General features: G+C 41.6%; 20 protein-coding genes, 1 long non-coding RNA gene, 6 other non-coding genes and 1 pseudogene across 40 annotated transcripts; 17 read left to right on the forward strand and 11 right to left on the reverse strand.

The window, feature by feature from the left end:
• Positions 1 to 5,069: 5,069 nt before the first annotated feature.
• LOC109635894 (claudin-3-like) lies at positions 5,070 to 6,025 on the reverse strand. The gene has a single exon (XM_020097371.2). The coding sequence runs from the start codon at positions 5,863 to 5,865 to the stop codon at positions 5,215 to 5,217; it is 651 nt and encodes a 216-aa protein (XP_019952930.1). The 5' UTR covers positions 5,866 to 6,025; the 3' UTR covers positions 5,070 to 5,214.
• Positions 6,026 to 9,148: 3,123 nt separating this feature from the next.
• Positions 9,149 to 20,763, reverse strand: LOC109635661 (claudin-4-like; annotated as a pseudogene).
• Positions 15,312 to 18,324, forward strand: LOC109635642 (claudin-4-like). Of its 2 annotated transcripts, none has more exons than XM_069539474.1 (2): positions 15,312 to 15,952; positions 17,556 to 18,309. In XM_069539474.1, exons 1-2 carry the CDS (start codon positions 15,454 to 15,456, stop codon positions 18,176 to 18,178), a joined length of 1,122 nt encoding a protein of 373 aa, XP_069395575.1. In that variant the 5' UTR covers positions 15,312 to 15,453; the 3' UTR covers positions 18,179 to 18,309. The 2 variants fall into 2 exon arrangements, with proteins under 2 accessions (XP_069395575.1, XP_019952527.1); XM_020096968.2 differs by lacking the exon at positions 15,312 to 15,952 and adding an exon at positions 17,251 to 17,387 and having other exon boundaries at positions 17,500 to 18,324.
• A 1,503-nt stretch (positions 20,764 to 22,266) lies between the features above and the next one.
• Positions 22,267 to 25,057, forward strand: LOC109635654 (claudin-like protein ZF-A89). Its single transcript, XM_020096987.2, has 2 exons — positions 22,267 to 22,797; positions 24,363 to 25,057. Exons 1-2 carry the CDS (start codon positions 22,319 to 22,321, stop codon positions 24,940 to 24,942), a joined length of 1,059 nt encoding a protein of 352 aa, XP_019952546.2. The 5' UTR covers positions 22,267 to 22,318; the 3' UTR covers positions 24,943 to 25,057.
• A 1,935-nt stretch (positions 25,058 to 26,992) lies between these two features.
• LOC109635902 (uncharacterized) lies at positions 26,993 to 30,797 on the forward strand. Its single transcript, XM_020097386.2, has 2 exons — positions 26,993 to 27,602; positions 29,681 to 30,797. The coding sequence occupies exons 1-2, from the start codon at positions 27,108 to 27,110 to the stop codon at positions 30,659 to 30,661; spliced, it is 1,476 nt and encodes a 491-aa protein (XP_019952945.2). The 5' UTR covers positions 26,993 to 27,107; the 3' UTR covers positions 30,662 to 30,797.
• A 2,456-nt stretch (positions 30,798 to 33,253) lies between these two features.
• nf2b (NF2, moesin-ezrin-radixin like (MERLIN) tumor suppressor b) lies at positions 33,254 to 42,980 on the reverse strand. Of its 2 annotated transcripts, none has more exons than XM_020097216.2 (17): positions 42,731 to 42,980; positions 41,618 to 41,734; positions 39,995 to 40,120; positions 39,356 to 39,478; positions 39,124 to 39,207; positions 38,747 to 38,815; positions 38,535 to 38,617; positions 38,343 to 38,418; positions 38,120 to 38,257; positions 37,675 to 37,749; positions 37,471 to 37,584; positions 37,228 to 37,350; positions 36,814 to 37,031; positions 36,238 to 36,340; positions 35,788 to 35,918; positions 35,526 to 35,694; positions 33,254 to 35,407 (listed from the first exon to the last, which is right to left on the reverse strand). In XM_020097216.2, exons 2-17 carry the CDS (start codon positions 41,705 to 41,707, stop codon positions 35,360 to 35,362), a joined length of 1,770 nt encoding a protein of 589 aa, XP_019952775.1. In that variant the 5' UTR covers positions 41,708 to 41,734; positions 42,731 to 42,980; the 3' UTR covers positions 33,254 to 35,359. The 2 variants fall into 2 exon arrangements, with proteins under 2 accessions (XP_019952775.1, XP_019952774.1); XM_020097215.2 differs by lacking the exon at positions 42,731 to 42,980 and adding an exon at positions 41,986 to 42,326.
• Positions 35,817 to 39,241, forward strand: LOC109635818 (uncharacterized). Its single transcript, XR_002203161.2, has 4 exons — positions 35,817 to 35,955; positions 36,141 to 36,240; positions 38,137 to 38,236; positions 39,115 to 39,241. It is a non-coding gene; the product is annotated as an uncharacterized lncRNA (long non-coding RNA).
• mettl27 (methyltransferase like 27) lies at positions 42,348 to 45,791 on the forward strand. Its single transcript, XM_069539473.1, has 6 exons — positions 42,348 to 42,709; positions 43,218 to 43,346; positions 43,810 to 43,938; positions 44,083 to 44,218; positions 44,607 to 44,702; positions 44,804 to 45,791. Exons 2-6 carry the CDS (start codon positions 43,227 to 43,229, stop codon positions 45,004 to 45,006), a joined length of 684 nt encoding a protein of 227 aa, XP_069395574.1. The 5' UTR covers positions 42,348 to 42,709; positions 43,218 to 43,226; the 3' UTR covers positions 45,007 to 45,791.
• Positions 45,792 to 54,945: 9,154 nt separating this feature from the next.
• Positions 54,946 to 55,018, forward strand: trnak-cuu (transfer RNA lysine (anticodon CUU)). The gene has a single exon. It is a non-coding gene; the product is annotated as a tRNA-Lys (tRNA).
• A 15,147-nt stretch (positions 55,019 to 70,165) lies between these two features.
• On the forward strand, positions 70,166 to 94,878 carry caln2 (calneuron 2). Of its 4 annotated transcripts, none has more exons than XM_069510138.1 (6): positions 70,166 to 70,945; positions 76,599 to 76,719; positions 81,549 to 81,692; positions 84,086 to 84,198; positions 90,616 to 90,769; positions 93,141 to 94,878. In XM_069510138.1, the coding sequence occupies exons 2-6, from the start codon at positions 76,602 to 76,604 to the stop codon at positions 93,266 to 93,268; spliced, it is 657 nt and encodes a 218-aa protein (XP_069366239.1). In that variant the 5' UTR covers positions 70,166 to 70,945; positions 76,599 to 76,601; the 3' UTR covers positions 93,269 to 94,878. The 4 variants fall into 4 exon arrangements, with proteins under 4 accessions (XP_069366239.1, XP_069366238.1, XP_069366237.1 ...); XM_069510137.1 differs by having other exon boundaries at positions 70,167 to 70,945; positions 76,595 to 76,719; XM_069510136.1 differs by lacking the exon at positions 70,166 to 70,945 and adding an exon at positions 71,563 to 71,582 and having other exon boundaries at positions 76,595 to 76,719.
• A 3,432-nt stretch (positions 94,879 to 98,310) lies between these two features.
• On the reverse strand, positions 98,311 to 102,274 carry sdf2 (stromal cell-derived factor 2). The gene is made up of 3 exons (XM_020097162.2): positions 102,006 to 102,274; positions 100,677 to 100,873; positions 98,311 to 99,911 (listed from the first exon to the last, which is right to left on the reverse strand). Exons 1-3 carry the CDS (start codon positions 102,175 to 102,177, stop codon positions 99,612 to 99,614), a joined length of 669 nt encoding a protein of 222 aa, XP_019952721.2. The 5' UTR covers positions 102,178 to 102,274; the 3' UTR covers positions 98,311 to 99,611.
• A 418-nt stretch (positions 102,275 to 102,692) lies between these two features.
• supt6h (SPT6 homolog, histone chaperone and transcription elongation factor) lies at positions 102,693 to 117,446 on the forward strand. Of its 2 annotated transcripts, none has more exons than XM_020097161.2 (37): positions 102,693 to 103,004; positions 104,217 to 104,327; positions 104,416 to 104,592; positions 105,687 to 105,760; positions 105,884 to 106,058; positions 106,187 to 106,268; positions 106,471 to 106,726; positions 106,862 to 106,963; positions 107,066 to 107,179; positions 107,337 to 107,426; positions 107,593 to 107,735; positions 107,834 to 107,979; positions 108,076 to 108,183; positions 108,338 to 108,618; positions 108,754 to 108,908; positions 109,304 to 109,499; positions 109,630 to 109,769; positions 109,945 to 110,062; positions 110,181 to 110,257; positions 110,347 to 110,482; positions 110,563 to 110,700; positions 110,959 to 111,126; positions 111,210 to 111,337; positions 111,468 to 111,675; positions 111,825 to 111,972; positions 112,160 to 112,302; positions 112,386 to 112,526; positions 112,666 to 112,861; positions 112,967 to 113,112; positions 113,292 to 113,384; positions 113,521 to 113,634; positions 113,761 to 113,885; positions 114,002 to 114,114; positions 114,208 to 114,285; positions 114,405 to 114,583; positions 114,842 to 115,155; positions 115,470 to 117,446. In XM_020097161.2, the coding sequence occupies exons 2-37, from the start codon at positions 104,228 to 104,230 to the stop codon at positions 115,660 to 115,662; spliced, it is 5,295 nt and encodes a 1,764-aa protein (XP_019952720.2). In that variant the 5' UTR covers positions 102,693 to 103,004; positions 104,217 to 104,227; the 3' UTR covers positions 115,663 to 117,446. The 2 variants fall into 2 exon arrangements, with proteins under 2 accessions (XP_019952720.2, XP_069395783.1); XM_069539682.1 differs by lacking the exon at positions 102,693 to 103,004 and adding an exon at positions 103,073 to 103,353.
• A 777-nt stretch (positions 117,447 to 118,223) lies between these two features.
• LOC109635760 (ras-related protein Rab-34-like) lies at positions 118,224 to 123,905 on the reverse strand. Its single transcript, XM_020097126.2, has 11 exons — positions 123,807 to 123,905; positions 123,086 to 123,306; positions 122,564 to 122,655; positions 121,905 to 121,970; positions 121,218 to 121,319; positions 120,317 to 120,381; positions 120,165 to 120,216; positions 119,960 to 120,041; positions 119,714 to 119,804; positions 119,511 to 119,618; positions 118,224 to 118,429 (listed from the first exon to the last, which is right to left on the reverse strand). Exons 2-11 carry the CDS (start codon positions 123,248 to 123,250, stop codon positions 118,368 to 118,370), a joined length of 885 nt encoding a protein of 294 aa, XP_019952685.2. The 5' UTR covers positions 123,251 to 123,306; positions 123,807 to 123,905; the 3' UTR covers positions 118,224 to 118,367.
• A 1,530-nt stretch (positions 123,906 to 125,435) lies between these two features.
• Positions 125,436 to 125,507, forward strand: LOC138404919 (small nucleolar RNA SNORD49). The gene has a single exon (XR_011238661.1). It is a non-coding gene; the product is annotated as a small nucleolar RNA SNORD49 (small nucleolar RNA).
• A 306-nt stretch (positions 125,508 to 125,813) lies between these two features.
• LOC138404924 (small nucleolar RNA SNORD65) lies at positions 125,814 to 125,887 on the forward strand. Its single transcript, XR_011238666.1, has one exon. It is a non-coding gene; the product is annotated as a small nucleolar RNA SNORD65 (small nucleolar RNA).
• Positions 125,888 to 126,529: 642 nt separating this feature from the next.
• Positions 126,530 to 126,603, forward strand: LOC138404923 (small nucleolar RNA SNORD65). The gene has a single exon (XR_011238665.1). It is a non-coding gene; the product is annotated as a small nucleolar RNA SNORD65 (small nucleolar RNA).
• Positions 126,604 to 127,100: 497 nt separating this feature from the next.
• On the forward strand, positions 127,101 to 127,175 carry LOC138404928 (small nucleolar RNA SNORD49). The gene has a single exon (XR_011238670.1). It is a non-coding gene; the product is annotated as a small nucleolar RNA SNORD49 (small nucleolar RNA).
• A 168-nt stretch (positions 127,176 to 127,343) lies between these two features.
• On the forward strand, positions 127,344 to 127,417 carry LOC138404922 (small nucleolar RNA SNORD65). Its single transcript, XR_011238664.1, has one exon. It is a non-coding gene; the product is annotated as a small nucleolar RNA SNORD65 (small nucleolar RNA).
• Positions 127,418 to 130,686: 3,269 nt separating this feature from the next.
• LOC109635880 (calpain-1 catalytic subunit-like) lies at positions 130,687 to 136,343 on the forward strand. The gene is made up of 21 exons (XM_020097349.2): positions 130,687 to 130,992; positions 131,102 to 131,189; positions 131,278 to 131,393; positions 131,472 to 131,605; positions 131,728 to 131,917; positions 131,997 to 132,068; positions 132,194 to 132,279; positions 132,452 to 132,523; positions 132,900 to 133,057; positions 133,195 to 133,352; positions 133,515 to 133,526; positions 133,656 to 133,849; positions 133,931 to 133,991; positions 134,114 to 134,188; positions 134,320 to 134,377; positions 134,713 to 134,768; positions 134,933 to 135,001; positions 135,090 to 135,168; positions 135,252 to 135,365; positions 135,616 to 135,668; positions 135,804 to 136,343. Exons 1-21 carry the CDS (start codon positions 130,753 to 130,755, stop codon positions 135,828 to 135,830), a joined length of 2,112 nt encoding a protein of 703 aa, XP_019952908.2. The 5' UTR covers positions 130,687 to 130,752; the 3' UTR covers positions 135,831 to 136,343.
• Positions 136,344 to 136,900: 557 nt separating this feature from the next.
• Positions 136,901 to 140,234, reverse strand: nsrp1 (nuclear speckle splicing regulatory protein 1). 2 transcript variants are annotated; one of them, XM_020097351.2, is made up of 7 exons: positions 140,128 to 140,234; positions 139,060 to 139,150; positions 138,816 to 138,872; positions 138,563 to 138,691; positions 138,192 to 138,399; positions 137,886 to 137,988; positions 136,901 to 137,792 (listed from the first exon to the last, which is right to left on the reverse strand). In XM_020097351.2, exons 1-7 carry the CDS (start codon positions 140,145 to 140,147, stop codon positions 137,012 to 137,014), a joined length of 1,389 nt encoding a protein of 462 aa, XP_019952910.1. In that variant the 5' UTR covers positions 140,148 to 140,234; the 3' UTR covers positions 136,901 to 137,011. The 2 variants fall into 2 exon arrangements, with proteins under 2 accessions (XP_019952910.1, XP_069366067.1); XM_069509966.1 differs by lacking the exon at positions 140,128 to 140,234 and adding an exon at positions 139,604 to 139,698.
• Positions 140,235 to 141,454: 1,220 nt separating this feature from the next.
• On the forward strand, positions 141,455 to 161,524 carry ssh2b (slingshot protein phosphatase 2b). 4 transcript variants are annotated; one of them, XM_069539615.1, is made up of 16 exons: positions 141,455 to 142,989; positions 147,730 to 147,773; positions 153,737 to 153,849; positions 153,955 to 154,019; positions 154,100 to 154,221; positions 154,305 to 154,370; positions 154,467 to 154,532; positions 154,692 to 154,886; positions 155,128 to 155,221; positions 155,703 to 155,831; positions 156,084 to 156,130; positions 156,291 to 156,437; positions 156,604 to 156,804; positions 157,243 to 158,290; positions 158,660 to 159,958; positions 160,171 to 161,524. In XM_069539615.1, exons 1-16 carry the CDS (start codon positions 142,927 to 142,929, stop codon positions 160,189 to 160,191), a joined length of 3,720 nt encoding a protein of 1,239 aa, XP_069395716.1. In that variant the 5' UTR covers positions 141,455 to 142,926; the 3' UTR covers positions 160,192 to 161,524. The 4 variants fall into 4 exon arrangements, with proteins under 4 accessions (XP_069395716.1, XP_019952783.2, XP_019952782.2 ...); XM_020097224.2 differs by lacking the exon at positions 160,171 to 161,524 and having other exon boundaries at positions 158,660 to 160,124; XM_020097223.2 differs by lacking the exons at positions 141,455 to 142,989; positions 147,730 to 147,773 and adding an exon at positions 151,545 to 151,822.
• Positions 161,525 to 163,112: 1,588 nt separating this feature from the next.
• On the forward strand, positions 163,113 to 173,326 carry coro6 (coronin 6). 2 transcript variants are annotated; one of them, XM_020097280.2, is made up of 11 exons: positions 163,113 to 163,253; positions 166,074 to 166,273; positions 169,093 to 169,215; positions 170,402 to 170,531; positions 170,638 to 170,816; positions 171,013 to 171,132; positions 171,280 to 171,384; positions 171,536 to 171,681; positions 172,048 to 172,105; positions 172,505 to 172,732; positions 173,062 to 173,326. In XM_020097280.2, the coding sequence occupies exons 2-11, from the start codon at positions 166,076 to 166,078 to the stop codon at positions 173,182 to 173,184; spliced, it is 1,410 nt and encodes a 469-aa protein (XP_019952839.1). In that variant the 5' UTR covers positions 163,113 to 163,253; positions 166,074 to 166,075; the 3' UTR covers positions 173,185 to 173,326. The 2 variants fall into 2 exon arrangements, with proteins under 2 accessions (XP_019952839.1, XP_019952840.1); XM_020097281.2 differs by lacking the exon at positions 173,062 to 173,326 and adding an exon at positions 172,899 to 173,031.
• A 93-nt stretch (positions 173,327 to 173,419) lies between these two features.
• Positions 173,420 to 180,876, reverse strand: LOC109635846 (von Willebrand factor A domain-containing protein 7-like). Its single transcript, XM_069539616.1, has 16 exons — positions 180,738 to 180,876; positions 179,951 to 180,137; positions 179,570 to 179,842; positions 179,398 to 179,491; positions 179,173 to 179,307; positions 178,449 to 178,635; positions 178,181 to 178,356; positions 177,952 to 178,064; positions 177,749 to 177,865; positions 177,323 to 177,526; positions 177,105 to 177,237; positions 176,580 to 176,729; positions 176,076 to 176,168; positions 175,744 to 176,006; positions 175,360 to 175,656; positions 173,420 to 174,652 (listed from the first exon to the last, which is right to left on the reverse strand). Exons 2-16 carry the CDS (start codon positions 180,128 to 180,130, stop codon positions 174,251 to 174,253), a joined length of 2,817 nt encoding a protein of 938 aa, XP_069395717.1. The 5' UTR covers positions 180,131 to 180,137; positions 180,738 to 180,876; the 3' UTR covers positions 173,420 to 174,250.
• Positions 180,877 to 181,903: 1,027 nt separating this feature from the next.
• On the reverse strand, positions 181,904 to 189,363 carry LOC109635845 (von Willebrand factor A domain-containing protein 7-like). The gene is made up of 16 exons (XM_020097277.2): positions 189,239 to 189,363; positions 188,605 to 188,786; positions 188,231 to 188,503; positions 188,013 to 188,103; positions 187,738 to 187,869; positions 186,340 to 186,526; positions 186,080 to 186,249; positions 185,660 to 185,772; positions 185,436 to 185,552; positions 184,628 to 184,867; positions 184,412 to 184,544; positions 184,164 to 184,313; positions 183,652 to 183,744; positions 183,281 to 183,555; positions 182,900 to 183,193; positions 181,904 to 182,807 (listed from the first exon to the last, which is right to left on the reverse strand). Exons 2-16 carry the CDS (start codon positions 188,776 to 188,778, stop codon positions 182,376 to 182,378), a joined length of 2,874 nt encoding a protein of 957 aa, XP_019952836.2. The 5' UTR covers positions 188,779 to 188,786; positions 189,239 to 189,363; the 3' UTR covers positions 181,904 to 182,375.
• An 875-nt stretch (positions 189,364 to 190,238) lies between these two features.
• LOC109635718 (protein ABHD15) lies at positions 190,239 to 193,217 on the forward strand. Its single transcript, XM_020097072.2, has 3 exons — positions 190,239 to 191,044; positions 192,040 to 192,269; positions 192,349 to 193,217. Exons 1-3 carry the CDS (start codon positions 190,334 to 190,336, stop codon positions 193,079 to 193,081), a joined length of 1,674 nt encoding a protein of 557 aa, XP_019952631.2. The 5' UTR covers positions 190,239 to 190,333; the 3' UTR covers positions 193,082 to 193,217.
• A 571-nt stretch (positions 193,218 to 193,788) lies between these two features.
• taok1b (TAO kinase 1b) lies at positions 193,789 to 215,166 on the reverse strand. 3 transcript variants are annotated; one of them, XM_020097308.2, is made up of 21 exons: positions 214,530 to 215,166; positions 205,968 to 206,226; positions 205,642 to 205,713; positions 205,078 to 205,179; positions 204,925 to 204,970; positions 204,705 to 204,801; positions 204,491 to 204,604; positions 204,079 to 204,170; positions 203,682 to 203,775; positions 203,244 to 203,325; positions 202,072 to 202,239; positions 201,615 to 201,821; positions 201,044 to 201,178; positions 200,597 to 200,833; positions 200,337 to 200,465; positions 199,860 to 199,943; positions 199,490 to 199,609; positions 199,133 to 199,372; positions 198,832 to 199,044; positions 198,190 to 198,372; positions 193,789 to 197,920 (listed from the first exon to the last, which is right to left on the reverse strand). In XM_020097308.2, exons 2-21 carry the CDS (start codon positions 206,097 to 206,099, stop codon positions 197,420 to 197,422), a joined length of 3,048 nt encoding a protein of 1,015 aa, XP_019952867.1. In that variant the 5' UTR covers positions 206,100 to 206,226; positions 214,530 to 215,166; the 3' UTR covers positions 193,789 to 197,419. The 3 variants fall into 3 exon arrangements, with proteins under 3 accessions (XP_019952867.1, XP_069395844.1, XP_069395845.1); XM_069539743.1 differs by lacking the exon at positions 214,530 to 215,166 and adding an exon at positions 213,930 to 214,307; XM_069539744.1 differs by lacking the exon at positions 214,530 to 215,166 and adding an exon at positions 213,757 to 213,813.
• Positions 215,167 to 216,894: 1,728 nt separating this feature from the next.
• smg6 (SMG6 nonsense mediated mRNA decay factor) lies at positions 216,895 to 230,348 on the reverse strand. The gene is made up of 19 exons (XM_020097232.2): positions 230,190 to 230,348; positions 227,093 to 229,466; positions 226,777 to 226,969; positions 226,331 to 226,441; positions 225,988 to 226,094; positions 225,665 to 225,743; positions 225,330 to 225,440; positions 224,781 to 224,996; positions 222,596 to 222,657; positions 222,327 to 222,472; positions 221,985 to 222,098; positions 221,388 to 221,562; positions 220,932 to 221,151; positions 220,618 to 220,797; positions 220,259 to 220,426; positions 219,893 to 220,037; positions 219,529 to 219,791; positions 219,349 to 219,430; positions 216,895 to 219,237 (listed from the first exon to the last, which is right to left on the reverse strand). Exons 1-19 carry the CDS (start codon positions 230,278 to 230,280, stop codon positions 219,107 to 219,109), a joined length of 4,968 nt encoding a protein of 1,655 aa, XP_019952791.2. The 5' UTR covers positions 230,281 to 230,348; the 3' UTR covers positions 216,895 to 219,106.
• Positions 230,349 to 247,958: 17,610 nt separating this feature from the next.
• ovca2 (OVCA2 serine hydrolase domain containing) lies at positions 247,959 to 249,841 on the reverse strand. The gene is made up of 2 exons (XM_020097019.2): positions 249,434 to 249,841; positions 247,959 to 248,677 (listed from the first exon to the last, which is right to left on the reverse strand). Exons 1-2 carry the CDS (start codon positions 249,585 to 249,587, stop codon positions 248,160 to 248,162), a joined length of 672 nt encoding a protein of 223 aa, XP_019952578.2. The 5' UTR covers positions 249,588 to 249,841; the 3' UTR covers positions 247,959 to 248,159.
• Between the last annotated feature and the right edge of the window lie 20,738 nt (positions 249,842 to 270,579).

The raw sequence follows: 270,579 nt of genomic DNA on the forward strand, positions 1-270,579 counted from the left end.
AGATTTGATATCATGAGCCAGACATTATTTGTTGTTTATCCACACAGTGATACCAAAATATTTCCTGCTAATTAGTCTCAGATTTATCAGTATTTAGATATAAATGGTTTGATGACTCATTAAGTCTCAAAACTCGGCTCAGAGCTCCCTGATAAGCAGAATTATCAGAGTGCTGTTGGAGAGGAAAGACATTTTTTTTCATTTTTAAGGAAAATCGTGGTAAAAATCAGAACGAGAACCATCTCCTCCCTGGAATCTGTTCAAACTGCAGACATGCTACAGTCCTTGTTGTCGACATCTGTGGTCAAAGTGCTGACGTCTCAACTTTACTGAACACTCACTGGAGACCGCAGCAGAGGACGGTCCAGACTCTTAGACCTTATTTTACTTTGTTATCTGTGGGAGCTCGGGTCATGTTCGTGTTTTTGGCTCTAGTTTTCTGGTTTTGATTGAATATTCTGACTTTAAACTTGAACGTTTTTCATGGAATTTGTGGAGGTTTGACTCTGAGACACAACAGCCTGAGCTCCAAATCATCAGGGTGGCCTGAATCTGCAAGTTCAAATACTTCATTCATTATACAAACATGAAGACAAAATATTAAACAATGATAAACAATCTTGTTGGGTATTTGTAGGTTTGGGATTTAGATTTCTTTTTGCTTTCGGGAACAACCACATCCAGACGAGGAACAGACATCTTGAATCAGCAGGGGCGTCGCAACAGGATAGGTAGAACAGACATTTGCCAGGGGTCCCAAGCTGAGAGGGGCCCCCACGAGAGGCAAATTACGTTACTCCACAGCAATTAAAGTTTTGTGAGAACCCCCTTAAATTCTATGGTCGGTTTTGTACAAGAGACTCTAAGAACAACACAGTCTGAAACCATAGGACAAGGCCTCATGTTACGAAAGCATAATATTTGGTATTATAATCTTGTTCTTAATCGTGACAAAGTATTGTTAGCATTATTAATTGCTGCACGTATATGTCTGCATTATCAAAAGATGAGGGGTTTATTGGTCTGTGAGTTAATGTGAAATGTGAATGTGTTGAACATATTAACCTACACAGGTCTACTTAAGTGTTTGCAGAAGATACTTTATCAGCTTTACACAACTTTACAGCCAATCTATCGATGAGGTTAAAAAACCAGTGATAACATGGGATTATAGTTTCTAGTGCCTCTATCAGGGACCCGGCGGACTTTGCTGTTTGGTCATCATCCTGTTTGACAGAAATCTGCTACCTGTCAACTTCACGTGTTCTCGCAGGAAAAAGCTGCTACTTTTTCAAATGTGCTATCTGTGACATGTGTCAGTGGCCCTGATTCCCAGCTCTGACTTGTCACAACATTATTTTGACCTTTTCCTTTTATTTGCTTTCACGTTAATCGCCTAATCCCATCAACATCCGCTGCTGGACATTATTGAGAAACCCCGCAGTTAAGTTCTCTGTTAAGGCTACGTTGTTAATTTAAACTTATGATATATATATTTCACGAGGAAGGAAATATGAACCTGTTAAGATTAAGATTAAGATTAGACCCCAAGACACATCACATTATATTATACATTTTGGTAAAAAACTTTAGTTTTGTTCAAAGATAAACATCCACAGGGCTCCTTAAAGTAGTTGTAGTGGTCCCACACTTTTGAACTCTGACATGCTGCCATACAAACAGGACTGCAGCTATTGTGATTTTTTTATTATAGTTTGATATATGTGTTGTTTTGTTTAATCAATACATTTTATAATCATGCCTTCTATATTCTACCCAAATTTAGTGTACATTTTTAATGGATTTTCAGAGGATGGCAGAAGAGAAGACACTACTGTTGAACAATTATTATTATTCAGATTGTTCAATGAGTTAAAATGGCTGGTGGTGTGAACGCTCCATTAAGAAAAGAAACAAGATGAGTGGGGCCCATGATTGTTTGGGGTATTTTTAAGTTGTATCTTTTCCTTCTACTACAAGAAGCTGAAGAACAGTGTTGAGGAGGATTTGTTGTGAAAAAAATCACAATTCGCTGGAATGTGGCGTCTTTTTCTCTCGCATACAGAAAACAAGAAAAAGAGTCAATGCTCAGATTAAAACTTTGGTGTATTACTCCATAATAAAACTGCTGTTAGATGGTTTATTCACAACTGTGATTTCAAAAATATTATTGTTAGGCTTTTCTTATAACTTTCTTATATTTTGTCACACCATTGAATTGGTCAAATTCCACTCACACACCCACCTTGATCATGGTCCTCTGAGATTACAGGGTTATGTCGTGTGTGTGTGTGTGTGTGTGCGTGCGCGTGACTGATTGGTAAAACCTTGTGACAGTGAACTCGGGGCTGATAAAGTACCTTTGCTGCACTTTTCGACAGATAAGGCTGTAAATGTTGTGAATTAGTGCTTCATGTGTTCTGACATCTCACATTTCCTCCGCCTGCATTAATGTGGATAATATTGATTTTCTTAGCACATGTACTTAACCCAATAGAGACTTAACCCAAGAGTGCTTGCACTCGCGTGGACAAATTACCTGCGCTTCAGAAATCCGAGAGCAAATGGAAGCAGAGGAAGGAGAAGAGCTGAAGTGGAGAGCAGGAAAAATCTCCAAGCAACAAAATATCTGAGTTCAAGCGCAAATATAAACACAAGCAGGGACAAATTTTGGTGCGAGTGCTGGGTTTTGAGTGAAAGCATAAAAAAATCTGAACATGAAATCAATTAGTCCTGCTCTTAAAGTGAAAGACTAGGCTCTTTCACTTTGAGACAGGAAAAAAAAACTCATTGACATCTATAATATCTACATCTCGTTAAAAACCAGAAAGTCAAGCATTAAATATTAAATAGCTTGATGAATAAGGTTCCACCTCAGGTGTTATGATGACTTTAATTTACTCAAATGGTTTTAATTATTCTGAATTAATGACTGAACACAAAGTCTGTTTGTAAGTAATAGAGACAAAAACATTAAAGCATTGCATAAGATAGAAATGCAAATGTCCACACTGACCTTTATTTCCAGGCAAATAAAGGATGTTTACAACATTGTGAATATTTCTGATGAACTATGTTGTTCCTGTTTTGGGTGTCAACATCCTAGTTTAGTTATACACAAACGTGTTTGTGTGAATGTGACCATGTATGAAAAGGTTTAACTGAGTTCTGTTGCCACATGGCAAAAGGACAAAACAGGGCATTGAACAAAAAATAAGTAAATTTAAATGTATATTATGCAGCAAAATGGGTTTAAAGGTAATCTAAAACATAATTTGATCGAATCTAATCATCGCAGTATCGTGCAGTTAAAACACTTGAAACTAAAATAGCACTGGGTAGAGCTCACACCTCCACCAAGGACAAACAATCCTACATCTCTGTGTAAATAAAATAAAAACCAAGCAGTCTGATAATCTGCAACAAACCTGGATCTCACCATTAATAAGTCAGAGACTCACATCGAGATCCATACGTGGTTTCCTGAGAGACAAAAGGTCTGCTCAAGATTGGCTTTACTGCAGAACACATGCAGGGTATACAGTAGACTGCGTTTAAGGCCTTTATGAATTTAAAGTATGAGTGTCCTTTGACAGAGCGAGGGTCAATACACTCTTAATGTCCTGAAGGCTTCATCTGCTATGCTCTAGCTGTTTTATAAAATAAAGCATGAGTGGCTGCAGTAGATGGTGAGGCTCGTATTTAAAACATGTCTCTGTAAAGATAAGATGCCATCTGAACTTATTGCAGCCAATGTGGAGAAGAGAAACAGTTTCTTTTGTCTGTAATAAAAAAAGTTTTTTGTACAAAATAAGGTTTTTTAAGTATGCCTGAAAACTGAGCTGTGCCCCAATCCAGGAAACACATCCTTCAGAAGCTGCACACGATGGATTGAGAGATAGGCTGTCCCATTCCGAAGGTTCTTTCAAATGTGGTCGACAAATGCATCCTTCCATTCCAGAGCAACCAAAGATCTAACGGTTGGATGACTCGTCCTTTCCTTTATCCTTTCCTATAAAACCTATGGCACCTGTCACAATTATTAAGAATGACTGTGACTAAACTGATGAATTTAACTGTATCACTGCGGCTTAACAAAGAAACCTGACTCCTGAGTCTGATTTGGATAGTTTAAGTAGGGTGTTTGTTTTTTGTTTTTTTTTAACAATCAGTCCTGAGTAAAGACAAAAAAAACACATCTGTCTCAAGACAACATTTATTTTGGAATTCAAACACATCTATAAACAATTAATCACAATCATGGAACAGTGTTTGAGGAGGTTAAGGCACACAAAACACATCCTGCTGATCTGGAAACACATCCTCCAACAGCTCAACAGCTGCGGTCATGTTCCCTCAGGGTCTCTCTCTCTCTCTCACACACACACACACACACACACACAGACACACACACAGACATCCTTTGTCTTTGTTTTAGATACAGAGGGCTGTACAGGCCATTGCCTATAATCTAAAATATTATAAAAAGCTATAAAAGTTTGGAATTAAGACACATGGATGAAAAACACATTTGAAACACAAACACTCACTAGAATAATATGATGATAAAATACATTTGAAATACATTTTGTCACAGAAATGAAAAATACACACTCTCACACAAAAAATCATATGAAGTCAAAAGACTGCTGTCTGCCACCTGAAACACTTTGTGTGGAAGAGGATTAAGTTGTTACCTTGGGCTAAAACATGAACCCATCTTCAGTTTCAGTCTCGGCAGAAACTCTCCTAAGCAAATATTACATGCAAAACACACACACACACACACACGAGCTGTCTCATCATTGTCACACAGCATTTAAACTGGAAGTTTCAGTGAAACATGACACCAGCTGGCCAACGATCGAGCCACACACGCAGGTATTTTTCAAATTCACATAATGACACAGAAGGTCTAGTATAAATATTACATTGGCAAAGAGCAACACATTTTAAAAGAATAAAGTAAATAGGAAACCAGGCTCTCGTGTCCGCACGCTCAACATTAGAGCATCTCAAGCACGATACACCTTTAAACTAGTACATGTCAGCCAAAGCAAAGCAGAACGATCAATATGTGAACATACATCTTCATGTCGGAGTCTTTCTGTGGGATTCACCCTGTGGTCCCAGACCAGCAAACAAAAAACACTCATGTGCAACAAACATTTTTTTCTACTTTTGAAATCAATCTGTGAAACATTTCTGAGCAGTTCAAACATAGTCTTTCCTGTCGTACCCTCCACCTGCACTGGTGCTGCGTGGGGCAGTGTACGCCATCCGGGGTGGCTTGTACTTCTTCTCTTTTGGCGGGCAGCTTGTGCACAGCATGGCTCCGCCAATCAGGAGCAAGGCGGCGGCGCCCCAGCCGATGTAGAGAGATGCCCCCATTTCCCTCTTCTGTGAGCTGATCAGCAGGGGGTTGTAGAAATCCCTGACGATGACACTGGCTGTCCAGGAGACAGGAATGAGGACCAGAAGGCCAGCGAGGAGGAAGAAGATTCCAGAGATGATCATCACTTTGGCCTTGGACGCCTCGTCTTCGATGCAGTTAGTGCACTTTGCACCGACGATAGAGATCATGACCCCCAACACCCCGAGTATGATGGAGATGATGGTCATGGCTCTGGAAGCCTGCAGCTCTTGAGGTAAGGCCAGCAGCGAGTCATAGATCTTGCACTGCATCTGTCCGGTGCTCTGAACAACACAGTTCATCCACAGACCCTGCCAGGTGGTCTGAGCTGTGACGATGTTGGCTCCGATGAACGCTGTCACTTTCCACATCGGCAGGGCGCACGTCACTATGGCAATGATGAACCCAATGGCTCCAAGGGCGATGCCCACGATCTCCATGCCCATCGACATGATGGCTCTTCGTCTGAGGAGCGGTCTCCTGCTCTGTTGATCAGGTGTTAACACTACGAGCACCTGTGTGGGATGTAGAGATGCTGCCACGGAAACAAGAGATCCTTTATATTTCAGTGGAGCAAGGAGGAGTCCTATGGTGATGATGTCAGCAGGAGGCCGCCTTCATACACACACACACAAGAAAAAAACACCTGTGCATATACAGTGGAGGAGGGGAGCTGGAGACAGGTGAGGAGGGATGGTGGGAGGGAGAGTCCTTTTGTGTATGTCTGTGTGTGTGTGTGTGTGTGTGTGGTTAGTGGGGGTTGATAAGATAGCTGCCTCTTCCAAAAAAGTTCTTGATTTGTGTTTTGTGTGATGCAGGTAATATAACTGTGATGAGTAAAATCAAGGTGTGGTCTGAAGTAAACACAGTAAATAAGGTCTGACCTGAGGGAAGTAAACAAGTTAAACACAGCTGAGACCAGAGAGGAACACATTGCTCCAAACACACTCCAGCTCCCTGATACCACTCGTCTTTTGTTACTTCCTGGTTCCACTTGTCGGGATTTGGTGTGAGGAAAACGATCCCAGAGCTCTGCTGGAAACCGGAATAACTGCCCCCAGAGCAAATATGAGCAGAGAGAAAACATAATGGGTCGGTTTTCAGACACCTTGAGCATACAGACAACGTGATCGTCTCAGTATCGGTTAAAGTCAAACAGTTCCTGTCTGAGTGGAATATTCAAAGGAGGCTTTGCAGATAAATAAGGCAGTAAAATTTAAAATTTTGACTTTTACATTCAAAAAATTTGCAAAAAAATAGAACTGGTCTAAGAAGGTTAAAATAAAGACTCAGTTTTTTGAAAGACACAGTTATTGCAGTTTGATTTTTATTTGTATTCATTTATCCTTTATATAACCAGGAAGGTCCAATTGAGAAAAAATATCTGGTCCTGGTCAAAAGGGGCATCAAATTAAATTAAAAAAGTTTAATATATAAATACAAGTACAGACAGATACTAAAACACACTCTAAAGCACTGAGCAGAAACATACAGGTTTCAATGGCAAAAATGAATAATGGAAAACAAAAGCATATGTTAGAAGAGACAGTTCTGTCCATAATAAGTTTAAAACATTTTAAACATGCCATTTTCAGGACACTATCCGTAAGACCTCTATTTACTGACATAATTTACTATAAACTGGACAAATCATACAGACATTTGTCAAAAATTCTTTGCAACTTTATATTCAGGACCACAACTGTCTTATAACCAGGTCATTTCATGGAAAAAAATCTACATCTTCCTAAACTGTGAGTGAGATTTTCTTAAGAAAAAAGACAAATGTCTTCACATTACAGGTGTGAAGCACAACATAGTTTCTCACAAAGCTATAAACTCCCACGTAAATAAACCCTGGGGCCAAACAGCAGGGAGGCCCTGTTGTTGTTCTATCATCAGTATTTTCACTTCAGTGTGTTTATGTGACAACATCAGTTGATGCACTGAGATAAGAACTACAACCTGCTTCACTACACCTGCACTGACCAACTGGTTGTTTCACCAACAATAAGTTGAGGAGCTTTATCATATAAGGAAAAAAACATATAGACTATGATCATTATGATGGAGGCTAATATGTAACACACATGTATTAATCATTTGTTTAAATGATGAGGTCACCAGTGATGGAAAGTAACTTGGAATATTTAACCCAATTGCTGTACTTAATTTAAGGTATTTGTACTGCACTACATTTATTTGATATCGTGTGTTACCGGTACATTAAAAGAAATAATACAATTACAGTCTCAAATACAAATATATTATAATGTATTATTAAAAGTTAAGATAATAAATGACTTAATGGATCCTGGAGCGGGACAAGCTACCAAGCAGTACAACTACTAAGGTCTATCTTTAATAAAGTGATGCAAACTTGATACACCAATTATGAAAATGATTTTTTATTATTATGTATTTCACAGGGGCAGAAATAAGTCATATCTGGAATCAAATGTTTTACCTGAGCTCAGCTGTCATAACACACAGAGAGATTTGACTATTCAAAACAGGAAAAGGTTGGTACCAGTGTTTCAGATACTAAGATAGCAAACAGAAGGGACTTCCTGTTCGGAGCATAGCATCAGGTTTGTGCACACAGCACTGGCACAAGTGCCACTAGCTTAACAAGCATGTTCACCTCGACAGCAGTAACTCTGCGTCTGTCGATTTAAATTACCTTACAGTTTATGAACTAGAGAACTCAAGAGCAAATACATATTAAATTCAGTTTTTCTATGTGCTCTTGATGTCTTAAAGTTTATTTTCCATTACTATGACGTCCATGTTCATTTGAATTTCCTCTTCTTCATTCGGTTTATTGGCAGATGGCAACAAACGACGAGGTGCATTACCGCCAAAATGATTTATACAACTTACGGAGTCAAAACCTTATCACTATTCCTTATATGTGCCTTCGCTCTCATTAAATAATAATTTCAATCATACTATTTGAATTATTTAAATCATTTTAATAAATCCAGTAGATCTGAGACAAGAAACTCATTCATAAAGCCACATGCCTCAAACATTTTAATGAAAGTCTTTACAATGTTAACACAACAGGAGACATGCAACATAAAACTGTTGACATTTGTAGAAAATGTCTAAACACAGCAACATAAACCACTGTGACAATGTGACGGAGGGGAAACAAATACAATCACTAACGTGTCACTTGAATTTAACTTCCCTCATTCTTTTTACAGTTAACTCCCATTTTGACCTGGCATCGAACACGTCAACTCCATTTTGCTCAGCCGTCACATCTGTGACTAAGCCTCTGTTTGTATTTTGCAAGAAAATCAAAATATCTGTAAATGAATCTCATTACAGTTATAACATGTCCCTGTTTGCTTAACAGTAGTTGACAGAATGATACTTAATATGCACACAGATATCAGTACAATGGGAAATATCCATAATGGATCCAAATGTTTATGAGCACAAATAAATATATAAAACATCAGTTTTACTCTGGGATACAAAGTTGCTGAAATCTGACGAAAAACATGTTCTGAATTTGGTTTTTGCCTTTTCGAACGCTGACGATGATTTCCCTCTGCTTGCTTCAGTCAGATGACTCGTGTAAACAGCTTCAAACTACTGCAGAGGGCGTCCAAATACATTCAAAAATATATGCACACATTTATGATCCTCAATAAAAAAAAATTAAAAAAAACATCTGGTTAAGCTCTTCTCTGACGAACAGCTGGTTCCTGTCGATGTAATAATCAAGTAGCTACATTTTTATACACGTTTCATGAACAAATAAGCAGGATACATGTGAAAATAGAGTAATGATGATAATCCCTCATTGGTGTCTGCTCACACATAGTCCTTCCTGTTGTAGGAGCTCGGAGCTACTGACCGTGGTGCCGACGAATATGCTATACGACTCTGGGGGTGCGTGCTGTACCTTGTCGGTTTATTTTCCTGCGGGGGACAACTGCAGCAGAGAATGCACCCTCCAATCATTAGCAGGGCAGCAGAGGCCCAGCCCAGATACAGCGCTGCCCCGATCTCCATCTTCTGTCCAGAGAGGATGAGCGGACTGTAGAACTCGACCACGATAGTGTGTGCTGACCAGGAAACGGGCACTAGCAGGGCCAGAGCCGCTGCGATGAACGACCCCCCAGAGGCGGCCATCACCCTGGCTTTAGCGGCCTCGTCCTCGATGCAGTTGGTGCACTTTGCTCCAACTATGGAGATGAGGAGTGCCAACAAGCCCACGATGATGGAGACGACGGTGAGCGCCCTGGCCGCCTGCAGGTCCTGAGGTAGGGCCAGCATGGAGTCGTAAACCTTGCACTGCATCTGCCCCGTGCTCTGGAACACACAGCTCATCCACAGGCCCTCCCAGTACACCTGGGCTGTGACGATGTTGGCGCCAATGAAAGCGGACACCCTCCACATTGGCAGAGCGCAGCTGACCACACTCAGCGCCCAGCCGAGCACCGAGAGAGTGACGCCGACCACTTCAAGTCCAAAAGACACCATCATGCACCCAGACAAACGTCCCCTTGTGAATCAAAAGCTCCTTAATTTGTCCTTTCTCTCCTCTTCAGTTCCTCTGAATTAAAATGTCTCTTTCTCTCACTTTTCCTTGCTTCCTTTTCCCACTTTTATTTTTCGACAAACACTTGAAGGCCGTCTTGATTTTGCCCTTTGAGCTCCTCTTTGTCAACCCTTCTTTCCACTGTGTACACCTCCTCCTCAAGTTGTAGCTACTGCACCTACTCCTGAATCCAGTGAAGTGTTGATTTCTCACAGTCTGCTTTCTTCGACTCTCCCCTGTGTGTTCGTGTGCGCTCGGATCTTGTTTTCCTGTGTTCTTCAGCTTTTAAGGCGTCAGTGACCCTTTACATTTTATAGATTAACGGCCAGGCCCTCCTAAGAAATGACATCACTCACCAAACCAAACCAATCAGGTGCAACCTGGCCATTGACCTCATTTACCACCTGGGTGTGCAGCTGCTTGTTTGCGTGCGTTTTTTCAAATGAAGAGTATTTTTATGGTTTAACCTTTTGCCCATGGTAGCTCCAGGAGTGCCTGCTTTATTACTTACAGGAGGTAATGAGTGACCAGGGCAGAGCTTGTTATGTGGTTGATAGCAGAACGCAAACATATAGTCTAAAAGATGTGTGTGTGTGTGTGAATTGGATGCGTGAGAGAGAGTTTGACTGTTTGCATAGAGAGGGAGTGGATCTGGACACACAGGAAGAAAAAAATTCAGCACAAATAAAATTTTCAGAGGGATCTAGTATCCATTTTCTTTCTGCTTTGTTGTGATTTTTCAAGTTTTCATGGTCTATATATTATATATAATATTCTATATCCTCTTATCACCTCCACTCCGCCATGCAGGCAATGTGTTATCATCCTGTAAAATCTTAGTTAATGACAAACTGGAAATGTTGAGAATTTGTTTTTATAGATGTTTTGCCTCTTTGAACCAACTGTAGTTGTTTTAGCTGCGCACTGAAACTCCCTCTTTGTTTTTATGCTTGGATCAATTATGACATAAAGTCCAGGACATCTTCATACAACACTGTCTTTGATTAACCAGCTTCCACAGGCAGGGTAAATAGAAAACCTGAATACAACAACCAGCTAAAATGTGAGGAATGTCATGTTATCAGTGGAGCAGAGTGAACAGTGTTTTGCTCTGAGACACGGGCCTCACATTAACTTGTGGCTTCTCTTGAATTCTGATCATTGCTCCGACCTGCTCCCGTTATCACACACACACTTTTATCATTATTATATTCGTCCGTATTATTCAAACACATCTGCCAAAGAATGGCTAACCCTGAAACCACGATTAGATAAAAGTCCGTTCATTGAGATTATCTTGTGTTTGGGAAGGAAACAAACAATCTAACACTAAGTCAAATCTTATCTGACTAATGATGCTATCTAATTCTCTGTTTGCACCATTAAACAAGAAATATTTGATGTGCGTTCTCCAGCTAGGTGCATGCACTGACAACACATACATATTATCTTAAACACAGTGTGTACAGCCTCTCATTCTGCATCACATTCTGGCCACCTGTCAAATTAAAGTTTGATATTTGACTTTGAGCTATATTGGATTCCTCTGTTTCATCAGCTTAAGAAGCTACAAATAATATTTCATTACATCGGTAGGGTTGCAAAAGAGAGCCCACTTTCACCTAATGGCCAAACTAAAATGTACTGTATCACGACTGCGTAGAACAAGTTTCAAGAAATATGGTCACAATCTCTTCCTCGGAGTTGTCGCCTTTAATCCTGGCCAGAAAAGGGTTTTTCGCCACTGAAAACATTATTTTCAGAATCTGTCTCAAGTTGATGAATGAGTTTCAGTGCGATTATCCATTTACTTGTTGTTTACTCAAGTATGTTGGTGGATCTGTGAGCGTGTGATCTCTTCCTCCTGCCCACTTGCATAGAAACACTCCCTTCTCAAATCCAGCTGGATACTGTAAATCAGAGGGTATACGACTGGATGAATAACAGGTTTATCTATTTGGTCTTCTGCCAAGAGGAATTCTGATAACATACGTGAGTTTGCAACACGCTGCCAACACACTGATCACACTAACCTACATACAAACTGGAAAACACTTACGAAATATCTTTATTGGGAGGTGATATGCTGGTAATCAACAACAGACACAACAATATAAGAATGTGTTTGTATAATTTAGAATAATAAAATACAACTTTACAACTTCATCCAGAAAATTAAAATTCAATAATTAATGTCAGTCATCTTGTTCGCTGTCTTGTTCCACACATTTGTGGAATCAGTGGTGTACAGCAACTAAGTCAATTTACTTGACGTATTAGTGGTACTACCATTTACCTACTAACATTACTTTTCAGAGTAAGAATTTACAAAATATACAATTTGGTTTGAAAAAATGTCTTAGTATTTCAGGACAATGTGTCCAACAGTATATAAACTCACTCAAACTGGCTCCAACTTCACCATCTGATATGATCAAGAACATAATAACTAAACAATGACACACAAGAACATTTTGCTGTTAACACTTGTACTCAAGTATAATATTACTTAATAATAAATGATTGAAATGTTGTTCCAACCCTGGATGTAACCTACAAATTATTCCAAACAATACTTCACTCCAAATGAAATAATAATGAAACTAAGCAGTTAAATCCTTGGACATTGTACACAGTTGTATTTTTTATAATATATATATATATATATATATATATAAGTTTATTGTCTTTAATCACATATCTTAGAGCTCTGTGCAACAAAATCTGATATGGCACAGTGGAGCAGAGGTTACAGCACTGTGTTGCCTCACAGACAAAAGGTTATAGTTTGAATCCTGCCTTTTTTATATGAAGTTTGTATGTTCTATTCATGTCTATGGGCTTTTTTGTTCTTCTCTGTACCAGTCCAGAGTATTTTCACTCAATGTCAGCTGGGATTATCTTCAGCTAACCACCTGCAACCTTCAAAGTATGAGCGGTAGAGGAATGGATGGATGTAAAATAGGAGGAGGAGGAAGTCTGAACAATAAAAAATTAAATGATCCATAGAAACTGAAGCACCTCCTCGTGGATCATATTAAAGATACCAAGCTCTTAATATGTCAATCAAGATGAGTTAGTGGCACTATAATGTCACTCAGACAATAACAAGCATTGACCTGACATACGTGTGCGTGTAATGTTTTCTTCTGAAGTAGATCTCTTCAAGAATCACGGGGGTTTCCACTGGCAGGTTTAATTAGGTCAGTGGTGATATGGGCCGACTCTTAGTTACTAATTAGGTATCTTTCCTCTGAAATGGGTTGAAAGCCTTGGGTTTAAAAGCTGCTTTTTTTTGTGTGTCCTGGGTGATGCCACCCTTTCAAAATAGACATTCTTCTTTTCTGAGGAAGAAAAACAGATGGATTTCCATATCAGGGGCGTATAAATGAAACGTTCATAAACAGAAACCAAAAGATAACATTTAAAATTTCCTTCTGGTTTATCAGTCACTGTCCCTGCACCCTATGAGTCACACATGAACCCAGAAGTGACTCGTCCAGGAGAAACTCAGGACAGATTACAACACACAGAGAAGCAGCTGCTGCCTCCCTTTGGGCAGAGATGAGAACAGCAGAGAGGAGAACTCCAGAGATTTCATTTGATGAAGGGATTAAGTTACAAAATCCTGTCAAATCTGTCTTATTATCACATCTCTTGACCCTTACTTGTCACCCTTCCTCACACAACCACCAATATTCAGCACAAGCTGTTTTCCTGTGATCTCCTGTGAACAAAACACCAACTGTACGTTCACACAATCAGCCTTCAGTCCGCTTCACAGGACACACACAGAGGGAACATGAGAAAGCTCCTCTAAAGAAATCAGCCATCATTCCACATGGTCTCCTTATCTTTCACTTGATTATTTAGCTCTAAATACTGTTCATCTACTGCATATTCCTTTTCTTTTTTAAAAACATAATTCTGTTTCTTTATTATCAAATCAAACATTTCAAGGAATTGAACTTCAGTGTGATTTCTTGTTGACTGACCAGTGTTATATCAGAGTAGGGGTCACATGACTCGCACACTGTTTGTCTCCTTATTAAAACACTTTATTGCGAGAATGTGACTTACCGTGTCAGCGAGGTTTTTCACCCTCTGTGTACACATGAGTAGACTGAAGACTGTTGAGTGCCTTAGTTTTATATATGATGAATAAAGTTTTATATATATAATACCCTGAACCCATTTAACTGAGGGGACACAGTCTATAAAAAGTTAGATAAATTAACCAATCAGCTATATGAGGAGTTATTGGAGGTGAAGACAACTACCATTTTATTTCCTTTCAGCTGTATAATCAGAGAATATCCCTATCTATTCAACATAAACAGCCTGTCTGTAGTGAGTCACAAATTTAGACTTTACTAAAATTAGTCAAATTAAAAAAGACCCACCACACTGTGTGTGTAAATGAGATGTGATTTTTTAAGTAGTGATCTAATTAAAGTTCAATTGTCCAGCATTTGTAAGGTTGTTGAGTTGGGAACAAGCCCAAGTATTCCTGAAGCCATTTCTCCAGCACTTGGGTTTCCTCACTTTCTAGTGGATAAGTAAAGGAGACACATGGGCCGGTCAGCCTCTTTGGGGAAAGTTAAAAGTGACTTTAAGCACAATGTACGATGATTTTACTTAATTAACATTGAACTGAAGCATTAATCGTTCTCCGACTTTAACCAAACTGTTTTTGTTTCCTAAACATAACGACAAACAGGCCCATTGTTGTACAGAGGAACCCTGGGAGTCAGTCCTGTGTAAACCCTTCACCCAAGACATCAGTCATGCAGTAACACTGATAACAATGTCACACTTCTCTTAGGATGTGTTTGTCACAGAATATGAAGCTGCATTTCTTGGAAACTTGGATGAGTCAAGTTGGTTTTGATTACTATTTTGGTTCCAGCAGCATGTCAGTCATACCTTTGACGTTATGATTCGCTGACACCTCTGAGCACAACACCATATTTGGTCAGTGGGAAGTTTTCGTCACAGGTATCATTTCAAACCCAATCAGGGCTCCACCCTCCAACTGCTGAAGGTGAAACTACAGACGGGGGAGGGGAAATAAAGACGGAAGATGATAATAGAAAAGTTCTCATCAACTTCTCTTTGACTCGAGGCTTGTGTTGTGTTGGAATGATGTGTTTTTCTGTGTGTGTGGTGCTAAACACAAAGCAGTTTCACAAGAATTCTTTGATGCAGGGTGGGGTGGGGGTGGGGGGGTAAACAGGTTATGGGTTTGTTTTGGGCTGGACCTGAAGAACAGGGAGTGATGAAGTGAACTGTTTTCTTCCACAGCCCCTCCTCCTCCACAATATGTACCTGCTCTCCCTTGATTCCTCTCCCATTCAGCAAACCGTCCCTGACTAACCAGTGGCTCCATCGCAGAGAGAAAACAAACAACCCCACAGGCTTACGTCACTGCAAGAGAGGAACAAGCTCCAGTCGAAGGAACTCCAAGAACAAATCCACGATGGTGTCTGCCGGGTTTCAAATGCTGGGCTCGGTCCTGGGGATCCTGGGCTGGATCGGTGCCATTGTTGTGTGTGCCATCCCCATGTGGAAGGTCACTGCTTTCATTGGCAGCAACATTGTGACTTCGCAGACCTCCTGGGAAGGTATTTGGATGAGCTGTGTGCACCAGAGCACAGGTCAGATGCAGTGTAAGGTCTACGACTCCATGCTGGCCCTCAGCTCCGACCTACAGGCTGCCAGGGCCCTGACCATCATCGCCATCGTGGTGGGAATCTTGGCCATCCTGCTCTCTGTAGCTGGGGGGCAATGCACCAACTGTGTGGACGATCCGTCATCCAAGGCCAAGGTGGGCATTGCCGCCGGGGTTATGTTCATTGCAGCTGGGGTCCTCTGCCTCATCCCTGTGTGCTGGACAGCCCACACCATCATCCGGGACTTCTACAACCCGATGCTGGTCAGCGCCCAGAAGAGAGAGCTGGGTGCTGCGCTCTACATTGGCTGGGGCGCAGCCGCTTTGATGCTGATTGGAGGGGGGATGCTGTGCTGCAACTGCCCCAAAAAGGATGAAGGGTCCTACACTACAAAGTACAAAGCTGCCAGATCTGAAGCCTCAGCACCAGCATCAGGGAAAGACTATGTTTGAATCTCCTCTAGAAATGAGTGGCTTCCAAAAACCACTGTTTACAGGGACAAATACACTGGCGCTACTGGGCTGTGAGTGTCGATCATTCAGGATGTTTCTTGATCAAGAACTTACTCCCCATGAGCACATTTAAAGGAAAATAAAAGCAAGAGAGGAACCACACTCAAAGAGGAAACTCAGTTTTATTTTAACACAGTTCATTGTATGTGTATGGCTGTAGAAACATTTTCTTGTTCGTATAAATATTTTATAACCTCTGTCTTATTAACCACTATCTTATAATTCTCACTTTTTTTGCCATGTTTATGTGGGTTTTTTTTTTTATGAAGTATTTGTATGAAAATCATGATGTGCTGGTTATACTGTAAATAAATATTCGTTTACGATTCTGAGATATCTCCCGCTTCATTCTTATTTTCACACAGCAGCTGTGTTCATCACAATTCATTCAATTCAATTCAATTTTTGATTCAGTGGTCTTAAAGTGGGGCAGATCAATATTTTACTGGAAGTCTAACATCAAATTTCTCTGTATTTATTGTTTTTTTTATATAACTTCTACTTTTTACACCTGCAGAGATGTGTGTTCACTACTATCCTCACCCTTGGGGCCTTTGAAAAGCATCTTTTGTCTGACTTTCTTGTTGATCAGGTTTAGGTGTGGCAGAAAAAGAGGCACGACGGCTGCTCTTTGTTCAAACTGTGAGCCTACAGGAAAAAGTATTTGCACCTTGCATGGACTCACAGGACAAATTTTTCATTTGCGAAGAGAAAATACTGAAATGCCAGTAAATAATCTTTGATTTGATTTCCCTTTAATAAAATCAGGAATTTGGAATGAGGTTTTTACTCATTGTCTCATAAATATCTTTTCTCCATTAGTTGTCTGAATGATAACGTTAGTGCACCTACAAACCATATTATATATTATGAGCTGAATGCGAAGACCCAAACCCAAAGTTTGTGTTTGCTCAAGGCTTGTGAAAGGGTCACTCTCTCTCTCTCTCTCTCTCTCTCTCTCTCTCTCTGAGTGTGTGTGTGTGAGAACAGGTGTGATCAGGAGTCATTGTTCCTGATCTTGAAGCCTTGCTTGAGGTAACAAAGCTTGTATGTGTGGGAACAATGAGCAGAGAAAAACAAGGGTTGTGGATATCAGGTATCAGGCTTCTCCTTTTGTCTGGGAGCCCTGAATCTCCACCCTTAAAGTTTGAACCGCAGCAGCTGCTACATATCTTCTCACAGTTGGACCTCAGTGCATCCGAGCACAGCAAACACTTCCTCAAGCAGCGGTGAGAGTGGGAGGCACAACCCCTAAAGCCTACGGAGATTTTACACCATCAGAATCTATTCATCTTTCAAGACGTGGACATTTTACTAACATCAACATCTTTTTTCTTCTAGTTTTCAAGCGTAGAAGTTGGGTTGTGGCTCTGTGGTCATAGCCATGACTTCTCAAGGCCTCCAGGTGATGGGTGTGCTTCTGGCCTTCATCGGCTGGCTGGGTACCATCATCACGTGCGCTCTGCCCATGTGGAGAGTCACTGCATTCGTTGGCGCCAACATCGTCACGGCTCAGGTGATCTGGGAAGGCTTGTGGATGAACTGCGTGGTGCAGAGCACGGGCCAGATGCAGTGTAAGGTGTACGACTCCATGCTGGCCCTGCCACGAGACCTGCAGGCTGCCAGGGCCATGGTGGTCATCTCTGTGATCGTTGGCGTTTTCGGCGTCCTCATGGCCGTGGCTGGAGGGAAGTGCACAAACTGCATGGAGGACGAGGTGGCCAAAGCCAAAGCCTGCATTCTGTCCGGTGTGGTCTTCATCATAGCCGCCTTCCTGATCATGATCCCGGTGTCGTGGTCAGCTCATGCAGTGATCAGGGACTTTTACAACCCCTTGGTGATCGCGGCTCAGAGGAGGGAGCTCGGAGCCGGCCTTTATATCGGCTGGGGCTCTGCTGGGCTGCTGCTGCTGGGTGGGGGGCTGCTGTGCAACAACTGCCCCCCAAAAGATGGGAGACCCTACATACCTGCCAAGTTCGCCCCCGCAAGAACCGTAGCTTCAAACGTGGACTATGTGTGAGTGTTTCTGCTGCAGCGGCTGCAGAAGGAGTCATACGTGTTTCTAACAAATGTGTATGTGCTGAAAATGGTGTGCTTATGGGAAGTGGGAAAAAGGAACAAAATTACATTTCACTGTGTTTAATCTGTTAATTAGTTAACATAACACAACACACTAAACTTCATGTATTGTCAAGAAAAAGCCTTAATGATTAAATGGCTGATTCCCAGGTTTCACAAGGAAGAATTTCTTCTGAAATATTCTTTTCCACTATCTTTGTTTTTGTTTTAATGACTGGAAACTTGTGACATTTCTCTGAGCCAATATTTTCAGTATGAATAAATTACAATACCTGCTTTTGGGAGCTGCAGCCTAAGACTGAGGATCTGATGCAATAGATGTGTAATGTATACAGTTCCTTCATCATCTTTTATATATACATGTTCTTTATCTAACAAATTCATATCAACTAACAACAATTTTTTTTACTTTAAAAAAAAGTTCATTTTGATATGAGACAATGTTCACTTGAAATACTTTATGTTCTTTGTTTCATGATATGAAGATGACTGCCTACCTTTTGAAATGTCAGAAATAAAGAGTCTTTGATTCACACCCTCCATGACGTCTTTCTCATGTTCACTCTGCACCTGCACTCCTCTCACTAACCACTGATGATAGGTCATTCAGGAATTCAGGGGAGCACAAGTGAAATGTATCTGAGTGAGATGTTTGCCGTGTTGTAATCAACTGCCTTTCTATTAGGACCGTTATTTACAGTTTCTGCCATGAGTCGAATGGACGTCACCGCCAGAGACAACATAGCTCTGCACATGCTCGGATTCATGTTGCTAAGGAACTGTCTTACATCTGCGGAGAATGGATATTTACACTTTGCCCAGAAAGAGAACATCTGCCAAGTCCTGTCAGGATGAAATATCCTAAACCTCGTTAAGGGGTTTCTTTTTGTCTGCAGACATTTTCAGTTGAAATCAGCCTGAAAAGAAAAAACAATACACCACTGTAATTTTTCCTCCATTGTGTCTACTTTACATTTTGGCCACTGATCTTTTACTTAGGTTCAAAGTAGGAATACTACAATGTAAAATAAAAATACAAATGTTTGTTTGTGGCTAAAAGAATTTGGATATTTCCAGAAAGTGAAAAGCATTTTTTGTTTAAAATGTATTATGATATTTGATTATTTGTTCTGATGCAAGCTGAAATTAACTATTTATAGTCAAGTCAATATTACTTATTGAGTTCAATAGCACAAATCACAGATTTACCTTGAGAGGCCTTATCTGTTGCCTTAAACCCTATAATGTAAGATACATCTAATCCTTTTATAAGCTGACCTCAACTTTTGAGTATCAAATCTTACATTTACTGCTAAGTATCTCTGTCAAATAAGAAAACATTATTCAGGGGATGTGTCTCAAATTTGCTTTAATTAACATAGTACTGAACTTAACCTTTACGCACTTTGTTGTATTCCATCAAAACAGGCATATTTAAAAAAACATTTCTCACAAAAAATGCTGTTTATTACATGAATGTAAAAAACAAGATTCAAAATACATTTTACATGGTGATTACATTAGTTTTTCCTGAAGTGCTTATGTTGCTACAAACATCAGCAGAGTCTGAATTAAAATTGAAATGATTACGCAAAAGAGTGACCGAGTGAAAATAAACAAATTTAACTCCAGTCCTAACTCAATGATGCATTTATCTAACATGGCACATACCTTTAAGTCTCTGGTATCTTTCAGAATCAAAAGGCCACAGTTTATTAGTTTTAAGAAGTTAATGACAATGCAAATCAAACTCTGTAACAGTGAGAGGTTTGTACTGTACGTGGAGTCAGGCACTTTTCGAACAAAGTCACCGGCTCAGACAAATTCCTTCCCGGGTGTTGTGGATTTAGGAGGTGAGTACTTTGCTCCACTGTAGCGGTCTCCACCCGACGGGCACTGACAGCAGAGAAGAGCGCCTCCGATCAGCAACAGGCCTGAAGCTCCCCAGCCCACGTACAAGCATGCACCAAGCTCTCTCCTCTGGGAATCAGGAACCAAGGGGTTGTAGAAGTCCTTAATGACAGTGTTAGCAGGCAGAGACACAGTCACCAGACACAGAGCCCCACTCAGGATGAAGAAAACTCCCGCGGCGATGGCCACTCTGGCTTTTGCTGCTTTGTCCCCGACGCAGGTGGTGCATTTCCCGCCAACCACCGAGAGCAGGATACCAAACAGCGAGAAGAGGATGGCGATGACCACCATGGCCCGGGCTGCCTGGAGGTCAGGGGGCAGAGCCAGCAGGGAGTCGTAGACCTTGCACTGCATCTGGCCCGTACTCTGCACCACGCAGGTCATCCACAGTCCTTCCCAAATGGTCTGAGCCACCACGATGTTGTTCCCGATGAAAGCAGACACCTTCCACAGGGGCAGCATACAGATCAGTATGTTTCCTATCCATCCGAGCACCGCCAACCCGACACCTAGAATCTGCAACCCTAAAGATGCCATTACTGTTCTGCTCGCGTTACTTTCTTAATTGCTGTCACAGTTCTTCTCCGGGCTGCCAACTAAAATCTCTCTGACTGTGGGGAAGTTTTATATGACCCACAGATGCCCCCTGAGAAGCCCCCTCCTCTGGGTGGGCTTTGGCTCCATTGCTCAGATACAGTGTAAACATCCATCATGCTGCCTTTGAGTTCAGAGGTGTTTCTGTGCAACAAAGAGGCACTCTGGTGCCTCAGCAGAGCCCAGAGAAAAAGAGAAGAAGCTTTCATACTGAGGTTCAGTCAAAAGGCAAAAGTTGAAAATCAAACATAATGGAAAAGGAAGATTTATTGTAAAACATTAACTTCAAAGTCCTTTGCAAACAAGGCAGGTCACACAATAATGAGCTAATAAAACCACATCAGACGGTAGAACAGGGATTTTCAGTTAGAGGCAGACTTTTGTAGTTGCCAGAGAATATGTGGAAAGATTGTGGAGCCCAGCAAATATAAAAAAGTAGAAAACTCAGGATGTAGAGCTAATCCTTACCATCACTATCAGAATAACTAGTAAACCTTACAGCTTCTCCCACTTTTAATGTTTAGCAGTTCAAAATAATGGATTCATTGTTAAAACAGCTGAAATAGATAAACTAAAAATAAATATCTGATTAGATATGGCTAGACAAGAAATGCATTGTCTGATGAAATAGCTTAGAGATATGGATAAAAGCTTCAATGAAAGATAATAACTTTTATACTTCTTTATGTTATATAAATTATTCATTTGAGGTTTAATGTGTAAATCCTTTTTTGTAAAATAAAATGTCCATCTGTACACTAAAGTGTTCCTCTACAGATTTGAACTTCTATTTTTATTTATCTACAGATATTCCATATAGAGACAGATATTCCATTGATATCCCTCATGCCTCTGTTTTGATTAATATTCACACAAACACACACACACACACACACACACACACACACACACAGCTGATCTCACTGACAGGTGGGGACACTCAGCTTGATTCCTGCTCTGGTGAAAGAACCTGAAATAAGGAGATCAGCAGCAGCAGCCATCAGAACAGGCTCCTTTAGAAACTTCAGTGTCTGTTGTTTAATGAATGTTATAAAACGTAGAATGCTTGAGTGAAAATAAACTTCATCCTTCCATTTTTCATCTTTTCACATAGTTCTGGTGGCAATACATAAGTTTCCATGTTTTAGATAAATTGATAAAGAATCAAGAATTGAAATACATGAATCAATAACTTTGAAAACATGTGGATTTACACTAATACACAACAGCAAATTCCTTGTATGCGTAAACCTGCTTGACAATAAAACTTGATTCTGATAAATAAACAGGAATGTGAATCGGTCATTTAGAGATGTATTCAAATTGATTCATTACTATTTGTACAATGAATCAATTTAGTTTAAAGCAGCAGCAAAACCCTCAAACTTCAGTTTAACTTTGACTTGTGTGTGGTTGATGATGTGGTCCACCCTTGACGACCACAGGTGTTTTCAGTTTGGATTATTTTGAACGGCCAATCAGGGAACGCCATGGATACCAGGTATAAAAGCTCCAGGTGGAAAGCCACCAGTTGTATTTCATTGCTGGTGCTGCTTCTGTACAACGTGAGACTAACATGGCGTCTGCAGGTCTTCAGATCCTTGGCATTTTCTTGGGGGCCATTGGGTTTTTGGGCGACATCATCATCTGTGCCCTGCCGATGTGGAAGGTGTCGGCGTTCATTGGGAACAACATTGTGACGGCACAGATCTTCTGGGAGGGCCTGTGGATGAACTGTGTGAAGCAGAGCACCGGACAGATGCAGTGCAAGGTCTACGACTCCATGCTGGCCCTGCCCCGAGACCTGCAGGCTGCCCGGGCCCTGATCATCATCTCCATTCTGATCTCCCTCATGGGAATCCTGCTCTCCATCGCAGGTGGTAAGTGCACCAACTGCATTGAAGAGGAGATGGCCAAGAGCAGGGTGGCCATCGCTGCGGGGGTGTTCTTCATCGTCGGTGGCATCCTGTGCTTGATCCCTGTGTCGTGGTCTGCTAACGAGGTCATCAGGAACTTCTACAACCCCATTATGAATGACGCACAGAGGAGGGAGCTGGGAGCGTCGCTGTTCATCGGCTGGGGATCTGCTGGACTCCTTCTCATCGGAGGTGCACTTCTGTGCTGTCAGTGTCAGCAGCGTAAGGACAGCAGGTACTCGGTGAAATACTCTGCCCCGCGCTCAGCAGCGAGCGGAGGAGCCTACGTTTGAAATGACTGCAAGTAATTCAACTCTGCACACGTTTCCACCTGGAGACTGGAATCTTCCATTTCATTTTTAGTGTCTACCTTTTATGTTTGTGTTTTACTGATTATTTTAATAAAACCTCTTATGACCTAAAGGTTTTCTTGTTTGTGTGGTTCATGACAAATGTTTTAACATGGTGGTTTGACATTAATTCTTCTTGGGGTGAATCAGCAGAGTCTGTATGGGCTCCTCACCCAGTTTAAGTTAATGTTTTCTGGATTTTAAGCAGCTTATTTGGAGTGTAAATGATTCAGCAACTTTTAATCCAAGATTTATGCAACTTCTTCTCAAAAGTTGTGCCATTGGCTGTAAAACTTTCTCTTTGCAATATTTACAAGCGACTAGTTTGCAATCTAGTGAAAAGTAAATTTATATATTTCTAACTTGCAGACTAAAAAGTCCAGTACTTTGAAACAATTTTATAGACATTGAGAGGAATTTGTTCCAACTAGTTTATTTCAGTGTTTAAATATGAACAAGTGCCACACACAGTATAAGCAGCAAAAGTTTGGACAAAATCTAATTATGATTCATAAAAGTTTGTTACTAAATGTTTGTTTTTACTAAACTACCTTACCTGGTTAACCGCATAGCACTGGTTAGCATGATGGCTAGGCTAACGTTAGCAATTAGGTCAACAGCTCCAGGTGTGTATCAGGGTGGGTCCTCTTCCTCCTGATAGAACAGTTTGAAGTCTGAGTTCACTTGGCTATGTGCTGATTAGCTCGAGTAAGCTTGAGGTTTGTCTCTGATGGGAAATGTATCTGTCTCTCACTTTGTGAAACTTCTCTGTTGAATATGTTCCTGCATGTGCTTGAATTACACAAAACATTTATCCAGCAACAACTTTTGTCTACAAGATTCTACAGCTACACAACTTGTACAAATATCTGTGTACACAAAACGCATACACAAAATATTTTTACACCTACATAACCTTTTTGCAAGAGCACACACCCTTCATTTGATCCCATAGTACTCTTCCCACTGATCAGTGTGTCTCTCAGTTTTTCTTAAGCTCTGTACAGTTAAGATGCTTTTTACAGAAACTAGATGTTGAAATGGTTAAAATGTTTTTCAGTCCATTTAAAGGCTTTGGATCACAGAGCAGTTTTTCTTACATGGTGGCTTTTGTTAGCAGCTTTTGTCTCCTGTTTATTCACAGTGAGCAGTAATCCAGACAAGCAGGAAACCTGATCTGCAAACTAGCGAGTCCCCTCCCTGTTTCTCTTCCTTCTCATACCTGCAGCGCAAAACAGCAAAACACAACCTGCTGTATTTACAACCAAAGGATTCTCTGCTCGACTAAACTGCTCAGCAGTGGATTTTGCTGGTGTCTTTGACATTGTGGTTCATTTTAAATTCATGCCTTGGATTTGTTTTTTGGCAACATGCGGACACAGCTTGTTGGTTTGTGTTTGGCAATCATCGGCTTCCTTGGCACCATCCTCATCTGCTGTCTGCCCATGTGGAAGGTGACAGCCTTTGTTGGGGCAAACATCATCACCTCTCAGGTCTTCTGGGAAGGTTTGTGGATGAACTGTGTGATCCAGAGCACAGGCCACTTACAGTGTAAAGCCTATGACTCCGTTCTGGCTCTACCACAGGAACTGCAGGCCTCCAGGGCTCTGATTTGTGTGTCCATCGCTGTCAGCGTGGTGGCCATTGGGCTCACCGTGGTCGGGGCCCGCTGCACCAACTTCTTTTCGGACGACTGGCTGACTAAAGCCAACATCGGCGTATCGGGGGCTGTGGTCTTCATAATAGCAGGGCTCCTGTGTATAATTCCTGTCAGCTGGTCAGCCCACAGCATCATCACAGGTTTCTACAACCCACTGGCCACCAGTGAAAGGAGGGGGGAGCTCGGGGCCTCCATATATGTGGGCTGGACGTCTGGAGCTCTGCTCGTCATTGGAGGAGGAATATTGTGCAGCATCTACAGGTGCAGAACATGAAGAACATGATGCCACCCATCAAATACACATTGAAAACAAACATGTACAGTTATGTGTTCACTGTGATGGACATCGTTTGATTTTTCCCAATTTTATTCAACCTTTAGTTGCACTATAGTGATATTTTTTCAACAAATCAGTTTTAAATTGGTGTACAATTTTAATGTGAATCAAAATTGTGTTGTGTATGTTGAATGAAAATGACTAGTTGAGCTCATAGTTGTATAATGTGACACTGCAGGAAATGATTTATGAGTTTATGTGACTTGTTTATGTTGCACAAATGAATGCTGCAAGAAAAATCACTTTTTACACACTCCCACACACAGGTTTATATCTTTGTATTACTTTGTATATTTGTATTTTTTAACAGAAGGAGAAATAGAATAAAATGAAAGTGAGAGAAAAATGTGTTGGTCATCTCAATTTGTATAAAAGCCTGACAAACCTGATATGGATCTGTCTCCGAGGTATTTGAATACTCACAAACCTCCTCTGTTCACGTTTGCATATTCCTGTTGATCTTTGTGTCGTCTGATGTCATAATGAAAAACAACTTTGAATTTAAGTCTCTGGTTAAACAGGACCTCTGCAAGAGAAATGCAATCACATATTTCTTTTCTCTAACAACAAGACTATCAAAAGTAATAATCCACTGTGGATATGTTATTTGTAGCTCTGCTGCTGTGTAAGTGTGTATTTTAAAATGGGAGGCAGAGCAGGCAGATCTCTAATAGTTCAATGTGATGGAGAATCATCTTTTGATGGTGGAAATAAAACAATGAATCAGAGACATAAAGAGAAACCTTTAAATGTTGTTCATCTTGAAATGAGCTTTAAATTAAGTTTTACTTTTATACTGCAAAGCTATATAAAGACTCAGATTGAATACCATGATTTTACCAAATAACATCAAAATGTTGGGGCACTTGAGAAAGTTTTCTAAAGCAGTTGCACATTCATAGTCACTGGGTGGTGCTATATGAAGTTCCAGTTTCAAGGTGATGGTTTCATTCTTTTTTTAGTAAGAATCTTATGGAACAACCACAAACATAAATAAAGGGAATGTATTTATATTTTCCAGGTTTAGTTCATGTTATATATGATTATATTGTTTTGGTAATTTGTATTAATTTGTGAATTCAATGTATTCACATTTAAAACTCGTCAATAAAGCTCCTGACAGATTTCTGAATCAGCAGATATCTGTAATATCTTATGTTTCCCGGCGTCTGCTGGGTGGAGCTCTCTGTGACGTCCTGAGCCTGGTTCGGTCCAGAGGAAACATCTCAATATACAAACTGTCTGGGCCTCCTCCCCTGTAGATCCCAACCTTCCTCCTGCACGACACAGCCACGGTCATGTTTGATATCATGAGATCAAACAACCCCAGGATGTTTGCTCGTGCATCGAGTGGGAGTGAGAGCTCGTAACTCAAGTGCATGACTATAACCCCCTGAACACAGCTCAGAGTGTGTGGGGTAAAGCTGTATGATCAGCCTCTGGGGACACAACCAGGATCTGAGCAGGGGACTTTAATCCGTCAAACAGATCAGGGACACCAGACGAGGGGATGGGCCAAATCTGGTGAGACACAACAACGCAAAGTGAATATTATGAAGATAATTTGTCACAACAGTGGATATAATGAGATTTATCGCAGGGTTAAATCAATCCATCAAATTGTATTTGTATAACCCATATTAACAAAGTGCAAGATCAAAATAACAATATTTTAAACATTCATGAGAAAAGAGAGCCTCTGTGGTAAATGGATCAATTTAAACATTGATGTTTGACCAGAGCTCTGCACTCATCACTTGGTAAATTCCAATTCATACAATAATTGTCACCCAAGCAAATACCAACAGTAATAAGACATGTGCCTTTTTTTCATTTTAAACTTCTTCAGTCATTTTGTCTTTGGGGGATTCTGTGTGCATCTGTGAAACTCTGCAATTCTGGTCTGGTGAGATGACATTTAAAACCAGTTTCAGCTCAGAGGCCGCACCACAAAACTCCTCCTCTGACTTGTCAAGAAAACCTGTAAGTGAGCTGCAGTCAGCTTCTCCAACAAATACCTGCTCCTTCGTGTCCCTCACTCGTAAATAAGCCCCGTCTCTCTGCAGCGCCTGCCGAGTTGAAGAGATCGACGGAGCCTCAGCATGGTGTCTGCTGGAAGACAGATTCTGGGTATGGCCTCCGCCTTTATCGGCTTCTTGGGGAGCATCATTATCTGCGCCCTCCCCACGTGGAAAGTAACAGCGTTCATCGGCGCCAACATCGTTACTTCCCAGGTGATCTGGGAAGGATTGTGGATGAACTGTGTGAAACAGAGCACAGGCCAGATGCAGTGCAAGGTCTACGACTCTCTCCTGGCCTTGCCCCGAGACCTGCAGGCTGCCAGAGCACTCGTCATCCTCGCCATCATCATCGGGGTCTTTGGGATCCTTCTGTCGGTGGTCGGGGGCAAGTGCACCAACTTTGTGTCGGAGGAAAGGCAAAAGTGCAAAGTGGCCATCGCTGCTGGGATCATCTTCATTGTTGCTGGGGTCATGGTGCTCATCCCCGCCAGCTGGACCGCGAACACCATCATTCGGGATTTCTACAACCCCATGCTCATCAACGCCCAGAAGAGGGAGCTGGGAGCCTCGCTCTACATCGGTTGGGCCTCTGCGGGGCTGCTGTTCCTGGGCGGGGGCCTCCTCTGCAGCTCCTGTCCCCCCAGAGATGAAAACGACTACGACGTGAAGTACGCCAAGGCTCGCTCTGTGGACAGCAGCAAGGCCTACGTTTAGATCGTCAGCAGGAGATAAGACAGAGAATCGATGGACGTTTCAGTTTGTCCCATAAGAAAGAGCCAAGTTCCACCATTTAGAATATAGCTTTGAGCTTTTGCAGTATGAAATTTAACAACTTTTAAAAATGTTCTTATTGTGCATATTGTAAAATGTGCATATGAGATTATTCACAGTTTTTGTATTTAACACTTTCTCTTGGACAGTTTTGTACAGATTTACTTATATTTTTGGTTTATGCTGTTGATCACATACTCACATTACATATTCTCTATGACATGTGAGGTTCAGAACACGTGTGTTAAAAACCGCATTATGTGTTTTTGTATGTGAAATCTTCCAGCGCTGTTGCTCCTCTTCCTCCATTAACCCAACTGAATATCGACGATGAAGAGACTGATTCACATTATTTTCTGGCTTTTTCTCCAGATTTGGTTTGTTGCTTCAGTTCTTTAAGACACATCTGAGATTATGTTTTCCATTTTTGAGTTTTTTTCAGAGGGAAGAACAGTTATAGTGACAAATGTCAAGAATAAGGTTTTTCAAGTGTAGAATCCTTACTGACAGGCTGTGTGATAATGATAAACAGTGTTTGTGTTTATGTTCTCTCTTATTTATCTCGACAAGAGCAAAATCACCTTTTCCAGACAGAAATGTAACACCTGACATGAAGTCACCACATGTTTGTGTTCATATCAAGTTTAATAAACATAATAAACTGACCAGAGTCTAAATCCATACACAATTACATCATAGTTGTGTCTCTGAATTCATGTGAAAATAATAAAATATACACATAATGTGGTTTTAGGTTGGCAATAATAATAATAATAACAATAACAATTCTTATATCCCACTATTAGGCCATTTGTTTTACGTAATGTGTAAAATAGAAAAGAATGACACAAAAACTATCCCCCGGAGCTACGAGGACAGATTAAAGATTATTTTGAGCCTGATTAAGGTTTGGTAGTTTGTGTACGTGTGTGTGTGTGTGTCTGTGTGTGTGTGTGTGTATGTGTGGGGTGAGGGTTGAAACAGGTTTTACTGCACTGTGGATGCTGCAAGAATGAAACTGGTTTATCGTGTTCCACATTTCTCTCCTTAATTTTGTTACAGAAACACATCCTCACACACACACACACACACACACACACACACACAGACACAGACACACACACACACACACACACACACACACACACACACACACACACACACACAGACACACACACACACACACTGAGCACTGACCTCACATGTATTTATTTTTGAAACATATTACTGTTCACTTTGAGCTCAGTTCAGTGTTTCTCCTGTGTGTGACAGGACTAAGACACGAGAGCGAAACATAAAAACATATAAAGCTCATTGTTATCGTTCCTCCGGCTTTGTCTGGTGCTTGTTGCTAACAAAATTATCTCTCGAAACAAAGGTAACAAGGGCGGGAAGAGATGATGTCACGGTTTCACAGCTCCTGCCCTCCCTCTTTTTTGTCTGACAACCTCCTCCCCTTCCTTTTCCCTGTAGTCTAGGTGGTGCATGTACACCTGCAGCCAGAAGCACACAGGCAGCCGCTCAGGTGACAGAAGAGACAGAGCACTCTCAGGTAGGAGAATACAAAGAGGAGGGGGAGAGGGGGGAGGACAGGACAGTAGTCAGGGATGTGAAGGGGGAGGGACAGTAGAGTGTAAACAAATGAACTGAGGACTGAGACACACCTGGAGTCTAGTTAACGCTGCTGGACTGAAAAGAGAAAGAGTCAAAGAGGTGTGGCGATGGGGGCAGATGAAAACATCACAGGTTGATAAAGAGAAACTCAGCGGAAGATACGAGAGAGAAGAGAAGTGAGCAGAGAGACCAGGAGTGGAAGTGAGAGTCATATACATCTGTGAGGATTATTTCTCGAGCATCTCCAGAGGTCTTCACGCCTCCACGACACCATGGCGTCCATGGGGATGCAGATGCTGTCCAGTGCCCTCTGCCTCCTGGGTTGGGCAGGGGTCATCATCAGCTGCCTAATGCCCATGTGGAGGGTCACCGCCTTCGTCGGCAGCACCATTGTCACCTCACAGACCATTTGGGAGGGCATCTGGATGACCTGTGTGGTCCAGAGCACGGGGCAGATCCAGTGTAAGCCGTACGAGTCCCTCCTCGCTCTCAGCGCTGACCTGCAGGCCGCCAGGGCCCTCACCGTCCTCGCCATCACCACAGGTGCCGTAGGCCTCATACTGGCCTTCATTGGAGGGAAGTGCACTCGCTTCTTGGATGAAGAAGGTGGTGGTGTTAAGGGCAAGGTGGCCTTGGCGGCAGGGGGAGTGTTGATCACCACAGGGCTTCTGTGTCTGATTCCCACGTCTTGGGCGGCTGGAGCCGTGGTGAGGAAGTTCTACAGCGCCTCCATAGATGCTCAGCGGCGGGAGATTGGAGCCTGTCTCTACATCGGCTGGGGGGCGTCCATCCTGCTCATTCTGGGAGGGGGTTTGTTCATAAGCTCAGCGTGCCCCCTCAAAGCCAGTGACACAGAGAAGAGCCCCTCAGTCCGCTACCTGGTGGTCCGCTCCTCCAACGGGTCCAACCCAGCGGGTTCTCGTCACAACAGGGTGCCGTCAGCGAAGGCCCAGCCCATCACAGCAGCGGTTCCCCGCTCCCAAAGCTACGAGGGGGCGTCCACCAAGTCTCAGCTGTACAAGAGGCCTCCCTGGGAAGACGGGCCTGGACATGGTTCCAGGCAGGAGTCAGAAAGATCCTGGGTGCCATCAACGAAATCTCAGATGAAGAGGCCGGAGTCAACAAAATCTGAAGAGAGCGAGGCGCTGTCGACGAAGTCTCAGCTGAAACGAGCTGAAATGGAAGAGACTTTATCGGCAAAGAGTGAAAATCCAGATGATTCCTCAAATCCAGCAAGAACATACCTATAATATGAACTGACCTATATTTACACACAATACAAATATGTTTACTTTTTCTGTACTAAGAGTGATTTAGAGGTAGATGTTCACTTGTTACACTGATGTTAAGTAGTTGATGAGGTAGAATCGTCTTTGTCCTTCATCATGTGGTTTTGATTGAAGTGAAAAAAGTCCTGGAGAACTTTCCCCATCATGCAGCTTGAACAGGTCTCGTGCACTAAACCTGAAGTAAAACTGGTGTGAGTGAAGTTACACTTGTCTTCTTGTTAGAAAACAAGCTTCCTGAATCTACATTTACCGACATTGATGTTGACGTGTGAAGTTATAAAAGTTAACATTCGTTTTTTTTTTATCTCACTTCTTAAATGCACTTGAAGAAGATGAATCTGTCTGTATAAATATTTTTACCTCAGATATTTAGCTTGTTTGTTTCTGTTTGACCTGATGCAACCTGAAACATTATTAATGAAGCAGCAACATATTAAGCTAACTTTGCATCATTGATTCTAATGAATGATTCGATGACAGAATCCACTTGTTGCACATAAAGTTACATTTTGAATCAGCTGTAAAATCATTCATGTCAGGTTTTTTTTTTTGTAAAGATTCAGATGTGAACCTTTTTGGTGTGAAATGTGATTGTATGTTTTATTTTGTACGTTTACTTTTTAAATAAACGACTTCAGCGTGATCAGTTTGAGTCATAGCCCTTTTTTCTTTTTAATGACATGTATATGCAAACATTTCAGATCCCCCCTCTGGACTCCCAGTCCACTTCCTGGCTTTTAAAATCCACAGGACAAACAGGTTTGACAGAGAGTGCGCTCACAGAGGAGGTGTTCAGTGTTGGAGGAGGGAGGGAACCATGTGTTTGGATAGAATTAACTTTAAGTTTCAGTGGAAGGATGTAGCAGCATCATCACTGAACTTAATATTAAAGATCCATTGTGAAGTAGATACATGACTTAAACCTGTATGAATGTTGTCTATACCTAATACTGTAAAATATAAAAACTGAAGGACAGATGTTACAGCTGTATGTGTTTCCTGTACTGTGTCCCTGTTGTTCTCTTGTCCCTCCTCTAGCTCCAGCCACCCCCACCCTCACCCCCACACAAGTGACAACCACTGAACATTTGCACATTGCTCATTTGCACAAAAATGTCTTTTTTTACCTGTACTTAAAATACTATTTTGCTGTTTACTGTTTTACCGTCTTAACCGTACTTACCTACCTCAATTGCTGCTAGTCCCAATTATGTTCTTTTTTTTCACACCCAACTCTTACTGTATATATCTTATTTATTCAATTATTCCACTTTACATATGCACAGACTCTGCACTTTTATTGCTATTTTGCACTCTGGTTAGATGCTAAACTGCATTTCGTTGTCTCAGTACCTGTACTCTGTACAATGACAATAAAGTTGAATCTAATCTAATCTAATCTAATTTTAACACTGTGTGTATTGTGTCGTTTGATGATAATAAATCCCATGGTTCTGCTGTTTTAAAGGCAAAAACTAAAACAATAGTAGATACTAAAAAAATACTATGCAATGAGTTAAATAATCCAATAAAAAATGTTTGATTATGACCGACACTGGGTTAACAACTCGACTGCACCAGCACGTTTTCTTCTCTGCTAGTTTTGAGAGACACTTCTATCTTGTGGTCAGAGATGGATCTGTCGGTTTTCAGGAGCTGCAGGTTTGTCTCTCTCTCCGTCATCCTTCTCCTGGAGCGAACCAGCAAAGTTAGAATGATCTCTCTATCATCTCATGTCTTCAGCTACTAGACACACAAACTGGGTATTTTGAAGTTGAAATGTTTTGGTTGTGTGTGTTTAGTGTGAAGCACAATCACACACACCGCACATCATGCAGCACTTTTCAGACATTTACAAAATATTTGTTAATTTAAAAATGCTCCTAATTTAGTTTGATTTTAATATAAATATTAAGCGTGGATCCATTTTGCTCTTAAAACAGTTGAGTAATGTTTGTGGCAGTTCACCTGTTTTTATTACTGCAGCATGATTGGTTGTTTTGGAGTTAACTTGTTGTGGTTTGGTTAGGGCGCCAACTGCTGGACAACAGGGAGGAGTGGCTCAGCCGGTGATCGGACAGCTGTGCAGGATCAGGTGATCAGGGAATCACTACGAGTCTGCTGGTGACCTGGTTCTGCTCTCTCTTGTAAGGCTGGCGTCCTGAGACCGGAGCAGCGAGCAGACGTGTGTGGATGTGTGTGTGTGTGTAGAGAGACCCGTGGATATATATATATATATATATGTATGTGTGTGTGTGTGGTTGCCAGGAGAGGTGACCAGAATAAAGACCTTGAAAACGCCATTCTCTCCTCCCGTACTTTCCCGGAGTGGGCCGAGTAATCTCACACTTGTCAAGAGGCTGACACAAGTTTTTTCCCCTTTTCTTCAAATGACCACACTTGCTGGACCAGATAAAAATGTAAGTCAATGTGTATTTTGATGCATATCCAGGAGCAGGTTTTGAGTTTCTAAGGAAGTTTTTCAGGTAAAATACTTGGAGGATGTGTTTTTTTTTGGTCTGTATTTGATAAAACTGCATTTTACGGACACAATAGGAAGCAAGAAGGATTTTATAATCATCAAACTGAAGATATCAACAAACACATCAGGACAACATCAGCGACACAGACAAACATGTACAATCACTGCTGTTATGAAATGACAAAATAACTTGAGGTTATAAATCATATGAACTTGCATAATTGTTTTTATCACTTCAAAATAAACCTAATCCCCCAACGCACAACATCTCTTCAGATGCAACTTGAATTCCATTATAGAAAAAGAAAACAAACATTATTTACAATGGAGTTCCCAACAATGATGAACCTCAAGAACACATGTGATGTTATTTAAGGATTTATAGCACAAATAAATATGTTTAAAGATGCAAACTGCAGCACATTGTGTTGAAAAAAGAAAAAAAAATCCGACACAAAACAGAAGTCGTACTCAATGGTAACCCCGTCATGAGGGCAACAATGAACCAATCAGTGATCAATGTTTAGTCCATAGCGACGTCAGTCTCGGCTCCCTTTTTAAGAATGTGATGAGTGAGTTTAGCAGAGTAAAGGTTTACTCACATGTTTATGAAACGAAACACACACTCTACTGGCAGAAATATTGAACATGCAAATCACTGATATCCAAGTTAAATCAAATAGCCTGTTAAAAAAAAAAAAAAGGTCAAACAATAATGGATACCATCCTGTTAATCTCAGGGGAAAACAATGAGATTCTATCTGCAGTGATTGTCTCCAACACAAGCCCTGAGAAAAAAAAAGAAGGCGGCCGTCAATCTGAAACTTATAGAAACCGTAATGCTGAGACACAAGAGCAAGTTATCAAATAAAACCTCAAATCACAACCGTAAAAAATAAAGTTCAAGGCACATCAACAGTCTAGAGTACAAAAAATAAAAACTTGAAATGGCAGAGCTCAAGCTTGTAATTGTACACAACACTTGTGTTAACTACCATGATGAAGCACTAGAAACTTTCAAAAGAAAAGGCACCTGTGTGCTGTTTTCAAGAAAGGCCGTTCATGACCTTTGTGACAGAAACAGCAAAAACTATTTAATTCAAAGATCAAAACACTGAATTTGACATTTTTATGGAGTCGTCACCTCTTGACACTGTTCCTGCAAACACACTCTGAACATATCTGGACAAGCTCACATAAAACAAATCACTAATTATGAGTTATCTATACATTCGCCAAGGAGTTTTATGTTTTCACTGCTGCCCACTTGTCTGTTGGTTGGATTGACAGCGAGTTTACGTAGAAACTACAGAACGCCTTTCCACAAAACTTGGTATAAGGATGTGAAATGGGTCAATAAAGTACCGTTTAAAGTTTGACGTAGATCAGGACAAAGGGGCACATCCAGGAATTTAATTTACACTTTTTTAAACATTTGTGAAATAAGGCGTTTTGATTTCAGAGGAAATGCTTCATGGGTCTTGATTTCGAGGACAGATACCTTGGCAGCCATTCTAATTAATGTGTATTTAGCTTTCAAAGATCACTTCAACAATGGCTTGTTATAGGTAGATAAAGAAAATTGGGTTTTAGAAACACTTTTCTGTTTTGAAAGAAAATGACCAAAATATAACGTATTCACAAAAGCCTCAGGATGCTTTTTTGAAATTGTCTCCACCCTGAAATGATCATTCACTTAATTACATCTGATGAAGGATGTAAAGCCAGTTTCTGAAAAGAACAAAAAACATAACATCATTTGAATCCGTCTCAGTGTTGTTAAGGCATTGATGTATGATGTGTCATTAAGGCGTGAGTCTATATCTGATTATCCCTTAAAACCACACAAAAAACATCAAATAAAAACCCACTCACACATCCATCCTCAGCACCAAATACTGAATCAGTGTGAGATACATGGCTCACATTGTTGTGTGTTTTACATATGAAAGAAATATTAAAGGTGCCGTAGTGTATCAGGTGGTAACAACCAAGCGTGGCAGCCTGTGCAGGCAGACAAACTGTTTGTTGTTGAGGATTTAGTCTTTCAGAAACACATAGTCAAGGTGTATGTATGTTTGTGTCTGTTAGTTTCAGCCAGGTAAAAAAATGACCTAAGAATATAGTGGATCACATCAGCTGGTGTCCTCGTCCGTCGTCATCTTGCAGGATTAGGATCAGACTTCTTCAAAGTAGGCCATCTGAGACATGTACGCAGAGTTTCTCTGTAAAACAACAAACAAATAAGTCTCAGAACGTGACGTCTGAATTCACCTTCAACTTTTTAAAGCTCTTCAACCTTTTACTATCCAAGTTATTTAAGTTTTCTGATCTTATACATACGTTGCTGTGAGGTATGTAGACAGGCTCCTGAACGTATCCCCTCGCCTCACTCTGGAGGCTGTAGAGTCCGGCCTGCTGCTGCTGCTCCTCCAGCTTCAGAGACTCAATCTCTGTCTTTAGCTCCTTCAGCTGATCCTGCAGGTGTTTACTCTTCTCCATATACTCCAGCCTGTATTAATGCCAGATATTTCAATGATAAGGAGGCGCAGCTAAAACTCTATTTCCAAAATTGTTGCTGCGGGGGATTTAAACTCCAGCTCACCTCTCTCTCTCAATCTCCATGGACAGACGTTTCATGTCAGAGTCCTTGAAGTCGAGACGTGTGGATGCTGACTCATAGGCAAAGTCGGCTGCTTCGGGAGGGGCAGGCGGAGCAGAGTACGCTGCTATGAGCTGGAGGAAAGTCAAGCATGTGCATCAAGTCATGAAGGTAAAGTTTAACACATTACTATCTGTTGACACACAAATATAACCTCATGCACAGTAACAGGTCATGTGTCTTAGTTATGTGTCTTCCTTTTGACAACTCTTAACTTCACTCTCAAACTCCATAAATCCCCAGTGACCTTTGTGAATCAAATAAACCATCTTTAATTGGCTGTATTTGCATTTCAGACATAAACGGTGATGTCTGAACAAGCTGCGTTATCCACAAAGAGAAATAACAAAAGGTCAACAAAGAGTCCACCAACTGTGTCCTCCATCACCGTACAGGGTAAGTTGTTTTGGTGATGTCCAACAGCTTCTGCTTGGCTCTCCGCTCAGCGTCCTTCGCCTCCGTCAGGTCCTGTTTCAGATGATCTGCCTCCTTCAACCTGGAAACAGAGGTTTAGTTAGTTCAAGGTTTTTGAAACACAGTAAGACTTGTATTAACCAACAGTAAATACTTTTGACTTTTAATTGGACAACTCGATTTTAAATTTACACTACACCTGCTGTAGGAACAATGTGACACAGGTGTCCTACTTGTATTTGCAGAGCTTTTAATCAGAGGAGGAAAATGCCACATACTCCAGTAATAATAATATTCAGAAAAAACAAGGTGACCTGGGTAATCTGGGAATGTGTTTACATGCACTGTGTGTACTTGCTCCAAGTCAGTCATTAGTTTTCTCCCCTGCCACTGACTGTAGTAAAGATGAAAGACTCTGTCGTGACGTCCTTACTTTCCCTCGTGTTTATATTGCCCCTATTTTTCGATAATACGCATTTAGGCAAAAACTATTTATCTTAAACAGCATTTCATGTATTCACAGCAAAGTGAAGTAATGATAAACTGATTCCACACCTCCTCTCGGACTGCTCCACCAGTTTGACAGCCAGCTGCTCTGCCTCCCTCATCTTCTGCTCCATCAGTCTCTTCTCCTCCTTGGTCTTCATAGCGGTGACCTCTAACCTCTGTCTCTCCTGCTCAGCCTCTGCAGCCTTGTGGGACAAGAGCTTCGCCTCCTCTTCAGCAATCTGGGCCTTCTCTGCCAACAGGTCTGCGGTCTCCTCAGATCGCAGCTGGAGAAAACGAATTGTAACATTTAAAAGGACAAATAGAAATCAGGACTCAGCATGATGGAGGAAATTTATCAACAAACTCGATGGCTATTTCTGCCAAACAATAAACAACAGAAAAGAAACTCTTGCAAAAGCAAATTCATACAAAAGTCTGAAATATTAGACTATTATTTCATGTCCAGAATATATCTCTCACCAGTGCCTCATTGGCAAGTCGGGCTTCGTCTTGTAGCTGGAAAAGTCTTCGTTCCATCTCCTCTTTTGCACGTTCTGCTTCCTCCCTCATCTGTTTTTCCCGTGCCAGGATCTGACGCTCCATCTAGAAACCAAATTAAAGCCAATTAACCATGATCAAATCATTATAGGTGAACTTTCCTGCAGTTTGTGTATGCAAAGCCTATCCCATTCATTAGTGCGGTGGAGTTGAGAGCGTGCTGACCTTCTTTCGGGCCTTCTCCTCTTTAGCTTGAGCCTTCATCTGCTGCACTTCAATAGAGTCCACCTTCCTTCTCCTCATGAATAGATCATGGTTACCGATGCACAGCTGTAGGATCTAAACACAAAGCAGCAATGTGGTACTTCATAAAACGTTAATATAACTCTGTTTCATAATTGTTATACATGAATAAACAAGTCATCTAACCAGCTTGTTCACACGTAGTTGAGATGAGTAGAACTTGAAAACATCTTTTTTTTTGTCCAGGGGTTTGATTGTGAACTGAAACATGGGAGAGTTAAACATTTCAGTTATTCTGCATCACTGGAACAATTTGTGAGCATTGATTTGAAAGATTTGAAGCCTTTACAACAGAATAGTTAACTGGCCAGAGTGAAAGGTTGAAGGTTTCACAAACATCTATATTTGTCTGCAATTTAGTGATGAGTGCAAGAAAATAAATAGCACCGTCCATCTATGATAAAAAAAAAAGATCTATTCCAACATATTTCCTTAAAATGACATTTCCAGCAGCTTAATCTGCTGAAAATGTTGCAGCATCAGGAAGTATCATTTTTCTACTTCTTCCACAGTGAGAGGCAGAAAAAAAATGCAATTCTGTAAAATGTCTGTTTGACTTGCTTGCATTTACCTCCTTTTCACTGTAAGAGATGTTGCGGATGTCGCTCCAAGGAAAGGACCTGTTAGGAGTGAGTTTGCTGTTGGGGCTGTAGATGTGAAGACCCTGAGCATCCACTCCAAGTAACAGGTCTGTGTCCCTTTTATTTTGCTGTCAATGTAACATGAAAGTCATTTTGAAGATTCTATTTTTCATAACACATAATTTACCTCAAGGTACAGTAATTCACACTCACAGTGATGGCAAAGTAGCTGACACCATACATCTCAAGGTCCTGAGCAATCTTTAGGTATTCCATCTCTGCCTCATCCCTGTTTAGACAATTTAAAATTAAATAAGAGAAAACACATCAAACAATAATACATTCATCACACACTGACTTCATCTTTTGTAAATGTGTTAATGTGCCTCCTGGGTCATTCCTTACCTGGCGATGCCTCTGTGCTCCGCGTACCAAGCTGTGATCTTCTCCTCCCACATGTCAGCTGTCATTTGATATTGCATCAGAACCTGAGATACACACACATAAGATCAGCATAAAAAAAATCTTTAGATAATATACACAAGCAGATTAACACTGACTGACGACCCATTATGTTTTGTGGATGGTCAAACGTGCACATAGTAACGTAAACTTACCATTTTTGGCAGAAGCTCATCATGTGCCAGGAAGCCTGGCTTGTGAAAGTTTGGGTCATAGTCACCGTACTGTGATTGAAAAAGAAATATGTTGCATATTTGCAATAATATAAGTATATACAAGTTAGAAATACTTTGGATAATTTAAGTACACAAGTCAGCGTAAAATACAACATCAGTCTGGTAAGTGTTTGAGATTTCAATGAAGAATTGTTACATAAATCAGTGCATCAGTGAAGATCTGTGACTTTCAGCTGGACTTATATTGACTAAATGTTTTGAGATGTGAGTAGAACAAGAATCTCTAAATGTGTAGCTAGAATTCAAATGACAATAATGAACCATTAACTTTCATTAACCTTGCACAGATCTATTACCTTGGCTTGGACAGCGTATGATGCCAGGAGTACCGATGCTTCAGGGGAACAGAATATCTCTTCATCTAGTATCTGTTTTTTCACCTAAAATATAATATGAACACACGTATGAATGTTGAACCAATTCAAATTATTTCATTTCATTTTCTAAAACATGAGCAAATACTAGCCCCATCTCAAGGAGAGTATGCACATATCATAAAGATTATTTTTAATTAAATGTTTAAATTACCTGTAAGAAGAAGAGGTGCTGAGTAATTTCCTGGACCAGTTCCTCTTCTACTTTTTCAGGGAAGAATTTGGCGAGGAAATTAAATGTTATGGGAGAGTCCTTGGGAACCTCCTGGTCCAAGACCTTGATGAACAAATAAACAAAATGGGAAAAAGTAGATCCAAAGTGCAGAAGAATATTTTTTATTAGGCTGAAGTCTCACAAAAACCAGAATTTCATGTCCTGATCAGTATCTGCAATTAAATATGAGCATCACGCAGAACAATTACTTGATTTACTGATAATTGATCCACAATTTTAAAAAATCTATTATACACTCAAGTCATTTATCCTGCAACATTAGCCCTCTGCAGCTGCTCAGCATTGTTAACCGATAAGCATTGAACATAACATTTAGAAGATGTCATCTTGTACTCTGGGAAAATGTTACAGGCATTTTATAGTCGAAAGGATTCATTATTGGATTAGAAATGAATCCATGGTTTTAACTGATTATGAAAAAAAACAGTTACAGTCCTAGAATCCCATTTTGGGTAACATACAAATAATCTGCATTCTGCTAAATATTTTCACCACGTGGGGTCTGAAATATCTTTCGTCATGACAGTTTGCCCTTCACGAGTTTGCTCGTCTACTCACCCGTTTGTCTGGTTTCAGCCAGGCGTATGTGTCCTTTACTGTGTACCTGAGACCAAAGAACCAGGTCTCCCTCAAACCAACAGTGCGACACACCAGGTCGAACAAGTCTTTACCTTTCCACTTCACCTGAAAAAAACAGAAAGCAGCAAAGAGACCAGTGAGTTGAAATGCTTACAGGAAACCTGTTGACCTACAAACTGTTCGGCGCCTGTATGATATATATGATATATATTAACGGCAGTTTTCTGCAACTAGAAATGTTGTGTCCACAAGACACAAAGCATCATTATCTGGGAAGCCTATGACGTCAACTGAACAATTTAATAGTGGAAAACCTGACAAATGCTTTACCAAGAAAGTTGCATAATGTGGTTCTGTTTATTTATTGGATTGCAGCATTCAATTATTATGTCTATGGGGAATCATGAACTCTTTTCTCCTTTTGTTAAGTGAGATCTATGCAAAACAGTTACAAAACAGATCCATAAGAAAGGCAAGTACCCACACCATGGCTTCCACACTCAATACCATCAGGGAGGTGTCTGATCTGATATAAACCCATTCTGCAGCAAGAAATAACAAACTGCCAGAATCAAAACAACTGTCTTCACAGAAAAGATGAGATGGAGTCCTGCAGCAGAAGTAGCGCCTGAATAGAGCCCTGAAGTCAACATCATCATGTCCCTCTGGAGCTTATTTCAGTTCACTGCACTTTCTATGAAGTTAAACAATAAATAAAAACTACACAAGAAACCTCACTCTAGTTTTAAAGCCTAAAACCTTTGCACTATGCTTTTTATATACTTTCATATGCAGGACATTCCAAACTTAATGTGGGTCAATAAATGGTTAATCTTAAAATACATGCATATGATATAGTTATACATTGATCTGGACATGGAAATGAGGCAGGCTGTCCACGAACCAGAGCGTGAGTGGTTCAAGCTGTGGCTCCACATGCTTAAGTGCCCTTGGGCAAGATACTGAACCCCAGCAGTGTGGGAATAATGTGTGATAACAAAAAAGTGCAGATTATAGTAGAGCTGTGTCAAAATGCACCTAAATATGCTTGTTTTTTTCCATCCAGATCCATAAATTATTCCTTGGGAAATGTGTCAAAAAAAACACATTTCTCAAATAGTTAAAAAATGTGATAAAAACTCCTGAATCTGCACCAAATTATTTCAGTTTCTTCCCACACTCATGCTGCATCTTTTCAACATGTTTGGTGACAAACCAACCAACCAACAAGCAGACAGATGGGTGAAAACTTCTTTGGCCGAGGTAAAACTATGAAAGCGCTCTCACTTCCGTTTTAGTAAAACCGTTGCACAGTGCTGTTTATATTATTGAATGTTTAGAACATTTCAGGACATTCAAACTCGCCTTTGTATCACATTGTTATGTCTGGTGCTTGTGATTTAGTTTTGTTTTGCCTCTATATTCATTTATTGCAGCTGTTTTTCTTCACTTTGTGAAAGGTGCTCCATTTACTCACTTACATACAAAAACAAGCCTTCAATATGTGGTTATTTATTGATCTGGACATGGAACTGATGAACCTCACTCTTCCACACACAGGCAGGTGATCATTTCAGGCCAAGGTGTGGAATAAATAAATACCTCACAGCTGAACTCCATCTCAGCGTCCATGGTGATAACTTTGACTTTGAAAGTCTTGGGCTGTTTCTTCTTTAAACCCAGGATGGACATTTTGAGGGTGCAGCTGTCAAAACAAACCTGTGGAGAAGTGACAACAAAATACTTTTCACAATGAAAACACAACATTCAACGAAAACGGAGGTGGAGGCTCCTGATGAATCACATGTTATTTACAGTTTTCAAACTTCAGGAGGCTCAAGCTCCTGTCCTGCAGTGAGATGTCAGTGGATGGTGGAGATCAGGCATCACGAATTCAAACAGATGTATACATTCTTTGTTTAACCCAACGTGTGTTTTAATTCAAATAAAAACCACATGAGGCCATTTACCAGGGAGTAAAGTGAGAAACTTCTGCCGCCCAACAAGGCTCAGATGAGGCTGGGCTTCTTTTTGTTGTCGGGGGGTAGAGCGATGCTAAGCTAACGGGTGTTAGCTTCGCGGCTATGCTACGAAAACGCACCAAAACAAGTTGTAGAAAGAGCGTAACTTCGGATTCTCCATGATGGAACCCACCGAGCGAACTGACTCCGTGCGTGTAAACTTTTCTTTACACACAGACGGAGATAACTTCACCAGCGCTATCAGCAGCTAAGTGTTTTAGCCTGTTAGCTCCGCAGGACTTTCCAGGAGACTTTTTTTTGTTGTGACTCTACAGGTGGGAACTGGAACTGCAGCCTGGGACGCGGCCGCTGCGCATGTGCGTGAATTGTGGACGCCAGGCTCAACTTCAAGAAATATTTGTCTTTAAAGAGTTTTAAACTAAAAAGAAAGTGTGATGGCCGCGAAAGCAGCTGCAGGAGTTCATATGTCCGACAGACGCGCAGTTTGTTACGAAAGAAAGAAGAAGAAGCGGATCAGGTGTCGTTTGCCTGAAAGTCCGTGACGAGGGAATAGTGCAGCTTGAACCCACGTAGTGCTGCTGCAGTTTCCTGGTTTCAGAGTCTGCAGGAATTTCTTTTTCGTGTTTTTTTCCCGATGCATAGAATTGTGCATCGACTTCGTGTCCTCTTGTGTTGACATCCCCAGAAGAAAGAAGCAGCTCGGCTCCTGAAGGTGACACACATCATTACTTACCTCACGCACCACACTTTCTGTCGTCTCATGTGCAGCTGCTTGTTGATTTCAAAACCATATATCAGCTCAGGCAAGGTCAGATCAAACCGCATGTGCTTTTCACAGGGTTTATGCTCTGATTGAATTCTGGAATAATTCAAATAAATCCATGGTTTTCAACTACATGTGTATCTTTTCCTCCTTTGTTCCCCTACCAATGTGTTAGTTGTGTGTTTGACTGCTAAGATAAGTTAAGGTAATCCTTAAATATTAAGTCACTTCCTACAGAGGCAAAGTTGTCCCTGGGCCTGTGACATGACATGACATCACAAAACAAATCACTGGTCGTTGTAAAAAAATATCTGTTTGTTAGAAGGAGACAAATGAAGCAAAGTGAGCCTTGAACCTTAAACTCTTTAATGAATATATCTGATTCTGATACCTGTTGTTAAACTGCTATGTAACTTGAATATTTTGACAATGGCTCTTTGTTTCAAACTTTAAACAGTTTCACACGATGTCGGTTGGCAGCAACACATTCGAAGATGTGAAAGCAGTGGTCTCATCAGCTCATAACAACACTACATATAGACAGATGGTCGACTTTTACAGCTCCTGGGCAGAGAACTATGATCAGGTGAGATAAGATAATATTTTATATGCACAAAAGTTTGTCAATGGTTGAAAACAAGGCTAAGAGAAAAAACTGCTGTCCAAAATATATCAAGGTTTCAAAGGTTTTATTGTCATCTGCACAACAGATACAGCGTACATGTTGGCAATGAAAATCTTAAATCCCAGGCACCTCAAGCAACTCAACATGCAAGTGTCATAAAATAAGATAAGAGTAACTAAAAATACAATAACATACACTAGTGCAAATGAAACAATAAGTACAAATGTCAGTACTAGTGCAAAAAAATTAAGTAAGCATTATAAGGTGCAAAAAAATAAAATAAAACATAATAAAATAATAAATATATGTACATCATTATGTGGCATTATGTATATCTGATAGTAGTAAATGATATCTGTGCATGTGTATTTTTCTCTTGTGCACTCAAAGCCTCTGTTCTTAATTCAAAGTTATTTTTTTATAGGATGTGGCTATTCTTGAATACCGTGCACCAACTCTCGCAGCAAACTGCATCTCCAACCATTTCAGCGGTGACCGGGAAAAAGCAGTCTTGTTGGATGTGGCTTGTGGGACAGGACTACTGGCCAAACAGGTAAACTCACAAGACTGAGAACAAACTAGTCTTGACACAGAAATACATTCTATGGTATTTGCCAAAGGACTTTTCCAAAGAACGTCTAGAAATTCAATACATTCAATTGACCTGTGTGACTAACAACCAGTCTCTGTTGTACAGATGAAGAGACATGGATTTGGACGATTTGTGGGTCTTGATGCATGCGAGCCGATGCTGGAGATTGCCAGAGAGACTGGGTTGTACCAGGAGCTGAAGCAGTCGATGCTGGGCGAGGAGCCCCTGCCTGACCAGTGGGGTAATTTAATGGTGCATTAATGGTTCATTGACCACTGTTTTATCCAGTATTTGTGGTGCTGCCGTTCATAGCACTTCTAAAACAATGTTACAAAGTGCTTGACAAATACACGCAAGTAAAAATACTGGAAAATTAACAAAAAGTCAGTTATAATGGAAAATAAACTCTAAATGTGTGACAGGAATTTAAGCATGGCCTCCCAATACAATAATAAAAACTATAATTAGGTAAAATAGGGGAAATGCACTACAAGTTGTGGTTGTTTTGTTGTTGTCTGATCGACTTCAGTTGTTTTTGGGGAAAAAAACAAGACTTTAGCATTATCAGTAGTTAAAGACATATTTATCTCATAATGAACTCTTCTTCTGCTTCCCTCCTTCTCGTCCAGCGGATTCATTTGATGTGGTTCTGATCTCTGGAGCGCTGTGTGGTGGTCACGCCCCAGTGGCTGTGGTCAGAGATCTCTGCAGAGTCACTAAACCAGGTGAGATTTTTGTTTTTGTTGTGTCGGTATCTCCTCACTGCTCAGCAGGTTGAGTTTTAATCCTTCAACAGCAACGCCACACTGTCGCCTGTATCCACTAGGTGGCTACGTTTGCATGACGACCAGGACTAACATTGGCAATCTGGAATACAAAGGCGCCCTGGACCATGAGCTGAAGCAGATGGAAGAAGAGGGACTGTGGATTTGTGTGGATGTGACTGAGGTGGAAGAATGGGAGAGAGCCGTGTCAGAGAAGGAGGATGGCTACATATCTGGTGTTGTTTACCTCTATAAGAAAATCTAAGACAGTGCCCAGGAAACATGGCTTCTTAACAGCCAAGGACAAAATAAAATTACTATTCAAATAAATTGATATGAATATCACATAAAAGTCTCGCGATATTTTTAATCTGAAAATGTGAAACTGCTTTCATGGATAATATACATTTAAGATGAATTCATGATTATTTAAATGACTTTTTTAACACATTTTTCATCAGGATTTTCCATAATGTAGCACATTGCTGCATCACCAGCACAGACTCTCCATGAGAGACGTGGACAGGACACTAAAGATCTTGTTGCTGTTCTGGTTCAGAATCTTACTGAGCCAGGTGATTCAGAAATGACCTCCCTATATCAGAAACGTTATTAAGATTGTCCATCTCGTGTAATATACCAGTGAGCTCTATTAACTAGCTCTTTAACTGAGGCACAGTATCTGACTTCAGCTTTAAAATGACTTCCTTTGTCTCATTACCATAGTAGTGCTTTGCACGTAGACACTGCTGGTTGGTAAGAAAGAGAACACCCAGATAATGTAATCTACAAACGTGCAGCCATACATCTCAGAGAACGAGCATGGTGCACCAGAAATGAGCCTCCTGCAGATTTGTTTCAGTTTCATGTTTAACAATATTCATGTTACCCGAATGAGCTTGTTGCAGTGAAAACTGGTGTGTGAAAAATGAGTTTGTTGTGCTGCTCGTGAGCCATTTCCACAAAGACAGTATCTTGTAGATATGCAGAGAAGTCATACTAATGGAAATAAATTGCTTGGACATCTGTAATAAATGAAAATGTAATTAATGTCGACCCTCTGTCTTTAATGTTGTAATATCTGCAGCGCATTAATCAAACAAACAGGTTGGTTAATGATTGTGAAATAGGAATCACGCAAAGAGATTCAAGAAAGCAAGTGTAACTGTAAAATCATTGTCAGCACATTTTTAGTGGCAGCCGCTTTTGTCATTTTCAGGTTTTTTTTGGTTTTAAGACATGATAAAATATTTTGATGTAAATTTGCAGCAGCTCATAAACAGAAAAAAGGTGAAATAAACATCCATAACCTTTATAAATAAAACTAAAATGGGACTCAATAGAGTGTATACCTTCGCCAAAGAAGGCCCAATAGTCCCCTTATGAAACCACATTTATACGAGATTCAGATGTTTAATTTTGATCAGCTGCAAATGACACTCATAAATATCAGTCTCTTAAATGAGTCTGATTTTCATCAAGACCCATGAATTATTCTCGGAGAAAACGACGAAAATGTTGAAAAAATGCCCAATCTTGCAATGTTGAATGAAAATTTAAAACATTCCTGCATTTGTTCCCTGATACACTAAAATTGAATGTCTTCTTCTTGGGGTCGTGTCGCACCTCTCCACACAAAATGTCACAGAACAAGGTTGACTAGTTTTTGCTTAATCCTGCTAACAAACAATCAAACAAACAAACACAGATGTAAACGTTACCGAGTCAAAGTTCCACCTTGTGTTGATTCCCATCAGGCCTCACGCTCTTTCTCACACCTCAAATCCCTCTGACTCCTCCATCTCCTGTTCTGACACCTTAAACTATCCAGATCTTTTATCATCGAGGAGTTTTGATGGGTCTTTGAAATGTTTTTGGGTGAACTTCACTTCCCTCAGACAACCATGGACGGTTTCCAGCTCTGAATGGAAGGGCCCTCTTTATCTTTATCTGCCCAGGCTTACCTCACATTTTGGGAGATCCTCGCTGTTTATACAGGGTTAGAAACCCAATTCTCTTTTTTTGGCGTTTAATATTTAATATTTAATATTGTTTTCTGTAAAAGCTAAATGAATCATAAGGTTTTAAGATGTTTTAATTACTCCTACAACCGAAATTTACTCTTTTCTTCTGCCCCTTTAGCCCAAGATTGCTTGTCTCAGATTTAGTTTTTTTCTTTCTTGATGTTTTAAAAAAGGTTAAACGAAACCATTTAGAGGAAATGGCTCATATTTCTTTAATGTCATATATATAATATTTCTCTGGGAGATAAAGAAATGCCAGTCGTGAGCAGCCACTGTTCTTCAGTTTCATCAGATACTCAGCTGACGTCTTCTCTATGCTTGTCAGTAAAACAGTAAAAGAAGTGGTTGTATCAGTTCACAGTGCGGCTACAGTTGGTGATAAAACGTCTTTCTGTGACACCTAGGCAGGGAATGATCATTCCGAGACTCCCCGATCGTATTGAAATAAAAATTCCTCCATGCATCTTGTGAAACATGACCAGATTTAATCATTTGCATCTCAGGTCAAGTCAGGAGACTGTTTTATGAACCACTGTGCTCTGTTACTCGTGCTCCCGATGTGGCTGCAATGTCAGGCAGCAAACAGCTACTCCTCACATTTCAGTGGTGTCGGTGAAGTAGCTGTGGTGCTGGATGTGGTTTGTGGTCCAGGGCTGGTGCCAAAGCAGGTAACATGACAGCTGGAGAGCAATTTGGTTGGTCATGTTGGTCATGCTCTATAAATTTCGTCATAATAAAATGACAAGAGGGCTTTCTATTCTATTCTGTCTATTCTGGACATAGTTGGATGGAGTGTACTGGTAGGTGTTAGATAACCAGTTTGACACAGTGTGTTTACTCAGCACAAGGGATAAAATATAGTAACATGTGCACAGCTGCACAGTGCAGGTGACAAGAGCTGCATTTCCACTGCAGGAACTGTCTCCAGGAACAAGGAACCTTTGCAGCAACGTTTCCACTGCAGGATTAAAATTAAGTTCTGAGGAAATCCTTTTACTCCTGCTCCGGGGGGTAGTACTTTGTTTTTATGATGTGCAGACGTGACCATAACAATCTGGAATAAAAAGCTGCCCCTGTGCATGAGCGTGAAGCAAATGGAGGACGAGGGGCTCTGGACTTGTGTGGGTGTCACTGAAGTGGAAAACTGGGCTATACTTTCCTTTTTGCTCACAGACTTTCAATTCCCTCCTTTCAGGTGTTCAACACACCCTTTTTGCTCTTTCAGTTTTGCATACTTTGTGATTCTGAGTAGGAACTCTTGAGGCTGTGCTTTGGCAGAAGAACTCTAATGACCCATCATCTGGGAAACGGGACAGTCTGTCCAATATTTCATGGCAACCCATCCAACAGCTGCTGTGATATTTCAGTTTGTGCCAAAGACTTTACTCTTGATGTGACGCTACTGATTTACAGTTTAAACTCCTCAATTATGTTGTTCATGTCATCAATTTAAATTTAACCACAGTGCAACATACATATTTGTTATCCCAGTGATAGCAGGTTGTCCATCTAGATCCATCTTATAAAAGGAAATTAAAGCGAAGACACGGTAATGATAATAAAAATTGAAAACACAATGGTTATGGTTTATAATTTCTGCGCTGTATTGCTACAAAATGAATTCGTTAACAAAATGATCTGAACTGAGATGTAACTAATTGCACTAACACCAGTGATAGAGTGTAATTAGGTATTTTTGCCCCCAAAGCTGAATAATTAAGTCACAGCTTTAATTCAGTCAACACAGAGGAGGTTCCCCGGCCACTGCTTCATCTTCACACAAGGCTGCTGTGCCCCACTGTCGGTAGTCCAACCCCAAAAAGCCCACGTATGGCTGCTGCAACATGGCACTCTCCACACCCTGAATAATTGATTCAGCCTCTGGTCAAAATGTAGTCTGCTATGGTCCCTCCGTCCAAGGGCAGTGGGCCTTTGTGAGGAGTAAAAGGCCTTTGTGCAGACACCACCCCAGGTAGAAGCACAGGAGGCATTTCAGTTTGGGAGCAGACTTAAGGTTCTGGGTGAACTTGACTCTCCACCTGCCCCTGTTCATACAGCTACCTGTAAAAAGTTTGGTCCTCAGAGCACGATCTCTGTACCCTTCTTAATGGTTTCCAGCCTGGATTAATGCCAGTTACAATGGACGAGACCATATTATTGATCTTGGTCAGTCATTGAGAAACTATTTATCTCTGCATTGCAACATTCTCTCTCTTAAACTGACACATAAAAACACATTTCATGCTTTTTTTTAGTTTAAAAATATCTGCTTATCTCAACTGTACAGCACCGTTCCAAGGGACTTTGGGGGCCTCAGGCACAAGGGGCCTGCAGGGGACACATCAAACCAAACTGAGTACACCAAGAGATCGACTTCTCTTTGATTTGTTGGAGCAGGATTGTTGAATCAGCTTTCCCACCACTCCTGGACTGTAGGGATGTATTTTACAGACATGATTTCATTCTGTTTGGGCCTCAGCCCTGAAGTTTATCACTGCTGATGGTTACTATATTCAACACTGTATCCTGGATGATGAGGTTGGTTGGTCTGTTCTTAGAGACACAATGAGCATTGGTTTCTATCTAATTACAAAGCCCTGAAAATTACCATCATACATCACATCTATGTTGCATTGGAACCCACGGTCCATTTTCAACTCGCTGCAGTGATTGGCTGATTAGTCTTCTAGAGCCTGGACTGTTTTTAATATGAATGCAGCAGGCTAATGGAAGCTCTAAACAGTAACACATTAGCAGAAACAAAGCCAAGACTAGCAATGGTGCGGTAAATATAAATAGAAAGAAATGCACAGGACAGAGGCAGAGGGAGCAGAATAACCTAATCCATTTACAGAATCACTTAAAGGGCCTTTCTCCCGCATAAACTGTCTTAGTGGCGAAGATTGAGCCGCTCAGCTGAGATTATTATTACTTTCTAAGAAGGAAAGAAGGGTGAGGGAGATAAGTAAAATGGGAGAGGGCTTCCCTTACGGGGACTCATCACAGCGTGATGTCCAGCAGCCACAGGAGTATCAGAATTAGGAGAGTATTATTCAGCAAATTCATTTTCGCCAGGAGATAAGTTTGCTACCTGTTTAAATCGGGAAACTGTGAGACGGTTACACCCATCTGTTTCCGCTGTGATCTGTCCCCATGGCATCTGGCACACAGATTAGTGTAATATAGACGGGGCAGGGGTACATTTAGAAATTGTGAATTGCATCCGAGCCCGCGCTGACTGGAGAAGGGGGGCCACAAAGACATGAAATCACCTCCTACACCCAGAGAAAGAGAGAATAGGCTTTTGAAAGGGGTTCTGCTGTGAATGCATTTAAATGACTGAAATAATTGGATGCTGAAGGCCTCATCTCAGCAAAAAGCAAGAATGCAAACTCAATTGTGTGCGAGGCCTGTGGAGGAGGTAAAGTGGGGTGTCAGGGGTTGTCATCCACTAAAATAAGGTGTTTCAATATCTTTGCATTTACACTACACCAGACCAGGGCTTTTTTTCCCTCCAGAATTGTGTCTTGGGAAGAAGCCAAGTATCAGGTACCAGGGGATCAACACAATGTATTGCTTCTTCAGAGATATTTATCCTTTCATGACGATTCTGCTCCACTGCAGATGAAAGCGAGCTGCTTCCCTGCTTGGTATCATACTGGTGAACTTGGAATGAATGAATGCCTGAGAGAGAAACTGAGGCAGAGCTGAATGTAATCCTGTGATCTACTCTTACAGCAATTGGGCGATGCTTTAAAGAACAATAGGACAGGGCCTTGGAAGACTTATCCTCATTCATGCTCAGCCAGTTAACGTTGTTTGACCAATATTTCTCCCAAATGTCTCATACGTAATCTCTGACTTATATTTTGTGTTTGCCTTGGGGTTATTTCTAGTTCAAATAATTCGAGACCCAAAATCCCCCAAAACTGTAAATGTATAACTTCACTTTATCTTGTTTATCTCCTAAATAAGGTGGAATAAAAAGATAATTTTACATCTTCTTCCACAATAATGATCACATTAGTGTTGACTTATGACTGGCTCATATTATATACATACTCACAAATCATGTTTAGCTCTGGGTAAATAGGTCAGTTTAATAGGGATCCCCACATTTTGAAAAAATACATTTTCAAGAGTCAAGTAGGCATAGAGACTTGGAATAGAGAGAATGTTTCCTCTTTCAGTCCCACTTCTCACCCTGACTGTCTGTTTTTGTTCTATGTAACTTCAGTACTTTCTGTCTCTAATATTCAGCAGGAAACTTTTAAGATATGAAGAATTCTAAACAGAGTTTGGTGGATTTGTTGCAGCTGCAGCTATTCTAGTTCAGGAAGCCGGGGCTCATGGGTAATATCCACGATCCATATTGTGTTGTGTTGTGTTTCGGTTCAGTGAGTGGGAATACACAATCAGAGCAAAATTCTTCACAAAATCACTGGGGCATGGAGCCCAACAAAATGAATCAGGCATATGTGGCTGCAGAGAGCGCTGTTGTTGTTACATATTGTTGCTCTAAGTAAGTTTGGAGCTAGAGCTGGTTAATGTCCCATTAACACATCAAAGGCTCACGGGCTTGTGCTATTTTACACATTTTGAATCCAAACACAAGCAGCAGTGCAATCGTCCTGGAACTGCAGTTTGTGCAATCGCTCAGCAAAGTATTGATTTCTGTACCTCACTGGGAAAACTCCAGGAAGTTTGCTGTTTTGTTTTGTTATTTTAGTTTGTGTTCAGGGAAAATTAAGACAAAACTGTAGGTTAGAGGGCAGTGAACCTTCCCTCCATTCTTTACTTGTAAGCAGCACTCCACACTTACTACATGAACTTCTCATCTATGTGTGGGACAGAAAGTCCATCCATCATCTATATACCGCTTATCATTTGAAGCATGCAGGGGGACTGCAGCCAATCCCAGCTGACATTTGGCGAGATGAGGAGTACAACCTGGTCAGGTCACCAGCTAATCTCAAGGCCAACAACAACAATCCAGATTCACATTCACACCAATTAACCTAAGATGTCTGCCTTTGGACTGTGGGAGAAAGCTGGAGTACCTGGAAAAAACATGAACACTCCACACAGAAAGACCCAGATTTGCAGGATTCACTGTACCACCGTGTCGCCCGGAATAATTGTATATTTTTTTAAATAGCTATTCCTTTATACCTCTTTACTTCTTCATAATGCATGATGTAACCTATACACCATCCAGAGAATGCACCACAAGTTCCTCATTACTGAAATTCTTTCTATCATTCTTGTTTTGCAGCATTCGAACTGACACATGCTGGAAGGCCAGTTCTCAGCAGGTGTAAACTGTAGGAGCAGCTGTTTCCGATGTGTTGGTGTTCTCAGAATGATCTGTCAGTTCACGATTAGCCTTTACATTCCTTTAAGTTATCAAACGCAGTTCAGAATTTCTAACTGCCAAACTACATCAAGAAGAACACTGCTCTCCTTGCTAAATGACATTTAATGTTTCATATTGAAGGTGATGGACCAAGTTTAAAATTCTCTCACATAATAGTTACCCTCAGACCAAACTATGTGTGCAGCCGTGCTCTCCTGCAGAACAACTTTGCTCAGTTTGATGGGATGATTTTGAGAATTGTTTTTTTCCTTTGTTGCTGACCCATCTGGGATTAGCTACAGCTCAGCTCCTTGACCTTCATAGGAAAAGCGATAATGGATGAACGGATGGATGTTGATTTGTCAGTCAATGCTCATCAGATCAATCAATGACTGATCAGCCACTGAGCCGAGGATGGTTGCCAATTGAGATGTGTATACCCATGCACTCCAAGCAGATTAATTTCACAATAGGGAATATACACACAAACCTGTATATATCTTTGATTTATATGTATATCCATTAGTCTACCTGCCAAGGTCAGGGCCTCTCTAATCTGTTAGCATCTGGCAACAGTTCTCTCCATGGAAGAACTGACAGATGCAGACTGACCTATTTTTATTTATTTTAAAAGTATGTGTGGCTGTGTGTTTGTGTTTTATCCATATCCGTCTGTCCTTGTCGAGAGAGATCTATTTATGGGTATTTCTTGTGTTGTAAACACAGTGCTGCCTCAGAAGGGACAAACCAGCCAGCAAAATGAAATGTTCATCTTTCATTGTTTATTCTTTTATTTGACTTGATGCAGTGAGAATAACCGGGAGAAGAGATTCTTTAATTTTTTAATCAAATGGGTCGTTACAGAAGCTTTTTGGTGCAACTCGCAAAGAAAGTGGATTCTGTTGCCCGAGTAACTTTGACAATGAGATGCAAATCCATGCAGCACTGGGGAGGGAAAAGGGCTGAGAGCAGGGCTACTACGCACACACACACACACACACACATAAGCCTGCATGCACAAATGCACACATTCACACATTAAAGCCCAACTTTCTGCTTCAAATGCTTTAAACGTGCCTATGCTCCGAGACAATGTGTTGTAAAAATGCCTTTCTTTGTGATCAGTCACCATCGGTGTCGGCTGCAGCTCTGGAGTCGTCTGGACAACCCCCTGCACAAATTGAATCAAGCCAATCAGCCTCTCAAAATCCAATCATTCAGCAATACAGGTATTCTGTGTGGGCTTTATTCGGTTACAGAAGATTTGTCTTCCAAAGACTTTTTTATCCATTTAAAGTCTTGAAATATATCACAACCAAAAGTTTTGTTTGACTCAGTGGAATTGAAGTAAATAGGATTTAGTTTGCAATTATTTTATTTTCACAATCAATTGTAAATATGGGGACAATTTCATGCTGATGAGGAGAATTCAAGTGACAGTCACAGCTGCTGTGGTGAGCTGTCCATTAATCTGTGATGTCAGTGAGTGTAGGAATGTTATGTCACTTTGGTACTGCTCCTTCTGATGTGTAAAACTGAGATCAGACGACACCAGTATTTTTTGAGATGGTCAGAAAAAAAAGATGAGACCATCAAAGAGATTGATCCGTCCCGTGAGTTGGCACCAGAGATGTTTTTACATTGTATGTGTGATAGATTCTTTGCTACAGGTTCACAAATATGGAATAGAATAGGATTTTGTTTGTAGTTGCGCCCTCAACAGTGCGCTGTGCGTCTACGGGTCAACATCATGGAGAAAAAGCTGCTGTAAAAGTTGTTCTCATGTGTTAGACTTTCATCCAATGGCGCCACACTGGTCGTCCTTGTCAGTGTGGCAGATTTATAACAGCAGTTTCTGAGAATGGTCAGAGGAAAAATGCAAATTAATGCAAGTTTCCACCCACTGCTACATACAATTATGCAAATGTTTGGAGTTGAGAGCATTGAGATAAGCAGCTGGTGGCACTGATTCTGTCGTAAAAACATTGCAGAGGACAAAGAGGATGCTACAATTAAATCTCAAATGATGGAAAACAATGGAAACACACACACACACACACACACACACACACACACACACACACTTATGAGCTATGTCTGATCCTTGCATTAGTTTCCTGTCTTTTTGTACAAACACTCTAAGGCATCATATTTTTAGTGACATTTTTGACAATTTTCCTACATAAGCTCGTGATCACAGTCACTGTCACCACTCAATGACTAGAGTGCGGAGGTTGCACTGTGTTTTGTTTTGCTCCGCAGATCTGGTGAAGGTGACGGCTATGTCAAACAAGATATTGATCCAACTTGTGTGTGTGAGTGTGTTTGTGTGTGTTTGTTAACTTATGTGTGGGCACTCTTGTTGTTACATTCACCCCCAACATCGATTTCTCAAACAGCTTTGTAGCATCTGTGAACTGCAGATGATTCTTTGATAGTAGGTTCCTCAGGGCATGTTCGGAATTAACCAACTTCACTTAACTTGGTAAATATTTGTTTTCTTCCTCTCTCTCTCTCTCTCTCTCTTCGGGTGTGATCTATTTAACAAATATCAGCAGATCGATTCTCATCTGTATGGACAGACCCTGAGTGTGAAGGTTGAGTCCTCCTGTCTTTTCTGTAATGCAGCATCAGCCTGAGGTGACAGTGTTGATTTGGCAATGGAGCAACAGGACAGGATACTGTCACACCAGATGGAGGAATCTCAACCTCAGTGCATCACATGTTTGCTGATACCATTTTATTGCCTCTTATGTTTTGAATATCATTTGCTGTTGATCAAAATATGAATATTTGTTATCGTGTGATTGTCCAATTGAAAGTGGCCTGGCTAGCTCAGTCGGTAGAGCATGAGACTCTTAATCTCAGGGTCGTGGGTTCGAGCCCCACGTTGGGCGCTCAATCTTTTAAGTGAAGCGATCTATCTTGATGACAAAGCAACATCAAGAGATACAAAATGCATCAGATTGGATTTCTTCCCAGATCAAGGTATGGATGTGCTTACTCACATGGAGCAAGTTTGTGCCTCTTGGATTTAGTCCACTCATTTGTCTTAATGTTGTCAAAACAGAGATAACAACAGTACTCTTCCTCTAAACCAGACATCTCCTGAGATATGAATTGTCTCTTCTCTCTTGCCTTTCAATATGGCAATATATATATATACTGATCTAAAAGATGATCTGCGTCACCTAATCAATGTATGGATATATGTCAAGGGAAGAAGGCCCACAATGAAATGTGCCATCACAACGGATATATGGACTAAGACTTATTACAAAACATAATTCATAAAAGACATAGAATCAATGGAACTCTAATCTGTGGGTGTGAATATATGGAATTAATGTTTTCCAGGTCATTGGTTCGGTTTAACAGCTCATATCTGTTGTGATTCACTACCACTGCTCTCATCAGCAGCTCTGGAAACTCACAGCAGACAAAGGCAGCCATTGGCAGGTGAAGAGAGAGCCATATAGCTTTACAAGACGATAAGCTATTGTTGAGTCCATGGCCAAAAACAGTTGTTATTCTTTAACCTGTTAAATGGTTTACAAATGATAATGTTCACAAACTTTGATCCAATTACATTCAAGAGCGACTCCATTAGCTCCACCTTTGCTACCAGGGAGTCAGAATTTCAGTTGTTTAGCCAGAAAACCTGATTTAGCAGAAGCAAAGCCAATTTGAAAGAGATGAGTCAGCAGAGGTAATAGCAGAGAGATATATGTTTGCACAGGGTGCAGATCTGTTCTCAGAGGCTGATGAGTTTGTTTGATCTTTCCACGGTTTTTGAAAATATCAAATGTTTGGTGTATTTTTGATGTTAAAGGATTCAATATAGACTTATTTTTATTTGTATAGAATGATAAAATTGTCCTTAAAGTTGTAGATTTTAATGGATGCAACTCTGTGTGTGTGTGTGTGTGTGTGTGAGTGTGAGTGTGTGTTTGTTTTGGCTCAACCTCCAAAATCCTCAGGCGGTTCATTTCATCATCTGAGATTTGGCAGTGTCTTCTTGTTTTTGTATGTATATTTAGATACTTGAATGCATGTGTGTGTGTGTGTCTTAAATGGGGTTTTAAGTCTAACTATGCTAATACGCCCCCCCCCCCCCCCCCCTCTCTCTATCTCTCTCTCTCACACACACACACACACACAAACTCCAGCAGTTTCCCTTGCTCCTCTGTTGTGGCCTACTTCCTTCCTGATCACATGACCAGCTGGCAGCAATGGTGATTAAGTGGAAGAACTGCAGGTCCAACCATGCTGGAGGGCACAACAGGTCCCAAGATGCCGAGGGGCATCTCTCTTTTTTCCTTATCCCCTTGAGAATCCTCCTGTCAGTAATTAGCAGACACCACCTCTGGCGAGTGTGTGTGTAAGGGTGAGTTTGTAAAGGTGTGTGTGTGTGTGTGTGTGTCTGTGCCTGTGTGAGCTTGTAGATTATTGTTTTGTGTCAAAGAGAGCATTCTGACAAGCTGTTCACTGGTTTCAGTCTAAACCTCCAGTTGTTGCTTATTTGTCTGTTAAATACTTTGAATCTGCAAACACGACGTCAACACACTGTCAAGTCAAATCCCTCATTAGAGACGTACCCCTGTTCTTTACTCACAGCATTCTGCAGATGCTCTTGCCCGATTTAAAAAAGAGTTTCGTGTCTTGCTAAAGGGCACTTTGACAGGACTCATGACTTCAGAGCAAGTTGGTTACTTGGTGCAGAGATTGAATTGGTGACATTTCAATTACACGATGATCTCTGCTGGTCCTTGGTCTCCTCACTGCAAATGCAACAATTTGACCAGACTCAACTGAGAAAGCAGCTGCGTGACCTTCCCAATATATTGTTGCGGCTGGAGAAATTGTTTACCTTACTTGTTATATGATGACCTCCACCACGGAGGTTAGATGTTCACCCTTTTCCATTAAATCTCAGCAAAACTTGGTGCAGGATTGGACATGGGCCAAGAAAGAAACCTTTACATTTAGGCCAGATCTGGTGCAGAATTTAAAGGGACTGTTGAGCCTTGGTGAAGGAACCCTAGTTAGTTAATGAACCACATTTAAATGCACTAGATTCAGTGCACACACTCATAAATATCAGTCCCCTAAAAATGTCTGATTTTTTCATCAAGATCTATGAAATCAACAAAAAGTTTTAAACAAGACCTGCAATGTTAAAGAAAGTGCATGAGAAAAATTTAACTTAAAAGTTTGTTTAAGTGGGTTCTTTCCTGATCCTTAAAGGGATAGCTCACCCAAATATGAAACTTCTCTCACTATCTTCTCATCACTATGCCGATGGAAGGGTGGGTGAAGTGTCTGAGTCCACACAACACTTACTGTTGTGGCAGGTATCCAGTCCTGAGCCTAATAACCCACCTCAGGCACATTCAACTCATTGAGCAGCTTGGACATATCGCGGTGAACAGTGGCACCACTGAGCCACTTATTATAACTTGTGCCACATACTTTAGAAACTCTGTTAAACTATTCTATCTCTATTCTCTGCACACTAACATATAACACGTACTATATAAAAGTTTAAATTTGAGGGAGTGAAATTGTCTGTAAGGAGAGTTAAACTCAGAGGTGCTCTTGTTACTCCGCAGTTTGCTCTCATGTTAATGGAGCGCACCTCTCCATATTAAGTACGCCCTTCATCCCTTCGTCCTTCTGCTGATGTGATCCTGAATCACATTACACACACACACACACTCAAACAAACATGCACGCTTGCACATGGCAAACATACAAATGTACAAACAACACATGCACAGAGAAAGGTTCACCCGGCCTTGTTTTATATTTTCCAAACTCCGCCCAAACTCAATCCACACACTTATCATTTCCCCCCTAATTCATATCCCATTATATCGCTAACTCACACTCTCCCTTTCATGATGAAGTTAATAAGCAGACAAAGACGGAGGAAATGAAAAAATGAGTTTACACAATCCTCATTATTTCCATTCACGGCACCAGTGACATTGTAATTGCAAAAAAGAAAACGTGCCACGTCTCCTCTTTCTCCCCTGCTCCATTTAAACCTCAAAAAATGCAAGTGATTGATGTCTCGCTCTCTCTCTCTCTCTCGCCCCTCATCATGTCATTCATCCAAGCCGTCTTTCATGTTCTTCCTACGTCGGCCCCACATGAAAAGAGCGAATGAATATTAAAGAAACGGAGGTAACGTTCAGCAAGAGGGTGAAGCTCCTTGTAGACCCACTGAGTGACACAAACTAGCCTTTAATTGCTCTCTAGAAATCTTTCTTCCCGTGTGTCTTTGATCGTCCTGTTGCAGAATCAATACTGTGCACACACACACAGGCACACACACACACACACAAACACACACACACACACAGGAACACACACACACACACACACACACACACACACGCACACACAAACGTTGATAGTTGCAGGAAATCGATCAGTACTCTCCGTCTTCTCATTTACCAGTGTTTCTATATGAGCTCCTCAGTGTTTTGTTGACTGACTAAAAGAAACAAAGGGACACCAGCTGAGGTGTGTGTCTTTGTGTTTGATGTGTCTGTATGTGTGAGTGTGATGTGACAAAGACGTGATTTCTCTTCTGCTGGTTTGTGTTTACCGTCATCTCTCCAGGATAGTTAGAGGTGTTATAGTGAAGCTGCTGCAACACACATCCTGGTGTCTGATTGGCTGTCCAACCTCAAGGTGAGCCTGTCCCTGACCACCTTCACCTCATCCTGTTGACGTGCTACAGTCTCCGTCACCATCTGCATTGAGCGCACGTATAGACAACATGAGCTCACTCCTCTTTCCGCTCCCATGTTCCGATGGGAAGGTTTGACATCTGGATTCCACATAGCGTTACATTTATGAGCTATTTAGCAAAACTAAAAAATCAAATAGTTTACTGACTTCCCAAATAATTAAAGTGCATTTTATCATCTTCACAATGACAGATGGACACAAATCCGAATTTCTATGTCACTTCATGTGTATCTGATCTCTTGTAAGAGGAGAATCAGAGAGTATGTGAGCATCTGTGCATGTTTACATACATGCAGAGGGGCTGGTACATGTGTGTTTGTCGCTTACAAGCTGCTGACAGATGGTGACATGTAGGAGGTGGCAAAGCTCAATGTCAACACATGCTTTTTATTTTATTTTACTTTTACTTGATTTCAATGTGAATGCGACAATATGAACAGATGTCGTGATCAGACTCTGTCGGACGTTAGTGTGGCTGAGATGAGACTCAGGCGAAAGAGGAGTGTGTAAATTGGTTGTGTGGAGAACAATAAAAGTGAGGTGGTGAGGGCATCGCTGACAAATAGACTGGCAGGTTTATTATGGGGCATTAAACAGATAGAGACCTTTGCCCATTGTTCCAGTTCAAACAAGTTTAGTTACTCTCTGAGTGTGTGTGTGTGTGTGTGTGTGTCTCTGTGTGTGTCTGGTTGTGTGTGTGTGTGTGTGTGTGTGTGTGTGTGTGTAAGCGTTTGATCTCACTCTTGATGCTGCCGTTCTATGCTTTACGCATTAGTATTAATGAATCACACACCACCTACATCTTGTTCATTATCTCTGTCTCCTTCAATTCAGTTCAAAGAGACACTGTTTGAGTAAACATCAAAAAAGGATATGAAACAAAGCACCAGGGAGGAAATATCCAAACACTTGTGACATGTGGTTTAATGACTTCAATAATGGACGCCAGCCTCTCAGAGTATAGGGAGGTTTAATTTATTGTTTTAATTTTTTAAAACTGTAGTATACTATACTTTATAGTGAATATAGGTCAAATTGTATATTTCTATTCAGCTTTGTGGAGCATTTTATCCTCTTTCAGCTCTTTGTTTTGAAGCGTGCTATTTAACTCACTGATTCACTCCCCCTCATCGTTCTTGTTTTCAATCTGCATCTGTTCTATGACAAAGTCACTGTACACCATAGTTCACCTTCCAGCATCAAACAACAAACGAGCAAAGGTTACAGCCGGTTGATGAACATCGTGGTGCAATTAGACACTAAAGAGTCAAATATCTCCCTCATGAGTCGGGACCATAACGGAAGTAAAAGAGTGTGAATATTTGATTGAAATCCATCAGATGGATAAAAACACCTTTTTTTAAATTCATCCTTTAATTAACCACGAGGTTCCCACTGGGATAGAGAGTCCTGCTCAACATCGGCAGGAAATTAAATGAAAGAGTTTCATGTATAAATATAAGCAGGGACATGATAACATAAAAACTGAAGCATAGAGCCGACACAGAAACAAACGAATAAATGAGGATGATAAATGTTTTCAGTGAGAAAAGTGAGGTTTCCACCTCTGACAGGCTTTCACTTCTGTGTTGTCTTTGAGTTCAGATCCGTCGTTTCTTACTTGGTCCTCTCTCACTGTGGCTGAAGTTAATCTCCTACACTGTACATTCTTTACTTCCCACCTGCTCTCTTTGGCTTCCATTGTATTCATCCCTCGCAGGTGATGTTGTCCTCTCTGGGCCAGCGGAAAACCCCCAAACCATCAATCCTGCATCCTGGCAGCCCCAACGCTGTGGCAATGAAATGTGAACCTATGTTGTGACAAAGCTGACCTCCTTTTCTGCATCTCTGGGGAGTTTGCCAGCAGGAGGAGAGAGAAGAGAGGATGAGGGAGGTATCGGGGAAGACACGGAAACGGGAAAGGCAACTGCCTATGATGGAGTGAGAAAATTGGGTTGACGGAGGGAGAGTTGAGGTAAAGGAATTAAATGAAATCCAAGGCACTGGAATGAGATGAGGAGCGTGAGGAGACTTGCAGAGGAGGTGTGCAGGTGGAAGAGGAAAAGCTGGGGGGGTAGGAAAGAGGTGGAATATGGGGTAAATTGAGGGGGTAGTGAGGTCGATGGGTGGCTGGAGGTAGAGGAGTCCCATCACGCTCTGGTTTCAGCCTCCTTGTGCCTCTAGCAGGGGTTGATTAACTGCCTGAGTCCAGATGAGGATCCCCTCCATGGTTATCTGCCTCTGTCTCCAGTTTAGTGCTCCTTCCCAGGGGTGATATTAATACCTGAGGAAACACCAGGTTTTTATTCATCTGCTGTAGCTGGGACTTTATAGGGCACTTCACAACCTGAGAGGTAGAGCATTACTCAGGAAAATCTTCAGGGCACCGTTGCAGTTGCAAAATATTCTCTGCTTTGCAACAGCGGTGTTGTTATGGCCCTTTGGCAAAAAGTTGATGAAACAACTTTCTGATGTCACTTCAAAAACCGGTCTGAATGCTGCATTCACTGCAGAACGCTTGGTTATGTTGTCATAGAAATTAGAGCTGGTTTCAGCCCCGACTTTGGTCCAATGGGCAAAATGACTCAGAGAGCTAATAGTATGTTGCCATGGTAATCCCCATGGAAGCTGAGTTGAATATTCCTGTCGCTTCAGTCTGATGAGCTGGCAGCACATGAAAGACATGAAAAAAACATGTTCCATTCAGATTTGTATTATTTTTATTTTACAATAGACGACGATATGTTGCACATGGTCAGACACACACACACACAAACACACACTCACACACACACACACACACACACACACACACACACACACACTCACACACACACACACACACTCACACACACTCACTCACTCACACACACACACACACTCTCACACACACACACACACACACACACACTCACGGGTCCTGGCCAGTTGGTGTTTGTTTACTTCAACTTGCTCCTCTCCTGTCTTCGCTCCCTTACTTTACCTCCCCCCTTGTCTCCCGTCTTTCTCTCCACAACCTTTCTTTCACCTTAGATCTGCAGAAACTTGCTGCATCTCTTTTTCCCACCGCTCTCTCTGCTCTTGTCCCCCCCACTATCCCTGCACAACCCTTCCGCGATGTTTCATTTACTTTAATCTAATTTGATGTTATTTAATTTAGAAAGCCGTGACTTGTGATGGCTCTGCAGGGATTCAGGGGTGTAGCTGCACTGTTGCGTGCGTGCATGTGTGCCTATGTGTATACAATAATGCGCATGTGTGTGCTTTTCCAGGTCTGCAGTGTGCACAATTTTGCCCTTCAGCAGAGCAGAATTGTTTGATTCTTTGCAGCCTGAGCTTGTCTCCGAGAAAACAAACTAACTTACATTCACGCCAAGATGGTCATCACTTATTCATATGATTGAGTAAGAGTTGGGAGACATTAGGAAGCACTGGAATGAAAGGGTGATGAGGGGTAATGTTCCATCAGACACGGTGGGAAAGAAATGTGGGGTGTCGGAGGAGAAATAGATGAGAAGATGAAGGCGAGGTAGAGTAGGAATGACCTTGAAGAGGCCAGATAAACAGAAGCATTGTGATTTATATGACTTCATGCATTATTGACAAGGGAATTATTAGCTGCAGGGAATGCTCACCACCTGCGATAGTCTCCAGACGCTCTGACGTGCTGCTATGAAGACAAAAATGTATTGCCCATTTATATTCCACCCAAAGGACCCACTCTGAGCCGCAGAGGACAGATCTGAATGTCTGAGATAAAGTAAAATCTTGTCCGGGCAGTATTTTCTGTGATACATATCAGCTGAAATAAAAGGCCTATGGCACAGAGCTGCTTTATAAATTTTGTTTAACCTGTAGATCCTGTCACATGAGGATATCCCTGCAATAAAAGTATATTGTCAGCATAAATATTTCAAATATCTACAGTTAGATATATATTATATTGATTTACTATATATTGTAGTTGAAAAGTAACTTTAAGACCTGAACTGTTTGTGACATGAAACCTTTATGGCCTTTCTATAACTTATTGACTGTGCTTTATCTTCAAAGGACATGTATACAACAGCCTTAGTTCTCCTATATAAGATGTTTGCATTTGACTGTTCTTCATCAGCACTCTGAGATCCCTGGGACTCTCTGTGTTAATCCTTTCTGCAGAAAGCCCCTAATAAATACACAAAGACAAATTTGGTAATCCACCCTCTTGTATTTTCAGATTTCCATCACAATATCCTACAATAGGCTATACAAAAAAATAATAGCGTGATAAAGGCCGCTGCAATTAGACAGCATTTGTTGACACTGTCTGTTCATAGGATACGATTAATCAGTTTTAGTACAAAGTGTTTTTGTGTAGAGATCCAGTTGATTTTCAGAATAACGATGAATAAATACACAAATATCTTCTGGTAAATAATATAAATACTGCAAATAATAGATCCCATTTTAGTGTAATTATTGAATGCCTCTGATTAGCCTGATGCTTTATTTTGTGCTGATAGGCAGAGGTTTGTTTGTGGCCTGCTCTAATAACACACCATTGTTTACTGTGAATTGTTTGTTTACTTTGTGAGTCATGAAGTTTGGAGCTGGGATGAACTTGTAATCCTGTTAATTTGATCCCTCAGACTTTCTCAGTGTTGCCAGCAGCATTTCCATATCATGAATTAAAACTAATTTAATCGTGTTTTAATTAAACCTCATTTGGGTCTGATACCAGCGTGTGGTGAGTGTGTGTGTGTGTGTGAATTTATATCTATGTGAGGACCATTTTCAGCACAGACCTTACAGATTGAGGACATTTTTGGAAAGTGAGGACATTATGGTCGGTCCTTACTTTGTTTCAAAGGGCTGCTTGAAGGTTAAGGCTGATTTTTAGTGGTAGGGATGAGAGTAAGAGTAAGTTTAGGCAGTTTCATGTGGTGGTTCATTTTGGGGTAAGGGGCTAGGGGATGCATTATGCCAATTAGAGTCCTCACTTATAAAAAAAGTGCAAGAATATGTGTGTGTGTGTGTGTGTGGTGTCCAGGTATCATTATGGGGACTTGTCTTTATTGTGGGGACAAAAAACAAGTCCCCATAACATCATCATTACATTTTTAGGTTAGGAGACAAGTTTTAAGATGCAGGTTTAGTTTAAGATTTAGGTTAGAGTTAGTTTGAGGTAATAGGTTCGTGTTAGGCTAAGACAAGTGTTTGAAGTCTGAAGAAAATAAATAACAGTCGATGTAATGACTTATAATTGTGTATTTGTTTGTGGTGAGGGGCTTTTTAAAGAACCCCATCTCGTGCGATTGCTGATAACACAGCTGCCCTCTCAACTTTAGCTCATCTCGCTGATCATTTTTCTTTTTCGCCGCTGTGATTTTGTATTCACCTTTTCCACGGCCTAAATTAAATCATGTTCGGATGTGTGCCTCCACTGTCACTTTTCATACAGTTGTACACAAAGATACACAGAGATTCAAAGACACTCGCACAGAATCTGTCGAGGGAAATGTTTTTATTAGTTTGTTGACTCTGTCCACGTACCGTGTGTGTGCCTGTGCCATAAATTCAGCCTGATTCGAACTCAAACCATTTGGAAACAGACAAGATAAGAGGAAAACTGCTGCTGCTGAATGGCGGTGTCTGGAGGGATGATGGACTGGCAGCTGCCTGGCTCAGAAGAGAAAGCAGTGTAGAGCAGCTTAAACCTACCAAGGTGTGAGATTTATTCATGCTGTCTGAGTGTGGGTGTATGTGTGTGTGTCTGCTGAGGTTCAGCTGATATGGGATATTTGAAATAAGGCTCCTATAGATGCTATCCTATGCATTACGTTTAAGAGATTTAAAAAATGTAGGTTTCTATCTATCACGCCAAGTCTTTTATATCTCGGTGGGAGGAGGATTGTGAAATCACATGTACACACCAAATATCGCACTCAGACTTTTCCCTGAAACTCAGTGAATATTAAATTCTTCCAGGGTTTAGCTTCTCCTGTTGAATGTTTGGAGACTTAAGCATAAGAGGAGCTTTAAATGTACCAGTCACTAGATAATTAAATTTGCAGTGGATATTAAGATGGGTCTGTGGATCTGTCATATCCATAATGACACTGACACTGACTGACAAGTATGATATATTGGAATACAGTGTTGATGTGCATGCATTCTATGTATGTGTGTGTGTGTGTGTGTGTGTGTGTGTGTGTGTGTGTTCTTGAGTGTATCCATCTATTTCGGGGAGATGATGAGTCACCAAGTAATCTCCAAATGGAAGTGAGTGCTGTTACACTTTGAGAAGACATCCATCATGTCTCCAGCAGGTACCTGCAGGTTGTCAGGGTAGTCGCGGTGCACAGCTAACTGGTTAACAGCTCTTCAGCTGTTGCTAATCCAGAGTTGCCAGTAATTCTAAATTGTATGTTCTGCAGAGAGCCGGGGCGACAGACTGTGCTGAAGTTAAAACAGCTTATGTCATTACAAGCTGTCAGACACATTTTACTACAGTGACTCAGCTGACGGCTTCCGAACACTGAGCAGGTGAAGCGTCACTGAGTTTCTCAAAGCCACTTCCTGTGTCCTCGCTGCAGCCTTCTCATCCAAACTGTTGATTTATGGTGCAGCACTATAGAGGAAAAATTATTAAATCAAATAGACTTAATGTGTAACTTCACCCCAAAGTTGTGGTGATGTGCCTCACCCTGAGAACACAGAGCTGGGAGACGGGACTGAGACTCGCTCACCAGTGGTTGCTGGTAGTGGGCGCCCACCTTTGACAAGAGGGTGTTAACTTTTTATATATATGTAGACATCATGATGTAGACAATTCCCAAATGACTGGCTATACATGAGCACTGGCCCTGAAAGATCCAAGACAGTTTGGTGGCGTTATGAGCCATAAATGTAGATTTCTATAAATAAGATAATAAGTTTAATGTATTTCATCAGAGAACAGTTATATAATTTAGTTTTCAGCTCAAGAAACCTGTTTAAGGTGAAACCAGGAAGTCTAACATCTCTCTGTTTTTTAAGTGTTGTGTTGATGGACAACTTCTACTGTCCACTGATGTAATCCTCTCCTTAATGTATAGTGTTCTGATTTAACTGCTTTTAAACAATCACATCTGTCTCGTGAAAACACAGATAACACGTCAAGTACTGAAACATCTGTTAAACATTTTAAACATTTAACAAGTGTTTATACAGCCTTTCACTGTCTTGCCCTTGCTTTGAATTTCAGCCCCATAAAAGCTCATGATTATTTAATTAACACATTTTATTTGTAGTAATTTAATTTTCAGCAAATTTTCCCCACAAATTACCTAATGATGGCCTCGTTTGTATTTTTTGTTGTTAATGACAATTTTTCATCATCTGATTCAATGTCACTTTGTCACCACATCTGCAAGCAGCTGACCAATTTATAACTCTCTCTCTCTCTCTCACACACACACACACACACACACACACACACTCCTTCCTCCAAAGGTCTGGGTGTTAAATCAGTGTTGCATTATTCATGAGGTGTTGCACATATAACCTTCCTGGGAGGAACTTTAAGTTTTCCCCCAGCTCTTCAAGGTACTGTATATTATCCAGGACACATATTCACTTTGTGTGTGTGTGTGTGTGTGTGTTTAAAATATTTGTTGCACATGTGCCAAGCTCATTGTTTGGCTGGATGACCTTTCGGCTGTGAAGTTGTGATTGAATTACAATGGGGTTGTAGAGTCAGGCCTCGCACTCTTGAACCGCTCAGTGTATGTTTATGTATTTTTTCACCTCCAGCATTCACCTGCTTTCCTCTGTTTTCCCTCAATCTGTTTCTCATTCACTTCGTCTCTGCCTTACTCGCTGACCACCAAAACATTATATATATATCACACACGTCTGCTGATAGTTTTACTGCCTCCTCCTGTTCACAGTCCCTGCCACGTAGCTGAATGTGAATTAACCTGCTCAGGTGTCTTTTATTTAATTTTCAGTGATTTTCACGATCCAGTTAGTTTGTCTCACACTGAAGGCCGTCGTTGCTGTAGGACTTGGAATCACTGCGGCTGAGATGTGGAGTGGAATTGATGATGACCATATTTAAATGCTAATGAAAATAAGGCAGGATTTGAGATGTTGAATGCATTATACAGCAGCATTGTGATCAGAGACCGTGATGTACTTCCACGTGTTCCCATGGCTGCTACGCTTCCACTTCATGAGGGAGCGGAAAACGTGATCGAGGCACCACCTCTCTTCCAGCTGTAACTTTACAAAGGACACAGAATTTTAAATAAATCCAATAAATCTAAAAATAGTGTCTTTGTCATATTTGCAGATACAGAATGCTACACTTCATTTCCTTGTATCTCCAATTTGAGATTTATCATCTTCACACAAACTTCAAGATGATCCTTTCATTTTGATAAATACACCACTCTGAAGGAGGCTATTAAAACAGCACATTTTCATCACCTTTCACGGAGGAAATAAATTGCCTTATCAGAACATGAACTTTGAAATGCTAATGTACCTGCTGCGCACTGTGACCTCATCAGAGACTTTTCAATCTATAAAATTCATTCTGCCTCATTCCACCTCCTAATATGCTACCACATAGTTTTCTATCTTTTTGACCGTGGATCATTTAATACTCTTATTCTATTTATCCCCCTGAATGAATTTGACTCTTTTGGTGTCCTGGTGTTCAAATTGGACTTTCTTTGTGTCATGCCCTTCACTTATATTTTGCGGTACACTTCTCTGTCAACAATCCAATTATAAAAATTATAGAGTATTAACTCTGTCACTCCAGGCTCATTGATTTAGTGATTAATGCTCAGGGGGCAGGATGAAAGCATATCTCTATTAGCGTCTGACAGAGCAAACGTTTCAGGGAGAACTGGAGTGGCTGTTTTTGATTGTCGACATGACTCCCTGCATTGATTTGTTTTGTGAGGTCAGAGTCCATGTTATCGTGTCCCTGTGGCTCTTTTTTATGGTTTACACTTCCTCCCACCTCTCCGCTCTTTGTATTTGAGAAGACGGAGGTTTTTACCAATTGTCAATTCTCTCAGGTCACTTAGCAGGTTCCAATTGTGAATGTACAATCCATGTAATACCCAGGGTGAGGTGTATTAGTCATTCAGCGAGGAACGGCGGCACACAGTGAATCAGGACACTGAAAGTGAGTTCAGTTCTTTGACTCAGTGGAGAGGTTGGTATTGAAGGAAACACAAAGAAAAGCTACTGATATTTCGTGATTATTATTATATCATCATCATTATTATTCTTATTCTTATATAACTGTGTTTTTCGAGTGAATGAACCAACTGCAAACGTTTGCAGCATGAGTATGACCAACACCCCCCCACAGCTACAAAAAGCAAGTTGTTAAATTACATTTCTCATCACCTGAGCTCAATTCACCGTGAGATTTAAGATGATTAAATCTCACCGCACAGCTGTGTCCGTCTTCACATTTAATTTCATTACATGTATTGAAGACCACTCGACAATTATCAAGCGCAAAGTATCACACCCCGACAGATGTGAAGTGTAAAGTGGCCCACTTGTAAAATAGCAAATGGGGAAAAAATATCCCAAGCAAATATGGACCTATTTTGGCAAATGCAGTCTTGCTCCAGCCGAGGCCCAAATAACACATAACATATTCTTGCCACATTTGGCATCTTTGGTTGACATGTGCTGTTGCTATGGTTCACTTGTGGCCCAGATCTGGCAAACAAGAGCACACCATCTGAGTGCCATTATTCCACACTGTATGTGGGCTGGATGACAGGATTTGGTGTGTGTCAAATCTGGGTCAAAACTATTTTGCCATTTGAGAAGCATGTATACAGGAAAACAGAAAATTGAAGGTATATATTTTATATAAAAGGTTATTTAATTAATAGCTGGTCAACAAATTGGTTGCAGGTTAATTCTCTTTTGACTGACACATCAATGAATCAATAGATCATAGTTGTGCTGACCTTCATTTGTCCTGCCTCTGCAGAAGAAAAGCCTTCAGCACCACGGACAGCGCCAGAAAACCAGCCCCAGAGACAAACACGTGGTCGGAGACGCTCTTCCTCTTTGATTTATAAGAAAATTCAATTGCATATTTAACAACCTTGTCTCTCAGATTGATCTAAATTTCTCATGGAGATTGAGAAAGTCTGTTCAAATCCTTGATATGTTTGATAATATACAATGCTGTTAGAGCGCCAGGGTGAAACGTTCAAGACCGTTATCTTTACTTTTCAGTGATGCCTCTGCAACTCCCAGTGGAAGCAGCCTGCATGGTAGCACACCACACTGTTACAGCTCCCAGGAGCACACACAGTGTATATTAACCCTTTGCAATCAGTAGTAGCAGATTAGACTGGGTGGTTATAGGCCCAAGTTGCTGCACAAGATTTAATTATAATGGCGCAGCAGGAACATCAAGGCGAATACTGCAATCGTGCTGCTGCGGTCCCACCGGTGGAGAACGGGTGCTTCACACATAGGCTGCAATTATAAGGGCAATGTAAATGAGATAGTGGTGGGGTAGTCTAATCAGAGAGGGAAACACACAGACAGCCTGGTCAGGAGATATAAGGAGGGTAGAGGAGGTCTGACAACAGTGGTGGAAAAAGAGGTTTGAGTTCCTTCGATCTTGAGGCTGCGTCCATGAAGATGCTGAAAAGAAATTAAGGATGGTGGAGGGGAGGGGAGAGAGGAGGGGGGGGGGGGGGACGCTCTGCATCATTTAAGTACTGCGGCTGATGTCATTTCCTGAGCACCATGATTGGTCATCAGTGATTCTGAAAACTGTAAGGAATGGGCTTTAATGACCCCCTCCACACACACACACATATACACACACACACACACACACACACACACACAAACACACGCCTTGGAGGCTTACAATAACCTTAACCGTATAGTTACTTCATGCCTAACCCTAACCTAAAGCTAACCTTAACTGAAATATAACCTTAACCTAAACTTATGGCTAACCCTAACCTAGACCTAAGACTAACTTTAACCTAAACCTAATATTACAACATGTCTACACCTAAAGATTGAACAGATTTAGGTCCCCACAACACGCACACGCACACGCACACACTCACACACACACACACACACACACACACACACACACACACACACACTCACACACACATGCACTCCCCAGGGGAGATGTTGTGGCTTCAGTGATCCGTTGAAACCTGGAGACCTTAATTACTCGGACCTCACATCCTCCCTCTCTCTCTCTCTCTCTCTCTCTCCTCTCTCTCTCTCACACACACACACTTGCAAGGAGGGCAGCTCTCGTTGAGCGTCGCATATTTCGCGCTCACCCACACAGTCGCACCTCCGCCGCTGTGCATGGTCCACGGTACATGGGTTCACTCTGCCACCGGCAGCAGCCGAAATTAAAGCAACGGAGGTGGGAGCACCAGGAGAGGAGACCCTTTCTTTCCCCAACCCTTCGCTGTGTGACCGCTCAAAGCTTCTCTGAATTTAAATCCTGATTTATCACTGTCATAAGAAGCGGGAGACAACAGCATCCTCTCCAGCAGCAGCAGCAGCAGTTCTGACAGACCCAGACCCGTGGGCGGCTGGGTGGCGTCTGGACGAGGATCTGGCTCCACACTGCTCCATCTCAACAACACCTCAAATCCTCAAGATAAGGCGATGAGAGGTGAGATGTAGCGGATGGGAGGCCATTCATGTGGATCTGGACTTCATCTGAAACGGATAAAATCTCTTCACCACCACCACCACCACCATCCTCCTCTTCCTCCTCCTCTTCCTCCTCCTCCTCATCGTCTAACCAGTTGATATTTTTGATGCAACTGTCTGAAAAGTGTGGAGCACATTGACGCACGGGGTGAAGTCCAGCACAGAGACTGAATGAGTCCATCTCTGGCGATCGGACGGACTCCTCGGGCGCACAGGACGGATGCAAACAGACTAAACACATCTTGGCAATTCGCAGCACCCTCAGCGTCTCCGCCAGATTCGGTGGTGTAACGGAGCGGGGGTGAATCTCACAGCGGGGGAGCGGTCAGTTTCACAGGCAGGTAATGGCTCGCACCCGTCGGTTGATGAGTGTGTCACCTCTGGACAGATGTGCAAAAGGTGGTAAAGGTGATTACCGCCCATGCGTCTGTCGCTGCCGCCGACGGCCGCAGCCCCGCGCAGGCGACTGCACCTGTTGTAATCTGTGTGAATGTGTGTGCGTGTGTGTGTTTGTGTGTGTGTGGATTTGCCGTGTTGTTGCAGTGGGTGACAACATGACAACATAATGATGCCCGTGTCTATCCACATTTAGTTTCCATCAACTGCTCCGGAAAATCTCCCTCCTGCTGCGCGTGTGCGTTACCGCGCGTCGGTGCGCGCCGTGTGGGTTTGATCGGTGTGATTAGGTGATTATAGGTCCATCACACGCGCTCCATGCGTGTAATTACAGGATAATTGTCTCAACACGCAGCGGGACGTAAAGCGCTCCACCATACATCAAGCTTTGTGGCTCTGTCCGCGGCTCGCCTGCGCACACACACTGGTTCTGATCATTGTGGACCGGCTGCAGTATAAAGCCCCATTGTTTTCACTCTGTTTCCCAGATTCTCCAAAACTCCACAGTGGTCAGATCTGCCCCCACTCTCACACACATTCACCATCTGATTCCCTGGAGGAGACCCGCCTGTGGATGGTGAGGTGGGTGTACGTGCGTGCATAATGGATGGTGTGTGTGTGTGTGTGTGTGTGTGTTTGTGTGTCTGTGTGTGTGTGAGCATTTTGGGGATGTGGGGGGTAACATACGCATGAGTTTTTTTTGTACTCTGACATCCTATTCTCGCTGCAACGTGGGTGACTTGAGTATGAGGCTGTCGTTTGGAGTATATGCGCTTGCGTCCAGCTGCAGATGCGCGCGGCGTGGCACAGGTTTCCAACTCTGCCCCCGTCGCCTCGGACTCTTAACATCCAACAAAAGCGTCGTTTGAGGCCAAGATCAAGGCCACACGCGTCCACCTCTCCTCTGCCTGAGTCATTCCACCGGCGCGGCTGGTGGTGGGGTCAGATATTCTGCTACAGAGCGCGTTGGATGACCCAGGTTGACCTCCAGCTGAGGCGGCTGTATAGGCGTCAAGAGGCGCTGCAGTCGGGATGTGCAGCGCCTCTGCTGAGGAAACAGAGACACAGCCTTGATGGGTGAGAGAGAGACAGCAGAGATCACAGCTGTGTGGAGCCTGCCTGTCTTTATCCAAGGTGACTTCAGGATAAGACACTGATAATGTGACACTGAGCAGAGACAGCAATGATTTAATCACTCTTTATCACTGGTTTAGACAAACATCTGATCAGAAGTCAGTTTATTGATGGCCGCCTGTTGAGGTAACTCTCATCTTTCTTTGAATCATTTTGACTGTTGTTTGTTTTGTGGATGATATGACAAATCAGAAATGTGCTGTTTCCCTGCAGAACTAATTCAAGTGATCAGATGTGATCTATCATTGTTTTTGGCAGGCAGCAGGGGCCTCGTATCCAGAACTGGAGAGGAGAGCTCTCTGACGTTTAGTGGCTTGAAGTAGAAAGGAGAATCACTTGATTAATCATGACGTCCGCCACCAAACGGATGTCGTGCATATCAGAGAATCCTGGGATGGAGCTGAATCGCACAGTTTTGCATGTTTTGATGGTGAATCGGTGGCAGAGACATGTAGTCAACAACCTGTTTTGTTTGATCTGGCAGAGAAGGCTTGATTGCGTTGTCTTGTCGTGCAGGGCTGCCTGCCTGCCTGTGTTGGCAGCTGTGCATGTGCATGTTGGGAAAATCGATGTTGTGACCCCTCAGCTCTTCCCTGTCATTCTACTAATGCATTTTCCTCCAGGGGGACAGAGGGAGGTGAGAGGAAAAACATGAAACTCCTCTCTGCCCCGTCGGCTGCTTTTGGCTCAGTACTGGTGGCTTCTCGCCCTTCATCTCAGCCTCGACTTTCCTTTCTGGGCTTGAACTGGCTCTGATCACCACCATGCAGACTTGAAACCGGACTCCCTGGGGCACAGGTGACCCCATAGTTCAAACACCATCAGTCAGCCCCCCTTCATTTGCTCTTTTCATCCCCTTTGTACCCCCCACCATCCCCACCCCACCCATCACTGTACCTGTCTGTCTGTCTGTCTGCTCTTCCTCCTCTCAGCCACTAAATGAGGCTCATCAGATGGAGATTTTTCCACCAAACCTTGAACTTGTCATCTCTCGTGTCTGTCTCTGCAACAACAGTCTGCATTTGCATGACTAGAAAAACCTCAATCCAAAAATATACGGCAGAAAAACACAGAGTGAGTGAGGGGGGGGGGGGGAGAATCAGTGTGTGACTGAGTTGGATGCATGTGTTTGCATGTGTGCTGGTTTTTACCATGAGTGAGTGGGTGTTTCTGTCAGTGGAACAAGTGTGAGAGCAGATGGACTGTTAAAATATACTCTCATGTTAATTTCATATCATATGTCTTATTAATTTGTCCACTGATTAAATAATTGCTGGATCTTGTTTCATTTGAAGAGTTTAAGTATTTGAGGGGGTCCAGTTAAATGTTCAACATTTTTCATTCTGAATCTTTCTTCTTGAAAATGTTTCCTCAATAATTTCTTCAGGTATCATCACAGTGATCACAGACAGACCTGTCGTACAAACCTGCATGCATTAATATACATCTAGGAATTTAAACATGCACATTGAATCACTGCCTTCAGTGTAAATACACCCAAATTAAATATTTTATGTGAATGCATGCGTGGACATACGCATACATAAATGGCGTGCATGCACAATTCTGTATGATACACGCCAAGACTTTATGGGTTGGATTGTGCAAGGAACTAGTTAGCATGACATGTTGTTCTAATCACATTGTGAATCTGAAGACTGTCTTTATTTTCACACTTGGTCAACATCAGTCCTCATGTGGAGTTGATTTAAAACATTTTATTATAGATATTCTTAGTTTCACAGTTTTGGCTGTTTGCATGAAACATGACAGACATAGTTGTGTCAAGAATGATAAATGGTGGCCTGTGCTTTGCTCGTCTTGATGACTACTCAAAGCACTAGACAGTACAGTTTTTTCCATTCACCCATTCACACACATTCACACACATTCACAAAGTGCATCTATGTGCAGCACTTTCTCGATGACACATCGGACACACGCTGCCGGCACAGCTGTCAGGGGCAATTTGGGGTTCAGTATCTTGCCCTAGGTCCCTTTAGTTTGCAGAATGAAGGAGACTCGGACCGAACCATCGACCTGGGAGATCTAAATGACCCGATCTAACCCGCAGCCACACCTCAGATGAAATAAAGAGAGCCAACCCCGGTCCCTTTTTAAAATTAAGCACAGCTGGCCGATCACGGTGTGAAGTGGGTGTGAAAAACAGTACGTCAATGTTGGATTGTTTGTTTTGGAAAGTTACGGAAATGGCCGAACACAGCTCGACTTACAACCTGACACCTGAGAGCTGTGGACGCAGGGGGTTTCCAAAGCTGTTCAACCATTCAACAAGCAGCTGTAATAAAAGTTATTGCTCATCTAAACAACCAATGAAACTACATACACCCAAAAGGTGTCCTTTTCCGTCAAATGATTTGCCCTTTTTTTCATCAGGAGCAGGTCTGACACAATTTAATTTTTGTGACTGTGAAAAACTGAAGAACAAGGACACTTGATGCCACACAAGGTTAAATGTAGTAGAGGGGCTGCCAGTCTTCTCAGTGACAGCCTAACTTATTAATTTAATTAAATCTTACATTAATTAAATCTCTAAATTAACGCAGCTGTATTTCTTTGATTTTCATATGCTCTCTGTGGCACCTTCAATGGGGACTGTGTCATTTCTGCAAAAGCAGCCAAAGTGACTTCAAATCATGATGATGGAAAACTGGTAAAACGTCATGTAACAGAAGCACAAGTAGAAAAGAGACATGATCAGTGGTCTGAGGGAATGTCAGATACACAGCAACAAACTTAAGTTGCTAATACTTGATAACAACAGAGACTGTCAGGGACCAAGCAGCCAGAGGACGAATGAGCACAGGATTCATTTTCAAAAAATGGGATTAGTTTCAGCCCAAAACATCAAAGCGAAAATTAAGTGTGACTGAAAATTACCACAAACAAAACCACTGACCTCACAAATGAGCTAAAGCGAGACATATACCCTGGCTGATTGGACTACTTGGAAACCATTGGTGGAAACAAAATAGACAACAACTAAAACTCCATACAAAGAAACCCCATTACCCCCATGCTGAGGCAGCACTTGGTCTTGTCCATGTTACTGGGCCTCTGTATTTAACTAGGCTCCGCCCTTGGCCACATCTTTTGGCCAAACCAGGAAGGAGGACTGATGCAGCAGGCACATGGTAACTAACTAACTAACTAACTAACTAACTAACTAACTAACTAACTAACAAATCAAAAACTGAGTTAAGGGTGTGTGGGGGTGTGTGGCTGTGTGTGGGTGTGGGTGGACTGAAATACATCTAACAGATTTTGTCATGGTGACCTGAGCACCTTAAATGTGCAGGTCAGACAAGAGTGGAACCAGGAACAGATGCTGCCCTTACACACTACTCTGCACACACACTGCTCGCTGTCTGTCTCTTGTCTCATGCACACAGACATTGTCAGACCCGGTGTCCTCTACAGATCACACAGAGCAGGCATGCACTTGTCCCACAGCTCTTAACCTCTCACAATGTCTTTGTCTCTACGCTCGGACTGTGTCCTCCTCCTGCCTCTCCTCCGATTCCAAGATCCAAAAAGGATTTAGGTCTTGAAGTGGAGAGGAGGGTTGTGTTTGTGCGTTTGACCATGTTTCCTCTGACAGAGACATCCCCACTTCTATCTCTCCCGCCTGCCAGCAGCCTGCTCACGAAGGGCTCTTGGGATCTCTATCTCTTTCTCCCATCTTATCTGTCTCTGTCTCCTTCACCTCAGTGCAGTTGAGTGCAGCATGTACTATTGGCAGGAATATTACATGATACATATTGCCAAAGTGTCAAAATATTATGCTGGGACAGCCCTCAGAGCGACAACTCTCCTGATTCAAAACAGTGAATCGCTCTGATCATGTGGCAGCAGGGGCCGTGGCTGATTGATGCCCTGTCGAGCCCTCAGGTCTCTAGGTGAGGTGCTGTGTGGCGGTGGGGATTGTCTGGTGCCACAGGAAGTCAACAGATCTGACGGGGCGGTGGGCTTAAGAAAAGATAGTGAGTGACAGGACTTTAGAGCTTTTCCTCTGCAGGGGGACTGAACAAAGAGCAAGCAGGAGAAAGACAGCAAGAGAATGATCGTTGGATAATAATGATGGTGTTTATCAGAACAATAACAGTGGAATATTTCTTTGGGACTCCATTGAATTATAATGTGATTACATAATTTGTCACTGTGATTCAGCCACAAGGAGACAGCGGTTTCTCCCAGAAATGAGCATCGGCAGAGTGGAAGAAACAATGGTCCCTCCACAGAAGCGTGTTTCTAAAAAGGGCTCATGTCTGCCAGTGTTTGAAAACACATGTACGAAGAGATGCACGCTTCTTACCTGTAGCTCTCTCACATACACAAACATGCAAAGGTTATTTTGACTGTGTGTTTCTCTCTCTCTCTCTCTCTCTCTCTCTGTGTCTGTGTGTGTGTGTGTGTGTGTGTGTGTGTGTGCTCCGCAGGGAGAAGATGCCATTCCACCATGTGCGGGCGGGCCTGCTCTATCCAGACAACTACCTGAGCAGCTCCCTGACAGAGGGCAGTGAAGCCTTCCAGCTCACCAGCATCTCCACGGAAGAGCTCGGAGGTGAGTACATTGACAGAGAGAGAGAGAGAGAGAGAAGGGTATGCAGTGGGGTTGCCTACATGCAATTCATGTTTCTCCACTGGAAAATGTAGATACAATGGTCCAGCTCTCCCGGGGTTACGTTTTTCCATTTAGCCATTACAGTTGTTAGGAAATGAAATCAGTCACAGGACCCAGGAGTCTGACCGAATTAAAATATGTTTGACCAAGCCGGAATTAGGACACCAATGTATTGATATAAGAATCCTAATTCTAGTGTTCAATCCATATTGCATGAACATTGACGTCAGTTGCACTGTGCTGAATATAGCTATTGATTCTTTTTTTTAACGTGTATTTATTTAAAAGGGACAACATTATGTCCAACATGTAAATGTGTCCGATTTAGTCACGCAGGCTGGTTTTCATCTGCAGGTTGATGGTTAAATAAATAAAAAATAAAATTCATTATATACAGATTTTTATTATCAGTTTCTTTTTAATTATTTTTCATCTTCAAATTTACAGGTTTCTAAAACATAATAGCTCTCCAATAACTCATTATGGCAAAACATAGGAAAGCTGCAGCTTATTATAGATTATATTTTATTGTCATACTACACTGTATTGGGTAATTCATGTGATCTCTAAAAATACTGTAGGTGCCAATGAGAAATGAGAATAAGTGGTCAAATGTGCATTTATGAAACAAACATTGCTATCTCATGTATTGCACTAGAGTTAGCATGATGCTATGACTCTCATAAACTATTTAGGCTTCAAAACAGCAGCTCACAAACCAATGGGTGACGTCACAGTGGGTTTTTACCACTTGATTACTCTTCATTTAATTGGCTCCTGGACGGGTTGTAAACATGTTCAGGGTATTTGGTTGCTCAGTCTGTTGTAAACATCCATCACAGTACACAGACACAGAAAATGTTCTGGTTCAACTGCAGTATTTGTTGCACTCGTTTGCACTCACAGCTTTCCCTTTATCATTTATTATTAGCATCATTACAAGTCACACTCACAGCTACAAATAATGTGTTAGCTAATCTGGAATTAGCTCATTTAATATAGGATAGGTATTTCATCATGACCAGGGCTACAAACATAAAACCAAGGTCAAAATAATTTAACTTTAAATTGTCTTCAAAGAAGTTTTGTTCTCATGCTCCGATTGTTTCCAGTGATTTGATTTCATGACACAACCTCATGTGCTATTTGATTGGCTGCACAACACACAAAAACACTTCCACATTGCAGTGGGTGACCATATTTTTTTTTTTACAGTGGTTGCTTCGGTAGGAAAGAAACATCTAATCCTGTCACCGAGTGTGAACACAGCACCAGTGTGTTTCTGACTGTTTGTGTTTATACATGTGGCCTATTGTAGTTTGCTCGAATGAGCTCTGCTATGAAGTACTTTGTAGCATAAATCTTTTAATCCAGCGTCCCTTGTGCACAACTCAACCCAGTTTGCTAAAACAGTTACTTATGGTGTCGTGAAAGCAGAGTTGCGACAGTGACTGAAACAGCTCATCATCTTTATTCCGGTTAGTTTCTGTTTCGTCAAGGGCAGCGAGAAGGGTAAAGCATTTTGAACCTATGTAGAGCTATTATATAAATTGCATTTGGACTCTGAGACAGTGGACATCATGATGAGTCATTATCCAGACGCTGTCAGCCACAAATCCAACTGATGGAATTGCTTGATGCGGACAAAATATCCATGGTGTTTGCTGTCAGCATTTGAAATTCCTAATCCCACTTCAGAGAGATGCCGAAGGTTCTTCCAGGATCATCTGTTAGTGCAGATAGACGGCCATTTAATCACCCCTGTGTTGGACCGCAGCTATCCTCGTCTCTGGTTTTGAGGCGTTTCATCAGTCACAGTGAGAACATGTACAATCCTAGGGGGCTGGCTTTGTAATACACAACTGCACACACACTCACACACAGGAATTGCACAGTAATACATCAGGGACCAGCTCATTCATACTCCACTGAAAATGTACTCTTTGCTGTTGAGCTGCATACAAATACATTTCACTTTGTTTATCGAGGCCACACTCTCACCCACATTCCCAATCCAATCGTCCCTGATTCTCACTTTATTTAGTGAGATAGAAAGTGAGACGACGGCACGGTGCTCGACTCCAGTTAGCAGCCGTGGGGGATATTTACAGGCTTAGATGTGGGCCGCGACTGAACTTCGGCTCTCACGCAAGTGACAGAGCAAAGACAGGCAAAGGAGGCAGATCTGAGACGGACTTATTACTCAGTGGAAGGAAGGAACAGCATGTCTGGACGAGAATATTAATGACAAACGGCCTGAGAGAAACAGAGAACGAGACGAACGTCATGTAAAATTCATTGTTTAAGTTAGAAAAAGGATTAGTCTTGGGGAAATTGTGTTTTAAATTCTATCGTGCAGGAGGCTATTACTCTTTGCCACTGTGTTTCTGCTGAACGCAAGCCCCAATGACACCACTTCCAATGCCCGAAGTGTCGAGATCCACAGAAAAATGAAAAGCTTGCATGTGAAAAGATGTTGAATAAAGACCTGAGAAGTCTGCTCTGTCTCTGAAGTCTTTATCCAGTCGATACATTCGACCACCTCCCCCTCTTGCACCTCAGCTCACATGGCGCTAACTGATTGACAGGCAATTATGCCGTGATTGAGCGGAGTATTTTGTGAGGTCCTTAGAGGGTTCAGTAATTCTACTGCACTAACATGATAGATGCCTCGGGAGATGTGTGCGTTTACTTACAATTTCAAGTCAGAAGAAGCCTTTTATGTGGGAGGAGAGAGTCGGAAATGCTCTTGGCAATGCTGGTGGTGATTGTGCTGCGCGAAGGGGTAGGAATGGGCCCCTGGGGGGGTTGTGAAATGCAATAAGTATATAAAGATGTAGTACAAACAAGGAAAGGGAGTAAGACAGAGAGCAGGTAGGAGGAGGAGGAGGAGGAAGGAAGGGAGGGATGGAGGGAGGGACTGCGTGAGCTCACCCTCACCTTGACGGAAAGGTTGCAGCTCTTCCATTTAATGGGAAAGCCTGTTATCAGCACCGGGGAAGCACCTTTCAGCATCCTCCTGCCTCCAATCTGTTAATCATTCATCTCATGGATGAGTCCATCTCACCGACACCATCTGGTGGCTGTGTTTACATTTTAGGATTACACTTTATGATGCTGAAGACACCATCATGAGACACAAATATTGTCTTAATGCATTTTTTGTGGTTGTTCTCCAACATAAACAGCAGTAGGTTGTTTGTCATTGGCTCCCAAAGGTATTTACTGATCTTTTGTCACAGAAGAGAACAGCAAGAGAGAGAGAGGCACAAAAACTGCTGACTTAAACCTGCATTTAATTCTTTTTGGAGCAACACACTTGTAAACACAATGCTACCACAAGTTTAAGGTTCAGTGTGTAAGATTTAGGAGAAAGGGATTTTTGGCAGAAATTGAATATAAAATAATCCTAGTGGGGTTTTCACTGGTGTGTAATCATCTCAATTGTATTGTTTTTACCATAGAATGGCCTCTTTATATCTGAAAACATTATATTTACATGGAGGGGGGGGGGGGTCGTCCATGTTTTTTGTCCAAAAAACAAAAACCTTTTGAGTTTTCATTACAACTGAGGTACACCACGGGTTTTATTTTGTGTTGGGAAGGGGAGGGTAAGATGAGCAGTATTCAGCTGCAACATGAAACTTCACCTCTAGATGTCACTAAATTCTACACACTGAACTTTTAAGATAAGATAAACCTTGTTGATCCCATGCATGTTGATCAAATTTACTTGTTACAACAACAGATTGTCAGCATGAGATCAACAAAGGGATCATGTGAAAGAATAAAATTTGATTGAAATAGGCAATAAAATAGAACATTAAAAAAATATAGAGAATATGTACATAATATTCACCTTTCAATACATATGGGAATATTATCTTTCGAAAAAAGTACTTGTGCCAGTGGCACAGGATGATTGCACCAGATAGTTTTTTCTTTGTGCGTCTGCTACTTAGTGCTGAACAGGTATTCTACTGTGGGGTGTTAAAAGCTTTATCACTGCTGCATCTGAACACAATACTATTAGTGTAGTGAGCCAAAACAGTGAAGCTGTGAGCTGTAAAAGTGAAAAACAATGAGCTCAGACTCTTTACAGCTGAGAGGAACTGCAGAGTCAGGTGGTAGTTCTCTGAGTTAGTCATTACAGGTGACCTCTTAAACATACAAGTAGGGATTTAATTGATTGTCGAAATAAAAATATATTGAGTGCGTCTGCTTGGGAGTTGGAAAATAAGATAATTGAGGGGAGAGGATGCAGGAATGTGGTTGAAAAGGTTTTGCACAAAAAATGTGGTAGAGTCGTTATTCTTGTTTATTATCAACATCCGTGTAATTAGTGGTATAGACGATGAAATTATCAGAGAAAACACAACGATCAAACACACTGAGTGTCACGAAGACAATTTTTCAAACGGAGCAAGAAAATAAAGTTACAAGTAAAAAACAGTGGCAAACAAATCTCCTAATGAATTCTAAATTTTCCGAGTCAGTCAAAACATCTGAAATACAAATGAATGAAAGGGAACGATTGAAATAGGGAAGCACATCAGAGAAATCACTCAAACAATTAAGCACCAGTCTTGAGTTTTTTAGTAGCAATTAAAATGAAAGATGAATGAATATCTCTGTCTGCTGTGGAGAGCCCAGACCTTTGAAACACATACAAGACACTGAAAGGAAAGTGAAGTGTTATTTTCCAAATAAATAAGAGAGAGGACGGGAAGAGACAAACAAAAGTGATATGTTGTGTTTTTATCACACAGAGATCCGTGAGGCGTTTCGTGTCTTGGATCGTGACGGGAATGGTTTCATCTCCAAACAGGAGCTGGGCATGGCCATGCGCTCCCTGGGTTACATGCCCAGCGAAGTGGAGCTGGCCATTATCATGCAGAGACTGGACATGGACGGTGAGGCAATACACAAGCACACATCTGAAAAAAACACAGTGAACCATTTCACGTGAGGACAAGTGTGTGACCGCTCAGTTAAAGATACTGGGTGTGTCTTTAGAATGTTTCTGTATTAAAATATGTGCAAGCTTCAAGTATCTATTTTGCTTTTCAAAGAACCCGGGTCGTATGAATATTTCTGTGTGTTGAATTTTAATGTGATGTAAATGATGCCAAAAACAGAGAAATTAAAGCCTCTTTTAACTTCCTTGTGGGCAAATGGGATTTTGAGCTGCAGCCTTTTTCAGAAATGCTCCCTCAGAATCTTTCCAAAACGTCCTCACGAGTAGCAGGTGGTCAACTGTCAGAGACAAATTCCCCCAGAGACGATAAAGACCAAATCTGTCCGCTCCTGCTCCTTTAACTCCAGCTCTGTCTGCAAATTCACAGAGGAAACGGTCTCTACACCACAGACAAGCTGGTCAACGTTTCAGCCGCCTCTTATCTGCTCTCGATTCTCGGTTAAAATTAAAAGATCAGAGCTAAAAGCCTTTTTCTTTGGCTTCCGTCTGACCATCTCTGACAGAATCCCTCCCTAATCATCTCAGTGTCATCTCTAATAAAGTGTTGAAAGTGGCCACTGGAACAATTAGTTTAAGCATGTCAGTTAGTATCAGGTGTTCGTCATCCTGCACACTTTTGTATGATTAATTTTAGGTCCTTAAGAAATCTTCATCCGCTGATCGGTGCCATTATCTTCTTACCTCCAAGTTTTGGGCAAAGTGCTTTTATAACGTAAGATTATATTATGTTAATTTAAAGCTGCATTTAAAAGAAACTGCAGTCAGGGTTCAGAACAGAGACCCACTCGTCCTTTATACTATCAATACACAGTAAAACATGGCAGCGCTGCATTTTATGAATCTGTAATTACCCAGTCATTTCTCAGTAATCTCCTTGAAATTTTCCCTGAAAAGAACTTTGTAATTTAGCACTAAATTTAGGTGGAAAAATGAGTGTTCCTTGGAAGAAGAGCTCCATTTAAACCCAGTAAACACTGTTGAGAACGGTACATTGAATGGTTTGCTTCTCTGTAGACATTCGTGCATGTTCAGCTGGCCTGCTGCGCGCTGACTGAAAGACTCCCTAAGTTACTCAGCACCTAATTAGACTTCAATTATAGCCAGTGTACTGGTGTAATACTAACTTGATTTTCCTTTCATTAGTACCAAATTACATAGTGTTTTTGAAGGAACTTCTAAACTGGCATTCACATTTGCAAAATGTTCTGGAACATCTCGGTTGGTTTTCAATTTTAGTGTTTGCAGAACAGACCTGAAACCAGTCAGAGCAACAGAAAATGTGATTTAGCACAGAGTGACGGAAAATGTAGAGAGACGACAATGTGCAGGAGGTGTTTGTGGCTCTTTTAGAGAAAAGAAGTCATCCAGTTCGTTTCATATCGCCTCAATAGAAGATTCAACAGACCTTTTTTTGGAGCATTTCACCTGTTTTGATAGGACAGTAAGTGTGAGATGGTCGAGAGAGAAAGGGGGAAAACCCGAACCCACAACCTCTGCAGGAAGATTCAAGTTTGCTGGGCGCCCGCAGCAAAATGACAATGCTGCCATTGGTCAGTCCTCTGTCAGATTTTATTTTTATATCAAATCCGTTGCATTCCGCATTAATGTTTGGGATCGATCCAACCACTTTAAGGATGGATGTAAATCAGTCTGAATGTCAGGCCGGTCCAGACACATCTGCGACAACGAGTAAACATGATCTCGCTAATTGGTCTGGTTTCAATGTGAGCAAACTTCTACAGATCCATAAATTAAACATCCTGCCATCACACAATAGCTCTGACACTCCTACAGACTCACAATAATTCCTCTAATATGCTGCTTATTGTCGCAAACAATAAAGATTAGATAACACAGTTAACTGTTGGTAATGTCAATATTTGCAATATCCAGTGATATAACTCTGTGTGTGTTGTAACTCCGTTTATAAGACATGCTGTTGTGGAGATGTTCACTGAGAATTAATTCCACGGGACGCTGGCTGTAGATTGCAATCTCTAACAATGTTCAGCAGCAGAATGTGAAGTCTTACAAGTTGTGTCCTTTGAATTTAAATTTGCCAAATGTTTCCAAAAAATGGCAGTAAATCAATCCTGCTAACGCCTGTGCACACACACACAGACACACGGGTTCACACACCTGATTCGAAAGGTGACTTGGTGCTGATGATCCCCGAGCATTTGTCACGGATGAGGGCACATCTGTAGTTTCTGCAAACAAATAAACTTCAGCATGAAATGCATTAGCTGCGGTCCGCCAGCCGTCCTGTCTGAGTATCTGATTTGTCACGGTCTATCTCCGGCTCTTCCTGTGTGTGTGTGACTGCAGGGGACGGCCAGGTGGACTTTGAGGAGTTCATGACGATACTCGGGCCCAAACTGCTGTCGTCCGACAACAGAGAAGGATTCCTGGGCAACACCATTGACAACATCTTCTGGCAGGTAAGGACCGGAGCTCCCTCCTCCCGGGCTGGCAGAGAGTCTGTTTCTCATCACTCACTCTCTCCATCGCTTATCACTTCCATCCGTTACCACTACTCTCACTTACCCTGTCTCACGTCTGTCTGACTGTGTATTTCAGCAGTCAGAGCGAGTCTTACTTCCTTAAGCTCAGCCCTAGTTTCTGCAGGAACTCTGCACAGGCACGCACCTACTTCAGTGCAAAAACACACAAACACACTTTCAGGCCCCCCGCCTGCTTCTTCTGTTCCCTGTCAGAAATGGAGACTATTTTCTTTCAGCTTCAAGGAGGAGGAAGGAGAAGGAGGACCTTGAAGGAACCGTTACCTGCTGAGAAATAAGTGTGTTCCTGTGTGTGTGTGTGTGTGTGTGTGTGTGTGTGTGTGTGTGTGTGTGTGTGTGTGTGTGTGTGTGTGTGTGTGTGTGTGTGTGTACGTGCGTGTTTTTTTTCGGTTTGTCTATGTGTGTGTGTGTGTTTACCATTCACAGTGGTGCAGAAGGTATTACCATCATAGAGATTTCAGGGATGCACCACTTTATGGGGAAAGTCTGAGCTTGTGTGCTTTCAAGAGTCCAAGCTGGGCTCAGTGGTGATTAAGGCTGCAGCTCATCTACATGCTTTTGAACGTGCTTACTTTGTTTTTAAAGAAATTGTTCCAGATTTGCTTCCCTCAGAGGGTTTTTTTTGTGCCTCTTAGGTAAGACATGCGACAGTAATGAAAAGTGCAGAGTTTGGAGTGTGTGTTTGTGTGTGTTTGGGTGCTGAGTATGAGAACGGCTGGTTGAGCAGGGTGACAGCTCTCAGGAAGCTGTTCTCTGCTTTCCTTGAGTCAAATGAGAGGAGAAACGTTTAGAGGGTGACTCACTGAAATGAAGAGGTGTTTGTGTGTGTGTCTGTGTGTGTGTTTTTCAGGTTATAAAAACATACTGGGCCACATTTACATATAAGCAGTCTTCATCCTAGATTTCATTATTCATTCACTTCAAAAAATGCAACAAAAAACAAACATCATTCAAATCAGAAAACCAAATAAATTACTGCAAAACAACAAAAAGCTGCAGATTTTAACACCAGGATCGTTTCTCTCTAAATTGTGTGAAATAGAAATTAAACGAGACACATTGCATCTGTGGCGGAGAGATGGAGCAGGAAGGACTAGTGCGTGCCAGCCAGCGAGGCTGAAAGAGATGAGAGAATAGTGAGGCACGCTGGACAATATGTGGGGAACGGGGGGAAGCGGGGGGGGGGGATGCCCCACATAGAGACGCAGGAATATAAGTGAAATCCACAAAGGAGAAGAGTGGGAGAAAATGAAAGAAAGAGGTATGAGACACTGTGATTCATGAAGGTCACAGACGGTGTGCGTCTCAGGGGTGATTTAAAATGTCCACCTCACACAAAGACAGGGACAGACCGGGTGGAAACGGGATGAAAAAGGGGACGAAAAAAAACGAGAGAGGGAAGAGGCAGGAGAAGCGAGAGAGCGGAGAAAGAATATATGAAGGAAGAGGAGGAGGAGGGGGATGAGATGGTGGGAGGAAGTGTGTGTGTGTGTGTGTGTGTGTGTGTGTGTGTGTGTGTGTGTGTGTGTGTGTGTGTCAGTCACAGACCTCAGAGGGAGGCTGGCAGAGAGGGAGAGTCATTGTGTTGAGAAGAGAAAGATGGAAGAGAAGGAGGCACATCAAGTTGGGCCATAATGACTCAGTTGAGGTAATATCCTCACACACAGAGAGATGTATAATGACTGACCTCATCAGGGAGGCTGGTGTTGACGTGTTTGTGTAATTACATTTTCCTCCGTGTGTGTATTTGTGTGTCTGTCTTGAATACATTTTGTGTGTGTGTCCCTCCTCTTTGATTCGGTGTGAAATATCTGAGAAACATTCCTGTTTTTCTGTTTATTTTCCGCTCCAGCATGGGCGCAGTAAGAACCTAGGGGAGATTAAGCTTTGAAAAACTCCTTACTCAAGTTACCCCATTTCTGCTGACAGTCAGTAAATTAAAGTCAAAAAGGAAGCGCCCAGTCTTCCATTGCATATTAAGCCACAGTGCCCAAAGAGTCATTTTCAGCTCATAACAGTGTGTATAAGGTGAGACATATATTTGTGTGGAACAACTGCAGGAGAGAGATCTGCAGAATCCTTTATCATTTTACAATAGCTGGGAAATGTTGTCGGTGGCCTCACATCATCATTTGGCAGAAGCTTCTTGTCCTGAAGGGTGTCCGAGGTTTTGTTTTTTTTCTTGCTCAAGGACACTTGAATGTGGAGACATTATCGTCCAGAGCTTTGACCACCAAAGCATGTTGAACCGCATTTACTGCAAAATATCAGTTGCCTATTTCGTTTGTTGAATAATTTTAAGGCAGAGGCATAAAGTAGTGGCGGTTGACCTCCGTCTTCAAAACAGTCTCAGGGTGAAACTCGTTGAAAATCAATGACAGACCCTTCAACTTACTTGAATATCTCGAATTTGTGTCAAACGTTATGTTGTAAATGAGAAGTCGATACAGAGTTTTCTACCGTGAACTTGTGATTTTAAGCTCGACCAGCTGCCAGTGTTTCTGTCAGCGGAAACAGAAAGTGAAGGAGGAAGCAGGAGGAAGTATTTGCCCAGTGACGTCTACATCTGTTGAGTCAGTGTGTGATGTTCATGCTCATGAGCAGTGATGCTAAATGTAGAGTTTGTTTTTTAAAGAATGTGGTGTCTCTGTGTTACATAACGGCTGCCATTTGGTGGCTGGTTTCCTCCAAAGTGCAGCACCATAAGTGCAATTATTCTAACACTGTTGTCTGAAAAGTGACCTGAGCAGCTCGTCTGTTTCATCAGCTCCACTGAACAACATTTTGTTTTAGATTCACTAAATCTATTTTTAGGAGACGTCTTCTAGTTCCTGTGACTGATTCTGTTTCTGTGGACCTAATTAATCTATTATTCATTCGTACTTGGCTGTAGCCTCTTCTGTGTTTGTTAAAAATAACCTCTCTTACCTGCAGTTTTTCACGCAGCATGTTTCCTCTGTGTGCATGTGTGTTTGCACATGTAGGGCACATGGATAAACACGCTTTGTATTATTTTTCATTAAAGCACTTTGGCACACATGGGAGGAAAATAGAGAATAACAGACACAAAAGTTCCAGTTTGTGACTTTTTCGAGAAGGGTCAGAAGACGAAGCAGGTGGTGGACTGACGAAACAAGCTTGAGCTGTATGAGTGCAGGCAGGATGAGACAGGAAGGACGGCGCTAAGCACCTGTTCCACTGATTGATGTGTCCTGGCTCCTTCAGCATCTTACTGTTCACTGCTCACGATCCCCTGCCGTTTTTCTGCCCCCCCCCACCCACCCACTCACTCACACACACACACACACACACACACACACACACACACACACACACACACATATTATTTTTGTTGTCACTGAAAGACAAAATGCTCTGATGGACAAACTCCTGTGTCTTTTTCTCACCATCATCGCTGTGTGTGCTTGTGGATGTGTGGATGTCCTTCAGAGACAGGAGGAGAAATCTCTCCACTGGTTGGTAACAGGTAGCAGCTCCCCCCCCCCACAAACAGACAGACGGGAACATTGTACATTCTACATGTTCCTGTCCTGAGCCGTCATGTTGTCTGTCCTGCGGCTGCAGTCCAAAGAGTTGTTCCTCTGTTTCCCTGCAGCCGTTAGAGCCAGAGACAGAGACAGCTGTGGTGAGGAGGAGAGCAGCGGACGAGCATCTCAGGCCCTCAAGCTGCTGCTGCCACTCCCTGCCTATCTGCCCTGGAGGGGCACACAAGGTTGCATGAGTCACAGTTAAAGGTCCAATACTTTTGTTTGACCATATGGATTTGAAGTATAATACTGTACTAAAAGAACAGAACCTATTATAAAAATTATTATTGAAATGATTGCCTGTCTTTCAGCTGTGTTTCTTGATGTGAAAATATTAATAACAGCAAGTAGGTTGTTGTTGAGGCGTTTATTCAATTTCAGTCAAACTGGGAGTAACGACAAACATGAACTTTATACAAAGATGGATGACATGACAGCTCTCTAAAAGTGAAGCCAAATTGTCTCAATTGCCCTCTAGTGGCTGGCTGCAGCACAAGCGATAATCCCTGTCTCCTCCATGTTAGCAGGTAGGATAGAGACCAAAGTCAAAATACACTTTAAATACATTTTTCTCCAAAAGGATTAGTGTCATTTTAGGTCATTGTATGTTTGAGTGCAAATTTTTGAGCTAAGTTTTGGTTTTGATCTAAAAATGGTGTGAAACGTAATGATTGGCAGCTGAGTTTCACTTGCAATTGATGGCACTCATGTATTGCTGTGTATTTATGCACAGTCTATAGTCACAACCCTTAATTTAGCTTTGGTTTATGTTTTCATGCCGGTTTAGGTGTTTACATGATGCTGTTTGTTGTTTCAGACCGTCCCTCCATCTTTATCGTTCCCCTGTCACGTTGCTTTGTTTGCTGTTCAATAAAGCCTCCGAGTCGAGGCTCGCCTTTTCAATACGAGAGGAAAAATGTTTTTGTTTGATCGAAGTTTGTGAAATGTTAAATTATATTGGTTCCGTGCTCTTTTGGGTTGTTCTCTTTTACCCTGGCTACTACACAGTGTGTGTTTGAGTGCTTGTGTGTGTGTGTCTGTGTATGAGTGAGAGAAAATGAAAGATTTAATGAGTGTGTTTATCTGTGCATGTGTGAAATTATTCTTCTATTTACCACAATGTCCCAGGTTTCTTACTCTGTGTGTGCGTGTGCACATGCATGTGTTCATAATTATAGTATAAATCATGCAGCAGGAATGGTTTGATTGGAATCAAGAATAATGTCATGGCTGGACATGATTGCACACAAAAGCAAACATGCAAAATACTTTACAGCTTACTAAAGGTTATGTGCACATAAAAAATGTCTTTGCGTGTGCATGGATGCATTCTGCAGGAACAGTTTTCTTCTAATTCAATAATTCCTTTTCATTCCCATGTTGATGTGTTAATATCTGATACTAAAAGGAAAAAACAATAAATTGAGTTGGAAATAACTAATACATTTTGGTTAGACTAGTGCCATAGAACCACGTGAGTTCACTTACTAGCACCAAGCCTTTCTTTGACAGCACCTTATTTTGAGGAATGTTTTCTAAATAATAACTTTCAAATGTTAAATGTCATCACAAGCACTTAAAAACCTGAAGAGAAATAAATATATTTACTGGTAAAGATAATACTTTTTGATGAGCTAGCTTTAGCATAACGACTGGAAGCAGGAGGAAACAGATAACCTCTATCCAAAGGTAACATGTGACATAACATGTAGAAAAACTAAAATATCACCATGTGATTTCACGGGATGACGCAACAAGAGATTGCTCGGGTCAGTTTGAATTGTCACGTAACGCCCCTCCGGAAAACTTCAGGAAAAGATCCAGACTTCAGTGCGTGTCTGAAAGCAGCTTATGCAAAACTGTATCTGTTGTTTCTACCCGAGGTGTTTGAGTATGAAAGACGCTGTTTCGCATTTAGCGAGCAAAGCAAGGAAGCTCAAGCAGGATTACAGTCGCCTCGCTGAAATGAGCATCTCTTCTCCACCATCACAACTCTTATGTCTCCACCACTATTGTCTGCCAGTTATGTTTTTGCTCCATCTGTGTCTCCCACTTCCATCGTCTCAGTTTTCTCTGACCTCGCCATACTTCCCGTTTTGTCATTTTTGCAGCATCTCTCTTCGACTCTCTGTTGACCCCTTATTCTCTTCCTCTTTGCCTCATCTGCTGCAGTATGTCCATCTGTTGTGTTCAACCAAGTGACTGATTGTAAATGAGTCTGTCAGTAATAATCACAGACATGGATGCTATGCTTGTGTGTGTATAGGTTGTAGTAGGGATCTGGCAGACAAGTGGGAGGGACGTGATGTTTGGGAAGGGCAGACACTGAGTAGGACATTCACACTTTAAGTCAGAGATGGGTCAGAGCCTCATAAGTCATTTTAAATATGAACATGAACACACACCTGAGGATACGACCACCTACAATGAAGTTAATGTGCTGGTATTTTCATTTTAATTGATACGTCCATTAAATCAATAGTGCTTGTATCCAACTAAATCAGTGCACACACGCAGGTTTGCATACTGATTCAGGCTCCCAAAAATAGCAGCAGTGATGCACAAGCAAACACGGTGCCATTACATTACAACTGACACCTCTCCTACTTACATACTGTACCCTGTGTAGTGCCCATGTAGGCAATGAAGCACACATTCATAGATGCAATCATTTTTTACTGCGAGTACATTTCACACCTCATCCATATCTTATCATATCTATATTTATCTGCTCTCGAGTCGGTTTGTGGATGACAGTGTCTGCATTGATCGCTGTGTGCCCCTGCAGTTTGACATGCAGCAGCTGTCTCTGGATGAGCTGAAGCAGGTGCTGTTCCACGCCTTCCGGGACCACCTGACAATGAAGGACATCGAGAACATCATCATCACCGAGGAGGAGAGCCTCAACGAAACCTCAGGGAACTGCCCTGAGTACGAGGGAGGTGAGGAAGCTGTTTTCATGGATACTTAGCAGTTATATATACCTCTAATCCTGTACTGTAATACACAAGACGTTTAATCACAGGCTGCGTATAAAGATGGACGACATGACAGCTGCACAAAAGTGAAGCCAAATCGCCCCCTGATGGTTGGCTGCAGTACAATACATAAACCCTGCCTACTCCATGTTACTAGATGGGAATGGAGCAAACTATATAGTCAAAAAACACTCTTCTAAAATATGGTGTCTTTATTTTTAGGTAGTTCTCTTCAAACAGATGTGAAAGTGTTGAGTTTTTAATAAGTTATTTGATAATATAAAAACATGGTGAAACATCATGATTGACAGCTGAGACTGACTTGCGGATGATTGAGCGCATCGCAGCAGGACCTCGATACTACGCCTCCGTTACCTAAACGCTTATTTGTGTCTCACGTATTTGACGATTGGAGACTCCGTTGGCTGAAACCAGCTGAACTAAACTATTACAATTAGTTTTTCTGCTGTTAAAAGACAATAAGACAATCAGAGTTTACTTGGGATGATTAGGAATAGCTAGCTTGTTGTTAGCTATATAGCTACAGCCATAAAAATATTAAAAGAAAAATTATAGATGACAGACAAATAAATACATTTATTGCAGACACAGCAACGGGAAACGTGCTAGAAATGCTTTCTTCATTCCATTCATAGACCTAATAAAATGGAAAACAACAGTTTTATTGAGGACGATAAAAATAACGCTCATAAACAGACTCTTTTAAACCACTGTCAAAGTTTTGCTTGACAAATTTCAAGGTGAAATCCTTTATTTAATCCTGTTATTACTGCACCATCTGACACAGAGCTTCCATCTGTGAGGCCTTGATCTTAAGAGAAAGGTCAATCAGTCTGATATTGCTAATGTTTGAACACACAAGTGAAATAGAAAATCAATTTCTCTTATAGCTTTAGAAGTTATGTTGCTTTACGGAGCAGAGACAAACGAAAAGCTAAATCTGACCCTGTGTCAGTAAGAGTTAGAAATAGCCCTTCTGCTGTGAAACATCCACAAAATCCGACTAGGACAAAGGTACAGACAGATCAACTGCGCCAGAAAAGTCCTAATGAATCCATTGGGTGCTGGCCTACAGTCTCTGGGAGCCCTAAAAAGATTGGTGGAGGAAATGGGAGGAAATTAAGAAACTTAGCAGCGAAGGGACAGTGAAGGAGGCGATAAGAGGCTAAAGGAGGGATCAGGGAACTGCTGGCATCGCACTCTTCTTCACAAAGTTTCTGGTGTTGAGGAAAGGGCAAGCTGTGGAGTTAGAGAGAGGAAAAAAACAAGAGTAGGAAGGGGAGAAGTTGGCAAAGGAGGGATGAAGAGGTGTAAAGCCTCTCTTGTAATCGACAGCTATATCCCTCCGTACTTTTAACCCCCGTCCCACATCCTCATCTTCCTCCTTTCATGCCTGCTGCCATCCTCCTCGTGTCCAGTGGGACTTCAGCAGTGTTCACAATCCCTCTCAGATCCACGACTCAAAGCTCCGACTTGATTTATTGATGAGGTGTGTGATTCTAACAAACTGAGACAAGGGGGACAACAGAGAGGAGACTTTTGGGCGTTGCTTTTGCAGCAAGGCCTGTGGGAGGACGAGTTTGTCTTTACTCTGCTCCCTCCTTCCATCTCCAGAGATCAGCTCTTATGGGGGGGAAAGATGCCCAAACAAATAGGTAACAGAACAAAAGGTTCCACCTCCCTACTCTCGTCTTTGTTTTAGCTGCAGCAGAGTGAGGATTAGAGCCAGTCTGTGCCCCTCAAGTATTCATCCGTCTTCACAGCGCAGACGCTTCCACTGATGATCTGGGTCACAGAAATAAGGTGCAAAGCAAAAGCGCTGGAAACCTTAGCAGCTATTTCGTCCATTTTTGTTTGAGTCAGTGAACGAAGGTGCACCATGAGAAACTGGTTAAAATTCCTTCAAATGCATGAATCTGACGGAGACCTGGAGGATTTTTCTGATTTTCACGCAATCACAAGTTCATTCTCGATCATCTTCGATTTTAACTCAAAGGTCCGTTTAATAGCTTTTTCAGAGCTTTTGACTCCATGTCACAATCTTCGCTCAGATAATGGAGGTTTCAGAGGTTTCAGTTTCTTGTGGGGACTGCTGTAATGGATGATGATCGTCTGAGAATATATCAAATAAACCCCAGCTTCATTTTTCACATGAAAGCAAAGCTGAAAGAGTGACTGCACAGATCAGCGCAGATGTGACATCACTTTCCAAAAAACAAATGAAACAATCAACTTGATTGAAAGCAGGAATTAACAATTACACAGAAAATCTATTGTGTCAATCAAACTATCACTGTTTTTTTTCCTCTCTCAGTTCATCCTAAGAAGAAGAATCGGCAGACGTGCGTAAGGAAAAGCCTGATCTGCGCCTTCGCAATGGCTTTCATCATCAGTGTCATGCTCATCGCAGCCAATCAGATGCTGCGGAATGGCATGGAATAACCAATTGCACTGTGAGCATGAGGAGTGGACAGAACAGCCACGACCTCACATCTTGTCTTTGCAGCCAAAGCTGGACCAGCCACAACCCAAGCACTTCTCTAAACAATCAGTTCAAGTTGTATTCTTTCTTTTAAGTTTAGATTGAACTTATAAACACAGACAACGTGAGTTAAATGGAGAGAGATGTATTTGTTTTGCAGTGTGGTTATCACCATGCAGTGGACTTAACGGTCATGAGGAACCTGAAAACTGGGTTATTTAGTTTTTATTCTGTTTTGAAGATCAAGACCGCTCTTTAAAACTTGATTTTCTAATTTACAAAAAAATAATGTGTATCAGGTGCTTTGAGCCATTACTGATTTAAAAAGGTTAGAGTTATTATGGACAACTGAATATTTACCCCGGAGAAGTTGCGCTGAATGTGAACTGAATGAATGTGGGCACTGAATGTTGGACACAGTATTTAAATGCATGGTGAATCCCTCACTTTTCACTTTGTCGTCTTGTATAAACATCGCACCTTTTGTGAAACATTTAAATCCTCGGCTCGATCCTGGGGCACATGGAACATTCATGTGTATCGACAAGGAGCACAACTCAATACTCAGTGAGGGACAGACTGTCCCGCTATCTCTACTGGTTAGTCCCATGTAGTGCTGATGGATTGACTGGTCACTCAACGTGTGTGTTAAAGACGGTGGTGATCACATACAGTGTCCAACAGGTGTAAAATATATTAAAATAACAGGAGATATAGAATCTGAGATGTGGTTTCTGTAATATTAACCAGGCTGAGATAAATTATTTTTGTGTTGGGAGACAATGTTTCACCTCAGCATCTCATTGACTGCGGCAAATACAAACCACACAAGACCAGTATGTACACTGCCATACCGGACATTTCTCTTGTTTCCCCTGGATTTCATTGCTTCTTAGCTTGTGTAATGTATCATTATTTTCTACAGCAGAATGTATGAAGGGTAGAAACTAGTGAGACATATCAGGGATTCTCAGTAGGGCTGTGACTTGCTGTTTGCAAGGAGAAGGTTGCATCCTAGTGGTTCAGATGAAAACCGCACCCCAAACGCTTGATCAGCCATGTTTACAAGGTGCTCGGAAACAAGACTTTGAGCATTGATGTGTGTTGTGTCGGTGTCACGAGGGCAGTTTGGTCTGAATTAGTGAACGTTCATTAGTTTAATTGGCAAAACAAAGATTTTTTTTCTCCCAAGTTGTGCTGTCGGACCCGGTGCACAGTTGAGGAATAGATGAGAGACTGGAGGTGACAGCGGAGGGGCCTTCGATCGTTTCTGGGGTCACAGCTATGTTTTATGGTTCAGATGTGATAGCGCTACAATTTCAATAAGTGCACCGGGATGAAACATTTTGAAGAGGACCTTGTCGGTGTTAACATTTACGCTCCTCTGAGCCGCCCAAGGTTGAAGAACCAAATGACACCACAGATTCAATTTGAGGCTGAAAATGTTTGGGGACGTTTTTTGTAATGTGGTGCAGGGCAATAAAGAGATGTCACTGTTTATCTACCGTCACTGGAATTGTATTGTATTGATTATATATTTATAATCTGTTATTGTTAGCAAATTGTCATTCTGAAATTTTAATTACCTGAAGTTTAAAGCGTCAGTGGAATCACTTCATTTCCATTGTGTTTTATGTGATCGTTTTGTGATATTAAGAGATGTCCTCAAAATATTTTCACTAATATTATGACTATACATTATTGGTATTCATTACTCGTGATTACAACATTATTAGGTTCCAATTCAAAGACTGTTTCATTTCCATTCATTCCCAGGAGCAATTTCTTTTTTTGTCTCTTGTCTTTTGCTGGGCTGGATGAAAGCGAAACGGAATATTTCAATCAAACTGAGGAGCAACCATGGGAAGTTATATACTGTCTGCATTAGACAAACTACGAAGAAGGGGAGAGGGCTTTCTTTAAAAATAAAAAAATTGCTTTATAAGATCAAGTATAACAGCAAAAATGTATTATACTGTAAATCAGTATGCATGTTGTTGTTTAGATTTCCGTGTCTTTGAAAGACAGGGAAATCCATTTAACCTTTCTTTGTGGAGGCACAGCCTTGATTTCAATTAAATGTATGTACTACTGTCACATATCTGACTTTCCAATTTATACTGTAACAGCCATTTTTCTAGTTTCTACCAGCTATTAATCAAATCAGAGTGCAGGGGAGGACATTTTCATAAATATGCAAATACAAGGTCACATTGTCATCATCATCATCGTCATCTCTTTTTCACATCATCTAGAGTCTCTAAGTTTCACTGTAGATGTTTGAAACTGACATGGAATACAATATATTGTGTGTTTTAGTCACATTAGGTTTTTTTATGGAATGTTCCCACTGCCTCATGGTCCTGTATTAACTGCTGTGTAAAGTTAGCTACACTTATCCGTGTAAGTCAGTTCATGTCTTTGATATTCTCAGCACATTAACATTTGACCGACGGACCATGTTTTCACCTGTGTCTATTAGCGCCATGGTCCTTCTGAAACCAGCATAGATCACTTTATCGTAACGATTCTCTAATAATTGTGCCATTCACATGTCCTCGTGTGGCCATGTAACGGAGACTCATTTGAAAAAAAACTTTTATCAACACTTTTGAAGTTTACATTATTATTCTGTGCATCTGTGACGGGACGGGATCAGTTCACGATTTTCATGTTTTTGAAAGTTGCTTTTGAGATTTGTTTTTAACCAAAACATGTTTTTACCTTGTAGATTGTATAGAAATAAAAGCTAAACACAGATATGTAATACAACCTTGGCATGCTGCTTAGAAAAGGTGAAAGAAAACAGCAATAGTTACTGACTGGATATTTAAAAATGCAAATAACAAGTTTAATCTGTTTAATCTAAAAAAAAAATATATCCATATATGTTTATGCAATAAAACCTTGTTTTGATAGAAATACGTGTTAGTTGTGTTTGTGATTAGGGATTCTGCAATAAATCAGGTTCAAATTAAAACACATGATACAATAACGACAAAAGTTATCCTGCAACACAAAAGGTAAAATATTCTTAAATAGAATTTCACACACATTTAGCAGCAGTCTCCTTAAAATGCCTGATTTTTTAAATTTAAGATCCAGGTATTATCTGAGGTTGTTTGAATTGTAGATTGCAAAGCAAGTGATAAACTATAATAACTCATTAGAGCGCATAAGTCTGCCAAGGCCCAACAGTCTCCTTAAAACAAGTCAGGCTGCACCAAACTGCACACACGTAAAATGGATTTTTTTTTCATTAAGATCCATGAAATATTCCCTGGGAAAGTGAAAATGTCAAAAACTGCCATATCTTGTGTGTTCATTCCAGGATCCGCCCCCTGATCTGGATCCACACCAGATTAGTTTAACGGGTTCTTCTTCTATCCATACAGCATCCATCAGCCAAGCTTTGTGATACTTCATTCAGTAGTTTTAAATATTCTTACAATCCAACAAACAAACGGACAGGGGGTAAATTCCCTTTGCAGAGGTAACAATTCCTGACTCCACACCAAAATGTACTGGGTTCTTTCTTTGCCCATGTCCCATCCTTACACCAAGTTTTGTGGAGATCCGTAATTTTTGCTCAACCTGCTAACAAACAATGAACAGGAGTGAAAATGTGACATCCGGCTGAGGTAACACGGCATCTGTCTACATCACAGTGAGCTGCTGGAGACAAATATATGGGCCTGGCTGTTAATAAGAGTAAAATTAGGGCTGTTGCTTTACTTGTCACTTGTTATCACCGTTGCCATGTCATTTTAAATACCAGCCCTAAAAATAGAATGACAACACAGCGTGGTTTTCACTTCAGTGCAGTTTCCCCGAGCGCACACACAAAGAACTGAATAAAAGGGAACAGCCGCAGAAGCAGCAAAGTCAGATCTCACAAATGAGATGAGTATCTCAAAAACACAAGAAGAAGGTTCAGTTGTCAGCACTTTCCACTCAGGAATGTGGAACTTGGCTGATAATATGGTAAGATTGCAATGAAAGCATTTAATTTCTAACGGCATAAAGCATCCAGACCGACAGAGGCCTTACAACAAGAGGGAATATTATTAGTTTATCACCTTTCTAACATGATGCAATTTGGAGATGAGGAAAAATAATCCAACAGGTCAGATCATGTATTACTACAATATATTACAGCACTATATTAACAACAAGGTAAAAAGTGCACTGAAGGTTGTTGGAAAGGGATCATTCGCAAAGGATTATGGGATACATACTTCCGTCATTCTTAAAATAATTATGTTCCCAGTCTTGCACCTTTGCCTATTTTTTCATTTGCTCTGAATCATAGGTTTTATGGTCAGGATTCATCTCAGAGCAGGTTGACCCAGTTCTAGACTGAACACTCTTTTTATAAGGAGTTTATAAAACGTCAATGGAGAAAAGAAACTGGAAATTTACTTCCAGAACCAGAGCTGTTCTATAAGCGGGCTGTCACTGTGGCACACTGGATCAAAATGTGTGTGTTTTAAGTTAAGGATGTGAACGCTTCTTCATGAGACTGTGAGTGTATCAACCATCAACTGATTTCCCAGTGAGCTGAGATCATTTAATTGTCTTTAAAAGGTTACAGCTCTATTTAGCTCGACACAGTATGAGATTAATTTACTTGTCTGCCAGCCTATTTCCTGAGGTTTCCTGTGGAACGGTGCTGGCATCCACGCTCACTCTAAATCATAATAAATAGGGAGCGTAGGTCAAACACAAGTGAGAATAACCCCATAGCCGCTGCACCTCAACCACATTAACTGGCAGATAATGAGCCAAAACATGCCATTAGGCAGACAAACAAGGCATCATCCAGAATGTAATGGTCCAGCCACGTTAACAGCTCGACTTGCTTGTAAATCCATTAGTCTGTTTTCATGTTTGTCAGTAAAATGAAGGGTTTTGATTTTAGAAATCTTTTAGAAAAGATTCCCTGTAAAGAGTCACTCATTGGTCGTGGTGAATAAACAAAAAAGTGGAAAATGCAAAAACATTTGTGCATAAAAAAATCTCTTTAATATGAGGTATTCATTGCAGGCTTGTTATTTCGTCACATGAACCTCCAAAACAAAGAGTTGATCCAACGCATACGCTCGTACAGACAGCATGAAACACTTTCTCCCAGCACACGGAAACTGACAAAGACAATAAACAGCAGTTCATTGATGTAGAACGCTGAAAACAAGAATTACCACCAAGGACAAAACTGCTTATCCTCTCACGTCAGTTAGTGCGGGATTATTTAAATGCTACACTGAGTTAAAGGGAAAAAAGGAATTTACCATAGTAACACTGCTTATCACTGTTTGAGTAGAATATGGCTTAAAAATACCATAAAAACACAGTAAAACTCTTACGTTTCCAAAAGTTTAAAAGGCTTCACAATGTAAACACCTCCTTTTTTTTAAAAACAAAACAAAGGCACAATTGTAACAAATGTTTTTTTTTGTCCAGCGAAACACAATGTACTGATCTGCCTTCTGTGTTGTAGTGTGCTGGCAGACGGAAGTTATTTAGCAATAAATAACAGCTGTGAAGAAAATTTCTCCTTGTGCAGTCTTCATACAGAGAAGCTGCATTTTAATACCTTTATTTCTATATGTGCCTGTTAAGGCAAATTATAGTGTTATTTGAAAAAGTCAATAGTGTTTCAAATATTCATCTCCACGTATACTTTACACGTGGACATTTATTTTGAAACACTACTGTCAGAAAGTCAGAGAGGTTGGTCTGGATTGGTGGGATGAAGTAATTGTACCCTGATCCATGACAGAGTTTTGGCACAGTCTCTTCAAAAAACGACAGTCAGGGGTTAATGAGGGAGAAGGATGAGAGAGAACATAGGACACATATGCATTTGGTGGCTGCTGGTGCAGATGTAATTATAGACAGAGGTAGGAATACAGAGGTAGACACTAGGGCTGAACAATTCATTGAAATGTTATCGAAATTGCAATATGGCCGAGTGCAAAATCCAATTTTTTCATTAAGATAAATATGTCATAACATACTATTATATATAAATAATTGTGGTGTTAGAGAAAGAGAGAAACCCGACCTGCAAATCACATTCTCCAGTTGTAAGAGAACATGCTTGTTTGAGAGAGATCCCAGAAAAAAAACAAATCCCATTATCATTATGTTTATATTTGTTTCATGGAAAGTTCAATGCAGAAATCGTGACTCGTATTCCAAGATCTCTCAAAATCAATGCAATGTGATATTTTTGGGACATTGTTTAGCCCTAGTAGACAGGGAGGATAATGAGAAGAGACAGAAGAAGGGAAGAAAAGATCAGAACTCTGTGTGCAGGTGACTGTAGTCTCGGCTGCCCGCCGGGCTCTCGCTGGGCTTCATGAAGATGCCCTCCATGGCCCTCCAAAGGCTGTGCTGGCTGGGGCTCGACATGGCATGAACCTCCCTCTGACCGTGGATTGGCCGTCCATACTGCTCCCCCGTCACTGACAGCAGTGCCTCCGTGGCCTTGTGACGGAAGCGGACGGCCTCCTCGCGTTTCCACACGGATCCCCCACACTGAACCGTCCACTCGTCGAGGTGGTCCCCTTCCCCCTCCTCACCAAAGGCACTCACCTCCTGTGGACGAATGAGAGAGATTAGAACACAAGGAAAAGAGGTGCGTTGGAAGCTTTCTTATTCCATTTTAGGCACAAATCATCCTAGTGCTTGTTTTGTTTTTTTATCTTGCTTTGGGATTTTACATTTTGCAACTCTCACAGACCCCACTTTATATAAATTATATATTCAGACAAGATTGGTTTTCCCAAACTTTTTGTTCCTTAAACAAAACTAAAGCAATATACACCCTCTCTTTTGATACTGATTGTAAAGTGGATGAAAGAGGCCAGACAGACCAGAGTGCATATTACACTGTTGTAGAGGGTTGTGTATGTAAAATGTTATATTGTCACAGTGACAAAAATCAGGATTTGGCCGATGTTCTGCTGAAAAACTGCACAGATTAAATAACCTGGTACAACAGAGATGTTGACAGACTCTTCCAGACCAGATGTGGCAGTTGCTATCATGTCACGGTCCACATCTCCCAATCCTATTGCACTTCGGGCAGACAGTGTTGTCATGCTTCCTTAAGACTGGAGAGGTTTTTGCTGACCCGAGGCTGATCTCCCAGAGAGTTTGGTGCAGATCCTGAAGTGTAAAAGCTTCTGTCAAATCCCCTCCAGCTCAAAATGTTGGTCTTTGTATCACCAAATAGGAAAGGCACCCTATTGGTACATCCCTGACTATACATTAGAATTATTACTGCAATTAGGGTAGTAGTGCTTCATTTAGATTGATCTCACAAAACTCAGCTCTACTTATACTTCTCACTCCACCCACCTGATTCGAGGACAGCGGTGAGGTGAAGTAGTGGCTGTGCAGGTTTCGGCCTGTGTTGACATGGGTGAGGCGGATTGTCTGCCCGCACATTACCGGGGTACCACGATGACAGAAGACGTCGCCGGTTCCACGAACACTCCAGTAGCTGTTGCTGTCTTCCACTGCAGTGACCCCTGTTACAGACTGCTGCCCGCTACCTGTCTCACACAGACAAGCACATACAGTGAGCAGAGGGAATAACAGAGCTACAGATCATTTCAGAAGCAGAAGTGGGTTTGACTTTCTATCTAAGGGCTCATTTTAGTGGCCATAGAAACTCATTGTGGTATATTATACTTATGTACTCTACTCAATAACTCAAAATCAGGAATTACACAGTTCGGTCCCCCAGACACAAACAACACCCTCATCGAATAAAGCCTCGCTCCACTATCTGCCAATATAAAGCAATAACCTTGGGAGTTATATTGGACTTAGATCTCAGCTAATCACACATTGATGTCCTCAAGACTCTTCTGCTGTAACTCCCTTCTCTCTGGCATCAATTAGAAGTAACACTCTCGCCTCCAACTTGTTCAGAATGGAGCAGCCTGGCTTCTTATATATATATATTCTTGTTTATATTTGTCTGCTGCATATATATCTATTCATACGCTACAGTATTTATTCGTCTGCTGCTACCTGGTCCTGTACATATATTCTTCATTCAGCTAAACTGTATATAATGTATGTCTGTATTATTTACCTCAATGCACTTCGATCACTTTAATTATTCAGTATTGTTCCGCTCCTTTGCAACCCTAATAGAGAGTGATGGAAATCCAAGCCTTTCATGGGTGTGCTGTTGGAATGGGTAACGCAAGTCGAGGGAGATAAACTGGGAGGCTGTGGGAGACATCTTCAGACTTGGAGGTGACAGTTGACAATTGAATCCTGTCATCATCCTTGACATTTTGCAGTTGTGTGTGTGTGTGATTTAAAGTCTTGGAAATGAGCTAAACAAGGGAGGATGCTTTGGAAAATTGTAATCACCAAATCCTGCTCTGTATTTTTTTATTTATTTTTTACGTATTTCACCTTAAATGATCGTATTCCCCCGATAATGAATGTGAAACTAGCTTCACCACTAAACAATAATCATTAACCATATGTCACAGTGACACAGTGAGCCTCTGCACATGGACTTCATCCATGTGCCACGTTCATCCCACAACATAATCTTGATTATGGAGGTTTTAAATGACACGTGAAGCCGCTGGAGGTGGAAAACACGTGATGTAAAAGTGAGTTAGAGCTTCACGACTGTTATGAATGGGAGGAGAAACTCACCGGAGCCGTAGCGCACGTCGTGCGAGTGAAGTCTCACATTGTGCTTCAGGTTCAACAGTTTGAGGACGGAGCCGCACGTCACAAAGCTCAGCTCGGTACCGACGGTCAGTCCACACACACCGGACAGAACCAGGAGCAGAGCTGGAAGAAAGCTGGAGAGTGATTCACCCATTCCTCCAGGAGACAAGAGACACCTCAGCTGTGTGGCGTCTTTTCGCTACGTCACTAAAGAGGCACAGGCTGCTGAGGTCGAGGTCCGGGAGACAGCGTCCCCCGGCGACTCGGAGGGGACGGTGGCCGAGAGAGCTCAACGCGCTGCGAATTAAGAGAAGACAAGCAAATAAAAAATAACATGTGCGAATTAAGAGAAGACATGAAAATAAAAACTAACTTGCGAATTAAGAGAACACATGCAAATAGAAACTATCATGTGTGAATTAAGAGAACACATGCACATTTTAAAAAAAGTGCCAATTAAGAGAACACATGCAAATAGAAAATATTAGGTGCGAATTAAGAGAACACATACAAATAGAAAAAAACATTTGTTTATTAAGAGAACACATGCAAATAAAAAATAACACATGCAAATTAAAAAAAACGTTCCAATTAAGAAAACACATGCAAATAGAAAAAACATGTGCAAATTGTCGATTTTGCAATATGTAGCACGTTTCAGTATTTGCAGTTCTTGCCTTCTATAAAAAAGGTTTGTGGCTGTTGATAGTTTATCAATAGAAACATGTATTAAGTTAAAGCAGCGGTTCGTCTGCATAATAAACATCAACATACAGGCAGAGTCGACCGGGACCAGCAGGGGGCGTCACCTCGCTGCTCCGGAGGTTCCCTCACTCACATCCCGGAATTGTCATCACGCCGCTCGCTGTCGGCCATTTTTCTTTTTTTAACAAGCACAAGCTCCCAGAAACACCAAACACAACACAGCCCCGTCACCACTGTACACACTGACGGAATATACCGCCACTGTGAGGCCGACGTGTAAGTTCAAACGCTCCCGGGGTCCGTTGGGAAGTGTCGACGGTTGTGCTCAGCTAGCAGGGGTTAACAAGCTAGCGCTAACGCCGCTAGCTGTTGTTGTCTTGACCGCTAATGCTAGGCTAACGCAGGGATGTGCTAAGTCTTCAACGAACGCCAAGAGGCCTCTGCTTGTTTCCCATCCCGGTGCATGTAGTGTGGTCCGGTTGTTGTTTTGCTGGTATCGTAGTTAATGTGTTCGGCTCCAAAGTAACAGCGGGACAAAGAAGCAGCACCTCGGCAAGAGGCTGCTCGCCAGCTAACTAGCATCGCCATCGTTAGCCCGAACGGTGCTGCTCGCTCACAGCTAAAGGTATTGAGCTGGATTTTCAATATAACTCAAATGTGTTGGAGGCGAAAGCTCAGCTACGAACTTAAAAAACATCACACGTGTGTTCGCAGCTGCGTTGTGCGAAAACGACGCGTGAGCTGTGTTAGCCATCGACGGTGTCGTGTGTGCGCAATGCGACATCTTTAGGCGTAGGTTTACTCCTGAGTCTTGCCACATAAATCCAGCTGAATGTGATGTACTCACAAGAAAACACTCGTTGGGTGAAAACAATCGTCGGGTCAATAATAGTAAATATTGAAACGTGAGTGTTCGACGTTGCTTTAATGCGTCCTTTGTGCACGTGCTTGCCTTAAGAACACATGTAAATAAACCATTTGATTACATAGCTGGTTAATGTTGTAAAGCGTATTTGTTATAATCACACAGGTCAAACATACAGGTATAGTTGACCTCTTCCTAATCACTCTAAAATCGTGCTTTGTAGTCAGAGATAATTCAAACCCAAATCATCACTTTATCCTAAATTGTCCACGAGAACTTGAAATTATAGGAGCGACACTAAATATGTCAGAAAGCACATGAAGTAAAGAACTATACAAGTAGCATATTTCCATCTGTTCAAATGGTGCAGCCTCGGTTTTCTTTATTTCACACTATCATGTAATACTAAGAAAGAGCTTGAACAACTTGTTCAAGTTTAGGGAACTTTCTGTTACTTAAATGTAAATTTAAAAGAAACAGGGTGATAAGAAGTGAAAATGTAATGATAGCATAATGGGAGACAACTGATGTGAATTACTGCATGTGTTTGGTGTAGTAGAACAAACCAAGGCCAAGATTCTGTTGAGGGATGTTGACATCATTATTTTCAAACTTCTTCCCAGGAACAGCAGTCATGTCAGACTTCATTGAGAGCGAGGCCGAGGAGTCAGAGGAGGAGTTTGAAGAGAAGGACCTAAAGCCCAAAAAAACCCAGAGGTTTATGGAGGAAGATGGTAAGATTTGAAGCTTTTAATTTGGGGTTTGTGTTCCTGAGATGGGCTTGTGTGATAGTTGGACTACGTATCTGTCATCTCTCAACAGATGAAGAGGAAGAAGAAAACACAGAGGACCAAGATGAGCGGGGGAATTTGCGTGGACTCATTGATGATGGAGACGAGGAGGGGGAGGAGGGGGAGGAGGGGGAAGAAGCTGAAAAAAGTGGGAGTGGAGCGGGGAGCGACTCAGAGGAGGAAGTGAGACATCGGCGAAAAAAGCGAAGTAAGTGCATCAGGTGTTCCTAAAGGGTCAGTGTATGATTTAGTGGCATGGAGCAGTGAGGTTACAGATTGCAATCAACAGAATACATTTTCCTTCATCCCTCACTTTTCCATCAATGGAAATCAGGGGCTGCTTGTGACTCAGCTCAATACACTTTCTTGCACAACTAAGCCCTAGTGACGGGATAAGTTGAGGTCTGCCTGCTCAGAACTGCATACACAACAGAAACTATCAGCGTTAAAGCAAGTTCTCTCTGACTGTTGAGGGTGGTTTTCTGGAAAATTTTGACCGACCTTTAATGTGGTGAAATTTCTCCTGGTGTTGCCTATGGCCAGTATGACTATGTCAGACTGATAAATGTGTTTGTACGAGAGAGAGAGAGAGAGAGAGAGAGAGAGAGCATGATTGTGGGCAGCCACAGTCTAGATAATTAATAGGAAATCCTGAACCTGGCGACAGACAAACCTTATTCTGAGCTGATTATTGATCAGGTCCTCATTTTGTACCTTGGTCTGGAAAAAGTAATTGACTTACCCCATAGTAGTGTTTTTTTCAAGGAGTCAACTGATTTCCACTATAATACATATTTGATTATTAAGGTGCCAATTTATGACTTACCACCATTCTGTAATTCTGCAATTACATAACATTATAGGTTTTTTGTTTTGGACTGTGTTGAACAGTAGTTAAAACACATTTATTGCATCTGTTGAGCAGATAATACAACAGCTGTTGCCTACAGTGTTATGTTCCTCTTCTTTCAGCTCTATATATTGTGAAGCCAGATGCACTAGTGTGTATGTTGCATTAACTTAAGCCAGTGGTGCTTGATGTTAGATCTCTGCTGGTGTGGTAAATAATCCTCTGTCATATTTTTGACGATTTATTGCAGCATAAATACAGCCTGAATATTTGGATTCTTTTTTTTTTTTTTTAAATCATGAGTTATTTCTAATTCTTGTCCATCCCCATGCTTAAAAATGTCCTCACTAAGTATTCTCATGTGTCAAGAACAGAAGCACTGTTTTCATAGTGGTAATAAGACAACATGACTTGAAGCTGTTTCCTCTGACTAAGTCTTTTCCTCTTTGCAGATTATGATGACTACCTGGATGATGATGATCTTGACCTTATTGAAGAAAACCTGGGTGTTAAAGTGAAAAGGAGGGTGAGACTCATTTCTCATTTCTATTGTATATGTGTAATTACAATTTCAACGGTGTAGCTACAATTCTACCTATTCTCTCACAGTTGTACAATTGAAAAATGCTTTCCTTGTTTTGTGTTTCAGAAGAAGAAATATGACCGTGTAAAAACACTGGACGATGATGATGACGATGAGAAAGACCTCATTGCAGATGAGATCTTTCATGGGGATGGAGATGGTGAGCTGGAGGAAGGAGAAGCTGTGGATGAGCCTCTCCAACATGCAGATGACGATGAAGAGGGAGAGGACGAGGAGTCAGGTAGGCCAGAGGGATTTTTTAGATCTGTGTTTAATTATTTAAAACGGCTGGAAATAAAAGAGTAGTCATTTCAACTCAGTCTGAAATGATTTTTTAAAAGTTTTTACATTTTTGCATTTCTTTCACAGATATAGGCGACTTTATTGTAGATGATGATGGACAGCCCATCTCTAAAAAGAGGGGGAAGAAGTTCCCAGGATACACAGATACGTGAGTGTTGTAGTCTATACAGTAATTCTACTGGTGTATGTATCATTGTTTTGTTATACATTAACTTATGTAGTAGGACTTGAGCATCACCCCAATATATCAGTTTAAAATATTGATATTCATCAGTAAACAATGAGATAATAAACATGAAATGATAAGATACAAACAGAAAATTACATAATCACTATTAATTCTCCAACAGAGCCCTCCAGGAGGCCCAGGAAATTTTCGGTGGCGATTTTGACTTCGCCGACTTTGATGCGGATGCCTACGACCAGGGTGAGGAGGAGGAAGAGGACCAGGATGAGGAGGGCTGGGACCGACCTAAGAAACAAACTAAGAGGAGGCAGGGGAGGAAGAGTATCTTTGAGATCTATGAGCCCAGTGAGCTGGAAAGTAGTCACATGACCGACCAGGATAATGAGATCCGGACAACAGACATGCCCGAGAGGTTCCAGGTGTGTGTGTGTTTGTCCATCTTTACACTATTGTCGGGGGTTGGGCAACCTAATGAATTGTTATTTAATCTTTGAAATGTTGTGCTGTTGTCTTTCTGAGTGTCTGTCTTGTTGACTCTGTCATTTACCTTCTAGTTACGCTCCATCCCGGTGAAACCGGCTGAGGATGATGAGCTGGAGGAGGAAGCCGAGTGGATCTTCAGACATGGCTTCTCCACTCTTACTATATCCATGCAGGTATGACGCATCCCCGCGTGTACACGCAAGGAACACAACAATGATGTAGATTCATCTTCTGTTTAACATTTCACAACCTTTTTTGTGTGTGATCCTAAACAGGAGAGCACAGATTACCTAGACAGGGGGACAACCACAAACTTCAGCAGGAAAGGTCCCAGCACAATTGCCAAGATAAAAGAGGCCCTCAACTTTATGAGGAATCAACAATTTGAGGTACAGTGAGCTCAACTTACTCATTCGATGAACTTCTTTCATATGTTTCCTTTGTTAAGTGACAATTTTCATGATATAATCAACTACTCATCTTGTTTTAAAGAAGGTACCTAAAATGTGTTGCTATTGTAAAGACACATTGTTTGTATTTTTTTAGGTTCCCTTCATAGCTTTTTACAGGAAAGAATATGTGGAACCAGAGTTAAACATCAATGACCTGTGGAAGGTGTGGCAGTGGGATGAAAAGGTAAAGTTCATATTGTTGTTTTCACAAAGAAATCAATTACAGACTAACAAACGCCATCGTTAGGAGTCAATGTGAAAGAATGAATCCTCCGAGTGCTTCATCTTGGTGGAGTATGTAACCTCTGGTTTCATGACTTAAACATTTTCATCCTCCACCTCCTCATCAGTGGACTCAGCTGAAGACCCGGAAGCAGAACCTGACCCGTCTGTTTCAGAAGATGCAGTCCTACCAGTTTGAGCAGATCTCTGCTGACCCTGACAAACCTTTGGCCGACGGCATCCGTCCTCTGGACACTGCTGACATGGAGAGGTATGTCTCGATAAAACTGGAGTTTGATGGCAGGAAATTAATGTTGGAATTTCACATAGTGGTTGATTGTTAATGACGCTCACCCATTCAAAACATAGGCTGAAAGATGTGCAGACTCTTGAAGAGCTGGGCGATGTGTACAACCACTTTCTGCTCTACTATGGCCGAGACATCCCCAAGATGCAGAACTCTGCCAAAACCAGCAAGAAGAGGCTCAGGAAGATCAAGGAAGTGTCAGAGGATGGTAAGATGGGTGATGTGTAAGATGATGATGGGTTGATACTGCAGACGTCTTTAGATATGATCAATGTACATTAAATAATTTGTGTTTCCTTCATAGGTGAAGAAGAAGAATTGGAGGTAGAGGAAGAAGAAGAACAGAAAGGACCTGACCTTAAGCTAGCATCTCGTCGAGATATGTACAGCATCTGTCAGAGTGTAGGACTTGGTGAGTGTTTTATATTTATTGTATTTTATTTCTACCCTGCACACAATGTCAATCTTCAAGTTTTAGTATCACAATCACATCTCAGCCTCCATGGTTTCATCTGTTGTCCAATTCCTGCACTTCAACATCTTTTTCTGTTTCTTCCTTACTGTAGATGGTTTGGCCAAAAAGTTTGGTTTAACTCCAGAGCAGTTTGGAGAAAATCTGAGAGACAGTTACCAGCGTCACGAGACAGAACAATTCCCTGCTGAGCCTGTAGAACTGGCCAAAGATTATGTGTGCAGTCAGTTCACCACTCCTGAGGCAGTGCTGGAAGGAACCAGGTACATGGTGGCCATGCAAATTGCTCGGGAACCTCTAGTCAGACATGTTCTCCGACAGACCTTCCAGGAGAGGGCCAAGATCAACATCAAACCTACAAAGAAGGGCAAAAAGGTATTGATGCGTTTAATCACAGACATTAAGAAAACAAAAATAACATTTAAATGTAAGGAGGAAGTTTTCTAAACTTGAAATTTGTGCTTCAAATATCATTCTAACCCATCATTGCCATTTGTTTACTCTGTGTAGGAGGTAGATGAGGCTCATTTTGCCTACTCCTTCAAGTATCTTAAGAACAAGGCTGTAAAAGAGCTGAATGGGGATCAGTTCTTGAAGATGTGCCTGGCAGAGGACGAGGGGCTGCTCTCCATTGACATCTGTATCGACCTTATAGGGGTCAAAGGGTAAGAACAGTGACAAGACTAACAACCGAAAATGGAGAAAGAACTGTTTGATGGTGTTGATGTGCCAGGATGAAATTCCTCAATTAAGTCAATTCATGATCAAAGGCAGAAAATGATCGAGGAGTTTGACAACTTACACCAAGTCAAGTTTAAAACATTCTTTGCTGTAGGATATTTTTAAAGCACAGAATCTGATTGTGCCATTTTCATCATCTGTAGAAACCTAACTTGGCAGAAAATAAGGTTTGATAAGTAGGTTATGTCCCTGGAGTTTAGTGAATTTTAAACTGTAGCTTATGTTTTTATCCACATCCTTGTCAGTAGAGCATGAGGCTGTCTGAGTTGTTACTGTGATAGTATTAAGTGTCTGCTTCTCTCTGTGTCTTTCTCCTCAGATATACTGGGGACCAGACATACTTTGACGAGATCAAACAGTTCTACTACAGGGATGAGTTCAGTCACCAGGTGCAGGAGTGGAACAGGCAGCGAACTTTAGCCATAGAGAGAGCTCTCAATCAGTTCCTCTATCCTCAGATGGCCAAGGAGCTCAAGAGCAAACTGATCTCTGAGGCCAAAGAAAGCACCATCAGGGTAATTTGTGATATGTTCCCACACACCACATAATATAGCGTTTCAGAAATTATGGGGCAAAATGTTATTTTGATTTGTGTTTGAGCCATAAAATTCATCCTGAACTGTCTGTGACCTTCTCTACTTGTAGTCCTGCTGTCGCCGGCTGTACAACTGGCTGAAGGTGGCTTCTTACAGGCCAGATCAGCAGGTTGAGGAAGACGACGATCTGATGGATGAGAGTCAGGGCAAAGGAATTCGGGTACTGGGTGTAGCGTACGCACCGAGCAGGTATGGACCCTACCAGATATATTAGTAGTTTGAATTGTTGGTATCAGTATCAGAATAATCACTATAAATCTGCATGTGCAAATTTGAACTATGATAAGATCAGGGAATGTTTGCCCCATAAATGTCTGGATTATGTAACAGTATAGTTTCTTGCACACAAACTTTGCACTGACAGAGATACACCAGTTTTCTGCGCTCTGATTAACGGGGAAGGAGAGGTGGTGGATTTCCTGCGTCTGCCCTACTTCATGAAGAGGAGGAATGCTTTCAGGGAGGATGAGAGAGAGAAGAAGGTACAGGAAGAAAAAACTGTACATTATTGCAGTCAACAGATGTTTTCTAATTTTGGAAAACATGTTAGCAGACACTTTATGAGATGATCACCCTTTTGTGTGTGTCCGTCATCTTCAGGCCCACGACATTGAGAGTCTCAAGAAGTTTCTGTCCAGCAAGAAGCCTCATGTTGTAGCTGTTGCTGGAGAAAACCGGTAAGTCTACTTAAGTATGTGCTGGAATACTACATTTATGAGTATTCAGGAGTCAGTGTTAAGTTTAAAAATATTTTGTGTGTATGCAGAGATGCCCAAATGATCATGGAGGACATCAAGAGGACCATCAGCGAGCTTGAACAAGAGTCCTCTCTGCCTGCTGTGGGAGTGGAACTGATTGACAATGAACTGGCCACGTTGTACATGAACAGCAAGAAGTCTGAGGTGAACACTTGATCTTAGTGTGACACAATGTTCTTTTTACCCTTGGTTTTCGCCTGACCCTCAGCTTTCTGTCTGTGCAGGTCGATTTTAGGGATTACCCTCCCTTGCTGCGACAGGCCGTGTCGATAGCCAGAAAGATTCAGGATCCCCTGGTGGAGTACGCTCAGGTCTGCAGCACGGACGAAGATATTCTCTGCCTCAAACTTCACCCGTTACAGGTGAGAGATAGAAGAGAAGACAATGGCATGTGCAGTATATTATATACATGTATTTCTGTATGTTCTTTACAGATATCTTTTGAAAACTGATTTGGTATCACTGTAATTTTGTAATGTAAAAATGTTCAGTGTTGTTTATTGTTGAGGTTTTTTTGTCCTCTTGTCAGACTTAGTTTTTGCTTCGAAGATTGAAGTCTGAAAAACCACTCCCCAATAATCAAGTCAGCCAATTGAATAATTAATATTTATTTTCCTCAGGAACATGTGGTGAAGGAGGATTTGCTTTCTGCTCTTTACTGTGAATTCATCAACCGTGTCAATGAGGTTGGAGTGGATGTGAATAGGGCGATCGCTCATCCTCACACTCAGAGCCTGGTCCAGTATGTCTGTGGTTTGGGACCAAGGAAGGGCTCCCACCTCCTTAAGGTCAGCATATGTGCTATTATTAAGGTTTTCTGTCGTGTTTCAGAGTAAAGTGTTTTTATCAGCAGGACCTTGTCTTTGTGCAGATTCTGAAGCAGAACAACACTCGTCTGGAAAACAGAACCCAGCTGGTCACAATGTGTCACATGGGACCAAAGGTTTTTATCAATTGTGCTGGTTTCATCAAGATCGACACTGCATCCCTTGGAGACAGGTTGGTACCTAGTAGGGTTTTGGTAAAAGCTTGCGCCATCCAGATGTTTCTCATAGTGCTAAATCCACAATTTTCAGACAAGGGTGTGATCATTCATTCATTTTTTTCTTATCTCAACCTCTCCTCACAGTACGGACTCCTACATCGAGGTTCTGGACGGGTCTCGTGTCCACCCTGAGACATACGAGTGGGCTCGTAAGATGGCTGTAGATGCCCTCGAGTATGACGAGTCAGCAGAGGACGCTAACCCAGCTGGCGCTCTGGAGGAAATCTTAGAAAATCCAGAACGTCTCAAAGATCTGGACCTGGATGCCTTCGCTGAAGAGCTGGAGAGACAGGTCTGTGTGTATGATGTAGATGCAACTGTAATTATTAAGTCCAGACACAACTATATGTTCCAGGAACTCGTGAAGCCGAAAAAAACCTGAGAAATTTTAAAGTCTACGCCCCTCTCACAAAGGTTTTCTTGTGTGATTTGTCCCTATAGGGTTACGGCAACAAGGGAATCACTCTGTATGATATCCGTGCAGAGCTTAGCTGCAGGTACAAAGACCTGAGAGTTCCCTACAGAGTCCCCAACACTGAGGAAGTCTTCAACTTGCTCACCAAGGAGACGCCAGAGACCTTTTATATCGGTAAGCCCCTTTTTAATCAGTACACATTGTAAAGCATCTCTTGAAATAAACATTGGCAAATCAATTACTAACCATCAGCTCTCAGTCCTAGAAGTTGGTGCAGTATTTGTTGGTGAAGTCCCAGTCAAAGTAGAATGTAACTCTGCAGGCTGGTGTGGTTGAAGTTTTTCTACTTCTTTTCTTCCAGGTAAGCTGATCACCAGTATAGTGACTGGTATCGCTCACCGGCGGCCTCAGGGCGAAAGCTATGACCAGGCCATACGTAACGATTCTACAGGTCTGTGGCAGTGTCCCTTCTGCCAGCAGGACAACTTCCCTGAGCTCAGCGAGGTACCAGACTCTTCCTCCTTTGGCAACTAAATGTTGGAAAACAGCTGAGAGTCCGACATCACTAATTTTATTTTGTGCTTTAGGTGTGGAATCACTTCGACAGTGGTTCGTGTCCAGGTCAGGCCATTGGGGTGCGGTCCAGATTAGATAACGGCGTCCAGGGATTCATACCAACCAAGTTTTTGAGTGACAAAGTTGTGAAACACCCCGAGGAGAGGGTCAAGGTGAGGCGTCGTCATTTGCAGATGATTTTCAATTAAATTCTTTTTTCTTTTTTTTACCTGATAAATGTTGCTTTTTTTCTGTCCTCTATTGTAACACCTGTATGATACTTGATTGTTCCTCCTCCCTCCCCCCCTTCAGGTGGGCATGACGGTCCACTGCCGCATCATGAAAATCGACATTGAAAAATTCAGTGTTGACCTCACATGCCGCACGTCAGATTTGATGGACAAGGGCAATGAGTGGAAGCTTCCCAAGGACAGCTACTATGACTTTGACACAGAGTCTGAGGACCAAAAACAGGAGGAGGAGTTCAAAAAGAAACAACAACGAACACGTTAGTTCGAATAACAGAGTTAATTAATGTTGACCACTTTGTTTTTACAATAATATCCATCATTGCCCTTAAATATCTATTTGTTTCCATTCTTTGTCTCTCCAGCATATATAAAGCGTGTGATTGCCCACCCCAACTTCCACAATATTAGTTTCAACCAGGCGGAGAAGATGATGGAGACCCTGGACCAGGGAGACTTGATCATCAGACCGAGCAGCAAGGGAGAGAACCACCTCACCGTCACCTGGAAAGTAAGAAACAGATGGAGTGTCACGGTAGAGTAAAATAGATGAAAGAATACAGGTTAACAAATAACTTCATAGTGTTGTGGAGGTTGATCCAAATGACAGGAGGTTAAAAATACACAGTACAATGCAACACATCGCAGTCTTTTGGATGTTTGTCGGCGTCTGACTCTGATGTGTCGTAGGTGTCTGACGGTATCTACCAGCACGTGGACGTGAGAGAAGAAGGCAAAGAGAATGCATTCAGCTTAGGACACACTCTCTGGATCAACAGTGAAGTAAACAGTTATCTACTCTTTTCATGCTTGTTTTTCTGCTGCAGAATTATTCATAGTGATACATCAGCACTGTGGCTGTTTCTGCTACTGCTGCTGCAGCAGCTTGTTCTTAAAGAGTTTCTTGTGATCTCTACAGGAATTTGAAGATCTGGATGAAATCACTGCTCGGTACATTCAGCCAATGGCTTCATTTGCCCGGGATCTTCTGGGGCATAAGTACTTCCAGGAGTGCAATGGGGGAAGCAAGGAGGTATGTACCAATTCGCTGTGCTGAGTATTATGCAGTTTTATGAAACATAACTCATTAACTCATGTTCTACTACAACCTGCCTGTACCTATTACACCTAATATCTTCTTTTGTTGTCTCTTTTAAAGAAAATGGAGGAGTTACTTGTCAGGACAAAGAGGGAGAAGCCTACTTTTATTCCTTACTTTGTTTCGGCTTGTAAAGAATTGCCCGGAAAGTTCATCCTGGGCTATCAGCCTCGCGGAAAACCACGGTGAGCAGCAAGTGTTTTTGGTTTCCTGCTTTCTGGTCACTCACTGCATTGTTCCTATTGGTAGATAATAGTGAATACGCAGGCTCATATTGACAAATCTTAATCCTTTTTTCTAGGGTTGAGTATGTCACCATCACCCCAGATGGCTTCCGCTACCGCTCCCAGATATTTGCTACAGTTAACGGACTATTCCGTTGGTTTAAGGACCATTACCAGGAGCCTGTACCAGGTATGACGTCACTGTGCCTATTGTTCATTGTGTATGTTACAGCACTTAAATGTATTATAGCTTATTAAGAAACATTTTCTCCCCTTTTAAAAGGCATCACTCCCAGCAACAGCAGCCGAACAAGGACGCCTGCATCCCTAAACGCCACCCCTGCCAATATCAACATTGCAGGTGCGTCTCTCTCTCCCACAAACTTACACGCACACACACACACACTCACACCTTAATGTTCAGTATTTGTTGAATTGTAGTACAAGTTATTACTTCCTAATGTATTCGTCCCCCCCTAGACTTGACACGAGCTGTCAACGCCCTCCCACGCAACATGACCTCTCAGATGTTCAGTGCCATCGCTGCAGTCACAGGCCAGGGCCAGAACCCCAACACCACCCCCGCACAGTGGGGCTCCAGCCAGTACGGTTATGGTGGCAGCACAGGAGGAGGAGGAGGGAGCTCCTCTGCTTATCATGTGAGTGCAGCTTTTAATGTTGACATCTGCTGTGGAAGGAAATGGTCTTCTTTGAGATGTTGGTGACTTGACTATCATTCACTTAAGCTGTTAATAAATTATAGGTTCCTACTACAGAGGATACAGATGCATTAGATTTGTGATAATAATAAATAGGAGGCTTTGGGAAAATGCAGTTCATATCCTACTTATAATTTGAGTTTTCTTGAGTATTCAGTGGCAAACTCATTCCAAGTACGTCCTCCACCTCTGCTCCAGGTATTTGCCACACCTCAACAGCCCATCGCGACGCCCATGATGACACCCAGCTACTCCTACACCACACCGAGCCAGCAAGCACTGGGCACTCCCCAGTACCCCAGCTCCACCCCCCAGTCCTCCCACTCTCACACACACGGCCCCCCACACATGTCACACCACAGCCACCACGGCCATCACAGCAGTCACCACGGGCACTCGTCCGGCACGCCGTCATCCTCCACATCATCCAGAGGACGGACGCCGCAACAACAACAACAGCCGTCACAGCCGCAACAGCCACAGCAGCCACAGCAGCAGCCACAGCAGCCAAAGTTAGTACAGGAGAAATATCTGATGTTGTCTTATGATTTGTTACTTTTAATCTGTTTTCCTATTATTCCCCTTTAGTCCCAGATATGTTATTATTTATATACATATGGATATAAACTAACAGTTTAATTGTAATTTCATCCTGGTCTGCATTTTCAGTTTTGTTGAATGAAAGTCTTTCTGCCTTTAGATGGCACTACACCCACAATCTACGTCTTTTAAAGCTAATCAGCAGCCTGCCGTTCAATCTGTTTCACTTTCATACACTTTTTTTCAACTGAAACTTCTCCCTCTCTCTCTTCTCCTTCCCCCGCAGGCCAAGCGGAAGCAACGCCTCTGCCGTGGACTGGGGCAAGATGGCGGAACAGTGGCTGAAGGAGAAAGAAGCAGAGGGGCGGAAGAAAACCCAGAGGATGACGCCGCGGCCATCACCCAGCCCCATGATCGAGAGCACACCCATGTCCATCGCCGGAGACGCCACACCTCTGCTTGATGAAATGGACCGATAGGACACAGAGGGGGGCGTCGCTACACCCCCCTTACCCAACTCCATCCTTTGTACTGCGGCTTCATTTGGATAATCTTCCTCCTTTTGTCTCTCCCACAACACATCAGCCCCTTTATCAGGCTGACCACTAGTTGGAGCCCTCTCCCTCCATCTGACTCGTGTCCTTTTCATGTCCTCCTGATCTTGTAGCTGCAGTTGATCAGTCTATCATCCATCCTTTCTTCCTTCTGTCTGCCCATCTCATCCCAAACGTTTCACCTCCTCACCTCCAGTCAGCTGCTCTGGCTGTAAAGTATTTTGTATCGTCAGAATAACACTGTATATGTCGTGCAGAAAGTCAGTTCAATGACATTAAAAACACTTGAAATATCGGACAGCGGTTACATATAGGATATGGACCTGAACAGACAAGCTGTCCTGCTGTCTTTAGTTTTTGCAATTGGTTTTAGTTTGATCCATGAATGCTTTTGACAGAGGGGCACAGTTAGTTTCCAGAGTCCACCTTTCCTCTGGTGGATTTCTGCAAACAGTCACTAAAAGGAGCGCTTTGCCAAGCTGCTTAGGGAAATTGAATTTTTTTTGGAATGCGTCAGATCACAGAATGAATAAAGACAGTTTTTTTTCCTGTTTGAACCTCAAAGCCCTTCCACACTGTTCAAGCGAACACATCCGTGACTGTACAGACATGCACACGCCCAGGCCGATTTTCAAAAAGCAAAATATATTCATGGGGAACCCTCATTTCTGCTGCTTGTTTCCACCACATGCTGTATTATGATCAGCTAATGTATTCTGTAGATAGTCTTTACTGTATTGACCTAAGAAAACTACGTGGACACTGCTCGTGTGCCACACTCGAGCCAACGGTGGTTGTTTCTGATGACTTCATGTGCATTTGTGAGAGGCCTTGCTTGGGAAGTCAGCAGTGTAACGTTATCTCAAGTAACAATATCTATTATGGCTAATTTTAAGTGGAAGAAACTTGCCATGTCAAGCAAGCGTCTGTTGCAGTTTGTCAGACGGTGATTTTATAAGTTTACTTAGATTTCAATCTTTTATCTTTATTATGTTTGCAGTCGGGCAAGTATTTCATTTTTCGACATGGGGTTTACGATACTTGCCACCGTGAAGGACTTGATCTCTTCACACATCGCTGCTGCAGCTGAGTACGGGACAGCATCGCTTTTCCTGCCGAGTGTCGACAAACAAGAACAAGTGTTTCCACAGCTGCAACGTCAAAATTCAAACAAGAAAGTGGATGATTTCTCTCAATCTCTCCGACTGAAGCACTGTCAGCAGAAGATATTATCAAACTGACTTCCTTCTGTGTTTATATTCTGACTGTATAATAGTCTGAGCTGCACGCGATAATTTCAGTAGAGTGAATTTACTGTTTAAAACATTTAATCTCTTTTGTGTTTGTCATGAAGCAGTTTTAGGCCACTGCATCTCTTTTGATTCATGCATTCAGGTTATTATTTTTGCTGTGCCACAGTACAAACAAGCAGCAGTGCTGGTGTTCAATGGTGTGCTTCATTCTGCAGTGTGCAAAAGTATCATGGTCCCATAAAATGCAGATTGTCTTCAAATAACAGATTTTTTCTTTGGAGTAAAAACATACTTGATTTTACGTCTCTTGCCAGATTAAGATGTTGCATCTCTCATATCGAGGTTGTGATTGGTCATCGGCAGTGTTTGGTGAGGGAGGAGGAATGATGTCACTGGCACTGCTGATGACCTTTTCTACCTGTGATCCCTTTAATAAAAGTGTTCATATTAAACCCAGAGACTTGTCGGTGCTATTTGGGGAAACATGCTGGAAACATGCATCTAGTCATGTGCTGCACAGTACATGTGTGTTTGCATTCTTGATTTTCTTCATGGTAGAAATATGATTAGCCAGGAACAGAATGTGAGGAATTTCCCAACCTAACTTTCCTCTCTTAAGATTTTCATCAAAGCAACAGGACAACACAGCGATCTAAAGCAGTTGGTTAAAATCAATTACCTATAATATGAAAGTTTATTACTTTTTAATAGAAGATAAAAAGGAGCACATTCAGGCTCCAGAAGACATACTTCTTCCTCCCGTCTCTACTGGGGGAGGAAATCGATTTGCCTTGTGTGTGAGTCGCTCGTTTCCTTCCCTGCAAAACAATCCCTCCATTTTCCAGATCATGAGAACCCTTGTCACAGGAGACAGAGAGAGGCGCACTGTGGGTATTGCTGTGGTCATGGGAGCCGGCATACGCATCACATTAGCACAGTCACATGACTGAAACACATGCATCAGATCCACTCCCACTGACATCTCATCCATAACGGAGGGGAATCACAGAGACAGACACATGTCTCTGGAAGCACCAACCAAACGCAGTTTAACACAAGATCCGGAGGAGAATCATCTTCCTTTCTCGATAGATGTTCACGTAACCAAGCTGATGACAAAGCTTTATTTGTTGTAGTTCTGGCCAGCAGTACAAACATTCCTGAGAGGACACAGTGGACTCTGTTCTGGTCATTCAGCTGACTGTTGTTTACAACGCAACAATTCATTTTGTCAAACCTACAACTTTTATGATGACTAACTCCCTCTCAGGTCACCTGCTCGAATAAAAAAACATCATCTAGCTGAGAGGACTGTGTTGACTTTCTCGGTCAATTCAAGATGTCTGAGCACACGTCACTTGTCCTGTCGTTCACTCGTCAGCAGCAGTTGGATCTCCTCTTGGCTGGGGTGTGATTGGCCTCTGTGCTGTTGGTGAGCCCTGCGTGAAACCCAAACAAAACATCACTCAGGAGAGCAGCGAGAGCTACGGGTGGACGGGCTGATGTGAAAAATATCATATTAAATAATATAACGAAATATGATAGTGTTGATGTAGCCTGAGTTCCATCGGTTCACGTTATTCTTCACCTGGTGATGGTGATGACGACAAAGAAGACAAACACACACACAAAAATAAATTCACACACGATGCACGTGGTAATTCACACTAACCTTTTTTATCTTTTTAAAAATAAACTAGATCACCAAACGTGTATCAATCCACAGCAGGAAATAGTTCCCTGCAAATGCTCTTTTCATGTCTGTTTAGACTTGAGTCACGTTTTCTTAATATTTTCTTTTATGAAACAATATATTTAATATTTTTAAAAATTATCTTTAATTCAATTTGGCTTAAAAAGCTTGATGCTGAAGAAGAGTTGAGCTGAGTAATTATTTTATGTTTCTCATGGGATTTGTTGTCAATAAGTAAAAAAAAAACAGAACAACATCGACATTAAGCGTATAAGTAATGTTCGGGTTCACACGGGTCATGAGAAACTGATTTTAATGCTTCAACTGCAACTGTAAGGATTCCACATTCCTCAGGAGTTTGAGAAAAACCTCCGAGCGTTTGAAATACTCGATCGCTTCAAAAAGAAATCGACCTAAAGCCAAGAATGAAAACTTGTCATTAGAAGACGTAGTTTCCAGGTGAGAACGCTACACAGAGGATGTTATGTTTTCATCTGCGTTTGGAGTTTGTCAGCAGGATTTTGCAAAAATACAAAACCGATTTACATGAAAGTTTGTGGAAGGGTTGAACATGAGTTAAGGAATAACCCATTTAATTTGAGTGCGTATCCAGGAACTTTTCTTTCCCTTTCACATAGTTATTCAACATTTACACAGATTTCTCAGAGAATAATTCACAGACCTTGATTTGAATCAGGTGCAGATGCAAATAAAAATCAGGGGAATTCAAACGTGGGCCGAACATGGGCCTTGGCATCATTCTCACAAATGAATCACAGTTGAGTGTAAGAGGCTGTTGTCTGACATTATGGCGCGAACTGACTCACTGATGATGTCACCCACGTTCCTCGACCCCAATTTCTCCAGTTCAGACAAAACGTTGGCCTCGAAGGTCAGAGAGGCCACGCGGAAGAAGAAATCCCTGATGCCATCTCCTGCAGCGACAAGATGGAGGAGAGAGTTTGAGAGGGTGAGCCCTGAAAAGACGTTAAAAGCCATACAGGGCGGCTGCGTTGTGTTTGATTCCCACCTGACTTTGAAGACACGGCCCAGTACTCTGCCTTGATTTCCTCCGAGAGTCTGATGGCTTCCTGCTCGATTTGAGCCAACTGATCAGGAGACTGAGGAGTGAGACGCGGGGAACAGAGAGGTGAAGAGGTGAAGAATGAGACCTTTGTATTTAAATATGTTATATTTACACCTGGAGATCCTCACATCTTCAATTATTTGGTTTCACCTCTGTTTCCATTTTAAAGAAATAATTTGTTTAACTCACACTGAGGTCCTTCTTGGTACCGACGAGGAAAAGTAAAACACTGGACGGGTCGTTGTCTTTCATGGCGTCCTCAAGCCACTGCCTACACACACACACACACACACACACACACACACACACACACACACACACACACACAGAGCTATAAGTGTTGTAATGGCATTTTAATGACATCATCATTAGACAGTAATGGGCTTTCTCTTACCTGGCATGAGCTAATGAGCTCACACTGCTGAGGTCAAACACCACGATAATGGCTGAGGAAAAGTATAGAGACAAAAAACATTAACTGTGTTAACAACAACATGATCTATGAACTGAGAGGGAGAGATGCAGTAACACAGCAGCTGGATTCACCTTGTGCTCCTCTGTAATAGGTGGAGGCGATGCACTTGAAGCGTTCCTGACCCGCTGTGTCCCACCTGAAACAGATCAATGAATAGATAGATAGATAGATAGATAGATAGATAGATAGATAGATAGATAGATAGATAGATAGATAGATAGATCAGACAATTTATAAACTATGCTTAAAACATATATACAAAATAAAACTGGAGCTGCCAGAAAAGTCTGTGTTGATTAATTTGTTTTAAATAAAATGTTATGTATTATAATTAATCCTGATGCTTCTCTTCACTTCTTTGCTCTTTGGCAGATTTTACTGTTTCTTATTTGTGTTTTCTTGGAATGTTTTACTTTCTGTACTCGGCTGTAAACGAGGTCTCTGCCTCAATGTACTCCCGAGTTAAAATAAAGTTTCAATGAGAGTCAGGTGATCTATGAACATCTTCACAGGCTTCGTGGCTGCTGATCTGTTTCATCACCACAGTGACGAAGAGGAAGAACGAGAACTATAAGAAGACAAACAGTTGAGAGAGTGTGGCCATGTTATAGCTACAAGTTCACTGACAATGTGTTTCCAGTTTTCTGTGTCCCGTGCGCTCGGTCTCTCCACGACACGTGTTGTATTAATGTAATTTAGTGAAGGAAAAACATGTAATTAAAGGTCCACTGACAGTCTAAACAAGGAGCTCATCAGATTATCCAGAGGATGTTGTACAGTGTCATAATTATCTCAGCATGTGATTTCATTTACAGATTCTTCAGATGTTCAGACATTATACTTGAACTCCATCGTGTTACGTGATCGCATGTTGGACAGGTAGCGTTAAACTGACCTCGATGACCTCTGTGATGAGTCGACACAGGAAGTGGGTTCGTGTGAATGTGAAGTGTTTGTCAGTGACGTACTTACAGCTGTAAACTGAAGGGGACGCCGAGCACCTCGAAGCGCTCCATCTCAAAATCCACTCCGATGGTCGCTTTGTAGTTCTTATCAAAGTTGCCCTTACAGAAACTGACAGGAACAAGGGAACAGGTGAAGAAACAAGGGAACAGTGGAAGGAACAAGAGGATAGTGGAGGGAACAAGGGAACAATGGAGGGAACAGATGAAGAAACAAGGGGACAGTGGAGGGAACAAGGGGATAGAGGAGGGAACAAGGGAATGGTGGAGGGAACAAGGGGATAGTGGAGGGAACAAGGGAACAGTTGAAAGAACAAGGGAACAGAGGCAGAGAGAAATATTTTCATCTTTTATCTCAGTTTTTGTTTTTCCCAAATCAAAACCTATAAATTTGATCTTTTAATTAACAGTCAAAGACTCAAGCAGCTGAGCCCGACTGGTTTCTCGGTTTTCTAATATAAATCGTCTGATATGAGCCTCACAGACGTATTGGTTCATGTTTGTCAACCATGATTTCTATTTTTACCAAAGAACACGTGTCTCAGCTTTGTGCGGGTTTTCTCTCACGATGTGTTTCCACTTGTGACTGAACTCGAACTGTAAAATACTGTAAATTCAGCACATGACAGAGTCACGGTTCAAATCAGAGTGAAATCAATTGATCTGATTGATCTGTTTGTCGCTGACGGCTTCTTACCTGCTGATCAGACACGTTTTTCCAACTGAGACATCTCCCACCACGATGACCTTGGCGATACTGAAGCTGGGGAGAGAAAACCACAACCGTCAGCTGTCCTTCATGACTCCACACAACAACAACAACAACCTGACAGCATGAAATAAACAACAACAGGATCAGTAACACACGGACGTCACTGCAAACTGCTGTCAGGAGTTGACACAAACCAGTTCACCACTAATTCACTGCTGAAGTGGCCTCATTCAACTTTTCACATTCGTCAGGGGAATTGTAAACGAAATGACTCCAATATTATAAGTAAAGGAATAAAATAAAGGAAAAGTTTTCTTTCTGAATGAATACAAAATTATTGTCAAGCAATAATAAATATATATTAATTTAAAAAATGTGAAATAATATTCTATATTTTTCTTAAAGTCAAAAGAATGAATATGTGAACAGAATAAATCTGATGATTTGAATATCAAACTGAAATGAGAGATCCTTGCTGTTGGGTTTAGGGAACATGTTTTAATTTGTGTCTTTGCAAAAAGGTTTTAGATTTTGAAGGAATTGATGGATTTCTGTGCCAAAGACAGAGAAGAGAAACTGTGACGAAAGAACCAGCTGATGTTTTTAGCAGCAGGAGGAGCAGGGTGTGTGTTCTGTGGTCTTACCTCACCGTGCCTGACTTCTGTACCTGACAAACAGCCTTGACCTGCGGGTGGAAGCCATCTTTGGTGTGCAGCGCAGCATTTTGACTAAAACACTGGAAACAAAGTGTGAATTCACACGAAATGGAAAAACACACAATGAGTAAAATAATAATCAAATAATAAATACCTTCCTCATTGTTTCTGCATTACTGTTGCTGTCCAGTGACCATTCATGTCTTTAAATGAACAGCGTTACCTTTGCCAATAAAACAGGCCTCACTTTCATTTGTATTGAACTTGTAAACATCTACATATTATCTTAAATGAGGAAATCAGTTCAGGACGACAGCAAAGAGCAGAGCAGCGTTCAACACTTTAAACAACCTCTTCAATAGTCGAGAAAATTAACAAAACGAACTATAAAGTATCTTCAATTCAGTAACATGGTTAGGTGTAATTCATTACTGTGTGTGCGCGTATGTGTGTGTTTGTATGTTTGTGTGTGTGTGTGAGCGTATGTGAGCGTGTGTGTGTGTTACTAACTTTTGGGAGGTGAGTAATAATTCGGTCCTTCTTTACAGGTGGCAACATGCTGCTGTAGTGGATCAACATACATGCACACACACGCATACACACAGACACACACAGACACACACACACGCAGGTCTTCAAGCTGCCACTCTTCCTGAGAGCAGACACACTTTTCATTCACAAACACACACTTCTCTTTTCTTTTCTCTCACCGCTGCCACAGTGAAGTTTTCCTGAAATATAAATTAAAACATTAAGAGACTCATTTCTGTAAGAACATTCAGTCAGAGGGTTTTTTATTCGAACAAATGATAAAGATTTAAGGAAAGTGTCGATTATTCAGTGGATTTCATTCTTGGATGTCACATGAAATGACTAAGATAGATTCTTAGATAAAAGATTATTCGATAGTTACAATAAATTCTTATCCATCACACAGTGTCGACATGGGGACGTCTGATCCATCCCAAATATATTCTGCAGCATGACAAAGACCCCAAACACACAGTGAAGAGGAACAGACTCAAACCACTGACTCACCAAGTTGATAACTTGAGGAGGACTAGTGATCATAATAAATCTTAAATCTTAGCTGGACACTCATACACTACTTTTACTGTTGTACTTTTTAATCTCACTTTGTGGCAATGCTACAACTCAAACTTTTTTTTCTTTCTCTAAAAATCTGTGGCCTGTAAATACACAAGTATTTGAGTAGGTTCAGTAACTTTACCTGAAAGTGCAGGATGGTAAAATGCTGAAGGAAAAAAATTGTGTTGTGTGTCTGCAGATGTGAAATCCAACCAAACAAATCCAGAGCTCTTCCCTCCGGACTGAGACACTTAATGACACACACCATGTAATTAGTGAGGAGAGAGAGAGAAGCCAGGTAAACAGCGCCACCATGGGACCACAGAATATTTTCACACAATTTACTGATGAGTGAAGCTTCCTATGCAAGACTATACATTTTAATAATACAATACAATGTTAGAGGATATAATATTATATAGGACTGCAGATTAAAATTTGTCTAAGAGACTAACTCTTTTATTTGAACCATTGTGCTCATACATTTTAAATAAAAAAAGGAAAATAATATAATATGAGTTTGAATGTTTCTAGTGTGTTTTTGTGTTGTACTGACTGTGTGTATTGAAAGTGTTGTATGTGTTAGGAAATGGTATAACAATCCAAAATAAAATTAAAATTAAAGTTAAAATGCAAAGTAATGGTAAATGCAAAAACTTAAAATAACCTATAATATTCATACAATAAATAAAAGAATTAAAATATTTACAAAATGAACTCATATTGTGAGCGGTGTATATGTTGTATAATTGAATAAACATCCAAATCAAAATAGAGAAAAAGTAAAAAATTTAAGTTAGAACAAAAACAATGGTGAGCAAAAATATTTATAAAAAATATATTAATAAAATATATATATATAAATATATATATATATGACATGAAGCCATGCTGTTCACACTCCGGTGCAGCAGATGGCGTCAGCACCTTTTCCATGGATGTGTGACGTATGTTTTCCGCGACGGTCCGATGGTATAAAACCACGCCTCCACATAGTTCGCTCTCTTTCACTCCTCCGGCTCCTCCTCAGCGGTGACTCAGCTCCGTCGTTGAATCTAAACTTTTGTAAAAAGTCCAGTAAATCCAAGTTTACTTTAGCGTCTCTACGAAGAACACGAGAGTTGAAGAGGAGCTTTTTTATTTTCGGTAAGAACGTGAGCTCAGTTTATTTCCGGCCAGGCCTCAGGCAGCCACGTGGAGAGGACGACACGATGGAGAAGAGGGAGAAGATGTGAGTTTCATTCTTATGTCTTTGTCTTCTGTTGTTTTACAAAACAGATTCAAGAGTCACGTTCTGTTCAAAGTATAAAGTGAAGGAAAGACACGAAGCAGAGGAATTGAAACCAAATACGATGATTTAAAGAAATAACTGAAGGTGCAGAAAGCTGTGCATTAAACTAACAGCCTGTAAAATGATGTTATAGCAGATAAATATATTTAGAAAAGGTGCTAGAGTAAAACAGTGCAGATATAAAATATTAAATAAATAATAAATGCATTGCATATGAATAATTATATTATATATTGTAGGGAAGTGAAACAATTGCTGTAACATGTAACGTTTATATAATCTGAAACAAACAGGCAGTTTCCAGACGTGTTATTATTTCCTGGCAGTCATGATGTTTAATATTCCATATTAAGTCTAACATTTGTATTTCCTCAGGTGGAAGTCAGTGTGGCAGCTCCCTGCAAGAGCTGAACCCTCATGATGAAGTTGCCACGACATGTCCAGGTGAGTAATGAAAGGGACGTCCACATGTTGGCTCATGTCTGTGATGAAAACTGTGAATAGGAAGTGCCGTCTGATGCGACAACTGACGATGTTTCTCAATCACTGTTCTGAGACAGATTTAAAAAACGATTTGAATTGTTCATTTTAAACTGTCAGTGGGACCTAACTGTTTAAATATCTTCTCTACAGGTCAGGATGTGCCTGTTCAACATCATGGAGACTCTGAAGCTTAAAAACCTGAGCTTTCTTCAGACATGGAGCCAGGACGCTGCTGTTTGCAGTGGGTAAGTTGAAGCATCTTTGTGGTGCAGTCGCCCGTCTCTGCTGCTCATTTCCTTTTGTTTCTCCTCTTGACCAGTTCCTGAGAGGTTTGATTTTTTTTTTCTTTAAACTAAAGCCAACTAGCATCTTCTGTTGTGATGAAATCTAAACTGAAATAGCTGGAATTACCGTCAGATTGTTCAGTGGTGATCATTGGTTTTCTGAACACAAAATGCTACAACAGCCCCTTGTCTCAACTGCACTTTATGTGCTAGATCTTCACCATTTATAATATTTTTTTGTTTATTCCAGGTTAAGTTGGTCCTGAATGAGTCCCTGGAAAGAGATTCAGCTGAAGGTGTGCGGCTGCATCGTCACCTTCATGGGATCTTGTAAGTTATTTTTTATATTAATGGATGCTAAGAAGCCTTATCAGCTCACGGTTGTATAGTGAAAATGTTTGAACATCTGGAATCGTCACACATTAAGATTTTCTGCATCTTCAAGACGAGTGACACCACGACTGATTTACAGCTGAAATTTCTTCAACCTCAAAATAATATCCTCAGCTCAACTTGCTACTGATAAATAGAGTTGATTAATCAGTTACTGGTAAATAAGTTAATACTAAAATTACAAGTGCCTTGACTTGTGTTTCTCAATCACTGTTCTGAGACAGAATAAACTCTTTGAATTTCATCTTTGCAGTCTCCTTTCTCTGCTGCTCATTTCCTCTTGTGTTTCTCCTTCTCTTGCCCAGTTCCCCTGCAGCAGTGGACCTGAGCTCCCAGCTACAGCAGCCAATGCAAGTTCCTGCAGGTGAGTTTGATTTGTCTTTGATTTAAACTAAAGGCAACTAGCATCTTCTGTCATGATGAAATCTAAACTGAAATAGCTGGAATTACCGTCAGATTGTTCAGTGGTGATCATTGGTTTTCTGAACACTAAATGCTACAGTAGCACCTTGTCTCAACTGGACTTCATGTGCTAGTTCTTCACCATTTTAATATTTATTCCAGGTTCAGTTCGTGTCCTGAAAGAGAATCATCTAAAGGTGTGTGGCTGCATCATCACTGCCTGGGGATCTTGTAAGTTATTTATATTCTTATTTAAAATGTTTGCAGAGAAGCCTTATAAGCTCACGGTTGTACAGTGAAAATGTTTGAACATCTGGAATCCACATTAAGTTTTTCTGCTGTCTTAAAGACGGGGGACAACAGCTGATTTACAGCTGACATGACTACAACCTCAAAATCTGTCAACTTCTACTTACATCAAACTCCACTTCACCTGGGGCCAAATATCCTCAGCTCAATGTGCTGTAGTTAAAGAGAGTTGATTAATCAGTTACCAGTAAATAAGTAAAATGATTATAAATAAAAGGGCCTTGACTTCTGTACAATAGTGAGTTAACTAAAGGCTAATTTGCCCTCAGTTGCTCTCAGTGATGAAATCCTGGAATAGGAAGTGCCGTCAGATGCGAGAACTGACGATTTTGAATCCAATTTTCTGAGTCTTAAAAGCTGTTTGTTTGAACACATTGTGTTTCAAAGGGTTTGCTCTGAATTTTGTGTTTTTATTTCAGTTGTCATCCAGCTGGTCTGATCTGACGTCTGCCAAGCAGTGAATTTGACAGGTACCACATTTTTTATGCTTTATAACACAAAAGGCTGGCGTCCATTGTTGTGATGAACCCTAAACTGAAATAGCTGGAATTACCGGCAGATTGTTCAGTGGTGACCCTCGGTTTTCTGAACACAGAATGTGACAGCAGATGAGTTGTTTATTACACCTAGAATACCTTTTATTAATTTATCTTATTTCTTCTGCAGATCACGAGGAATTGTGGGAAAATTGTCTGAAGATGAACATCATCGTGTTTATTCAAAAGCATTACACTGTAATAAAAAGTGCTCTGTATTAAATACAGTGTTAACAAAATGGTCTGAAATATCTTCTTTATTCACTATGTTGCACTTGATTCAATCAGTCTTGTAAAGATTGAGTTGTTAAACCTACTCACGTTCATACAAATGCAGTTTACTAACACTTGTTACTACTTACTACAGCCGCCAGTCATCAGGCAGTTGAATCAAATTCTCAGTTCTAACAAAATGTAATTATATAGCTGTAGTGCTCGTTACAGACTCATAAACCTGCGTGGGTGTCTGAGTGTCGACACCTAATCAGGTTATTTAAGAAAAACAAGTTGTTAAAAACTTGTACATCAGGTTTGGTTTGAAGTAAAATATCTGTACCTCCCACTAATGTAAACATGGGCTCAGCCTCACAGTAATGTCAGCATGGACCATAAGTCATGTTGGTTTGACAACTGGTTCCTGACATCTGTTGACTTCAACCTGTCAACAAACAACTTGCATAAAGTTTCTTCAATACAACATAAACACCTGTCAAATAAATTCAGTGTGATCTTCACTAACAACTGACTCATATAAACTAGATGTGTGTTTTAACTGAGAGGAAGAAGATGTGATACCTGTTCAGGATGCTTCTGAAGGTTTTCTGGAGACCTGTCATTAAGACAGACGGATCCATGTCTTTGTTTAAAAACCTGTTAGCTCTGAACCATGTGGTGAAACATCCGTACTGACAGTGAACATGTTGACACACTCGACCAACAAGAGACGACTGTTGAAACGGTGTCATTCTCACAATTCTACATGAATGAACTGATCTCTTTAACACTATCTTAACAATTCCCCTGACTGTTACATGTTGACATACTCGTCAATGAAATGTCTTGAATGAACCTGATTTTCAAGTCTCATGATCATTCAAAGAAGTAAAATAGTTTTGTCTCTGAATGTTAAAGATCTGTGATTTTTGTGGGAGAAAAGGGATTAACTATTTGCTTTTTCTCTCCCAAACTTCTCAATCATCTGAAGCATCTGATGGGAAAATTTAACTTTAACTTCTAAATTGAATGTAAATGTCACAAAATACAGCAAATTACTTAAAATTATAAATTAAACATATTTTTTACAGGATAATTAAACTGATGTAAAAATATAAAAAATGCACATCCTATTGCTGAATTCTTGTATTTGTAATTGCAATATTAAAACTAAGGCTAAAGTTGTTTTTATGGTAATTTGATGTCAAGTGGAAACTTTTGCTGCCCGACTTTTTAAAGTGTTTTTCTACATTGTACGAATGCATTTCTTTTCCACTAAATTTTTGAAAGAGTTACACAGTAGAATCATGTTTGGAAGTTGAATTCTAAAACTGTATAAAAATACATGGTGGAAATGTGAGTTTTGGCATCAAGTCAGTCAACAGATTGCTCTTTTGTAAGTTGACAATGTTGTAAACATCAGAGTACACAGTCATTACTCCTACAAAGCACTGGTGCAAGTTCTGCTGGAAAAGATTTTACCAGTATTCCGGGCATTCGTGTTTGCTCTTTAAAGTGACAGTGGGGGATAATGAAACATGCCCCTGCCACAATTTGCTTCTGAGGTGCCGGATGCCCTAGAAACACAAACACCTCAACACTGGTGTAAATTTGTAAAAAAAAGAACTGTATGAGAGAATGAAAGAACATATTTGAAATTGTGTTAATGATTTATAGGCAAATACATATACATACCATGTGGCTCTCTCAGTACTTGTTATGTTGTGTCACTTCATTGTAGAGAGCAATTTGATCTGCAGGTAGGGGTGTGGGAAATGTTTAGTGGCCGACTTAAATAACATGTTGTTCACAGAACAGCCTTAAACTGACAATGCTCAAATATGAAAGATGGTGTCTCAACAGGAAAAGTTTTCCAAAATGCTGAAATTTTTTTTTCAAATTCCTTTAATTCATTTATGTGAGTTACACTTCGGCTTTCGTGTCAGGGGTACACTCAGCACGCAGCAGTGAAATCCATTAAACCTCCATGTCAACACCCTTCTGAGTAGGGAAACATAAAGAACAATAACATTGAGCCTTTAGATGTGAGTTAATATGTGAGATTTGGCATCAAAGTAGGAAGAAAAACTTAAATGAATTCTAAAGGTTTGTTTTTGTGTGAGCTAAGGATGATGTTAACTCTAATACAAATGTGTAGCATGTTCTTTTCATGTTGGCCAGTATTATCTCACTGGTTGCACAACCACTGGTGAACATGGCCATTTAACCAAGCGGCTATTTTGCAAAGTATTTAGGGAGGTCCTGTCACACCACTTCACTTCGCTATGTGTGCAACTCACTGTCAGACGTTTTTCTTCTAATTTCAGGGTCTGTAAAGCATCACTTTGAAAAAAAACTATGTCCATAAGAAGCTGTCACAACACGACGGCCTCAGGTGGTTCATACCTGTCAAACATCACTGCTCTATATGCAAATAATCATGAAGAGCTGTGATGGATAGAACAACACTGTAGGTCATTAAAACTAGAATGCCACTCAGTAAAGTGCATAACTCCACAGAGGCTTACGGCCCCTTAGGAAACCACATTTCAATTCACTAGATCCCGACTTTTATTTAGAAACACTAATAATCAATGAAATCTATTTTTAAAAATCAAGATCCATAAATGATTCTCAGAGAAACTGGTGAAAATGTTGAAATACACTATTTCTCGCAATGTTTAAGAAATTCCTGAAACAGCCTTAATGTAACGGATCCTTTCCTGATCCAAACCACATCCTTCCACCAAGTTTCATGAAAATGAAATGAATCTATCAAGGAAGTTTTTGTTTGCGTTTGTCCACAGATGTTTAACATTCAAAGACAAAACTATTTTACTTCTTTGAATAATCATGAGACTTGAAAATCAAGTTCATTCAAGACATTTCATTGACGAGTATGTCAACATGTAACGGTCAGGGGAATTGTTAAGATAGTGTTAAGAAGTACAAAGAAATCAGTTCATTCATGTAGAATTGTGAGAATGACACCGTTTCAACAGTCGTCTCTCGTTGGTTAGAAGTGTGTCAACATGTGTCTTTGAGGAGAAATAAATTACAGGCTTGTCCAGCAGGCTTGGGGGGGAGGTCTCATTCCAGGCTTGTCTAAGATGCAGTGAGTACATAAGAGAGAGACAGTCTGTCGTCTGTCAGTTTGTGTGAAACCTCTCGTCAAACATGTCTGAATCTGGAACGTGCACCTCTATCATCAACCTGCGTTACCAAGACGGCAGCGAGGGCAGCCCCTCCAACCCTGTGAAGTTCAACCAACAAGACTATGCACAGCTGAAGGATCATTACCTCTGCAGTGGGAAGCCGTTTTTGGACAACACCTTCCCACCTAACAACCGCTCTCTGGGGTGCCTGCCTAATTCTGGCAACGAGCAGCACAACAAAGTGGAGTGGCTCCGACCAGCTGTAAAAAAAACATTGACTTATCTTTTCTCCTTTGTGTAAATTGATGTCAATAGATCATGTTTATTTGTACTTCAATGCATTTCCTGTCTGTATTTGTTGTATTGTCCAGGAGCTCTTGAAAAGACAAAACAACAGCAATGAGCCGACTTTCTTCACGCAGGAAGCCTCACGCTTTGACTTTGGTCAAGGCTACGTCAGTGAGCAAGAATTTTTGCTTTTCACAATTAGTAGCTTGTGTAGGTGACAATGTGAACTGTGGAAAAATTTGCTTCCTTTATTCACCAGGTAACTGCTGGTTTCTGTCTGCAATTTCTTCACTGACCTTCAATCAGCGCCTGCTAGCACAAGTGGTGCCAGTAGACCAGTCCTTCGAGGGCCACGCAGGAATATTTCACTTCAGGGTAGAGACCTAAAGTATCAGAATTGTTTTTAAACAGTGTCTTTACACAATTTCACCTCTGACTTGTCCTCTGTGTCAGTTCTGGAGGTTTGGCAAGTGGGTGGATGTGGTCATCGATGACCTTCTGCCAACAATGAACAACTTTTTGCTCTCGGTGCACTGCAAAGGAGGAAATGTTTTCTGGGTTCCTCTGCTGGAGAAAGCATATGCCAAGTACGTAACCAACGCACTCACTTGGATATTAAACTGTTTGTTAGGTCACGGTTGAGACACAAACACCAGAATCAAGACTTAAAATCTCCAGATTACAAACATCAGTTTTTTTTCTGCTTCAGAGTGTGCGGTTCATACGATGACATGAACTTCGGCTTGCCATCAGAAGCTTTCAAGGATTTCAGCGGAGGTGTCAGCAAGACCTACAAACTCGGGGATTTCCACCACGAAGGCCATGATGAAGAACTTTGGCTCTCGCTGAGCAGAGCCACTGGGTGCAGGTCAATGATTTGCTGCGGGACTCCAAGATTGGTAAGAACAGAATTCATAGGAGAAAATAGAAAATAAAAAATCCCTCATTGTTGTGATTTAACGCTTTTGTTTATTCTAGGATATGGTGAACACTGTAGCAGAAAATGGACTCGTGGTTGGACACGCCTATTCTGTCACAGGTGTCACTGAGGTAAATTGTGGAGCTGCAGGAGAACATGTGTTCATCTATTACAACTGAGAAGGGTTACAGATTCTGTGAGTGTTAAATTGGCACTGACTGAATATCTATCACCATATCTATAATTTAATCTGAAGGTCGACTATTTCGGCTCCAAAGTGAAGCTGGTGCGCCTCATGAACCCTTGGGGTGAACAGGAGTGGATCGGAAAGTGGAGTGACAGGTACTTGAATCAATCATACACCCTCCCATACTATTAAAGTCGTACAAAGACGAACTCGCTGAGCACTACAACTGAGAACTTCTTTTGTTTATTTGTTATTTATTTTTCCAAGAATTCATCTGTTCAGTTTCAACGTGTCTATGAAAATAATTTATTTTCCCCTTGTTCTCAGGTCAGATATGTGGGACAGACTGAATATGGAAGATCGTGTAAAGCGTTCTTATTGCAACGATGGAGAGTTCTGGTAAATGAGCTGAAATCAAGATTGTGTGTCGCACCAAAATACATCGAGTTTATCTTTGTAGTCTAACAAATTATTTTTAATTATACACTATATGGACAAAGGTATTGGGACACCTAAAGGAGCTTTTATGTCATCCCATTCTGAATCCATAGGCGTTCATATGGAGTTGGCTTTCTCAAATTAAAAGTTGTAAACTGATTAGAAGGGTCCATATGAATAGTGAGGCCTGATAACGAATGACAGTACTTTATTCTTTTATGTCAAATTAAAATCCAAACAGTAGTTGAATGTATTTACCTGAGTCTGTTCCACTGGTTGAAACTCTACATTTCTCTCCTTCTGTGTTTCTCTTGTCGTCCTCTGTGTTGTCCATCAGGATGGAGTTGGAGGACTTCTGTCACAATTTTCTCAGTGTGTCCATGAGCTGTGAGAACCCCAACTTCATCGACGGCGACCTCACCTGCCAGTGGAAGTGCATGACTTACGATGGCAGCTGGGTGGCAGGGGAGTCTGCAGGCGGCAGCATCATTGACAGTGAGCTCTATTCGTTCTTTTAAGTCTTGCATGTCTTGAACCATGATCACAAGGTCAAGATGTTGTGTCTTCTTTCTTTTGTGTGCCAATCAAATAAAAGTGTCATCTGCACTGATAAAACTTCTCATTACCTGCAGGTACCTTCGAGGAAAATCCTCAGTATCGCATCCAGGTGTCTATTATAGATGAGAATGAGCCAGGAGACAAAAACATCTTGATCTGTTTGATGCAGATACCTCAGGCGATGAACCGCCTACAGGAACGCTTCTACTCAGCTGGACTGACCATCTTTAAGGTCTGCATTCTGAAATGTTATCCATCAAATATCAAATCCTACAAAAAGCAGTTTAGCAGAAATGAAAATGGTTCATGTTTGACAGAAACCAAACACCAGACTAACAAAAAACATTTTTAATGATTTGAATAATGACACTTCTTCTCATTTCACATCCGACAGATTCCACCTGGGGTAAGTTCATAGAAAAACAATTCTAATTCTCCAATTTTGCAAACACAAAAATCCACACATGAGTTACCTGAACATACAATTCAGTACTCAACATCTTCATTACATTAAATAAGGTTAATTAACTTCCAGACCCCAAAAGGACGTCTGGAAACGCCCTTCTTTTACGCAAATCCCCCCGAGAAGGAAAGCCTGTACACCAATGAAAGGGAAGTGATTGAGTTCCTCAGCCTGGAGCCTGGAGAGTACGTGATCATCCCCTCGACCAACATACCCTACATGAACGCAGACTTTGTTCTCACTGTCTACACCAAGGTTAAGATCAGGTAAAGACACACTATGATATGTAACATTTCCTGTAGTTACAATGGAAACCTTATTTTCAACACATTCTTCTCTGCTTCCAGTCCCCACAATGGACATGATGAGCATGACGACCATGAGCACGACAAACCCATTCATCCCAAGGTATGAAATTTAACACTGCCGCTGTATGTCAGTGGGACCAATGGTGTTTAGCCAGTTTGATGTCTGGCCCATAAGCTCATCAATGTTAGACACTCACCCAATTAAATGTCGGTCTCTTTAAGAACTCTGGAAATTGCACTGACGAGGACGCTGACATGGGTTCGACCCGTGACTTGTTCAACCGCTATGTCGATCAGGTATCAAGTCTTTTTCTCTCCAGTCATCAATTTTCTTCCTTTTCTACCATCAGTTGTTCAGAGTTGTTGATCTTTGTCTGTGTCTGTGTCTGTGTCTGTGTGTGTGTGTGTGTGTGTGTGTGTGTTGTCAGAGCGGTGAGCTGATGGCCACACAGCTCCAGAGGCTCCTCAACGAAAACGTCCCTCATGGTGAGATGATTTACATCATACATGCTGTCAAAACATGTCAAAAAGAAAATCAAAGTTTATTTCATTACTATATCTCTGCACATTTTCATGTATTTGTACTTAAGCAGATTTACTATTAGATACTTTTCACTTTTACTCCGCATATATCAGCAAATATCTTTCCACTATCTTTCCATATCTAATCCACTAGATTTTTACAATGCATTGGTTTACATGTTCACATTGTTAAAAGTTGTATATGCAAGTATTTACTTTTACTGGAGTAGAAGAGTTGATGTTGTACTGCAGTTTTACAACCAGTCAAGTTTTTCTATTTCTCTTTTTACCGTTCACAGGGACCCCTCATGGCTTTGGTTTGAACACTTGCAAGAGCATGATTGCTATGGTGGATGTATCCTTACACAGAAAATACATTTTTGCTGCACTTCATATAATAGAAATCAATCTAAATTATCATCAACATGATATGAAATGAAATCACATCATTGTGGTTGGGAGGGAAATAGTTTTTCATCTGTTGTTGATGAGACGTTAACACCTTAACGTCCCACCAAGATCGACCAAAGGTTGACGATGACCTTCACTGAATTCTCCGTCCTCTGGAAGAAGATTCATGAATACAAGGTAATGCAGAGTTTTATTTACCCAATGTACTTTTTTGAAGTTGCGACATGGCTTTGTGCAGATGTTTGATGCAGTTATTATTTTGCAGCAACTCTTCCATCGCTCTGATTTGAATCAGACTGGATCCCTGTCTGACATCGAGCTCCAGAAGGCAATTGAGTCTGCAGGTGATGCTGTTTATCAATGCATTTAAAACTGTGCGAAACGAAGAGGGGAAACATGCCTCATGTTCTCCTGCTGTCCGTTCCAGGGATGAATGTGAGTGATTTCACGGTGAGGCGGGTGATGTTCCGCTACACAGAACCCTCATCCACCTCCTTGAAGAACTTCATCGTTCTCATGATGCGTCTGGAAAATACATCATGTGAGTGACGAGGCTTCCATCACTTTTCAAACCACACCATCCTGAGAAATCAGGCTTTTACTCAGAGGGAAGATGACAGTGGTGTGAAAGCGCCGTGTCCTCAATGAATCTGTTCTCAAGTAAATAGCTTCAGAGCAAACTCAAACACACATTTATGATTGATTTGAACAGTACAGCACACTGTTATACTTTCTTGAGCGTTTCTCTTTCTTTTGTTTATTGGATGAAAGAATTTTTTTTTTCTTTACAGATGTTTATCAGAAAAAATCACAGGACGGCTTGATCCACCTGACATGGGAAGAGGTGAGTCTATATCCACCTTTCTGAAATATCCACCATGCAAAACATTAACACACGTTCCATTTACGTATCATCTCCAGAAATCTGTCATTAAAAACAATACCAATTTATACAAACAATCTTTTTCTTTTGTTTCAGTGGTCCAACGTGTCCCTTTATAACTAGACCACAGGTCATCACAGAAACAGAGGAAACACACAAGAGAAGATTCCTGCAATCCAACATTTCTATTTTTAGATTCTGTGATCAAATAATCCCTGTGGAATAAACGGTAACCTTCCAATTTACAAGAAGCAGCAGGAGAAACTGTGAACCAGAAATGATTTTATTATGACTCACCATGAATTAAATTACAAGAGGAAGATACAGCACCTCAAAGCACAAAGGAGAATAAACACAAGCACTGGTTTACATAATGACACAATTGTGCTACTGATACAAGAGTCTCTGTCAGAACTCATATTTACAAGTCAAAACTTCACATTTACGACCTCTATAATATTCCACCAAGTCCCCAAACCCAAAAAAATGATTTTTCCTGTTCTTGATTAGCTCAAGTTTGGCAAGATTCAGTTTTTTTAGAAACATTTTGTTTGTGAATACAAGGCCTGATGCTTTTTCTTTGGTGCTTTACCTCTGTTGTTGTACATGACTATTAAAAACATCAATAAGCAACAATGAGTGTCATCACTTCACACCTATGGACACTGGGGTTATTCTGGCGTTAGTTTCACATTCACTGTTCTGCTGCTGTATATGCACAGATGAAGTAGTCTCAAACAAATGTAATGTTTAATCCCTTTTTAGAGAGTGTTTGCTAAAAACTACAGTTACCAGCTGTTCATTGAGTAGAGTGCATTCCTCCGTCTGGGCCCAACAGCCCCCTTAAATTCTATCAAGCTGCCCAATCACACACTCATCCATATCTGTTCCCTAAATGCTCCATTAATTATTCCCTAAGAAAATGGTGAAAAACCGCTGGATCTGCCCCCCGATCCAGATGCACACCAGAATTTAATGGATTCTTCCCTGACCAATACCACATCCTTCAACCAAGTTTTGGTGAAATCTGTTAAAATGTTTTTGTGTAATCTTGCTTACATATAAACACAATGAACAAACTAACACATAACATGACCTCCTTGGCACAGGTAACTATGTATTTCAGTAGGAGGCATTTAGCTTGGGGAACAGGTTCGGAGTTTGGAAACCTTTTGAGAAAGAAGAAAGAAACCTGATTTTAAGGGGATTTATTGAAAAAAAAAAGTGTAACACGAGTTGTATCCTCTTGATTGATAGTTTGAGTGCAGCTCAGGGATGTGTGTGTGTGGTGTGCCCGACAGCTCTCAGTCCTCCTCCTTCTCGATATAGCTCTTACAGGCCGAGCGTCCCATCTGCCTGGCCATGTACCGCTCTCTGGCTGAACTCACAGTCTGATCTGTGCTGCGCTTTGCAAACTTGTTCACCTTCTCCTCCATTTCCTCTTTCTCCTTTCCCTCTTCTCCTCCATCTTCTTCCTTCTTTTCTGGTTCTTTTTCTTCCCTCTTCACCGTCTTCTCCTTCTCTTGCTCCTTCCTTCTCTCCTTCTCTTCTTCCCGATCTTTGTCCTTCCGCTCATCCTCAGCTGGATTCCTCCTCTTCTCTCTGTCCCCATTCTTATCCCTCTCTCTTTCTTTCGGGCTCTTTGCCCTTTTCCCATGCCTGTCTTCCCTCTCTATATCCCCCCTGCCTCTACTTCGGTCATCCTCTCTTCCTCGGTCTCTGTCCTTTCTTCTATCCCTGTCGTCTCTTCTTCCTCCATGTCTGTCATCCCTTTCCTTTGCCCGGTTCCTGTCTCTGTCTCTATCTCTGTCCCTCCCTCTGTCTTGATCTCTGTGACTCTTCTTATGTCTCTCTCTCTCCCTCTCTCTTTCCTTCTCCTTATCTTCTCCACTTCCTGACGATGGCGACCTCTGTCTATACTGGCGTTTGGGGTGTGTAGAGCCTGCACCCAGCTTGCTGAACCCAGACTTCTGCTCATGTGGCTCCTCACTGTCGCTGCATGAACTTGCGATATTGTCATGGGATGTAGGTGAAGGAAGAGGTGAAGTCCTCTCTGTGTCTTTTGGAACCTTCGAAGTTTGAGGGCTGTGGGAGCAGCAACAGAGAGACACAATTAAAGTCTCAGAATTTAAAAATGTGTCCTTGCTGTGATTTTGGATGAGTAATACTATGACTGACTTGTTTGCTGAGCGATCTGGTATCTCCTCCTCTCCTACTGTCTGATTCAGCAGGTGTCGGTAGAAGCCACTCAGGTCTTTTTGTTTCTTCACATCCAAAGCAGCTAAGAGACCAAACATGATTCAAATTAATAATTTACAAAGATTTACATTAAGTGACCTATTTCCACTCTCTGCAAGTCATACTTTGTGTGTGAGGGAGGACACACTTAAAAATATACTGTTTAAAATGTCACAGTATATATCACAACAAAATATTATCTACAAGCAATCAGAAAATAATGCAATGTTAAAGTATCAGTCCAACCTTCTATCTGTGCCTGTCTCTCCTCTCTCTCCTGTTCCTCCTTCTGCTCCAGAAGCTTTTGCTTGTAGGCGGAGGTGACGTAAGCGTCTTTATCTGCAAACTTCTCTCCCTCTGCCTCTCTTTCCTTCTGGATCTTCCTCTCTTCCCTCCGTTCTTGTTCTTTCTTTCGGTCCTCGACTGCCTTCATTAACTGGTGGATATACTTTGGCTGGTTGGAAAAGAAAACGGTTCATATTCATGAGGACGTTTCAGCTCACATTTTAAAGTACAGGACGGAGTGCAAGGAAAGTCTTGATAAACAGTTTTCATAACTATACTACATTGGTTTTGACAAATGCAGCTATACAAACGTTCAATGTAAATGACATTACCCTTTTGTCTGCGCCTCCAAGAACTTTTTTGTTGCTTTCACTTCTCTGTTTTTGAATGTCATCGTACACAGCATCGTAGTCATATACAGTGCTGTCCTCTTCCAGGGCCTTCTGCATCTCCAAACGTGTCTTTAGAGAGGGAGACAGACAAGACAAGAAAATGAAAGTTACAATGGAGGAACTGTCCTTGTTATAAAAGAAATCAGCGATCACCAATTCAGCATTTAGTTTTTTGATGTATTCTTCCTCTCACCTGCTTCATCATCTTCTTTTTGATGGCTTCTCTCTTCAGACTCTCCCCAACTGTTGTCTGAGGAACAAAACATAACAAAAACATAATTCAGTATATTTGGATGGACATCTACAAAAATGTTACCTTGATATCGTTCTTTCATTCCTTTTACAAAAATCTACATCTCCGTCTTAGCAAAAATAGCTGAATTGGCAAATGAGCAATTGTATTGTCCTGCTTATTACAAATTCAGAAGTTTACCCACCTCTTCATCGGAGTCATCTCCAAACACTGAGGGTTTCTGCAGGGATGCTGCCTTTAACCCTCCTTTCTTCTGTGGCAAGACCAGCCCATACCTGTGGACAGTCAAGAAATAAGGCTCCTTAATCCCTGCTGTGCAAAATGGATGATGGATGAATCCAACCTGCTTTGTGCTAACAGTCCAGGCTGGTAGTGGTGGTGAGAACTGTGTGTGTTTGTGCCACAGACCATGTGCATCCTTTCATGGCCACTATTTACCATCTTCTTATGGCTACTTGAAACATGTAAATACTCTATGTCACAGTGCAGATGTGTTAAACTGGTTCAATGAACATGATAGTGAGATTTAAATTGAATGGGAACATTTGAGGTAAAACAGGAGATGAGCAGCATGGAGGTGCAGCTGACAAATCTTCTGCTATGATGGACCAGAATCTCAAAAGAAGATTCCTCTAGCATGTTGTGAGAGCAAACTAAGGTCCAGGTAATCAGTATTAAACATGATGTTCCTGTTAGAAAGATATCTGACTGTGTATATTTCTATTTACCAGTTGAAGATTTCCCATATCATGGTTTTATAGGTGTGTATGAGACAGGTGACTTTCTGCAGACATTAGATTAAGTGCACTTTGCATAGTACAACACTTCCTGTTTGAAAAAGTGAATTAAAAACATCTACAATTTAACAGAAATCTACCAAATTCACAGCATTTTGAAGTGGCACCGTTAACTGCATTAAAATGTATTATCTCCTCCATGCAATCTGTCATTATCAAGGAAACGTGCAGGTGATGGAATGAAGCAGTTGATAAATATAAATTAACGGGTGATTTAAAAAAAAAAGTATTATACGATATAACCGGGGAATCTAGCAAATCGTTAGCTAGCTACAGCAGCAGCAATGGGCGAAACAGCGGTTTTATAAATAACCCCGAGCTTAAACACTACACGTGCCGCTACAACAAATATGTGTATTCAACATAAGCTAATTTTAAATTATCAACCAAGCGAAACGTCGGTAGATTTCTTGCCACGAACGATCGAAAATCGAGTTAGCACGTTAGCAACTCACTGCTTCGCAGGCGCCGCCATCTTGCTCTGCTGACTGTCAAGCAGCAGCGGCAGATTCGACACGAGATTTTAAATCAGGTCAAACGTGACGAGTCCAGTTGAGGTGGATTCAAGCAGCAATTTAATTACATAAATGATAAATATAAAAGAAATACAGCTGCCACACACACCCACCATGTTTATATTGGTTGCAGCTTTATTGTTTTTTTTTTTCTTCACTTTTGTCGGTATGGTTTTGTCTGCTGCGAATGTGCGGACTGGTCTGAACAGTTAGAAGTCTCTGACCATGCTGGACAACATGGGCTTTATAAGGGATTCGTGCTTATTTGGTTTTCAGAAATTAAAATGATTAATAATAATAATAATAATAATAATAATCAAATGATTTACCTCTCAGATACGCCTTTGTTTTTATTTGATAGCAATATCTAATTAGATATCAGTGGTTCCCCACTATTTTATTTATATCTTGTGACACTTTATTACCTTTCAAACAAACACACACACACACACACATTTATGTAAAGAGAGAGAGGCCGGGTAAGTTAAAGCTATATACTATTTCGAAATTGAAAAAAGCTAATTGTTAATATATATATATTTACATTTCCTAACCTGGTGAACATTGTGCATTCTCTTCCTCTCATAACCCACTGAAAGCATCAACCTTCAGGTCTTCTGCTTTGAATCACCACAATGCACAGAAAAGATCAATTTCTGTTCCTGTGACCACACATCAGCATTCATACTATACTTAGGATACAGAGGCTATAATAGATTTATTATTGAGAATATTTACAGTGACCAGTAAAAGGAAATTAAATGATTTATGTATTTAAAAGAGATAAAGTGAAATGGCTCCTGTCACTTGTTATTTTCAATGTTGTCGGCTGCTCTGCTCTAAACCTGCGGTAAGTTACTCTCTTAAATAAGATCAGGGAGCACATGACTCACCTGTGATTAAAGCTGCATCTCTGAATTTCCAGTGGCTCCTCTGAAAGACTCTAAATCCAAACACCATTATCTCTGTCATAATCTCCATCTCATCTCCTCTCTGGCCTCTCTGTTAATCCCTCTGCCACTAACACAGTGACCCAAGCTGCCTGATGGATGGATGATTGGATGGAGTGTGGGATGTGTGGATAAATGGAAAGGAAGATAGGTCGATTGACAGGCGGATGGATGACGTTATTGAACCAATGTATTTGTAAAGAAGAATGAGGAGGAACTGCACAAACCTTCAATAACAGAGAGCTGCATCCCTCCTGTCTCTGTGCAGTTATAAAGTAGTAAAACACCACTACTAGCCAATAAAATGAACATTTTGAAATATGATGTATTTATTCGCTCAAAACCTCTGAATCTGCCCACATCGGTTATTTTTCGCATTTCCCATGGAGATTGAAACCAGGTTGTGCCAGGTGTAATGATAGTGTTAAAACTGGTGCTGTGCAGCTGTGCATACCTGCACATCTGGGCGTTGTCACACTTGCTGATGATGCTCTTCATATTTGAGCTTGTGTGGTTTTTGAGGTTTGCTGCTCTCCCTGACCTGTGCCCTCAGGCAGTGTAGAGAGGTGAGCATCACAGGTTCACACAGGCAGACTACACCTCAGCAGCCTTTGAGTTGTAGTACTGCAGGTAACTACTAGTATTGTACAGTTAGCCTGCACATGCAACCCACACATTAGTTATCTTTTACTTTTAGGTTATGCTTAGAATTGACACATCTTCCATGGTTGATACAGACAATTAATAGTAAACCATGCTGCTTGAACTCAAGTTTGAATAATTTCTTTACATGAGAGATAAATACAGCTAATGAGAAACTGGTTTTACCCAATTTCACTCTTTATCACGACTGGAAAAAGTGCTTGATGAGGTCCACCCAAACAGTTTTGTGTTCTCCATTTAGACTCACCTCTTCAGGTCTATGTTGCTTAATAGTATATGTATGATAATGTTAAAATTAATTGAAAAGCAAAATCAATTACAATAAAATAATCACTTAAAGCTTCATGGAACCAATTTTACACATATTTATATACATACTCATATTTAGTGTCTTTATTATTATTTTGCGTCTCATAATGGTCATTCTTTAGTCTCTGTGTGGTCAATGTTTGTGTCTATGTGGCCCTTTATTTTAAATACTTAATCACCTTTGGAGTTTTTATGACAGCTGAAGCTACGACCGGTTCTCTCTCATGTTTGGAAGTGGAGGGTGAGGTGGGGGGTGTTCAGCTGCAACATATCACTTCACCACTAGATGTCCCTACATTCTACACACTGAACCTTTAAATATAAAGGGCTGATTCTGGGCTAAAGAAAACAACAAGTCGTACAATTTAGATAAAACACACACCGGTGAAAACATCATAAACATTATTTTTTAATTAATTTATGCCGATAGATCTCTTTCCCCTAAATCTTACACACTGAACCTTTAAGTAAAACCCAACAGCGCCTCTTTAAGTTCTCTGGCCGTGAGTGGCTGCTTGTTTGACCACAGATGTCATCATTTATTCATCTGTCAATGCACTTCATCATTTCTCGTTGTGATTGTTTGTGTCCAGCACTCTCAGGGTTAATCGGGGTTGACGAGCTCCGGGTTCTTGCGCATGCGCGGACAGAGGACCCAGCCGGGGGGAGTCGTCAAACAGCCACCGACCGGAGAGAGGAAGAGGCAGCGAGGGGACAGACGAGCAGCGGGTCCGGCGGGTGTTTCCTCCTCCTCTCGACCATTATGCTCGTCTCGCCGGTGTCGCTTTCTCTCAGGTGTCCGCTTCCCCGTCGCTGAATGGCGCTGGTTACCGTGCAGCGTTCACCGACCCCCAGCACCAGCTCCAGCCCCTGCGTCTCGGTAAGTCGTCCCCAGCCCCGAAGCCTCCTCCTCTGTCCCCCGCCAGCGAAAGAGAGCCCAGACGTGTCCCTGTGCTCCACGAGGCTCCGGGTTCCGCTGTGTGTGTGTTTTTTTTTTTTTTTGCTATCGGCTGCTCGACTGTCATAAAGTGCCTTGCCTTTGTGCTTCCTGCGCATGCGTGAAACCTCGCGGCTCATCGTTGTTCAGCCACCAGAGTCTCTGCGAAGTTAACCTGCTTCAAATGTCCCCGAAATATGTCTTCCCCCCTGTACTCTCTGCTCTTTGTACCGGGGGTGGGGAGGAACGTCGTTAGCAGCGTTAGCTTAGCATCAAACCGCCGCTTCCTCTGGTGTTTTCATTGTTGACATGCTTCCTGTTTGCACGTTTCCGTCACTTCACGGGTTCAGTTCTCCACAGACATCAGAAGCTACAGACTCGATCGATACTGAGCTGGACCCCCCGCGTCCTGTCGGTGTGTTTGACAGTAAACTGTGCTGCTGCCTTTCTTCCACCTTTTAGTTGTAGTTGTAACACATTTCATTCACTTCCGCTCCCACTGAGCCGCCTTGTGACGCGCATGAGTGCAGCTATCAGCTCCTGCACTGCTGTCGGGAGCTGTGTTGGTTTGTAAACAAGGTTGTGGACGTGTCTTTTCTGTCTTTACATCCTTGTGTCCATGTTTTGCTGATGTCTTCCCCCCTATAATTATACTTTATTATATTGAAGTCATGTCCCCATACCATAGGCAATTGTTTACATTACATTTTTGGGTGTAAGTATGGTTATGGTTGATTAGTACAGGGAGGTAGGGCCCAAAATATATGCACGTTTACGAAAGATAAATAATGATATTAGCATTTAACAACATTAACAATTGCGTTTTGTTTGTAAGAAAACTCTAAGGGCTGCCTTAATTGGAGTTTATTCAGTTTAGGGTTGAATTCTACTTCAATAAAAGTTTGCTTTGCTTCAAAACAATAATTAATGTTTCCATCAACTTGATACTCAAACATCTCACAACATGTTCTTGGCTGTTGTGCACTTGTATGGTTGTTTTTCATTTTGCGTTTTTCATGGGTAATGACTGAAAAACCATGACGGAAGTGACTGCTGCTGGAGTTTGAACTAATGTTAAACTATTATATTATAACCAGCATTAGTTGCTCGTACTTGGAATGGCAGTATTTCTGGTGTACTTTGTGGGATGGAATGTTTTCAAATGGTGCAGAAGATTTGTTGCGTTTCCCGTTTTTGCCTGCACTGGTCCTCCTGCATTGCTCGCAATGGATATTTACTGCTGTTGCTTTAGGCATCTGAACCAAATCACTTGCGTTGTGCGACCTGACCTCTCTATACCTCAATTTCCTCATCTTGTGCGGATGTCTGACTAAGTTTAGGTTTCCATTATTTGTGTGTGTGTGTGTGTTTCCCCTTGTTTTGTCCCTTATAGTGTTAGCTACATAAACCTAATGGAGTTATTCTGCAGATGATTGAACCAAATGCGAAACAGAAACATTTATCATAAATTTCTTCAGTTTCTCATTGTTTTTGCTGTGTGTCTGTGGTGAGAGTACAGCATGGGTGTGCCTTTGCAAAGTAAAGCAGTCGGGTGGTTGTCCTGTTGCTATTCCCTCCGTTCCTCTGTTTCTACTGACACATGGAACTCCCCTAGACAGTCTGCAAGAGAGTGAGGAAGTGATCTAGAGCACAAGTTCACAGTCTGTTTCTCATTCAAATTTCGTTCTCTGTCTGGGTCACACAACTTCAGAAAAGTTTTGGCTTATTTATGTTACACAAAATAAGGAATAAGAAGACCTGGTTATCAAGTGAACATACTGTATGTTCATGAAGACTGATCCACAGATGCTGACTCCTTTCTGTTCTTCAGCGATCGGAAATAACCAGACTTCATTGTCTAATATTTGCTAATGGAGTCACTTGTATATCTGGCAAATCAAGGTGTAAAGCAACCATAAAAGTTAAGTGCTGTCATAAAGCAGTGTTGCTAATTAATAGGCAACATTGCCCATTTTGGCCTCAATCATCCACATGATATATATTATACCAAGTAAAATGTTATAACACAATCATTGATGGCTTACATAAACATGGGCAAATTGCTCAATCCAACAACTGAGTCAAATTTTGGGACGGCCAAAGATAAACATAATAATGGAACTGTAGAGGATTCAAATGTTTGAAGATGGAAGATTTGAAAATATGTCCCAAATCAATTGCAGTCAAGTTTTTTGTGACACAAGTTGAGTTTGAGTCACAAACTCTGGGTATTGAGGCCGGTAAAACAGGTTCTGTGAGTGTAATAACTTCCTTGTCATCCAGAATTACTCAAAAACATACAAGAATGGATGAAACAAGAATTTGTAGATTGTAACATTGAGTCATCAGTTGTAAGAGTATTTCAAAGTACAGCTACTGTTTTAATTGTGTGTTAGAAAAGTGATGGGGAGTCTTTCATTACAACAGAAGATGTGCACATGTGTAAGGTGAGGCAGGCAGGGGTGGTGAAGGATGTGAAGCATTTTCTTGTGGAAATATGCTTTCAAGCTGCAACCCGCACACAAACAATGATAAAACATTACACAGACATGCCTGGTTTCCTGTGTCTTGCTGTCAAGTGATGTGTGTATGGAGTCTTGTGTAAAACTTGGTATGAAATGGCTGCAGGCTGTTGTTTTTTTCCCTCCACCATATTTACTTGAACCTCGTGTTGAACCCTTTCCAGACTCACTGGTATGTGTCTGCTTCACAATAAGGGTGTTTATATTGGAAACACACAAACTGTCTTGTACACACTTGGGTGCTTTTATTCTTTTATAAAAATGAATCTTTTATTAACTTTGGTGAAACTAATAAAGAGGATTGCCGAGCCTGAATGATAAGGTGTTACATTTCCATAAGCTTTGGAAAATCCTCTTCCATTTTCATATATGTAAAACATCTGTGTGTTTCCCCGTCCAAACAAAAGCTGGATGGATGATATGTCTCAATTTAGGGAGATCACCATGGAACTACTGCTTAAAATTTAGAATAAAATAAACATATTAATTATAAAAACTTTTTATTTCTAGAGATATCAAGTCATTCTCAGTGTCTTCACATGTGTACATTCAAGTCAAGTGCTTTGTGTTTATTTGTTACTTGTTAAACTTCACGAAGTGCAATATAACTCAATATAACTAAAACATTTAGGAGATATTGTCTTCATAAGGCCGTTCTATATACAATTCCTCAGTAATCTGTGCCAAGAGGTTGTAATAATAGGCAGTTCACAATGGCTCCAACGTCACATACTTTACATGAGGTGTCCAACAATCCACAGGAACGGTTTTGCATATGTTTTTTACTACTGAGCCACAATGGACACCTGCTTTGGATATCCTGGTTGTGAGAGGGCGAGGACGTCCCATATATTACATTGGTAAACATGACATTATTACACTGGATCAGCAACAATGTCACAAGAGTAAATACTGGTATCCCGACCCTACACTGTTTTATCTTCAATGATACAAAAATCACCTGGTTCTTTGCTGCTTTAAACTTTACTCACGGAAATACATAGATGCACTGCACACAGTTTGCATGACCATATCAAGCATTTTTGTGCCATTATTTTCCATATTGCTTCAGTCCTGTGGCCTCTCATTAACCTGTAATCCACTTCGTCTCTTCATGAAGCTGTTAATGGTTCTTCATTGTTGTTAATCCTACATACAGTGTAAACATCTCAGTACCGGGCAGTACAACATGAATGCCAGTTGTTTATCTATCACTAATCCTCAGCCTTCTCATTTAGCAAAGTGTAATATTCCAGGATGTGCAGGTTTTGTCTTTTTGTGTGTCGTTGTGTCTCTTCCTCACAGACTTGCTTGTTTTTGTGTGTGATTGTGTTATTGTCCCACCGACCACACCTTAAAAACAGACTGAGGTCATTTTCCTGGAGAGCGTGTAAATTGAGTTGAAGCTGAACTCCGCTCTCCCTGCTGTCTCTCTGCCGTGTGTGTGTGTGTGTGTCTGTGTGTGTGTAAGGACAGTGGGATTTATTTCCTTTACTTGTTTGGTTTGAATTTGAAGACGGTCTCTGCCAACAAGTTAAAGAATCCTTTGTAGAGCTTTATAAACTTAACTTAACACTAAAAGACCAAGATCATTCTTGTAATGTCAGTAATTATTCACATGTCTGCCTTTATAAATATTACATATATTCTTCCTAAGTGATTTCACATTGCATTTGAGTTATGTTTTAACATGTAAATGTGCTACATAATTGGGGTATCTGAATTAATCATAAAGACAAATGTTCACTGAAATCCCTCACAAATAACTGACGAAAGGTTGGAATCATAGACTGTAGTTGAGATTTTACATTTATAGAAATGAGAAATTCAACTAAATATTATTATTTTTCATGACAATGATATTATTAAGTCTTATTTCATCCAAAAAAGGTCAGTAGGCCCATAGTATCAAATCTAAGAAAGAGTATCAGCAAATTATGACTTTTGACAAGCTGGAACTTCTACTTGTGTGAATTGATTTTCAAAATAGTTCATATAAGTTTCCTTTTTAACACTTAGATGATTCATTTACTCATCTTTGAAACAATCATTTTAATCTTGCGTTATCTTTGACTTTGTCTCCAGCTCAGCTTTAGACTGCACAGTATTTTTTTTGAACCTTTGAATTATTAAATGTAATTTTCTCATATTGTTCCTCCAGGAGTCGGGGAGTGGGGAGGATGACCGCCGCTCTCAGCCAAGGAGGTAAGATATTAAACAATATTATGCTGAATGTCTACTCCCTCTCAAGTAGTTATTATGTTACCCCTTTGTGACCCCAGCCCCAAATTAAAACACAGGGCCTCTTCTGTTGCTGCCGCTGACCTGGAAACAGGAAATAAACTTGAAGAACACTTGGATTATGAGTAGTCGTCACACATTACATGTGTCGGAGCCCACAGGACTTTTTATTATAGTGACATGACAAAGAGCTGTTGTGGTGTTGTATGTGTGGTCCCTTGTTGCCTCAGGCAGTAAACTGGTGTTGGGAATCTTGTTTATCCTGTTTCACTCAACCACAATTGCAACTGGATTTAGTCCACCAGCAGTGAGTGATTTATTTTAGATGCTTATGATAGTAGTAAACCTCAGCTGCATTGACACTTTTACTTCCTCTTTGCGATAAATATCTACAGTATTTTGATATCAGAAGAAATCGCAAAATCCTCTTGTCTGATGTTAGGTGTGGTTTGCTGACTGTCCATTAGAGGGCAGAGGGCTCCCTGTGAGTCAGCTCTGGGTATGTGGGTCAGAGGAGCTGCAGTGCTGATCCAGGGTCTGATTGGTCGCCACTCCCAAAGTCAGAGTGCCTCTGTGTCTGTCTGGTCACTGGAGCTCTGTGCCATCCCACTGAGAGGACGGTCTGTATTTGTGCAGCTGGGAGTGAAATCTATATTCACATAGCAGAGCTGTTGTGTGTGTCTGTGTGTGAGAGAGAGAGAGAGGGAGGGGCAGAAAGAATTAGAAGTCATTTTGATTAACAGTATTTTGTAAACTTATATTATTTTGAATATCTTGTTTTGAAGTCTTAATATAATTTGACCCTTGAGTGTCTTATGAGATCTATTTTAGAGTGTAACATAACATGTGGGCACGGTTCAAATCCTGCAGATGTGATTTGACCACTCAAAAGCTGTGGCTAGTTGAAAACAACATTCTACTGTGGAAGGATGTTAAGACAACCAAAATAGTTGAATTCCTGAATTTACATTCCTAAAATCTTGAGACAAGTTTGTTCGCTTTCGCCCACGCCCCAGATGTCCGTGAGGCTGCCTGTCCTCATACGTCAGCAGCTGCAGCAGAGCTCATCTCTGACACAGGTAGCAACATTCATTCGGACTAGAATAAGTGTTTAGTGATGCAGTGTGTCTGTGTGCGTAAGCAGGGCCCACTGCAGTTCTGCTGATTAAAGGCACTGACATCAGCTAAAGCAACAACGTCACTGGAGGGCCTACAGGAGTGAAATCGGAGGCAAGAACAGGAATTTAATGTGGTGCTTTGATTGAAGGTTTTTTTTCCCATGTCTTTTATAATCTGTAAATCCTCAATAAGATGGAAAGTCAAATCATGAATTTGAAAAAGAAGGTCACTGGTGTAATTTTCTTCCCAGTTTACATTGTGCCGCTAAGACTCTGTTAAACCTTTTTACGTCACTCTTGTAATCTTGGGTGAGATGATGGTACTTTCACCTCTTTTGCCTCAGAGCAAGAGGGTTCAGAGTTTGTGTCTGTGAGTCCACACCCCTTGTCCATTGGAGTTGGCTCCCAGTGTATATTTGTCTCTGTATGTTTGTTTCAAATCAGTAGGTAAAGGAGAAACTGAACAGCCTTGGATGCACCGTATTATATATATATATGTGATCTGATCCCCAAGGTGACTGTCTGTGTATTTGTATACATGGAGACGTAAGAGCAACAGAGGAGTATCTGGTGTCTGTCTGCATGTTAAGACACATGCCGGCCTTTACTGCTCAGGACGGTGTGAATTTCAGCAGACAAATGAGAGAACAGTAAAATGGGTCCAAAAACACGTAGGTTGCTGGGAGTCCATGTGCTTCTAGGACAGTATTATAGCCCATGAGGATTCATGGATAGACATTTAATTCCTTGTCACAAAAATGACCTAAAAGGAGATGGAAGAGAAGAGGCAGCTTTTGGATTAAACAGCAATGAAAACATCCAAAGGGTATTGAACCATCAACTGTATATCTCTGTCTCCTTAGATGTTTCCACTAAGTGACTGTACTCACCATCTAATCCACATGCTTCAATATATAATAAAGCACCTGTGAGTCAACAGTCCTGAAAATAAACACTCTTCATCATGTGAAGATCACTGAGAGATCGTCCCACTTCATCTTGGGTCTGAATCATGTCTCTTGGCTGCTTGACCATGGAGATCCAGAACACCACAAACACACACGACACAAGCAGACACACACTTGTGCAATATTGCACTAGTCACAGTTTGGCCTGAAAGGAAAACACCACTGCTGTTGTTGTTTATCCTGTGAAATGAATTAGAAGTCAGGTGGTGACCACCCATTAACCCTTGGTTTGTAAACCAATCTATAAACTGAAACCATGAGGAATCAACAAGCAGCGTAACCAAGTCTAAGGTCAAGTTTCCCCCTCGGATCACGAGCGGCCTGATCACCTCTCCTTTTTGATTTCTCAATCTCCCTTGTTGTGGTGGTGGTAGTGTTGTTGTGCTGTTGCTGGAAGCAGGTGTCATAAGGTGTCAGGTGTCGCTGACTCCGGTGAGAATTTTCCTGTAAGGCTACAGACCTAGAATTGATTACACAACTTTGTCACCTTTCCACCAGCAGCAGGGTGCAGAAAACACACGTGTGCTCAGAGTGTGGCCCACACAGAGGATGTCCCTGTGGGTGTAGGGGATAATTAATGCTTAATCAGGAGAACTGTTGTTGTGGTATCTAAGTAACCAGGTTTCTTTGCACCCTTTTCATTTATATCAGTCTGGAAAGCTGTGGCATGTTGTAGAAATGCTGCAAAGGAAAATAAATATGTTGAGTGAGTTGATATAAAATATTTGAACACAAGATGGGATGGAGAAGTACACAAGTAAACTTTCAAGTGGCCTCTAAGATTGCACAACTTTTCGTCAATGTTAATAATTATCTAAATAAATGTCACATTATTTATTTATTTCAAGTTTAAAGACAGAGTTTTCCTCCTGAGTGAAGATTTTAGTTTTAAAATCTTCTTAATTGGCAAAGAGTGACAAACACTTGATGAACAGCAAAACTTTTGACAAATCTGAGGTTAATCAATTATGTGTTATAATTCCTCACTGTGCTTATATAATGCACTAATATATATATATATATATATTTATTGGACTTGTTATTGTACCATTCATGAAAATTATGTTGTAAAAACTATTGATATTGTTTGTATTCCCAGCTCTAATAAAATATTTTTGTATTATTATAAAAATGTGGCAGGACAAATATAGTGTTTTTTTTATTGCAATATAATCACGATTCATAAAAAGTTTTGCTATTTATCAAGTGTTTGTCATTTTCTGCGAAAAACAGTTTGAAACCACAAACCAGCTAAAGTCAGTCTTTAAATTAGAAATAAGAAGTTGACATTTATCATAATTATGGAATTGATTGATCTTGATATAAGTGATTTAATACCATATTGCCCAGCTCTAATATCCAGTTCATAAATCATGTGCAGGGTAAACATCCCCTCTGATGCTTCAAAAACAGGTCGTGTTGTTCACCACAGACACTGTGGCACTAATAAGCCTCCATACAGGCTGTGACAGTCGGTGATTGGTCAGTGTCTCTCCTCCCCCCCCCCGTCAGCTGCAGGATTTACCGCAGCCTGCTGCAGGAGCTCCACTGACCAGATGTTCCCAGGCAGCGTGTTCAACATCTGTCCGCCTCTCACCATCAGATCGTTGCGCTCTTTAAACCAGCATCGGATATTTCTCTACAACTGCAAATGCCCGTTAAGAACAACACGTGACAGCTGTTATCACAACTGCCGTGGCACTGCGGACTGACCACCTCCACTCCACAGCAGCGACTCTCGGTAACTCCAGCCCGCCCCTGTGCGCCCTGCCCCCGCCACCGGAGCAGCGATGCCTCCCGGTGTTGTGACCGCGCCACGGAGCTCGTCAGCCGGCTGCTTCTGCGTCTGCTGCGCGGTGAAGATGAGACCTCGCTTCACCGACAACTCTGTGGTCTCTGTGGTCTCTCAGGGGGAAATCTATCAGCTGTGAGTCAAAGAAATGTTTGCAGCAACATCCTGAGGTTGTTGAATTCTCATATCCTCATTAGTGTCCAGAGTCTGATCCAGTGTCTGGATTGTTTTCTTCTGTAGCTTTCATGGAAAATCCCTGTACATCCCATCTGGACAAGGTTCATGTTCTTATTTGTCCTGCTCTCCAGTTTTTGGCAGAGAACTGGTGTGACAAAGGCTTGTGGTTTTCCCATGATGATTTAATGGGAAGGATATGACAGCAGAGTTGGTAGCAGGAGGAAGGTGTTTCCTTCCCTTTGCTCCTGGATGCCACACTCATCTGCCCACATGCACTCCCCTCCACCCACCTTCAGGTTTTTGTCTCATTTTAGAGATGTGCCTAACATGGATGTTTGTGGGGCACTGCAGCGCAGCACACGCTTCAGCTAATTGTCTGTAGAGAACAAACTTCTGTTTATTGGTAATTGATGTGTTTGATCAGCCATGTCAATAGTTTGTCAGCACTTACACATTATCCGCCCCCGTATGAGACATCTGTCTACTGTTAGTGTGCATTTACACTTTGTAAAAGAGCTGTCAGCTTTTCCTTTGTCTCACAGGATACAGGGCAGAGGGTCTTTCAAAATCTGATTTTGACTATTCAGAAAAATGTAACATCAGGCCTGTGTCCTTCATCATCTTCTTCATCGTCCTTCTTTGCCTTGTGTTTTTCTTTGTAATCAGTATGTTATGACAGATATGTACAGCCAGGGGTCGCTGGTGACTCTATCATAACAACACACAATGAGACTTTTACCTTGGTGCCTTTATCCCTTTGTCTGGTGTATTAGTCCGCTACTATTTTGGTTGTGATTCAGAAAACGTCATGAGCAATGTCAAACTCCAAGGAATTCATTAAGTCCATTACATAACTCGGAATTGCCAAGAAGCTTAGCTGCAGTTGCTAATTTCATGCCAGTAGTTGTTCAATTTTGTGCCTTAAAGTACAGAAGTCTGAAAGCCAGGTAATTTGAGTAAATGATAAAAAGCTGTGGCTCGGTCTGCTTGTTTTAGGAAGAGGAGGGTTCATGTGACAAAGAGGTTGATTCAGTTGTTAGTTTCCTCTCTTCCATGTCCTGTCATGTTTTTGAACATGTCCACTTCAAGCCAAAACGTTATTAAAGCCAGCTGCGGTTTGTTGCGAACTGCACAAGTGTTTTAAGCTCATAAAGTCACATAAACCTTTCTGTTTATGTTTCGTACATGATGTTTGTTCAGGATATCGTCTGTGTTTTCTAAGAAAATATCACATTAAATCCCCTTTATTAAGATACCTTCGGTTTTCAGATAACAAAAGCCCTCATACTCAATATTCACCTTATGTTTTCATAATGAAGAACAAAAGCTTCTGCTTCATTCAGCTGGCCAATAAAAAGACAGCGTCCCCACAACAGCAGCTACAGTGTCAGGGCACGGTTACACATATGTGAAGTCACGTTCACTAACGTTGAACTCCGTGTGAAGCCACAGCAGATTATTTATTTTCTCCTGACTGGACGCGAAGGTTCGCCACTGCATCATTTGCGTATGTGTGACTGCGACATCTGTTTGTGATCAATGATGGAACCCAAGAATATCGACTTTACAATCACGTAAGATAGTTAGAGGCAGAAATCTTTCACATTTGCAAAGCAGAGACATGGGAATGTGCTTAAAAATGTCTGAAGCATATTTTCAGCAGACTAATTAATTAATCAGCCAATTGTTTCAATTATTCATCTGCACACATCTCACAAGGATTATCGAGGCTACTTGTGCCATTTAGTTCCTTAATGTTTTTATAATGCTTAAGTTGGAGGTGGTTTGAATTTTGGGGAAACTTAAGTAAAGGATTCAATTTGTTATTAAAGCTTTTGTATTATTGACTTTTGTTTTTCTCTTTCTGTGCAGCATCAGTGAAAGTTTCCTGACAGTTAAAGGAGCTGCTCTTTTCTTACCTCGAGGAAATGGCTCCTCTTCTTCTTCTGCCTCTCGTTTTTCACAGCTACGCAGCAAACATGCAGGTAAACAATCCTCAAGAGTCGTGCATTGTTTGATTGCATCATTGTTGTTTTTAATAAATACGTTTTTCATTTATTCACACATTAATAAATGTTGTGTCTTGTCAGGAGATATCCAGCAGCACCTGCAAACCATGTTCACTCTCCTCAGACCAGAGGACAACATCAAACTGGTGGGTACACTGTAACACAGAAGCATTCAAAATTCATTCTTAAGAATGTCAAACCAACTGCGTCTCGTTTCCTGCTCCAGGCGGTTCGATTGGAGAGTGTCCACTCTACCATCACCCGCTACATGGTGGTGGTCTCAACCAATGGTCGTCAGGACACGGAGGAGAGTGTGGTGCTGGGAATGGACTTCAGTCCGGTAGATAGGTGAGTCAGTAACATGCTTGTGTGTGTGTGTCTGTCTGTTTTGAATCAAGTTGTAATGTGGAGATTCCCCCCCCCCCCTGCAGCTCATGTTCTGTTGGGCTGGTTTTGCCCTTATGGAGTGACACGTTGATACATCTGGATGGAGATGGGTGAGAAAACTTCCAACACACGCTTTAAATCTCAGAGCAAATATCCATCACAACACCAGTGTGCTGAATCTCCTTCCTTCTGTGCTTTCTTCCCAGGGGCTTCAGTGTGTCAACTGATAGCAGAGTGCTTGTCTTCAAGCCTGTTTCTGTGCAAGCCATGTGGTGAGTCACACTGCATTTATCACACTAGTCGGTAGAAATGCATACTTGTATCTTCGTCGTATTGTTAGCAAGTGTTCATCTTGGTGTCAAATATTGTGAATCCAAAGCCTTTTTATTTCATGATCTCAAATTCTCTCCCGTTCATTCCCCGTCTCACAGGTCGGCTCTCCAGTCACTCCATAAAGCGTGTGAGGTGGCTCGTTGTCATAACTACTTCCCCGGCAGCCTGTTCCTCACCTGGGTCAGCTACTATCAAAGCAGGGTCTCCTCCGACCAGGCACGCATCAATGAGTGGAACACCATGCAGGATCTGATGTCTCACCGTGCAGACTCACCCGTCCTCTTCTCCGATGCGTAAGTAGCTTATCTAGATGATGTGGGATGTGTTTTTCATTTATTTTCTTCCACCACTTCTCTATGTGTATGATCATGATTTTGTCTTGTAAATCGATGATAATAACAAATATCAACAGTTAAATGTTGACTGGAACTAAAATGAAGGAAAACTGTATTGTTTGCCCCACCCTATATGTGGAAATTGATTTGCTATTACTTATTTAATATAACATATTTCAATGTCACCTTGTCTTTGCAGACCTACAGAAAGAGAGCTGACCGAGCGTCAGATCAAAACCAGTCTGAGAGAAATCATGATGCAGAAAGACCTGGAGAATGTGACCTGTAAAGAAGTGAGTCACTGCTTTGCACTGACTTTCATTTGACAACACTCTAAATTCACGCACTCATCATTGAAAGTAAGGCTACATCCAAATGCTTTTTAGTGCTTTTAAACACATCACTGTTGCTATGGTTACATCTGCTATCCCCACTACTCTGGAGGTTGAACGTGTAAAAAGCAGAATTGAGAAAAAGCTGCCGGCTCCATTTTAGTTTGAAAACTCCACTCGTGCTTTTTAGTAAGGACGGGTAGAAACTTTTGAAAAACAATGTCAGCTGCATTTTCTTCCTGATTGTTACAACTTGACTACCAGGGGTGGATTCCACATATTGACATGCACATGTCCAGTGTATGAGAGAGGTCGTGTGATATGCAAGAAGTTCCTTGTTCAGAAAAAAAAAAAAAGGAAATGTGATATCTGCATTTTTGGTTTAGGTTTGCAAGATTTTATCTGTGTGTTCACCTGTTTCCTGTCTGGATGTGCTCTCTAGATCCGAACAGAGCTGGAAATGCACATGACGTGCAACCTTCGAGAGTTCAAAGAGTTCATTGACAATGAGATGATTGTCATTCTGGGCCAGATGGACAGCCCCACAGAGATCTTCGATTACGTCTTTTTGGTAGGTCCACTCACGACAACTCTGAGGCTGCATCCACAGGAGGACAAAGGTGCTGCTAGATCTCAGATTATATTAAGAACACTCTTTGCTTAGACATGAATGATTTATAATTACACCCAATTGTAGGGTGCTTTGAACTTTTCTGCTTTGGAGTGGACATTGGAGAACACATTGTACATAAGGGTTTAAGCATTATGAAAAAGCTCAGTAGAAGGATTGAATAAGTCTGAGGATTGCTTTTATTTCCTACAGGGATCTGAGTGGAATGCATCCAATTTGGAGGAGTTGCAGAACAGCGGGTAAGGAGAAGGACGACAGCAGCAAACCACACTATAAACCACACTGACGTCAATAGAACAAGTTATATTGACGTCGATTCTTCAAGCTCAGCGTAACAAAGGCCCATCCAATGAATGTGTCTCACCTTCTCATCTTTCCTCATTCGTGTCTCACTCTCAGGGTTCAGTACATCCTGAATGTAACAAGGGAGATTGATAACTTCTTCCCTGGTGTATTCGAGTACCACAACATCCGCGTGTATGACGAGGAGGCCACCGACCTGCTCGCCTATTGGAATGACACCTACAAGTTTATAACTAGAGCCAAGTGAGTTTCAGATGATTCTGCTCTGACCTGCTTATTTTGTTAGAGAAAAGCATCCCTTCTTCCGTCTTGTCTTCTCGTTCCGTTTATGTCAGTTGAGTTATCTCCTTTGAAAAATTTGACTCAGTCAGATCTTGATCTTATGCTTGATCCTTTATATCCACACCAGGAAAGCTGGGTCCAAGTGTCTGGTGCACTGTAAAATGGGTATAAGTCGCTCTGCTGCCACCGTGATCGCATACGCCATGAAGGAGTTTGGATGGGATTTGAAGAAGGCCTTTGATTATGTCAAGGAGCGTCGAGCTGTGACCAAACCAAACCCCTCTTTTATGAGACAGCTGGAGGAGTATCAGGGCATACTGCTGGCCAGGTACCCACATAAACACACAGACACACACAAGCATATTTCAAGTGGATTTCTGGGTATGACACATCAAATTACACACACACAGACATCACTCCCCTAAATATGCCTTGTTTTTAAATCAAAATCCATGAATCATTTGCTGGGAAATTGGTGAAAATGTTAAAAAAAGGACCCTTGCTCATAATGTAAAAAAACATTTGTGGATCTGCCCCAAAATGACCTATCCTTCCACCAAGTGTAGTGGAAATCTGCTCAGTAGTTTTAGCTTAATTCTGTTGAGAAAGGAACAAACACACGGACAGGGGTGAAAAATTAATCCCCTGCAGAGGTAATAATTCAGCAATAACTTTTAAAGGCATGTCCATATACATAAAGAGGTTATGAGAGACATGACGAAACATTAAGATGTTTTTCTGGTTTTCTTGTCACCTTCTCCAACAGCAGGCAGAGGCACAACAAACTGTGGCGTTCTCACTCTGACAGCGACTTGTCCGAGCACCACGAGCCACTATCTAAATCTTTAGCTCAGCCGCACAGCTTGGGTCGCTCTGACCCCCATAACCAGTCCAGCAGCGCGCCTGGTCCCTCTGTGAAAGAACTGCTGGAATCATTGGGAACTTCAGCCAGCGCTGGCAAAGCAGCACACTCCACTAGCCAGCCTGATACAGGCATCAAGTCCAATCAGCTCAGCTCTTCATCCTTTGAGGGGGTGGCAGCTCTATCAGGCGATGCTGTCCCTCGCAGCCTGGAGACTCCTCGTTTTGCTGTAGCTCAGAGCAGCCAGCTGGATCCGCCCCCTCCTGAATCCTCAGCTGACTCTGTTTCTCCGTTATCTCCTCCGCTGTTCAATGGCTTATGTGACGCTGAGGAGCAACCGTCATCACCTCCTTTATCCCAGCCAAGGGCCGCCACTGTGGTGCCTGATCCTCAAAAGACAGATATAGCGACTGTTGCACAAAGTGTTTCGGTGGGCCAGCCTCACCCGCCTCCCTCTCTTCACCACCTCCCTCTCCCCCCTGCTCCGCCCCCAACTCCAGCCTGCACGGACAAGGTTATCAGACCGCAGGTGTCGTCCTGCCCTCAGCCTGTGACAATACCGATGCCAGTGTCAGTGCCTGAGCCCATGGCAACACAAACACCAAGCACACTCTCCGCCGGACCCCAGAGTCTGTCTGTACCTGTGCCTGTCAAAAATCCAGACTGTGATCAGCAGCTGTGTGGCTCGTCTTTGGACAGTTCAGCAGCTCATCCTCCCTCCACTAGTGATCTTATCATCTATCCCAGTGCCATTCCACAGGACAGTGAAGTGTTGGTCGGCCACAGTGCGGATCACATCAACTTTTTCAGTGCCAGGGAAAAGTTCAAGGGGATGAGTCAAGATGGTAAAACTCCTTGTGCTGCAGTGCAGCAGTCGTCCCAGGTGAAGAGTTGTGCCAAGGACCAGCAACCACAGCCTGAGGGGGGCGCCACTGAGGAGGAGAAAGGAAAGGTGAGGAAAGCGTTCAAAAGCTGCTGCTCTTCATCTCTCAGGCTCTTCGGAGACTCGGAGGGTCTTAATTTGGATGGTGTGCGGACATTGTGGGATGTTTTTTTTTTAAAGGAAAATTGATTTTTATATCCAATGTAATGTCAAATACGCTGTCAGAATAACTGGTAGATACAATTTTGAATATTTGTAAAATCTATGGGTTCAATTTGGTCTCTATTTATCAGTTCAGCTTTTGGGTTCTTGAGTTGAAGGGCACCACCTGGTGGTATAACTTTAGAATGCAACTAATTTAAATCTTATATTTTAATGACTCCTCAATAACTTCATGGTTATATTAACACCTTTATATGATCTCTCTTTTTATTATAGGAATTGATTGTCCCTGTGCAGGCCACAGGACTAAATCCCACAGTGCAAACAGAGACTTCGTCTATCGGACCTCAACCACAGCCTGAGGGCCCTCAGGACCAGGAGGTGAGGACGTCTATGCAGGAACTGGAGGATAGAAATGATTCATCGCAGAAGGAGGCTGAGAATGTAAAAGAGGAAGGGAAGAACAAAGAAGAGGAGGAGGCGGATCCTGCTCGACTCTACAGCGACTGGACAAGGGGCTCCGTGCGGCGCGTCACACGACAGCTGGAGCAAAGAATGAAACAGGAGCATGAGACTCCAACAACCTCCTCGTCGCCATCATCCCTCTCTGGTGGCACATCCTGTTCGCAGCGGCGTGCGCCCAGCATCCATCCTGCGGCTGCGACTCATTCGCAGGATGCGTCTGCTTGCTCACAGGTGTCAGTAGTTAGCACTGTGCAGGATGAGCAGGAGGAGGATGATGGGAAGTTTGGACCAGCTAAAAGGGAGGGTGATGATGTAGCACAAGGAAACAATGACAGAAGCACAAAAGGACACAAACTCCAGCCTGCTGATGGTAGATTGCTCTCTACCTCTTATCCCTTCAATCACTTTGCCCACTCTCCCTTTGCCTCTGTGAACTTTCTGTGTCTGGAGGGCGTGACGGAGCTCGAGTCAGGCACAGACTGGGACTGCTCCACAGAGGGACCCCACAGTGACATTATCATGAGGGAGACATGGGAGACTTTGTGTGAGCTGGGTGCCTTTCTGCAGCAGGTGAGCATGGCCGGAGCCTACAAGACCAGTTGTGTGGACCAGTTTTTCGGCTTAAGTGCTGGATCCACTCAGAAGCGAAGTAGCAGCATCCAGAAGAGGGTCAGAGAGGTGGAGGCCAGGATTCGCCAGGCGGGGCTGACCCCTCCCTCCCTGATGAAGCGTTCAGCCTCTCTGGCCAAACTGGGCTGCCTGGAGCTGCTCGCCAACGACCTGAGCGAGTGGGAGCTCAGCCGCTCCTCTGCTTCTGTGCCGTCAGAACAACCTCCAGTTCACACGAGCGATGAGTCAAAGAAGCAGCGGGTGCACAACTCTCCTTCCGAGGCCGACCAGCAGCCAGAGGTCCTCGAAGTTGATGTGGAGAGGCTTTCTGAAGCTGGAGAAACCTCAACAGGAATCCCTCCACCGTCATATCAGAGTCAGCAGAGAGGGGACGTCGACAACATGAGCCCCGATTCTCTGCATTCGCTTGCGCTGCCGCTCATTACCGCAAGGCAGCAATATGGAAGGACTCACCCCCTGAGGCGGCTCAAGAAAAGAACTGTTAGCACCATTTATCACACCATGTAACCCTCACTGTGTGTGTGTGTGTGTATGTTTGTGTGTGTGTGAGAGAGAGAGAGAGAGAGACAGAGATAATGTGCACCTGTGAGAGATGGAGATTTAGTGTATATGTTGGATCTATTCAGCAAAACAAACCAATGCCTCTTGCCTTAAAGGATATGTTTAATAGTTTCTGTATGTTTTTCTTGCAGATCCACAACGAGCCTCTGTGAGATATTTGTTTCGGTGGAAGGGCAGCGGCGAGGCTATGAAGGTTCTGATTAAGTCAAATAAAAAGTCAAATTGGAAAATTGAAAACTGCAAAATCAATAAGCCTGAGCCTGCAACATTTCAACATGTCAACATTTTGATATTTACTGCATTGCTGTAGGTTGACTGAAACGTTCAGCCTGATGTTAGGTGGAATGTAGCCTATGTTTTTCTCTTCTTGTGCTCTCATCTCTCTTCATCAGCATTTTACCAGTTGTGCTGCGTAGTTAAAGACACGGCTGTCCTTCTGGTGCAGTGTGACCATAAATGAATCTGCCCATCATCAACTCAACACTTACACAAACTTAAAAAAAGATCATTTAAATGTAAACTTTGGCTCATTTGGCCAAAATACACAGTCAAAGTATATTATTAAATTATATTCTGCCGTACTTTAATGCATGAATTGTGCTGACAGCAGCATTTCTAAACTCCCGCGCTCAAGTGGAACCGCGGATGCTATAGATTAGTGTTTAATCCCCAAAGAAAGTTGTTTCCAGACCTGGTGACGGAGAGAGTAGTTATTTGCAAAGAGAAAGAGGCAAGCTGTTTATTTAACGTTTGTTTTGACGACACGATACCTCAGTACGTCTGAACCAAATCTGACCTGCACAAACGTCAGGCTCCGGATTTCCTGGAATGTCTGTCTCAATCAGAAACAATTAGAATTTCACTACTTGACAAACTGACGTAAACTTGTCTCTCTCGTGTCCTCTGATGCCACTCAGACTAGATGTTTGTTTTTCGTACGTATTGCTGTGTGTGAGAAAGCCTAGGTTAGGGGATTGGGTTTTCTCCTTTGTTCTCTTTAAGAAGTAAAGGTCTTTATCGTGAGTTTTGACATTTAAGGAACTGTACATGTTTTTATATCTGGACTGTGTCTGTGTGTGAGTGCGACCGTGTAGCACAACTTTTACCATGTAGGTGTGTACATTTTGTTTTTAATCATGGATCGTAATCTCCTTTGTACATGTTAAAGGAGTGTGCCTGTGACTGGCAAGTGAAGCTTCTCTGCAGTCTATCAGAAATGTCTGTACAGAGACGACTGTCATACATGCACTTTACTCCCTTTTTCTTTTTAAATGTGGCTTAATTTTAAATGTTTTTTTAATGTGTGGTTGCTACTTTTGAGGATCATGCTTAGATTATAGAAGCGTTTGGGTATGTGTGTGTGTGTGTGTGCGTGTGCATGTGTGTATTGTCAAAAACCTTTTTTCTTTATTTTGAACTATCAGTGTAAATATTCTTTTATATCATGTGCTTCAACTGTGACCATTAAACAATGGAAATGATTCAGTCTGTTGTGCTGTGTGAATACTTTGCAGCCCAGGTTTAATCAAAATGTGACGTTCTAGTGAAAGTTTCCTCCTTTTTAAGATGTGTTGATATTTTTTTCGTAGACTAAAAAGGAAAACATCACAATTTTCCAGGAATCTAACGAGACGTCTCAACAGTCAAACCTGTGATGTGAAATAGATAAAAAGCAGCAAATGGCAAAAAATGCCATAGTTAATGAATCACTTATCACTTTTCTCTTTTTTAGATGATAAACTAATTCAGAGTAGAGTCGGCTCTATTCCGTATGTTGCAGTGTGAGAGGAGCACATTTACAGTCACTGTGTTATCACTTATTTGGTCTTAATTTCCCCTCCGCAACATGTTGTGCAGCTTTGTGATTGTTTTTACTTCCATGAGGTGAGTATTTTCTCTCTTACTTTGAAAAACGACATGAGTGTAATAATAGTGAGAGTTAAGTTAGATCACAGCAATGTATGCAAAAGAAAAAAAGTTCCTCGTTACTTGATCGTCGACAGAACAGACGAGGACTCTAAAATAAATTACGTACATGTTGAACAACGCATGTGAAGTCATCCTCTTGCTTTAATTGCTAAAGTTAAAGGTTCTTATGAATTTATAAGATAGTTAAACGTGGTTTTCCATTTAATTAGAGGCTTTTTTTTTCCACATTTAAGAAGCCTGTAAATTTGGGGTTAGTGGGTGGATAGCCACATGTATTTACCCTACGTGTATAATGATCACACATTTTATTACTAAAATGACTTTATTGAAGAATTTTACACACACTACAAAACAATTATACATGCAGTAAAGAGTGTATTAGTTTTATTTTCATCTAAACTTGGTTTATGCAATAAATTCTAAAATAAGATCAACTGAATTGATCCCATGCCTGGGACATTGACAAGTATAAAAGTGAAAAGTATAAAATAGAATAAAAGCAGGTGAATGAAATCTAATTCAAATACAATAGTGATATAATGACACTGGTTGTTAATGTCTTTCAGTGTTTTGATTCTATAAAAAACAAGTGCTTTTGTATGTGACATTAAATATTGATTTTGGAAAAAAAAATACAGGTTTAGAGTTTTACCTGTTGTTTAAATAATTATTTGTTTATGCCACAAACTGCTGTGATGCAAACCAACTAGTTGCTTTTTCATCCACAGACGCTTTTTTTGGGGCAACTTTGGCATTCAAGTTCCTTTTTTTTGTTAACTCATCATCACCTAGTGTCTCAACAAAGAAAAGCATGAATGAGGAGCGTCAGCCCTCAGCTGACCTGTGTTTATTTCTCTGTGATAAAGCCTCAGCTCTTCGATCACAGCCAAAAACCACTGGAGTGACTCTGACCCCCTTCAGGGACGCGTTGACCCCCTGGAACAGGCGCGCGTCACGTTTCCCTGCACTGACAGAGCCGGTTCCAAAATAGACGGACACCCACCCTACACCTCCCCACCCTCACCCCTTCTACCCCCCCCTCCATTCCGCCCCGGTACTCCGACTCTCTCCCCTCTCTCTCTCTCCTTCCCTTCCCAGGAGCGTCACGCAGTTGTCCAGTGCGCACCATCTCCAGGAAGCCGGATCACCGTGGAATAATCATCCTAAAGGGAATAAAACCAGCAGCAGGAGTTGGAGGAAGAGGAGGTGGAGGAGTCGATCGCTGCAACACCACCCGGTTCCGAGTCGTCCAGGGAAGAGGGGTCTCCCCTTAAAACAACCTGAGGTGAGGACTCTGTGTGTGTCGGTGTGGGTGCTGCAGTGAGGGGAGCTGTGCGTCAGCGTCTTTTCTGCGCCACCACAGAGGAGCAAGTGCGTCCTGGAGACACTGAAAGTCGGTACAGAGCGAGTGTGCACGTCCTCCCCTGTCACCAGAGCAGGTCTTACATGGCAGCTGGGGGACACTTAAAGAAACTGCTGTACATAACTAACCTTCCCCCCTTCTCCCTCTCTCCCTCTCTCCATCCCTCCATCCCTTACCACCTCTGTTCTTTATCTGCGTTTGTGCGCAATGGCTGTTTAAATTTACGACCCGTTCATTACGCATAGAGCCATGGCTCCATTCTGGGTCTATTTAGGAGCAGGCAGGCAGGAGGGAGGGTGGGAGGAGCGGCTGGCCCGGGTGGGACAGTGCAGTCTGTCATGTCTATATTAGGAAAGTGGCAGTGTCATTCTTTCGCTCTGTCCCGACTCTCCAGAGCTGCTGGGCCACGCGCCACACAGGAGGCGAATGACTGGAATTAAAGGAGGGGTTTCCACATTTACAACAAATCACATAATTCTGCAAAGGCTCCAAGTATGAACATCGGTGTCTTACTGTCTATGTGAATCATTTTGTAATGTTTAATCTCATCTGTTGCATTTCTTTTTATTTCTGTATCTGTGTTCCAAAGCTGTGTGATCTTCAAATTGCTTTTAACTTGTTTCCTGTTGTTTGCCTTTATTTATTTTCATCTCTAACCAGTAAAGCATCTTGTAACCTACAGAAATTGAAAGGTGCTAAACAAATAAACTTTATCACTTATTATTTCTTATCGTTAGCTCAGTCAGGGAGCCTGCTTCTTTCAGCTCATTCCAAATGTGTGAAAAACCAACTTCGAGAGAGTTGAAGCTTTTATTTATTTCTAACTAACTTTTCTTATCTTTATCTTTATAATATTTTTTAAAGCTCCACTTTGAAGCATTCTCATGTTCAAATCAGAGAATAAATTAACATATAAATATTCTAATTTAGTTTTAGGTTGTGCAAGGAGATCATCCTTATTTGCAGATCTAGGTGGAAAAAACCCAACAGAAATGAAATACAATCGTTTTTATCAACAAGTCACAGAAACAGTATCAATACAAATACTTTTAGAGGTGTGTATGATACTGTGTTCGGCCTGAAACGCCCCACAGCTGGCTGGTTTGAATTGGTGGAATGTAAATCTCTTGATAGTTGAGATAAGCAGCTTCTCATCAGTGAGGTGGAGTCGTGGACCCGACAGGCTTCACATCTGAGTTTGGGTTTGAGTTTATAATCACCCACGATGATTATAAACTCAAACCACGAGGAAGAACTGTGCTGCTTCTACCAGGCGTCTTCAGGGACGGAGGCAGGCCTACTTTTACTTTTAGGTTTTAATTGCGGCCTCGTGTCAGCCAGTGCAGTCAGGGAATATATGTTTGATCAGTTTTTAACTACTCTCTCATAGGGATTGTATCACAGTGTGTATTTCTAGCTTCACCTTGGTTGGTATTGTACTATATATGAAGTACCATGTTTTATCAGCTCTCTGTGTCTTAGTGTTTGTCTCTGATGTTTGGCCGCCACATAGCGTTCAGTGGGACAATCACCTATTAATAACCACACTGATGGTCGTGTACTGTTATAGAACATCTCCTGTGATTTGGAGGATTACAGTTTCTCTGGCCTGTGGCCTGGGATCTACAGAACAACAAGTCTAAAAACACACAGTCAATATATCCATCACTCGATGACTCACGAGTGGAAACAGAAACATTCGCTGTCTATTTGGTGCGAGTTGCTTCAAAATCCCTTTCGACAGGACTGTGGTGCGGTTTGACTAGATTTGATTGACAGTGAACAAACAACCAAGTGGATCCTGATTGGTTCACTGAAGGAGGTGACACACCCACCTTAAGAAATCTCTGGTGTAGTAACAGTAAATAGATTTAAGTGGAGCTAATTGGGCAAAAAAACTAAACTACAATCCTGACGAGAAATAAAATAACCATCATTAGCTGTTGTGAATTTTTAAATCATGGCCAAGTAATCAAGTAACCTGCTGTGATGACTGGATGATAAATATAATATAAAGAGCAGGTACTAACTTATTCTCACTACAGTAGAGTTATATTAAACTTCTGATTTACATGCTGGTTGGTAGTTTAATTCATGACAGGACTAATAATAACTATGTAGGTATTTTATATGAATTCTATAAATTATCAGTAAAACAATGTTGATTGAAATGGTTTTAATGATACGAACCTCTGGAATGTACGGAGGGGATTGCAAGTAACAAATGAAATTAGATGGAAAAGCACAGTAAGTATCTGTAATTGTTGGAGTAAATGTTCTTTCCACTGCTGTGGACGGAGATCTGTGTCAGTGCAGTTTAAGCAGGAAACTAAAATCTATCTGTGTTATGCAACTTTCAGTCTGAATAAATTAATACACCACAGGTGAATGAAATACCCTGTGGACTTTCACAATCATAACTGGAAGCAGGTTTAATAACTTTTATAAAATGTTGGTCTTCTTCCTTGAGGAGATGAGATCTGATCAAACTCTGTTGTTTAAAGTCTTCTTTAGTATTTTCAACAGTAAAATGAGTTCAGGGAACAAACTCTTCATGAAACTGCTGCTGATTTTACTTAGTTTTTCAGTTTGGATGAGGAGATAATGCTTAAATGTGTAATCATGAAAGTTCAGTTTTTTCTATATAGTCTTTTTCGATTTTCTGATCTAAACTTCCCCACTGCTTCATCCTCCTTCATCTCCTGTTTCTTCACCTCTGTCTCCCTCCTCTTCTCACCTCAGCCATGAGTCGCAGCATCGTGCGGCAGAGCAAGTTTCGTCACGTCTTCGGCCAGACGGTCAAGGCCGAGCAGGGCTATGATGACATCCGTGTCTCCAAGGTGACGTGGGACAGCTCTTTCTGCGCCGTCAACCCAAAGTTCCTGGCGGTCATTGTTGAATCCAGCGGCGGGGGAGCGTTCCTGGTCCTGCCCATCTCTAAGGTCAGTGAGGTCGTAGGAGAAACTCATATTTCAGCAGCAAGATGTTTTCATCATACAAAATAAGTGGAAATAAGAAGAGGGGAACTTTGCAGGTAAAGAGAAAGGGAAGACATTTTAAAATGGACAACCTGTATTTTTAAGTATTTCCGTAGCTGTATCTGCAAATCTTGAAATGACTTCTGTCTCTCTGATCTCTGTGTATTGATCAGTTCCAATGGAAATACATATAATCCAACTGATTGAAAAATGAATCATTAAGATGGACAAACTTTTAAAAAAGTGAACAATATGTCGCATTTCTCCAATCAACAAACACTTCTCACAGAATTCAATTTTTGGCCAGAGGAGGTTTTAGATTTCTTGGTCATGTTTGAATTCTTGTCTCAGAAGTTTGTAAAGTTTGTAAAGTTTAGCGATAAGCTGCTGTAACAGAATCAGTGCTGTAAGATCCAATCAGCAGGATGTAAAGAGTAGAGTGAAAGAAAGACGCTCGTACAGCTTCTTACTGCAAATGATTTACTGTCACATCAGATATGTCTCATCCTCTGAGGTTCGTCCTGTTCGATAAATGTTATTCCATCAGAGTGATTGTGTGATGGCACATATTCTAGTTCATTTTAGAAATAACACAACATGCAACAGTTATGTTCTGGTATATTTTCCTTCTGATAGCGGAAAACATAATATTTCCTCTGGGCCCTATGGGAAGGACGCCCTGATCACTGAAACAGAATATACAGCGACAGGAAAAGCATCGGGTCGAGACGGATCAGACATTTAAAGCTGCGACGGTTCAGCGTGGTGTTGAAGTTCATCATGATGATGACGACATCGTCTTAAAATAAACATGAAAATGGACGCCACAAAGACAAACCTAAACTGGAGTCAGTATTTTGATGTAGATGGAGAGATGTATAATGCAACGTCTAAAACCAAAACAGATTACCAGGACTGTATCTCACATATCGTGAACTAAAGTTTTATATGATAAAAACAGTGATCTAGAATCTATATTTATCTATATTTAGGATGTCCTGATTACAGGAACAGATATACAGTGACAGGTCGAGACAGAGCAGACATTTAAAGCTTCGATGGTTCAGCGTGGTGTTAAAGTTCATCATGATGATGGCGACATCGCCTTAAAATAAACAGGATGGACGCCGCAAAGACAAAACTAAACTGCAGTCTGCATTCTGATGGGAATGATTAGGAAATGCAACCTGTGTCTGTATTTCTCTGTTGAATCAACGACACTGCAGTACAAAGTTTAACATATTACATGTTCATGAAACGGCTTGTTGTCCTCGTGGCTGGTTTCAGTGAGCTGCGGTTCACAGCTCGAGGAGGATAGCTGACGACGACGCTGTAATCAGCCAAGACTGCAACAAATGGGTTGACCTGCCCTGAGAGATACCTCCACTCAGCAGAGTCGCACTGAGTCGCTCTGCTAACAGCAACTGAGTCCAGAGCTTAGAGTCACTTAAGTGAAGAAGCTAATGGAATAATACAAAAGATTTCTAGTTATGTTGTAGGAATAATGTAAATAACATGCATGTGTTTTAAACCATGAGTCTTACTCTGGGGTTATAATTGGACTTTACAGTGTGATGAGCATTTTGCCCCTTTTTGAGATAAACTGTATATTTCCCGGGTGGAACAAGGTGACTGACCCAGCAGGGACTCATCAGCGTGTGTGGTACTAAAGCTGCAAGAAGACGCAGAGTGATTCACGGTTTTTTCGGAGACGCTGGGAGGTGGACGTGGTTATATACTGGAGTCATAGTGAAAAGACATGCTAATAATACACACCGACGTGCTCTTCAACCTCCATCTCCCCCCTCCGGGTCCCCAACGGGCCACAAGAAAAACTCCCCTTTCAACACCTCGTCGCTCGGATATAAATACACACTCACTCTGGGTGTGTTTCTGCTGTGTGTGTGTGTGTGTGTGTGTGTGTGTGTGTGTATGTGTGTGTGTGTGTATGTGTGTGTGTGTGTGTGTGTGTTTGTGGGGGTGTGTGGGGGTGACATATCTCAAAAGCTGATATGCATGTTCACATAATAAGAACAGGGAAACATGGGATAACACTGATTTAATTTCAATAGTAAGTTTAAATTGAATCTTATTACAACCTGTCAGGTTTCATCAGTGTCCTCGATGTCGTTTTATAAGATTTTATTGTTTTGATTTGAGAAATTAACTCAGACAAAAACACTGAAAATAAGTGTTATAATAAGGAAATCTTTTGATGTTTATGCTTGACGCTGTGCTCACATGGAAATATTCCTAAATATCGGGCCCTACATTCATATTATCGGTTGGTTTTTATGTTGATGTTCAGATTTGATTGATTATCTCACCACATGATTACTATTCCAATCGTATCACGTGATTATATTCAGCCGAGGGAGTTTCCTTCTTGTCATGGTATGGTGACTTTCTTTTTTGTTGTTGTTTGAAACTTTGTTCTTGCTACTGGAAATAGTAGAGGAGTAAATGATATATATGTATAAATAGCCCTGGTACAAAAAGTTGTATAATTCCACGACAGAGATGTGTGAGACCATGAAAAGCTACTGAATAGACCTCAGGCTTAAACTGTTTAAAAACTTTCACTCTGAACTTATTTGCTTGTTTCTCATTGAAATATTGAGATGCTTTTGAAACAACAGCTACATGAAGCATTAGATGTTTAACCTGACATTTTATCACCTGATCATCACTAAATCGATTCTGTCATGAGAAATGTATGAATGTTAGTGGTGAGTGGTTTCTCTCACTCACTCCTGTGCATCTGTGCTGCTGGTGTGTTGCAGTCAGGTCGTGTGGACAAGAACTACCCGCTGGTGATCGGACACTCTGGGCCTGTCCTCGATATCGACTGGTGCCCTCATGATGACAACATCCTGGCCAGCTGCTCAGAGGATTGTACTGCAATGGTAATGAGAGTGTGTGTGTTGTGCATAAATGTGTGTGTCTGTGTGTGTGTGTGGGAGGGAGAAGTTTCTAATGCATGTGGAGGAGTTTGTTGTTCGGTGACTCAGATAACATTCATAGTTTGTCGCCCGCCTGAGTATAATGAGCGATAAGGGACCTGGATCAGTGGAGGCATCGCTGTGTCTACCTGTCCGCCCACCTGCTCTGCCTCGTATCTTCCTCTTCATCAGTCAGCTCGTCACAGTCTGGTGTGTGTCCGCACGATTGTCTGGTTCCTTTGATAGAAATATAAAAGGAACTGATTTATGTTGATATGAAAACCAGTGTAACATATTTAACTCTCAAATATGTGAATCTGCAGTTTAACATCAGTAAACAAATGATAGAAATCTCATAAATAATAAAAATACAAATTAATACAAATGTTGAAGAAATTGAAAATAAATTCCTGGATCCTGGATCAGTTTGTTGGAGGGTCAGGAGTGAGGATGTGAAACACAAAAGAAGACAGACGTCAAATTCATTTATTTCAATAAGGGAATAAATGATTGATGGATAAAACTACTATAGGTCAAAAAGATGATATGATCCATAAATTTACTTATATCCATTTGGTCCTTTATGCTCAACTGTGCAACATGTCAAGTTAGTCAGCATGTGTAGCTCATACAATTATTTTATTCATGACAACATGTCTCTTGTCTCAACATGGATCTGCGTATCAGTTCAGTTCACAACAACGTCACAGGAATGATTGAATCGCTGCCTCTCCTATGGCAGCAGCTGCTGGGATGTTCTCTATCGTGTGTGTGTGTGTGTGTGTGTGTTTATGTGCTCTTTGTTTATGTGCAGCACACAGACAGACAGTTGCAGCTGTCCAGTCTTGGCTGTGTTACAACTGTGTAGCTGCAGTGAGGCCATAACTGTGATGTCAACGGCTCATTGTGTCATCTGATAAGCCTCATTAGAGTGTGTGTGTGTGTGTGTGTGTGTGTGTTTAGAGTATTGTGACATGTTAGATCTGTGGTGACGGTTGCAACAACTACAGATTGTAACAGCAACCATTGAGGGAGGTTTACCAGACTTGGATGGGACTTTATCTCCAGATCATATTTGTAATCATATGGTATAAATGATTTGTTATCAACATTACAACACTGGCTCTTCAATCCAACCTCCCTCCTCCAGGTTTGGCAGATCCCAGATCATTCTCTGACCCGTCCCCTCTCCGATCCAGTTGTGGTCCTGGAGGGACACTCCAAACGTGTTGGCATCGTCACCTGGCACCCCACCGCACGCAACATACTCCTCACTGCGGGTAAGAAATATACACAAGCACGTCCTCTGATGTCTCAGTACACACACATGATTCAGCCTCCGTCCAGACGACCATCGTTTTATTCTGCTCCCATCACCCCCACCAGGCAGTGATAACCTGGTAATCATCTGGAACGTGGGGACGGGCGAGCCTCTCATCTCCATGGACGACCACCCAGACCTCATCTACAGCATCAGCTGGAACCGAAACGGCAGCTTGTTTTGCACCACCTGTAAGGACCGACGGCTGCGTGTGTGCGACCCCCGCAAGAGGGAGGTGGTTGCGGTGAGTGAGTGGAGAATAAATGTGAAATACAAACACTACAGTACAATTCATTCATACATGACAAGCTTGGCAAAATGCAAATCACAGCTAAAACAACGTTCTACAGCTGTTGTAGCACTTTGGAATAAGACAAATGTTTATTTTTAGGCTTAAATTTATTTTTTATAGTAAAAGTCTGTCCTCCTCTGATCTACAGGAACGTCTGGCTCCACACGAGGGGATCCGGCCAATGAGAGCCATCTTCACCAGAGACGGGAACATCTTCACCACAGGATTCACCAGGATGAGCCAGAGAGAGCTCGGACTCTGGGACCCGGTAACCAACCATTCCATTTCATGCCAATTCGTGACACACTGCTCATGCATTATCAAAAAGGGACACAAATACTGTATGTGCTCATATATATGCATGTACGCAACACAATACGGGCTCTCTGTATTGTTTTTTTTTTATCCTCCACAGACAAACTTCGAGGAGCCTATTGCCCTGTTGGAGTTGGACACAAGCAATGGAGTGTTGTTACCATATTATGATGCAGATGCAAACATGGTCTACCTCTGTGGAAAGGTACACAAGTGTAATTCTATGTATAGACAGGTGTGCATGCATGTTAATTATGACGATGTCAGCTTTTATTTGACATGATTTATTCGTGTGTGTGTGTGTGTGTGTGTGTGTGTGTGTGTGTGTGTGTGTGTGTGTGTGTGTGTGTGTGTAGGGGGACAGCAGTGTCCGTTACTTTGAGATCACAGAGGAGCCGCCCTACGTCCACTACCTCAACACCTTCAGCACTAAGGAGCCACAGAGGGGGATGGGCTTCATGCCAAAGAGAGGTGTGGACGTCAGCAAATGTGAGATCGCCAGGTAAGAACCAGACTGTGCAGTGAATCAGGCCACAGCTCGTTTGATGGGATGTAAAGAGAATATGAGAGAAAAAATGTTGCTCAAGGAAGGTTTTCAAGCTCGATCACTGCTGGGATGACAAATCACTAATATTATGAGATGTCACATGCAGCACACTTGATATTGGTAACAACAGCTATTAGAGGCCTTTCTCATATTTCAGGCATCTTATTACCTCTGTCCAGGAGCTTATGGTTTTGCCCTTCTCCATTGATTTGTTTCAGATTACGCAAAAACAATCAGGCACATTTAAGGGAGTGAGAATAAGAGTGTGTGGGGTTTGGTGATTTACTCACACTCACAAACATTATGTATAAACTCTCTCAGGTTATACAAGCTGCTGGACAAGAAGTGTGAGCCCATCACAATGACAGTGCCTAGAAAAGTAAGTCCCACTGACTCACTGATCAAACCTCTCAAGCGTGTGAACACTACATTTCCTCTTGTGCTGCTACTTTTGTGCGGCGGTGTCAAATTTCTCAATTGTGAAAAAATGTTTCAAGTAATCTTCCAAAAATAGAAATTCAAATCAGCTCCAACTTTATCAGCTACAAAAACAGAATCTACCTATGAGTTATTTTAATTTGCCAAATCTTCAGTACTTTTACTTATGTAACAATTTGAATACAGTAGTTTTTATTATTCAATTTTATATATGAAGTATGTTTTTATTTTGCTATTTATTGGATTTTTAGAGATAAAAACAAAGAAAATTGATTAACACTGCAAAAGCATTCACTGTCTCACCCTCTCCTTTTCTGACCTTGACCTCTTTCTCTCACAGTCGGACCTGTTCCAGGACGACCTGTACCCAGACACAGCGGGGCCTGAGCCCGCCATGGAGCCGGAGGAGTGGTTGGACGGCCGCGACGAGGATCCGATCCTGATGTCGATGAAGGAGGGCTACGTGCCGCCAAAGAGCCGAGAGCTCAAAGTGGCCAAGAAGAACATGCTGGACTCCAGACCCACCACCCGACGTAGCATGTCCACTTTGGACACCAACAGCCTGCCAGTAAGTTCTGTAGCTCATCTGTTGTTACTAGTTTCTTCTAGTTTATCTATCTTTTGTCTATAATCTGAATGCACTCTTTCTCTTGACTACATCTGGATCTCTGTTTGATCCTTTTCTGATCATCTCTCTTCTATTTGTACCCACCCACAACTTTATTTTTCCAAAGCTCCCTTCTTTGTTTTGGTTTAGTTTTTCTAGCCGCTCACTGTCCTTGACCTATTTTTCCTCTCTCCTTTTCTTTATCCTTTAATTTCCCCCTCCCTGTCGCTTTTCTTCCTTTCCTCTTCTGTTTCTCTTCCCCTCCTCCTCTTCACTCTCCTCCTGTCCAGCCTCAGTTGCTTGACAGGTTGTTGGAGGAGCTTCAGAATCTGAAGGCCACAGTTTTGTCTCAGGAGAAGAGAATCTGTGACTTGGAGAATAAGCTTTCGCAGTACACCAATGGCACTGACTGATGTGCATGTGAATACACCTTCTGAAGAACTGGTCTGAATTTCGTAGAAACACGTTTCCCATGCACTGTCGAGGACCTGCTCTCCTACATACACTAATAACTCTGTTGTCCCTTGAAAGTGCCATTTCAGAGCAATGGACAATCTACATGAAAACTGTCTGTGCAACACTTTTTAACAAAACACATCCATATCTCAAACATTTTCTGTGGCTGATTCAACATAATCCCCACGCCGGTTTTATCATAATGTACCTTTAATGCTATTGCAAAAATATTTTGATATATTTACAATATTTAAAGTGATTTGACAATAGAAGGGTTCCTCCTGGACGGAGGAGGCTGCAGGTTAGAGGGACATGTGCAAGTTGTGATAAAGGTTTAGTAGAAGTAAGCAGACACTGTTATCGCTTTTTTTAAAATAACAGTGTTAAAAAATCACAAATATGTTAAAGTAATGGGATGTTTTTTTTAATTTGTAACTTTAATCTTCAAATTCCTCCTATTACATGGTAGTAAACATACTGGACCCCCCCCCCATCAACATGCATAAGAGAGTCCCACAATCACGGGCCAGTTGATTTAAATGAGTCCCTTTGCAAACTTTTCAAAATGTAAATAGTGAAAAAGGAAACCGGAGAAAAATTGCTTAACTTGTAGCAAAATGTGAAAAGCAACGTTTGTTTTCTGTAAAGAATGATACATTAGACAATACTATGACAACAATAAAAAAAGTGGTTTTTTTTAAAGAAAAATAAAATGTCTGCCACTTCCATTTGTTGGTACAGCAAACCCTCCGACAGTCTTTCTGTCTCGGGGGAAGCAACAGGATTTCTCTTTTCATGATTTTAAAGGTCATCATACCTCATCTCTCTGAGGAAAATCTACTTTAATAACAGCAGCAATGCAGATGAAAATCAGTTTTTAATGTCAGACTACAGTAATCAATTTTGCAACTAGCTTTACTTTGAAAAAAGAAAAAAAAACACCTTGTGCTCAACCTGAAACAGATTGCAGTCATCATCATCAGATTGCAGTTATACAGCAGGTTGATCAGAGCTTTACTGGAGTCACTGAATTCCCCCCTGAGTCGTCACATGGAGCCCGAGCACCAGCGTGCTCAGGAAAAGAAAGAGTGACTGAGTGACTTTGGTGGATGAAGAGAGAGCATCTGGGGAACTCTCCTTGAGAGAGTAGAAACAGAGGCCCACATTTCCCACCCGATCCACAGCCAGGAGCTCCATGTCAGGTGAGCAGCAAGACGCCCTGTAGGACACCAGTGTTATGTTCGCGTTTTCAGCGTCTGGGCTGGTGTTCAGGGACCCGTTGCCTTGTTTGAGGCTGACGCGCTCTACACCCACCCCGCCATCCCCATCAGACACCCGCACAGAGAGCTCCCATGTCGAGTTGCAGGCACCAGAGCAGTTGGACAATTTGAGCAGCTGACACACCGGCTGAGTGAAATCAGTCACCTATGAAGAAAAAAGAAAAGAAAGATGATAAGTGAGTTCATACATTAATGAAGGTCATGGAAAAGAAAAATCATTTATTTAGAAATGAAATAAATCTCATGACAGGAAAAAACTGAAACTGAAAAAAGTAGACAAACTTGTCAGGGTGGTGAACGTCCAATGCAACACGAAGCTCTATTATCATGTCAAGAAAAGAAAAATGAAAATCATACCACGTGAAAATCTATTAGAGATGTAGAAAAAAAAACTGTCAAAATGGAGTCATGCATTCCAGTCTCAGGCGTCAGCTGGAAACATGCTGCCAAACTGGACGAGTTCCACGGAAGATATTATCTCTGTTCGGTGGAGCGCTCCCACTAGACCACATTCTCATGGAGACATAATCATATGGAGGCATGTTTTACAGAGATCGAGCCCATGGCTAAGAAGCTGCAGCCTCTTCTAGAAAAATTAATTTGTTGATATGAACCAAGATATTGAAGAACCACTGAAGGACACTGCAAGAAATCTCCAGTTTATTCATGAAGCATGGTCCTAGAAAGGATGTTGTAAATAACTGTCTGAAAGCAGTAAAACACTCAGAAGATTGAAAGGTCCAGTGATAAATGAATATTTTTAAAATCTTTAAAAAGAAATAACAAGTTACATAATGTTTTCTAGGAAACCTCCTATCTTTAATAAACGTGACTCTTAAATGGGAGTATTACCGTGTTAAGAACGGAGAAACGCAGCATGACGTAGTTGGTGTCAGCGCCCCCTGGAGCCTCGGCTTCAATGGTCATGGTGAAATCAGTTCCAGATGGAGTGTTGAGCGGTGCGGTGATGTTCACTGTGCCATCTGTGCTGTTTCCAGAGACCAGGATTAAAGAGGTTGGAGATACTGAGTTAAACCGTTGTTGGTTGTTGGTGGCTCGGATGGTGAAGTTTCCCCCGGTTCCACTGGTCGTCACAGAGAAGGGCACAGAGAATAGTGTTCCTGGTACTAGGATGGGATTTGAATCGGCCTAAATACAGAGAAAAGATAAAGCATTTGTAGTGATGAATGCTAATGGTTGAAATAAAGTTTTTGATGGTCTGGGATGGGTACTCACAGTGATGGTCACATTAGAGGCTCTGAAGCTGGTAGGTGATTGCCTTTGGAAGACGCCCGATGAAGAGCTGCCATCTTTCCCCTTCACCCGCACCACAAACTCCTCCGATGGCATCTGGTCAACCCGAACCAAGAAATTTCCACTTCCCTGTGACTCCAGAACTCCGTTAACCTCCTTCGACCCCCTTGATTCAACCAGGGTGACTTCCGTCAGCGTGCCAGAGTCACTCCCCGTTAAGGTCACCAACAAGGTACCGTTCACACCTTTTAAAGAAATTCTTTTTTAACCAGTCTGACTTGATTCATCAAATTCACTCTGAAACATTCCTTTACCAGCTCTGGGGCGTGTGTCAAGAGCGTCATATCCGGTGAACGGGCCCTGCGACGCCTCCACAAAGTCGAACAGGAAGTCAATAGAACTCTGACCTAAGAAAAAGAGGAAAGAATCAAACAAAAAGGTGAAGTCAACAAGTTGTACATTTTCATAATCAGTGCGACTCAACCTGCATCTTAAGGGCAATTTAGAGTCACAGCTGAACTTGAGCTGCATGTCTTTGGGCTGCGGGGGGGAAGCCGGAGTTCCATGTGAGATTATACTGAAAAATGAAAGCTAAAGTGGAACAGACGCTGAACCTGATGTGGTATTTCAAGAAGAAATCTCTTTATAATTTCAGCTGCATTTCTCAAATAGAGTTGTGTCAAAATCACGTAACCTGAGCATGTGTTGAGCAAACAAGAGGAGAGCATGCTTTCTGAGAAACAAGCCACAGCAAGGATTGGGCTTTAAGTGTAGGGATTGATTTTTTAATCAATCTTTATCAATCATTGGTTTCTCACCTATGACCTTCAGAGTGTAGGGATTGGTCGACATCATTCTTATTTCCCACTGTCCAACTTCTGTTTTTATACGCAGAGTCCTGAAGTTTCCCACTGACTGCGATGCGGTGATCAGTGAGCCTGTTGTGTCGGTGCTTTGCTGTGATTCACCTTCAAAGAAAACCAAGACAGCTTGTTGGCAGGAAATTACTGATGCAAAATATGTGCAGCAACTACTTTTGTAAAGGAGCAGCAATGCAAAGTGTGACTGTTACAGCTACTTTCACACCAGACCACCTCACAAACCTTCTTAATTCACATGGCAAACAAGATATTCTTCACTGATTTTCTTATCTGTCTTAGAGTTACTGTTTTGGAAGGGAGGAAGATCTTTGAATAAATGAGGAAAATATATTTGCTGTCTGATGATAACGCTGAAATAAATAGATTTGAGTCCAATTGTAGCTGCAGCTCTGCTCCATAAAACAACAAATCCAATTCTGCAAATGGTGTAATAAGTGGTGTTCTGCAACTATAAAGTATTACCATTGGGGCTGATGAGAGTGAAAGTGACAGATTGCCCGGTGATGTAAACTCTCGGGTTTGTGATTGTTCCATCGACCCTGAAGAAGAAATTCTCCATTTTTCCTGGGTTCCTGGCTGCTTGCAGAAGGGTCACCTGGAAAAATCACATAAAACCAGTGAAACAGCTGAGATCCTTGAGGTGACAATGCTAACTAGCAGCGAGATGATTGTGCCATCACCAATGAGGAGCTGGTGGACTCTGTTATGATGCTGGTGGCCACGGGGAGCTCCGTTTTTGTGACTTCAATAGCCTGACCTCCTGAAGCCTGAGCCAGGTCTCTGTACACCTGAGCGTCTGATGTGGTGATCGCTCTCTGTCTCCTGATGTTGTCACGCAGAATCCGACGATTGGTCACTGTTGAGTCAGTAATCATGAAGTTCACCTGGAGAAAAAAAACACATTCAAAGTGTTACATTCAACTTAGCCAGCCATGCAAGAGAAACCCATTGGGATCTCCCCAGAAAGAGCTGGAATTTGTGGCTATAGGGAGAGGGACATCTGGAATACCCTGATTGTGACCCAAGCCTGGATAAATGGAAAATAATGGATGGAATGTTTTTGGTCACAAAACAAGAAAAGAAAAGTTACAGCATTTGTTACTCACCACTGTTTGAGTTCGCTCTATGAGTGCAATCACTGCACTTTTCAGGTGTTTGTCTTTAGCAGGCGCATCAGTGAAGAGGAAGATCTCAGAGTTTAAAGGAACAGCACTTAAAGCCATCTGGGTCAAAGAAAACAGTAACGATGGGCTACAAGAAATTCAAGTTCTCTTAAAGTAGATGAATTAACTCAAAGACGTGACCGAACCTGCAGCCCAGAGAGACTCAGCTCTTCATCGTCTCCTCCCCCAGTAGCCGACAGTGAGTTGATAACGTTCTTGAACACTTGTGGGTCTGTCGTCTTTGTCAGCGGCCCAAGTTCTGTGCAACATTTGGAAACAAGAGTAAGAATTACGTTTCTAGGATCTAGGATGACACGTGGAAATCTGCTGATTTATTACAATTGGGAACATGCCACAGTTTTTAATGAACAGAACCTGGATCATTGAACGGTACAAGAATGTAAGTGGAGGGCTCGTTCTCTGTTCCCACTTCACTGTTGATTATGGAGGAGGTGACGTCCCTCACTGCCTCAATGTCATCACTCATGCTCTTTGTTGTGTCGATCACGAAACAAAGAGCTTTACTGGATCCTTTGGAGATTCCCATCATCCTGAGGGGACGAAGAGCGACAGATAAGAGATTGAAAAAAAAACAAGCAATGAGCAACTGTGCACATCGAAGTGTGCAGAAAGGTTTTCGTACTGGAGGAAGGCTCTGTCACCAGCAGCCCTTCGAACATCGTCTAGTAGCTGACCGGTTGCAGCTATGGCCATGTTTGCCGCTTCAGTGTGAAGGTGTCCATGATTAGACTCAAACTCGTCTTTGTTGATTCCACCTTTAGGCTCAATGGTGCTTGTTTGATCCACCCCTCCTCCATGGCTGCATTTTCCTGTTTAACAAACACAGTGTGAAAACAAAAACTTGAAATTGACATGAAAGGATTCTTATAATTTACATTTATCTAAAGCTGTTTTCAGACATGTACTCTGCAGAATGTCCATCCAATTGGGTCCGGTCTTTCTCCGGCGTTTGTCTATTACACATGAACAATGCTCAACACAGAAATCTCTGGAGCGTAGAGGCTGGATTTATATCTATAATTTCTGCTGCACGTTGGCAGTGGTGTTGGCTCTTATCACCAAAAGCTCTCCTGGGATCTTCGTCTGTGTGACATATTTGCATTCTTTATGCTTTTATTTGTAATTTTGACGTGTGTTAAAAATGTCCTTTGGGCATTATCTGGAGTTCTATTCTAGGGGGACCAGCCTGAAAAAGTCTTGAGTCTCTCACTCTGCATTCTCACATACAGCCCCTCTGGAGAATGAGATAATCAGTGCATCTCTGACTGCAGCTTAATATACACAAATTATACATTCCTTTGTTATATTTACTTCAGCATTAATGGGTAAATTAACAAATTATTTACCTTTTGGTTTTGTTGAGACTATAGGCACAATACCAAAATAGCCGGAGGTCAGTATCCCCTCTGCTATGACGTCCTCCAGAATGTTGTTGGTGCAGTCGTCTCCTTCACAGTTTCGACACGTTGCTCTGCTTTTTTCTGAGGAAAAGTTCATCAACAAGACATTTGGTTTCTTGTTTGAGATCATTTCAATCACACCCAGACTGCATTCCTCGAATGTTTCCTTACCTGCTAGGTTTCCAATGCTGGTGTCAGATCGGATCAGATTTGAGTTTGGGAATTTGTTCCCCAGTTCCACCCAGTTACTATGACTGTAGAAATCCTTAACCAAAGAAGATAAGGGGCAGTAAGTCATCAAATCTATCTGGATCTAAAGCAGTAAAATGTGAATGATGAATACCTGTAATGGATGTAAAATCTCCCCCAGTTTCTCCCTCGCTGCCTCAAAGTTTTCTTGCTTGTTGCTTGCTTTGACGGCCTGGACTCCCTCTGCAATGATTCTCCTTCCTTGCACAAACATTTCCTCATCAAAGTGGAAGCTCCCATTGAGTGCATGACGGAGATCCACCCGTACGTTCCGTAATATGACAGATGTTAAGGCCAGCTGGAACCTCTTGGATGATTTTTTTGCGTTGCAGGCAACAGCAACAGCTTCTGTGGTGTAAGGCTGCGACTACACACACACACACACACGCACACACACACACACAGTTAAATCATACAGACATTAGTGACAGATATGTCATTTCTGGTGCAAACTTCAAGTGAAGTGAACTCTTACAGGGAATGTAAAGTCTGCCCCTTCTGCTTGAGCCAGATCACGGCACACTGAAACGACAACATTTAAAATTGCACTCTCAGTGATTTCCAGGTGACTCTGAGATTTCCCGGGTAATATCCCAAAGCCATGAGCTCCAGAGTGCAGGAGCAGGAGGCACAACACGGCCAACTCTGACGCCATAACCTACCTGAGGAGAAACACATTTCTTTCAGCTATGTTTGTTGGTTTTGGCAGCTCATGGCATCAGTTACATCTTCATTTCTTGCTTTCAACAACACAACAAAGGATGTGTTACATGTCGCAAATGCCACAACTGGAAATACTTTTTTATGCTGATCGAGTTTTGCTTAAAAAGACTTTTGACAGCAAACAGAACTGTACATGTGATCACAAAATCACTTTATCAATCGCATAACGTCAGTTTATATTGCATTGGAAAGGATCATAAGAAAAATCAGCTCACTCCTCATTACTCACTCACGAATAGAATTCTTCATAATCAGTCATACACACACCCTTTTCTCTGTATAAACACTAATCATTCAACCATTCACCACCAAATCTACATTAAAGCATGAAAACTTTATGAAGTTCATCTTAATATCTTATGAATGACAGTTTACAGTTATTTCAAACAACCTGCAAAACCCTTTTAAACCAGAAAACATGATTTTTAATATTATTTGTAGAAGACAGGAACTATGTACATTTACATTTATATAAAAATATGAGGCTCCTTCTATTCATTAGGTGCAATTAATAATGGTGAGTTAAAAGTGTACAGTACCTGAGGTCCTGCAGTTGTCCTCTAAACTCATTATTGTGTCAACACCTGCCTTATGGGCTCTGGTCAGGGTGTGACTGTGCTGTACTTGTTAAACCTGTTATGTGATATCTGGGATGTAAGCAGCAGAAACCTGACTGCTAAACTTCCTCATAGGTATTGAGATGAAGTGCTCTGAACGACGAACAAAGTCAAAGAATTCATTCCCAGCGTTTCAGCTCTCTTAAGGTGTCATCGGCAAAACCAAGACAGCAGGGTTCAGGTCCAGGCTCGTAGCAGTTATTGAATGATTCCTCTTCCCCAGCTTGCTTTGCGAGCAAAAGGCATATTCCCCCAAAACATGTAGAACAATTCCTGTGGATAGTTGATTGACGGATGTTGAGGTCGCCACATCAACAGAGAAGTGAAGAAGCTTAAGATAATTGACCCAACACAGAAATAGAGGGAGGGCCTGATGCTGTGTCTTGTCTCCACAGGGCTTCTTCTACACCGGCATCATGTTACAACGACCTAATCATACAGAGAAACAGCAGTACTGTGCACTCTCCCATGAACATGATACCACAACCTGCAGGGTTGGTGGTATCATGTATTTACTTTGTGTACTTGTATTACTCATTTACTTTGTGATTAAAATTCCTGATGGGTCTGAAACATCACATCATAGCAGATTTAGGCTTCTTGTTCTTGCTTCTCTTAAATGGGTTACAGGATAATTTATGGTGATGCACCAAAATACTGTATTTCAGGGAATTCTTTATTCTCAGTCAGGGATGCTCATACTTCCTCCACTAGATGGCACTCTAATGATTTTGTTCAGCTCAGGAGGGAATCACTTATGTTCTCTGCAGCTCCCATGAGAAACAACCCAACACTTCATGTTCTTGTTTCCCTTTTCTTTCATTTGTATATCACATTTTGGTGATAGCCACCAAATATGATGTTTGATTTATACAGTGTGAATAACCATCTTGCTTCATTACTAAGATTTAAGGTGATCTACAGGCTGCCCCATTTTTTAACCTTTGAATCATGCCACTGAAAGCTCGACTGTATGGGTATGAATATTCTTACTTTATTGTGTAATCCATGTTTTGGCTTTATATTGTATTTATCATGATATATATATATATATTTTTTAATGATGTGTACAATAAACAAGTCTCAGACGTAGATAACATTTTAATTTAATCATCAGTAACTATCACAGCTTAAATATCAGCAGTGCCCGAATTATGAATGAAATAAAAACAATAATGATGTTAATAGATGGTATATGCAGTTTTTCCATTCTACTTTCTATGCTACCTTGGTAATGGTCAATGGATTTAAATCAAATCAAACATTCTCTACTTCAATCTTTTTATTTTAAAATTTTCAGCTGTAGGAAACAAATTTGTAGGATTTACTTCAGTGCTGTATTAGTATTGGTTTAAGTGTTAAATATCAAATAGATCTTGATCATCTCAGGAATTGAATTTGTTTACTCCCTAATATCAGTTTCTGCATCAGCCCTTTTTTAACATACAGTAAGTGCCAAGAACAGGCACAGGATATAACATAGGATATGAACAAAACACAAACAAAGGAAAATCATTGAGATACTTGACGTCAACATGTAAAGATTGAATTGATCCCGTTTTAGATGGTTAAGCTGAGCCCTAGAATTGTGATGCTAAGGCAAAGAACAAAAGACTGAACAGCTTGTGTAGATGCTGCTGTTGTCGTCGGCTGTGCGGTTGTTGTAGTGGTGGTTGTAGTGGTGTTCATGGTTGGTGTCGTTGTTCGGACCGTGTAGGAACAGGAGCCTACATTGCCCACCTGATCCACAACTACTATCTCCACATCAGGTGAACAACAAGACTCTGTATACGACACCAGCGTTGTATTACTGGGGGACAGGCTAGTGTTCATGGTCCCGTTGCCTTCTCCTACTCTGATGGTGGCGATGCCCGACCCGTTCGCCCCGTCAGTCACTTCCGCTAAGAGCTCCCACATCGATGCGCTGCAGTTTGCAGAGCAGTTGGACTGCAGGTTGAGCAGCTGACACACTGGCTCAGTGAAATCGGTCACCTGTGGAAAGAAAAAAAAAGTCAAATCAACTCGTTTTCAGCAATTCAAAAAGTAAAAGCACTGATGAAGGGTGGAATGATTTTGACAGTTACCGGGGTGAGGACAGTCAAACGCAGAACAGCATAGTTGGTGTCTGTGCCTCCTGGAGCACTGGCCTCGATGGTCAGGGTCACATCAGTGCCCGATGGAGTGCTAGCAGGTGCTGTGATGTTTACTGTGCCATTTGCCCAGCTTCCAGTGGTCAGGGATAAAGTGGATGGGAATGATAACGTAAAACCTTGGTCATTGGTAGCTTGGATGATGAAGTTTCCTCCTGAGCCGTTTTTCAACACAGAGAAAGGAACAGAGAAAGGTACTCCTGGTTCCAAAACATCTTCTGAATCATCCTAACAAAAACAAAAGGAAAACATTCAGTAACAGGTATAAAATCAAAACTGCAATTCTTAGTTTTTAGCCGGACGTATTTTACTTACAGCAGAAACAGTCACAGCAGAGGCTCGGAGGCTCGAAGATGACTGCCTTTGGAATGATGAAACAGCTCTGGAGGATGCGTTGCCACTCTGGCCTTTCACAAGCACCACAAACTCATTCGATGGAATATTGTCAAACCTAACAAAGTATTTTCCTTCTCCCTGAGCCTCCACACTGCCATTAACCGTTCCTGACGTGGAGGATTCCACCAGAGTCACTTCTGTCACTGTGGCAGACACACTCCCAGTAATCGTCACCCTCAGGCTAGCGTTGGCACCTTCAGGGTTAAAAAAAAAAGGAAGAAAATCTATTCAAGCATATAGAAGTTGATCAATTTTATTTTTCAAGTATCACAAAGTTCTGGGTCCTTTACCAGCTCTGGGGCGATTTTCCAGGACATCAAAACCTCCCAATGGGCCCTCGGACACCTCCAAAAAGTCAAACAGGAAGTCGATGGAACTCTCACCTGCAAAAGAAAAGAGTTGCAAAAGTGAAACATAGCACACATAAATCTGTGCGTGACTTAATTAAACGTAACGTCACTTCTCTAAGAAAATGACTGTATGTGCAAAGTGTCATTGCCAAGCTGGTTGATTCATTTATCGATATTTTTACAGCTATAGTTGACAGGTTGATTTTATGGCTCAGTGGTTGGCACACATCTTCCATCTTGAGGCTCCTAGGTTCAAAACCTGCTTGGCCAACACCCTATAACCGGTAGTTTGTGTGAAGTTAAGCGCTAGGAACAACAATAGCATGTGTTTTTAAGTAATAGCAGGTTATTTTGTGATTTGAGAAAATAGTCCAGTCAAGATGAAGGACATACAAGAATGTAATCTTAAGTACTCATTATGTGATTGAGCCACATAATCCCGGAGGCCTCACCTATGACCTTCACAGTGTAGGCAGCTGTTGACACCATTCTTATTTCCCACAGTCCCACTTGTGTTGTCAGCTGCAGAGCCTGGAAGTTTCCCACTGACTGGGATGAACTGATCAACGGTCCTGTCAGGTTAGCGCTGCTCTGAGACACACCTAGAGAAAACAATTAACGAAGCACACTGGTTAAGTAGTTAATAAATGGTTAATAAACACACACTATATAGCTTTAACTAGTGACAATGTCAGATCACCTGAGGGACTGATGAGAGTAAAGGTGGCGGAGAGCTGAGTGATGTAGATGGTTAGGTTTTTTACTGACTCGTCCACTGTGAAAGTGAAATTGTCGGATTTTCCAGGATTCCTGGTCGCTTGCAGAAGGATGACCTGGAAGATTAATCAAAACTGATGACACAATTGAATCTTTTTTTAAAAATTGATTACTGCCAGTGTGAGCATTTTGTTTGTACCTGAGCGGAGTTGGAGGACTCCGTTACGATGGTGGTGGCTGTGAGCAGCTGACTTTTTGTGGTTTGAATAGCCACACCTCCCGAAGCCTGAGCCAGGTCTGCGTACACCTGGGAAGATGCTCTGGTTAAAAGTTTGGGTTGTTGTTGTTGTTGTTGTTGTTGTTGTTGTTGTTGATTGTTGGTATTATTACTCTCTCTTCGACGACGCAACCCCAGGCGGCCAGTAATCATGAAGTACACCTAAAAAGAAAGTAGGTAAATGAGACACTGAGACAAGATCATGTAAAATTGCAATAAAAACGTCATGTATTATCAATCTGTGAAAAGATAAACGCTTTATATTCGGCCAATTAAACAACCGTACTTTATAACCTAGCAAGTAACACGGCATAAAAGCCTTTACAAATCTTATTTCAATCCTGCTTTCCTGTTATAAACATCATGAAAATGACACTAGTGCTGGTAAGAGTATTGTGTTTGTGCCTAGGTACAACCAGGGAGTAGACCACTAACTGTGGACTGTTGGGCATGGTGCACACCTTTAAAGCTTAAACAGTGCGAGGCACACTCACACCAGTATAGATGAAACTAAATGTTCCATTATTATCATAAATATATGAAGTTGGTTATATAAAGTGGATCATTATGATAATTTTGGATAAGCCCAACAGTCATACGACCATCTTTGCATGCTAATGTTATTATGTTATAAATTTTATCATAGGCAGTTATTATTTTTTTATTTATAAGTAAATTATCAGAAACAAATCCAGCCTGTACTTTAACTCGAACATAGGACTATACTCACCACTGATTTGGTTCGTTCTATGAGTGCCATCACTGCAGGTGCCAGGTAATCGTCTTTAGCAGTTGCATCAGTGAAGAGGAAGATATCAGACCCTGGAGGAGCACCAGTTAAAGCCAGCTGTATGAAGGAGACAGACAGCACCAATGTAGTTTGTTTTGAACAATTATCAGGTTTTATTTTGCGGGGGACAGATCTTGAAGCAGTCTCAAAGATTTCAACAGTACCCGAAGTCCTGAAAGACTCATTTCTGGAAAATCTTCTCCACCAGTTGCAGTAAGTGAATTGATAGCTCCCTTGAAGACATCTGGGTCTGTAGTCCTCGTCAGGGGCCCAAAGTCTTTCATTCAGGTTGAGACGAGAGGTGAGAAATTATAAGATTTTTCATTTTGGTGAGTAGTTTGCAATTTTTGTTACCATTCTCACTTTATTATTATATCTATACTTCCTACATCATGAACTTGCAGTATAAAAACTTCAGATGCTGTGCTGCTGTGATGGAACTTGACTAAATGATATATCTGATATCCCATTAGCTACGATTGGACAATAGCTAATGTTAGCAGTCGCCACCAGGGGGCTGTCATGTTTGCCTTCTTCTTATACAGTCTATAGTTAATATGACCTACAAGACTTCAAGGTCCCACCTGGATCATTGAACGGTACAAGAATGTAAACCGAGGGCTCGTCCTCTGTCCCCACTCTGCTGTTGATTATAGCGGTTGTGACGATCCTCACTGTCGCAATGTCATCGCTCATGCTGCCTGTGGTGTCGATCACAAAACAAAGAGCTTTGCCTTTGTTGATTCCCATCAGCCTGAGGAATGAGGAATCAAAAAGTTGAAAATAACTTAGTGATTCAGATTTTTAAAGTGCGTACAGTAACTGTGACTGAGTGGTTTCTTACTGTAGGAATGTGGTGTCACCGGCAGCCCGTCGAATGTCCTCCAGCACCTGACTGGTCGCAGCAATGGCAATGTTTGCTGCCTTGACGTGCAGATGTCCGTGTTCAGAGTCAGTCTTGTCTTTGTTGATCCCACCCGTAGGATCAATGCGGCTTGTAAAATCATATATACCTCCATGGCTGCATTTTCCTGTTTACCGTTGGAAACAGAATAAGATTGACATGCTCAGCTCTACACATGCGTCCTCTATCAGTGACAACATTCCGTTCACTGTGTCTGCCATTTGGTTGTTTTATTTTTTTCCAGGATTACACAATAACTACCGCCCTGGTGGTCAGATGGGCTTTGTTAGGTATTTTATGTATAACTTAAATTAAAAGAACATATAAGACAATTATTTATGTTGCATATCTATTGATTTATTATTTATTTATTATTATTTATTTAGATGGGGAATATCCCTTGAATGTTAGCATTAAAGCTGTCTTGTATTTGATTGTGCGCCTCCATCAGTCTACAAACCCTTTCTCCCAGTGTCATATGAGGTCACAGTGAGCATTGACCTTCGACCACTGAAATATAATCAGATAATCCTTGAGATTAAGTGACAACTGGTCAAATTTTAAGAAAGTCCCCAAAGATATTGTGTAACAGTGATCATGACCTTTGTCCTTTGACCACAGGAATCAGTTCATCCTCAAGTCAAACTGTACATTACTTAGCAAATTTGAAGAAAATCCCTCAAGACATTCTTGAGATATCGTGTTTACAAGAATGGGTTGGATGGACAACACAAAAACATAATGCCTACATGGCCACTGGGTGTCGCCAGTGAGGGGGAATGAAAGCCACAGCATCCACAGGTTTATCATTGTTGGATGTCAACAAAAAGTCAACATTTCAGAAGAACATGCTGTGAACATGGAAATCAAACCTGAACCCAGTGATGCAAACAATATATGTGTAGCTTGCAAACACATTGTTAAATACCCATACATACATTTAATTGATGGTCTGAAAAGAGTCCACTTGGCTTGACGACATACAGCATGGAATGATGGCACTTTGGCAGTTTGCTTCTATTTGCAAGATCTGGGCCTCAAGTAAACCATAGCAATACCGCATGTTAACCAAGGGGGGCCCGAATTAGTTTGTGCTATTTGGACCATATTTACCATTTGCCACAGGGGCGTCTTTAGGTTCACATCAAGATTTCACCTTGCCTAGAGCACCGCAAGTTTGGCCCATATTTGTTTTTTACAAGTAGACTACTTTAGGCCCACATCTATCTGGGAATCACAACCATAAAACTAGCATAGGATTCAGATCCTGTCAATGACCCAGTCAGGTAGTTTCCTCAATGATATGTTAGATTCTGTGAAGTACATGAAGAAATTTACCCTCAGGTTTGGAGGAAAGAGGAACAAAATCAAAATATCCTGTGGTGAGTATGTTTTCCCGCAGGATATCCTCCAAAATGTTGTTCGTGCAGTCGTCTCCGTTGCAGCTGCGACAGGTTGCTCTGCTTTTTGCTGTGGATTAGATGAGATTAGATTTGGTTTATATGCTGTTGAACACAATAAATTTAGCATCAGACCACATTGAGAACACACCAGAAAGTTAAACGGTGGTGAATTTTTCACACACACTGACATTATAGCTCTGATGCATTTACCTGCGGTTTTTCCGATGCTTCCTGATTTGATCAGCTTGGAGTTTGGAGTTGTTTCTCCCATTTCCACCCAGTTACTGTGACTGTAGAAATCCTTCAGATTTGAAAAGGTAAGACACAGTAGTTATTTTCACAGAGATCCCCAAAAAACATTTCATGCAATCAAAGCACAGTTTTTCTTCATAAATTACCTGTAATAGAGATTCATTAATAGAAAGTACCTGTAAAGAATGCAGCAGTCTTCCCAGTTTTTTCCTTGCTGCTTCAAAGTTCTGCCGTTTATTGCTGGCCTTCACGGCTGATAATCCATCCGTGATGAGTTTCTTTCCCTTCTTGAATTCCTCATTGTCGAAGTGATGGCGGGCGCTGTAGAAAAAACGTTTGTCTATCCATACATTGTTGTCTTGGATCAACTGGATGGTTTGGAGGAAACTCTTGGAGGATTTTGATGCATCACACGCACGAGCAACCGAATCAGCAGTGTAAGGCCGTTTCTAAACACACACACACACAGTTTTATTGCAGTGTAATGTATAATAATATTTATAATTTATTAGTAAGAAATCTGTTTAATTTAATTTGATTAAACTCTTACAGGTAATATGAACCTTTTGCCCGCAGCCACAGCGCGGCAAACAGCCAGCGTGGTTTCGAAGATGGCGCTCTCAGTGATCTCCTGATGATTCAGAGAGTCTCCATCAAAAATATCAAATGCATTAACTCCAGTCTGCAGCAGCAGGAGACACAGTGCAGCCAACCAACCCATCATTGCAGCACCTGTGTGATAGACACAAGGGAAAGATTAAAAACTGGGTTTCAGATGTTTTCAGAAGTTACAGATATTTTTTTAGTGTATATATTTTTATATATATATATACAGAGAGAGAGAGAGAGAGAGCTCTGATTACTTTACAAATCACTACTGTTTCTGTGGTCAGAATTAAATGCTTGAGCTAGTTGAATTACTAAGGGTTACCATTTACATACATGCAATGCTTTAACTATTTGAGTGATGGTATTAATTGCACAGATCGATTATTAATTGATTATGATGAATAGTTTATACATAAATGGTAGCCTTTGGTATTTGCACCAGAATAAGCATTTAATTCAGATAAAACAAACATCCAAGACTAAAAAACACTAGTGCAGTGACAATTAGAGTTAGGTGCATAAAATAATATTATACTATCACACTAATGATTGTTAGATATACGAGTGTAACATACCTTATGTCTTGAAGTCGTCTTGGAGACTGCTGATCTGTCACTGCAACACTGATATTTACACCACATCACATCAGAGGTGGAGTCACCTGTTTGGCCGGTTATCTTTGTTAAATCATGCAGGTCTGACATTCACTTACTAGAAATGGCCTTCCCTCCTCAAGTGATTCATTGTAAATAGATACACCTCAAACTGTTTCTATTGATTTATTCTTTATGGTCCTGTGTAAGTCAGTATATGGTTTAAATACTACATGAGCTCTGCAAGTAAATGAATTGAATGAATGAATTCACTGAATAAAGTCTGTTTATGAACTATAGAGTGACAATGCAAGAAGAAGACCAAACCAACACCTCAGCAAATCATCATCACCATCATTGTTTTTGTTTACCTCTTTGAAACTCTTTACCTCTTTTATTCTGCTCTTTATTAAAATCTCTTTTATTTGACTTGAAAGTTTTTAGCAGTGCTTTGTGATTTTAAATAAATTCATTCTATTACTGCTGTCCTTGAATCTGCCTCTGTGTGAAATGTGCTTTTTAAATAAAACTGCTGTGAGAATATTATTGTTGGTTAAAAAAAATAAAACAATTAAGTTGAACAATGTCATTTCTTCAAACTTCGTTGATGTGATTAGAACTGAAGATGATTTCCAGGAGAAGGGTGTGTACGTAATTTTAATTTGCCTGTTTCCATTTAACATTGCATTGACAGAGAAAACTGTTTTCACCAAAGAAGAAAAGTACAGGTACAGGTTGTTCTTTTGTTCTTTTGTCTTTTTTCAGCATGATTACAGGGCACTTGCCGAACTTGCTGTGCTGGTGATGGAATGTGCTTGTTGTTTGTGGCTGTTGCATTGTTTGATGAATGTCAAGTTCAAGCATTCAAAGACCTCATAAGGGAGTTCAGTAAATTACGACAGCGTAAATTAAATAGAGTCAGAGTAGAACTCAGTCATTTCTGCTGTATTAATAATCCAAAAAGTGGATTTCCAGGGAACAACTGGTGGTTCACAAGGTTAAAGAGGAGAATCACATTAAAGTTAATGGGAAACAAGACTTCAGTCAACTTATCAGGTCAGACCTTCACTCTGGTGCATGAAGCAACAGTTTGTAAACTATGGGGGTCAAAGGTCAGTCACAGCAGACCGTCCCGAGAAAACACTGGATTATTTTTATGTTAAGATGGCACCGTTTGTTTGGGACTGTCTGTTCTGTTTGCTTCCGTCTCTGTTTCTGTTCCTGCTGAGTCTCGTCCTTCGCTGGCTCAGAGCACACTGTCGGTCGGGACGGGCGTCTGTGACTAAAGATAAACCTTCACTCATCTGCAAAACCTCTGCGCTGGCCAAATATCTGCTCCGCCACTGTGGCTCTCTGGCCAGGCCGAGACCGGCTGCATGGCCCAGGGGAGACCCCCACCTCCAGACCCTGTCTGGTCTGCTGTGTGGACCACAAGGAGACACAGTAGAGTTCACCAGGGACAATCTGTTACTGAGAGACGGGGGGATAGTAGCTGTGGACTGGGCTCTGGAGACAGGACTGGGTGGGAGGATTGGGAGGGGGAGGTGGGAGGGGAGGAAGGAGCATCAGTTGGGGGGAAAGGCGCTGGGTTGCTTCACCTCGACCCCTCCTGTCCTTCTCCTCATCCCTCATTCATGGGGAGGGGTGAGCCCTCACTTGAAGGCCCTGTGCCATCAGGCCATCCGTCAGGGCTTTTACGTGGTGGTGTTTCACCCTCGGGCCACAGCAGGGTGCCCGCTGACCACAGCACGACTCACTGAGTTTGGAGACCCGGCTGATCTTGAGCAGGTAAAGATTGATTCAGTTTATCTTCCAGTCAAAGTTATATTTTATGCAAACTTTTAATGAATTCCCCCAAACTGAGATGTGGTCACTTTGTTGTAACAAGTAACATCAAAGCAAAAACAGGTATTCACCAAAGTCTGAAAAAATGAATCGTCTGGAAATCATAAATGTCCATGTTCATTTTAATTCAATCAATCTGATTTGATCAATTTAAACACTTTACATTCAAGAACAATATAAACAAATCCCACACCTGCATCCATGCAAACAGAAAAACATACTAACTGAAACGGAGCAAATGCGATTACAAACCCTCACAAAAAAACAAAACAAAGATTAAATGTTAAAATAAAATATGTTAATATGGGGAGAAGTGAATGATGAAATAATAAAATGGAGAAAAAAAAATTATATAAAAGGAAAAAGATAAACCAATACAATGCTAAAAGAGATTAAAAGAAAGTAAAATAAATAAAATGGAATAAAAGGATATGTCTGTAAAACAGTTTAAAAACATAGGTTTTAAATTTGCTTTTTTAAATATTCACATTCTGTGCTGTTTCAGAGACTTAGTGAGAAAAGGATGCCTCGTTGTGTTTTATTCTAAATTAGAATATTATTAAAAGGCCACTATCAGTAGACCTGAGGGTTCAACAGGTAAAACTTAATTTAAATTCATTAAACTTGTCTTATTTGTATCTACACTGGCTCCACATCCGCTACAGGACTCTTTAAATCACGAGTTCCATGATTCAGGTTAAAACAACAAGGGATCATGTTTTTATTTTTATGGTTTTAGCTCCAACACTATTTTTAATATATTTTTATTTTTCAATTTTTAAAAAAATGTTATTCTTTTATCTGTTTTGTGTTATTGCATTTCTTAGCATGATCTGGCTTTTTTACACTTCTATTTTATTGTGTGAGGCGCTATAAAACTTGTTTGTCTGCACTGATTTAACTGAAATGATGATACATTGATTTCTTTTCATTTCCAGGCATTGGCCTACGTCCACAGCCGCCACCCGTCCTCTGAGCTGGTGGCAGTGAGTGAGGGTTCGGGTTCAGGAGTCCTTCTCTCATACCTGGGGGAATGTGGATCGAGCACATACCTGACTGCAGCTGCTGCCATCTCACCTGTGCTCCTGGGCCAGCTGTGGTTCAAAACGGCCATGCCTGCCATTTATCGCTGGGGAGTGCTGTTGAAGCGGAAACTGCAGCTGAGAAGGTAATAAAAAAAATGTGTGACACTGATATGAATATAGACATGATCATAACCTTTATTTCTCACATGGCTCTGGTGTAAGATACGCAAATTCCTTCAGAGGAGTCATGGATGTGGACCGGGTCCTCAGCTCTTCCTCCCTGAGAGACTTTGAAGAAACTCTATTCTGCTCTTCAGCCCAGCTTCCGGAGAAGCCTCCAGTCAACCCTCTAAACAACTCTGGACTGAGGTCAAGACCTCATTATGAGGGGGAGGTGGCTCCCTCAGTGGCCTGGGCACTGGGGGAAAGGGCTCAGCCAGCTGAGGACTGGGACAGCTACTGGGAGAGGAACGAACCCCTGAGAGATGCAGATGAAGTGGCCGTCCCCGTGCTCTGCATCTGCAGCCGCGACGACCCTCTCCTCCCTCCTGCCTCCACTATACCCATCGCCCTTTTCCAGAGCAATCCCCACTTCTTTCTGGTGTTGACAGACAAAGGAGGGCACTGTGGATTCACTCAAGAACAGGAGGAGCTGGAGGGAGGGAAGGATGAAAATAAGGAGGTGGAGGAAGGAAGCTGGAGTCACATCGCAGTTCTGGAGTACTTCAGAGTTGTGGCTGATTTCCTAAGAGGGGAGAGGATGGATGGAACAAGCTGGGGTGGTCCACTGGGGGAAGACATCCAGGCTGGGCAGAGGAACAGGGGCAGTAACACGGCCCTTCTCCGCAGGAGGAGAGCCACCGTGATGAGGAGATCAAGACCTCGGGCACCAGAACAGAGCAGCGTGGATGCAGAAAGAGAGAACTTCACCTGGAAAAGGTCCTATACACGCTGAGGACGAAGATGGTGGAGGATTAGAAAGATTCTATCGACTTTTGGACTTTGTCAATCAAACATCTGGAAGATAAAAGCAGCATGGTAATGGACAGCTGTTGGAAAAAAATATTTTCTTCTTCATTGATCATGTGGATATTTGGTTAAGATAAACATTGGTAGGGGTTGGAATCACAAGATAACCTATGATACAACATGCAATACATGGTCCACGATAACATCACGATGCAGCAGCTCTGCAATAATAATGCACGAAATAATGATACATCACAAAAAAATACTAAATGCCCCTGAAGAGTTTCACTGCAGGATTCGTATGTTTATTCACTGCAATTTGGTGTCAGTTTCAGAGTTTTACACAAACTGAGATGAAACAAGCGACAAAAAAAGTTTAATCTTAGTGCCTCTTTAGTCTTTAACAAGCACACTGTCACCTCACAGATGCCATTATTCAGATGTAAAATAACCATAACCCATAATATTGATATTTGGCCCCAGCATATTGATAATATCATGAGTAAGGACAATAATATATTGCAGAATCTGTATTTTATCCCACCCCACCACTTTGTACGTATCGAACCATCATGTTTCCAGGGAGTGTAGCTCGGAGCCACTGAAAAAAAGTCAATAAAGAAAAAGGTTTTTAAAGCTTTAAATACTTTTACTGTCTCATGCTCCTCACACACAAAACACCATAGGACAACGAAATATTAAAATTACTTTATTACAGATGATTCTTTATCCAGTAGCCCTCTTCCAACAAAAAATAGTAATTACAAACAAAATATTACATTTATCCCCTAAACTTTGTTTCTGAATTTCTTTTATACATTTTAAATCACTTTGTCATCTGTAAGGAATAGCTTTTCTCTTCTGCTATGCGACATTCAGCTTTTTGCACAATCTATACAATTTAATACAGTTTAATACAGGTCTCTGGACCAGGGAGAATTAAACAGCAAGATCCACCAAATGACAGGAGAGATAAAAGAAATACTGATCAACAGACTGTACAGAAATGACCCTGCCTACCGCCTACTCTCAGCCAATGGCAGCCATCCCTCAGCACCCTGAGGGGGGGGGGATCACAGTACACATTTAATCTGGTCAATCACTTGTGCAATCAGTGCAACTGATCCAGTTCAGAGTGACCAAGGTCTAAAGCTAGACTCTGCCCCAACTGCCTCAAAACACACAACTGGGACTTCTAGTAAACACAAGAGAAATCTAAAAGTCTGCCACTGGTTTGGCTGCTGACATCAGCTGGAAAAGAAAACGACCCTTTCTGGTGTTAAAGGAAATAAAATCTCTAAGGAGCTGGAAAAATAAAAGTTGGTAAAATATGTTGGGTACAATGGCGTACTGGCTGAAGAAAGAAGTGGGGACACTTTTTCTCTGTGCCATTAAAAAACAACAGGATTGTAAATTGTGAGTTCAGGGAGGTAAGATTTTTAAAAAAGGCAAATACTTTTAAGTGCAGTGTGAAAATGCTTTGTGTAAAACCAGAACAGAAGCTGGAACACGCTTCATAAGTCAGACGCTCAAGTTCAAATAATATCAGTGGATCCCACAACACCTAAGAGTAACTCTTTGTAGATATCAAACTACAGATATATTTTCACTGTCTTGTGCAAGAACTTGTCAGGTTGTGGAGTGCACCAAATGTTGTTTATGCAGCCAAATGTTACAGAACTGAGCCGCTTTTAGGACATTCTTTATTTTCTATGTCACTGTGATCTCGACCTAAAAACCACGAAGAACCTAAGTAGACAGCTTGAGTCTTCTATACTGGGTACTGTAATGTCAGTAAAATATAGCCCATGCTAAATCAAAGGCTACACCTAACTAGATTTCAAATGATGTGCAAAATTATCCTCATTCAGCATCAAACAAAAAAAGGTCGCCGTTACCCTCGAGTCCAAGAGTTGAACTGTTGTCATTCACAACAGAATATCTGTAACCATCTCAGAACCGGTGGCTGCAAGTAAGACAGTGAAAACCCAGCGGCTGTAAAACACTTAAAAACCGCTGGTCTAAAACCACGTCACTGTGTCCGCATCACAACAAGTTAATTTGTCTTTGATTTGTCAATTGTGATTTCCATATTTTCAAATTCAAAATATACAATATTAACAGGTTTCCTGTACATTCCACCTCTGAAGATAATATAATGCATAATCTCTGCATTTCCCAATAAGACTCCCACCTTTATCTCCATTTCTCTATAATGCTTTTTTTTATAGATTTATATAATACATATATTTTTTTTCTTCTTTTCTTTCACTTGAAGAGCTCTTGAGGAGCGGCGGGGGGGGGGGTTGAAGACCACAATAGGCTCAGGGGGGGAGGAAACAGAGGAGGAGGGAAACAGGGAGACTGGTGGTCAGAGGGTGACGTCGCAGTCAACGGGGTGAGACAGAGCGGGGTGTCACACCGTGGGAAGGTTGCAGGGGCATGGCAGCGGAGATCCCAGCATCACCACCCATGCACCCACGGAGACATTCAGCAGTCACCAACCAGCACAGCACTAGTGACGCTCCTCCGTGCATTCAGTGTTCATTCATTTTAATTTGCCCCCTTTTTTAAAAAGTCAGAAACTGCTCACTGGGGCATATTTCAGACAAATGTGATGGACATTAGCCAAAGAGTTGCACAGACACAAACAACTGTTTAAGCGTGTTTGCTCATTTACCACCAGCACAGCTATGCGCACCATTTATTTTTACTTAAATGTCCCGATACCACTTTCACAAAATGTGACCCTGTACATGCATTTATCAGTAACGTGTGCAAAGGGACATAACTGGTGGACTGTGGGATAAAAAAAAACCACAATGTCTATTTCAGGTATGTGTGAATTTGTGTGTGTAAATGTGTCTGGTTAGTATTTTCTGCGGGTAAAGGCCTGTGCCGAAGTGCAAGTCATTGTAAAGTCACGACACCTTGTGGTGAAGCTCTACTTGAGTGTTCTTGAGGTAGGCAAACAGGCATCGTTCACTTTATCAAAGAACTTCATAGTGCATCGATTATTCGATAATTAGAGCAGGAAATTACGGCATTGAAGTGAAGAGTGAATGCACAGTTTTGAAACTATTCAGGTAGAGGTTAGGTGCTGCTGAAAAGCCATCCCTGTCATGACGGCTGTGTAAGGCTGTAGTAACCGTCAGACTGGGCAGGTGTGAGTGAAGGGCAGAGGCCTGTGGAAACCCAAGAGATGAAACCTATAAGGCAGAGCATGAGCACAGGAAGTGTGTGCTTCTCTCCCGAGTTCAGCTAAAGATGCATCTGTTTGGCCTCATAGTTTGAACTGAACACTGACATCTCTGGCACAGTATCATTAAAAACTTAACAATATGTTGGCATGAGTAGTTACCACAACAATATCTGACTCTGTACCTTTGGCATCTTCGCAGCCCTGCTGATAATAAGTTAACGAGGGAGTTCAACCAATGAGGCATTTTTCATTTCAATGAATCACTTGAACCAGGTGATTTCACAGGTTACATTTCCACTCTGGTGGTAGATACCACCCTCAGCTACATCACTTTTAGCCATCCCTGCACTACCTCTTTAAAGTCAGAGATACCCAATGATACCACTTACATCAATCTTTGTTCTGTTCTTTCTATCTCCCTTCTAGACCTCTGCAACATGTTCTGGGCTCTGTTCTTTAATCGTCAATCTCAAGTCCAACCCCTACGTCACCTCCTGCCTTCTCATTTGCCTGCGACAGTACATGAACAATAATCTCAAAAAACCTTCTCTGATTACAATGTCTGTGCTTTAATCTTGAGCCGTGAGTGGTGTGAAGTAAAAATATTTAAATGTTATTTAAAAAATTGCACACACACTGAATGAAAATTTTCCCCTGATGCAACTCATTTTGCTACCACAAAACAGCATATAAAACAGCATACTGCAAACAAACAGCTCCGGATAAACTCCACGGTAGATAATCTGAACACTCTACTTTGAGTCTATGGCAACAGAGACTAACATTGCAAATATAAAAACACATAAAATAGCACTGTAGGCTACAGTAAAACACTATTGCACTGTGGGAAACTGTACATGGCCTTCAGCCATCTTGGATTAATCTCGAGACTGTTGGGTTTCCACAGACAGCTGCTGTTAACAGTGCACTGAAAGAAGTGGTGATGGGAGGAACTGGGCGGAAGTAAACCCAGTGTCAGTACTGTGCAGTGGGAAATAAGTGTGTGTGAAGCATGTGTGGAGTGTGTCTGTGTACAGTGTTACTTCGGTGTGTCAACGTTAAGACGTTTACTGTTTCTCTTTTGTGTGAGTGTGTGTGTGTGAGTGTGTGTGTGTGTGTTGTCTAGGTGTATGACAGATGGGATCCGTTGGAGATCTGAGAGGTGATGCTGGCGCTCCTGCTCATGCCCTGTTCATTCCTTCCCCCTGATGACGTCCTCCTCATAGCCTGTGGGCTGTTCCTCACCCCTCCCCCACCGCCACCACTCCCCCTCTGACTCCCTCCTCCGGGGTGATGGAGGCTCCAGGGTGGTGGACCCCCAGCCAGCATGGGGTGACCCCAGGGCTGCTGTGAGCTGGAGCTCCCCTGGTGGTGATGACTATGGTGGCCCACTCCTCCACCTCCTCCAGGCCAGTGGCCCCCCCCCTGAGCCCCCTGGCCTCCTCCACCTCCGCCCCCCCAGCCTCCCTGGGGATCAGGAGCCAGGTTAGTGAGCACCATGTTGCTGAAGCCCAGCCGCATGGACTCAGAGTCAAAAGCCTCAATCTCTCGGGCCTGTCGCTCCAGCAGCGAGCGGATCCGCTCCAGGCGTTCGTTCTGCAGGGCAAGCATTTCCTCCTCAATCTGTGGAGACAACACAAGAAGGAATGAGTTCAATATCAGCTTGATTTCATAACTTAACAACTCACATTAAAATACTTTGCATTCTAATATGGAGCGTTTGTGACATTGTTTTTTCTCCCAGTGCATCGTGTTCAGTGGCAAACTTATTTACTGGCAATGGAGTCAAGTCAAGTCAATTGCCGTTTTTTTGTGGGTTTTCCTACGTTCAAAAACCTGCGTATACAACCAACACAAGACAACACAGTGTGTGTGTCCAGGGCTTTTCTTACTTTCTGTTCCAGCAGAGCCCTCCGCAGAGACACCCTCTGCTCCAGCTCCCTCTTCTCCTTTTCGTGCTGAGCATCCGTCTGCATCTTGATCTTGCTCTGGTACGCATTGAGCAACTCCAGCTCCTGCTGCAGCTGCATCCTCAGAACCTGACACTCCCCCTCTTGAGCTTCATCTAACCGCAGCTGAGGGCAGGGAAACAAAAGACAGAGAGACAGAAACTAAGTCTTTCTTTGTGAGCGCCATGTGTATTTGGCCAGTGTCAATGAAATATACTTTTTTAAGGAACAGCGATCTCTTAAACAGCCATAATTAGAGTATAAATAATTTTAATCCTTCAAAACTGAATAAATGAAAATAAATAAAAATCTAAATTTGAATCATATGTAAATAAATGTGAGTACATTTATTGGCATCCATGTGTTAAATTATGCATTATACATACTGACCAGAAGCACAACACATCAACAACACTTTGGTCCCTGAGTTTGCATCAAATGTTCAATTTGATTGATATTGAGATTCTTCTTTTCCTGAGATAAACTCTCTATGGCAGCTTCGTGTGAAGACAAATCAGACACTGATAATAATTAATGATACGACAAATCGTTGTTTCGTGAGCCTGTTAGACTTCAGAAACTCACAGCCTGCGTGGAGAGCATCTCATTGATGGAGTGGTCGTACTGCTCCGCCAGGATGGCCAGCTTCCTGGTCTGCTCCTCCTTCAGCCTCTTCAGCACGGCCTTGTGGTCAGACTTGGGCGTGGTCTCCAGCAGATGATTCCTAAGGGCCTTGTACTGCCTGGTCTGGGTTTTACAAGTCTCCTGGAACTGCTTCTTAATCTGGAGCTCCTTAGACTGAGGAAGGAACAGATATTGACTGTATATTGACATGTGTTTCTGTGCGTGGTTTGTCAGAGGGTCGGTTTCAAAGTATTTTTTGTACCTTGAGGCTCTTGGGCTGCTGTCGGACCTCCATGACATGTTTGCGCCTCAGCTCCCTCTCCCTCCTCTTGTTGTATTCCAGCTGGTTTGTGAGCTCCGTCTGGTGCTGGGTACGGATCAGCTCTGCCCGCGCCTTCTGGATCGTCCCCAGATGCCTGAACTCCAGCTCCTGCATTGACTCGTGATGCCTGAGCAGCATTGCGTGCTCCAGGTCCTTCTGTGTCTGCCGCTTGTTCAGCTCCTGGAAAAAATAGTAAATGAGTAAATGCAGGGTAAATGGAGGTGATCGAATTAATAAAATAAAACAAAAACGCAAGAGTAGCTGATGGTCTGTGGTTGCCTCTGCATGTTGAAGTACCTCTCTGGCCAGATCCTGTTCCACATTGTGTCTGGCGATGAGGACCCTGCGTTTGAACCGACGACACTCCAGCTCCAAGTACTGCCTCTGTCTCCTCAGCAAGTTGGCCTCCTCCTCCGCCTGGTAGTGGACACATTGTTACATTACTATAATTAACAGTATACCTCAAAGACATTCAAACTCTCAAGAAAACTTGCAAAGGGATGTTTTGGGGGACAAATGAGCTTAGCAGGGTCAAACCTGGGTAGTGCTTACTGAGAGGTAAATTTTGTTAACGTTACAGACTCTACTGATGATGCAATCCATTGCCAGGTCTGAGGAAAATCATCACGTGGTCTTGGAAAGTCTGTTAAGTCTGACAAATCCTTACCTGGAAGTGCTGGATGTTCTCTTTCTGCTTGGAAAGCCACTCCTGCTTCTCTTTCTTAGGAGTCGACTGGTTCTCACTCAGTTCCTGCATCACAAGTGATACTTTTTTATTACGTTTTCTTTCAATGTGTCAGGGTCTCGTCATTATTGGGTTTTGTATCAACATTTAGAAATTTAAGAATGGGTAGTTTGAGCCCTGGCTTCATCAGGCTGTGTTGAGTGCCTAGACAAAACTAAAAAAAAACTTTAATTTCATGAAAACTGGCTTTATGAGCCACAGAGAAACCTTCAGGAAAGACGGTCACGATTCAGAAAGGCTGAGAACCACACTGGCTTCTGTGATAATAAAGTGTCTTTGGGGTTTGGACAGCTCATCAGAAAAAACCAAGATAGTTAGATCACCCTGGCAAAAATACAAACGATAACAGACGTATTTTTGCATATATATTTCTTTCTGTGTGTGTGTCACGTATGTTACCTCTTTGAGCTGCTCCTTGCGTAGTTTATATTCTCGTTTCTGTGACTCCAGAAAGCTGCTGAGCTCTTTCTTCTGCTGCACCTGGATGTGCTGCTGGAACTTCTTCTCATCATTGGCAAATGTCTTCAGCTAAACCAAACATGACAACGAGTAAGAGACAAAATACACTCTCTTCAACTTTACAAACAAACATTGTATTTCTCCTTTAGATTCATATTTTGTGTGTGTGCGTATTTTTCTTAAATTGCTGATCCTCATACATCTTTCTCCAGGGCCGCCTGGTGTTTTTTGAGCAGCTTCTCCATCTCTTGGGTGAAGTTGCTCCTCTGACTCTCCAGCTCTTTGTCCAGCCTCAGACGGTGCTCATCCATCTCTCCTTTCAGCTTGTTCTCCAGACCCATCAGGTGCTTCTGATGTTGCCGTCTCATTCGTTTGTACCCTGACATTTGCTCCCGTAGCTCAGAGTCCTGCTCGTGTTCCTGCATCTCGCGGGTCACCTGCAAGATACATGTCAGAGAGAATCAGTAAGGTCTAGATTATTTAAAAGGTGTGCTGGAATAACAGGGATGGTGAAAGAGTTCTCCTTATTCCAGTCTTTTCTTCAAACACAAAGCACAAACTGTCTATTTCTCTGTTAAACAACCAGTAAAAAAGAAAATCAGTTGGTACAATAAAAGAGATACAAAGAGGATTAAGTGTGTTCTCACAAGTGACGCTGTGCGTATGGTGGCAAAATGCTCTCTGTTGCGGTAGTGCTTCCTTGGGGCCTGAGCTGGTGTTGCCTGGGGCTCAGTGGGTTGACTGCTGGCTTCCTGCTCCCCAGAGAAACTCTCCTCTTCTTCCTGGAGACATGAGGCAGCACTATTAACAAATTATTCTGTCACAGTAATTAACAGTACACGTACAAAAAAAAGAGGCATTGGGAGCATGAAGAAAATCTGGGACAGAGCTGGAATGAGAGTAAGACAGAGGAGAAGAGAAACAGAAACAACCAAGGTGCTACAGAAACATCACAGCAGTCAATGATGTCTCACTCTGAATCTCTTCACCTGGCTGCTGTAAGAAACTCCCCATTCACCCACTTGATGACACATCTACCCTTTATTGCATTCATCCTCATATAGAACAGCAGCTGTTTCTGAGCAGCAGATATTTTGCTCGCAACCTCACTCACACAGACAGAAAGTTTACCGGAGCCAAAGAAAAAAAAAAAAGAATAGTAAGAATTATTTGTCATATTTCCTCTAAATAGTTGAATGTCTGAGTCACTCTACCCACCGGCTTGAGGTGTATGACAGAGCTGTTGGACATGACTGTGTGGTCCCCCTCCATCAGGTCCAGCTCACTGCGGCTGTCCTGAGCAGCTTCATTCAGGCTGTTGACGGAGCTGCTCTGGGAGCTGGCGCTGATGGACATACTGGGGATGGACTGATTACTGCCGACGCTGTTCACCGTTCCTGTTCGACCTCCGCCAGGCTCCAGCTCCTGGAAACAGAGTGGAAAGAGAACAGAGAGAGAGAGAGAGACAGTGAACGAGCCAGAGAGAGTGAAAGAGCCAGAGAGGAAATACAAGAGAGAGAGAGACACACAGAGAGAGAGACAGACAGACATGCATACAAACGTATGCATGCCGAATTATTTTCTCTGCATTGTTGTTTTTTTGTCCCACACAAATCTTCTTGTATTCAAGCATCATTATTTTGACTTTGATTTCAACATGCAAACAAATACACACCTCATCTCCATCCTGAGCCTCTGCGGCGGGTCCGTTGTGAGCCTCCTGAAGGAGGATCTTCTTCATCTTGCGGTACTGCAGGTTATCCAGCTCTCGCACTGCATCCTTGGTCCTTTGAATAAGATCCATTAGCACAGAGTCTGGACGTTCACGCTGCAGAAATGCATGCTGCAGAGGAAGGTAGCAGGAAGGAAAAGACGGAACATCATTGAACAGAGAAGTCACAGAAGAAAAAGAAAGATAACAGGAACGAAATTGAGACGGACAAAACTGAAACTTTGTGTTTGAAAGACAGGTTTCCCTGACTGATGGTATTGTAAAGCGCGTAAACAGGTATGAACGTTTGTGAACATATTGTTTTTTTACATCTAGGGAACAACGTGCAATTGCAATTTTTTCTTCAGGGTGTGTAAGATGTAACTCTAGCAAGAGAGCGGGGTGAGAGAGCTTCTCAGCTACTGGTGCGTTTGTGACCTCAAACATGATGCAAGAGGGAAATAAAAAACAGAAAGGCTAACTCTTCTACTGGCAATGAGAATTCAATCAGCGGGTTTACCAGCAGGCTTACCAGTGGGTGCCTTTCATATACTAATTTTGGTGTAAATGAGATACCCAAAGAACTAGATCATGTATGTCCACTGCCTAAAATATGACAGGAAGTCCCATAGCTATTGTAATGACCTGCAGCCCATTAAGAAACATTAACACTGTTTTCCTGTACTTTATTGTAAAGTAATGTTGGACTAGTAGTTCTACTGAAGAAGATCCATTAGAAAATAAGTTAAAAAGAATATTGGAAGAGTTAACATTTTTTAAGCAAACACTGTTTTAAACTTAACATTTAACAAAGAAAGACACAGTGTGCAGTGCTTACGTACCCCAAGGACAACTTCCATTAGCAACAGTGAATCCATTAGTGAGCTAAGTGACAGCTGCTCAATTACTTAACAGTGGGTGGAGAAGTCGCATCTCTACAGTAATTACATCTATGTTCTCTCTACAAAACTGAGCTGTGTGTGTTTGTCCATGTTGTGGATGTGGGTGAATCTGGAAACAGAGGATTAGTGAATCAAAATAGAAGCTTATGGAGGACAGAACTGAGTGCAAACGTCACGGGGGGTGCTGTCAATCAAGTTCATGTGTGGTGGTGCACAGTACGGGCATGAACTTACACCCAGCATGTCGTCAGAGTGCGGCCGATCCTGGGGGATTTTCTGAAGGCAAGAATCAATAAAGTTTCTGAAGTAATCTGTCCTGAAACAAAGATGACAAGATAGAGGGTCGTAACACAACAAGACGCTGACACAGATCGTCTTAACAAAAGTAAACACCAAAGGTTAAGGTGCTAAACAGTACAACTAAACAAGTATTTCACAGCATGTTTGTATTTTTATTTATAGGAAATCAAATTTAGTTATATCACTTAATTTGTTACCTTTTTCATTTTCTTCTTCTTAAAACTTATATAACAGACATTCCTTTCCCAGGTAATGCAAGTGGTGTCGCAATTTTTCCTTCGGTTTCAGTTAATCAAGTAGGCCGTCAAAATCTGAGAGGCTTGAAACTTTGCTAATCTATTTATCAGATATTTATTTATTATTACAACTTACCATTCACTAGACTGCAGTGTGGGACTCTCATTCTGCGCTATGTGGTATAAGGCACTCATTGCATTCATGTTAAACAAGGGAGGCTTTCTCTCAGCTGGAACGGAAAACACATAGTCAGTACATATTTCTTCTTATTAAATCAGCAGTGTGACAACCAGAAATAATAATATAGGCACTTTAAATAAAATATTGCCTTGTAAAACACTGCTCACGTTGATGTAGCTGTCTAGCATTAGTCTTTGTGTACAAAGACCTGTCTATCATTTTACCAGTAAAAATAAAATGTGTGTTTAAAAAGAATGGAAGGGCTATATTTTATCTTATATTAAGTATTCTATAATATACTGCAGTTTCATATTTATACATAAAATAAACACAAACCTACACTGTTACCTACCTAATTCTATACAGGTGATCCCCAAGGACCAGACATCCACCTTCCCATCATACTGGCCCTCATCCATGGCGAGAATCACCTCAGGGGCCATCCTGGATGATGAAGTAGAGCAAAGAAAGATAAAGTTGTGGAAAAGAAGGAAAACTTAATTTACTATAATCCTCCAAAGTTCATCAGCATCATAAATAAGATTTTAAAAAAGCAGCGACTCCCTCCTGAAGATGATATCTCTATCCTGAGGATACATTCAATCTCAGTGGCAAAGCCTTCAAACACTTAAGCAGGCAGCTCTTTACTTTCGTGCGAGTATGCAAATAGAGGTAAATACCATTTCACATCAAACCCATTTAAATAATCAATGTATCTTCAAGCAGACTGTCAATCACAGTCAACATCTTACACATTCACTTACCAATATGGCGTTCCCACAAAGGAGTTGGCAGGTGAGGCGATGGAGGCAGAGCCAAAGTCTGCAAGCTTGACCTGCCCCGGCTCAGTCAGCAAGATGTTACCTGCCTTCACGTCCCTGAGAGACAGAAAAACAAGAAGGGGTGTGTGTCAGATGATGGGGTGTGTGGGGGACATATTGTTGACAGACACATAGGGGGGAATATTAAAAAACTCACCTGTGGATCATATTATGGGAATGAAGGTAGGCCAGCCCCTGCAGAGCACCATGTGTAATGGCAGCGATCTCTACTTCTTGTAGAGGTTTTTTATGAACTGAAGGAGGAAAAAAATATTTGAAACATCAGCTGATGAAGACACATCAATGACTACTTTATTTTCTTTGAGCTCAAAAAGACAAGACAGAACAAAAACCTGAACCACAGAACACCTACTCACCTTCTAACAGATCAGAGGCTGAGCCGAGACAATACTCCATTACCAGCTGGAGACAACAGATGAAGTTGTGAATAACAGCGTATAGACAGATACAAACCCATGTATTTGAATGAGATGATGTTTGAGTTCTGTGCATGTAGTCAGGTGACTTACCCATGCTGTGTGCTCACGGAGGTAACATCCTTTGTACTCTATACTATTGGGGTGCCGGATCCTCTGGAGAAACTTCACCTCCTTTATTATGTCCTGCCATTTCTGTTGGGGAAAGCAGTGACTTAAAAACAAAACATGCAATGCCTTGATTCTCTTCACAGATTATGTGTAATCTGATTATAGCTAATCTGAAATCATGAGCTGTATCTGGGACGACAACAGCGAAAGGGAGCGCACAGGAACGACCTTGTTGAGGTCAGAATTACAATGATACCCCACATTAACAGTGTGGTACATGTATGGCTTACATTAGCAATTTGAAATATATACATCAAAAACATGTATTGTTAGTTTGTGGCACAGAAAGTAGAACACACAGAGCAGCTAAATCGATCCGAGTTGTATTTAAGTGCCCAAAAGTCAAGGTTTGATACATTTATAATTATTCAGTGGAGAATATTTCCTGGACCATGTGGAAAGGTTTATTGTCAAAGTCTGAACTATCATAGATTATTAATTATATTATCATGTATATACATATTATCATTATCATTCTTGTCTCACCTCGTTAGATTGTTTGCCATTGTAGGACATCTTTTTGATTGCCACCACCTCATTTGTGCGTACATCTCGTGCCTGGCAAAGACAAAGGACAGTGTCAGGACACATTTTGACAATAACATGCAGGACTTCTAATGCGCAGTACATTCTCTCAAACAGCCGTGAGCTACTGTTTTAATCACAGAAAGGTAAACAGTAACCTGGATCACGAGACTGATCCTTTCAACTCTTCAATGTAGAATCTGTATTTACTGAACAAAATTGACTGAGAGCAGATACTTTTGCTGTATTTAAGTTGGTGAGTTAGTGCAAAGATGTAGTTGACGTACAAAGTAGACGGCGCCAAAGCTGCCATGGCCAATCTCTCTGAGGTCTGAGAAAAGCTTCTCCGGGTCTTCTTTGAAGAAAAGCTCAGCCACGTCCGGATCCTTCAGGCTCCCTGCCCTTACAGAGGAGGGCATCCTGGTCAATGTAGTCCCTTATCGCCCACTCAAAGGGGATGGGACTATCTGGGTGCTGAGCTACGCCAAAGCAGCTGAAGATTCATCTGCAGTAGTGGATGGACCTAAGGAATCAGCACATGGGCGCCTGGATGGACAGAAGGGGAAGGGGAGGCAAAGAGAGACAGACAGAGGCGTTAGCAAGAACAAGATAAAACTCTGATGCGAGTCTGAAGAAACTACATCAGCGATTGGTCTTCTCCATCCATTCAAACTACAACATTAAGACACACTACACAAGAAGGCAGAAACACAATGTTTGGATTAGGTGTGGAACAGTTCTCCAAATCCACACTGGAGCTAATTAAACCAACTGCTCCCTCCATCATTACTGGGACACAATAATCATGTGAAAATGGGAAGATAATATTATATGTGTAATACAACTATATAGCTTCCCCTAACTTTAAATAGAATAATGCTTGTGTGATGTAGATGTGTTGTGGTGTTAACTGTGAAATGAAAAATTAATGGTTGAGTTTGGCAGATGCAACTGTGGCTGCAGGACGGGTTACCGTGGCCGTTCTGTTTCAAAAAGGTTTTTACATTTCTTTGTATCTTTAACAATTGTGAAAACACATGGGAGCTTGAGGCATCATTACAATATCATACGGCATACAACCCCACACTGGCTGAGTGACATACAAAGCTTCTCCAGGAAGATTAGAGGCTCCAAGTAAACACGGTGCCTCAAGCCACTGGTCACACCATCAAATGCTGACCCCAAAATAATCCACTAATTGCAGAGTCATCATGAGTGTATCAGTTCAGTTCAGATTGCTTCAGCGATTATTGCAGATCTGTAAGTGACTGGAATACTGGGCAATGCAAATATTCTGGCTCAGAGATCGATTTCATGTCCGGTGCTATGAGGAGGCCGACAGTAATGAGGGGTGAACTGCATCAGAAGATCAATTAAAGGACCCAAGGTCAAATTTTACTGTGTACTCTTAACTGGATGCATCAATTGTGCCCTTGTTAATTCATGTAATGTGCATGTAAGATTAATACAGTGTTTTAATGCTGAGTGTGTGAAAGCATTTTGTATATTCTGCATCTACAAAGCAAATTCTTTGAGTGTGTAGGTGTGTTTCAGAATTTCATCACACAAACTAATTTGGCTTATATAACATTTCATGCAAATGAGCAGTATCTGTCAACATCCTGTTTTGTACAGGTGAAGGCTCATTTATGCTCATATATCTGGACAAACACGTCTGTCAGTACTCTGTTCATTTCGTCCGTATTTGTACTTGTCTTCTGAAAGCTTACAGCTCACGATATGGACGTAACAGAGAAGTGCCACCAGAGATCATGGGAGCAGTATACTCAATAGTTCAAGCGAGATGACCTTGGACAAAAGGAAGATATTTCAACAATGACAGAACATTTTAAAGATACTTTGCAAGTCGGGATGAAACTACAGGCATTTACAATGTGGCCACTTTTGCATCTTGCTCCCTCTCTAATGAGGAACATTATCCATTACCATGTTTGTTGTTGTCAGAAACTCGTAAGGAGGTATGTGGGTTCAACACTGGAGGTTGTGATTTTATTGTCTTGCCTGAATACTGTTATATGCAAAGGTTTAGGCAGATCTGAGTTACTTCCAGATTTTGTTGATTACAAAAGAGAAAAGTAAAGTAAATACAGCCCCTGCAACAAGGAGACATTTAAGAATGAGCATTTCTTCAAATGTTAATCCACTTTTTTCCATTAACTTAAAATAAATGCCAACTGTTTACTGTGTGGGTGGAAATATTGTGATTGTGTGGCTGTTAGTTGCACAGGAAACATTTCACAGAGAGGGGGAGAAGAATAGATTACCATATCAGTAAATCATGGATGAAATATGCTATACAGTAAGTCAAGAAACTGAAAAGAAGAAATGATGAGCCAGAGCAGAACTCAAAATCCACCGTGAATCATTTCTTCAAGAAACTCAAGCCAAAGTGTTTCGATGGACCCTCACAGTCCCCCTGACCTAAACATCAGTGCAAATCTAAATATTCCATGTGTGTGATAGAAGCATTTATTTAAAAAGCATCACAGTCATCAAAGTTTTCTTGTGTGTTAGTAGGGACGGAGATTAGTTATGATGCAGAGCTAAAACGCTTTTGTGGATGGAGATTGTTTTACATTTTAAAATGGAAAAAAAATGTATATTGTTCACCAGCTCCACTCTGGCAGCTGGGGTTTAAGGGCCTTTACAATATTATCAATCTTTACAGAACATTTGGAACCAGAAACGTGCCTATCTGGGGGTACAACTATAGAGAGGAATGGAAATGTGCACTTTCCTATAGTTAGGAATCCTATAGTTATCAAAAGACTACCAACAGCATGCAGCCTTAAAGAATCACTCCACCCTGTTTTAACCTCATCTCCATGTTTTGTCTTCAGCCAACATGAACTTGACCACAACCCCCTCCATACCCAGATACCACACGGATATCATTACGGACATGCTCAGAGGGTAAACTGCTACTTTGGTCCTTTCAGCTAATCTTTGTGTTGGCAGCACCCGAACCAAACCTATAGTTATCATTACAGCCTGTTGTACCACTGCCACACAGGCTGGCTTAATGTCACAAGGTTCGTCCTGGTGAAAAAGGGATCCAGCTGACAACAAAAAAAAGTATGAAACTCTTAAGATGAAACACGAAGCCCCCAAGGACAACACATGAACATGAACAAACTGAAGTAACACAGAAACCACAGTCTTTTTATGTTGGACACTAGTAAACAGAGAGTCATTCAGATTTTGTCTAATTTTGTCCTGATACTTGCAACATTACAAGATGAGCATTATGAGACAGATTGCCTTTAAAACTTTAATTTTTAAAAGCTTTCAGCAAGCAAGCCATGTTTAAACACACTGATAACACACTAATAAAACACTGAATATTCAGGTGTAGGGGTCTTTCTGCTACTCTGGGTTGGGGACAGGCAAAGCACTTCCTTATTCTGTAAAGACACACAATGCAATCTGATTTAACAACAACTCATTTACAAACAGAACAATGACTTTAAATGGATTCCGAGCGAAATAACAGTTATGATAACATCGGCTGATATGAGGCTTTCGCAGACATATCGGAATCAGCGTTTATCTTCTGATATAATATGAAAAATTGTATTTTACAGAATATGAATAAAAGATGTGTTTGTGTTTATATTTTACATCTGTTACAACACATGCATTAAAAATCTATATATTTGATTGTATTATATGTATTTATAGTTGTAGTTTGTAGTATATCAATATACATAGATCCAAACACACATGCGTATATACATGCACGCACACACACACACTGAACAAGTGTGACTGTGCTGTGTACAAGAAAAAAATCTGTGCACAAAAACAAATTGCACAAAAAATATTCCAACCGCAAATCAAAGCAATGAACTGCGTTCCAAGCAATACACAAGAGCAATTCTTAATGTGTGTTGTTAAATCTGACAAGACAATCAGCATTTTCAACATTTTCCCACAGTAGCTCCGCAGAACAAGAACACAAAAGTGCTGTATGTTTCATATTAGTGCCATCAGGTTAGAACAAAACCAAATATATTATGGCATCAAACTAACAGATAAATTGTTAATACAGAACATTTTGATGGACCCTTCTGTGCCTGTATATGTGCGTCTGTGAGAGAGACCTGAGTTTAAATAATTTTGGTAAATTTGGGTGAAAGGAAAAAGGCTTACAAGCAAAATCGATGTAGCAATGAAAAAAAAACATTCTTTCCACTCAAATCAGCTTGACACACAGACCAAACATCAACAGTAGAAAAAACATGTTTAATACTCTTGTCTTGAAGCTCTCTGTACTTTTAAGATGTTTTCTATCTACCATGTGATAGTACTTCCTCATGAACGCGTACTGATTCAGCACACACTGATTATGACTGTACAATCACAAGGTAGGTTGCAAACAAGCAAACTATTATTTACAAGCTGTTACTAGATCAAATTTTTCCTAGTTGCTTGTTTCCAACAGAAATGGTTTTCTGATGCATCGAAGAAAACTGTAATGTAAAGACTATAGTAATATAATTTCAAAGCATGAATTGTTATGTTCCTTCTATGTAAACTGGCTTTGCCGTGTCAGCGATCTTTAACTTTGACTTTACGTTTTTTTTTAACAATTCAAGTACAATCCGATAAATCTGACATTTAAAAAGTAGTTACAACGCTCATTGTATTTTACCAGCAGGACACTGGGTCAGATAAATCTTTTAAATAACTTTATCATGTAACTTCAACTGTATATTAATGTTATTGAATGTTGTGCTATTCCTGGTGTGTAAATAAATAAATCCACATAAACTTTGCACACAAAAGGCTCAAGGCTCCGGCTACACCTGAGAGCAACATATGCTTGGTCATATTTTGGATTTGACTGATGTACTTGAGCACAGATTTATCTTGTCATCTGTCAAACCTTTGACCATCTTTTGCTTTACACATATACAGCACGAGCTGTACTGACACCCTCCCAAAGAGAGCCAACGCTCTAAGCAGCAACAACAACCAAAAAAAAAGCCACTGTCAATCACTTATGCATGCTATACTTACGATAAAATATATATGTGTATAGAGTATAAGGGACAAAGGCATGGGTACTGCAGTTTTCAAATTTTATAATGGATTTATCTGCTGAGTATTTTCATTGTTCAGAACGTGGTCAAAACAAAACAAATATTACTGTAAAGTGAAACAAACATCTGGTCATTATATCAGTGGAGTGTTACCTGCACTTCATTATTTTACATCAAGAAGAAATAAACTACATTAGACTTGACTTATGTTGGGCTGTTTCTACAGTTCCAACAGACTAGATTATACAGTGTAATACAAATGCAATTAGGTGTTAATCTCCATGTTTCTCTGTTTCTCTCCCCCAAACACACAGACAATCAAACAGAGCACCACACACTTAGTCACAAGACTGAATCTGGAAGAGACGGATTCATCTGCAAGAAATGCGTGTGCACGCTTTATCACAAAGAACAGTGTGTTCAAGAAATGCAACCAAAGTTGTTTTGCTTTACTGCTTGAGAAAATGGATTCTCTCTTGATGTATTATGTGAATTGATTTCCTGTGCATGGTAAAATCACCAAGAAGCCTAATGAAGAGGGAACCAACACACAAAGCTAAGTAGCGATGGGTGTAACGGAGAGAAAGAAAGAGAAATGGAGGGGGATAATAAATAATCAAATAGTTTATTGATCCCCACAGTGAAACTCTCTCAGCTACACAGTACAGGGTCATCTACAGAGGAGCAACCCTGGAGCAATCCTTCCATCTGCTGCTTTATCAAAAGAGAAAGAGGTGATTTCTGCTAATTAAAACCTAGAAAACCAAACATATATGAATGAACATGAATTTCTGCTTAGTTTAAATGTCAATCTGAGACAAAAGGACATCAACCACAATATACTAGATCGACTTTAAACTGTTCTTATAGAACTGTGGGAATTCAGGTGTCATTTCAATTGACACACACGCATATAGTTTGAAAATGTCCTTCAGGCAGATGCTAGATGCTGGATTGCTAAATAATTTAAGTAGGAATGCACTTAGCTGACACATCTTATTAAATGATCCTGTATCAGCCAGATGTAAATGGTTCACATGAAATCCTCCTCTTTCACTTAGCTACAAAATTACAAAAAACAAACACACTTTATAACGACAATTTAGTTAAAATGTTCACATGCCAAACAGATAAATCTCCTCTTACATGAACCCTAATGCTACCTTCAGCATAGACAACTCCAATCAGATCCCAATTTTAAACTGACCAAGAAAAACACTGGACCAGTAAATGCTGTGTTTGAAGTTTAAGCATTAGAAACAATATTAATTTTGTGACCTACATGTGCGCTGTTGTTCAAATGGCTTACACGCTATGTGTGGATGGAGATAGAAGATGGAGGGTGGGGTGTCCATGCTCCTGCTTTCCCAGACTCACTACAGATTGTGGCTTTCACTGAGTGGAGGAAGTGAAAGCTCTCTAGCTACCCAACGTCAACAACAACACATCCTGACTTGTAGCGCTACAGAGATGATGTGAACAGAGTGACCAAGCACTAAGAGGATTTGATCCCTCCCGTTCCTCTCTCCGAGCTCCATTTACACTTTGTTTTTATCCGTGTTGGGATAAATGTCACCAGCATCAACAGCATAGTTTCTTCTGAGCAAGAAAAACACTTGGGTAAAAAGACAATTCCCTGTGCCACCGCCCTCCACAACATGACATACAAAAGAATCCAAACAGTCATCTCTGACGTTTGCACTACTGGACTTCAGACTCAATCATATTGACGGCTTAAATCTTGAACTGTTCTCCACAAATGTGTAATCTGATGCAGATTGAGTGATTGAGAAGTTAATGCTCACACTTCCACATCTAAAAAAACTGGCAAACCATTGTTTATACAGTATGCGTCCTCTCTCAATCACCTTGAATTAATATCGTCTGCCTTTTCCTTCTTATTCGTAGTCTGACTCATCAAATATGCTGCTGGTTTCCAATTTCTCAGCAGCCAAACTTCATTATTTCAAACTGCTATGTCACTACTGTCTGTCAGGTTGGACAACACCTAAGGATCAATGTCACTATATAAGCTCTGAGGTTATCAGCTTAAAACAAAATTAGCTTAATTGTAAGCAATGTAGCAAGACAATCGAGAAACTAAATGAGGTGGATCCATAAATACATTACACATTTCATAACACCAACAAATTCAGTTGTGGTGGCAATGGTGGATGATATTGTGGAAACGGGTGTTGTTCTGCAGAGGCTGACCGTTACCGACCGACTTGGATCTAGACTTAAGCAAGCAGAGAAGGCTTTGCTCCAGTGTCTAATCCATTTTTCCTGGGAGACACTTAAATCCATTATGCAGCGTGACCATCTTCAGCACCCCCTGATACAACACTGACACACACAAAACCCCCACAAGTTTGCAAAGGCTTCTCCTGCATAGGGACGTTCGCATGCAATGACAGCTACTCAACTCTCATCATCGGCCAACGGCAAGACCTTGAAAGTAAACAAGGGGAGCAGCTCCTCCAAATGAATGCACCGTTGTTCTGACCGAAAAAATAATATGAGCAGAGGTTTACGGAGAACACAAGAAGGCAGGGGCCGGCATCCGAGGCAGAAATCTGTGATGAGAGAGGATGAGAACAAGTTGTACCTGCTTTTCAGCTGAGGTGCATGGACAGCCTAGCCTGTTCATTAGGGTGCCAAGACAACAAAGACAGCAGGGTTGCTCACACTGCAGCTATTATAGGTGGCACACGAAACAAAAACCAAAAACCCAAGTGTTTGTGTAGATCAGCCACGAAGCCACAGAGCTCAGTATACCTGCTGGATCACCACCAACAGGAGCTCGATGTCTTAACGCTAAACTTGATGTCACAACACGGACGATGAGCATGACTTCACCATACTGGAGGTGCTGTGTTAAATCCCCGTGTCGATCATCCACTGTCATGCAGAAATTGTGGTCACAGATAATCCCAGCAGGAGAGGAGCTGGTGGAGTGATAGCCAGCGTTACGCAATATCAACAGTGAAAACGGAGGAATGCGACTCACGTCAGTGCACAACAACAGCGGCCGACGGATGCGACCTCTGCTCGTCGCTTCGCAAACAGCAGGATCACTCGATGGTGTGTGTGTGTGTGTGTGTGTGTCTCCTGGATAAAAGGCTGCCTGTAAACACGATGCCACAACGTGTACGAGCCACAGACACACAACATGTCACCTACCGTCCCCTAATTCAGACACGGTGTGACCCGCGATGCTGCTCGGAGATGGGGAAACTTCCACAGATGAAAAACCTGACAACCCCAAAGCCCAGTTTCACTTAACGCACAGCCACAGTGTGCAGCAGCAGCAACAACAACCAAAAACGAGGGAGTGGCACCGCTTGCTACTATAGTTGCATAAAGCGGATTAGCAAGCTAAGCTAACTTAGCTGACGCTTCTTAAGGTGAAGCAATCTGTACGCATTGTTTACAACAAACCAAACCAGCGACCATTTAGCTCGCTAGCCCCCCTCCCTGCTACCTCACCTGCTCGTGTTTCACACTGTCATTCAACACACACACACACACACCTTCGTGCTGACCAGGATGTGACCGAAGTTGCACGGACACACAAATCTGACAATGCGACACAGCTCACAAGTTGTGACAGCAACTTTTAGGGTTAGCTGGCGAGTGGGCAACCGATCTGACAAGCTAGCTTAGCTCCCCCAGCTAACCTGCGTTGAAATGGGGCTTAACCGCAGCACGGAACACGGAGCGAACGGTAACACGTCCAGACCGCTGGGTTAGCACGAAAGCTAAAGCTGGCGAGCAACTCACCTCGTCCGAAAATGAGTCCACACGGGCCGGGGAGTGGGGGTGTTGGCGGCTGGTCGCCCCGGTCGACGCGGCAGAGCACAGCGACTGACGCCAAAAATCACAGACGAGGCGACGCAGTCCAGAGGAATCAAAGTGGGCTAGCTTACACGTTAGCAGTTGCTAATTCGCTAATCTAACAACACAGTCGACTTCCCAACCACACACGCTCCGTTTTGCAGATTTGTTCGCTTTAGCAATAGCCGATTTTGTCATTTATAGCAGCCGGTGGTAGAAAATAATTCAACGCGAGGCTAGCTACCCGGGCTAACGACTGTCAGGCGTCTACTGTCACAAGCAAGCAGACAAGCAAGCAAGGCTACTGGCCATCTAGCTAGCTGCTAATGTTAGGCGTTAGCTAGCAAAGTTTCTCCCCTTCGATAGGCAGTCCCCTAAAAATGGCGGCGGTGGAGAATCGCCTCCCTGCCACCGTGCGGGAGCCCAAGGAGAGGATGAACCGACAGACACGGAGCTGTGCGGCGAGAGTCAGCCGAGAGGAGAGGGGACACGTGTGACAGTTTCAGGGAGAGAGTTGTTGATGCTGTGCAGCTGCAGCCTGCAGGGAAACTGAGCCCCCTCCGCTCCCTGTCTCATCTGTGAGTCTGCTGCTGCTGCTGCTGCTGCTGCTGCACAACCCAGCACCTGCAAGCATGTGCTGAGGATGCTGGGAACCATGCACACACAATGACTGTAAACACATCAGACCTGGTTCATTGTTACAGGGGACAACCATCCCTTTCCCCTGTATGTGTGTGTGTGCATGGCCTTCATGCCCACTTTCAGTCACTGAGCTCCTAACCTGATTAACAGTTTCAGTCCTGATCTGGCCTCCTCTATAAATAGCCAGTCGTTCACCTATAGTCAATGTTAAAAACTGTTTTTATGCACCATCATAGAGCAGTTGTGGATTTTCTCAAAAGATGGTAAGGTGAGAACATCAGAGGAGCGTAATTCATTCTAGCAAATCACACTAGTACAGACCAAACGAGTCTAGATGATGTGTACTAGACTGCAACGATAACACTGGGATCTCCTTGTGAAACGTATGCATGCATGTGCTTGTGTACAAAACCTTACGGTCCATGATCTGGAATAATATGTCTTGGTCCAGTTATATAATATGAAGTGTAGTTTGTGCAGATGCCAGATGATCAGTCGTACATCCAGTTCAAGGGGATTGATGCTCGGCAGTTTCCACATATGCACTGGTGCAAACACTTTTCTTTAAATCGTGTTGTGTTTACATGTTGGCATTTGTGAAATCTGTGTTTACACAATATTCACATTTAATGAACACGCTCCAGCCTTCACATGCAAAACAACTTAACATCACATCGGTGTGAGCGTGACATCTCAGAGGAGGATTACACATGTGGCTGTAATCTGCATTGAGAAAAATATAGAATGTGTGCAACGTGCACGGCAGCAGAGAGGTTAAAAAATGGGCATTCCACAACAGGCTGCGAGAGGGGAAACCAATCAGCTCAGAGAACAGGGCACAGAGGGCTTTGATTGGTTGCCTGGCAGCGCTGTTGTCATGATGATGGGAATCAGGTCCTGCCTGTGTGGTCTGTATCCAAGCGCAGAAGTATACTGAAGCAAATGATATGGATGGATGGGCTGCAGAACTTTCTGTCCCTGGCTCTCTCCATCTCTCTCTCTCACACACACACACACACATATATATATATATATATATATAGCTGTTGTGTTTCGAGGCTTGTCTAGAGAATATCAATCATTAAACCTTTCTCAGATGTCTCCTCAGTCACTTCAGTATAGTTTTATCTATACTGTCTTCACGTTTGTCTCCTTCGTGAATTGATCAACACAGTCCCTGACTCCCCAAAGTCATTGCTGCCTCCTTGACTCAGTCACTTTCACCTGTGTAATCTTCAACTGCCACATGAGGGCACACGTGTAAAGGTTTTGGTTTGATAGTGATATCGTAGATATAGATATGTCTGTAGTAATATATTTGTGCTAATAATTTGATTACATGTAGCATGCATTTTGTGTTCTGATTACAGTGATATTTGGATAGACCTGGATTCCATCCCATTTAGTTTAGTCTTTTTTCAATGCTATAATGTAATCTACATGTGCACAACTCTTGAGCTCTGTATCTTTCATTACAACACAATTATAGGCTTTCATTTTGCACACATTTTGACATGCGACAGACAGAAAACCAGAGATTTGCAAATGAATGACACTTGAAGTAATAATAAAAATGATAATAGAGGCATTATTAATGTTTTCAGTAACACCTGTGCCTGTCCGGTTATTGTCAACTGGCCATATGCACATAAATAAATAAAAAAAACAGTGCATTTAAAGTTAGTTTTAATGATTGAAGATGAAAGAAACCACTTGTGTTGTCAATTACGTACTACATTTGCTCTGACACTTAAACACTGAAGCAGTGCCACTTAACAGAGGCTACATAAAGAACAGAGGAGCTGGAAAGAATGAATACAACTGTTAACACAGAAAACAGAAACATGATCTAGGCCATGCTGAAAAGGTACGCCACAAACATAGAGGATAGCCACAGGTACACAGAGTACAGCATTACCATATGGTCAAAATGTGGAGAGTAAACTATGAATTGTGAATCACATAACAGAGGTGTGGATTATATCTGTTTTGAGCATCCAACCACTGTCTAAAAGGTTCATTGAAATAAACAGACAACTCATATTCTGTCTTAAACAAAGAACAAGTTAAATCTCCAACACAAATTCTACCTGTCAGTGAAATGCTAGATTTTACAGGCTGCAATTTGAGGTCTGATAATACATGTATTTTATCATAACCAAAGAAAAGTGGATATCTGAAAGACAATGCTACGCTCTAAAGAGGAAAACAGGTTTTGCAGAATAAAAGCATTGTGTCAAAAGGTTAACTATTGAGGTTGTATGAACTGAAAATAACAAAACACCGATACAAAACAATGGAGGTCATGACAATTCCCTAAAAGTGAAGCCAAATCATCTCCATGGCTGGCTGGCACCATGTCATGTTAAACAAAATGCACTCAGAGTTTGATTCATTCTAGGTACTTCTTCTCACACTGATAAGTATCAAAGTGTTCATTTAGTAAAATTGGTTCAAATTAGCTGAGAGTGACTTGAAGTTGGTTGAGCGTATGTATCTGCAGGACCTCTTCCCCTCTGGTCCACACCACAATCACTACTGCACAGACTCTGGCTTCAAATTAGGCGAAATCTGTGTCTGTATTTTAGCTTCATTTTTGTGGAAACGCACCGTTTTTATTTACAGCTCAAGATGTCAATAATAACACATCTGCAAAGTCAAAGACCGAACCATCTCTTCAAATTGTGGCTGTCTAAATAAGACAGATCAGTAACAATTGAAATGTTTGTTTCAGTTTTTTCGGAAAATTTAGTAGAATTTTGCTTGAATGACTAAATTCTATTAAGTTACTCAATGCAGTAAAATGTTTAAAAACTGAAAACTGACCACAAACCAGCCTTGATGTATTAAAGCACAGTTCATACTGCTCATAAACACAAATGATGAATTATTTACTAATGCATTCGCACCCAGAACTGGATTCAAAAACGTATGGTCCACACTGGACAACTTTGCAGATGCATATTATCAGTGTGTAAAATAATGATAAATGGAAAAATTGCCTACATAATAGAAACAAAACTTTTTTTACAAATGCACTCAAAAAAAGTCAAAAACAGAACAAATTATGAATAAACCAAACCTTTTTGTTGTTGACTTTTTAAAAACATTTGCTGACAATATCAAGACTGAATGTTTGCTTCAAACTGGATGAATAATCGAAGTTACCAGACAGGCATAGTGTACTTCCTGGTTGAGCAGGAAATACCGTACCTGCTTGTGATTCCTTGGTGGTGCTGAGGTTGACTGAGGGCTCTTGATTAATCCTCTCTACAGTAAGCCTCTGTCAACTGTACTGACACAGACACTCCAGCTGTGCTTCTCTCCGCCTTCCTTTCTCTCAGCTCTGCCTTAGAGGCCACAGCAGTCTGTAAGACTGGGCCCTCAGAGAAGTGTGGACATACCAGTTGTGGCCTTCAGTACTGATGAATTCATCAATCAAATGACCACAAACACTCCCTCTCTCTGGCTCATTCTATCATCAGGCCCAAATGTAATACCGCTTGCAGAGTACACACTCACTAACTAGGTGCAGAGGGTCGAGGCTGGACCCGACAACTTACAAATCACATCACTCCATTTTTACTTCCTCCCTCTCTGTAGTCCAGCCTTCCTGAGACTCATCAAGTCTACCTCTGAGGAAGCTCACTGATCTTAACACATAACACATACACACTTCATCACAAGAGGGAAAAGCTCACTGAAACCACTTTTGCTCTCACAACATTTACTTGTGTTTCATAAGTAGTGGTTGGTCTTTTTCATTTCCTCTCCCCTGTTATTTCATCCTCTTCCTCCTCTGCTTAAGTGTGTCTTCTCCTCTGGCTGAGTGGCAAGCAGGCTTCAGCAGTTGGCTTCCTTTGACTCCAGCTGAGTTTGGTTCACCCCACTTTGGCCCAGCTGAGGAAAGCAGAGATGTCTCGCACAGGGACATTGCGGGTCAACGCTTTGACGCGCAGGTTGCGGTCATCTGTGAGGAGTACGACCTCTCTGTGGAGCCTCACTGTCCCATCTGTGGGGGGAGGGAAGAGTAGAGACAGATGCACTCAGAAGACTGTATTTACACCAATTCTTGCGAAGTATCTGCATATGACAGACAGAAATGGAAGTCAATGATACGTACTTCTCTGGTCAGGCATGAAATCTTTTGCCTTGTCTTTGCAGTAATGGAGACAGCAGGACAGAATTACATCATCGTTGTTACCCTGAAGAGGAAGAGAAAAGAAACAGTCTTATTTCATTGCACGATCTGAATTATAATAAAATAAAACCACTAATTTCAGCCTCGTTTATTTGGGCTCACCTGTTGTCCAGAGGTGTCTTCGCTGCGGAAAGCAATAGACTCAAGCTGGCTTCCCCTACTTGTTAGGGCTCGGAGGCACGGTTCCCTGGCCTCGAATCCTTTCTCTAAGAAAGCCACTGCCAACCGGGCCTTCTCCTGCACAGACCGCACATGGGCTGCACTGACATTATAGTTGCCACGACTGCTAGTGTTGCGACCCCCCGACCCTACTCCACCACCAAAGTTGTCCTGGCCTTTAGCCAAGCCGTCTAACTCTGTAATGACTGAAAGAGAGAACACACATCATCACATCATAAGTAAACATAAACACTACACTAAACTGAGGCTTTCATTATTACTCCTGTCTTTGTCTCTTCAGTCTTACCAATGAGAGGCACAACTATGATGTATGTTCTACACTGAAGAAGTTTCTGCAGCCCTTCCAAATGATCAATGAATCCATTGGTGTCTGGAACCAAAAACAGAGGCCTCACTTCCAGCTCCAACTGCCCACCAGTCTGCAGAACCGCCTGGGACAAACACACACAACGAGAATATCACCAGAATGTTTTTGCAGTTCACACAATGTAGAATGAGTATATCAACATGAGCCCATAAGAATTTCATTTAAAATAATTGTATATAATAATCTAATGTTATTATGAAATGCATTCGGAGATAAACTCTTTTCAGCAACTGAATTTCATTTCATTTCCATTGAAAGAAATATAAATGGATATGTATCATATACCTGTATTTTGTCCCTGCGCTTCTGTTGCTGTGCCAGTTTGTTGGTGAGGGCATGGCGTCGTGCCTTCAGCTGTCTGATGTCATTCTCACTATCATCCGCCTCCTCTGCATCCTCCTCTCCTTCTGACGTGGAGAGAGATGACTCTGCCTCGACTATGACATCATCAGCCTACCAAACAGACACAGACATGATTAGAAATTCAGCAATTTCACCTCAACTGCTCTGAACCGCCTCTGCTGAACTGCAGGGGAAATGTAATTTCAGCATTTACATTATTATGAATAGGTCAAATTTTGATAGATAACAACAGAGGAGAAGAGAACAGATTATTAGCGGGAAAGTAGGAGGAAAATAGTCACCTCTTTCTCTGTGAGAGAGTCGTGCCTGCCTCCTGTATTCGCTGAGTGGTCAGGTGGAGGAGAAGTTGCCACAGAGATGTACTTGCCTCCTTTGAAGGCCAACAAAGGCTCTTCCTGTCCACACAACGCCTCCAGAAAGTACTTGAGCACCGTCACTCTCTTACAATCTGCTGCTATTGTCTGAGGAAAGAGGACGAGGATATTTGTACATGAGAACAGCACAATGAATAGCGGTTCACGTTAAAAGTCACCAAGTCCACGGAAGTAGAAGTATGAACCATAGATATAGAAATACACCTTTGCCTTTCACTCACCATGTCTGTGTGTCTGTCTGTGTAACACGGCTCCTGTGGTGCAGCCAGTATTGGTACAAAACCAGCAAGCAACCTGTCCTCCTTCAACTGCAGCACTGTCAACTCTTCATCTCCCTCACCTTCATCAGTGTCAACTTTGTAAAGTGGCACTTCCTCGTGGTCCACACGTGCCAGCAGATTACACAGGTCAGCCAGGCATTGCCAAACATTAGGGCTACAACTGGATAGAGAGGAAACAGTGGTGGTGGGAAATTTATATTTTAAAGAACCACCATCTGAAGAGTTATGTGCAATAGAAGCATCACTCATGGTGATAAACCTGAAGATGATTTTCACCTGAATTGGCAGCTTCCCTCGGCTTTAGATTAAGTTGTAATGAGCTGTCAGACCTGCAGCTTAATGTTGATTCACTCTCACCACTCATTGTTTATGTAATTGAAGGTTTTAAATACTCACTCTATACTGCATGGCGGTGGGTTCCACTGGTCTGGCTGTCCCAACATCCAGTCAGACCAGACCTTGATGCTTGGCAGTAGTTCTCTAAGATCCAGTGGAAAAGCAGAGACCCTCACCATACCGTCAAGCTCCTGCCCTTTACCCTCCTCTTCTCCATCTGCCATGGGAACTGGTTCTAAATAAGAGAGAGAGGAAAACGCTAAACACTATTCCTCTAAAACATGTTAACGAGCACAAAAACCAAATCAAACTCCCATCAGGCGTAAAACACATGATGACAGATGATACATCACTTCCTCCCACTGCAGCCAGCCACCAGGGGGTGAAGAACATGTTTGACTTCACTTGAGGGGAGCTGTCACATGTCCATCTTTACATACACTATTGTAAAACTACCTGCAAATACACTGTTTAGTATTAAGCTCCACAAATAATGTCCACTGGTGTACTGTGGGACGGTACCACAAGTTTTGACTTTAAACTGTCAAATGATATGCTACAAACATTAAAATAATGATACTAATAATGATCTTGATTTTAAATTAGGAAAACTTAATGCTGCTGATCAAATACTTGTGGGGCTTACTATGTCTGTACCTGCAGGAATATCTCTGAGCAGCTCCGTGCAGCGTTGAACCAGAAGTGCAAACATGCTGAGGCCCAGCGCAGTACTTTGCTCTTGCAAAACGGACCGCACATCTCCTCCTTCACCTGATAAACACAGACACAAATTAGTTCTATGTAAACATGCCAACAAGTTAATGTGTGTTTTATTAGTGGAGCCACATTTTGCAATTAATAAAACACATGATAATAACCTACAGAAAAATAAAATAAGTCCTTCACTAGATATACTTTATATCAAGTTTGCACTGAAACAAAATGCATTAAAACTTTAAAGCAATGTTTGTTGATACGTGTAGGTATGTGCAGCAGTACCTCTGCTGTGGGCATTGTGTATGGTGAACATGTTGATGGTGATGATCTGCAACATGTGTGTGCTGCCCAGTAGGGAAGGTCCATGCTGGAGCAATGTCTTGAACTGCTGCAGAACACGGCTCGCCACCCCAGGGAATGACTCCATGCTGCATATGCAAGACACACATTCATAAAAATAAATAACAGACAAAAAATAAACCTTTTTACATTCAAAATCTTTCAAACTTGTCCATGAATCTAAGAGCTGGAATACGTAAGACCACACTCACCCCACTTTAGTGAAGAGCTTTCCATGTGCATGCAAGAAACTTAGAATGAACCTCTTGTTTAGCTGGAGAGAAAAGAGAGAATGTCAAAGGAGGAAAAGAATTAGTAAGCAAGAACCAAAAGTTTAATTTATCAAGAAAACATGTCTTCCTGTCATCCAGTAAATATGGAGAGGTTTGGAGCTCACGGCACCATTTAAAATACACTGGGTTTTAAACAGTGAAAATGGTAGGAAATGGACTGAAAGGCTAATGTGGCTGGCAAAAAGGGATACACATAGAAAAAGAGATTAAACTAGAGAGAGATGAAACGAGAAATCATTCAGTATAATCACAGTGACTGTTATGCAGCGTGTCAAAAATGTAGGGGATGGGTATCGATGAGTTTGTTAACAGTACAACTACTCCTACCAATAGCTTTTCAATGTGGAACTTTAATTGAACTCTGTCATTGATTATCTGTGTTACTTTATGGAGATGGGATGATTGAAGTACTGTATGTGCTAGGCAGTCAAAAACTGCATTTTTCCACTTGTATGTGATGGAGTTGGGTTTCCACCCTTGGATGTAGAAAACTTGTATTTGTTGTAAAAACATGGTCGGCTCTAGTGTAAAATGTAACAAAAATGTTTGGTTCTTTCTGCAATCGTCACTATAAGCAGTGTGTGTAAGTGTTCGTTGCACGATGCTGCAGCCTGAGAAAGGGCTGCTCTGGCCCGGCTTCTTACACAGTCTAGGAGAGAGATCTTTTGTATTGGGAATGACCAAAATGTATCACAGACAAATGTCTTAATCACAGAGTTGGTGAGATAAAACGTTACAAGATATAATTTGTATAGAAATAACAAATGATAAATATATTCATATATAACGTCGTAGCTTATCGATACATTCTTTAATAATTTAGCTGTTGGGCACGTTTAATGCTCATCCCTACAGACAGAGGTAGAGATCTTTGCGATCTTTCACTAGAAGAACTCACTTCTGACAGAAATGAAGTATTTACTGTGTAATGTTCAATAATTTATCACTTTGACTCACTGCAGCTAAAACCACAGAAAACGCTCACAGAAACAAGTGATAGAGTTTTTAACTGAGACAGATGATCTGGTTGGATGTGCAATTTCAGCTCATTGGAGGGGTAATGGTTCTTACACATTTAAAAATGACTCCTGAAAGACCTATGACCAGCTGGTGAAGGTACATGGTGGCTTCAGAAAGTCTTCAGACCACCTCACCTCCAGCATTCTTTACCACGTTTATTATATGTGGGTACTTGTTTTTGCCTGCGTTCATTACTTCCCATAAGCCTCCCTGTCCCTGCTGCCAAGAGACAACACCATAGCATGGAGCTGTCACCACGATGCTTCACCTTGGGGATGGTATTACCCAGGTAATGGTGCAAATCTGGTGCTAACCCCAAAAAACGTTTGCCGTTTTGACCGAGGAGTAAAAATGTTGTTTCATCAGAACCGAGAATAATTTTCCTGGAGCCATCAGTGCTTAAAATGTGGTTGTATTCCTTTTACTCAAAGTGTCTTATATTTAGCCACTCTGTCATAAAAGCCTGATCGATGGAGTGCTGCTGGGAGGGTCGTCTTTCTCGCAGATTCTAACATTTCTACAGAGGACTACTGAAGTTCTGTTAAGCGTGACTGTAGGGATCTTGGTCACTTCTCTGAACAAGGCCTTTCTTGCATTATATCTGCCTCAATGCCACCAAGTAGGCCAAGATAGAGATTTTTAACAAAAGGAAATGGTGAATCACTGCAAGCAAAGAGAGAAAAAAACAAAGGGACAAATAACAAAAGGAGAGAAGAAAGGGTATAGAGTATAAAAACATTTACAATAACAAATGATTAGTCAATAGAAATTAAGGCCAAGGAAATACTGTGAAAGAAAAAAAGAAAATGAGAAGAGGGAATGAATGAGAGTCATACTGAATAGCAGAGAATATAATGTGTACTTCAAAGAGGAGGGAAAATGAGACATAACAGTGAGACAGACATCTGCATAAACTACTGTACACATCTGTAAAGAAAAAAACCTCTGTATAACTAACAATGAAAAAACCTGTATGACAAAATGCCCCCACACAGACGGTGCCTTTCATGTAACGGTGGATGACACATGAGACTTGATGTGCCCATATGTATAAAAGAGAGTGAAACGAAGAACGGGATCTTACGTCACTTGCACTGAGACTACCCAGCTCTCCATCCTGTTCAGAGTCTCTGCTGGACTCACTACCTCCTCTCTGGGAGGAAGGGGTTGCTGCTTGTGTGCTGGGGCGAATCCAAATCTCCACACGTGCTCCCTCTTCCCCTCTTCCTCTTCCTCTTACTGGTGGACCCCGAGATCCCCCTTCAATCTCCTGCTTCCTCCTTCGCTCAAGTTGCTCTGTCTACAAGAACAAAAATCTATAAACAAGAAGCACTTGAGCTGCCAAGTCTCACCATAGTCACCAGATGATAGCGAATTTAATCAGCAGTGCTAATACGGTAATTTATTAAACAAGTAATTGTGTTAACTCAATAATGTGTCTGGGTCATTATATGTTTTCTTAATGCCCTCTACAACATTGCAACCAAATCATGATGGTTCATTTCCAAGGCTCTAACTTAAGAATTTCTATTTGTAAATCCATGTCAAGGCTGTGCACTGATGACAGAGGTTTTTGTTCCAAATAAAAAGTCAATCATCTGGCACAAGTTAATGACCAAAGTGTGTGTCTGACCTTTCGCTTAGCTTCTTCAAACAGACTCATCAGGCTTTCCTTTGCAGTTAGGATGGGGTTGGAAGCTGCCAAGCTGCGCATGTAATAATACACAGCGTCCAACTTCCGCTTCTGTAAGACAGAGAGGTACGATGACACTAAGAAGGATGTATCCTGCAGTGAGCTGCACACTAGCGGTGGGTCCCAATAGATCATTACACAACATATACTTTTTAATTATTCAGGAACAAGCCAAGAGAAATATAATCAGTCATAAAAAAGTCAAAGCCCAGTTACTTTAATGCCAATAATTTAATTATGTCTGCATAGAACATTTTCTACTGAGTATTACTTACTGTATAAACTGCCAGCAGGGCAAGCTGGTTATATGGTCGTCCATTTTTGGGGGCAATCTGCTGGGCTTTCAGATACCAACTACGAAGAAAAGTAAACAACTGGTAATAAGACACCATCATAGAAATTATCTGCTTCTAGCTTGAATTTTAAGATTCTCATCGACTAGTTTATACCCAGCTGGGAAGGAATTTTCTCTAAAATGATACAAAAACTCAGAGGAATATTCCTACTGCAGAAGTTCCAAATGAAAAATTCAATGCAAGTACACCTTAGGCTCTTGAATGTGTGTAAGAAATTTTACAATGTTCAATTTACAGCCTACCTGCGAGCCTTGCCGTAGTTGGCCGAGTCGCTGGCTTGTTCCCGGTAACGTGCGATATCTCCCTGACAAATCATACAGCGCTGAGCACTAATAAGTGCATATTTTACCTGAAAAGGACAGAAATAGCAGAAAACGTTATCAATTAATTACAAAGTTCAGCTACATCATAATTAAATTCTTATTAAATGCCAAGAAACTAAGTTGCTGTCAGTAACATTAACATCATCTGATCACTGACTCACTAAATTGATGAATAATATCGTAAATATGTGACTGCTAATACAATAATCTGACAAAATGAATATATTTAAACACACTATGTATTCACACACTATTGCTGTACCATTTTGCGTAATGGCCGAGCCCTTATAGCCATGCCATCCATGTAGTCCTCCAACTTAAACTCGTATACTGTCTGCAGCTTCTGAAGCAGAGCATCGAAGAAGAGTGATCCCTGTAAAACAGACAATTATTATCGTTAATTTACAGTGAAGGAAAAAATTGATTAATTAATACAAGGAGTTTTAAGCTGTGAAATGCTTCTGAACACAAATAATTCCAACATTCACATTCATGCACAAAATAATGAGTTTAGTAGTTTAGTTTCTTTTGGATGACTGAAAAATGATTTGCATTGTGAAGAAAAAATATCCTTTGTCTTCACAATGCAAATCCTTTGTGGATATTTTTTCTCGATGAAATGTGTTGCTTAATCAAAAACTGCCCCCTTGCAATAACCTAATGCTACAAACCCTCGCGCTGTCTTAATTTTTGCCACACTTTTCTTACCTCATCAAGCAGCGTGAGCAACAGGTTCCTGATATGAGGGGTGTTGTCAAAGGCGGGGTCTTTGAGTAGTTGCCGGAATCGCTCTATGACCTGGTAAAAGACATTCTTCCACAAAGCCTGATCCACATTCTGAGAGTCTGAAAACTCAATGTCTGTGAGGATGACCTGCTCATAGAGCCGCAAAAGGTCCGCTCTAGAAAACAGAACAGTGCCTTTTCAGTGCGTGTCCAATGTGCAGCTGACAGACCTAAACTTAGCGTAAAAAAGATTACAACATAAAACACAGATATTCCACTCACACACCCAAAATCCTCACCTGAGCTGGGCCATGCGATCCAGTCCATCCACACTCACTCTGTCCCTGGACAGCAGGTTACTGAGCTGCAGCTCCTGTGTATCTGCAGCCCTCAACAGCCTCCCCAGCTCCCCCCTGGCCTGTTGCTCCACCTCTTGAAAACTCAAACCACCTCCCGCACCTGGCTGAGAATAACCTGCTCCCCTGTAACTCCCACTGAACTGACCCACACCAGGGCCAGGGTACATACCGTTCGGGGGTGCCATTTGGTAGGGCCCCATATGATACGGATAAGGATAGCGCTGGCTGGTGGTGCTGCCAGGATTGTGTGAGCTGCTGGTGGGCATGGGATAGCAGTAGGGGTTGTCAGAGTTTTGGAATTTGTAGTAGGCCATGGCAGCAGTCTGCTGGGATCGAAGGTGCTCACCCTGCTGGACTGGAGGACTGCCTGCTACCTCATCGTCTGTGTCCAGAAAGTGAAGTTGTCCATATCCAGTGCCTGTCTGAAGATATATAGGCTGTTGGAGAGATTTATGCTGTGAGGACTGGGTGCTGGTAAGGGCAGGTTTCTGGTCTGGGTTATTGGGATCCCAAAGCCGTCTCACTCCTCCTCTGCCTCCTCTACTACTGGAAGCTGCGCCTCCCCTAATTCCACCGAAAAGCCTTTGCCCAACCCCAGGTGAGTTAGAGATGTCTGTGCGGGATGGAAGCACCAGGATACCTCCACCTCTGCCACGAAGAACCAGGCCTTGCTTGCAATGTTGTGTATCCGCACTATGTGATGTGGAAACTGAATGTTTTTCAAGAGAAACCCTTAGGATTCCTCGACCTCCACCTTTGTTTCCCTTCCTTTCTTCCCTCCTTCTCTCTGCACTTATTTCGTCCTCCCCTCCTCTTCTCCTCCTCCTTCTATTCTCTGCTACGTCACTTATCTCGCTCCTTTCCAGTGATTCTGTAGATGATTCCCCGTTGGTTGTCCAGCTTTTTAAATGCTTCCTTTGTCCGTCCCCATAATTCACCATCTCCTCTTTATTATTGAACTTAGGGTGCAAGCGTGACCACTTGGTATTTTCCACATTCATCCCTACTCCTGGGCCCTCCAGGCTGGTCACGCTGCTGGCTGAGCTACTGCTGTAAGTCCGATTCCGAGAGCGTCGAATATCTGACTTGGAATATCTCTTTGAGGATGATGGCGTGATGTTTGCATTGAATTTGTTTCTGTTAACTCTTTCTACAGTCCTGTCTACATTTTTTTCTGTCTTAACATCTTTGTCAGCTTCTCTGGACCGGTTGTTATTGTCATCTCCTCCTCTTCTGCTTTCTCCACGATTCTCTCTCTGTTTGCTTTGGTGTGTCTCTCCTGTCTTACCTGGTTTGTTATCCCTGTCTGCTTCTGTTGCTCTCCGTTCTCTCTCTTTCCCATCTTTCCCTTGGTCGCTCCTTCCTCCACCACTGATGTCATCTCCATTCCCCTCTTTTCCCTTATCCCCTCCTCTCTTTCTGCGGTTTCCCCTCTTCCTATCTATCTTTTCTTCCTCTTCTTTTGTCCCCCCCCTTTGGCCTTGCCCTCCCTTGTCAGTTGTTTTCCCTCTCCTGCAACTTAACTCTCCAACATCTTGGCATTCACTTCCAACTTTACCCTTTTCTCTTAGGCTGAGTTTTTCTACCTTGCAGGTCATTTTCTCCACTGAAGCATCAGGGGGTAACAAAGGCTTTTGAACATCTTGGCTTCCTTGCTTTCTGTTTGTCTCACTGGATTTGGAAACCTTTACATTTTCCTGTGTATCTTTTACTTCTTTACCTTTCCCTCTGGGCTTCTGTGGGGATGACTTTTTGTTCCCCTCCATTTCCTCTGTATTGAACTGGGATTCTGGCTCGATTTTATGCTCATGCTTCCTAGGGGGAGGTTTATCCTGCTCTTTCCCAACTCCATAGTCCTTTCCCTGGGTATTCCTGCGGGTCCCAGGTTGATAAAATTCCCGGTCAGGTTTGCGTGCTTTCCTTGCTGGTTTAGCAGCTCCAGCGGGTTCCTGGTGTTCTCCGTCATGTTCGATAAAGCTCTTTTCGTGTTTTGCTTCCATTTTAGCCTTTGAGCGGCTGCCCTTTTTACAGTTCTGAGTGTTACTTCCGTCACCTCTCACCCTGTCGTCTTCCCCCAAGTTGTTGCCCGCTCCACCATCCATGGAATCTGAAACTTTTTCAGAGACCTCCTTTTTCTCACTCTCCAATGGTTTATCATGCTCATGTAAACAAGTGGCCGGGGGATCACTTTGACAAGTTTCACCCTCCTCACTGTCACGGTGATGCCCTCCATGTCCAGCTGTTGGTTTATAGCGCTGCTGATCAGGGCGCTTTCCTTCACGCCTCCAATGTTGCTTGGGTACATGCGGCTCATCTGGAGAAAGAAAAACACAGAGTGAGGATTAGGAACACCAATGTCTAAGAATGAGATATGGGATTACACATTCTGATTCCTGTGCCTCAGATCTTTACAATTTCACGACTAATTTCAAAATAATTCATTTTCAATTAATACAAATAATCACAGTTTGAATTGTAAAAGGGGCTCAACTTACTTAATCAACTGGTCACTTTTTTAGATTTTATTTTTTAAAACAGAAGTAAACTCGATAGGGATTATTTTCAATTGCTATTATATAGATGTCTGTTTTTGTTGAGTTTTCAACAACACGTTGCATAGTTAAACACACAGATACACATAACAAGGAGGCTGAAGTGGCGTTAGATACTTTCTCTGAAGTCTCTGAAGTTAACGACGACAACAGTCGAGCGTTATATTTTAACATTTAATCCAAACATCAGAGAACACAATCCTTCTCACGGTGCGCTTTAAGTGTAATGAGTAAGATTTAATAAAGACAGCATATTGTTACTGCGTTTGATTCGCGACATTTCTTTTTGCTGGAAGGGGCGTTTACAACGAGCCGCGCGGGACCAAAGAATGGACAGAGAGCTAAGTTAGCTAGCCAACAACATTAGCTGGAACTTAGCAACTCCGCGAGCTACTTTCAGCGAACTCGAGACGCGGCCTCGTTTTGGATTCGTCGACTGTTTCCTGAACCTTCGCCTCCCTGATGTCTGCTTCGCTTCTCCTCACCTCTCTGACAGTCGGTGCTGTTCACGGCGCTCGACGCTTCAGCTCGGAGTTCCGCGGCTGAGATTCGCACTCGGTCCAGATCGTCCGCCATCTTTGCTTCGACTGAAAACAAACACAACAACTACGGTGGCCCGGCGGCGTCAAACCCGTGCTCAGCGGCTGACGCAGGAAGTGAAGACTTTCGGGTAATGTAGTTCGCAAAGCCTGTTGATCCGTTTAAGTGTATTATCTATTGACATATATGCGTAAGATATTTACATATTAGTACCTATTAGTTAATTAAATACACTTAATTAATATAAATATATTTTAATATTTATTATTAGTAGTAAACTATTAATATCTATAATTATTTCATTTGATAATTGTATTGTTTTATCATTTTTTATTAAAGGTGTAAAATTACTATCATAGATAGATAAATAGATAGATAGATAGATCATCTTAACAAGTTTTAACCCCACTCCACCAAATCCGTTCAATCAAGATAGGATTAAACATGATTGCAGTTTTGAAGTTTTCCAATCTTGCACGAGGCAAAAATGTTTTGATCGAAACTCTCCTCATTGTCTTTCCAATTAGACTCGTGGTTAATCAAGCCATTTAAAAAACATTTTTTAAATTATTGTTATTGTTGTGTGAAAAAATGAGTGCTACCCTCAAATGTGCACTTATGTAATTCTTACGTATAGGCTTTGACCTACATTTGAGGCCTGGGGGAAGGGGGCTTAAAGGTCTCCACATTATGTAAAGAAACTGCCAGAGAGATACTGCATACATACACACTTTGCTGTTTTATGCAATATCCACTAGATGTCAGGAATGCTCACTTTATTCTAATGTCTAGTTGAACTGGCCCATTGTCCAATGCTTTGGCCCCAAAATTAATTTATAAGCTACTTTTTCCCAATAAGTAATTTTATATTAATGTTATCGCCAAATCATCTTCTCACCAAATCTTCTCTCTCCTGTTTGCCAATTTCGACTTCGATGTGGTGCAGAGGGGGAGTAGTGGGACTGCAGAGACTAAATGACAAAAACGAATACAGAAAGACCATGTGCTGTGTTTGTGCATGCTGGTGCATGCATGTGCACATGAGGAGGGGGAGTTTCTGCAAGCATCATCTGAGGCTGAAGCTAGAGTAAACAGCTTCATTTCCCTAGCAACACCAAATTAAAGGGCCAGAGTCCTTCGTCCTTCCTGTGAATCTCCCACACGAGTCTTCCTCCAGAGCCAAACCTCCTCTTTTTCCACTCACATTCCTTAATTCTATCACAAACTTATTGATCTTAGGTGCTTGATTCACTTTGTTGGCACGGTAATCAGGAATGTTAATACATACACATGTGTATGCAGAAAGAACTGGATTAATTACAACCTTTTATTTACTTTTATTATATTGTGTTATTCCATGATATTATTTATTATATTTCATGTTTTGTGATTGAATTTCATTATTTATGTGTAGCACCTGAAAGAAATGTGCAGTAAAAACAAAGGTGAGATTAAATTCACATGTTGATGATGGTTATTCATTGGCATCATTGTTATCATTCCTGTTTTACATTTTGTGATAACAGTCATTTGATGTGGTACAAACAATATGGCACATATGTGTATGCAGAATTCTGTTTTGATTTAGTGCTGGCAGTGTCTCTCTATGAAGCAATGGCACACCAGGGGTTGTAAAATGTTTCGTGTCTGCAGTGGAGAGGTGTGAGAGAGGGAGGGGGGGCTGCCGGAAGTGGTGGGCGTGTGTCTCCCTGTGTGAGTGTGTGTGTGTGTGTGTGTGTGTGTGTGTGTGCTTGTGCGTGAAAGTCTGTAAGTTCCTTGTGTGCCTCTGTGCGCGTGTGTGTATGTGTGCAGAGTTCTGATTGTCAGTGCTGCACCACAGTGCAGGTGGAGCAATGCAGGGTGATAAGTGACACAGAAGGACAGAGAGGGGGAGGCAGTGAGGTGGTGAGGGAGACATGGGGGGAGAGAGGAGAGGAGGCAAGGGAGAGAGGTGAGGAGGCATGATGCAGGAGGAGAGGGGAGAACAGTAGAGGATAGACTGTGAATACAGATAAGGAAAGCGGGGGAAGCAGGGAGTTTTTGCAGGTGAATTTCTGACACCAGGGGGTTTCTCCAGCCCAATCATCTAGATCTCTCCTGCCCCCATCTCACTTTCTCCCTCGCTCTCTCTCTTTCCGTCTCCCCCCACTGGGACACTGGGAGGTGGGAGGAGATGACTTGTAGAGATGACTGGAGTGAAGGAGGAGGAGGACAGATGGGGAAATACAGTCAGCAGAGAGTGGTGGAGACAAGAGTGGGACATTGTGGCTGAGGATCGAGCAGAGTGAAAATGCTGCAGGGCTGAAAATGGGAAATAAATGAAAAGGAGAGAGAAAATGGCAGAATGGAATATGAAAGTGGGATCCTCATCTTGAATAGTGGGTGTGAGAGAAATTAAAGACAGACAGACGGACAGACAGAGGCTTGTGTGACGCATGCTTAGCGGCATTAGATGTTGGAGTATATCCATTCCAACTGCTAACTGCATAATTCACAAAAGATTGATGGGGTGATGGGGAGGAATGAACAAAAAAAGACATTGTGAGACAGAGAACATGGAGTGATATGTTAATGCAGAGGAGTCAAACATCATTTTAAACAAAGAAGTAAAAAACTGATTGGTGCAAAGAAGCTATTGACATTTCATTTCATGTCCACATTTAATTAACAGCATCAATTAAAGACCAACACTATATTTAATCACTCCTGAGTATGTTGTGCACACGCCCCCTAATACACACATTCCCCTTATCGCCCTTTAACTTTCCTGTCTTGCTCCAACTCTTCATTAAAGCTGTGACAGTATAACGGTTCCACTAGAAATCAGTTGCCCAGACCTACAGGCAAGGATTTGAAATGTTGTGTTTTAATTGACAGCTTTTTACATGAATGCAGGACTCCCTGGAAAGTAGTACTAATGTAATACTGAAAACTGCAGACATACACATGGAAACTTCATTTTGACGGCACATACAGTAGGACACAGTGTGGGTTTGTATGTACACAAATACAGAAACAAATATTCCCTGTGTCATCTGCTCTGAAAACTCCATTGATCCTCATGTTGAACTCATGCAAACAGATGCACTCATTCTAAAAGTGACACCACCCTCGCCAACACATGCACAAACAACCACCCACACTTCCACGCACACACTGTACAGCTGGCAGTGCATGTTAATTACATTCAGCATATGTCTTTGGCATAATGTTGTGAAGTTTTGTGTGAGTCAGTGTTGGAGTTGCAGTGGATGAGACGGGGCGGCCTGTGTGACTTTGCGCAAGGACAGATGACCTTGGCGTCCTGTGGTGCCCGTGTAAACGTAATGAAATCATGGGAATCATCTTGTCGTGCCATCTCAGGTAAGTCAATTTTCACTGGAGCAATTAAAGGCTCCAGTCGCTGAGGAAGGACTAAACACACATTATCAACACACACACACACACACACACATATTTAAAGTTTCTGGGTAAGTATGGGTTCATTGTACCTGCCTGTGATTAGGCCTGTGTGTGTGTGTGTGTGTGTGTGTGTGTGTGTGTGTGTGTGTGTGGAGGTGCTGTGTCTGAGTGTGGGTTTGTGAAGAGGAGCACAGAGACAGCGAAGGGAACGACGTGGGGGCGGGAGGGGTTTCACTAATAAACACCCACTCTTTCCAAACCTCCATTTCACTCTGACACATACTCCCACCACCACCGCCGTCACCACCACACACACTCTCCTCCTCCCCAGCTCTCATTTGACAGAATCCTCATTACGGGCACGTTTGGCAGCAGAGTCTTCCTCCACCTCCTCCTCCTCTTCCTCCTCCTCCCTTCTTCTTTTTCTTCTTCTTCTTTTTCTCCCCTCCTCTGTCTCTGTCTCTCTCCCTCTCTTTCATTTTTATTTGCTCATTCTCTCTTTGCCCTGCTCGCTGTGTTCGAGCCAGCTTGGCAATCAAAGGGAGAGAAAACACAAATGAGAGTGGAGGAGTAGGGGTGGGGAGGGGGCTCACTGGGATTTCAGTATGAGTCAGAATGGGAGAAGGGGGAGGCAGGGAGGTGGGTAGGCAAGGTAGGCGGCAGTGAGGAGAGAGGAGAGTGTATGGGAGGGATGAGTTTTTTTCTTATTCTCTTCTCTCTTATCTGACTGCATTCTCTGTTTGGAATACAGATGAGGAGATAGAAAGAGAGCCAACGACCGGCCATGACAGACAGATAAGAGATTTGCACAGAAAATAATCTGCATCCTGATGCTTCGTGATCAAACTTTGAGATATAAACAAGCTGCTGAATGTTGAATATAAGTTGAAGATGGACCGCCTGATCGCTCAGTGTCAAAACAAGAGGCAAAAGTTTAACAAAGTAATTACCTCAATCTGGAGCGTAATCCCAAATGATCCTGATCAAAATTTAAAATGCTGCAAAATAAGAAAAAGATACTGTCACTCTGTGTGTGTGTGTGTGTAATCATGAAACTGTGATGCTGGTAGTAAGAGGGAGTGTGTGTGAGATTGGGGGGATAAGTGAGGAACTATTTCATTCACACTTTTTCAATCATTCATCTCCCCCTGCTTGCATATTCATGCTGGGTGTAGTATGCGGAAATTTGATTGCGAATGCTTGTGTAAACACAGGCTCGCTTACCAAATACTTATCCTCCACCACACGTCAGCACATTTATATTGCTGTTTGATTGCAGTCAGTGGAGAATCTACAGTTCTGAGGCCCAGAGCTGCGAGATTGACGTTCCTCCTCTGCTGCAATCATATCTGGGGCGAGGGAAGAAAAGCAGAGTACATGTCCCAACCAAAATGCAATAACAGAATAAATACAGTTCAGTGTTGGACTGTCCACTGTGGGTGTATCGTCGTCCAGATCTCTGGCCTCATGCTGCGAGGATGGTTTTTTTTCCTTCTGTGAAGTGATAAGCGTACATCTCAGTGGGCTGCCTCTAGAGGGGATATGGATGTGGATTTTGAAGTCATGGGGGAAGTGAGCCGTGGTCGATACATCTACTCAGATTGCGTCATCGTTTAATCATCAATACAGGCAAATATTCATAGATGCACTTGTATAGAGACACCCTGCATATAGTCTGTATAACAAACTAGGTCAATCCATGTTTTTATTATGAGTAAAATCAATTAATCTCCGAAATCCCACAAGATCTTAAATTTCAAACAAATATCTGACGTCCTTGACCTCAGCATTGCTATATTTTGTATAACAACATGAGTCATTTTAGTCAAGTGGCAATTCAAACTGATTCTTAAGTGTTTGAAATGTCTACAAAGCCCATAATCTAAGTTATGATAGAAAATAACTCCTGACACACAGACAGGAAACAATGTGATGGAGGTGAGTATCACATGTTTAAAAGGTTATATAAAAGGTTATTGGAGAGAAATGCCGGGTGTGAGGTCTAGGTCCAAAGGTTCTCAACGTCTCCTGGTGTTTAACATGAAAATATGTTTCTGCCTCCATCATTTGGCGTAAATCAATTGATGTATATCTAATTATCAAATGTATGTACCTTCAGATTTTGATTGAAGTATTACTTCACTTTTATTCAGTTTCCATGTTTGAATCAGAAAATGTCCCCTTTCAGGAGGAAATCGACTGTTTGACACAGAAACACAGATTTTCAGAGAAACTGTGGACTGTGAGAAATTCCTCCAAAACTTAAGCTTTTGACGGTACACAAAGATAAAGTGGGACTCAGGGACAAAGTAAACAAACCTTGAGTTTGCAATACTTTGGCACATTTATGTGTTTTCAGTCATCAAGTTCAAGAAAATCAGGGATATTTGGATCTGAAGTCTCAACAGTTCATGAGGCCAATGACAGTGACCTTAAAAAACCAACTGTAATAGATGAGTTAAGTATTTACATTATTGAAGTATTACAAATTAAGAGAAAAGAGATTGATTACACAAAATCACCAAACCTCAAATATGGTGTTCCACAGCTTTGATGCCATTGTATTAAAAGTCCTTTCACCAAAAGTCTTCAGAAAGCTGTGTGGGATATGTGATAGATTTAACCTGTCAGATCTGAGAGAGTGAGCAGATTGATGAAATGAACAATAAACTGCTGCTTGCACATTAATGCATCACTGACAACAGGCTGATTATATCAAATGAAGTAAATACTTCCTCAAACTTCCAGCTAACATGTACAATACTGACAATTCTTAGTAATAGTTTTTGAACTGGAGTAATATTACATTAGATTTCATTCTGCATTTGCTGTCATGAGTCTGAACCTTCACCTGACAGCTGGCTGACAGAAAGAGAAGCAGGACAGGACGTTTCTTGCAATGAATGATTTTTGGTTTTAACTTTAAAATTGAGCATTGAATCATAATTTAACAGACTTTACTTTTGGAATCAGTTGGTGTGAGAGGTAAGAGGTAAGTCATCCCGATTGCATTGAGTGGTTTGTGGATAATGGAGTTTCGTGTAGGTGGAGGTGGGTGCGACATCCCACAAGTGTGTGTGTGTGTGTGTTGCCATGAAAGGACATTTAAGTTACTATAACTCCCATTGTTGTGTGACGTGCTTCCTCCACACAACAGCAGAGCACCTTAGAACGGTGTAAATTACACGCGAATCTCGCTGCACACACGCCTACGTATGTCTGACACACTTCTTTACGCACGAGGGTCTCCCCTAAATCTCGCCACGTTCAACGGCGTGGATGTGCGCACGACTACCGTCACATCGCCCCGGAGGTTTGCAGAGATTATAGGTGGAATACTGAGTAGATATTTGGATCAATTTTTCATGTGAAAGACGATAAAAAAAAAGAAAGAAACTCCCCCCAAAGAACCCCTCGGTGCGGTGCAGCAAACATTTTTTTAGTCATTCTGAGCAGACAGATGCTTAAAATGACTGCAGTGATTCATCGGCCAGTTTTAACATCACGATGCTCACGATCACTTGGGTAAACAGTTGTTGAGCACGCTGGACTTTTAAGTGTCAGCTTCAGGTGTTTGCTTTTTTCGAAACAATTAGTCTCCTCTGGCTGAGAGTGGAGCTGTAAGATGCACTTTAGGATGATCTTATCAACTTTGAACACTGAAAACATGATGATGCCTTGAAGTGCTTTATCCACGAAAACTGAATATATTACTATCACATAAAGGGAACGACTGAAAGAAACTGCAGCACCATATTCAGAAAAATGGTCTCTGAAATACATCCCTTGCGAAATTTAACCAAACATGATCAGTAAAAAATGGAATATGTGGAGATGGAAACAGGATTTAACTCACTGATCAATACCTCAGAGACTCCAAATGACTTTGGAATACATATTATTATAGAATCATATTTTTGGCTTGAGCTTTTATTAGGCTTTTTGACATTATCTCGATGCGTGTACACAACGAAACACGCTATTTCCATCCTTCTTTATAAAGACCCGCACAATGATTCAGGCTATACTTCCCCCCCCCTTTATAAATAGCTGTGCGCTGCGCTCGGTGACGTAGTATACGCACGTACATGTGTAGGTGAATCTTTGAATGAGCGCTCCCTCTCCTCCTTCCTTCCTCCCTCTCTCTCTCTCTCTCTCCCCCTCCCCCCCCGTTCCCCTCTAATAGTACGGGATCTCTATAAAAAGCCTACGGTTGATGGGAGAGCCCGGTCTGTATGGGAAGCGACTTTGGAGGAGAGGGACAACGCGCGTCTTGTGCGCAAAGACAGCGTGGCACAGATTTTGGCGCTGACAGTTTGGTGGTGACGATGAAGGCTGAGTTTAGAGATAGGACAAACACGATTCCACAGCACCCGTGGTCACACTGCGTGGGAACTTTGACTGGGGTAAGTTCAACTCCTGTTTCTACAAACTACATCTGTGTCATTTTATCACAATTCCGGGCGGGAGATTTGGGTTAAGTGCAGCCCACAGGAGAGGATGCGTTGGACGGTTTCATCCTCTCCAGCCTGCTTTGATTCTCATTTTTCACTCGGTGGTTGGAAGTTGCTGCAGTGTGACTCATGTTCTCTCCCATGTGGGCAGCATTCACTCTGCGTCCTGAAAGGAAGAGAATGTCTCAGAAAATACAAACTGCGGATAAAACTCCAATTTCAATTCAGAATCTGGTTCGACCCGTTCCAATTACGCGCGGCGCACACAGGCGACATATGTCACCAGGTATGACGGTCATAACGCGGTATGTGTACCTGCCACACTTTCACAATTTGACGTGGTTTCTGATGTGACTCTCGACCGGTGCTGCCCACATCAGATGTGCGGATTGTGCACAGAAACACAGAGGCACGCACACTCCACTGTGTCTGTGTGTGTGTGTGCACATGTAGATTTCTGTGTGTGTGCGTGTTGAGAGGTGGAGGAAGGGGGGGGGGGGGGGGGGGGGGGGGGGGGGGCGCAGCTCCTCATCAAATCCTGTACATCCTCGGGAGCGCGTGGCACTGGGAGGTTTCCGGTGATAGTGAAGACATTATAGCCATCACTTTTTTCCAGTGTGTCGCCACCCCCCCCCCCCCCCCTCCCCCTCCCTCACCCTCCTCCTCCTCCCCGGCACCCCCTCCCCCCTCCGTGCACTTCCGGTCGGCGCTTCCTCTCCTCCAACTCTTTTTTTCCCCTCCTTGTTCTTCACTCTCGGTTCTGTGACGTCGCCCGGCGGTGAAGTCAGCCCTGCGTCATTCTTGCGCACTTTGCAGAGGGATACGCAGTCGCTTACTATAATCCTTTTAAAGGCATCATGGGCACGCTCGTACGCACGCACGCGCACACTGCGGAGTATGATCCTCAGGCGTGCGTGGGTGCGAATGCGCACGATTTGAGAGGCTCGTGCACGGAAAACACGAGGGAGGAGTGCGTGGAGCAAGTCAATGAAAGCCCCTTGTTCATTCACAATTCGTTGTTGAGGTTTCTGATCTGCCTTCAACCAGACCATGTTACTTATAGGTTTGGAAGACATTGAGATATTAGACTATATTATTATCATTATATATATTTTTGTTCTAGATTAAACAGCTGTTAGGACATCTTCAGAAGTTGGAAAAGTGCACGTAGTCAACTGGACTTCCAAGAGGCTTCTTCAGTTTTAGCCTTTTAGGTGAAACGTCTTCAAGAAACACAAGTCCAGTTGAATACTTGTACAACTTCTGAAGATTCCATGACTGACTGAGAATCTTCACAGACATGACAGAATATTTATCATCTTTAAGTTTCATTTTGCTCCTGAATTCTGTAACTTTGCGTGGTGTATTTCTAGAAGCCAAATCTTGAGAAGCAATTGCAACTCTTTCCTCTTTTAGAAGGGTTTTGTATGAACTGAAAAAATAGTGTGAGAGTCCAGGTTCAGGCTCATACTGTTTAGGATTCCGTGCGTATTGCGCCGAAGGGTCCGCATGCTCGTCAACACAGCCCACACACAGTCGAGGCGGTTTCTCCCCGGTGCCACGGAGACCGAGCCAGACCAAGCCGCTGCCCACGCGCTCTGATAAGCCAGACGCCAGAATGGAACGGGAGGCGATTGGTTCGCTCGCGAAGTGACGTCACACGCCCTTACCCTCGGGCATGTGACTTCACGAGCACCGAGACGCGTGACTTCAGCATCCATTGGGTGATGGAGGCAGGGACCGCAGACGGAGCACTCCGGTCCAGCTGCAGAGAGCAGGGCGATGCATTAACGAGGGGTGGTCGTTAAGAGTTACGGTTTATAGAGTCACGATAACTCTCGATGAGATTAAAAACACGTTACCACCATTTTAAAGATGACAACATCTGATGACAACATCTGATGACAACATCTGCTGCTTCAGTTTCCGCTGTTTGTCCGCCGTCTTCCAGTTCAGCACCGCGGACAGCTCCGAGACTCAGCGGCGCTTTGACGCTGTCCCGGCGATGTGGTGCTGAAACACACGAGAGGGAACCTGTTGTAGTCAATGCAACACGACACGTCTCAAATGATTACATCTTTTAATAAAGGCTATGTTTAAAATAGGTTAATGTTAATGAAATATATTCAAAAGGTGAAAACAAAGATTTGTCTCTAATGAGTTAGATGTTTGAATGGTGTTAAAGTCTTAAATCCACTGCACCATGAGGTTTGAAATCTCCAGTCAGGTACAGGGTCAGTGAACTGAGCAGCACAGACTCATCATCCAGGTTAAAGAGTCTGAAACAGTAGTTTAAAAGTGAAGAGACAAGAGAAATGGTGCGTTTTTAAAGTTGTTTCATGTAATTTAGTGTCCAATATTCTTAAAATCGTATTTGGCTATGGACTGTTTTTTTTTTTTTTGAAGATGTCCATGTTAAATCATCCAAATATTCACTGTATTCCCAAGCTGATCAAATAACCCATTAAAACATTTAAAAAATCCCATTCTTTTCCATTTAATGTTAAAAAATATTCAAACCAAGTTCACTGGCAGTCTCTGTCTCTCCTTCTCTCTTGTTGCTGTCTCACTCACTTTCTCTCACACACACACACGCACACACACAAACACAAACTAGGTCAGAGACAGGAAAACAGTGGGTGGATGGTGCCTAATGCCAAACTTGGCAAACTTGCCAACAGTTTTTCAACAAAAGTTTATAAAGTTTTCTAGGCTATTAAATAAAAATATATATCTGACTGAGTTTTACTGCAAAGTTTTTACCATCGACTTGACTGGCTGATCAGTAGATGATGTAAAAGTAATTGATCATCAATTGATAACATTTCTTTGTTATATTAAAACATGTACATATTTTGAAAAGTAGTTTCTGAACGTTGAAATCCTCATTTGCTGAATTGTTGGTGTAAATAATGGTTTCATCTTTAAAAGATAAATAGATCAAATACATTTTGTAATTATATTACGCAACTCGGACAATTGCAGAATTACATTTCCAAGTCAATCCAGTCTGATAACTCATGGTTAAAATCACTGTTTCCATAACTTCAGAATTGGTCAGGACTGCAAATCATACACTGTGATGTTTCAAGGGCCTAAGAACGTCCCTACACCCTTTTCTACTTGTTTCACACTTAAATCTAGTGTAGATCAAAGTTAATTTTTGATGGTATTTCCCCTAAAGTTTTAGTAATCAACATGTTCTTTTAATTAACTATACAGGGTTGAGAATAATGATACAGAGATGGTGCTACAAAAAGCTCTAACATGGAGAAAATGAGGCAGCAGTCGTTTTTAGAATCTTACAGATTCCCTGTCTTCCCAACACATCTGTTTACGTCACTGAGATGCCACTAATCATGAGGAACTGTATTGATCATCATTTACTTCTTGTCAGGATTGATCCCAGTAACATTATATCTATATCTTCTCCTCTTTTTTTGTTAATTCAGGATTCCACAAAGTGGAGTGTTTGTCCTCCTTTACAATCTCTTCCCCGTCTTCCTAACTTGGCCAGAGCATCAGCACCTTGGCTTTAGACTGCTTACTGCTTATACAGTGTCACAGTACAGTAACAGTCTACAGTCATGGCTACTGAAGCCTGGCAATGCACCAAACACCACGCGGAAGACAACATGGACATGCAGAGACTAGGCCACTGTCTTGACCTGACAGCTGCAGCTCTCTACGTATCGAGAAGTTTTCTCTGTGTGTGTCTCTCCTGCTTCGTCTCTTCTCTCCGGCTCGGAGAGGAAACCTGAGTGGGTTTGCATTGGGGGAGTCCTACACCGTACAAGTGCGTAATATCCACGCTCAAACCAATGAGACCTTGCAGTTTCCAGTTTCCAGTTTCCATGCCAACTCCAGCTCGTCCTCCACCCTGCTGTCTCCATGGCAACCGTGGCTTTAGATTGTTACTCTAGCAACAGCACCATGGTAACAGTCTACAGCCATGGTCGTTAGGGACAGTTGCCACCAGGAAAGACAAAAAGAGAAAAGTTAGAGTTAATAATTAAGTTTGGAGTTGATGTGTGTCCTCTCATTTAGGTCCCAGTTCGTTCACTCTCGTTAGATAGCACACTCGTGCACTGCTGCCTTTTTATGGCTGTAAGTTTCTGTGCAATTAAGCCCTTTGATAATATACTGGAGCTGTACTTTAATTTGATTTAACATGCAGCCTTGTAATTATATGTGATATCACAAAACACACATTATACAATCCATCTGATTAACTAGGGACTGTTTAACAATCACGTACACAATGAAACACATGACACATATTGTTTGACTTTCTTTTTTATTAGATATAATGAGTTTCTTTAAGGTTTCATCCCTGAGTACAGTAATAAATGCAGCGAGTGCATGCTGAACGGATGAGTCAGCCGGCTCCAACACCTGCTCCACTCTCTGTTTGTCAGACAAGAGCAGCCTCACTTCAAAGCAGCACAGACAGGAAAGCCCAGTGGGCAGCACAGTAACCTGCAGGCAGACATAAACCACACACTGGATCCACACAGGTGGGCCAACCAACATGCTCACATGCAGATAGAAACACATGCAACCTGTTCACAAAACCTCAAAGACACAAAGAATACAAACTCGTCCTTCATCCGCTCTTCTTCAGGCACCACTGATATCCAGAGTTATTCTGCCATCTACAGGTCAGAATTTCTCTCTGTGTGAAGCAATTGTTTTTCAAGCTGAAACATCTTGAAGCAAAACATGTGCATGGTTCAATAAAGTCAAATAAAAAATTAAGAACATGTTCCAGTGTTTTGTGGATACGAGGGTAGATGCTTTCAATGTTCTCTGGTGTTTTCACAGTTTGTAACTGAGACAGAGGGTGAAGAAAAACGTGTCTTTGAGTGATTCCAGTACGACACAGACATAGATTTCTAACTCAAACTATTTGTGGCAGCCGTCTAAACTCTCAGGCATCCTGTACAGCCTGAGTTTTTCAAAGTTAGTTAAAAATACTGAAAATAAATTACAGAGGACTGAACCTTCCAGTGTGTTTTCAACATTAGTCTGGAGCTGCGAGTAAAACATCCGTACATAGAGCAAGGCTGCACCTTTGTGAAATTACAGTTTTTCTGTATACATAGAAAAATGTATGTAAACAGCGTTACTGTGCAGAATAAAGACTTTTTAATCACCAATGTGAAAAAAATGATTAAAACAATATACACGATAACACATCCGCTCACTATTTATCACAAAGTATGTTGACTGAAGACTATGGAGAGAAATGCATAACATTTGTCCCACTTATTTCCTTTGTCCAGGATTTTTTTTATTGGCGGCAAAAGAAAAGAAAAGAAAAGGAAAGAATGAGCAGTTGTTTATCCTCGGCTTCCCTGCACCGTAAAAGCTCATGTGCTGACAGATAAACAACAGCACATAAACTCTTACTGTTCAAGGCTGAGAGGTAAAGTGTTCTGACACACACACACACGCACACACACACACATTGCTGTTGGTCACACCAGAGGGGCATTCCTCTGATTAACCGCTGTAGATGTCTGCTGATTAACATTCTTTTAGATTTATCAGTCCTGTCATCCTTAAACGTATTTCTTTGTTGTGGACTAAATTGCTCCTGAAATAAAGTTATATACATATATAATTATTGCAAATGACGACACCAGAAACCATTTGTATATCTAATAAATATCTTTATAGTTTACGATTGAATCCCAATGCGATGCTGATAAAGTCACTGAGATTTTATGACTTTTATTATGGTCGTTACCACAGCGGCTATTTGATTGTTATTGTTTCTTAAGTTTTGGAAGTTACAAACATTATCATTATTATTCTTCTGCACAGTAATGGATCCTCATGACATTATTATAATGTCTCTCTTCAGTCTTTTCAACAAGACAAGACAAGGTTGAGCAACAGCGCTCACATTTTTTGGAGCCAGGACATGACTCTCTCTCTCTCTGTGTTTTATGCCGACACCACCACAGTCCTCCTCCATGGTCATGATGACTAATATCTACCCCTGTAGTGTCCGTTAGGCACCTATAAGGACAGCCAAACCACAACTCTTCTCGCCAGGGCCCAGCCGCGGCCTCTAAAACAGTTCAGCAAAGCACACAGGCAGACAAATGACTGTGGATGACATCATAGATCAAACGGCTGTAGAAGGCCTCGGCCGTGTCCTCAGTTCACCTCAGAACCTGCTCAGTCAACATCACCACGACCTCTGGACATATTTACATCTGGTGTTAAAGTGTCACGTCTAACCAGACACAGCCAAATTGAATGTACTGACGTGTCAGCCAGAAACATGATGCAGCGAATCAAATCTGCGGCTGTGTTGTCCAGGTGACAGGCCCATCGGACAGGTCATATGTCTGAATCAGTTGAGAGGTGGAGCGATGAAGCGAATGCTGCGACTGGACGTGGACAACAACCACACGAGTTTTGGCCTCAGCCAAAGTACACATCATCCACACAAACAGGAAATCCACAAAGCAGAAGAAAAACCAGAAGCGTGCGGGAATGCAAGCAATGGAATAAGAAATTACCAAATCACGCCCATATGGAGGAAAAATGAAAAATACAGATCCACACCCACACACACACACACGAACAACGACTGCTGTCAGCCAAGATATGTCATAAATATTACTGTGCAATTCACCGGGTAATTTCATGTTGTTCACTCACATCAATTGACTTTCCTCTGCCCTCTCTGTTCTTTAAATAGCGTTTTGACTGATAACTCTAAATATACTCGCTCTGTTCCCTCTTTCATGAGTCATCACACACCTCAAACACACGTCGCTATCTAACAAGCTCTCGCGTCATGAGGTGAGTGTGTGTGTGTCTCTCTTGTAAACTATCTGCGTAGTTTACAAAAGAAACACACACACACTCAGACACACAAACAAACACAGGAAGCTGAGAGGCTAAATCCCATGTGATGCTGGATGCAGGCCATACCTCTGGAAAGAATCCAGGGTGATGTTACATCACATCCATCTGCAGCAGCAGCATACCAGTTTAACAATGCAGGCACACACAGACACATGCGTAGACTTAGACTGATTGATAATCGTATCAATTCAATGTCCAGTCTTTTTACAGAGGTATGAAAACTTGGGTTAAAAATCCAAACTACACAATGGTCCCTTTTTTTTTCACCATCTTCTCTTTGTTGGGGTCAGAAAGTTGTAGATAGTAATGCAGACAAAAATGAAGCTGAAAAAGAAAAGTGTGTAAATCCAAAAGTTGTGGGCCTGGTGATGAAATCTCCAGCCCTCAGCAGAGCATCGGAGGTTATTCCAGTGAGAGCTGTCAGTGGTGGGAGCAGTAGTAACAAGTTGTTCGGCTTTGTCACGCTCTGGATGAGCCTGGTCCATGGGATGACCAGGCTCTTTGGAGTTTAAGTGCAAGTCTTATATAGACACACACACACTATGTCGCCCCTCCCCTCCTTCCGTCTCCCATAACAACAAACGCTCCATAATCAAAATAGAGCCCATCTGTGCCCTGACGCACCCTCCTGCCCCCAGCTCCATCCCCAGTGCTCCACTGGGGGAAGAGGGAAAAAGTGATCCTTCAGTCGCAATGAAAACTTCAATGTGCCCCTGGTCTCCCCCTTTTCATTTCAAACTGCAACAGCCAGAGAGGGAGAGGCAAAGGGAGAGTGGGAGGCAGACAGGGAGGAAGGGAGGATAACTCCACCCTCATCTGTCTCTGTCTCTCATTCCATTATTTCCCGGTTGTTGTGCAACAGGGAGAACGGATTCCTGAGGAGAGAGTCACGGCTCTGTTGTAAAACTTACTGGCAAGAGTGACCCTCTGTGTTTTTCTTTTACCGTTTCCCTCACTCACTCACTCTCTCCGTTCGCCTCTTACTTGTTATCAAAACCATGTGTACTAGTGTGTGTGTGTGTGAGTGAGTGTGTGAGTGTGCTGTGAGGTCTTGGAGGGACACAAGGACCACAGGGGAGCACAGGAGAGAACAAATATAAGGGCTGTGATGGAGAAACGAGACCACGTAGCCATGATCTCTGTGCGTGAGTGTGAGTGGCAACAACAGCTCAATAGATGTTGAAACAGGTGACATGTTATAGACATATAGACAGAGAGCAAGAGACGAGGCTGATCACACACATCTCAGCGAGGTAATTAACCACCGACAAGAGTAGATTACTGAGATATCCAGACAAAACTATTTTGGTCCACGTCATAAATATGGCAGGCATGTGATGGGGATGTTGTGCCCAATGCTGTCGACACACAGGGAGTGTAGGAGGGACGAGGATGTGGAGAAGAGTTGGGAGCGAGGTAGAGGTGGGAGATGAAAGCAAAAGGGAAGGGGGGGGGGGGGGAGAGAGAGAGAGAGAGAGAGAGAGCACACATCTGGAAACAATCAAATGAGCGCAGTCTGACATGCACATGCTCTAGATATAAAAGAACAACATGTCCTCGAACCCAGCGTATTTGAGCGTGCTCTTAAACTCGTACATATGAGGGAACACCTAAAGAAATCATCTCGTCATTCATGTCACATTTTATGCTTCCATATAAGTTACTCTTTTACTTTTGAATGGCTGAAAGTGATTTAATAAACATGTAAGGATGTGAGAAAACTGAGTCCAACAACTGTTAAAGATTTTATTGTAAATATTTTTTGTTGCAGTATGATTTTATATTGTTACACAACGACACAGAAGTTTGTAAAATAGTTACTCAAACTTATTGAATAACATTTTCCACTCTGGTTCTTCTGAATCTTAAAAATTCTTGACATAACTTTCCAGTTATTGTGGTATGGAAGAGTATTAGGGCCAGACATGAGGGAATTTTTGTTTTCTTCCGAATTTGAAAATAAAGTAAAAATGTCGAGTGTAAACTTGAAATTTCAAGATTAAAGTTAAACATTTAAGTATATTTTTTAACAACTAATGTTAGCACACATGACTGCCTCTACAAAATGCTTAGTGTAGATTCCTTTGTGTGAATTTGTGCTTCAGAATCAATTTCATTCACAAGAAAAAAAAAAAACATTTTGTATATAAACAGCAGATTGTGCAGAAAAAGCGTCTGTACAGAAGGAGAAACCACGCAGCTGCTTCTCTAACTGGATTTGATGAACCATTTCAATTAGTCATTTTGACTTTATGCACAAAAGATGATTTAGTTTTATTAATCCTCAAAATGCTAAAGGACAAAAATCAAGACAATCTCATTATTTTCTTATGCTTGGCCCTGACACTCTTCTGTATGGTGGAGTGTTTCCACTGTTGTGTTGCCTTTGTAAATACTTTTTAGTTTCTGCAAATGAGATGACTGTAAACAAATTGTGTATAATATCCCTTGATTTTTACCTAGTTGCCAAACCAACTAAACAAATAACCAGACTGACCTGTGCAGCAGTCTGCTGAGGACCTCAGTGAACGTCAGACAAACAAAGTTGGATTCTCTTACAGCCTCTGAAGGCAGAACACCGGAGTCTGTATGTCTGCATACAGAAACTTTCCAAAATCACAAATCCTGCAATTACACAGCAACTGGTCAGGGTTGAGGTGTGAACTTCTTACAAGGCTCGATTTTCATTTGTCACTGTTTTTGCAACCATCACTAACATGATTATCTTGTTATCTTTATCTATTCTCATTCATCAGACTCAGCAGGAAAAGCACATGTGTAATAAATACCACTGAAACACAGCTATAATGAAGGTTATTAATTGCACCAGTGTTCTTGCTATGATCCATTAAAATCTATTCCACAAATTTGGTTTCTTCATTGAAAAGGTCATTATCACATTTTAGCAATAAATTACAATAAATTATATATATATCATAAGAGGTCACAAGAAAAAAACAAGAGACAGAATAGATGACATAAACAGCTGTCGTCTTATTTATTGCCTGTTACAGGACACCTTCCCTGAGAAGGACAGTAGGTATCTAAAGGTCATGATGTTGAACCCAAATTGGAATCAATTGTTACCATGAGCTGTCATTTTAAACATTAAATAATCCACATTCACTGTGAATATGTAAGCGCTGCTGTCTCACTCATACATTGTTTTTCTCACTGGAAACTCTTTAGAAAGTCCTGGTACGTTTGCCTGTGAACAGATGCAGCAGGAACAAAATGGCCACCAGGATGCGTCAGGACCTGAGGCTGTTGGAAGGAGGGGAGGAGCTCCCTGCTCATGTTGTCAGGGATGACTCGGTCCTCCAGTCCAAACACATGCAGGGAAGGGATCTGTAGGGGAGTGCTGTAGAACCTTAGGTGCTCCTTGCATGCGCTGCGGAAACCTGCGACGAGGACGGCGAAGCGGAAGTTGAACTCCGGCTCCAGTTTTTGCTCCTGAAGAGAACACAGCATGGCCACGAAAGCTGCTCCCTGACTAAAGCCCAGGATGCCGTCAAACGGACCCTGGACTTTCACGGCTTCCCTCACAAGCGTCACACTCTCGTCCAGCCCGAGGCTTTCCTCACACTGCTGCTGAGCACTGAAGCTCCGAGCCTGGATGTCAGAAAACCACCAACCCCTGGAGTCCTCGTCACCTCCAGGACCTGAACCATTCTCCTTCTCTGGAGCTTCTGAAAGGACAAAAGGTTATTGTGCAGTGTTGAACTGTTCAAAATTAGAAGAGAGGCACTGCAGACGACAGGACCATGAGCACAGTGACAGTTGAATGTTATATGTCATTATGTCCTAGTTTTCATAAAAGGTCAATTAAACTAATGATTATTGTCTCGATCAAGTGAATCATGATAACGTTAAGAAATCATGACGAATCCTCTACAGAGCTTCCTGCAGCCTCCATTGTTTCCAAAGTCCAAATTCCAAAGATTCTCAAACTATGATGATTTAAAAAAAGAGATAACCAGCAAACCCAGAAGAAGCTGCACCCAGAGAATCTCTTTTTGTGTTTTTACATGAATAATTACATAAACGCAGATAGATTTTCTTCTGTTGGGACTAATCATCAAGTTGTTTCTATCCAAATACAATAAATACCGTAGATTTGATGTATTTCAAAACTTTTTCCAGGCTGCACCCTGACTGTTTGGACGATGTGATGAATCTGAACAGAAGCACTACCATGATTGTTGCTGTAAATGGAAATGTCCTTTGTTTTTCCATGATCACAACATGTAAACACAGAAATGTGCTCATATTATCACTTAGTTTGTAGAATCTTTAGTGACTTTGCTCCATCTGAGGAGTCGCTGCGTCCACCTGAAGTTGAATTCATCCACTGAACTTTCCCCTGACACAAACTTTCCAACTGTTAAAGCTCTTCTTCAGTGAGTGTGTGGCAGGAACAGATGAAGAAGATGATGAAGACCCACCTTCTCCTCTGACCTGAGGGACACTGTGAGGTGCGCTCACATAAACCAGCTCCACGTGTTTCTTCAGCAGCTTCCGCAGAGCTCCCGTCTTCTCCCGGAACGAGCCGCCGTTCTGTCGGTAACCGTGAACACACAGGACCCGGAGAGGGGCCATGGAGAGGTTAGCCTAGCTTAGCCTAGCTTAGCCGAGCTAGCAGGAGAACTTCGGCTCCGAATGAGGCGTTTAAATAAAAATTATTGACAGGATAGGAAGTCGTTGTCAACTTTAATCGATGGGTTCAAGCTCACAGCGGGATGTTTGAGGGAAGAGAAACTATTATTGATTCAAATTAATCTGATTTAAGAAGTTTCTGCACAAAGTTACTGTTGACAGCTTCTTCCGGTGATGCACCGGAAAAACTCTGAAGTGCTTTCCGTTGATTCTTTTCAAAGTAAAACAATGTTTGGTTAATATTTAGCTTGACGTTCCAAAGTGAAAGTGATGGAGGTCTTGTCACGTCTGTAACTTAAATCACATTCATGCAAAATATAGTCAAAGTACTTCATGTAAAAACACACATTACACAGAATGGTCTGTTTCAGATCGGCACACCCAGGTTTCAGGTGATTAGGCACATCCAGCTAAAACTAATGCACTTTAATACAATAAATAAGATTTCAATATTCAGTTTGTTGATTTGAATCTGCTTTGATTTAAGGAATCAAAGGTTTTATTTGTAAAATAAATAAAGTTAATGTGTGGTGCTACTATAGTGCAATGAATGAGAGTGATTGGATTAGGGGTAAGATGCATGAATAAGATAAAAAATAAAAATAAAAATATTTCTATTTTAAGTATTGAAATGTGTACAAATGTTTTTTTCCGAGTGTAAAAAGGTTAAATGTACTCATGTTACAATTTTAAGGCAACGTACGCAATTAAATTTACACAAACTTGAGTGCACAAATGCCCATATGCAAATCATAAACAGAGATCAATGTACCAGACAAGGTTATGTATGTCTGAGGTCAAAGACAACATACATTCATATAATAGGCACAAATATATCTTACACTATCGAGTACATTGTACAAACGTCTAGTTTAATCACACTATGGGAAAATTATGTATCTATTACATTGCAGGGATATTTTATCAGTGCACATCATCAGTCATTTTTGATCAGATGAAATTGCAGCGACTGCAGCAGATCAAAGTGTCTAAAGTTTTGACAGCCCTTCACATCAAACTTTTTCCTCGTACATCACTGGCTGCCTGCTCCGCTTTCCCTCACCAGTAACTCTGATTAACAGCCTGTAGGCTGTGTGGCTCATACAGATGATGCTGCAGCAGCTTTTACCTCAGCTACACAACATGCTGCGAGCTCATTCTGACATTAGGCCTGAGGAGTTAAAGCACAAGACAACTCTGTTCTCACATGAGAAAAAGTATGTTCCTGTCATTTTACCTCATATAGAATTAGTTTTATCGATAAATGCTGCAGTGTCTGACAGTTGAAAGCAAAGCAAATGCGCTCAGAGTCAAATCTGTGACTTTGACAAGAGAAGAAACTCTGTGTTCTTTCTGCTCTGGTCTGAATTATTCAACACCAGACATTCTTCTTCACAGTGTCTGCTACTTCTCAAGTGACTGGTTCAGCATTTGACTGACGGAAAGTTAATAAATTTGAAATTTAATAAATAATTTGTGCGGCTATTGCACATAGACTGCAAAGGAAGATGGATAACATGTCTCCACTTGCTCCCACTATCCAGAGATGAAGTCAAAATATCCCAGATTTGAACGCTGCCATCTTGCGCCCGTGATTGGGGGATGGAGCCGCACCAATACACACGCTTGACCATCAGTCTCAGCTGTAAATCATGATGCTTTACAGCATCAAATAACTCATCAAAATCAAACTTGATGGTAAAATGAACACGGACATACATCAATGAGGTAAGAACTATCTAAAATGACAGAAACCATCTTTTTGAAAAACTTGTTTGTGATGTGTACTGTGACTCTTTTAAATTCCGTTACGTCCTATTTACTAATGTGGAGTAGTCAAGTTAATACCTACACTGCAGACAGCCACCAGGGGGTCATCAGGATGCTTTGGCTTTACTTTTGGGGAGCTGTCATATCGTCCATCTTTATATACAGTGTTACATGATAGAACTAGGCCTACAAAGATTTGTACACTTCAGTAGAGAAGGAAAGCAATAGTTCGCCCAGTGGAGGTTGGCTGCAGGGCTTTTACTGCAACATCCACCCTCAGATTGCTCAGAGATCTAGGAATCACGCACAAGCCCCGAACAAGACCCTAATAAGTCATCAGAGAGGCTGCAACAAATGGCTCTGGATCAGGAAGAAAGATCCCAACTGGGCCCCAAGATGTTGGGGGGTACTGGATCCAAACTTTTACCTCACTTGAGATTTTAACCTTAATTTAATGAGAGGTGGGAAACAATTCTTTCTTCCATCTACTCCCATTCATACAGATTCGATTCTCTGCCTGACTGATGCTCTCCTTCACTGTGTGGTATGTTGCACGTGGTGGGAAGCTGACCCCTAAAGACAGAGAAAGTCTCTTGCTGTGAGATCTCAGACGAGCTTTAGGTTTGTACACAAAGCAAAACCATTAAAAAAAGCAACTTTATTTCCAGCACAGAAAAGTGAAGTTATAATTCTAGGCCACACAGACTCACGTCTCACACTTCCTTTCAACTCCAGTGGCAGAACAGTTCTCCCAAAGGACCCTGTCAAACATACAGGCATTATCTTTGATCTAGATTTATTTATTTTTTGACAAACACATGAAGGCAATATCCCAAACACCAAACTGTTTCTTTACAATGATAAGCAGAAGTTGGTATTTAGCTAGACCTCCTACGGGTTTGGGGGTGGCCCATGAGGGTGACAGCCATTACAGACTCAAAAGAGGAAAATTAACGATGAAGTAAGTTAAAAGAAATGTAAAAAGTACATATACAATACATCTTTCTATATAATGGCTACACACAAAGTTAACTTTTAATGTATTATTGTCTATGCCACTTTTCACCGATATGAATAAAATGAAATAGTTCATGGAGCTCCAGGGAACACAAACTGATCTGTTTACTAAGATGTCCTTTGATTTGTGTGCCCTTTGTGTGTTATGTTCTGGGTCAGAAAGAGTGTTTTCACTGTTTCTGTCTCCAGGGTCAGAGTCTTGGTCAACCACAGATTGTTGGTGTTTTTTGTGGTGATCACAGTTTCTGGAGTAGATTCAGTGTGTTGCAGGGGACATTAGATTGATTTACATTAAATCCCTGAGGACTTACTCTAACCTGAACCATAGTTACTACTTGCCTAACCTGAGCCAAAACCCAAATCCAAAGGTAACTTAAGCTAACCATAAAATATGTCTTCACCATAAAATGTACTGGTTTACGTTATGGGGACTTGATTTTTATCCCCACAAGGAAGACTAGTCCCCAAAATATGACTGTGTAGACTGATTAGGTCCCCACAACATGAGTGATACCTGAACACTACACACACACGCGCACACACACATGCACGCCCCCAGGCCAAGGTTGCTGTTCGTGTTCTCCAGCACATGTTCACGTGTTGACAGCCCCAGAGTGAGAGACCTTTGCTGATCCTCCTGTTTCATTTTTTAATTCCTTCCAGAACTGGCTGCTGCTGCTGCTGCTGCTGCAACACAAAGTATTACAGCCTGTCCCAGCTCCACACTTACAAATGATTTCCTGTTATTAAAAAGTTGTGATCCTGACCACTCCTGAGCATCATAAAGTATGACAATATCATAACCTGCAACACTCCATCATCATATAAAAGAAAGTAGACTGGCGCTAAGAGAGCACATACATCTACCAAGGGAAAATCCCATATCTCACCATGTTGGAGAACGTGAAATATATCCTGGAATCCCGCATTTAGCTGGATACAAAATGTATATATTATTTTAATTAGTATCAAAATATAACATGAGGCCATAATGTGTATCAAGATACTGGTAGAACAACTGAAACCAACATGTGATATGAATACTGAATCTTAGAAATGTCTGAATTACTCTTTTGAAAAACATCATAATAGATAATTTATGACTTAATAATATTTTAATAAGTTAACTGTGCCACACTTAGCAAATAAAATTTAAAAAATCAATCCTGACAAGCAGACTGGTGAAGCCTGTGATTTATTCCATGTTTGCATAAAAATCAAAACAGGAAAATCATTCCTGGTATAGAAATAAAGATGGTGTGGAGAAAAAATGTATAATTATAGATGTCTGTGATTTACAGAGAGAGTAGACACATCAGCCATATTTAAAGAGGTAAACTATTGTAGCTGTGAGATTCTATCAGATCTCCCTTCATGTTTTACTGCCATCCACATGGAGGCAGTGGTGCACCACAGGTTCAGGGTGTAGCAGACCTTCCACTTCCCTGGCTGCAAAACAACACCAGCAAGCAGAACCTCTCTGGATATACATGGAAACAAACCCACGGCATGTTATTGCACAAACTAACGATCAAGAGTTGAGTCATGCATATTTTAGTAAATAGGGAAATTCAGAAAACACTGTGGTGCTAATTTAAACCTTTAGAATTAAAATGAACAGCAGATCCCTTCCAACGTGTGTCCTCATGAAACACGGATCATGAGGACACTCGGACTAAGCTTCAAAGCCAGAGACAAGAAACATCGGTCACACTCAGAGCAGCCTGCGGGTTGTGTCGTCCAGTGGAGGCAGCAACAATATTAGATCAATAATCTGTGTGCGATCTGTGTGAGGAGTGTGTGCACATAAAGAGGACAGAGAAGAGTATGACAAATGTCCCGTCTGCTCCAGATCCTCACCAGAGCTGGGGCTGTTAATGTAGGCCATGCACAATGTGAGCGTCCTCGAATAAAAACAGATCGATGATCCAGGAGAGCAGCTTTACGCTTATTCACAGTGTTTATCTTCAAGTCTTACATTCTGCTCACACCGTGATGGTTCCTATCAAGACAAATGCAGTGCAAACATAAAAAAGTGCCAGTGGGATAAAAGGCGGTTTTGTTGTCTTGTCGTTGACGGCTGACAGATGTTATCAGGAGGTGGGACGAAGGTGGCAGGTGAGACAGCAGAAGGTGTAGATATGTTGTGAAAACGTCAGCGTTATTCAACGTGCGACACCATTATCATTTTTTGTTAGATAATATAATCTGTATGTCACTGTCACTTCCTCTCATGCAATCATCTGCGTGCTACGAGCGGCAGAAACCTCATTTTCCCACATTATGTCAATATTGTACACGTTTTGATCCACGTGTTTTAACGCATGAAATCACATTCTGTTAAAATGCTGGTGTCAGGGATATTGTGATTCTGTGCTTCCCCAGTAGGCTGATCATGTTTTGGAAAAATGCAAGTAAACATGATCACACAGTCGACCCACTTCAAATCAGCACATAAAGGTCCATCACATGAAAGTAGGGCAGCGGCAGTCGCAGAGGATGTGTGTTTAAAAAAATCGAGTGCTGCACCTTGAACGTCCTCGCAAATCTGCGTCACCATCATGACCGAGCCACACAATCCTTCCTCACCTCACCGCACCAGACCTGTCACCTGTCCACCCTCCCCTCCCGTGTCGGATTGATCATGAGCAGTGACCACGTGCTCTATGAGCATCTGAGGAAACTGTGTGAGTGAGTCTCACACAAGAATGTGCAGTAGTGAGTGGGGACAAAGGTGTTGCAGCCAGGCCAGGCCCACCATCTGTGGGCAGAAATGGAGAGACAGGAAAGAGAGACGATGATTTGATGTCCAGGGCGTCCAGAAGCAGGAACAGGATCAGTGACAAATGATCAAAGTTAATGGAAACTCTGATCGACCTGGACCCCAAAACATCCTGCTTGTGGCCTACAAAGCTCAGACCTAACCCCTGATTCATCAATCTATCCACGAGCTGGAGCCAGTCCCAGCTGATATTGTGTGAGAGGAGGGGACATCCTGGACAGGTGGCCAGCGTACGGAAGAGCACATACAGAGACAAACAACCACACAGGCACACACACACCTGCAGTCAACTCCAATTAACCTTATCACCAAACTGCATGTGTTTGGACTGTGGGAGTACCCAGAGAAAACCCTCACAGACACAGGGAGAACTTTCTTACTGTGAGGCAACAGTGACTAACCACCACACCACCATGCCGCCCTGATTGTAAGCCTGAATCTATAACTTCAAGAATGAATCAGGGGACACATTGGATTGCACTGGATGTTGCTCTTAGCTACACTGAGTCACAGTGCAATCTGCTCCAAAGCCTCTTATTCGCTCCTTCAGAAGATGCTCTGAATCAGCGGGCTCACACAAGATTATGCTCCAGTCTTTTCATTTACTGACTGTTTCTTCTTTACAGCCTTGAAATCGAAGAGTTACCAATATTTATTTTCATCACCGACTGGGATTCTGTCTGACTCATGTCAGAGGAACTCCTTGTGATCTCAGCTGTTATACTGTGTGATTCGTTAGGCTTGTGACTCGTCATAGATACACAAGTAACAGGGAGAGAGCTGGTCAAGTGAATGGATGTTTGCCATAAAACTTCAAATGTGGCCTGTAATCAATCTTTAACATTTTTAATGTAATGAGTAAATGTAGTTAAGTCTAACTTGTACGTTTACACACATTTCCTGAGTTTGGCTTGATGTGCTTGTAGAACATACTTACATACATATTATTTGTTTCTTTGCCAAACATTTTTTCTTTTCATTTAACTGTGAAGGTCATCACATTCACTTAGCTAAGATTTATTTTAATTTTTGAGTGTCCTAGAGTTTTCCGCTTCTTCACACTACTCCACCACTGTTCTTATGTTCTTAAAATATGTTCTCTTATATGAATTACATTTCAACATCTTTTTATTCATTTATTAGCCGGACGATAAAAATGTGCACATAAGCCTTTCACAGACACATCAGTATCAACGTTGAATCCACATAGATCAGGCTGTAATAATAATGAGTTTGAGATAATATTTCTGAAATTCACTTAATTCACATTTTGAATCTACTCTTTTGCACAGAGTCTTGTCTTTTGCCATCTTTCACTCTGTGATCACATGAGCAAAGCTTGTCTTCAAAGCCAGTGAGCGATTTACAAAAGCAAAAGAACCATCTCAGTGTGCACATGAGCATGTGAGTATTGCAGTAAGACTTGAAAAATGTGAACCCATCCCTTAAGATAATCAGAAAAGAGAAATTGTGCTCATGACTTACAGCGTCTTTTCTCAGAGGTGCAGGAGAAAATCTCTGTAGTAGCAGTCAAGGTCTTTTTCATTGTAGAAATCTGTCCAACACTACTCTCTGGTGAGTATTTCAAAAATGATGCACTGATGCATCGCTGTTCAAATTCACAGTCCATTGGCTGCTGCAGAGCTCGCACCACTTCAATGGTTTGCAAGCGATCCTGATGCTTTTGGCTCCAGGCTTTCATTAAAAAATAGATCAAAGAGATCAAATTGATAAAAGTGTAGAGGGAAGGGTAAACCATGACGCCAACCGAAATTAAATCTTATGATCAGACACATGGGAATCAAACACTGAACATGGGATATCCCGCTCTTTACCCCCAACCCATCGTCTGCTTCGCATGCTGCTCAATTATTCAATTTTATGTTACAGATGTTTCGAGATAAAGTCATTGAAGTCCAACCGCTGCATATGTTATAAATCATTAACTCAGCAGAAAGCTCCAGCATGAAGTGGCTGAGCTTCTTGAAGACGCTGTTTTCTTTGGACACAGGTCCGAGACTCTGAGAGACAAATGACCCTGAACTTGAGCGGAATAATATATTAGGGTGTTTTGGGTGTTGGGGAAGTTTCATTGGTTCATAACAGAGGGGGCTGCAGCAGGGCGAGTGACCGCAGGGAGGGAGAACGGACGCTGAAGATGAAGATGGAAGAGGCAGAGGGAGAGGTACTGTATCAGTGCTCTCAGGGAGACAATGGAGAAAGACGTCCATGTCTAATATGTAGTGAAAGGTCTGCTATTTCAATCGCCTTGAGCCGATGGGAAACTTAATGGGGGTTCACAGAGGAGGCACATAAAAAGTTACATACCATACTTTCTCACATTTTCCAAGAACATCAAAGTTCCTGAAGTTTCAACTTCAGCTGCTCGAAAAACTGAAAAAGGAGCAAAATTAGGCTATTTTGAATTCCACATGTCGATTCTAAGAATCTCTACGAGAGTAAAGTAGCATACCTGTGATTTGATATTGTTACAGCCTGTTAACTACAAGCCACATAACAAAACTGTAGAAAATATTCAATTTAATCATCATCCTCGCTGCATTTTAATTGAACATCTGCTAAATGCTTCGATGGATTTACTCACAGTATTTAGATAATTTTATAGACTTATTTCCTTGATGATGAAATTATCTTTTTATGCAAATGGCCTCATTTCTTTTCTTTGTATTTTCAGATCGTCCTCTTGAAGTTGGATTAGTAAGACATCTGAACAATATTGGTAGATACTCTGAAACATGTTATTTATGATGTTTTTGAATGTTAGTTGTGATTAACTGTGGTGTGTCTTTTTAAAATCTGATGGTGGTGTCACTATTCATGGATTACCAATGTGGGTTGTAAACACAGTTACTGAGCACTTTATTAGGAACGGCATACTGGTTAAACTGAGCAATGCTCCCAGAACAGCCTCACCTCTTTCTTCACATAGCTTCCACAACATGTTGGAAACATTGGTCGTGCAGTGGTTAGCTCCGTGGTTAGATTTCCAGTTCATGTTCCGTGTGTTTTCCTGGAGTTTGCATGGGTTTTCAGTTTTCTCAAACATCTGCATGTCTGGGGATTAGGTCGATCATAGAAAGGGACGGCGATACGCTGAAGACATGTCCAATGTCAACTGGGATTAGCTCCAACTCCCCCCCCCCCCCCCCCCCGTGACCCTCAAACGACAAGCGGTATAGAAAATGGGTGGATTTGTCAGCTGCACGTTCATACCGCCTATCTCCTCTTATACCACACAAGTTGTTCTCTTGGATTCAGATCTGGTGGCTGTGGGAGCCAGTGAATTTCGCTGAACTCATTATCGTGTTCATGCTGTAGGTACAGAAGATGGTAAATTGTGGCCATAAAGGGATGCACATGGTCAGCAACTATACTCTGCTGCATTCACATCATGATTTATTGTTATTAAGGGGTGCAATGTGCCCTAAGAAAACATTCCCCACACCATTACACCACCAGCACCAGCCTGGACTTATGAAACAAGGCAGGCTGAGTCCATGGATTCATTCTGTTGATGCCAACTATCTGCAGCCTCAGCAGGAATTAAGATTTCTCCAACCAGTCTTCAACTGTCCAGTGTCGGAGAGTCTGTGTCCAGTGCAGCCTCAGATTTGTGTAACTGGTTGACAGGAGTGGAGCCTGATGAGGCCGTAGCCCGTCTGCCTTGAGGTTTTCTCCTATTACAGGTAAACTCATCCTTCACCAATGATCACACAGCCAGTCATTTAGATCATGTTTTACCCCCAATCACATGTATGTGGTTGGTCTGTACTGACAGGCTGTATATGAGAGTTGCCTTGAAAAAGGAGAATTTGCAAGATGATATTTGTGCTGTAGAAAAAAACCTCCTGGATGCCAATGGCAGGAGAGCAGAAATGCAACTGCTGATGTGATTATGATTATTGTCAGCGTTGCATGGTTTATTCACAGACGGAAAAATACAGATGCGACACCAAGGCTTCACCCGGCATTAAATGGTAAGAATGAGATATGGGAAGAAGCTGTATCCTGCAGGTAGACAGAGTCTTGTCTGAGTCTACTGTATTTGCTATCAAAGAGCCCATCTGGGACCTGGTAGTTAGGCAGCGATGGCACCAACTGTGTGATAGGTGTGGTCTCTGGACCTGCTTCATGTCAAGGCAGCTCCCACATGAGAGTGTGTTTTCATTCTCCTCTCAGAGTCTCTGGGACTGTTCTACTTTTTCTATTAATTAATGTCAAGGATGTACCACTAGTTTTTCGATAGGTGTCACATAGAGGCTGCGCTCGTTAAGTTTTACTAAATGTCTTTTGTTGCAGAGGAGAAGCACACACTGTTGTGTCATGATGCAGATGCCAATTAGGGAGAGTTAAAAAACACACCCGGGGGAGAAGGCTGCTGTTAACGTTCTCCCACTCTGATGAGAAGCCATGTGTCGATCCCTGAGGGAGGCGCAGGGAAGGAGAAAGAAAGTACAAATATAAGAGAGGGTGTGCTAAAAAGGCACGGAGGAAGAAAGAAAGTGAGGGAGTTCCTATACTCAGGTGTAACGTGGCCCTTCCCTGTCACGGTGATTTATGAGGAACAGAACAAAGATATTATAATATTTCTGCTGCAAATCAGAGAAGGGGGGAGAGAAGAGAGGGTTAGAGGAGTAAGAAGGTTTAAACAGTGTATACAGTGTGTGTATGTGTGTCTGAGACAAGTCAAGCAGAAGGGAGAAAAGTATATCAAAACAATAAGAGGACATGGCACTTCTACATATCTACAAGCTGCACCTACACACTTCTGTGTGCATTTGTAATTTAGCTGCATACAATACACTTGCACAAATAAAGAACTGACGCACAGCTGATCTGAGCATGTGATGTCTCCGCTCTGCTCCTGTAAAGGTGGCAGTCATCCTAATGGAGTTTTCGCAGCGACTACTCGACTTGTGCATTTGTGCACAAGTTATTTTATAGGTCAAAAATAACAGAAACTATATTTAAATTTCATTCATTTGTGAATTTAGGAGCTGCAACTCTTCTCTGTGTGATTTCGTATTATGCATTTGCGGCTTTTGACGAGTTCGTCCAGCACAATAGGCCGCAGGTCCAATTTGTGCTTTACATTTTTCAGTGCAGTTTTGTGTGTCTATTGCTCAATATTTGGCTTTATTCATCTTTATCATGACTCAACATGCACAGAGAGAAAAGGAAGAGCGTGTGGAAAGAGTGATAACCTTGAGAGAAGGTTTCTCCATGTGACACTCCAGGCTTTTCCACTTTGAAGTATTGCTCTGAATCCCTCCTCTCACACTCTTATCACATTCATTACTGCGCCAACAAATATCTGCACCTGACACCTCACAACCCCTAATGAACACACACACACACACACACACACTGTACCGACTCCTTCCTTCGCTGTATGGTTTTCAACACAATGCTCTCATACATATTCAGCTTCAAGCATTTCCACAATTTTGATGAACACAAAATGATATTGATTATATTTCAAAGAGAAATATTGGTATAGGTGTACACAGATGGGACTTGCCTGCTGATCTCAATTAATGATAATAGCAAGAACTATGAGTTCAATAAATCTTCCACTGGCAGGAAATTTACATTTTTTTGTGTGTATATAACATTAGAAATGAATCCACTCCAGCTGCTCTGTTGACTGATAGTCAGCAACACCTTTTAACCTCATTTTGAAAACCTCAACGAAAACCTTACCCAAGAAAAAGTAAATATTGTGATTTCGACTCCCCCGTCAAAAGACAAGAAAAAGTAGAGAAAGACAGAATCCTCATGTTTGATGAAAAGAGGCAACGTTCAAAAGACAAATTCTCATTTACAGGTCGGTCAGGTCTGCTTCCAACTTTAAACAGAACAGCAAAACATCAGCGCTGCTACCACACAACACACCGCAACTAATTGTACGTCATTGCCAACTGTCATCAGTGATGAATAAGTGGGGATGAGGAGGGGTGGGTGGTGGTTGAGGGGCCACACGTTTAGTAAGAGTGGCATGCGAAGTCAAAAAGATGAGAGATGTGTGGAGTGAGATGAAATGAAAGGGGCAGAGGGGGGATTAGCTACAGCTATTAGCAGCTTCTAGAGTAATCACACTCATTAGTTGCTATCAGATTGAGTTAGATGGTTATAAAATACAAAAGAAAGAAAGAGAGAGAGAGCGAGAGAGAGAGAAAGCACATTTCCCACTCTTTCTCTCTTCCTATTACAGACACAGCATTTGGTAAAAATGAATAGTCAGATTTATCGTCACCTTTTAATTTGATCTGGCAACCGGCCGAGATGTCTCACATGATTGCATTTACAGAAACTACGGAAACATCCCCACAATGGAAGTGAACGACAACAGATGTGGACGATGAAAAGAATCAGATTCATGAGATTCTCTTAACCACTTAATTTAGAGGTCGAATCAAAAGTGAGCGCACACGGAAATGTCTGCAACGCCTCAGAACATCGGATTACATAGAAAACTGCATGTCCTGAATGTTTAATTGAGTTTGCTGTTCTACGAATCAACATGAACACATCTGTCGTCAAAGGAAATCAACAAAAGTAACCAACACACCACCACAGCTGCAGTTACTTTAAAAAGATGAATAACTGATGCAGTTACTTAATTATACAGTCCTGAAAAATGTGTTGAAATTAAATTAATATTGAATAATTAATACAGATCAGTCTATTTTTCAGAGAGATGTTCTGAATATTTAATCGACCTCAGTTACCAGACAGGATCCTAACAAGTTCTCCACATTTCACAAGTTACACTGACTGACTCCCAAACGCTGGAACAGGCATGTACAATATAAAACTTGTAGCTTCTTCTATTCCATCAGACGTCGAGCTGATTCCCTTTGGAAATGAGCAAGAAGTCTTGATGTATTTTATTCATGTGACGGGGTTGTCAGTGACATGATTTCTATCGTTTTCTGGTTCCTGTGATGACAGGAATGTGTCTCGGATCTGAAGATAAGACGAACGTTCCTGCGTTGGTCACTAGTATTTTCTGTCTCGCATCCTGCTCCTGTGAAGGGAGGAGGGGGAGGGTCCAGAGACACTGCTGCAGGAAAGTTTGAGAGTGCCGGTGCATTTTACCGTTCGAGTGCCTACAATAGAGATGTTGCTGGCTTGAATTTCATGAATAATTTTCACATTATCCAACGGTGCAGAAAACCTATTGAGACAGGGGGACACAGGCAGGGACGAGGAGAAGAAAGATGAGAAGGGAGTAAATTATAAAGGAAATATGAGCGTATGGCTTTTATTTTATTTATTGTTTAAGCTGCTTTAAGCTTTAAGTTGACCTAACTGTCCTAGTTTGGCTGAAACGGTGTGAATTCATACTGGACAGTGTTGACAATGATGATCACTAATTAGTGCAATCATTTGTAGAGAAGGATGTAGAGAAATTTGATATGTGATGTGTTTACAGCAACATTTAGATAGAAGAACAAACTGTAAACATACAATTTATATTGTGTCACAAAATCTTGTTTAGTGCAAGTCTGCAAATATTCTCTAGATTTGAAGACTTGATTCTGTTACATTACACAAATGAGGATGTGAGACTTGACTTGCACAGTGATGATCAGGAGATGGAGCTGTGATAGCGAGGATTCATCGATATAAGTATTCAACCAATCATAAAGTCTGTCGCAGCTGTCAATCGGAAAGTCTCAACCCATATATTAAGCATCAAATTAAAACTCAACTTACTAAACCAAACATACCAGGACATTTCCACATACACCAGTGTGATCAGAACTGCCTAAAATGACAGAAGCCATCTTTGAGAACAAGGTCTTTCACATGTCACACTTTTTAGTTTGGTTTGTGTCCCATTCATAAACATGGAGGAGGCAGGGTTTATGACTTGTACTGCAGCCAGCCACCAGGTGGCGATCAACACTTTGGCTTCACCTTTGGGGAACAGTCATGTCATCGGTTTTGATGATTGATGTGTGTCGACAGGACCTCGTCACTGCGGCTCCACATCGAACAGACTCTGGCTCCAAATGTGCAAGATGGCAGCGTTTGTATCTGGGATTTTCTAGAATCATTACTGGGTAATGGGGGAAGTGGAGAAGCGTCAACCATCAAACTATTCGAGCTCGCCCTGGCTGAGGAGCACATAATGTTTCCAGTCCAGAGCGTTTTAATGAATAACTCCAAGATGTAATGGCTTCACTAACAACTATCCCATCAAATCCTATTTAAACCTCTAAATGAAAAATAAGGATCAAAGCTGGAACTAAACTCTTAATACAACAAAAACAGAGCAGGGGAGACTTTAACAGCTTAGGGCAATTTAAAATTCACAAGGTGATATGCAAATTTGATTTCCTTGTTTTTGTACCAAAACATATTTGGTGCACCTCAAAAAGATTTTTAGCCAAATTGGGAACACAGATTTTTTCTCTTTTTAATTATTTATGTTTATTATTGTTTATCAAAAGCAGCAGTTCAGAAGTTCATTGGATTCTTCAGTTGAAACTTAATAAAAACAGAAACAGAGAGGTTATCGGGGAGGATACCATGTGCTTTGTTTGGCAATGTTGGTTTGTAATTTCCCTTTGGTATTTAATTAAACATTATTTATATATTTCTCGACTCTTGAATCATTCATGAAACGAATTATTGCTAAAATGTTTGACTGAAGATTATTACTGTATTGTCTTACATTTGAAAACGCTAAATATTAAGGATGAGTTACACAGTTTAAAACCATTTTCCTGAGACAGCACTACATCCTGGAAATATGAAGGAGAAGAGGGAATGGTGGGTGAGGCTAATGAGTGGAGGGAGATGGTAGTTTAGTGAATTATAGATATTTGTTCTGGTCAGTGATATTTATCTATTTATGCATAAAATAAACTTGTGCAGCGGCAAAGGGCCCGACGGCCTCCTTGCAAAGAAAACAATGCGCTCAGCTTCCTCTTTAAAGGAGACACCGTTGCCTATGCAGTGTGTTTACCAAGTGCTGCAGGATGGATAAAACAAATGTAGACTATTCGTCCACATAAGACAGGAAGGTGGTGATATTACAAACATAAACTCCAAATGAGTCTGCAAGCTGCTTCTGAAGTTGCCACAGTGCATGAGGAGTTGCAAACATAGATCTACAAAAAATACAGCCACTCACTTAAAGGAGCCTTTAATACTATTGATAAAATATTAAAATGAAAAATCTATTTTCAACAAATCAACAAGTCACACGTTATCAGGGGATTCAATCCTTCATCACAATGTTGATGGACACTGTCGTTTACTTGAAGTCTTTCATACGGGAAAAAGTCTGCTGCTAGAAATGATCACAAAGTACTGAATGTGTATGAATTTCCGAATGAGAACCAGAATCAGAAATTCATTATGGTTCCTGCAGCCAAGAAGAATTATATAAACCAAGACAACGACAAACACAAGTACAAAGTTTGTAAAAAATATGTGAATTATAATACAATGTATAAAAATGTATATATTTAAGGCTGAATTAGTCCCTGATACATTCAGCATTTACCTCTGCTCAGGGAAAGCAATGGAAAATAAATGGTTTTGTATGTGACACTGACGGCAGATGAAAATAAATAGGAATTCATAAATATGAGGTGCCTTTGTAAAACCTAGGGGTCTGGCTATCACATGCAAAGCAGCACCAGGTATAACACAAGATCCTTTGCTTATCCCGACATACATTTTTACACATTTTGTGTCCCTCTAAATGCCCATGGGTCTTTAAATGATCAGGCACATTGTTGGTGCTTCGCTACCTTGAGGGAAGTGATGCATGATTCAGTGACAAAAACCTGGTCTGAAGTCAGCGGTGCTGTATTTCACTGTTATTTTCAGAGCAGAGTATCAACGTTATAATATGCAAAATACAAAGCAGAGTATACGAGGTGCATACACCTCTGTGTGTTACACTAATAGACGATCGCCTCATGTGCAAACCGAAGCTGTTTCCTCTACTAAATCCACCATTATAATAGCAATCTGCCAAGGTGCAAGCACATCTGAATTTTAAAGGGAATGGGAGATGACACTCTGAATGGTTTATTGTATGTTACACCCAAAACATGATGAAACCCATGATTACAAGTCTGCGTGCCCAAGTGGATTTGAAGACGCTCTGAAAACACTTGCTCCCTCACTTGAGACCTGTTTTTTTAGATGATTGAAATAGAGCCCATGCAGTTAAAAAGGCAACAACGGATATTTTGGGGGCAGCGTGAACTGGCTGTGAACAACATTAAGGTATATTCAGCTTATCTGGCAAATGTCATTGTATGTAGTTGCTTGTTTACACATCTAGCAGTTATGAAACCACATTAACATTCATTTGGAGTCATGTTTCTGTCCAGCTGATGAATTTAATAAATTCTCTTCTGACTCCGTTTTTGGTCAGTTGCTAACTTGGTCTCCTGTTTTGGTTCTGAGCAGGTTGTGTTGAGGGATTATTTTAAGCAGCTGCCTGTTAAAGGAACGATGAGCGCGGTGACACTTGACCAAAACCGAAAAGTTGGTGCTGGACAGTTAATCAATGAGCTGAAACTCTAAAACTTAGTGAAGCTGAAGGAACCCGAACATTTTGGTGATAATTCTTTGCAGCTTCCTCTCTACCAACAACCCCTTCCAATTATTTTCTGTAGTCATTTGTTCGTTATTATATGAAAAATATCGACTGTGGCCTCAGAGTTAATTACAGAAATAATAACTGACTTTTATAGCCCTCTAAGATTTAACGTTTACAATGTGTACGCTCCCATTTGTCTTCCACAACCACTTAAAATCACTTATGCATTTTTCAGTGTGCAAGCAGGGGCATGTTTATCTGTACGTGCACACCTCAAGGTGAAGGCCAGCGGGTTCTCCCACAGGGACCTACAGACGCTGTGAAGCTGCACAGTAAACACGCCACCTTGTCTCTAACTCTCTCTCTCTCTTTCTCTCTCCCTCCCTCCCTCTCTCTCTGTATCTCATTTCCCCAAAGCCTGTAAAACAAGATAGACAGCGATAAAATACAACAGGGAGAGAAAGATAAATGATAGGACAAGTGAAAGATATGGATTGGGGAAGATAAAATAACTCCTTCATTTTGGCTGAGTCTCAGAGGAATAGATGCAGTGTGTGGGCACTGCTGACGGTTTACAATCCAGCCTATAGTAACTACTTTATATAATATATTGAAGACCTCCATCGGCAGCTGCAGCGTTGTTCCTGCCTGCTATTGAGTCCACCTGAGCTGTTGACTGACCGCAGGGGACAAAGCTGCATCTTCAGTTTGTGCTCATGTTGTCTGACCATCTCTTTATTTTAATGCATGTTTTCATTTATCCCTTTTGCTCACTACGAATCTGTGGTTTGCACAATTACGATATAGCTGGAGTGGTAAGTAAAGACATTAACTCCTGTAATTTCATGGACATAAGGAGGGTGAAGGAGTTTGTATGAAAAGGAGAGCAGCTGCAGTTAGTGAAGATTAACTGAAGAACACAGAGTCTATCGTGAGGACAGAGTGAAATGTAGGAGGAACGCAAGTACAAATCTGCTGTGGTTAACAACACGGTGGTCGATAGGCCTCATCATTTTACCCTTCAGAAGCAAAAAGAGGAGACGGGAGATGGGATTCTTTAGAGTGTTGTACTCTGTGCGTGTGTGTGTTTGAGCACTGCTGCAAATGAAGGCAGTGGAACAGAAGTACAAGTGTATGAAAAGGGAAAACAGAACAGGGAGCGGACCTTTCAGTTGAAAAGGTCGTCCAAATAGCTCCGGTTTTCAGGCTAATCAGAGGGAGATGGTGTGGACACTAATCAGCTGGTCAGAAAGTCGCGAAAGGTCACCGAAAGGTTGCGGAGGTCACCGCAGCCCGGCACAGATCACCTGTCCATCATCTCGACGAATGACCTATCCTTGCAGAGTGAGCGAGAGAGAGCGAGACGGAGAGGAGTTATCAACCCCGCTCCGTGTTGCACGCTTTTTGCTCAGGTGAGGTCTAATGCAGCATTTACCAAAAATAGACACAGCTCATCTGGTCAAGACAGAAATTAGCCTCACAAAAGCAGATAACACGAGAGGGAAGCAAGTAATTTATAGCAGAGATGCAGGGGATGCTGGGCTGGCGGATGGGAGGGCAAAGGGAAAAATAGGTTTGCAATTAAAGGAAACGAAAAAAGGAAGTGTGGACTCAGATAAGATGCCGGAAAAAAGGTGTGAGCTAGGAACGTTATATTATATTAACTATAAATATATATGAGACAAACTGCATTTAAGGAGAACCAGTGCAGTGACTGCTCTAAACCTGCCTGTTTGGAGCTACTTCAAAAATATACATACACTGTCACTTTTTATTGTTTGTGTGCTGATCTATAATGCACACTGATGTTAAAAAACCTTATGTTCATCCTACCTGGCTTATCTGCAGTGAAGGTGTTCTTCACAGTGTTTTAGAAAATGAAAACAGAAATTGCTTCAGTACTGTTTGCATGTGTGGCTCATATAAAAGTTTGAATGAGATACTTAACTGCTATTATTTTTTTATACATTTGATTTTTTCTATATCAGTGGTTCGTTCAAAATCACAACTTTTCAAAATAAGAGCTGCTGTAGTTTATCCGATGACATAAGAGGACATGTTCAACTTAGTCAACAGACTGAAGGCACACTGCCCCGCCCCCACTGACTGCGACAGAGCGCTGGTCACGTATTTTTAATAATATTCACCGTATCACATCTTCAAATCCCATCAACATCAACACCACACTTTCCTGGGCCATTAATAATGTACATGGCAAGTTTGACGCTGATTCTGCGAGTTATGTGATCTACAGACAGAAAGACAGAACGGTGTTTGTGGAATTGTATAATAAATAAACTGCCTTTTATATATAACAAACTGCCCTTTGGTGGAATGAGATGCAAGACAAGGGACGCTACGTGAGACAGATTGAGAGAGCTGTTGACATTGATTGAAATCTGAAACAGGATCTCTCTGATAATACCGTACCTCATCAATACAAGGAACTGCTGCACTTTGGTGAGTAAAAGGTCACATTTCTCTTCCAGAGAATACACTCGTACGATCAGGGCGTCTCACTGACTCTGACATTTCCTGGTATTCACTGGCGATTTGCTTATTTTAACCACTGGCCAGTTTTAATCATGGAATACAATCCCTAAACAATGGTTGGTCACCTGCCAGAGTTTCCAGTAAGTAGATAATAACAAACAGCATTTGGCAGATGAGTGACTGGCTCGACAGATGGTGGGTGACCGGTGTTGACACCACAACCAGGAAAAAATGACCATACTTGGCCAGAAGATTTCACACACAGGTGTCAAACCTGGTCCTGAGATTATTTATTCTCATTACGTGTTGCTCAACTGCAGATCTTATTTTAGTAGAAAATAGCAATCATCAGGAGGTGTGGATGTTATGAATAAATGGATGAGATGATTTGCTTGTTTTTATGTGAGGAGCTTTTTTTTTTTCCACTAGCTGATGCTCAGCTGTCAGGTAAGAAGAAGTTGGATGTTTAAAGAACGCCTCCAGGCATGTTTTAAGACATTTAAATAACTCTGTTTGGAATAACAATTAGTTTCTAGCACATCCCTGAAAAAATAAGAATCATCTTTCACCGAAAAAAAACTATCTAAGAATGTGTCAGCATTGATTTAGGTTTAACTCCTGATGTTTCACTTCACTGCTTTTACTGAAAAGCCTGGTGTCTTTGCACTGGAGGATTCAGGCATCACATCTGCGTTGTGTTGACTTCAACACTGTTGTGATGTTCAATGCAGACTTTAAGACCAGCACAGAGAAACTTTTACCCTTCCCCTAGAAACAAACGTTGAAAACTTATTCTGCATCTAATGAACATTATTCTGCACAGTGAGGCTCAAACAATCAAACTAATTATTAAAACAAACATATGCTCATTTGCCTGTTGGGTGCAAATTGTGCAGCAATTACCCCAAAAATAACAATTAATATAATCTTACTTAAGAGATGTTATCACTCATTCAATTAGTGAATTGTCACTTTGTGCAGTAAAAATAAGAATGATACATTATTTTTTATCACTGAAATAGCACATTGGATATATCTGCTTTTCTTTTACCAAACAGACAAACTGTCCAGTTTCAGCATTAACTGTATCGTTCATAAAAATGATGCAGCAGAACCAGAGATGCCATCTTGTTTTCTACCCCAATTATTTGCAAAAACCTGGTTCCAACAATACCCACAATGCAATCCAACTGCAGTGTGTTATGCTAGTAGCCAATGAAGTCTTGATCGATGAAGTCTTGATCATCTGGCGTAAAGACCGGCTCTAGTAATCTCACTTCACTTCCCCCCCATCTTTTTTAAGTGTAAAACTTTAAAAAATACTAAGTGTATTTTCATGGCTGCTGTAGAAGATACATTTTCGGAGTTCCTGTAAGTTTGAATACTTAAGTCCTCCAACCTACATATGTCATTTGTCTTAGTATATTTTGGGCATATTTGTAGCTATTCTTAAACTGTGTCTCCCATAATGGGAATAAATCCAAAGCGTTGTTTGTTGATTGGCATCTTTGGAACCCCGGATGAGTCGAGCCAATTAAATTCTGAGCAAAATAAGTTTACTAAAATTAGTTTACTCACATCTAATCAAGAAATCCCCTGATGCCCCCTCAGTTTTTTTTCTCAAACTTGAGAGGATCAGATCTAGTGATAAGTTTTGTCATAGCTAATTTATCTATACCGCTTATCCTGTGAGGGTCGCCGGGGGGGGGGGGGGGGGGGGGGGGGGTATGGGGGGTGTATCTCTAATTAATATGTTTTTATTTCAAATTTAATCATCTGACATGTAAATTTAAGTTGTACAAGTCATACCTCTGACAACATTTATGAAAATAAGAAATCTTGCCGGACCCCACACAGCCATTAACAGCTTTTTCTGTTGCTATACAATTATCATTCTTTTAATTCAGTATCAGGACTGGACTACGTGTGAATAGTCCAGTAAGTGTGATGGCCAAGCCTGAATATGAAGCATTAGAGGTTTCATTACTCAAGTAAATCTTCAAATCTGTCATCATCTTAATTTCATAAAAATATGCAGATTTATTCTAATAGGGCCCAAAGCACATTACTTTCAAGTATAAAACTGATGTATTAAGCCAAGTACCCAGTGCTCATACAAATCCCTTTCCCCTCCTCATTTGTTCACGATGAGCTGCTGAACTTGTAAAACATTATAACCTGGACACGTGAGACTTGTTCTTTTTTATGGCCTTATAATGATGAAAATGATTCCAGAGATGTTTTATAATTATGGAGCAACACAGCGTATTTCATTG

The sequence above is a fragment of the Paralichthys olivaceus genome, chromosome 15, assembly GCF_024713975.1.
Source record: "Paralichthys olivaceus isolate ysfri-2021 chromosome 15, ASM2471397v2, whole genome shotgun sequence".
NCBI lineage: Eukaryota > Metazoa > Chordata > Actinopteri > Pleuronectiformes > Paralichthyidae > Paralichthys > Paralichthys olivaceus.

Excerpts from the sequence above, each read along its gene's own strand:
- LOC109635654 (XM_020096987.2), top strand. The coding sequence starts at position 22,319 with ATGGCGTCTGCAGGTCTTCAGATCCTTGGCATTTTCTTGGGGGCCATT. Across the intron at positions 22,798-24,362 it reads GACGCACAGAGGAGGGAGCT|TTTGTTTTTTGGCAACATGC; the intron begins GGGAGCGTCGCT and ends TCATGCCTTGGA.
- smg6 (XM_020097232.2), bottom strand. The coding sequence starts at position 230,280 with ATGGCGGACGATCTGGACCGAGTGCGAATCTCAGCCGCGGAACTCCGA. Across the intron at positions 224,997-225,329 it reads TTGAAGAAGCTAAGCGAAAG|ACAGAGCAACTTGAGCGAAG; the intron begins GTCAGACACACA and ends TTGTTCTTGTAG. Across the intron at positions 219,431-219,528 it reads AAGACACCTCTGGACAACAG|GGTAACAACGATGATGTAAT; the intron begins GTGAGCCCAAAT and ends CTTCCTCTTCAG.
- ovca2 (XM_020097019.2), bottom strand. The coding sequence starts at position 249,587 with ATGGCCCCTCTCCGGGTCCTGTGTGTTCACGGTTACCGACAGAACGGC. Across the intron at positions 248,678-249,433 it reads CCCTCAGGTCAGAGGAGAAG|AAGCTCCAGAGAAGGAGAAT; the intron begins GTGGGTCTTCAT and ends TTGTCCTTTCAG.
- nf2b (XM_020097216.2), bottom strand. The coding sequence starts at position 41,707 with ATGTCCATCCTGGGTTTAAAGAAGAAACAGCCCAAGACTTTCAAAGTC. Across the intron at positions 37,750-38,119 it reads TCTCTTACAGTGAAAAGGAG|TTCACAATCAAACCCCTGGA; the intron begins GTAAATGCAAGC and ends CCCATGTTTCAG. Across the intron at positions 37,032-37,227 it reads GACTTGCCAATGAGGCACTG|CTGCGATCTGAGGAGACCGC; the intron begins GTGAGAGATATA and ends CGTTTTCTCCAG.
- LOC109635760 (XM_020097126.2), bottom strand. The coding sequence starts at position 123,250 with ATGAAAAGTGTGTCTGCTCTCAGGAAGAGTGGCAGCTTGAAGACCTGC. Across the intron at positions 122,656-123,085 it reads TTATTACTCACCTCCCAAAA|TGTTTTAGTCAAAATGCTGC; the intron begins GTTAGTAACACA and ends CTTTGTTTCCAG. Across the intron at positions 120,382-121,217 it reads GTCCCCTTCAGTTTACAGCT|GTGGGACACAGCGGGTCAGG; the intron begins GTAAGTACGTCA and ends GATCTGTTTCAG.
- LOC109635880 (XM_020097349.2), top strand. The coding sequence starts at position 130,753 with ATGTCTGAATCTGGAACGTGCACCTCTATCATCAACCTGCGTTACCAA. Across the intron at positions 131,190-131,277 it reads CTTTGGTCAAGGCTACGTCA|GTAACTGCTGGTTTCTGTCT; the intron begins GTGAGCAAGAAT and ends TTTATTCACCAG. Across the intron at positions 132,280-132,451 it reads ATCGGAAAGTGGAGTGACAG|GTCAGATATGTGGGACAGAC; the intron begins GTACTTGAATCA and ends CCTTGTTCTCAG.
- LOC109635846 (XM_069539616.1), bottom strand. The coding sequence starts at position 180,130 with ATGGCGTCAGAGTTGGCCGTGTTGTGCCTCCTGCTCCTGCACTCTGGA. Across the intron at positions 179,308-179,397 it reads CAGCATTGGAAACCTAGCAG|AAAAAAGCAGAGCAACGTGT; the intron begins GTAAGGAAACAT and ends ACTTTTCCTCAG. Across the intron at positions 176,169-176,579 it reads CTACACTCTGAAGGTCATAG|GTCAGAGTTCTATTGACTTC; the intron begins GTGAGAAACCAA and ends TCTTTTTCTTAG.
- supt6h (XM_020097161.2), top strand. The coding sequence starts at position 104,228 with ATGTCAGACTTCATTGAGAGCGAGGCCGAGGAGTCAGAGGAGGAGTTT. Across the intron at positions 104,328-104,415 it reads GAGGTTTATGGAGGAAGATG|ATGAAGAGGAAGAAGAAAAC; the intron begins GTAAGATTTGAA and ends ATCTCTCAACAG. Across the intron at positions 107,980-108,075 it reads CAAGGAAGTGTCAGAGGATG|GTGAAGAAGAAGAATTGGAG; the intron begins GTAAGATGGGTG and ends TTTCCTTCATAG.
- nsrp1 (XM_069509966.1), bottom strand. The coding sequence starts at position 139,626 with ATGATATGGGAAATCTTCAACTG. Across the intron at positions 138,692-138,815 it reads AAAAGAAGATGATGAAGCAG|ACACGTTTGGAGATGCAGAA; the intron begins GTGAGAGGAAGA and ends CCCTCTCTAAAG. Across the intron at positions 137,793-137,885 it reads CCAGATCGCTCAGCAAACAA|CCCTCAAACTTCGAAGGTTC; the intron begins GTCAGTCATAGT and ends CTGCTCCCACAG.
- sdf2 (XM_020097162.2), bottom strand. The coding sequence starts at position 102,177 with ATGGGTGAATCACTCTCCAGCTTTCTTCCAGCTCTGCTCCTGGTTCTG. Across the intron at positions 100,874-102,005 it reads CGACGTGCGCTACGGCTCCG|GTAGCGGGCAGCAGTCTGTA; the intron begins GTGAGTTTCTCC and ends TGTGTGAGACAG. Across the intron at positions 99,912-100,676 it reads CACCGCTGTCCTCGAATCAG|GAGGTGAGTGCCTTTGGTGA; the intron begins GTGGGTGGAGTG and ends ATTCGTCCACAG.
- mettl27 (XM_069539473.1), top strand. The coding sequence starts at position 43,227 with ATGTCGGTTGGCAGCAACACATTCGAAGATGTGAAAGCAGTGGTCTCA. Across the intron at positions 44,219-44,606 it reads GCCCCTGCCTGACCAGTGGG|CGGATTCATTTGATGTGGTT; the intron begins GTAATTTAATGG and ends CTTCTCGTCCAG. Across the intron at positions 44,703-44,803 it reads CTGCAGAGTCACTAAACCAG|GTGGCTACGTTTGCATGACG; the intron begins GTGAGATTTTTG and ends TGTATCCACTAG.
- coro6 (XM_020097280.2), top strand. The coding sequence starts at position 166,076 with ATGAGTCGCAGCATCGTGCGGCAGAGCAAGTTTCGTCACGTCTTCGGC. Across the intron at positions 171,682-172,047 it reads AGCAAATGTGAGATCGCCAG|GTTATACAAGCTGCTGGACA; the intron begins GTAAGAACCAGA and ends AAACTCTCTCAG. Across the intron at positions 172,733-173,061 it reads TGGACACCAACAGCCTGCCA|CCTCAGTTGCTTGACAGGTT; the intron begins GTAAGTTCTGTA and ends CCTCCTGTCCAG.
- LOC109635894 (XM_020097371.2), bottom strand. The coding sequence starts at position 5,865 with ATGTCGATGGGCATGGAGATCGTGGGCATCGCCCTTGGAGCCATTGGG.
- caln2 (XM_069510136.1), top strand. Across the intron at positions 76,720-81,548 it reads CTCCACGGAAGAGCTCGGAG|AGATCCGTGAGGCGTTTCGT; the intron begins GTGAGTACATTG and ends TTTATCACACAG. Across the intron at positions 84,199-90,615 it reads TTGACAACATCTTCTGGCAG|TTTGACATGCAGCAGCTGTC; the intron begins GTAAGGACCGGA and ends GTGCCCCTGCAG.
- LOC109635845 (XM_020097277.2), bottom strand. The coding sequence starts at position 188,778 with ATGATGGGTTGGTTGGCTGCACTGTGTCTCCTGCTGCTGCAGACTGGA. Across the intron at positions 186,527-187,737 it reads TCTTTCCTCCAAACCTGAGG|GAAAATGCAGCCATGGAGGT; the intron begins GTAAATTTCTTC and ends AACGGTAAACAG. Across the intron at positions 186,250-186,339 it reads GGTGACACCACATTCCTACA|GCTGATGGGAATCAACAAAG; the intron begins GTAAGAAACCAC and ends CTCATTCCTCAG.
- LOC109635902 (XM_020097386.2), top strand. The coding sequence starts at position 27,108 with ATGGTGTCTGCTGGAAGACAGATTCTGGGTATGGCCTCCGCCTTTATC. Across the intron at positions 27,603-29,680 it reads AGCTGGGAGCCTCGCTCTAC|ACCATGGCGTCCATGGGGAT; the intron begins ATCGGTTGGGCC and ends CGCCTCCACGAC.
- taok1b (XM_020097308.2), bottom strand. The coding sequence starts at position 206,099 with ATGCCCTCCTCTGTAAGGGCAGGGAGCCTGAAGGATCCGGACGTGGCT. Across the intron at positions 203,776-204,078 it reads GATCACCTGTATAGAATTAG|CTGAGAGAAAGCCTCCCTTG; the intron begins GTAGGTAACAGT and ends TTTCCGTTCCAG. Across the intron at positions 202,240-203,243 it reads ACTCTGACGACATGCTGGGT|CATGCATTTCTGCAGCGTGA; the intron begins GTAAGTTCATGC and ends CTTCCTCTGCAG.
- ssh2b (XM_020097222.2), top strand. The coding sequence starts at position 151,686 with ATGCCTCCCGGTGTTGTGACCGCGCCACGGAGCTCGTCAGCCGGCTGC. Across the intron at positions 154,371-154,466 it reads ATACATCTGGATGGAGATGG|GGGCTTCAGTGTGTCAACTG; the intron begins GTGAGAAAACTT and ends CTTTCTTCCCAG. Across the intron at positions 155,832-156,083 it reads TCTTCGATTACGTCTTTTTG|GGATCTGAGTGGAATGCATC; the intron begins GTAGGTCCACTC and ends TATTTCCTACAG.
- LOC109635718 (XM_020097072.2), top strand. The coding sequence starts at position 190,334 with ATGAAGCAACAGTTTGTAAACTATGGGGGTCAAAGGTCAGTCACAGCA. Across the intron at positions 191,045-192,039 it reads ACCCGGCTGATCTTGAGCAG|GCATTGGCCTACGTCCACAG; the intron begins GTAAAGATTGAT and ends TTTCATTTCCAG. Across the intron at positions 192,270-192,348 it reads CGGAAACTGCAGCTGAGAAG|ATACGCAAATTCCTTCAGAG; the intron begins GTAATAAAAAAA and ends CTCTGGTGTAAG.
- LOC109635642 (XM_069539474.1), top strand. The coding sequence starts at position 15,454 with ATGGTGTCTGCCGGGTTTCAAATGCTGGGCTCGGTCCTGGGGATCCTG. Across the intron at positions 15,953-17,555 it reads GGGTGCTGCGCTCTACATTG|GCCTCCAGGTGATGGGTGTG; the intron begins GCTGGGGCGCAG and ends TGACTTCTCAAG.